This window comes from Diplotaxodon limnothrissa, linkage group LG3 (genome assembly GCF_057381915.1).
Source record: "Diplotaxodon limnothrissa isolate DT_005_m linkage group LG3, D_limnothrissa_male_GT1.1, whole genome shotgun sequence".
In the NCBI taxonomy this organism is placed as follows: domain Eukaryota; kingdom Metazoa; phylum Chordata; class Actinopteri; order Cichliformes; family Cichlidae; genus Diplotaxodon; species Diplotaxodon limnothrissa.
The window spans coordinates 36705507-36973829 of NC_140598.1; the positions used below are offsets into that span (position 1 = coordinate 36705507).

Consider the following 268323-nt stretch of genomic DNA (forward strand, 5'->3'; position numbering starts at 1 on the left):
GCGGAAAGGGGCTTTGTTTTTATCACCAGCGTTTTGGAGCGAAGGCACGGCGCTGTCTTCCGCCTTGCAGTTTCCAGACCCAGGGAAACGGGCATGTCAGCGCTCTGTAGCAGCCGCGACCGCTGGCAACAAGGAAAGGCTGCTTTTCTTAGAGGACTCACGCTCGGGGAGGCGTTTCCTGGTGGACTCCGGCTCACAGAAGAGCCTTCTTCCCCCAGCTGGCTCGGACAGGCTAGCTGAGGGCTGCGGGCCATTGCTAACAGCGGCTAATGGCTCTCCCATCAAAACCTTCGGTGAAAGGTTGGTGACTGCTTTCACGACCGTGACTTTCAGTGGAACTTTGTTGTTGCTGCTAGCTCTGTGCCTATAATAGGCGCTGATTTTCTTTGTGCTCACGGACTGCTGGTTGATGTTGCTAACAGACGTTTAATTGATGCTGTGTCATTTTCCTCATTACCCTGTTTGACTCGGGGTGCTCAGCCCTTGGTGCATGCTAACTCAGTATAGTCGGGTGACGTTTTTCAGTGTTTGCTTTCTGAGTTTCCCTCACTCACTGTCCCCACTTTCTCGAGCACGGTGATGAAGCATGGGGTGGAGCATTATATAACTACAGTAGGGCCCCCGGTGTTCGCGCGCGCCGCCTCGACCCTGCCAAACTGGCTGTCGCTCGGGAAGAATTTGCCACCATGGAGCGTCTGGGCATCGTGCAGCGTTCGAATAGTGCCTGGGCTTCCCCGTTACACGTGGTGCCTAAATCTGATGGTCGGTGGCGACCTTGTGGGGATTTCCGCCGTCTTAATAATGTCACAGAGAACGATCGTTATCCCATTCCCCACATCCAAGATTTTTCCGCCCATCTTGCGGGGACCTCGGTTTTTTCGAAGATCGATTTGGTACGGGGATATCACCAGGTTCCCGTGCGCGCGGAGGATGTCCCCAAAACCGCCGTAATTACACCTTTCGGCCTTTTCGAGTTTCTGCGCATGCCGTTTGGCCTGAAAGGTGCCGCCCAAACTTTCCAGCGGTTGATGGACTCAGTCTTGCGCGGGCTGCCCTTTGTTTTTGTATATCTTGATGATATACTGGTGGCCAGCAGCTCGAAGGAGCAGCACATGTTCCATCTGCGTCAGGTTTTTCAGCGTTTGGCGGAGCATGGGCTGATTATTAATCCGTCTAAATGCCAGTTTGGGTTGCCCATTCTCGATTTCCTTGGGCACCGTATTTCCGCAGAGGGCGCGGTTCCGTTGCCTGACAAAGTCCGAGCTGTTTCGGAATTTCCGCGTCCCACGAATGTTAAGGCACTGCAGGAATTTTTGGGGATGGTGAATTTTTACAACCGTTTTCTCCCCAGAGCGGCACATCTGCTGAAGCCCCTTTATGGGGAGTTAAAAGGTAAGAAAGCTAATGACTCCGTTGACTGGTTTCCGGAAAGCATCCAAGCGTTTTCTGATGCTAAGTCAACGTTAGCTAATGCTGCCCTTCTGGCCCACCCATCCCCCTCAGCGCCGATTGCGTTGACCACCGATGTGTCGGACATAGCGGTAGGTGCGGTGCTGGAACAGTGAATCTCGGGTGTCTGGCAACCGCTCGCCTTTTTCAGCCGTACGCTGCGTGACAGCGAACACAATTACAGCGTTTTTGACAGAGAGCTACTGGCGCTCCACCTGGCGACTCGTCATTTCCGGTTTTTTCTCGAGGGTCGTCACTTTACCGCATACGTGGACCACAAACCCTTGACGTTTGCCATGTCCAAGGTTTCTGATCCATGGAGTGCACGCCAGCAGCGCCAATTGGCAGCCATTTCTGAGTTTACCACGGACATTCGGCACGTGGCTGGTAAATCCAATCATGTGGCTGACTGTTTGTCCCGTGCGCTGGTTTCTCCCTTCTTTCTCGGTATAGACTACTCCGCCATGGCTGCCGATCAGAGCGGTGACCCGGACATCCTCGCGCTTAAATCCACCCAGACGGGCCTCATACTAGAGGACAGACCCGTGCAGGACGGTGGTCCCCTCCTCATCTGTGACGTTTCCACCGGCCGCCCCCGCCCAGTGGTTCCCGCTTCCTGGCGTTGTCAAGTTTTTGACTCGGTACATGCTCTCTCTCATCTGGGGGTCCGGGCCTCTGTTAAACTGGTCAGCTCTAAATTTGTTTGGCCAGGCCTTCGCAAATCTGTTAGGGAATGGGCGTCGGCGTGCATTCCCTGCCAGCGTGCGAAGGTTCATAAACACACCAAGGCGCCCCTGGAGCCGTTCTTCATACCCGGCAAACGTTTCGATCATGTGCATGTCGATCTGGTGGGTCCTCTGCCGCAGTCACAAGGTTTTACGCACCTTTTGACTGTTGTTGACCGGACCACCAGGTGGCCGGAGGCGGTCCCCCTGGCGTCCACTACTGCAGCAGTGGTGGCCAAGGCGTTTTTGTCAACCTGGGTCTCGCGTTTCGGCCCATCCGCGGAAATTACGTCAGACAGAGGCCCCCAGTTCATTTCAGAGCTTTGGTCGGCCATGGCCGATGGACTGGGGGCTAAAGTCCACCGCACGACCGCATACAACCCGCAAGCTAATGGGATGTGTGAACGGTTCCACCGGTCGCTTAAGGCTGCTTTTCGCGCCTCCTTAAAGGATGGCAATTGGGTTGACTGCCTCCCGTGGGTTTTGCTTGGGCTGCGCTCTGCGGTTAAGGAGGATCTCGGCGCTTCCCCAGCTGAGCTAGTGTTTGGCTAGCCCCTCCGCGTGCTTGGAGAATTCTTGCCCGAAAATCCTCCTCCCTGCTTCGATCCATCGGTGCTATCTCTCAACCCGCTTTTGCACTCGCTTCGGGTTCCTGGTCTGGTGCACCACTGCGTGCCTGACACTTTTGTTCCAAAGACTTTAGAGACTGCTAAGTTTGTTTTTGTCAGGCATGATGCCCACAGGACACCGCTGCGGCCGCTGTATGACGGCCCATTCAGGGTTATTGAACCGGGCCAGAAACATTTTGTTTTGGATTTTGGGGGTCGAAGGGAGACTGTGTGTGTTGATAGACTTAAACCTGCACATGTTCTTCCGGACAGTAATGTCCTGCCGGCCCAGGCCCCTCGCCGTGGCCGCCCTCCTTTGATGGGGTTGACAGACTCTGGTTTTCCCCCCAGGACTACCCCCAGACCACCGGCGTTGAGCCTCCTCCTGCCTTTCCTGCTCGCCTTCACCAGCCTCGTTCACAGAATGGACCTTCCTCTTCCTGTTCTCTCCCTCCCAGGTTCAGTCGTTCGGGTCGTTTGCTTAGGCCCAGGATCCTGGACTGAATAGTCCACTCACACCCAAGTTGAACGGAAGTGCTGGGGTGGAGATTTTGGCGCTTACTACATGTGAAGTTCTGAGAGTCAGTTAATAAAGTTGGAGTGAGACACAGACCCCTCCTGTCGTTATTACATACCTCCACAATGTCTACATATGGTAAATGGCCTGTATTTATATAGCGCTTTACTAGTCCCTAAGGACCCCAAAGCGCTTTACATATCCAGTCATCCACCCATTCACACACTGGTGATGGCAAGCTACATTGTAGCCACAGCCACCCTGGGGCGCACTGACAGAGGCGAGACAATATGTGGACACTAGGTCCCAAGAGGTTAAACTAATGTGGGAAAACCAAAACAGCATGTGTGACTTACTTCCCATTTCCAAAATGTTTTACCCCTTTTTGTTTACTGGAGAAAAAAATGTTTCTTCCTCACAACAAAAGCTTAACCAAGCCTTAAAAAGTGCGTGGGAATACTTAAGGCAACTTTAAATTCATAAAACAACAAAATATATGATCACTTTACACCAACCAAACCTGCCAGGCAGCATTTCACTTCCCCTCTTTTCAAAACTGAAGATGACTACTTGTGCTTTGCATGCCATTCTGAAACTCAAGACAGTAACCACTGAAACAGCCCATTGTTGGCCCTATGACAGCCAGGATAGACTCCATTTTCCACACAACACTGAAATGGATAAGCAATTTAACTGGATGGATTCAACATTATGATAGAGAATTAACTGCATACTAGTGGAAGTGAAAGCAGTGATTACATGGATGTGCGTGTACAAAGATATAAAGCTACAAAAATATTGGTCCCAGCATGTTTCCATGGCTAAACTTTGTGTACAACAAACTCTCCTGACTTAAATGTCCAAATTGGAGTATACAAGATGATTTACTTTAACACCAGTGTTGTATTCTGATCAATGATATAAGTTATCAAAAGCAGGGATGATTTTAGTAATTTTTTTTTTCACATTTGATCAGATACTAAACTTTGGCACTAATCAATATTAAATGTTTTCAGTTTACAGGATTGTATCGGGGTAAATGAAAAAGTAGGGACAATTTAGCAGATTCATGTGTTTTTGTAGCGCCAGACTACGATGACTTGTGCTGCTGCATAAATCATTACCCATTTGGTTTAATTTAATATTAGACAGAAATAAGTCGAGTGTGTAAGTGTTTATTGTAGGAAAATGTTTGTCATTCAAATTTCTACAGCCACAATCAACATTTTTATGAACACAGAAATAAAAATAACACTGTCATCACATTATAAAACAAATTAATGATAAAAGAAATTATACACACATATGTACATAGATACATTTTATGCATTCTTATCCATAGCTGCCATCTGGAGGTCTGTAGAGTTTGGGGAAGGTGAGAAGCTGGACGCTGCTGAAGGCGAACTTCCTGCTGCCAATGTTTTTCTCCACGTTCTCCATCCTGCAGCCATCCCTGCATACATTCAATTCAATTCAATTTTATTTATATAGCGCCAAATCACAACAACAGTCGCCTCAAGGCGCTCTATATTGTACAGTATATCCTATAATAATAGATACAGAGCAAAACCCAACAATCATATGACCCCCTATGAGCAAGCACTTTGGCGACAGTGGGAAGGAAAAACTCCCTTTTAACAGGAAGAAACCTCCGTCAGAACCAGGCTCAGGGAGGGGCAGAGCCATCTGCTGCGACCGGTTGGGTTGAGAGAAGGAAAACAGGATAAAGACATGCAGTGGAAGAGAGACAGAGGTTAATAGCAGGTATAATTCAGTGAAGAGAGGTTTATTAGTTCTCACGTGAGTGAGAAAGGTGATTGGAAAGGAAAAACTCAATGCATCATGGGAATCCCTTGGCAGCCTATGCCTATTGCAGCATAACTAAGAGAAGATTCAGGGTCACCTGGTCCAGCCCTAACTATATGCTTCACCAAAGCGGAAAGTTTTAAGCCTAATCTTAAAAGTAGAGATAGTGTCTGTCTCCCGAATCCAAACTGGGAGCTGGTTCCACAGAAGAGGGGCCTGAAAACTGAAGGCTCTCCCTCCCATTCTACTTTTAAATACTCTAGGAACAACAAGTAGGCCTGCAGTGCGAGAACGAAGTGCTCTAATAGGGTGATATGGTACTACAAGGTCATTAAGATAAGATGGGGCCTGATTATTTAAGACCTTGTATATGAGGAGCAGGATTTTGAATTCAATTCTGGATTTAACAGGAAGCCAATGAAGGGAAGCCAAAACAGGAGAAATATGCTCTCTCTTTCTAGTTCCTGTCAGTACTCTTGCTGCAGCATTTTGCAGCATACAGAGCAGGGCAGAAATAGACACAAATACACAAATTAACATTGAGGCATGGACATACAATGGTTTAAGATTAGCATTTTTCATAAATATCTAAAACCAGTGGCAGTTTTGTTTAGTGCCGCTTATTTAAAAGATTCAAAATCAAGAGGAAAAATAAAATAAAATGTAAATCGCTGACAGATAAGAAGAATACAAATACAATACAAATTAGAAAAGTAAATAATCACTCAACCATGAATACATTTTCAGGAGAGAATAGAAACAAAGACACTGGACCACATGAAGAACCACTTCTATTCATGTGATGTTAGACATAAAAGAGATTTAGGAGACTTTCACCACTTTCCTCATCGATCTTGAAACAACTGTAACCTCATTATTTACTCAGGGATTATTAAACTATTCTGATTCTGATTCATAACGAGGTTCACACCTTGTACTCAAAGACATTCTTGGTTTTTTGTGTAAAATGTACAAGGATAGAAGTGTAAGCGGCCAAGAGCAGCAGGTATGAGAGAGGTGGAAATAACTGTGCCAAAGACAGTCGGCAGCATTAAAGATTTGAATCCAACTTGTGTGAGAGACAATCGGGGGTAGGGGGCTGATGGGGAATGGTCATAAACAGAGTTCAGCCTTCTGACAACCTGTTGAATGAAGCTGTGCAACAGTGTAGTGGAGCGAGCCTGAACGCTCCGGTACATCCTCTCTGAAGGCTGAAGAGGGAGTGTGAAGGGTATATACTGATTAGAGCAGGGCGATATGACCAAAAATATTTATCACGATATACATTTGAAAATTTGTGATAATGATATAACTGACGATATAATTGACACTAGACAAAATACTTTACAACCCCACAACTTTATTAGTGCAAAAAACAAAACAAAACAACCCATCAATGTATTTTCACTTGAACAAGCAGCTGTTTTTTTATGTGCATTAAAGTTATATAAAACTTTAACAGTGCAAATGCAAATCCTATCTGACAGTTTAACCAAAAGGCATTTCCAGTGGAAATTGTCCGACATATCCTCAGCATAACCATGTATAATATCCACAAAACTTAAACAGAGGTTATACACACACACAATACGGTAATAGTATGTTGAAACACAGTACGTATCACTCCGCGAGGCTCCTGCCTACGATAGCCGTAATGCTCCGACAATCCATCAAGCGGTGCGGGTTTGTAGCTTAGCAAAGTTGAGCCCCGTGTACAACATAACATCGTTTCGAGGTCAGTAAACACAACCAGAATTCATACATAAGGCACACAGGATTATAAGGGGCACTGTTGATTTTCAGAAAAATCAAAGGATTGATTTTAAGTGTGCCGTATTTTCCAAACAACATGGTAATAACGACGGCCCGCTAGCATGCTCTACCAAAAATAGTGGTTTGTTTATCCGATGGATGAAAGCTAAACCAGTTCCACACCACTGAAGTTGCACCATTTTTACAAACCAATTCTGGTTCATCTGTTTCATTCAACGATCTGCTTTCACCCTTCTCATTCTCTGTCTCCGCCATGCTTTTTCCGCCATGTGCGTATGAAAACAAAGGCACTGCGCAGGCATGTTTTACCCATATTCTATTGCGATATTTGATTTTCTTACCGTTGCCCAACATTATACCGGTATTACCATGAACGGTATGATATGGCCCAGCCCTAATACTGATCATGTCTGAGTTAAGAAAAATAAATACATAAAATAATAAAATAGCTTAAAAATAAAATTGTTAAAAATCTTTTCTTGGCAGACCTTACTGATCTTGTGAGAGTGTGTAAGTACAACAACGAGTTTCCACAGCAAAATTGCTGGAAATACGAAAAGTACCATCAGATTTCGATTCACTGCACCCTGCGATACCATCAGCAAAGCATCTGATTGGCAACTCCTTCATTTTTCAGAATGACATTGATCCCAAACACACTACCAGTGCAGTAAAAGCAAATCTGGATAAATCAACAGACTTATCAGTCATGGACCTCAAATCCAATTTGGAATAACCCAGACAGAGAATAGAACAAAAGCCAACATCCAAAGAAGAGCTTTGAATGTCCTTCAAGTAGCCTGGAGAACTATTCCTGAAGACTTTACAGAAATTACAAGAAAGCTGCCTAAATGAGTTCAGATTGTGCTGGTCCCGCAGTCATTTCTGGAAACCTTCTGGGCCACAGCAGAGGCATGCCAGTGGCCTGCCACGGAATGGGCACCATGGTTGCTGCTACTGCTGTCAGGAGAGGCTCAGATGGCGGCTTTGAGCCTGTCACCTGTTACGGGGCAGTTTTGAGGACATCAGCCATGTGGAGCTCAATTACTTGGGCCTCTCCCTGGAGGATCACTGCCAGCGGTTCTGGGTTTGTCAGCTGTACCTGTGTCAAGAAAGAAGCTTCCTGGGCCCACTCTGGTCAAGCGGACGCCAACCTGGTGGCCAACTAACCCGTTTGTCTCCACTCTGCCTGCCAAGGACCCAGAAGCAACCCGAACCTTTCCTGAGCCATGGACAGCAGCACAGACACTGGAGCAGAATTGCCTGAAGTGTGGACTGCCAGGACACCTGAGGCAGGAGTGTCCGCTGACTAAGGTGGCACAGGTGTTCCGCATTGCTGGGGCTCGTGAGTCGTGACACAGAGGACGAACACCCAGTTTTTGGTGCCTAAGAGCCGCTTGGAAAATGATTTCCCGGCAGCTCATTAGCTGGGCCGCCATTAGCTGTTAGCTGGCCTTCCGTGGTCACATGACAGATGGGCGATGCCGACTATGAGGTTTTTTTTGGGGGGGGGTTTTTGGCAACTATGAGGTTGTATGGTCAGATAGGGGAGGAGCCACACAGGTATATGACCTCAACCTCCATAATGCACGGAGAGAGGCTAAAAACCCATTCTCCAATGAGCCTGGTGAAGGAGAGAGATGAGTTGAGGCTGGAGGTGCCAAATTCCACCCTTCAGTGTGATAACCATTTCACACAGGCCCAGAGGGTGTTGTTGCATTGAAACAGCGTTTTGCAGATAGGTTCTCCCCGCCCGACCATTCGTCACTCATTTTAAGATGCAGCCTGGCATGATGGTGCGTTCATCGCCCTACAGATTACCTGAGTATAAACGTTAAATTTTTCAGAAGGAATTGGCCAAGATGCTGAAAATGGGGGTAATAGAAGAGTTGCACAGTGATTGGTGCAGCCCAGGGGTCAGCAACCCTGGGCACGCGTGCCAGCTGTGGCACGCAAAGGGTTAACTGATAGCACCACCATAGGTGGTGCTGGTGGTGATTTTTGGTTTTTATGGGACGATGATTTTTTTTTCTTCCCTTAACGGTATAAACAATGAAAGGTGGTGGATTGGCCAGATGATGGCCGATGTGTAAAATTAAGTCAGTTGTTTGGTGGTGGCTATGGCAGAGCTTCCACAAAGGCTAGCAGGTGGATGAGGGAGGCAGGAGGAGGAGAGACCCGAGGCGGCCGCTGGTCCGAGAGTGTCAGGTGAACTGAACTTCAGGTAAGAAGTTATGACCTGCAGTCTATCTGGGTCAGATATGAACCAAGTTTAGGTGGAGTTTATTTTTGTTGTGTTGACTTTTTACAGTCAGTTACAATAACTCGTACTGCGTGCTAGCTAGCATGACGGAGTTTCTACAGCTGGGTGGGTGCTTTGATGTTACTGATAGTGAACTTTATTTTATTCATAAGGTTAGTTAGTAGAGTTGCCAACCATCCCGTAAAAAAAGAAATCGTCCTGTATTAAGAGAAAAGATTACGCGTTTGGTATTGAGCTGAAAAGGAACAGTTTGTCCCGGACTTCAGCTAGAATGGAAAAAGACAAAGCTGGAGTTATTCTGTCTTTGAGCTGCAGCTGTTTCTTCTTCTCTCATTCTCCCCCCCTCCCTCTCCTGTTGCTACTTCAATCATGAAACTGATCAATGATCAGCTGGATATAATAATAATAAACTGATCCGTAAGGCCAGCAATGTTGTGGGGATGGAGCTGGACTCCCTCAAGGTGGTGTCGGAGAGGCGGATGCTGTCCAAGATAAAGACAATGTTGGATAACACCTCCCACCCACTCCATGACATGTTGGTCAGTCACAGGAGCTCGTTCAGTGAGAGACTGAGATTACCGAAAAGCACCACTGAACGACACAGGAAATCATTCCTGCCTGTGGCCATCTCCCTGTACAACGCATCCACTTAACACACTGTTTGCTGCTACAACTACACATGTTTCTTTTCCAAATATTTATTTATAAGTGACTTATGTATGTATGTATGTATGTATATATATGTATATATTGTACTATTCTTAGTTAGCGTATTGTCTGTCTTGTCTTAATGTTGGTTTAAAATGGAGCACTGTAACAAAAAATAATTTCCCCCAGGGATCAATAAAGTATTCTGATTCTGATTCTGATTCTGATTCTGATCGGCTTTTCTCTCTTGTTTGTTTATCGTCCACTTTGCGCCAGAAAGAGGAAACCAGCGGAGGTCGTGCTAAACAACAGCAGCACGTTTAAGCTTGATCAGCTGTTGTTAGAATTTATTTAATATTAATTTCTAGTATCAGCTGATGTTTACTGGAGCCACAGCTGTAAAGCTGCTGGTCATGATGTCGGTTTGGATATGTGGTGAGATGGAGAAACAGGTTTACCTTTTAGGTGACATGAATGAGTTGAAGGGAAGTTATGAACTGTTTCTGAGAGACAAATAACACCAGGATCCTTTTCTATGTGGCTGACAGCTGGTAACTGTGTAAGGGCGGGTCTAGCAAAGTGTTGCCAGGGGGCCAGGTAGGTCATTAACAGGGAGAGGGGGGCACAAAGAAATGCTTGTCTTTTTTATTCTCATTTAAAATGTCTCGCTTTTAATAAATAATTATCTGAATCTTATAATGAAAGTTTTTATCTGATGTAAAATGCAAAGAAATCCTACATATACCAACAAGACAGTGCACATCACTGTCACAACAGCGTTTGTTTTCATTCAAAGGCTTTATGGCTTTCCCTATAATACCTGGTGGGCCGGTCTCTAGCCAATGTTTTTTGTCCTAGTCCAGCCCTGGGCACGACACGCAGTGAATTAATCTGAGAAGGTGTATTAAAAAAATAAATGGCCGGGCCAGCGGTGCACATCGCAAATTAGCTCGCGTACACACATTAGTTGTGCTGCTTCTTAATGACGGTATCTTAGCTAACAACCCCAACTAGCAGATTCAACTTGTAATTGGCTAAAAATAACTTACAGAATTCACAATGCGTTTTCAGGACTTTCAGGCGTATGGACCAATGTTTTCTTTTCTGATCAAACCAGAAAGCTTTAATGAGCAGCTGGATTTGTCTCACATTAACTGGCTGAGTTAATGCCAGTTAATGCGAAATCGAAATGCAGCTGATTGAAGTGAAAACCTCAACGCTGTGGGGGTCAAAATTTGCAGAACTATGAACACAGCTGGAATCTATAGCTGTGTGTGTTCATGGAGCTGCATTTTCACCTGCTGGACATCACTACCTGACAAGTTTAACTGTCTTCAGAACATTGCAGAGGCCTTATTGACAGTATTTGGCTCTACATATCTGTGTGAGTAGGGATGGGTACCGGTATTATGGTATGACATAAACGGTAGTAACCAGACCAAAAAGCAGCGCACATTTCGGTGCTTTATTTCTGTGCTTTTATTCCCTGAGATGTCCTACACTTTGAATTCTAGCCAATCGTTTTACCTTTGCAAGCGTAGTAGGCAGGTCCAGGTACGTACGTTCTTTTAGAGCAGAGCTACAGATTAAAAATTCCCAAGGTGAAGCGGTCAAAAGTCTGGCTGTACTTCAAAAGATGCAAACTCAGCTGCCTGCAACAAGTGATTCAAGCTGATACTGTAATACTGTGCAAAGGAGGTAACTCCTCGAATCTGATGAAACACCTGGTGACGCATAGCGTTTTGTTAAAAGCCGAGAAATGCACCGTATTTGATAGCTTGCTGCGAGACCTCACATCGAGCACATCTACTGCGGGTGTGGTGCCTGTTACCGGACCCGGAGTTAGCAACTTCCCCGAAGAGGAGAGTCCTGGCCCCTAGCCCTGCCAGTGCAGCCGTTCTTCTCTGGGTGAGTAGCTTAATGTTGTTCGTGTGTCATTTACGTTGAGTAGGCTAACCACGTTATTAAATTAACGCATGTAAGGTGAACTAGCAAACACCGTCGTAGTTACATGCAGCGGTCTTCTTGTTTGATGGCAGATACTCCCTTCACCCTGGCCAAAAAAGCTAAAATGACCAAAGAAAAAGTGGGAAAAGGCTAAACATGAGAGGTTTTTGGACAAAGTTTGTGTTTTTTCCATTGTTTAAGCACTGCTTCCAGCCAAGAGTGATACCATATATGCCCTATAGCTGCAGAAAAGGCTAACATTGTTATCTTTTTACAAAAAAACAGCTAAACATGAGAGGTTTTTGGACAAAGTGTGTGTTCTCCATTCTTTAAGCACCGGCACCATTTCAAACGTACTGGTTTGGTACTGGTATCTGATAAAAGCTAAATGATACCCATCCCTATGTGTGAGCAGATTTTCTCTGACATGAAGAGTGTCCTCAGGTAGCCGCCTGAATGCTGGACACTCGGAGACCTGTGTCTCTGAGTGGAAGACCAGAGATCACATTAACATGTGTGTCTCTGTATTAACAAACATGCCATATTGGCCCAGTTTATTTTTCTTATAATTGTTGTGAGGAGACCATAACTAGCATTTGCATTTTCTGTTGCACAGTTCATTTGCTGTTCTTGTTATGGATAAAAAGTGTATTTTTTGTTTCAAAATAGCTGATAACTATTTGCTGATAGCTGCCAACATCTGTGAACAAATATAATTCTATAAAGTGGTTCTATGTAGTGTGTAACTGTTAATATAGAGCGTTATTAAATGTATTGCTAATGCAATCATATGGCACACTGACTGCTGAGGAAATTTTAGATGGCACCCATCATCAGAAAGGTTGCCTACCCCTGGTGTAGCCCCATAGTTCTGGTAGTGAAAAGGATGGGTATATACGGTTCTGTGTCGACTACCGCAAGGTGAACAAAGTGTCACGGTTTGATGCCTACCATTCCCAGTCATCAGTCCAGGGAAAAGATGGCCCTCCTTTCAGCTTGTTTGGAGCCCCTGACACTTTCGTCAGCGTCACATGGACCAGGTAGGGGGGCACACAGTGCACAGGCTGCCACCTTCCTGGATGATGTTATCATTCACAGTAACACCTGGGTGGAGCATGTGTGACTGCCGTAGGTGCAACCGGATATGGCCCTGACCTCAGTCTGGCAGTGGGTGTGTGTGGTGTAGGGCTGTGAATAAATGACTGAACAGTGACTGAATGCTGTGGGTCCGTGGTGTTCACACCAATCAAAAAAAAAAAAAAAAAAAAGGAAAAAAAAATGTATAGTTCAAGAATTTTTCAGTAGTACAGGATATGTGACAGCATGGGATGAGCTGGCCAAACACATGTACTCAGCTGGAATTAACTGAGCTCCAGAGGGGCACTCATTTCTCATGAATGTTTCCAGAAGCAGTTTGCCTGGCTAAGTGCTCAATTTTAAACGCCTGGAAGTGATTGGAACACCCAAATTCATTGATTTGGAAGGATGAAAAGAATACTTTTAGCAATACAGAATATCTTATAATAGTCAGGGCTATGAACTGCAATTTGACTGGTTGGCAATCACAAATAGGTCCATAGGAGCAGATCATATGACCAAGCATCAGTCTTTTACAATTTGAAGGAGTGGTAAAACATTCCAGCAAAGTTCAAACTGATGATAATAAAAATGTAAAGTCATAAATGCTGCTAAAGTTCAAACTGCACCCTGTTCTGTAGTCTAAATGAAACAACCTGTCTGACAGCTTCTTTCTTATTAAAATATCGAGTGTTGCTGAGAGGAGAAATGGAGCAGAAAGGAGTTCAGCTGGATTCAGAGAAATTCTCTTGTTCCATCTGTTTGGATCTACTGAAGGATCCAGTGACTATTCCCTGTGGACACAGCTACTGCAGGAACTGTATTAAAACACACTTTGATGAACAGGACAGGAAGGGAATCCACAGCTGCCCTCAGTGCATGGGGCAATTCACAACGAGGCCTGTACTGGTCAAGAGTACCATGTTAGCAGCTTTAGTGGAGCAGCTGAAGAAGAGTGGACTCCAAGCTGCTCCAGCTGATCACTGCTATGCTGGACCTGAAGATGTGGCCTGTGATGTCTGTACTGGGAGGAAGCTGAAAGCCATCAAGTCCTGTTTAGTCTGTCTGATCTCCTACTGTGAGAAACACCTCCAACCTCACTATGATGCAGCTCCGTTAAAGAAACACAAACTTGTTGACCCTTACAGAAAGACCCAGGAGAACATCTGCTCTCGTCATGATGAGGTGATGAAGATTTTCTGTCGTACTGATCAGCAGAGTATCTGTTATCTCTGCACAATGGATGAACATAAAGGCCATGAAACAGTCCCAGCTGCAGCAGAAAGGACTGAGAAGCAGAAGGAGCTCGAGGTGAGACGACTAAACATCCAGCAGAGAATCCAGGAGCGAGAGAAAGATGTGAAGCTGCTTCAACAGGAGGTGGAGGCCATCAATGGCTCTGCTGATAAAGCAGTGGAGGACAGTGAGAAGATGTTCACTGAGCTGATCCGTCTCCTCCAGAAAAGAAGCTCTGATGTGAAGCAGCAGGTCAGATCCCAGCAGGAAACTGAAGTGAGTCGAGTCAAAGAGCTTCAGGAGAAGCTGGAGCAGGAGATCGCTGAGCTGAAGAGGAAAGACGGCGAGCTGGAGCAGCTCTCACACACAGAGGATCACAACCAGTTTCTACACAACTACCCCTCACTGTCAGCACTCAGTGAGTCTACACACTCATCCAGCATCAATATTCGTCCTCTGAGCTACTTTGAGGATGTGACAGCAGCTGTGTCAGAGACCAGAGATAAACTACAGGACATTCTGAGAGAGGAATGGACAAACATCTCACTGACAGTCACTGAAGTGGATGTTTTACTGTCACCACCAGAGCCAAAGACCAGAGCTGGATTCTTAAAATATTCATGTGAAATCACACTGGATCCAAACACAGCAAATATGCATCTGGTATTATCTGAGGGGAACAGAAAAGCAACAGTAAAAAGACAAAAGCAGTCCTATTCTAATCACCCAGACAGATTCACTTTCTATTATCAGGTAATGAGTAAAGAGAGTTTGACTGGGCGTTGTTACTGGGAGGTGGAGTGGACAGGGAGAGGAGTTTGTGTAGCAGTGGCATACAAGGATATCGGGAGAGCATGGTACTCAGATGAATGTGTTTATGGAGGAAATGACAAATCTTGGGCATTACGTTGTGACACACATAGCTATGATTTTCACTTCAAGAATCTCTCAACTCCTGTCTCAGGTCCTCGGTCCTCCAGAGTAGGAGTGTACCTGGATCACAGAGCAGGTATTCTGTCTTTCTACAGCGTCTCTGAAACCATGACTCTCCTCCACAGAGTCCAGACCACATTCACTCAGCCGCTCTATGCTGGACTTTGCCTTTTAGACTACAAAGTCACTGCAGACTTTATTAAACTGCAATAAACAAAAGTCATTGAGGGACAATTGGTTAAAATGTGTGATTTAGTTTCCAGTTTCTTCGGTCTCCATTGTTGTTGCTGTGAACTGTGTCGTGCTACTTCTCTGCACAGAGATCATCTGTCAGTCACACTTCATGTGCGCTACTTTGATGTCTTATCATGTTTCATTTAGATAATGATTGACTTTGTCTGGATGGCTCTACTTCCGGTGTCTCTAACCATTAAGACTCCCCAAGCTCATGGTGAGTTTTTTTCAGCTACACTGAATGAAACCACATACATATGTGAACTTCTCTCTTCTCGAAATGTTTCAGGAATATTTTGGCTAATGTATATTTTTTAAATTCAATTCAATTTATTCATGGACCGTAATAGAAAAACCAGCAGATTCATTAATTCATTGCACAGAATTTGTTCTCATTTTGTAAAACAAACAAAAAAAAACATTTAGAATTACATTCACATTTATTTTTAGATTTTGTTGTTCACTGTGATCGTCTCTCGTCATTACTTGATTATTCACAGCTCATATCCTGAGTCATACACACTGATTGTGTGAATGTTGAAGTCTTGAAGTGACTGTTCTGATTTGGTGTTATATAAATAAAAACTGTTTTGACTTTAAACCAAATTGAATGACGTGAATCTAAAAGTTTACTCCATGTAAACATCACATGATGTCAGAGTGAACTATAGGATACAGACGACTTCATGTTAAAGGATGATTCTGCTTTATTTTAGCCTGCTGTATTTCCCATCATGCGTCTGTTGTGATTTAATGAGTCATGAACTTCATCCTCCACCTGTGCTGTGCAGTTACATAAAACAATGAAAGGCCAAGAAATAATAATCATTTTTAATATGAATCATTTTAATGAATTTATTATGACTGAAAACACACACAAATAAAAGGGTTTAAAATGAGGTGTATGAGCCTAAAATATGGAGATGATATGTGTCAGGCACTTTATTCATTGCATTCTGTGTATTTTTATGCATTAGTTTTTTACTAACACTTACCACCCGCAGGGGGTTTACAGGACTTTTTAAATAGAGTGAGGAGGACCCGCAGGACATCACAATATTTGATTAGTAAAGACAGACGTATTACAATGTGTTACATTGTTGCACAACAGAAATTTCTATTAAATTATTGTTTTGCAAAATAAGTTCACACATAGATCTTAACTATGATTAGTTGTGCTGAATAAATCTTACTCAAGTATGTATACTAAGGTTTTAGGATCAAAATATAAAGTACTCATTAGATTACAGTAACTGATCATCAGCAAGTATGATCACCTCTATAAAAGCAGAAGCTTCGGCAGTGTGCTGCTCACAAACATTCGTGTTTGTGCTGAATGAAAGCACAATGCCACAATCTTCCCAGCAGTGAATGTTTCAGTAAATTCACAGCAATGTCAGACCATCCAAAAAACAGAGAGCTACTCTACAGGCCTCAGTTAGCATGTTAAATCTCTGAGTTGCCAAGTGGCAGCCAAGAAACCTGAAGTATTTAGAGCATTTCTGTAAAGAGGAGTACAAACATCTTACTGCTGAACTTGCCAACAAGGGTTTCGCCACCAAGTAGGAAGTCCTGTTTTGCATGTTCTCAAATACTTGTTTCACTCAGTGACATGAAAATTAATTTATAACTTTTATGTTGTGGTTGTTATGCTGCCTCTCTCCATTAAAATTACAGACTGTTCATGTCTTTGCACTTCAGTAAAGTACTAGAGTAAACGTTTGTGCTACAAATTAATTGTATCCTAATCCTCGCTATAAATTGAAGGGTTAAAAAAAAAAGCATTATCAACCTTGTGTCAGTCACAAACTGTGGTCTGGTAATAATAAAATCAAATTTCAGATTTCAAAGCCATAACAAATAACCGTCTGCTTTTCATTCAAACTTGTTCCTCTGTTGGTCTCTAAACAGAATGAGCAGCATAGCAGAGAAATGATGTGCGACAGGGAAGAAGAGTGGGGTGGACTTTGAGGAGGGGTGCACATTATTGAGTGAACACTGGAGCACCATCTAAAAATTTTACTTTATCAAGATTTGTAACTTTATATTTTATTAAAGTGAATCTAATTTACTCTTTTTTTTGTAGACATATGGTTCCTATGACTGTATATATACACATATACAGCTATAAATAAGCAAGAACATTTCCCTAAAAATGTAAATACCCCCCCAAACTCTAAAACACGTCCAGTGTGGGATTTACATTAGAGGATACTTACTGACTGACATATTGTTTTAGTCTTTGGTATCATTCTTGTGAATAAAACTTTCCAACAAATGAAAGAGAAAAATAAAGAAAGCCGCCTCTCGTCTCCTTAAGCTGAATTAAATCTCATGAACACGCTTCGTCTGAACAAACCTGACAGAAAATAGTAAGAGTGATAGTGATGCAGTCCACTTCCCAGTGTTCCCAGTCTGTGCTGCTCTACTGGTATTTTGCCAGCAGTATAACGAGGCTGAGGATGAGCCAAAGAACCAGGAGGTGAGAGGTCACCAGGAGAAAGGCCACTGGGTAAAGGTGCCGTCTGGGGGCTTTGGGGGCCAAACACTGTGGGAGTTCTGAGGGAGTCTCCCCTGGATCTAACCCAGAGACAGGGAACCCTGACTGGGTGTAACAGCCAAGCATCTGCCCCCAGGACAGACGAGATCTGGAGGATGAGCAGGGGTGTTTGTGTGCAAGTGTGAATGAAAGCCAGGGGGGGCAGAGAAGGAAGAGATGTGAAGAGAAAGAGAGGGAATTGATGGCATGAAGTAAAAGAACAAAGAGAGAAAAAGATTAAACTGAAAAAGTTTTGCAACATTTACAATAAGTGGAGAACAAAACGGGGAAACAGGAAAAACAAACGAGGCGAACAAACAGAAATAAAGGAAGGCAAGAGGAAGAGGATTGTTGTGTTTTTCAGGAGAAACAAAAACACACCTTCTCATCCAGTCCAGTGCGGTGCTGAAGTGCTGCTGGCTGAGTGTGTGTCGCTCCCGCAGTAAGGCGCACTGCTCCAGCGTCACCGACATCGCAGTGCGGTCCTTCGCACTCTTACAGCTCGTCAGCCGCACACCGTTCACCTTACGACACACCTGCACGTGACAAAAACACTTTGTTCAAAGGCCCAAAGCAGAGAAAACACATTAATATTATGTGAAGTGTTGTAGCAGAGGTCCTAGTGTAAATGCCCCTTGAGTAAGTTCAACATTGACAGTCAGCTGAGCTCTTTCTGTGCGGCTTGGACGTTCTTCGCCTGTACAAGTATATTATTGCTTGTGAGGTTAATTTGTGGTTCTAAACTGGTTACATGGAGTAAAGGAGTCCCCATTGGGAGCACTGGGATATTTCCCGGTGGTTCCCACCAGGTGATCCCCACAGAGTCAGGTCTTAAAAATCTTACATCAGTAAGTCTGTTTCAGGTGCTTACCTTAGCAGCAATCCACAGAACCTCCACGTTCTTCCTCTTCTTGGCCTCAATGCTGCGTTCCAGAGAAGACAACAAGTCTGCCAGCGACTGGATACCAGCTGACAGAAGAAGAAGGAAGTTCAGTTCAGTCATTGTTTCACTGTTAGCGATCAGACAACCCTCTGTGAGCAAGCAATTAGCAAGAGTGGGAAGGAAAGCACCCTTTTAACAGGAAGAAACCGCAGTAGTGATAAAAAAGCCTTACCCATGTCCGGCAGTCTGTCCCTCAGTGTGTTACAATAAGCTTTGAGACGCTCACAGCTCTGCTGGTTTATTCTCTCCTGCAACGAACAGTCACCAAACCTGAAAACAAACATCAGCTTCTGAGTATTTTTACCAAAAATGGAGAGAAATTTCGCAGCTTACAGGAAGCAACCTTCTATTTTTTGTTGTTGTGATATTATAATGTTTAATGTTCATAATAAAAGTTGGCTAAAGTTTCAAATAATGAGGGAAATGTCAAAAGCCAGGTATGAACAGTAAATGTTGTTGCCTACAGAGAAGTAACCAAAGCTAGTCGAATCCTAAAAAACGAACGTGCAGCTTGAGATGCAGCTTAAAGTCATCTGATTAATAATCTCTAATGAAGATTAAACTGTTGATGAAGATGTGCACCAACAGCTGACACATTAATATTTTTTTCCTATAAGACCTCTACTTCCAGCAATTTTATTCAGAGGTAGAAAAATATATTGATGTTCACAAGAGTTTGAATTTTGCTCATTAAAGAGTGAAAAGCGGTTTGTTTACCTCTCAGCGTAACTCTGATGCTGGTTGATTCCAATGTTAAACAGAACAGGATCGACTCGAATCAACAGTCCATCTTTCAGTTCCTGTGGAAGTGAGCTGAAGGTCTCCGGGGGCAACGGCACTTCAACAATAAAACTGCCCCTAGTTGGAGATGAACGCACAAAGTGAGGAAGCTGCACACTCACTGCGTGTATAGATGTGTGTGTGTGTGTATTCCCACCATGTTCCACTGAGTGTCGGCAGCAGGTCGTCTGGTTGTTCCGTTTTGGCCTCGGTGATGGTGAACGCTACTCTCTTTAGGTCAGCCACACCCACTTCCATGTCTTCCAGCATCCCAATCTCATCACCTGACACACAAACACACCTTAAATGTGTAAGCACTGCATGTGTCACACTAAAATAAAGGACAGCAGCTTCCTTGAGAGTGGCTGCCCCGTGATTGCACTAAAACTTTCACTTTCAGTGAAGGCCTGACACACACCTTACTGCAATCACTCTCAGACAGAGTGGCGAAGATTTCCAAATCACAGACAGACGGCCAACACACTGCCATCAGTCTCAGTCAGTCTGCACCAATAACTTATTTGCAACACATTTTGCAACAAGAAACTCGAATGAACTGGTTGACAACTCTTTGTTTTTTGGGTACTTTCCCAAATAAATCTGTGGAATTTTCCCAGATTAATCACAGTTAATCACTGTATCATCACAAACAGATTGTACGTACCATATTTTTCAGACTATAAGGCACACTTAAAATCCTTTAATTTTCTCAAAGATCGACAGTGCGCCTTATGTATGAATTTTGGTTGTGCTTACTGAGCTCGAACCGATTTTATGTGGTACGTGGCTTTATCGGAGCATTATGGCTACCATAGTCAGGAGCCTCGCGGAGAAATCTGGGTCCAAAACTCCGTCTGCTTCAGGTCCCAAAGTCAAACGAACACTGCAGCATCACTGAGAGTTAAAAATTATCTAAATTCTTTCATCTTTAATAAAATGATCAGCGTTGCTGCTTTAACAGGTGTAACAATTAAGTTTAACATTCAGAAGACAGAAAACTCAACAGCAGTGAGGTTTGTCGGGTTACTGAGGTTTGGCTAGCTGGAATATAATGATGTGCTACATGATCGCTAGCGACACAGCTATGTTAGCATAACATTAGCACAGTGAAGCTGGAGGATGAACGCCAACTTTTTCCCCTTAACCCTTAACGCGAGGGTTCCTGATGGTCAGGGACAAATGCAATTGCATGGCAGGATGCTGTAAATGGATCAAACTTCAGTCAGGAGAACAACTGAGATAATCCATCCACAATACGAGGTTAGTCATTAATATACTGCAACAACACGGGAATAGAGCAGCTGCGAGAGAATTCAACATTAATGAATCAATGGTAAGGAAGTGGATGACGCAAGAAGAATGAGTTGAATAAAGTTTGACTCATCTGACTGTTTTGTTTTGCTTAATTCACCTTATGGACCGAAAAATACATTAATTGCAGACTGATAGCCGAATAACTCCACAATTGCCATTTTAACACATCAATCACTCAATCATGAGACCTGGTCCCCGTCTTTAAGGCAACCATGTCAAAGGCAATAAGATCACAGGTTCTTCAAACATGGTAACAACAATTTGGTCTCACCAATGACTGTTTTCCATAGTGTGACTCTGTGTGACTAGTGTGTATTTACCGTGGGTGCTCAACAGGCTTTCAAATTGAGCCAATACTCCTACAGTGTGAAGTTGCCGTAGAAAGTCAGGATCCTCCAGGCCTCTGTAAAGCTTCAGCATGACACCACAAACTACTGCTGAGAGCTGGAAGACAAACACAGTTTCTTTAATACAGAAAACTACAAACTCCCACTAAAATTCCCCCCCCCAATAAAAAAAAAATAAAAACCAGAACATGTTCCCTTTTAAATCTCTGTCATCCTCACCGCCTGGCTGAAGACGGCGTGACGTCTCTGGGCTATGTGTGCAGGGCCCTGAGCGACCGTCACATCCACTGCCTCCTGCAGGACCACAAAGGTCATTGCTACCTGGGCCTTCCCCACTGCCTCACGCACGCAGTCCCTAAGAGTGACCACCAGAGGGAGAAGGTGCTCTTGCCAGGTGCACCCAGAGAAGGAGGAGCAGGAGGAACGAGAGGCTGGAGGGAGAGCGTGAGAAAGTTTGGTGTTTTAATCAGAAATTTACTTTAAGAAAACAAAAAACAGATATCTGAAAATGAGATATCTAAGAAGAAGAAGAACTAGCAAAACTAAGTTAACAGGAAATGCAGCACTGATGAGTGAGATGAAGTGATCTTTCAAACAGAAAGAAAACAGTGAAGCATTAAAAATTGTTATTCAAACGTGCTCTGTGCATGTATTAAACCCTGTTCACTGTCAAAGTCTGATCGGAATTTAAAACGGAGGTATTCTCCGACTGTCTCAGCACACGGACTGATTTTGATTTAAAGGACTCGAGATGAAATAATCCCGAGGTTAAATTAACCATCACAAGATTCATGCACAGCCAAGATGCACATCGCTGAAAAACTGTATCGAGCTTATTAACGTTATTGCAAGCATAATCTCAGTGAGAACGCTGCCTGCCAGATTATCAGCTAGCATAATCCATGATATTAACACGTGCACAATGTCAGGTAATACTTCAAGACTTCCTCCTCCAGAGTAAATACACGTGGACACACAGCATACTGACAGCCAAGGTAACTATGGACTGAACAGCTGAATCTACTAAAACCTTTTGCAGAATAATCAATTGACAAATTTGTTTTTTTATCGCTAATTTAGTGCTAAATGTAGAATTTTTCAAATATATTAAAACATATAAAAATGATTTTATACACAAACAGGAGCAGAAACATGCACTTGTCTGAATAAGAACTCTGAGACGTGATTTACCGTCACCTGTGTTCTGAGAGTTCGTGTCCCCTTCCTGCGGCTCTGGTGACATCACCGTCTGCTCCTCTTGCTGCTGCAGTCGGTCGACCATGGCAACAATGCAGTTGATGCTCTTTCCAACATTCACCCACACCCTGTCCTACACAAAAACAAGCACATATAAAAACTGGAATCATACAACGCTGTCGGAAACACGCAGACATCACACACACTCCAACTTGCCCACTCCTCGTCGTCGTACTCCGTGTCGTGTCGGCCACCATCCTGCTCCTGATCGGCGGGACAGTTCTCACACAGCAGCCCGTTGCTGTGCACGTGGCTGCTGTTGGCGTTTGCGATGCACTGGTTATGGATCTCCAGCAGGGCGCATTTTACCAACTCCTCTTTGAGCGCGTGCACAAACTGCTCGGTCTGGTGGACGACAAAGTATGAGGAAACGTCAGATTTCTTGGTGTCCAAACGACTGCCGGTTAGCTGTATTCTTCTTATTCCTTCCTCACCTGTTCCGTCAGGCTGCCCAGGACCTGCCGCAGCCGGGCGGCGTTCAGCTCCTGCGCGACGGAGAGCAGCTCCTCTGCGAGCCCGAAGACCAACGGCTGCAGCTGGGCCATCCTTGTCAGCAGCTCCTTGGCTCTAGAGCTCTCCTCCTGGGAGTAAGAGACACATCTGGAGAGGAAAGAAAGGAGGACGAGGAAAACTTTACCAACAAGCTAAACTGAAAGAGACTGAAGAGTCCAACAAGTCCACCTGTGTAGATTACACACTGTTGTATCTGTTATACAACAGATAACAACATGAATTTGTATTGAATCCTTGACTGCAACATTTTGGCTTTTTAAAACCAGATGTGAAGGACATGGGTTACATCCAAGACTACTGCGCGCTCGTAATCTAGCAGCTTTAGCTTGGGCGGTCAATTTAACTCTAGGTGGGGCCATTATTTCCAAACGAAACATGTTGTAATCAGAAAGATGATTGATGCTATAAACTCATCACAGAGTTTACTGGGGTCAAAGTGAGAAGTAGGATTATTTCTGCCTGAAAACGTGCTCAGCCGACGAGCACCGTGATGTCCCCCTGTGGTCAGGACATTTCTGTCCTTAAACCTCAAGCTGAGCATTTAGAGTTAAAGTTCACCTTTAAGTATTTATCCTTCATGACAAGCTTGTTGGACACAACAGTGACTGATATTAAACCTCAATGCAGAAAAAACAGCAAATTTGATTTGATTGGTTTGCACAGTCTCCAGTTTTCACATGTGGACACACAAATCTGCTTTTATCTCTGAGATGCCTCTTTATGCAATACAGTGATGCCTCACAGTAACGCGGATCACTTTTCGGTGATTTTTTTTGTGTTTGTGTGCAATTTTGCTTTTTTTGGGGGTTTTTTGTTAGCACATTATGTTCTGCGTCCTGATTGGCTCTAGACCACTGTCAATCAATCTCATGTCGTGTCTCCTGCACAGTACAGAGCGTGAATGTGTTCACTTTGTCAAATTTATTGAAATCTTTGCTCGCTAGCAGTGTGACTCTGAAGTGCTGTACTGTATGTTTGTAAGTTTTCTCCCCAACAAACACAACAATGTCCACAAACCTTTGCAGCGTCAAAGACACCTGCAGGTTCCTTAAGTTCATAATACTGGACGTATTTTTCTACAAAGGTTTGAACTTTGAGGGTGTTTAAACAAGAGAGAAAAGTGTGAAAATGTTCGAGCCTGTCTGAGAAAAGTGTATAACGGGTGTAGTGAGGGGTTTTACAGCCTTAAAACATCTATAATAACTGTAAAAAATAAAGGTGGCTACTGCGCAGACTTCACCTACCGCTGGTTATTTTTGGAACGCAACTCGTGATAAACGAGGGGCCGCTGAATAACACTGACTAACACGTTCTTATATTTGATCTCTCTACAGCAATGGACAAAAGTTTTGTTAGTGGCACAAATTTGGTGTTTGACACACTAAATCACATTAAGATCTGGGGATGAATCCAAAATGTTAATCCGATGATCTGTGTGTCACTTGGTTGGACCTTCTGCCTCGTTACAATCTTACATTGTGCTGGAAAATCGCTCGTAGAAGTTTTTAGTGTCACACAGTGTGATTTACTTAATGCAGGAACGATCGTCACCAATTATTTGCGATAAATTGTCACCAATTTGTGGCAATGAGAAAACTTTTTATTCATGAGTTCATGTTTATAGATATTAACTTGTGTTCAGCTCAATTTAATTTACAGCGAGCGCTTACAATCTCTTTAACTCTAAACGTACATCACTGCCATTCATCCCTCTGCTGTGTGCAGACTGAGATAATTCCATAAAAATTAAAGCATCAGTGCGCCGACTCCACGATGCAGCAACGCTAATCCTGACAGAGTCGAGATTATAGAGATTAACCGACAGCAGCCAACAATATTATGTTTGAGTGTGACGCTGTTGGAGGAAGGAGGAGGAAGAGAAAATAAAGGGTGGAGACGTTACCTTTCCCTGAGGTTTGTATGTTTCCTGAGGAGTTTCTTCAGCCCTCCGTGTTTAAAGGCCTGGTGATGATCGGCCGGAGCACCAAAGGTTATAACGTCATACCAAACACCTGAGGACAGAGATGAGTGAGTGAGAGAGCTTTGTAGCGTCTTAAGCACAGAGAGAGAGAGAAAGGTGAAGATGGGAAACAAAACACTTTATAATAACATCATCAGTGAATCATAATGTGGTGTTTACAGCTGCTACATGATACATGATAATGCCTACAAACTGGTAAACAATTCCAATTAAACCAGTTTAACCAGCCACATAAGGTTAATAGATGATGTTTAGGAATGTTTAAGTAAGCCGGTGGAGTGGCAGTAGTACCAGTCTGTGAACCTTTGTACCCCGTTTCATTTTTACTTTTGCTTTCACCTTTACTTTAGGAAAACCTGTGGTGTGAGTTACTATAAAACAGCCTCGACTGAGCGCTGTCTCGCTGTTCATACCACACATGCACCACAGGCCTGAAGAAGAAGGAAGCCGCAGACAACAGCCGCGTTGACATAAAATGTTATTTTCTGCTTTTATTCACACAACCAACATAAAGGGGAATTACACCACTACTAATGATGGCAAACATCATTTATTATTAACAGTAAAATAACTACTTGATAAAGTTTAAATCACAATTGTTTGCTTACATGTATGTCTGATGGTTATTGTAAAGTGTCGTCAAAAGTCGATAAAAAATACACAACAGAAATAAGAAGCAGTTAAAGAAAGTTCGGTTATGATTTAGAAACACTTAAATAATATTTAAATATTTGAGCATTTTTAATTTATGTCAACATAGCAAATACATCTTTTTATTCTTATTTATCAGCATCGACTGGGATGCAACAAAAACCTGCAGTAATTTACCTGCAAGCTGTTCACAAAACACCACTGAAATTAGAGGGAGACACTTGTAACTGCTGCAAACGGGAGCAGGAAAGCGTGCTGCGCTGTGAGACGCTTCATACCGTGCAAACAGGACACAGCATCAAAGATGGCTACCGCTGTCAGAAAGTCCTGTACGGTACTCTGCAGGGCAAATCTGCTACGTAACGCTAGAATGATACAGTTCTGCCACAGTTAACCACAGTCAGTGTGGAGCGGTTACCACCGAATACTGTTACGACTTGACTCGTAAGCCACAACTACAATTAGAGACTGATGCTACAGCTTTTAAACCAACAACAGTCTTATTGAAACCTCTAGATGTTCAGTTTTACAGGTAACGTTTATAGCTTAAGCTATGATTAGATACATTCATGGGGTGCACTTTGGTCCGAGTCTGTGCAGATGTCCACATGTTTTTGTAACCTGTGACCTCATCTGCAGAGAATTTAAATCACAATCCAAATATGTAGCTCCAACCTTTACACCAGGGGTGTCAAACACGAGGCCCGGGAGCCAGAATAGGCCTTGAAAAGACTTAAAGCTGGCCCACTGGATGACTTTGAAAATAAGCTAGCTTTTTTACTTTTAACTGCATTTTCATTGGTTTTACAGCTTTTTCTATTGATAAGGGACCGCACCCCTGGGGTAGTATGAATTCATACCACACACTACAGCAGAGTAATTAAGTAATCGATAAACAAGGAAATGACAGTAAAGTTCCTGTTTTTTTATTATTTACCACAGAAATGTCTTTTTTTATTCTTAATATTGAGTCAACAGGGGGAAAACAACCTTTTCTGTGAATTAATTTAAATTCTTTAATTAAAGGACAATCTGGATGAGCCGCTATCAGAACATTTTCTGTAACTTTAAATATTTCTCATGTAGTTTCAGCGAGCTGTATGAGCCCATGATTTAAAATGAGTTCGACTTCCCTGCATTAAACAGTCTCTGTGAGGCCAGCGGTGGTTTCAGACACCAAATCACACGTTAGCTTTGAAATGCTCATCTCTAAGAAGCAGGAGGCTCCCGGGTGTACCTGTGCTGTCAGGACTGGTGACCTCCATCCTCTGCGTGTGTAGGTTGGTCGGAACAAACTGAAGGTGTCTGTCTGACTTACTGGTGCTCGACTTAAAACAGGATGAAGCTGCGGATATATCAGGATATATCAGTTCTGTGTACTTCCAGATAGTATCTGTGGAAAAAGCTAAAATCCGCGTGAAGATCACGTGACCTCACCTGAGACTTTTTCGAGCTCAGCGAGCAGTTCCTGATAGCAGCCGGTCACGTGGTTACAGTGGCTGACGACATCATGGCGAAGGCCATCCCAGTGGGGTGAAAGGTCACCGAGTTCCTTCACTTCCTGAATTCTAACAGGAAAAAAAAAACTTCAGGCTGAAAGAAACAAAGTTTTTTCTACTCTTGGATTTTTATGATGTCATAGGCAGGTGATATCCTTGACGATCTCACAGAAGCCCCGCCCAGCTGCTGTTGTCAGGGGCAGCTGAAAACAGTGGTTGTCTAACTTTTGTTGCGTGTAATAACATTACACCCACACGTATGTCCCTCCACACGTTTTCCCTGCTTGTTCATCTCGTATGTGCAGTTGCTCTGCGCCCTCTGGATAAAATGAGGGAGGTCCACAGAGGGAGGAGCTAAAACATCTTGTTCCTTACAGAGGATGACCTGGGGTGTTGCACCAACGCCCAGAATAAGATAAACAAGGAAGAGTTTGAACTACTAAAGAATAAACTTCAGTTTCAAGTTGATTTTGATCTGGTACCTGAGTTCAGGTTATTGAGATAATAGATTAGTTCTGAAGGGTCGTTTTCTTACAGATTTTTATTTTTGCATAGGTTGTGTTTTTTTTTATTTCTATTTACATATATATGTAAACCCAGCCAAAAATAACATCATGAACAACTTCCAGGAAGCACAGTGTGAAAACATGCCCGACCACATTATCTCATCTCTGCAGGGATGCACTAATCTAACGTTAGAATCGCATATCCATCCAGTCCTGACTCAACGTGCTGGATCTGTGTCAGCATGCCGACTTATGGACACGTCTGTTTCAGTTCTGTTGTCTTGTGTTTACTTCAGCATGTAGCTAGCAGAGAGCTAACATAGCTTGGAGGAAGTTAACAACATCGTTTAGGTGATCCTGAACTAAAAACTTTTTCAAGTTGTTTAAATGTACATTTTATTTACACAAGTATAGTAAACATGTCTGCTTATGTAATCATCAGAAATGCATATACTGTCAAATAAAACAAGACTCAAATGTTAGTAATCACCCCCTGAAGGCCCAGTCTGAGCAAAGAACAAGCCCTGCATACCTGTTTGTATGTTCCTGTGTGAGCAAGCTCAGTAACTGTTTGGGTAAAGAGAAAGAAAGCGGCGTCTCTGACATCTGTTCCCTGACCAGCAGCCACCTCTGATCTTCTGTCTTAAACCTGTTCACCTTAGAGACCTGAGCACACAGCACTGCACGCACACACGCACGCACACACGCGCGCACACGCACGCACGCACGCACGCACGCACGCACGCACACACACACACACACACACACACACACACACACACACACACACACACACACACACGCACGCACGCACACACACACACACAGGTTAAGGAAGGAAAACTGATATAAAAGCAGAAAACCATATCCTGTAAACTGTGTGCCTCACATGCTCTCATCATTGGACTGTTGTCTTTGTCGTGGACAGAGCCGTGAATACTGTCGCACAGCGTGGAACACTGGGGCAGGAAAACGGAAAGAGAGAAAGTAGGTCAAACATAATTTGTTATTATTTATCTCTTTTCTTGCACTTTAAAATGAAAGCTAGACTGGACAGTGCTAAAGCAGCTTCACTGTGACTCATCTACCAACCTAGACCTCAAATGTGCCAGAAAGAAAACCACAGAGCCAATTGTCGACTTGAGACGAGTCCACGGTGCATCAAACAAGCACCACTGAAAGAGAAAGACAACTTTGTGCTACCTTGTGTTCAGAAGGAGTTTGACTCTCGCCGTCTCCCTCCATCTGCACGCGGGACACCCGCACCTCCCCCACCTCGTTCACGCCATCCATCGTCCTGATGAAGAAAGAGTGGACACTTCATATTCAAAGAAAAAAATCACAAAAATGTAAAGACTGAGCGGTAAGGGTACCATGAGTAGGGCGTTTGATGCTAATTAATTCAACAGAATTCATGAACATATCAGAAATATGGGAAGTACAGCGCTGTGGGAACACAGACTCTGCTCGTATGTGGATTTGCTCACATGGACAGTCACTCCTGAGAGGCCCACTGTGAGCCAAGAAAACCTGATTCACTTTTCAGTTCCTCTTCATAGTTTAAATTCATAATTTGGAACGGACCAGTGAACACAGGGGGACATATTAAAATATTTCAAACCAAGCTTTCTGAGAAACAAGACAGCAGAGCGACTAGTGGGAAAAGTTAGAGAGACTGAATGAAAAGCTAACTAAAAATACAACGACTAGCAAGACAAAGCTTCAATCACCTGCTACCTGATTCACCAACGAAACAAACGGGAAGAAAGAATTAGAAAGTTAGGTATACAAGGCTAACCTGAGCCACAATCAGCTAACGAGAAAGACGAAGCAACTACAGAGAAGACAAAAGTTACTCAAAACAAGATTACTAGACAACTTAAGGTGGTCAGAAACCAGAGAACCAACAATCCAACACTAACCATAAACAAACTAACTAACAAAAAGAAGCTAGTGAAAAAAACAAACATACTAGAAACATAAGAAAAGTTCAGGAGGGAACATGTTTAAGACGATAGTAACAATTAGCTGGAAATGAAAAGTTAGTTAAACAAAATAACTGACTAGATGGTAAAAACAGAAACAATAAATGAAAATACAGATGGAGGTAAAGACTAATTATTAACTAGAGAACTGAAGCTCACTAGAAACAATTACAAGCAATACACGGCTAAACAGAACAACGAGGCAATGCTAAAGAGCAAGAGAACTGGAGTAGAAATAGTTGCTGCACACTTTTATGGCCTCCAGGCGTTAATTTTCCTGTTGTTTTTCCCACTGATGCTTCAGAAAATTCTTATTTAAAGAGTTTTAAACATTGAATCAACCCAGAGACTGACTGGATAACATCTGGCAACAAGCAACATGAGGGGGGAAAATGTGTATTCCCTTACTGGTTGAGGTCATTCACATGACACTTGTCGCAGTAAGGCGCACGGTGCTGCACCAGGATTAGCTTTTTGCAGGGTTGCATCACAGTTTTTCAAGCTGAGTTTTTGAGAGTGTTTGCAAACAAGTTGCCATCTTCAATGCAAACTAGAACAACCAAAGCAACGACAAGTAGGTCATTGCAAGCTCTTTGTGACCAGTTTCAATTAGACAATTTCATGGTACATGTGCAAAGACAATAACGGACTATTCTTTTCTAGATAAGCCGTATTCACCAGCAACCGCTTGCCAATATACATCCTTCCTTAAGCTTCAGCTACACAGGACTAGGGACCAGTCAGGGACCTCCTGACCCCCTGATAACCCTAAAAATAAAGCTAAATATTAACAACAGAAAGACAAAAAAAAGGTACTAAGAAACAAATCACCATTAAGGTAATCAGGAACCAACATAAATATGAAGTAATGGCTACCAATTACACAATAAGCACCAGGAAAAGTTAACTAAAGACAAAATAGCACCTCTAAATGATAGAAGAACCAACAAACACACGTCTGAAAGACTAGCTAAGAAATTCCATTAAGGTGGTAACAAATATTTCTGGATAAAGATGCCTTGCTTTTGTAAGTTTATTTGAAATGCTTCTTTATGAAGTCACAAAAATTTGCAGTTCTGCCAGCCTGCATGAGGTATGCGTTAGTAGTGAGGCACACCTGGATACAACATGCCAGCACAGACACACCTACTGCACTCCGCCTGCTCATGCCTGGACCGCGCTCTGGATCTATGCCTCTCTCTCCTCGTCTTCATTCTTCCTGTCCTCCTTCGATCTCTCGGAATTTGCTTTTTCATCTAATCTAGTCTTTACGGCTGCTCGTCTGTCTCTCTAAAGATGCTGTGGTGACAAAACAGGAAGGAGCTGCCTTTTTCTACTTTCTACAGAGGTGGAGCCCCACGCTCTCTCCTCACTTCCTCTTGTGGTCTACAGTATCTAAGCAACGGACAATCCTGGAAGCTTTTTATGACGTGCAATTCGTTGACTTCAAAACATTTCTATGATAGGAAATGGGGTAAAGCTGGGAGAGAGCATGCATGGTGAGGAAAAGAGTGTGTGCAGAGCAGGTAAACTTAAAATGAACTTCGGATGCCTGCAGGGTGGTGGGCGGGGAAAGTTGTTGATGAGTTAAACCATGCAGAATAGTGACGAAAGGTTAGTAAAACTGGATAAGGGGGACACAGAGTAATTATAAACTTTATTTTAAGAGAAGATGTGATGAATATGGTTAAAAGGGGAAGATTTAAGTGTGTTTACCTGAGGCTAAGAGAGACGTGAGGCTCCTTGACCCTGAGCACATCTCTGATAGAGAACGAGGTAAAACCCAGGAAGCTCCTCTGAGACAGAAACAGAGCAAGACAGTTGTTTCATCTCACATCAAACTGCTTTTTCATTGTTTAAATTTTCTTTGTGGCTCACATCATAGCCATATAAATATATCCAATTTCCACTGACAACAAGCTCTATGTGAAAACATCAGCTTTAAAGTAGATTATGATGATAAGACGCGTTTCAACTTGTGTTTTTTAGAATCAGGTCAAAAACATCGACTACACAGTTTCACATTTCAAACCATGTACAGTGGGGCAAAAAAGTATTTAGTCAGCCACCGATTGTGCAAGTTCCCCAACTTAAAATGATGACAGAGGTCAGTAATTTGCACCAGAGGTACACTTCAACTGTGAGAGACAGAATGTGGAAAAAAAAAAAATCCATGAATTCACATGGTAGGATTTGTAAAGAATTTATTCGTAAATCAGGGTGGAAAATAAGTATTTGGTCAATAACAAAAATACAACTCAATACTTTGTAACATAACCTTTGTTGGCAATAACAGAGGTCAAACGTTTACTATAGGTCTTTACCAGGTTTGCACACACAGTAGCTGGTATTTTGGCCCATTCCTCCATGCAGATCTTCTCGAGAGCAGTGATGTTTTGGGGCTGTCGCCGAGCAACACGGACTTTCAACTCCCGCCACAGATTTTCTATGGGGTTGAGGTCTGGAGACTGGCTAGGCCACTCCAGGACTTTCAAATGCTTCTTACGGAGCCACTCCTTTGTTGCCCGGGCGGTGTGTTTTGGATCATTGTCATGTTGGAAGACCCAGCCTCGTTTCATCTTCAAAGTTCTCACTGATGGAAGGAGGTTTTGGCTCAAAATCTCACGATACATGGCCCCATTCATTCTGTCCTTAACAAGGATCAGTCGTCCTGTCCCCTTGGCAGAAAAACAGCCCCATAGCATGATGTTTCCACCCCCATGCTTCACAGTAGGTATGGTGTTCTTGGGATGCAACTCAGTATTCTTCGTCCTCCAAACACAACGAGTTGAGTTTATACCAAAAAGTTCTACTTTGGTTTCATCTGACCACATGACATTCTCCCAATCCTCTGCTGTATCATCCATGTGCTCTCTGGCAAACTTCAGACGGGCCTGGACATGCACTGGCTTCAGCAGCGGAACACGTCTGGCACTGCGGGATTTGATTCCCTGCCGTTGTAGTGTGTTACTGATGGTGACCTTTGTTACTTTGGTCCCAGCTCTCTGCAGGTCATTCACCAGGTCCCCCCGTGTGGTTCTGGGATCTTTGCTCACCGTTCTCATGATCATTTTGACCCCACGGGATGAGATCTTGCGTGGAGCCCCAGATCGTGGGAGATTATCAGTGGTCTTGTATGTCTTCCATTTTCTGATGATTGCTCCCACAGTTGATTTTTTCACACCAAGCTGCTTGCCTATTGTAGATTCACTCTTCCCAGTCTGGTGCAGGTCTACAATACTTTTCCTGGTGTCCTTCGAGAGCTCTTTGGTCTTGGCCATGGCGGAGTTTGGAGTCTGACTGTTTGAGGCTGTGGACAGGTGTCTTTTATACAGATGATGAGTTCAAACAGGTGCCATTCATACAGGTAACGAGTGGGGGACAGAAAAGCTTCTTACAGAAGACGTTACAGGTCTGTGAGAGCCAGAGATTTTCCTTGTTTGAGGTGACCAAATACTTATTTTCCACCCTAATTTACGAATAAATTCTTTACAAATCCTACCATGTGAATTCATGGATTTTTTTTTCACATTCTGTCTCTCACAGTTGAAGTGTACCTCTGGTGCAAATTACTGACCTCTGTCATCATTTTAAGTGGGGGAACTTGCACAATCGGTGGCTGACTAAATACTTTTTTGCCCCACTGTATAACATCAACACTTAACCATAACGTGAACTCTAATAGCCTCATCTGACAGTGTGGCTGCAGTCTGAGAGACTCAAGGACAAAACCTTCTTCTTTTAGAGGCCTGATGGTTTTCCTTAATAACAAATAAGAAGCAGCACTACTTGTATATCTCAAGTCACTGGAGATTGAAGCTTATCGTGGCAAACACTGGGTGAGAGCCAGCGTGAACCAGAGTAAAAATACTCACAGTTTGGTTCAAAACTCGACTTTTAGGCACAGTTTTGGTTTGACACGCTGACTCCACAGCTTCCAACAGACCAGCAGGCCTTTACCAGGCATTACAAGCTACAGTAATACCACAAAGAGGACCTTTGTAGTGCGGTCACGATCTCAGTTTCAGAACTCTTACACCCTAGAAAGCTTTCACAGGTCAGTTTGGAATCAGCACGTAACCGTGGGAAGAAGCCAGAGCACACGGGGAATTTCACAAACTGGTTTTGTGAGCAAAATATAGTCACTGACTAAAAGCTTCTTCCAGCTGCCCCGTCTTTCACGAGGGGTCACCTACTGCAGCATGCATCTCCTTGTGTTTGACTGGGCAGATTTTTACACAGAATGGCCCCAAAGGGATCTGGATTGTAAACCACTACACTATGGAGCCAGACACTGACAGAGCCAGAGAGTAGCACCAGTGCTATGGTTTCACTGTGCATTTCTTCTGCACCTAAAAATGAAACAGACCTGTACAGCACCATCATGTTTGGCCTATTTTAGCTCTTGAACTTTCCAAAGTAGGCTACTTATTGAAAGCCTCTCTTTCCTCTGTGACTACATACTCTTACTGCTGGGTGGATTCAAACACCAAAATCAAGATAAAATCTACACTCGATAAAGATGTGAGGTACTCAGTCTTCTCAGCTGAGACTATGTGCGTACAGCATCTTTCCTTTTAATTGAATTCTGTGTTAGGCAGCTTGTGCCCGTCACTACACGAACCACAGCTGCAACTGCACATGCCAAAGTTTATTAAGAACTTAAAGCGATGTTCAGGCCAGATTAAAGCTGTACAACACGTGCCCTACGATGTCAGAGCCAGGCTATAATCAGGCTGATATCATGCAGTCTGAACCCGACGTAACAGCCCTCACAGGGAAGACGTATTCCACTCCAAGGTATGTACAGAGCTGTCACACCAATTAATAAAGGACCAAATACACATCCAAACTCATCATCTCCACAAGGTCACGGCCCTGTTATCAAAAATCCCCACGGCAACGACACTGAAATCATTCGGCTGCCATGACGATAATCGGAAACTCAGAGGATTACCTTGACGAGTGAAAAGCACTCAAATCACCCAAAACACACACAAACACACACCACAGTGAAGACAAAGTGAATGAAGCTGCATTTACTTCAGTTGTCTGATATCTTTTATCACATCAAACATGCATTCATTTCACTGAGTCTGAGACTTTAAGCTGATATTCAACAGAGGCAACCATCAAAAAACTAAAAATACACAAATAAATAAAAACAGCAGATATAAAAAGACACCAACCCACACAGAAAGTAGCTCCCACGTGAGGATTCATTCATCTGAGTGATGTTTGTACAAACATCTAATGAATTTGGATATCTGGCCAAACATTTTGTGACAGGTTTTCATTTCTGTGTGTAATGTAAGGCCGATAGCTTCAGATGCATCTGGTCCACTGCGAGCAGCAGTGCAGGCATACTGATGCATCAACTTGCATCAATTTTGGCCGCCTAGCCGAGAGACATAGGAGGAGGTTTAACCTTTTCATTTTTTAAACATGCTGATTTGCTTTTTAAGTTTCTTACTCAGTTCTTACCTTCCTTTTATTTGCTGGTTAGTTCTGGATCAAATGAATTCGTCTGTGAGTTTGTGCAGTGAAAACTGGTCGGTCAGAATAAGGCAGTCATTTTTTAAAAGTTCTGAATGTTAATTGTTTAGAAAAAACAACAACACTTATTTGTGTGATTACTATATTTAAATTATCACAATGCAGGACATGTTACAGCAGACACGCTATGACGTGTCCTCATTGCTTCCCAAGAGCAGAGCCAGCCTGCAAACAAACTTTTCCGAAAGCCTTAAAACGTTCTTCATAAGTAGAAATTCATCTTTGTCAGAGACCCTTGTAGGACGCTGAAAAGAGAAAACCACTTGAAGACAGACAGAAGGAAACCGGATATTGATGGGTTAACTTCAGTCATGCAAACAGTTGCCTCATTTCCTCGTTTGCAGCTCAAGGTTAGGGTTACAACACGCAAACATGCAAACACACACCGAGCTAATCTGTCTCACTCAGTTCTTGGGAAAAGCAAGAGGCTTTTAAGATTAAATGCAAATCACCATCAAACCTTGACACACACGACAATAAAACATCTCTATTGTGTTATTTCCACAACAATGACATTGAACTGATGCATCATCTGCACCACCAGCTTATCAGGAAACAGCATCAGGGTTATGCAGCGATCACAAACAGGGCCGAAGCAAAACCCTGTATTGCAGAGTGTGAAAGACGAGGAAGTTAAGGTTCACATATAAACCTGAATAAGCATCAGCTGCGAGACCAAACATGTATCAGTGTTTTATCAAAAAAAGTCCCCTGTCTAAAACCAATTTCCTCTGGAATATCCCTTAAAGTTAAAAAGCCACTCAAGACTGTCAACCTTCCTCTACACATACAGAGCATGTTTCCATTCACTTAGCGTGGCCTTAGTCGCTGTGTAAGTGTGCTGAGGGCTACTTTTGAAAATTTCCGGTCTCTAAACTCAGCTGAAGGCTCGTAGAAGGCTTTGATCTCTGCCTCAAAGACCATCGTCGGAAACCTGCGATAAATTTTTGCTTCTATTTTGTAATCGTCCAGCATTTGATGCCTGGCCGGTCAGGTCTGTGGCTAAAGTAGCTGACTGTAGCTTAGGGATGGACGGCTAGCTATCAAAGCAGACACATCTCTAAACTTAAACCTTAACAAATACCAAAATAAATAAAGTTATATTTAATCCCTTACAGTTGAAACTATCCACAGAGACTGAAGCAGATTTTTGTAGGGCTGTAAGCGGGCTTATTTCTGCTGCTAGTAAGGAGTTTTAAACATGGGAATCTACGGGGTTTGATGCATGTGGACTTTCCCTACCTGTCCAGCAGAGATGCTGTGGCCGTCTCCTGGCGGTCGGAGACAGTCGGTGCATGCCTTCATGGCCCTCTGCATCCTCAGAAAGTTGGTTTTTTAAAAAGTGACTTCCTGTTTCTGCTCTGACTCTCACTATTTCAGTCTATATTTCTTTCTAGGATTTCCTGCTTTCTAACATCAGCTGAAGATTTGATTAACCAGCTGAATCTATACAATGACACACAAAGGAAGTGAGTCACAGGTACACATCCCAATACATTAAGCATGTGAACTTTTAAAACAATCAAACTTTTCTTTATTCTTAATATCAAACTGACTTTTTAAATAAGCTTCTGTCAGCTGCTGCCACCTCACCTGTGTCTGCTCATCAGTCTTTAAGGACATTTATTAATAGTTTAATGTCACTTTTCTAATGTAATGATTCCATATTGCCAGGTGCTCACTCCATGCAGGCAGCTTTTACTGCAGTTTCATGCATTTAGATATACCCAGGTCCTACTGCCAGTACAATGCTGCGATTTGGTTGCAATCTCAAAACTGTACGCTCATTATTAACAAATATATTTGAAATGAATGTGAACCCAAAACAAAAGCAGGTAAAGTTTTACAAATCTAAACTGAAGCTGCTGCACAGACACACTGCTGGACAATCAGAAATACAGCCCAGCTACTGCATCTGCAACACTCATCTGCACCTGAACGCATCCTCGATGTTAAAGACTATTTGATATTTTAACGCTGACTTTGGCAGCAGCTGTACGAGCAGATTTCTCCTGCTCGTGATGCATTTCCAAGCAGGCGTTCAACAAAACTGTGGATAAAACAAGAGAAACGTGAAGCAGAAGGAGAGCGGGTTCATCCATTGGTCCAGGAATTAAGCGTCTCAGAAAACATCGAACACAAAAAATAAACTCAGTGTCGGCTTTGGTTGTCCCTTCTGATCCGTCTCCAGCTGAAAAGACCAACACACACCGGCCGAGTATCCTCCCGCTCCCTCCGCCTCCTATTTCGTCATGGCCGACTGGATTAAAAACACACGCCCCTGAGCATCATGGGAAACAATTGAACTGGCTGGCAGCTTGGAGTTTGGCAAAGAGGACGGAGGGAAAAGAGCTGAAAACGGAAATATTTGCGTTTCTGTAATCTCACTTTCTCTCTCGTGTTACTCTTTCAACCAGCTGTGTGTGTGTGTGTGTGTGTGTGTGTGTGTGTGTGTGAGTGAGAGAGAGAGAGACAGATTAAGTGACCCAAAAGAGAAAATGAGTGTGCTGAAAAGCTACCACTGCTGGTATCACACATGCACATAACCGCACCACTAATCCTCTTAAACACACAATTTTTCAGACACACAGGAAAAACACACACCTGGAAACACACACTCACATATATACACACACTCACTGTTGTGGAGTCGTCGCCATGGTAAATGGTGACTTTGATCCTGCAGTGTCGGTATAGCGGGAAGTCATCACAAAAGCACACTGATGTCAGAAACACACCATCATCTGATCCCTGAAACACACACACACACACACACACACACACACACACACACACACACACACACACACACACACACACACAAAATGCAGTTTGATCAATTCAGAGGAAAATAATAAGCCTAACTTGAGCTTAGCCTTAATATAACGCAGCTCATGTGCCATAAATGGTGTGTGAAAGAGGTTCTCACAAAAATAGCAATAAAAGCGAAGAACAGGACTTGGCAGTCTGTGTGTGTGTCTGTGTGTACCTCTGCTATCTCTGCGCTGCAGTGCTTCCTGACTGTGTGAGTGTGTGTGTCGATGACAGAGATGTGAATCTGGATTTTGTCTCTGATGATATCCAAACCGTGACACTCTGAGAGAAGAAGGGCCGTGGGAAAGACGTCAGGAACAAAAACACACGGTATGACACAGAAAATCAGCAGTGTTATAAATGAAAGCTTTAACGGTGTGTGTGTGTGTGTGTGTGTGTGTGTGTGTGTGTGTGTGTGTGTGTGTGTGTGTGTGTGTGTGTGTGTGTGTGTGGACATACCCACTGTCAGGTGCAGCGGAGATACTGTAGCAGCAGTTTCTGCTCCACCTGGTGGCCACAGAACAGCATTACATCAGCTGTGAACTATTCAAACCTGTTAGTTTAACACACATCCATGTGCTATTTTTATAAACCCTGTGGCAGCTGGGATAGGCTCCAGCCCAACCACAACCCTGATAAGGATTAGTGGACGAGGATGGATGGATGGATTTGTCCACTGCTTATCTGGGTTCAGGTCATGTGGGCAGCAATAAATAAAATAAATAAAATAAAAAGTATAACGTCTCTTTGACACTGAATTAAAACAACAAAAACTTCTTTGACCGACATGCTCACCTGCACCTCCATCATTGTCAGGGCTATCCGTGGTGGTTTGTGTGTGTTCCTGCGTGTGTGTGTTAATGAGCGTGCGCAGGTGTGTGATGCGTCTCCTCAGCTCCTCGATGTTGGCGTCTCTCAGGCTGATGAGCCATGACGTGCACTCTGCAGAGCTGCTCGACTGCAGGAACACGGGAGGGTCGCCGCTCTCAAAGCCTCAACACACACACACTAACGCATTTTACTGTGCTCACATAGTATGCGAAAAGGTTCGTTAATGTGTGTTTGTGCGTGTGTTACGTACTGACAGCCAGCCGTCTGCTATTGTGTGGAAGCTTCATGACGTTACATCTCTCCAGCAGCAACACCTCCTCCAGCTCACCAGCCTGTGTTAAAGTTTCACGTTTTCTCTTTAATAAAGAACAAAAAGACACGTTTCCTGGTTTTCTTGGTGTCTCTATGTTGACTCTCACCTGCTTCTTCAGGATGAACAGCAGGTTTCCTCTCAGACGGCAGAACCGCTCTGTGAGACCTGTGAAAGCACAGAACGGCTCACAGATTTCTGAACACTAAGATGGAAAAATCTGTCTAAAGGGAGCTCTGCAGAGCGTGTTAAATAACAGCGTTTTCTTTCATGACCTTTAGATTGTGAGTCAGGAAACTGCTCTGCCGGTGGAGACTCAGAGGTTCCAGGAAGTAAAGTTAGAGTGACTCAGGCAGGAGATGGAAACAGACGAAGATGACTGCAGAGCAGAAGAGAAAAGAGATACAAAACAAAGGAGAAGAAAACGACAGAAACATGAGAGAGCAGGATACAAAAAACAGAACTAAAGATCAAAAAAGAGAACTAGTAAAAAAATAAAGACGATAATTAAAGAGAAAAAATAAGAAAATGAAGATGAGAGGCAAAAGATAAAAGAGAACAAAATAGAACAGAAGATAACAAGAAGCATAAATATTAGGACAAATAAGGGAGAAGAAAATAGCAAAGAAGACAACGACAAAGGAGAGCAAAACACTGCAGTGAAAGTAAAGTTAAATAAATAAAAAAGAGAACAAATGAAAAAAATAAAGATTATTTCCATCAGCCTAATAGAGGTTATGATAAAGGAGAATAGAACTGATCAGAATCTCTTACCTGCCTCCTGCCGTCCGACCTGCAGCGTCCCTTCTTTCTGGAAGCTCCCAGATGTTTCTTCTTTGGACAGAGACAGCAGCTGGCTGCGGTTCACTCTCAGCTTCATCCTCCTCATCATCATCATCTGCCTGCTGACCCCGCCATTATGATCTTCTTCTTCATCACTATCCTCAGCATCATCAGGGTTCCGTGAGCGTCACTGCTTTCTAAACAGAAACACACAGAACAAATCAATCAGTCTTTATTTATAAAGCACTTTTCATACAAAAAAATGTAGCACAAAGTGCTTTACATGGTTAAAAGCAGCCCACCCCACCCTCCCACTCACTCCCCACACTCTCATTAACATGTTTAAAGTTTGCACTACAAAAACAACTGGAATATTCTGAGTACTGTGGCTATATTATTTACGTAGTAATAGTACCGCACACGGTTTACATACTTACATCCTTAAGCTAAGGCTTTGTGAAAACAAATACATGAACATAAAGCGGAACAAGTGCACCTGCACGGTGCCACACCAAGTTAATGCTTGACATTAGTTGTTGACATGACGGGAAAATGTTTATAAAAACAACCGAAAACTCGACTAAATATCCGCACGTGAGATAAAGTGATTCACAAGTGTTTTCCGCTTTTTCCGTGTCTCTTACCGGCACAGAAAGTGGGTTTTGGAGGGGTAATGACCAACTTTACCAGCCGCGGTGTGTTTGGATAGACTTAGCCAACGCCACAGCGAAATAACGTTTGATCGAATCAAGTATCGCGAGAGTTGTCTGTCTTCCCAGATGCGCTACTAACGTGGAACTGAAATATGTCGCGAGAAAAACATCATTAGTCAGTTGAATTATATCCCATCGATTTACTGTTAAAATGTGAAAGCTTGTGCTTCTGAACGTTAGAGCGTTAACACTGGCTGTGCTAATATGGCTGTAGACGATGTGCTCTAGGATGTTGAGGACTATTTAGAAATTCTCTAATACCTCATATTGCTATCACCGCCCCTCCAGGTGAGGACAGGAGGTTAACGCAAGCATCCCCTACAGAAAAACGAAAAAACTTCCGGGTGTGTGTGACTTTTTTTCCTCGTTCTTGATTTTGCTTCACAACTTTTTAATTAGTCCAGTTTTCAGCTTGTAAGGGTTAAATATGCGGAGCTGACGGCAGGGAAAAAAGCAGAAGCCCGGAAGAAGAAAAAGCAGAGTTTCTTTCAAAGCTGTGAAGGTAAAAACTGTCTGCAGTGTCTCGAATGGGCGCTGTCTGTTTCTGTTTAACTTATTTGATGACAAGAGGGACTTAAACACTCTTTAATCCGCCTTTAACGCGCATAAACTGATGTAAAAACTGGATTTAGTTACTTTGTCATGTGTGAAAATACTTCAGAAGTTTCTTGCAAAACCTTTAAAAAACTCTACTTGTATGAGGCTTTCAACTTCCAGCTCGATGTAGCAATAAACTGGAAACTGAGTGAATAAGAATACAGCAGGAAACTATTACTACACATACAGGCTATTACTAAGATTAATGTCGTAAAATGATGCAGAAATTCATTCTCTTTTTCTGTTTTTTGTTTGTTTGCTTTTTACCTAATCGTTGTTAGCTTAGGTTTCCTCTCTATTTTTAACCTGCAAACTTTTCACTAATCCAGCTGCAGAAAATCTTTAGAATTAAATAATAAAAATTACGAAGAACTAAAAAAGATGTAAACAAAGCACCTAGGCATTTGGTGTGTGTGTGTGTGTGTGTGTGTGTGTGTGTTTTAATACAGTTTTAATTGATTTCTTTATTTTATTATATTAGTGTCATTGTTATTTTTTTATTGAAGATTTCATTATTAAAAATGTAAACATTTTTAAATAAAGCATATGAAGTTGTGCGGTAAATGGGTAAATCTGACTACATTTTATTCATTCTAATTTTTAATTAACTCTAATTGTTTCATGAATTTCTTTTTCAAGGTTTTGTAAAACTTAAAATGAATTTAAAAATAATGTATATGCGTAACAGTAGTTTAAACAAAAAGGTTTTACATTTCTGGCTTTTATTTGGCTCTACTCGGTGAACACAAAATTATCGTTTTTGTTGCTCAGACTTGTTGGTGGAAGTAAAGCATATTTCCCTTTTAATAAGCAGACGTTTAGATTAGCTTAATTTTTCCTGTTGCATTGTTTATTTTTTAAATGCGGCCTTTTATATCACGTTTGCATAATAACTTTGTCTGGATCATTTCTGCCTTGTGATATTACACGTGAGGTCAAAGGTCACCGTTTACCTGCTGATCTGTCTTATCGCACACTTATAATGAGAGGTTTGTACTTTAAGTAAAGTTAAGTAAAGTTTTAGAAGATTTAACTTTATTACTGTGTTACAGTGGCTATTACTTGTCCATGTCATAAGAGTGACTGACTCACAGGCCCCGTAAATGGCAAACACGTCCCAGCTCGTGAGTGATTCATGCAGCTTTTGGATAAAGTTGTTCAGTCAGCATGTGTTTAAACTCCCTCTGTAATGTTGTCAGTCTGTTTTAAGATGGCACGAGGTTTGTTTTGCAGGATGCAGGGTGTGTTTAAAGCATTTGGAAGTCAGATAAGCCTTCATTTGCGGACTTTCATTTTTTTAGAGCTGTGCACTTCTGTGACCAATAGGTGGCGTTAGATTCTAGACTGAAAGAGATGCTGATCCTGTTTGTGCTTTTATTCTACCATGTTTTCCTTTAACTAAAGTAATCTTAGAAGCAAGTCTCACACTGCATGGCATTTATTTTGACCGTTATTTTAAAGCAATATTGAATATATAAGCAATACATACACACATTTTGTTTAAGAGGCCACCCAGGCATAAAAACCAGTCATATTCACACTGGCTTAAACAAAAGGTGTACAGTAGCATCACGTCAGTGTTGTCCTGGTTAAACATCCAAAGATAGTTTGACTTTAAACGAGTTCACTTACTTTTTTTTGTTTATTTTATGGAACACGATGAATAACAGCATTTTTACTGATAATAATAATTAATCAATAATCAAGTAATAGTCAGGTGTAGCTTAGCTTCTATTAAAGAGCTCATTCTAATAAAAACAGCTGGTGAAATGATTGGGTAGAAACACCACTCTGAAAAACTTTTCATAACAATCACGTGAACAAGTTTTTTAACAGCACAGATGATTGTTTTCTGTTTGTCTAGTAAAAGAGGAGCGAGGGAGGAAGAGGAGGATGGCCGTGGTGGAGCAGAGAGGAAGTGTCACCGTGGCGTCCGCTGTCACAGAGGAAGAAATTCCTCCAAAGGTGAGCCTGTTCGATGGCACGAGCAATAAGAGTTTAGTAGGACCTGCTTTTTGTGAAGAAGGGGGGAAATATTGTTGTGCAGATGGTGGTAGGAGGCAGAAACATGGACATGTGTATATATACATGCAGATAATGGCACATAATGCTGGATCTGAAAATTTTAGTAGATGCCTTTTAACAGAGGATTTCACTGAATTTAAATATAATTAAAATAGAAAAAAAAAGACAAGTTTAGAGACAAAATTGGTTAAGATGATGGAGGACAAACAGTGAGTGTAAAGGCTGTATTGTGAGGTCTTGTTGGGAGAGCGATGGCAATTTGAAGTGGCACTAACATATCACATCACTATCAAAAAAAGTGTTAGGGAGATGGATGTTAACAAGCCTTCTTCAGGTTCCCCCAAAGAGGCATTTTCAGACTGGTACTTGTACTAGCTGGATCTTGTTGACCAATTTGTCCTTTTTGTATTGAGCTGAACTAAACAGCGAGTGAGTCAGGGCTTTTAGAAAGTACAGAAAATACGCTGCTGTTAACAGAAGGTCTGTGCTTGACTTAAAACCCATAACAAACAAGAGCTTTGTGCTGAAAATGAACGGAAAGAAGTAGAAAATTATAAGTGTTTCATAATCATTGGAAAAAAGTGTTCAGTTTATCAACTCATGTAAGCTGTAGCCATCCTGAATAACTGATTGTACTCGTCTTTAACAGGGCAGGCTGTGGTTGAAAGACCACACCCCAATGCTGCTGGTTTCCAGTAGAGTAAACATCAGCTCATTTGTATAATCCACAAACAGCACTGTGGACGCTTTTCATTGGAACTAAAAATGTCCAGTGTACAAACTAGCACGTTCTACTTTAAAGCCCTCAATTAAAATACTGGAAAATCTTAAACGACCAGTAAAAGTTTCATGTGAAGGACAACAAACGACATGCCGTTGCTCCTGCCGCCGCTCAGCAGCAAAGCATCAGAGCGATGTGTAGATTTAAAACAGACCTGTGGTTAGTGCACTTGTTTTTACATCTAATGCATGTGGCTGTGCAACCTGGCAGGTAAAAACAAAAGCGGGCAGATTCTGTAATCTTATTAGCTGCTGCCATGACAACAAAGGCAAACTGGTGCGATGAACATTCACAGTGAGCAGATGAATCAGTGATTCGAAGACCGTTGTTGTGGTTAATATTAAGTGTGTGACAGCGGGAGGCAGGAGTGGTGCTCCTTGCATCTACATGTAGTTGCTTTTTGTAAACTGAAACGTTTCAGCTGCTGCTCGTGAATATCCAGCAGCTTGTTGTTTTGCTTTTTTGTTTTCACGACCGGTGACTGACTGAAATAAAACAATGGTTCTTTTTTTCATGCTTTCAGTGGTCACATGAGAAGGTTGACGCCACACACGTTACACTTTAATACGAGTAAACTTGTGAAACCTTTTCTTTTCATACTCTTTACATTCCACTAAAAATGAACCTTTGCTAGACAGACCTCAGGGTTTATGCGTGTGTGGAGAAAATGTAGGCTGTAGAGCACAATTAAAAAATACAATTTTGCAAAGCGTCTGAATAAAAGCTTACATTACACATAAGTGTTCAAACATACGGTCTTACATTCTCTCCTGCATACACACAAACACAAGAATAATGGGAGAAAGGTTCATCTATAAAACTCTGTTCTCAGGGGGGCTGATGTGATGTTACCTCATTTGAGATGTTATGAGGGCCAAACACAAACGTTTCTTCTATTGCCACCGCCACAGCTCAATAAATGAAAAGAACACAGAAGTCCCAAAAATGGTGGATCCTCCATTTCACTCAAACCTGGAATACAAACTTGTTGGATGGTCTGTACCATACAACAATCCATGCATCACATAAATCCATTCTCCACAAAAAACCCACCATTAACATGGTCAGGAGGTCCAGTTCAGTGACTAAGAGATGATGGATTACCACAGCTCTGTATCTGGAAACTTGTCGAAGTGACTGCACTCCTAACTTTATGCCTTAGAGGTTTCCAAATGGATGACTTATAAAAACATGAGTCTTTGTGCAGTTATGATGGAGGGAACCATCCATAGAGGCCAAAACAGCTTTTTATTTGCAAACATGTTTATTTTGGATATAAAGTTGGGGAGCACAGGGGAGCCAACCTCAAGTGAACATTTTGTGCTTCAGTCCCAGTGGTTGTTGTGCTGGTTAATCATATTCATTCCACATTAAACTGTCTCTTTAATCTCTCATTTTTCTTTCCATGTATAAATTAGTTCGATTAATTTGATAACAACACTGTAAAATATATTAACTAGATTGATGGTTTGAGTTGTTGTCTAAAAACAACATAGAATCTGGTGGGTCACCAGTCATGGAAACTTTGATGGCTCAAGCCACCTGTGAAACCTCAGATTTGAAAATCTGCTGTTCGATTCAAATGTTATACACATAAATGGAGACCATTGGTAGCACCAGAGTTCTTCAGGAATAAACATTAAACATGGTGAAAAGAATAAATGAAATGCCTCCATCCATCCAGACATCCATCCATCCATCCATCCAGACATCCATCCATCCATCCATCCATCTTCACTTATCCAATTCAGTGTCATGTCATGTGTTAACTTTATTTACCAAACATTGGTAGAAACTACTACAGACTCCATTAGTAAAAGAAGGAAAGTATTTCAGAAAAGGTATGAACCATTGAACCCAGATCTCTTCACAGCTTAAATCACAAAAAATAACAGCATGTCTGGCCTATAGTTAATAGATAGAGAGGATATCTATAGAGGACTGATAAGTGGAGAAACAATTTCTCGATAAACCTCTGTTATTGGACCTTTAATAACTCTCCACAGAAATCCGGACCCTTACAGTCACATATAAGCTCCTCTAACCTTTGGAAAAATCCAAGGTGGGCACTGAGAGGCTTGATTTGCGTCACTGTGTGCCTCGCTGTCACTTCAATGTGGCACGAAACCTTTGAGCTAATTTCCTGCAGCACGGTGAGCCTTCCAGGTGTGTGTGTGTGTGTGTGTGTGAGTGAGTGAGTTTTGGGAAAGTGAGTCATTATTCCATTAGAAAACATATGTAAGATATGCTTACTGGTACAGTAACTTAGAATCTACACCCTGGCACTTTGTCAAAGTTAGGAGACCACACTAAACGACTGCCCCTTGTATGTTAGTCAGTTGCCTCTGTTTTGGCAGATAAGGGTGACCAGTGTGAAATTAGTCAAAAGAAATGCTTTACTTTCCAGGGGTGGCATGTCTGTAGCTCACTGGTTAATTATTTAATCGTGCAGTTTATAGCAAACCTACTGAAAAGTTTCAATTAATTGATTTTTGGTAGCTAATTATGAGCCGTGTCATTTCCTTTCGTTGCTGTTGGGTGCTACTGGTTAATGGAGATTGTTAGAAGTGACAACACTGGGCCTTTGGCTTAAGCTAGTCTATGGGGTAAGGTGCATGTTATTCATAGACATGCCAAAACCTCTCATCAAGGAGGTGATCGATTGCTAGCAAAAACAATTGTTTGAAACTGCTTGATTTGCATTAATTTGCGAGTATAACTGAGACCAGTCTAACCCCACAGACCAGTCAAAATTTGAATTTTGAGAAGGTCAAAGAGATCTGCAAGTAACTTTTAGATACAACAAGCTGCTTGGGCACATCATGTCCTCAGTAGACCGTATAATGATAGAAGCCGTTAATTAAACAGTGATGTTTTTTACAGGAAGCAAACGGTAATGGCAGCCACGCCAGCAACGATGTTACTGCCCCCACAGCTGAGACCACTCCAGATGTTCCAGAGGAACAGAAGCAGAGCAAAGGTAAAGAAGTGTAGGACTTACAGCTGAACACCACCCACCTCTAATGCCAGTGGTGTAGGATATTCCAGTCCATTGGTAGACTATAATTTGGCCCGTTTATTCAAGTACCTTGCATAAAGTTTTAATGTACTTTTATTGTGCTTTGTACCTCATCTCACGTATTTTAAATCTTTAGTTACTCTTATTTAGCGTTTTTTAAATACAACTCTCCCAATAAATTGGGAAGAAATATTATTAGACATAAATGTACCCAGCACAGTACAGGTAATTCACATCCTCTCTAGCTGCAATATTCAAGTGATATACATGTTGCCTAGTCAATAATAATAATCATCCAGTAATGTAATGTATATGATTCCATGTACAGAATATTTTTACTTGAGGTATTTTAAGGATATTTTGATGCTCAGCTTTGTCCACTAGAGGGCGCTCCAGAGTGTGAAAACTGCAGCAAAGTCATTAGACTCCTGTTGCATCCAATCAAATGCACTGTTATTGCTGCTGATACAAGTATCACTATACTGAAGTGTAACTGTACGCACATTTGAAGTGTTTTCATAGAGAAGTGCAATATTATTTATGTGTCTGTCCAACAAGTTAACATTTTAATAACTTTAACAGCTTTTGTAGATCCAGTCTGATCCATACATTTTAATAGTTGAAAGAGATTATTGAAATATTATGATTACTTCTTTTTCTTTGTCAAATTTTTGACCCCAACTCCAGGTTTCTCACTCACACCTGAGATACCCCAAGGTGTGGTGATTCAAGGTAACAACAGCAACCCTGCCAGCGAGAAGTTCAGAAGAGTTCGCAACTGGAGCATCACCAAATATAAGGTTGGAGGATTTTGACTAGACTTCCTGTTACTGTACTTTGGTGCCAGATATAATCTTTTACTATCGATCTGGTCTCCCCACAGTATACCAGGCAGGCTCTTTCGGAGAAGCTTGGCCGTGGGTCTCGTACCGTGGATCTGGACCTGGAGCCCCGCCTCGAGCTGCTCAAAGACGACCGACAGCGCTATGAAAATATGACCAGTCTGGCTCAGACGCTTGCCAGTCAGCTCTCTCAGCTCACAGTTACCCAGAAGAACCTCGGGGATGCCTTCACAGAACTCAGCGTCAAAACCCCAACTCTGCACGTAAGTATTGGGGATACAAGCTGCTACTTTAAGTCTACCTGCTAATGCTAACAGGATTACATACAGTAACCTTTGATGTATTTAGAATTACTAGATCCAGCGCTGGTGACATGCTGAACTCTAAGTTTCTTTGTCCAAAGATTATATATAAAAATGCCCAAGTTATGCTGTAAAAACACAATCTCCTGATTGTTTACTGTTTTTGGTCGTCATATTGATTGTGACTTGCTGAAATATTTTCCCGAATGATAGATGTCAACACTCGGGTATAACTTCCACATTAGTGCCAATAAAGGAGTAAAAGTCGAACTCACAAGTAAAGACGTCAGAGTTTACCTGCTAGTGCAGACAGATTGTTTGGTTCCCCACCACAGACCTCACTAATTAAATAATATTAATGATAATAATAATTAAATAGTGAAATCCTGTGACGCCCAGATCGGAGAGCTTTCGTCATTAAATATCTTGGTATCTTGAAACCAAATGTAATGAGAGAGCTGTGACTTCCAAATATTCACTGGCTACATAACTAGCGTGAGCTAGCGTTATTCACTGTGGGCACTTGGAAGAAGCACAAACGTCACATAAATTAGATTTTCAGAGTCCTTCACACTGAAATCTCTCAAGCTGTTACAGTCAGACAAGCTTACAGCATTTTAAGAAATTGGTGATAAAAAGGCTTTAATATATGGAAAAAGCTACACAGAGTCCATGTAAACCTTAAGAAATCTTTAAGAAATGTTTTGATATCTTGTCCAGTCATAAACTGGAATCCAGAGGACGATATCGCCATTAAAGATCTCGGGTTCAACTGATTTGCCATTTTTCTGGTTGTAAACTAACCTAACAGATGATTCAGGTTCATTTAACCAGCTATAGTTCCCATTGATGTGGCTTTTATGTCTCTATGCGTCATGCTTACCTTACATTTTCTTTGTAATATAAATACCAGCTGGAGTTTGGCATAAATGCAGACGCTCAGAGGTTTCTCTCCAAGAGCGGCGAAACGCTGACGGAAGCCATCAACGCCTTCACATCTGACATGAACACACTGGTCAACAAAACCATTGAAGACACAATGATCAATGCTAAGCAGTATGAGACTGTCAGGTGGGTTAAAAAGCACACTTCCTTTTTCCCTTTCTCAATAAATTCATGTGCTGTGACAGTGACTCTGCAATCAAACTAACATCCAACCAGAAAGAAGCAGGGAGGTTAGTCTCTGCACCCACGCAGCAGGAAATTGAGATCAAATGAGAGATGCCTAACCACTACAATACAACAGGGAGCTTCAGTGCACACATCCGTGTCAATTTCCTGTCTTCCAGGATCGAGTATGATGCGTTCCGAGTCGATCTGGAGGAGCTGAACATGGGCCCCCGTGATGCTGTCACCGTGCCCAAACTGGAGCAGGCCCAGAAAGACTTCCAGACTCAGAGGGAGAAGTACGAGAAGCTCCGAGACGACCTGTCAGTCAAAGTCAAGCTGCTGGAGGGGAACAAGGTGACAAGTATTGGATTGATCTTTACCTTGTGCATCTGAAGTTAGGAAATAAAGATGGAGGTGACGACGTATGACTGAAACCATGTGACAAGTGAAATAGTTTTTAGCATCTTTTAAGGTTTCTCATCGTTTCCATGCATTTTTTCCCCAAATTATTCGACTATAAAATATTCTGTCACATTAAGCCATATTTTGTTGATATGACTACTTTTTATTAGGAGATGATGATAATAATAATGTTTATATAATAAAAACAGTTGATCAGTTTTTCCCCAGTAAAATACTCTTATTTAAATGACAATACGATGCTAAAACAAAGCGATGTGCACCGTTTTTATACCTGGTACAACAAATTCCCAATCCAGTGTCACTGTTATAGTTTAGGGTTTTAGCTAACTTTCTAATCTGCAGTGTTTCTAAGTTGGAATAACAATAACTTAAATAACCACATGTGAATTGAGTAAAATTATTGTAGTGTCATCTAACACAGTTAATAAAAAAGTGTTATTTTTTCTTTCCTATGCAGGTCAAAGTCCTCCGTAATCAGCTGTGGATGCTCCACGGCGCCTTTGCAGCTCACAGCTTGTCCTGTCAGAATTTCCTGGAGAAAAACATCCAAGAGGCCGGAGAACATCTCAACAACGTCAGCACCGATGTCCCCTCCTTCCTGGAAGAAAGTTGACACAGCAAAGCAACAACCAATAGAGCTGTAAGGCAGAATCGGAGGGAGTCAGAGGAACATTTGGCATTCATGGATTCTCTGTGAGAAAAGTTTGGGAGTACTCAGCTAGAAATGTTTAATGTGATTAATTCATTTATACCAGAGTGGAATTTAATTTGTTAGATTTGGGATGAATTTCCAGCCTCACAAAGAGCTCTGGAAACAAAGTTGAGTGTTCGCTACAGAAAATTGGGAGTTAGCAAAAATAATTTATTTGGGATGTAGAAAGGGTTTCATGGGTTCTGGTGTAACTCATGGAGGTCTGGAAAGGCCTTGAAAAGGTCTCAAAATGTGAGTCTGTAATAAGTCTTAAAAATAATTCTGATTTAAGAGAAATATCATCTCATTCATTCAGTAAAATGCATTTATTCATAGACATACAAACATTTGCACTCTCCTGGGTTTCTTACCTCTGTTTCAGTGTGTTGGGGAGGAAATCCATCTAATCCTCCAGGAAGTCAGTAAGCCTTTCTTTGAACTTCCAAAATCCTCAGCCACTGCAGTCACAAGCTCACAGCTCCCGAAAGTGCCTCAACACCACTGCTGGAAAACAGTTTCATAGTCAAAAAAGGCTGCTACAGTTCTCTTGTCTCTACCAGCAACATTAAGCAAATTAAATCTGAGTGTCAAATATCTGCAGATATCAGCAGAATCTAACTGGTGTGAAAATATCAGCTAATTGTTTTGGGGGTTTTTGTCATTTTCAACTTCTGTTGATGCTGAAACCTAAACCTAAAACAAGTCAGTAACCTTTGGATTTGATGTGCGTATTTGTATATCGATAAAAACCAAAATGCCAAACTCAAATCCAGCAACTGGTTATGTGTGATTCAGATTTTGTGTTTTATTTATTTTGACTGCTGAAGAATGGCCACCTCCAAATGTAGCTATCACAGTATCACTGTTCTTGGCTGGTTGCCACTTGGTTTACATCACAAGCAACTCTGTCACCTCTAAAGGTCAGTCACAACAAAACGGTGATCGTGATGTCGATAGTGAGCGTTGGTTGTCAGTATGCCAGAGATTTAGGTTTAAACCCCTGGTCTGATTGGCTGTTGGTCATGTTCTTCACTTGTTCACGGTGCAAAAACATGTTGGTCCAGTGGATGGCTAATAGCCAAAAATGTTGGCGTTTATCTAGTATGTTAGCACTGCTTGTTGTTTAATACCAATCTTTCAGGCTTCACCAGTAAAAAGGTTTTCCTTTTTATTTTGGACGTTCACATTAAGAGTTGCACATTAATAACAGTTGTAGAGTTTTAAATAAATAACCACACAGGCACTGTTTTTTTTTTTTTTTTTCCAGTAGGATTCATCTTGCTGCGTGTTGGTCATAATACATTGTTTGTTTTTTAGAGAAAGACAGACTTTTAGGGAACATTTGAGCAAAGTGTTTAATGGGTAAAGCTGTAAAAAAAGTTTTACTATATGTCGACCATGGTGCCTTATAAGTATAGAAATGTTGGCTAAAAACAACTTTCCAGCAATATTTAACCATCAGCCAAATATTAGAGTTGAACTAACACTCCTATTAATGTACAGGTTCCTGCACACTTCTGTTTTATTATTTTCATCTGTAAGCTACACAACCAAATAAAGACTAATGAAACCAGTTAAGTTCCAGTTTTAGGCTGTTTACTTTGAGCTCAAGAAATTTTTTTTGGTGAGGAAAGGTCAGCTGAAGTTAGCCTTTTCGGGGGCAACTCGGGAGCCAATGCACTACTTTTATATTCGTAGATATGCATTATTTGAGGATGATGAACACATTTGCTACCTTGTTGTTTTTGTATTTTCCCAAATGAAACCAAAAATTTGGGGACTCTTCCATTGATGGACAAAAAAGCAGATGAAATGGTAAAATTGTGTTGAAATAATATTGGGGGCTTTGATTTGCTCGTGCCTGTTCCTGTTATTTTGTCCATCTACCATATTTTCTTGCACACTTTGCACCCTATCCAAACCATAGTCTGCCATATGCATTACTCATAAGATTGTAGTAATCTTCATTGAACGACTCCCTTATGTTATGTTGGCATGTATGAATACTCTTATGTTTGTGTCTGTATACCTCAACAAGACCAAATATGCAATGACTGTAAGATGCAGTGCAATAATGTCCCAACGACCTTCTTGCATGTAAATGTGTAAACTGCCAGTGACTTGAGTTCCCCTTTCCTGATGTATCTGTGACTTTAAAGGGAATTTCCACTGGGTGTAAACTGATACTCCTGTGATGTGTTTGGTGACCAAAATCACTTTCAGGCTCGACATCTTTAAGAAATGGTTTGGTTTGACTTTAGATTGTTAGAGGAAACCGTGCAACATTCTGATTGTTTTAAATTATATTTTGAGCTTGAATCCACACTTTTGAGCCAAGCTCATTACTTCTTGTTTGTGTGTGGTGAATATATTGATTGACTGCTAATTTATTTTTCGACAATTAAAAAAAAGAGTAGTTTGAAAAGTAATCTTATCTCAAGGTCCATTTACTAGATTATTTTTCTTGAGCTTTCAGTTGCATTTGGTAGAACACCTGGTAATATTAGCTTAAAGAGAGGTTTCTGGGATTGCGCAGTCATCAGTTGTAGGAAATCTGCAAGACAAAGTTGAAAGCTAAGGAGAAAATCTAATAAGATGACCTTGAATTTGTTTTTGTGGGTTTGTATTTGATGTGTGTATATATTTTTTTTTCTTTCATTAAGTCAGATGGTGGTTACACCCAACTTGCCAAATCTAATATGTCTAGAAAAGATAAGCCACAGTCTTTGAATTGCCTTGAACTGACTGAATTGAGTTGACTTTGTCTGCTTGTTTTTTATTGAAGCAGAAAGAGGTTGGGGTTTTCACCAGGCAAATGAAAGTTTGGGGATTTTTCCCCCAACACCACCACAGTTTGTTGTCAACTGGCTTTGTTTCAGCAGTTTGATTATCAGTCAGCTTTTTCTCAGGATTTTACCCACAGGGCTAAAGTAAAACTGAAAGTGAAAATATAAATTTTGCTTTTTATTAGACGTGAAGAAAAAGGACCAACATGTATGTAGACACAAGGCAAAATTATTTTACTCTGTATGTGTTAATAAACCTATGAAATAAAATCGATGAGTGTACAAATATAAAAGATTTTGTTCATGAATTTCTGGCTTGATTTTGACAGTTTGACTCTGTAATCATTTCAGATTTTACTCAGATTCATCAAACCTTTTCATTTTAGTTTCACAAATTCCCGGTCAGATTTTGCCAGGTGCTTTGGTTTTTCTTTCCTTTGCCAAAGTCTTTGTTTTTTTTGTTGTTGTTTTTTTTTTTATCCTCACAGACTGAAAAGTATTTTCGGTGGCTGGCTATCATCAGGTGAAATCAGTTACAAAGAGTGACTTGATTTCTAGTAAATTTCTGCAGCCAGCTGTAGTTTTATGGAAGATACCAGCTTGACCACTGTACAAACCCTGCCCCTTTACTCTCTGAGCTGTAGTCAAACTTGAAAAAGTGCAACACAATACTGCTACGACTAGCACATATTAAAAGTTTCAAAGTTAACTTTGAAGTAGCACAATTTACATCATGCTCTTCACCATTACTACGCTTTGGCAAGCAGTTTGCAAGTGTTTGTATCTTGTAACTCGAAGTATAATTATGTATGCAAACCTCTTAAAATTGAAAATTGTTATTGAACTTAGGTTTAATATCTGAGAGACTCAATAAAAATATTCAGTTTATTAAATTAACTGAATGATTTTTAGATGCTTTCCAAAATCTGCACCTGTTGTGGAAGCGAGACTAAGCCTGCCTCCTTTGTGGATAGAAAGTCATAAATAAGGTCATGTATTTTTATCTTTATTTATGGTTATGTATTTTTATATTTACTTAAAGTTACCGATTTTTATGCTTCACATAATTATTTGAAGCATAAAAAACAGACATGGATTTTTTCCTAATCTTTGAGTTTAAGAAATGTTTAGCTATACAAACAGCTCATCCTCTGCTACATTTTTAGTCTGTGGCTTTACTTGAGTAGCTTCACATGATTTAGTTTGGCTCTTCATACAACTGCTGTCTGAAACACTCCAATTTAGTTCCCTTTTTTTTAAATCCCTGCACTAAAAGCTCACTTTCATCTCATTGACCAGCATCTGGAAGCTTGCCGAGGGGCAGCATCCAGCACTTGTAAATTGTTAAACTACTTTCTGGATGTGCAGATAAAACATCAGCTATAGACTCAAAAAGACTCACATTTATGCATTTGTATCAAAGTATTTAAAATTTTGACCATTAAAATTTTGACCATCCATCATTTTAATATTTAATATACTGAATTCCAGAAAAAAATGTGTATATTATGCAAGCAAAATATGTCCTTCACTCAGCAGACTCTTTAATGATGACAGATGCTGGCCTAACCTTGACTTTCCTTCAAGCTCAACTTAACACCAGCAACAAGAAACCTTAAAACATCAAATCTACGTGTCCACAGTGTCATTATAATTGTTTTCCAAGAATAAAAGGACTAGACTTGAAGCAGGGTGTATTAGTATGCAGTGTTGTGATTCTTGCTTTAAATGGAGGGGATCAGTGAAGCGATTTTAGAATAAGACCCTGGTCTGTTTGTGGTTCTGTTGCTCTGATTGCTTTAAAGAGAGGCAATTACTCACCTGGCAACACCAGCACACAAAACTGATTCTACTATTTGTCTGAGCGAGTCTGTGAATGTGTGTTCCTGCATCCAGGCTCATTTTCCCAAACATTTCACCAGCGGGATAGAGTTTCTCACAAAGACTCCCACCTCTCTTGTCTCAGCTCCAGTTTTGTTTTCTTGTTTTTTTTAAAAAGAGGTTCGTCCACAAACTCGATGATTAACTTGTCAAGACTGAAGCACGCACTGAGTAGCTTCAGCTTTGCTTTACTCGTATTTGTTTGAAGGTGTGTCTTTCTAACATAGATGTGCGTTTGTATTACTTTAATATTCGTTTAGTGATGAATTTGTCACATTGTTGTAGGGAGGGTGTCCATCTGTAGGTCACTGAAATCTCTTAACAAATCACTGTAAGTGTTTACAGGAGGAGCAGAAGACACAAATGCAGTAAACCCCTAAATCCAAAGCGCTCACAAGGAAACACTTCCTACAAGAGGCTGGCAAAGGGCAAAAATCCAAAAACAGGGAAAGGTCATACATGAGGAAAAAATTAAACAAAAAGAAGAAAGCGTCTGGAAAGTAAGGAGACAATGTACCAAGTGAGAAGTGGAAAGCTAGTAGTGTATGTAGTTGATTGGCTAACTGAACACAGGCGATGCTCTCTGTGGAACCCGAGATAAACTTTTCTCAACAGTAAGGTGAGCGTTTTAAACGATGGCCAATGACAGTGTAGGATACCACTGATCGAGACCCAATCTGTCATTAAATACATTAGAGCTTTAAAGCTGTATTTTTTCTGCTGACCACTAGGGGCAGTTGCAGAAAGAAGTGATTGTACAGAAGTCTGTGGAGGAGCAGGCCTTCAGCTTCTTTGCTTTGGCGCCTCAGTAAACACTTTCTTAGGGAGTTTACGGTCTCAGTCACTAATTTGTAGTGTTGTTGAATCTAACATGGGGTTTACTTTGGAAATGATGGTCACTATTAGGGTCAAAAGGGACAATAAAGCATAATCATTATAGCTCCTGACTGCTACGAGGAGGTGCAAAAGGGTGGATGCTGTGTTTGCAGTGGCTTGTGGAGGTAGGACCTCATCAGCCCTCACAGAAGTTTATTTCTACACATTTGAAATTAGAAGAAATGTTACTGTCATAACACCTTCTATATAAAAACATGATGAAAATTGTCAGGAAAAAATCCCTTACCCCCAAAACGCCCCCAAAAAATAGAAATCCAAAGGTTGTAAGAAACTGAGGATTTTTCTCATAATTGTCATGTCCTATTCAATGAGACTTTAATGCAGTGATTTAAACCATAAACTCTTCAAATAAATGACAGTCTGGAGTACTCTAATTTATCCACAGACCTCTGTACACGTTTTGTAACCTAAAGAGTCTCCCCCTGTAAAAGCAGGTAAATTCAGAAAATCCAGTCATATTTTATATATTTATGGCAGTATAAATGAGCCTTAAGTGGTAATGAACTACCAAAGGTAAACTCACTGAAAAAAGCTGTCACCCAGTGTGCTGCTTAACACTGATATGATGTGTTTTTATTTATTTTTCATAAATAAACATAACCATGAGAAGGGAAGCCTGACTGTTTGCCAAGGGAGGGGCTGTTTGAGCTTATCTGAGCTGCACACACGCGCGCACCAGAGACAGCGCTTTTCCTTTCACCTGAGTAAACACGCATGCGCAGCGTTCGGGATCCCTACCTCCTTTTTCCTCTCTCCCTGCTTCTGTCAGTCCAGAACTTGGCTGCAAGCAGCACCCTTCATGTGGATGCGACCGGGATCAGTTGACATCGCTTTGCTGTATATTTGGACATTTTTTAAACGGGACTTTTGTATAGGAGCCGCAGCGCCGCTGAGTACGCGCAGTAGGGTGAGTTATATTAACAGAAAACTAACCGCTGGTTTATAACTAACTAAATTGATTTTAGTTTGCCAGAAATGTAACTTCAGAGCTGAATATAAGTTATCTGACAGACTAACGAGCTGTTTAATAGGGGGGCGCTTTGCGCTAACCAGACTACATGCAAATTTCTGTAAATTCTTGGATCAACACAAACAGCCAGCGGCGTAATATTCCTATAATGATTAATTAAGTGGTGTTCAAACTTGACAGTGTTCCGGCATGGTTCATGTGATACTCACACTGACATTAATGTTTTAATCTGATATATTCACACCTTCACACCAATCATTTGGAGCAGGTGTAAAACTGTGTGAATAGCAGCTTTCCATTAAAATACATGTTACCTCACAGGGAAGTCAAAGTCCTGCACAGTTACGGTGTCCTGTGCCTTCACAGAGACGCCGTAACTGTGCTGCACACACATTGTTCAGTCAGCTGATGAAATGTGGAAAAATGCAGACCTGTTATTGAAACGGAGCTTTCCCCCCTCAGGCTGTTCATCCTGTGTTTTAAATGCAGGGTTCATTAAATGTAATCCTCCCACCTTAGCATTAAACTGGGCTGCTTGTGACCTTAAATTAAAACGACCCCCGGTTTCGAGGTATACCGGTGGCTGGTGAGATTCTTTGGACTGAGCTTTTATTGGGGTTTCCCGGTATTCTGCTGTGCAGTGAGATTTCTGGAATATTCATTATGTTTGTGCTTTTAGTATCCTTGATAAGTTGATTGTTGGTCTACTGCCTTTGCTGTGGTTTTGGTGCAGTATTTAGAGTGTTTTCTGCAGTGTACTTGTGGTGCTTATGTCCCATAATATTTCTATAATGGTAATTTAGTGACAGTGAGGTTAAAGTGCTGCTGTTTCTTAGGATAAATATGCTCGGATACAAGAATACTTTAACCCCACTTCAGTACTTCTAGTAGATCCAAAACAGTCATTGTTGCAGTCATAGCTGCTGTGACAGATTGGTGCTTTTCCATGAGTGCTGTCACACTTTAATACAGTGAAATGCAGTCTGCTGTGGCTCTGGCTGCTTTCATTAATCATTAAACTGTTTTTTGTGTGATTAATTGTCTAGAACATGCCTTCAGATCCTTTTTTGTCCTTCATTCGATGGTTTTCTCTGAGGAAATAGACAAACTCAGCAGCGCATGTTTTAAATATATATCAAAAATGTTCATTTTTATAGCTGCTTCTAAATCATTGCCTATCACATCAATACATCTACCAAGCACTGGTATATAAAGAAAACCTCTTCAATTTATATATTAATACAAAAAATGAAACAGAAAAATCAGTTTTTAAGTCTTTGGTTGATATCTTTATTTTTTTAAACAACTATGTTACTTTTAGTTTATCCACTTTTTATAAGATTTCAGTAAACCAGACTACATTCAGAAATCTGTGAATTTAATCTTTTGTTATATAACAACTTGTGCCACCTGATTTTTGACCTTGCTTTACACTAAACGGAGTCTTCTAATAATATTCAAAATAGAAGGTTTATTTTTATTTTGTAAGATTGTCTGTTTTTCTTTTGGTATTTATTGTGGTCTGAATTAAATGGTACCACTTCTAATAAACGAGCTTCGTCTTTTTAGGAGATATGTTTCAGTATGCTTCCGTTTAATTTGCTGCTTAGCGGTGCACACAGAATACAGCTTTGATTTATTTTGGATTCAGCACAGTCTCATGGTCAGATCTGCACCCTTGAAACCACCAAGCAGTTTTAAAATGTGTCAGAAAGTTTCTTTGAATCTCTAAGAACCTGTCCAACCTCTGTGTGATTACTGTAAACACATCATTAATGTGAAGGTGCAGAGCTGTGAAAAAGGATTTGTTAGCTTCTCATTTCTTGGCTTTTAATATTAAACAAAAATGAGTAGTAAATACAAATGACGATTTCCTTTATTGGGGGAAAAATGATCCAAACCTACCTGATGGTAGGTGATGATCTAAAATATTTAAGTAAAAAAATATGCACAAACATAACAAATCAATAGATTTAATTCACAGCACTGTGCATTACATCCTGTCTTGTCCTTTTATCTGGATAATTTGTGTGCAGCAGACAAACAGCTGGTTCTCTGACCGAGCCTCCCCGCAGACTGTGGCCAGGCCTCGTTGCTCTCTCTGCGGGTTATGCGTTCCACCTGACCCCCTGACCTGCCAGGAGCTCCGGTGACGACACCACCGGGTGACATTTAACAAATGGGTTTCTGTTTGTCACCGTATGTCCTCGTCGCCGGGGTAACCCCAGAGACGAGGGATGCTCAGCCAGCTCTTTGCTTTGCTTGACCCTCCCCGACTGTAAAACACAGCGGTAAAGCTCTTCCTCAGATAAAGAAAGCAACCATCAGCCCATCAGCAGAGCCGTGAAAGAGATTCTCTTTTGTTAAAGCGTTTTTTTCTATTGCTTTGTTTTTGTTTTTGGCACAACGGAGCTCAAACCCACATCCAGAAGTGGAGCGTTTTTCATGCTAATGCTCTTTAAAAGCAGCTCAGATTCCTTTCCGAGACTGATCAGTGTGGGGGGTCCTTCTTCACCACCCCTCACAGCCATACAGACAAACACATGTGTTTACTGTTGTTTCCCGGCTCAATGAGACAGAGGCCTTCTGCTCATCAGCAGGTTTTACTGGGGTTTCCACGGTGACTAAGAGCGAGTCTTTGTGGCAGGTCTGCTGCGCGCTCTGAAATCATTTGTCCTGATTTATAGTAACTGATCACTTCTCCTGTTGTAATGCCATTAGCTTGTTAATTGGATGTTGGACAAGTAAGGGGGATCATTTCTAAAACTGTGTTGGTGGTTTCTGTGTTACATGTACTGGTAATTCTTTTGCAGATTCTTGAATGGTTTACATATTTATGGATGCTTTTTCAGTTAAACTTTTGGTTATTTATTGGATGCTAGCAGCGATGTGTTTGTGATGTTTGAGGACTTTATTTCTAAAGAGAGAGTAGCACTGTGTTTGCAGGGCGACGATGGCGGGAACGCAACATATAAGGAAACCAAGGGAATTTATATTTATAATTTGTTATCATATAAGTGTATATATACATGCATCATTATAGATTTATGGTTAGTGTCCAAGTATTTAAAAGTGGTTTCAGTGAAAAATGATGGCTCATTTTTACGAGTACATTCTTGGACAGTTTGTTCTTCTACTTCTGAAACACTTCCTCAACACTTTTGGACTCGGTGGTTTCAGGAGGGCTTCAAATTCTCTTCTTCCACCCTGAACCTCATATATTTAGTGTGACAGCGCAGTCCGCCGACCTGCTGCTGTAATCCTCAAACTGAGGCGTTAGATCTGTCAGTGCTGGAGAAAGTGTGGGAGCTAATCTGTCAGACTGCTGAGCAACAACCAGCCATCCTGTAAACCTACAGAAATCACAGGAGGGAGGACAAATACGTATGTATTTAAAGCCTGCTGTGACTCACATGTTGCAGTCTGGAGCAGTTTCCCCTCCATTTTCTGTTTAATTTAGCCCTCAGAGCTGTGGCAACAGCTTCACAATGATGCTGTCAGCTTGCTCATCACACTGTACCAACAGCCTGTAATTATCTCAATATGTTTTTCTTTTTTTATCTCTGCGATTGTCATTACATCGGCTGTTTCAGTCCACAGGCACGCAGAGCCGAGAGGAATTTGGCTTTCTTTAATAATCAGAAACAACTCTGTGCCTACAAATTAAACCTATTTATATTGCGTTTTTTAGCAAGTGAATTTGTTCAATTTGCACATTAAAGGTGTGTTTAAAAAATAATAATTGCAGAGGCATCAATAAAAGTTTCTCTGAGGAAGAATTTAGTTAATCAGTATAAATCTGAAATGGCGAACAGCAGCTGGAGTACAAAGACAAATAAAGACAGCCTATTATATAGGCAAACTTTTTATAGATGTTATAATTAGAAAGGCTATAATTGTGAAAGCTGCTTTTTAATTATTTGTCAGTAAAATCAGGAGTTTTGTAGGTAAACAAAACTGTAACATTATGCATTTAAATCACCTGAAAATGACGCAACAGCAGAGATGATCAAACATCTAGTGATTTAAAAAAAAATGTTAACATCAATTACTAATAAAATAAAGAAATAAACACATACATAAGCTGTCAGTTTGTGCACAAATAACAAATAATGCAACAATCTAATTAAAAATATCAATAAAATCAAGTTAAATCAGACGATCTCGCTGGATTCAGAATTAGCACCAAGCAAACGTGGTTAGCATAACATAAACGGGCGGGTGTACAGTAAATTGCATTATTGAACAATTGCACGAATGTGAAAATGTGGGGAAAAGTCATCTGTGATGGTGCTATGATCCACTCTTCGAGCAAAACATGGAGTGAAACCAGAAGAGATGGCCTGTATAAATGCATCACCTGCAGAAACTCAGGCAGACGTGCAGATTTTCATGTGCAGACATTCGGCTTTATTGGAAACTCTCTGAGCTCAGCCTCGGTGTCAAACCACCGGGGGATTAGAGCGCCTTATTTGTCGCGGTTCCTTCAGCAAACCAGCACTTATTTTGTCCATTCTCACAAACACTTCACATTAAGATGTCAGTGAGATATTTTTTTCCACAGAATAGCTGAAAAAACAAAAATCTTTTGCGTTTTGGAACAAAATAACCCTCAACATGACAACGCTGACGGCACTGAGCTGAAAGAAAGTCTCGGCCCTGATATTAAAGTCTCGCCTGCCTTTTTTCTGAGATCTGTGTCAGACTGGAACTACATCCCTGCACATTTACTGGCCTTAAACTCTTATCCAGTTTGACAGAGTTGGAAATGTTCTGTCCTTCATCAGTCGCGCACATTCGCCATGTTTAAGGTTATTAATTTGTTTGTTTGTGTCCATCGATCCAGATCGACTTCCTCCCCCTATAATCACACAGGACACTTAGTTGGTTTGCTTCTCTGCTGTTTATTAGAACAACTAGAGGATGTTTTCACTACTTCACCCTGAAACATAAGGGCCTAGCATGACTGTGTTAAGCTAACAGTGTTACAGCAACAGTGCTAACCACTGTTGCCCAAGCAAGTATGACTGGGACAGCATGGTGGAGCAGTGGTTAGCACTGCTTGCTCTGTGGTCAGCACCCCCCAGAAAGAAGGTCCTGGGCTCTTTCTGTGTGGAGTTTACAGGTTGTCACCGTGTTAGCGTGGGTTCTCTCCAAGTACGCCGGCTTCCTCCCACACTCCAAAGACATGTTGTTAGTCAAGTTAGGTTAATTGGCGATTCTAATTTACCCATAGGTGTGAATGTGAGTGTGAATGGTTGTCTGTCTCTCTGTGTTAGCCCTGCAACAGAATAGCCACCTGTCCAGAGGGTACCCTGCCTCTTGCCCTATGGTAGCTGGGATGGGCTCTAAGGATAAGCGGGTGAATGCATGGATGGAAAACAAAGGAATTTTCTACAAATGCAATTATATGTATCAACACTGAAACATTCATTAAAGTTAGGCTAACCTTAAAAAAGTAAACAATATATCAGTACAACTGTACTTCCAGTTAGTATCTGTGGAAAAGCTCAAATCTAGGATTGGATAAGTGGAAGAGAATGAATGGATGGATTAACATGACTGCTGACTGTATCCAGCGAGCAGTGGTTTTGAGAGCTACCTTTATAAGAGACACACTTAAGGTGTGGAGCTTGTTTCACATGTTCATAAAGTTTACAGTCGCTGCAGTGAGTTAAACAGCTCAGTGTGCAGCATGTGGCTGTTATCTGAACGCAGCTGCATGAACCTGACAGACAACAAAGTTTAATTTGATATTTTAATCTAAGGATGTTGGAGACAGTGACGCTCTGGCGTCCATCCTGATGATCTCGGTGTCATCATCTGCTGGTTATTAATATCTTGTTAAATGGCATGAGTCACTGTGAATTAGTCACCACCAGCACTGTGTGTGTGTGTGTGTGTGTGTGTGTGTGTGTGTGTCTGAGCATTTTAGTTCATGTTATTTGTTCAGTTAAATGTTTGCATGCTCTCTGTCTTTTGTTCATCTGTTCTGTGACAGAGGGGAGGTCAGATGAATTTGTGTAAATATTTGTCACACCATTATTTTGCAGACAGGTTTGTGGGAACTTTTGTGTGTCTTTGTGTATCCGTGTTTTACCGTAGACTTGCACTGCCGTTTAGGCCTCCCAGCTTGGCTGCATGTCTTTTCCAATGTAAATCAGTGACTCTCATTCAGAAGTCATAGTGGGAACTGTTATGATGAGGCGTTATTACAGAAGTCATTTAGTGTTTTATTACCTCACTTCAAGTATAAACTGCAGTCTCTTAATATTCTCAAAGACGCCCCATGCGTAGGCACAGCAGCAGGCCAACAGCTGTCAGCAAATCCACTTTCAGATCCCAGACTTTAAAACGAGAAGAACAAGTTGAGGTGCCTTTAATGTCGGCTCCAACACCACTGCACTCAACAAGTGTTTAGTGGTCTAAGTGGATCCTCAAATCCTTAAATGTTCTAAAACCCCCCAAATTATGAATGAGGTCTGGTGTTGTTTAATCAACGTCTGTTGGATCACAGAAAGGGACAGCAGGGATACCTCAGCATATCATAGAGCATAACAATGAAACTCCCAGCCAATGAAGGAGGCCGGGAGTTTGCTCCCAGAGAGATTTCTGCGTCTCCTTTGTTTGACTGTGACACTGAGCAGCCTTTAAAGTTTCACTGCTCTCATGCAGCTGCCACGCCAGAATTAAACAGCAGCTCTGAGAGTGGAAGAACAAACACAAACTCACGAGCTTAAAGACGTACTACAACATATACAATATACTTGATCTGTAGTTCTTTGTGGATCTTTCACCTCCCCTCTGATGATTTCTTTGACTGGAGTAGGCGGGGCTCCTCAGTCCATTTAGACCAGAAGAAGAAATAATGGATCACATGAAAGGCAGGCCCGTCTTTTGTGAGCACGCTCAGAGCCTGGTGCAGGAAGCCTGGGGTAGCGAGAAGCTCTGTTGTGGTGCTCAGCTGTGCCCGGCCGTGTCGAGCTTCATAGTACACACAAGATTGCAAACACAGTAGTCTATGTTTGCCTCACGGGCACTAACATGACCACACTAGACTCTTTAAATACAGACGCAAGTACTCTTAAATTGTACTTGAATCTAAAATTGTCAAAATTGTGAATGAAGTCTGGTGCAGTTTCATGGACACTCAGAGTTGAGACAAAGTCCAGCTGGAAGACTTGCTGCTTAAATGATGAGTTTAAGTTTCCAGTGTGTGACCAGTGAGGTTAATTGTTACCCACATCCAGATCGCCCCGTTCCACCAGCTCTCTGCTTATTATTCACTCAGACGTCGTCTCTGTACTCTGATGTGACCAAAGCAGCGAGTTACTCGTCGGGAAATCATTAGATGAAGAAAAAAAGGAGGAGGAGAGATTTTTCATGGTGGATCAGAGTCTCTGTCAGTTACTCATTCACACTTTGTCTGAGCCGAGCTCTCTCTCTCTGCTTCGGTATTGAGGTCAAGCCGACTCTACTGGAATCTGGAGCAAATGCTAGAGCTGGATGTATGGAAAGATCATAAGTGGGTCAGCCGAGAAAGGCAAACTAAGAAGGAGCGTGCAGCCACTAGAAGGGTTTTCTGAATGAGTGCGCTTCACTCACGCAGTGGATCTCCCAGCTTTCGATAGCACCTGGGGCCATTGGTGCGGATTTAAAGTAAGGCTTTTTATAGCCATTATTAAATAACCATTACACAGGCTGACTCAGGTTCATGTTCCCCAGAGGATGAGCCCCATACTGACCTTTCTCCAGTGCCACGATGGGGTTCACACTTGTGATTTTTATTCAAATAAATTTGTATATAAAACATTTAGACACTAAATGTAAATCGGGGGATGCTTTCATCACTCAGATCACCTCCTGCACAACTTATTAATCTTCTTGTTTATTTATTTTTTTTGTTCCTGGATTTATTTTTGGCTCGTTTTTTGTGTTCTTTTAAATTTACATTTTTCAGTTTGTTTCACTTTGTGAGTGATTTGTTTCTCTGTTTGTATTTTATATTTATGACTCTTTTATTGTTGTTATTTGATTACTTTGTTGCTGTTTTTGTTTATTTTCAGTTATATTGTCACCTTGTTGCTATTTTTATGTCTCATTTGTTTATTTGTTTTTTAAAATATATCTGTGGATAATTTGTGTCTCTTTGTGGCTGTTTTTCTTTTTTGTTTCTTAGCAGCCTTTTTCCATGTCTTTGTCTCTGTACATTTAGTTTTTCTTTTTGTAGCTGTTTGAGGATTGTTGTTGCTGTTTTTCTGCATGTTTTACTATCACAGTCACCTATTGGTACCTGCCATGGTGACCTATGTTTGTTTATTTGTGACATTTTACTTTTTATGGGTGATTTTGTGTCTCTTTGTGGTTGTTTTGATCAGCTGTATGTCTTTTTTCTTTATGTGCACTTTTTTGTTTTAATTGTTTTCATTTTTTTTAAATCGGCTTGTGGCTGTTTTTTATCCATTTGTCTGAATCTTCTTCTTTTTGTGCATTGCTGTTTTTGTGTCTGTCTTTGAGGTATTATACTATTTGTTGGGCTATGCTAACGCTTTGTGGTCTTTAAGTCACATTGTTTCTGTGATTTTTATTTTTTTGTGAATATTTTCTGCTACCTTTTGGGTAGTTTGTGTTCATTTATTGCTTTTTGTGTCTATTTGTTAATGTTTTCTGTGTCATTGTTAAACATTTTGGGTTTTTTGGTCATTTTGCATCTGTTTGTAGCTTTTTTGTGGACTGTTGTAGTTCTTTGCATGTGGCTATATTTCCTGTTTGTAGTTTCCTGTTCTTGTTACTGTAGTTGGTCTTTATGGCTTTTTAATGCCACGTTAAAGTCATGTTTTAGTTTCGTTGTCATCCATTTACATTTTGCGTTTTTTCCGCGCTTTCTTTATCTCTGGAGCTGTTCTGCTCTTATTTTTGTTGATTTGTGTGAGTGTGGCCATTCTTGTTTGTACTTTTGTGGCTCCTCCTCTACCGCACAACCCCATTGTCCAATTAGAAACCTTCATGAGAACCAGGTCAACAGTTTGGCATTTTTGCATTTTGAGTTATGTGATTGGACCTCATCATCACTCACATTTTAAATCAACTGCCTGAAACTGTTTAAAGAGAGAAAGTTGTCAAAATGTTTTGTTTGTGGTCCTTTGAGGATGAAGAGATGCGAGAGAAAAAAACAGATCTCAGGGTGTTCAGGAGAAAAGGATAATGTATGTGTAGTTTTAACACACGTGCACATCGTGACCTAAATGTGTTCTCTGCCAAGTATACAAACTGTCATTGTTTGTGTTACCATGACAATCAGCAATACTATGACTAGTTGCACAGCCGTGCATGCCGACCCAAACCCTCAGGCTTCTGCAACTGAAAAACACTAACGACACCAAATAAGTAAAGCAAAGCCAGCACATCACGTTTTTACTGGAAAGTTTGCTGCTCACAGCAACATTAGTTTCTTAATAATTTTTGTTCATTTGTGGGTTTCATTTATTTGATTTTTATTACATTTATAAAATGTTATTAGATTTAATTTATTAAAATTAATAAATATATTTTCATTTGTACATTTTTAATAAAATAATAATTGAAATATAAATGTTTTTAAAATACAAGATATGCTCTAGGAAAACAAATAAAACAAACAAACAACTAACTTAATATCCCGAGAGATTAAAGAAAATATTTTTCTCATTTTTGACTAATTGTAAACATTTACACACAATCAACATAAATGAAATTTGGCTGAAAAACAATGTTGTGAGATTAACTTACGTAACACACTCATCTCTAATTCAACAGCAGGAAGTGTGTATCTCTGTCGACATGTATCCAGAACTTCACACTGGGGAATCTTGTATGTATTAAATAATTCATTCGTGGGCTTCCTGCCGGTGCTGTCAAAAACGCCAAAGGAGTTGTTATTAGAAAAACTGCAATTAGCAATGCTCTTCATCATGGTGAGTAAGAGTTACATTAACCATGAAGTTTTCTGCTCAGTCCGGAGAGGAATAAACATCTAAACCAGAATTCACCGTAGTTTATTCAATAACTGTTATTTCACTCAAAACCACAAATGTCAATAAGGATTAAAAAAAAGAAAAAGTGGGCTCGATCCTTAGTGTCTAAATGAATGCTAAACCTAGGCTTTGCATCAATCCTTGTACAGTAATAGAACAACAAAGGTCCAGTGCCATGATGATAATCAGGTGAACAAAACGGTTAGTGGGATTCCTGCTTTGGAGAGAGGTCCACTCAGTAATTGTGATATTTTACTCAAAATCAAAAATTTCAATCTTATTTTACTGCTAGGAAAGTTAGACAATCATCTAAACCTTGGGATTCATCCTCCTTAGAGGAACTCGATTTTACAGCAATCAGTTTCCAGTAACATATCCTGAGATACTTTGGTGGTTTTGATTGCAATAAATCCCACGATGATGGTAGACATGTTGAGGACCGAAGTTTAATAGTTAAGCAGCACATGGCAACACTATGGTGGTGCTACAGAAAAACAAAGAGAATTAATAAAATCAGTAGGATTGATATGCTGGAGAATGTGAATGTCTCATCCATATTCAGTGCAATCCATTTAACAGTTGTAGAGAGATTCCACTCAAAACCACAAATGTTAAACCAGGGGGGAGATACTGCTGGAGGAAGGATTCACCCTCTGGGGAACATGAACGTCTAAGCCAGATTGTACAGCAATCCATCTACAGCATTAGTTGAAACAACAATAATCCTGTTCATGGTGGTCCTAGGAATAAAAGGCAGTGGGAGGGGAAAAAAGTCAAGAAGATTCATCCTCTGAGGAGCGTGTATATCTAAAGCGCATTCAATTAAATTTTATTTATATAGCATCAAACCTTAGTTATGTCACTCAAACCCCAAAAACCAGCAGGATTCATCCTATGGGGGACTTCAATGTCTGAACCAGACTCTTCATTTATTAGATAGGTCACAATATATTCAATTTCTAAGCGTACCTTTGTACAGCAGATGCTTTGACATCCAGGTGAGGCTGGTGATGTTTGAAGAGAAGGAGGTCGGAGAACTGCTGGAGGTGTTTAATTGTTTGAAAAAACAAACACAACAATTTTCAATAGAGGAAAAAGGCTTAACAAAAACGGTAGAAACACATACACGACTCAAAAGCAAATGTTTAACTTTATAAATGTTTAATTGCTTTTCATGTAATTACACTCACACACCCACAGTATGAATAATACAGATGAATGTCAGCATGAGACCAACATGCTTACGTGCCAAAGTCATTTTTCTCTCTGCAGCAGCTTTTTACATTTTGCATTCCAGTGAACACGATTTCTCCTATTAGTCCTATTAGTCCTATCACAGTGACACTGTTTGTTGATTATTGTCATACCAAATATAAAAAGTGCTCTCAGCTTACTTGAGGTTTTCTTTCTTAATTACCCAATACAAAGAAAAAGTAATTTTCTTATAGTCGACATGCGTCCTAAAATTCCAGATATTTCCTTCAACAGTTGGTGGAGAGTTAAAAAACCTTATATTGGACTTGGAGTTGATTGTGTAATGCACGTAATGTGTGTAATGTTTATCTGTGTGTATCTTTTTGCTTAGCTCTTTGGCTATGTAAAGAGAAAGATTATAGAAATTATAGAGATTATAGAAATTCAGCTACAGGCAGACCTTGCAAATATAAAATAACAGGCATAGCTCTATCACATTGGCACCACGTGGAGGTCAAACACTGGTTTATTTGAAAAGTTATCATGAACAGGAAAGAGAACATCAGCTGAGATTATTGTAAAAAGGAAGAAGTGCAAAAAAATTGTCAAAGATCAAAAAACGGTAGCTTCAGAAACACAGACCCAGAGAACGGCTAGTGTCTCCTTCAATGGTAGCGAGTGGTTGTTAGAGCTTGCTGGTTGTCACTTGTTTCATTCAGTCGTAAAGCACCAAAAACATACCTGTCATTGCTTTAGTCAAAAGCCAATACAATAACTTGTCTGCAAATGCTTGCCAACCTCTACTTTGAAAACCACTGTTTCTGTTTTATTTATTTTTTTGCTGTTTGGTGAATAGTTGGTGAGTAATTCCAGACAAGTCATCGTCTTCCAGTGCATAAATGCCACTGCAGCAGTCCTCTGAGAGTCGAGTCGAAAGCACCTTTCAGCAACCATTAGCCAAACAGCTGGGGAATACATATTTTTGCAGAGGGTTATTGGCCGGTCTCTTTACTTTGTTCTTTTGCAATAACTTGATTAGTTATTGAAGTTTTTCCCATAGAATAAATATAATCATTTGATATCCACACCTGGCTTTGGACTCTCAATTTTGAAGTCTCACCAGTTGTTAGCTCGTCGGCTGCTACCATGAGATTTAGTTGGAGCCAGAAGTGGACATGTCTATTGGTACTGTAAGGTTGAAAATGTAATGTGGGAGTTTGTGTGGCTTGACTCCCTCTTGGAACCAGCCTCAAATGGCCGTTGGTGGATGGGCAATGAACTGCATTTCTCTCACAAACGTGGAACTGCTGCGTCTGTAAAATGTGTTTTCTACTGTAAACTCAAAATTTGTTTCTGGTTCTCCCTATGGGTCACAAAGATTTTGTATATTTAGATTTAATAACAAGCTTAGCTAATTCTCTCACTTAAAGCTAACATTAATTTTCTCCTTTCTTTTGCTTACCAGCATCTTTAGATCTCGTAACCTGACCTTGGTGTCATCCGATGTTTCAAATGCTATGACCCATCTTCATCCTCGTAACTATACCCTTCACAATGGTCAGTTAATCGGCCCACTGATCTTACAGTCTGCCTCCAAACCCACCATCTCCCCTGTCCTCGACTGCCCCATCAGCAGCAGGGATGCATGTGATGGGCAGCGTCTCGCAGGCCACTGGGAGCCAAGATTTCTCTGTCCAACAAGAGGATGTAGCTGTTACCGTGACAATGTCTCTCCCTTCTCCTCCTCGTCCTCCATCGAGGTATGCTGACATAGAAGATAAGCAGATGAAATCACCTGACATTCCTCCACCACCTCCCCCACCTCCTCCTCCCCTACTGCCTCTGCCACCAGAGCTTGGACACCCCGCTGGTGGGCTGAAGAAGAAAAGGAGGGTGAGGAGTTTTTTCTGGAAAACGATTCCAGAGGAGCAGGTAGAGTTCCTGCTTTACATTTGTCTCGGCACATTGTTTTAACATATATATTTTTAATATATATTACATTGTTTTACTTACTGGCAAACGTAAATGATGACTAAGCACCTCTCTGAAAACGCTTGAGTCCAAAGAGAAATCGAGCACTTTCATAAAACGGCTATTACATTACTAAAGTCTGTGTCTCAGGTAAAGGGACGGCTCAACCTATGGACTCAAGGCCAAGTGAAACAGAAATACGAGATTGACGCTCAGACTGTCGAAGAGCTGTTCGGTCAACATGACGGTCAATCAAAAACCCTGGCAACGCCCGCCAGGGGAGGGAAAACCAGCAGCTCATTTAGAGAGACCAAACAGGAGGTGTGTTTTTGATGCAGGGCTGCGTGTGCTGCTGTTTGTTGAAGGCATGGGAGATGGAGTGAAGTGTGTGTGACAGTTTCCACCAGGGCTTTGACCTCAGATTGACCCTCTCTCTCTCACACTCAGGTTTCCATCCTAGATGCTAAGCGAGGGATGAACATTGCAATTTTTCTCAAACAGTTCAAGAGGTAAATAATCTCACTTGATCTTGAGCATGAACACACACACACACACACACACACACACACACACACACACACACACACACACACACACACACACACACACACACACACACACACACAGTTTAACCCAACATGAAAACATAGAGACAAAGACAAAATATGTTTTTATGTATTTGGTTGTTCATTGCTGCCTCTGTTTGATTTCCATGATAAGAAGCATCAGAGCATCGAACTGATAATTTCTGACTGAAAGTTATGTCAAGTGGATTAAGTTATGATAGGCAAGCTTTCACTTTAAAGGTCACGGATTTGATTCCCAGAGAAAAGAAGAAAAGGAAAGTCATGAACAGGAATGCTAAATGCAGACAGTGTTGTCATGTCGGTGTTTGTTGAGAATAATGTGGGTATGACACAGCATGACTATGACAAAATGACTGTCAGACGGAGATGGGGATTTTATTAGCTGATGGCGTGTCACAAAGCGATGCTGTATTGTAGTGTGTTTCCTCACCATCATCCTGAAGTGTTGAATAAACAAATGTGGTGATGTGGGCAGGTTATACTTGATTGAATACACTACAGACATGTGACCATATGTCAGATTAGAGGAAAAGACTGACGTATACGGAGATAATACAACAAGGGACGCAAGAGATGAAGCGAGCAAAATGACAACAATCAAATTCAAGTTGACCAAAACAAGAGATGTAAAATAATAACTTAATGGAATGTGAAGGTTCTCAGTCATCTGCGTCATCGTAGTCTAAAGAGCTTAAAAAAGGACTTGAGCTTAGTTGAAGACCTTTTTTTTTTTTTTTTTTAACCTCTCATCCGAGAAGCTTCTATCGTCTGTCCATCTGTATCTAAAGGACCAAGGTCACTCTTTCAAGGATATCAATGTTAGCATTTTGGACAGAGAAGACTGTTTGAAAGAGGAGTAAAATAATTCATCTATGTCCACTGTGAGCGACCGTCTTTGAACAGAGGCGGTGGTTTACGACACCAACTCTCTGCCATCTATAATCCAGTTCTGAGATCCCTTCCCAGACGCCTTAACGCCCACTCACATCCTGGGCCATCTGACCTCAGGAAATCACACGATGGGGTGGGGCCAAGTTTCACAATGAGCTCACCTGAAACCCTGGCTGATTGTGACCTACACCAGTTTTCACACCTTGGCTCATGTGATTAGGTAGAGGATCATTAGGGGGTCCTTTGTCCCTCTTGGGGGGAAACTCCCATAGGGCTTAAAATCTGGGACCCTCCACCAATCGCTCTTAGAACTGAAGAAGCTTCTCGGATGAGAAGTGAAACGTCTTCAAGGAAACTTAAAGAAGTCCAGACGCTTTTCTTTCCAAGCTCCTTAGAATAACTTAATGGATATAAACTGATCTTAAATTGACAAATGACAAACTGTCTAAACAAAGATTTAAATTCATAATGAAGAGCTACAGAAGTGACAGAAAATAACTACAATGTCATTGATTATTGACTATTATTAACAAAAAGATTTAAAGTGACAACAAAGAGGCTGAGAGATGCAAAATAGCAATAAGAAGAATTAAACCACTTGAGGAGAAAAGAAGAAAAATGAGAATGGTGTAACCTTGTGACAAAGGAGGCCAAATGGCTGAAAGTGAACTTAACTTGCATGAAGAGGTGCAAAGTGGCAATAAAGGGGTGTAAAATGGTTAAAAAGATGCAAAATAGGTGCAAGGAAACTTATGTTAGCCATGAAAAGATACAAAATGAAGACTGAGAAACTAAAATTGATCACGAAGAGAAAAAACAGTGACGAAGGGAAACGAAATGAGAATACGAGGAAATGCGAAATTGTTACAAGCATACATAATTTGATGACAAAAAGATGAAAATCTCTACAAGAGCGATTAAATAGAAATAAAGAGATACAAAATGGTCACGAACAGGCATAAAGTGGCTACAAAGGGACATAAAATGAACAAAAAAAGCGTACAAAATGGGACAAAACAGCAAGAAAGTGATATCCTACATTCAAATCAAAGCACAGCGCTGCTCCAGTGAGACACTAAACAGCTCGGCTACACCGCAGTTGTGGTTCGTGTGTCCTTGAGCTTGATGTCTTAATCCTCTGTAGGAGGGTTGGTGGTCTTGTCCCCAGGGGCCTGCTGTCTTGTAACCCATTCATGGTAAGGTCACCGCAATGCTGCTTGACAGAATTACTGCATTTATATTGTTCATAGATACGTATTCATGAAGCTTTAATGTAGTTCAAAGAATGAAAAAACTTGCTTTATCTAAACCTCCCTTCACCTTTTTTACATTTATACCTCACTGAGGATTTTACATCTTCACCACAGCTTAATATAGAGATAGGAAGTCATGTAAAAAGTGTCCACAAGGTGAGTCAGTTGGCTAAGCTTAGAGAATGTATTGAATGAATGTGCTGAATCATTCAGGTCACCATGTTGAGACTTAGTGCTTACCAAACACACTGAGGGACATGCAGGCATGTGGGAGACGGAGAGCAGGAATGTACAGCAACTATACCTGAAATCAATTGGAGAAGAATCTGAGTTGTATTGCATCATTTTATGTTCACGATGTAAAATATCCACAAAAACTCTGTCATTCAGTTTCAAATTAAGCTGAAGGTTTTGCAGCTGCTTTAACACCGAGCTAAAAGTACCCAAAAGTTAGTTCTGTTCATCCGGACGTAACGTTTCCAGGTGGAGAAAAGTTTCGTCACTCATCAGGATTTCCTTACCTGGATGATTAAGCATGCATCATGACTTTAGTATAAGTACTTTTAACTTTTCCAACAACAAAGTAACAATTTCGAGAAGTGGGAAGTAAAAGACACAGCCATCTGCTCCAGGAAATATACTTTGGGATGACTGTGCAAAATGTTCGAGTTGCCCTGCACTTCTTTATACTTTTCTAAGGAAATGGTTAAAAAAACAAAGGTGCAGCGATTTATTACAATGTGAGGAAACATACATGGAAAACCAGTATATAAGACAAATCAGAGTTTGTACAGTTCAGATGAGCCTGAAAATCTATATTTAGCAGGATCGCCTTTGTTCTTCAGCACAGCCTGAACTTTCTTAAACAGCATGCTTGTACTTTCTTTAAACAGTCTTCAGGAATAGTTCTCCAGGCTTCTTGAAGGACATTCAAAACTCTTCTTTGGATGTGTTGTTTTGCTTTGTTTGTTCTGTTCTCACACTGCTTCAGTAATGTTGAGATTTGGGCTCAGGCCAGTCCATGACTGATACCATTTTATTGTGCAGGTCCAGGTACAGTCAAGGTGTTCTTTTACTGTAATTGACAATGTGTTTGGGATTATTCTGATGTTGAAAAATGAAGTCTTTACCAATCAAATGCCTTCCAGACTTGTGCAGTGTGTCAAAATCTGACTTTTCTTTGTTCATAGTTCTTCCATTTTTAACAAGATCTCCAACACCATTTACTGAAATGCAGCCTTAAAACATGAAAGACTCCACCAGGTTGTGCAGGCAACTGTAAAGACTCACTGTTAACCACCTGTCTCTATTTCTCACGCTCTCCTTCCATGCTCCGCACATCTCTGATAAATCACTGCCGTAAATTTAAAGCCAACTTTTCTCAGACAGGTAAGAGAGCAGGGGAGACAATCATTAGCGTCACAGCGGATTCCATTGAACGACCACTTAATGTGTGACAAACAGCTCTCCGACCAACAACCCTCCCCCCCCCCCCCCCCCCCCCCCCCCCCCCCCCACACACACACACACACACACACAGAACGCCAACAACTTCTAAACCCACAAATCCACTCTCAGATATCCTTGGCTGAGATTTAGACAGATGTAAACAGCACTGACAGACAGTATTCAGAAAATACTAATTTTCTTTGTCATAAAATTAAGGAAACAAAATTTCAATTGTGGGATTTTTGCTTTTCTCGTTTTAGGGCTTGTTGCTTAGAAAATCCCATTTTAAAAGTATGTCCAGAGCATGTTACTAAAACTGTTGTTAATACATCTGCAAACTCTGTGACATCATGTTGCATTTATAACAGAGTGTAAAAATATGTACAAGGAAGTTGTACTTGGTGGGATGATCTGACAGAACACGCCTGTCCAGTTTATTCAGCTCACTCAGTCAAGAAACGGTTTTAATGAACTCTGACATCAGAATTTCAGTCTTTTTGTGCTTGGCCTAACTGTGAAAGTGTGCTCTGTACTCATTGAACAAATTGAAGGTTTCAGCGAAAAATACAAAAACTGGATATCAAATAGGAAAATCTCAAGTTTATGGAATTCCTCATGACCTTGAAAGCAGCTTTGCACAATAACTCTGTGCAAGAAAGTTTCTATCTCCTGACAACAGTACAATAAGTTAAATTTTGAGTTTTTGAGTTTCTCTTCATCCACTGTGTAGGTTAAAATAAACTGGACGTGTATCGGCACTGAAGTTAATTAGTTAAAGAAGTTATTTTGTCCATTTTATTTTACTTTAAGTAACAGGGAAGGTGCTTCCAGTCAACAGAAAAATAACTATAAATGTCGTCTCAGGCTAATTCCTGAATGAATATATAACATTGTTTCAATGTTGAAAATGAAATTATCATTTAAAAGCAAAAGGTTGGAGTTCACAAAGTGATAAAACTGTCTTAAATTATTCATTTTCTTGTTTGAATTTTAACCTGACAGAGTGAACTGAGTGTACCTTGTACGTGTGCAGATGGTAATTAAATCTCTGTGGGGGGAAAACCCAGATCAGCTTAGTGTAATGTTATTTTGATGCCATTTTAATTCTTAACTTCAGCACAATGAGTGTTTGTTTTTTATATCGCTGCTCACACTAAATTTAAACATCTTCTTCCTCCAGGTCCAATGAGACTATAGTAGATGAAATCTGCCATGGCAACAGTGAGGCTTTTGGGGTGGAGCGTCTGAGAGAAATGCTGAAACTGCTGCCAGAGTCTGAAGAGGTGAGACACACACACACACACACACACTGATGTGTTGTTTTTTATCTGATCCATCTTTTTGCACTCATGAAGGTGAAGAAACTGAAGGCACACCGCGGCGAAGTCTCTCAGCTCTCATTGGCCGATTCCTTCATGTACCGGCTGATTCAGGTGCCCAGGTGAGCGCTGAACTTTTACTTAGTTATTCAGATTTATGCTGCGTTCAACTTTCACTGCAAGTTTCAGAAATTAGAATTAAACCTTTATGATCTTTTTTTTTAACATTTCCGATATTCATGCAAGATCCATGAAACAGTTTTACACTGAAAATGCTTCCACTGTCTGTACAGTTTCACCGTTGCATTCACTGAAATACTGCACCAAAACAGTACATTTTTGTAGTACTTGTATACTTACAACATTAAACATAAATACTTTTACTGGCTGTACAGTGGTTACTTTGAATTTTTGAAAACATGATGCACTGGTGTGAAACAGTGTTGGGTAAAAGTGGCCTGTGTACCAGCTCTAGCTCTAAGTGGGGGAAAATGTTTTTGTATCACTAAACAGGACCTTGTGACAGTTAACGGAGCTGACTCAGTGACTCAGGAATCATAACCGTTAATGCATCAATTTGTGCTCAACAAAACAAACAAACGTTAGTAAGTAGCTGCTGCTGGAGCGCTGGTAATGTGACATCTGCCTTCAGCTCATTTCAAAAACATCAAGCTGAATCAATTACATGCCTGCAGCTCCCCCACACACCAATAACAACATCTCCTTAATGAGATGCGCTAAAAATAGTCCCACAGTTCAAACTAATTGCCAGCTGCTGGTATACAGTTACTACAAGAGTATGTAAAGTAGTAGCATTAGCTGTATTTAGTGATGTGTACCAGCTTGGACGCAAAATAAAAATGTATTAATCAATTCATTTTCACCCCTCTCTCTCTCGGTCTGCAGTTACACAGTCCGCATTGAATCCATGCTCTTAAAGGAGGATTTTCCGGCAGCGTGCGAGGCCATGAAACGGGACATTAAGATCCTTCGCGCCGCCATCAAAGGTAACACGCTCGCAGCATCAGCGGCACACGGATGAGCTGCTCTCTGCATGCAGCCGCTGTTGGGAGCTCACACAGGCCACAGCTCTGCTTTCTCTTCTCTTACTTATTGTCTCAGTGTCAACGCAGAGCAGAGAAGGACCAGAACCAACACTGAGTGTGTTACAATGTTTTATTCCTTACCACAAGCAAATGTGCTGCAGGAGGCAGGTAGAGATTGTGTGGCCAGACTGCTTCTATCTGTGTTGTATGAACTGAAATTACTGAGAGAATGGCATGAACACCAACGATGGTGGTGGAGCTGTAAAACTTTTTAGAGCAAACTCATCAACTTTTTAAAATTAATTTTACATTTTTAAAAAAAAGTAACGTTTGACTCCTGACACTGGGATCAGGGCACTGAGGTAAAGTAGGGTTTGGTCAAATATACAATAAATAATAGGTGTTAAAAGTTGCATAGAGCATGTTAATAGTTACACTCTGAGATGCAGCTCATTGCTGCTGATGAACCTTATCTCTGTGTCTCGGCAATGAACAAACAACAAAGAAATCACACCGACTCACACCCATCAAAAACATTAAAAACCTCCAGAAAAGTTATTTTTCTTGACTCCAAACATAAGGTTCTGTTTGGGGTCGTCATCAGTGATGACATCGATCTCAGAGGATTCATTTAGCTTCAGAATCACCACGCAGAGGTGTAACCAAGAAGCTTCTAGAAACACTTTCACAGATTTAGCAGATTCTGTTACACAGATTGTGTTACAATGTCTCAGAATCAGTACTTTCACCTTTATGTGAAGGAGTGAGCCGTTTGATTCAGAAGTTGTAAAAAAAGAAAGAAAGAAAAGAGATCTGTGTATGAAACTCTGGAATATTTTTTAACAAAAATAAAATAATAATAAAAAAGATGAAAAGAAATAAAACACAATAAATCTGGACTGAATGTCGTTGGTGCAGAAATACCTGCAGTAAAGCCTTCTCCTCGTTTACACCCTCCACCCAATACAGACTAACACCTTCAGTATTTTTAGCAGTGTGTGTGTGAACTTGATAACTGCCTGAACTGTTAACTAACCTTCCACATGCTAACACTGCATGTGATAAAACAGCAAACCCAGTGGGATTTTAGCATCATAAGCTTATGTTATCTGTATCTTTACTGCACAGGTTTCGTGTTTTTTCTCTCTTTACTCTCTTTTTACACAGTTATTTCCAGCAGGTGATGCTTTTGCATTGGTTTATCCTTTATGTACTGACACAAATGAAGACATCATTTCTTTTACTTTGTCTCCGTCCTCCAGAATTAATGTGTTGCGAGGAGCTCCATGCTGTTCTCCACCTGGTGCTGCAGGCCGGAAACCTCCTTAACGCTGTGAGTAGGAAAAAAAAACCATTGTACAGCATCAATGAATAATTAGATGAGGGAGAAAAAAGTGGATAGATGGTGGAAGAAGAAAAAGAAATACAAGAAGGAAGAAGAGGCAACAAAAGGCTTTTTAGTTTACACCCTTTATTTCCGTGACAGTAATTTAATATTAGAATTCTGGTTTATTTCCTGTTTCTGTACATAACCTAAAACTTTGCATGGAAACTTTTTATTAGAGTGAGTCAAGATGAAAAGGTGAGCTGCAAATTAAAAAAGAAATGCTAAGACGACACTAAAACAAAGCAGTGTTTTCATAGAACTTCTCTTCCTTATTATAATCAGACGTAATATACTCTTTTTAAAAACACTCACATATATTAATACGAGTGTCAAGTGGTCACTGGAGGCTGGCTCCAAAATTGAGTCAGTCCCAAAAAAACTCATGTTTAAATGTTCAACTTTAGATCAGAATTAAACATGTTTACTGCTACAAATAGATTTAGATTCATATCTACAGTTTTAACCATGAGATTAACTGTAACTTTGGCTACGTTCACACTGCAGGTCTTATTAATGCTCAACTCCGATTTTTTTGATCAAATCTGATTTTTTTGTCTGCTTGTTCACACTGCAGATAAAATCTGACAGCAAACGCGCTCTAGTGTGAACCCTCAAAGTGGCCCGCATGTGCAAAAGAAGACGTCACACACAACGCGCTCTGTTTACACCCAGACTGAACAGTATTGTTTGACTGTTGGCCGTTAATATAAAGACTTGTTTCAGACTTTACGTTTCCCAATTTTGCTTTAAATTCTAAAGTTATTTTGTTATTTACATATGGCCTAATAATTATCCTTATTGCTGTTTTAGGGGAGCGGTGCTTCAAAGGAAAGTTGCAGATTTCTGTCAGAATCTGCAGATTATACAGTACAAATAAAATGTTCACGTTTCTCCAACGTTGTCTTCCCAACAGTTTCTCTGGATGGCCAGGAAGCGTTCGCGATGTCTTCTCCGGCGCTGATAATCGGCGTCTGTCTTGTGTCAGTGACGTAAAAGACTGATTTAATGCGACATGACCGTTCAAACAGCAGTCGCTTTCTAGAACATCAGATATGTATCGGATTCAGTACCACATACGAAAGTGACCCAGATCGGATTTGAAAATATTAGATTTGTGCCGTTCACACTGTCATACCATGATTGGATATGGGTCGCAGAGGGTCAGAAAAGTCGGATTTGATGTGCTTTCGCCTGCAGTGTGAACGTAGCCTTAGACTTCAAGTTATCATCCAAATATAGGCTCTTGTTTTAAAAACTGACATGATGGCGGCCAAAACCATGCGTGACAGCATGGTGGCTAAATCCATCATTTAATTACAGTCAGGGTATCACTGAACAATTTATCACTCACAAATTGATTGGAAATAATATAATGTCTTCTAAAGGTTTTAAATTTCAAAATGATTTGTTTTTAATTCATAACTGTTGGTTGTCTTATACACAGTGTGGACCAATGACATGCATTCATTGGTGAACAGATGCAGAAATCAGACTCGTGCAAAATGTAACAGTGACTGAAAATGATGAAAGAAAATCAGACAAAAACTATTTATGAATCTGAGTAAAAGTTCAAATTGTGGATCTAAACAAAATTGTATGCATAAAACAGGTTGGTGCACTAAATTAAGCAGCCTCCAAAGAGGATATTTAAATCAAGTTATTAATTTTGAACGACATGGAAATAACGATATGACCAACACAGCTACACATTAATTAATAAAATCAGAGTATGCTGTATGTATATGTAGGTATAATTAAAGGTGAAAGAAAATTAGATCCCAAATAACTGCAAATTCATTAATTAGCATAAAAAGCTGCATTTATCAATGTAAAAAACCCAAAGCAAGCTGTTTCTTGAACTGATTATTTCAACAACAACAAATATATGTAAATGTAATGAAAATTGTCTTTGTTCAAACAAAGTCAGTTATTAATTAGACAATAAATGATAAGATATCAAAATAGTATCTGTAAAGTGTGACTGACAGGAAACTGCACAACGATGAGTGCTCTGCAAAAATGTGGAGACCAAAGAAACTGCAAACTAAAACAGACATTTTAACCAACATTGTTTTGTAAGTAAATCAACATTTCACTGCATAATAATGAGAATATGCCCACATGCTATCCACTCTAATAATACTGCCTAAGGGAAGCATGTACATGTAAATGGACTAGTGTAGAGAGGGATCCCATGTCAGAGGCAACAAAGTGGGCATTAGTGACAATGTGGTCTGATTAACAATGATGGAGACCAAAGGAAAGTCAAAACTAAATCACATTTTAATCAACTGTCCCTCAGTGACATTTATTTCAGTTTAATGAATTCTGCAGAGACGCCCTCAAAAGATAAAAGTCCAGCATAGAGCGGCTGAGTGAATGTGGTCTGGACTCTGTGGAGGAGAGTCATGGTTTCAGAGACGCTGTAGAGAGACAGAATACCTGCTCTGTGATCCAGGTACACTCCTACTCTGGAGGACCGAGGACCTGAGAGGACAGTTGGGATATTGTTGTGCCGAAATGTATAACTGCTTGTGTCACAATCTAATGCCCAAGATTTTTCATTATATCCAAAAAAACATTCATTGCCAAACCCTGCTCTGCTGATATTCTTGTATGCGACTGCTACATAAACTCCACCTCCCAGTAACAACGTCCAGTCAGACTCTCTCTACTCAGGACCTGAAACCATCCAGTGAATCTGTCTGGATGATCAGAATAAGACTGTTGTTGCTTCATAAATGTTACTTTTCTGTTCCCTTCAGATAATAACAGACGTCTGTTTGCTGTGTTTGGATCCAGTGTGATTTCATGTGAACATTTTAAGAATCCAGCTCTGGTCTTTGGCTCTGCTGGTGACAGTAAAACATCCTCTTCAGTGACTGTCAGTGAGATGTTTGTCCATTCCTCTCTCAGAATGTCCTGTAGTTTATCTCTGGTCTCTGACACAGCTGCTGTCACATCCTCAAAGTAGCTCAGAGGACGAATATTGATGCTGGATGAGTGTGTAGACTCACTGAGTGCTGACAGTGAGGGGTAGTTGTGTAGAAACTGGTTGTGATCCTCTGTGTGTGAGAGCTGCTCCAGCTCGCCGTCTTTCCTCTTCAGCTCAGCGATCTCCTGCTCCAGCTTCTCCTGAAGCTCTTTGACTCGACTCACTTCAGTTTCCTGCTGGGATCTGACCTGCTGCTTCACATCAGAGCTTCTTTTCTGGAGGAGACGGATCAGCTCAGTGAACATCTTCTCACTGTCCTCCACTGCTTTATCAGCAGAGCCATTGATGGCCTCCACCTCCTGTTGAAGCAGCTTCACATCTTTCTCTCGCTCCTGGATTCTCTGCTGGATGTTTAGTCGTCTCACCTCGAGCTCCTTCTGCTTCTCAGTCCTTTCTGCTGCAGCTGGGACTGTTTCATGGCCTTTATGTTCATCCATCAAGCAGAGATAACAGATACTCTGCTGATCAGTACGACAGAAAATCTTCATCACCTCATCATGACGAGAGCAGATGTTCTCCTGGAGCTTCTTGGAGGGGGCCACCAGCTTGTGTTTCTTTAATTGAGCTGCATCATAGTGAGGTTGGAGATGTTTCTCACAGTAAGAGGCTGGACAAGATAAACAGGACTTGATGGCTTTCAGCTTCCTCCCAGTGCAGACATCACAGGCCACATCTTCAGGTCCAGCATAGCAGTGATCAGCTGGAGCAGCTTGGAGTCCAGTCTTCTTCAGCTGCTCCACTAAAGCTGCAAACATGATGTTTTTCTCCAGGACAGGCCTCGGTGTGAAAGTCTTCCTGCACTGAGGGCAGCTGTGGATTCCCTTCCTGTCCTCTTCATCCCAGAAACTTTTAATACAGTTCCTGCAGTAGCTGTGTCCACAGGTTGTAGTCACCGGATCCTTCAGTAGATCCAAACAGATGGAACAAGAGAAGGTTTTTCGGTCCAGCTGAACTCCTTTCTGTGCCATTTCTCCTCTCAGTGTCAGTGACTGTGTGAGTTTCTCTAATACTGATGCAATACAGGAAAAGATTTGGGTGTTTTTCAGAAACAGGAAGTGGGAGTGGTTATGAGGCCTTGACTTATTCCAAGAGGAGAAGTGGTTTCAAGCAGACGGCGTGTGGTCATTTTTCACACAGCAGAGCACATTTAAAAATGTTTGTCTGTGTTAAATTGTTCGGAGGTTGATCTGCAGTTTTAATCACAGCCAGTCACTCTGCTGTTGAAGTACTACTTTTATTTCTGACGGTTTAGTTTGCTAGTTTGAGCAGAAGTTGTATTTTAGTGTTAGCTTATTTACACAATCTTAGTATCTGTCATTTAAAATCTCAGGGTCTGAATGCATGAGCTCATTTGACTGTCATGACACAATGATTGCAGAAAAAGTGTATTTATGTTCATTTAATTGATAAATGTTTAACAGAATGAGCTGATAATTGGGCGATACATGTTAGGTGTACAGTCAAACTGGAGACTTGCTGTCTCTACTCTCTCTTATCAGGTAGACTATGGAGACCAACTGCTTTGTGGGAAATGTAGTTTTATAGCTTCAGATTCTGTTGTTCAAGTGTTTGAATGTTCACCACTATGAGTTTAATTTCTGTGCTATGTGCGTTGCAGGGAGGTTATGCAGGAAACGCAGTAGGCTTCAAGCTGTCGTCCCTCCTGTCTCTGGCTGACACCAAAGCTAACAAACCAGGCATGAACCTGCTGCACTTTGTCGCTCTGGTGAGTAACATCATTGTTCATTTCATTTTTGCACATACGCCAGTGTGGCTGAAGTCACAAAAACAGTTAAAGTGCTCTTTGGTTGTCAGGCACCATTGGTGAATGAGATTCATCTGAATTTGATCAAGGTTCTGGATGTAGTCGGCTGTGCTGGTTGGCACTCATTGGCAGGAGGTCAGGGACACTACTTCCGAATGGGTAGGCTGGAGATGTGGTCCCTCTTTCTTTCTTTTTTTTAGGGAGGAAGACCCTAAAGACCCTATTTTTATGGGGAATCACACCTTTAGAGTTTCCAGGGAAGATCTATGCTATGATGTGGTTGTCATCCTGGTGTTGCTTTGGGTGTTTGCCATTGTTACAGGCTACTTGGTACCTGGACAACTGCAACCAGAGCTTGGTTCACATTACAGTCAATAAGTCATACTTATTCCTGGAGAGTGGTGGACTCCGCCACTGCTGGTTTTGTACAGACTCTTTCAGATCTGGTGGTCTCAGAAACACGTCTCTCCTTTTTGCAGATGATACAATCCTTTTTTTGATTAATCTATTAATGAAATCAGCTCTTGAGACAGTTTGAGAGAGTTTGAAGCTCAGTGTGAAGTGGTTACAATGAAAATTAGCAGATCCACGTCTTAATGGTTTGAGTGGTGAAGAGAGACCTGAAGCTGAAGGGGAAGCTGTTGAGTAACTAGTTGATATAAATTTGAACCCTCAGAATAAAACTGCAGATACAACAGGTGGAAATTAGTTTATTTTGACAAGTTGTTGGTTCAGCTTCAGAGAGTGAGATGCTCAGTAGTTCAGGAGGGGCTCAGAATAGAGCTGCAGGCAAGTCCTACTGGTAGAAGGCCTAAACATGCTGGTGAGATTATGTCTTTAAGGTGATTTCATGCAATGTCTACCAGAAGGGGACCCTGGGACAGAGAATGGGTCTCTTTATGTGGATTGAGAGCACCTCTGTACCACCAAAATGAGCAAGAGGAGGTAGCTGGAAAGAGGGGGTCTCATGTTTTGTTTTTTTGTTTTTCTATAGGAAGCCCATAAAAAAGATGAGAAGCTCTTGGAGTTTCCTCTCAAGCTGAGTCACATCCAGGCTGCAGCCAGGTCAGACATCACTTCATATTATTCACATATTAAATACTACAGTTGTCCACATACACCACTACATTTCTCCATCAACCTGTTTGGTGGGGATTTATTTATTATACTCCTTCTTTCCATCATTTTATTACATCTCTACAGAATCTGAGTGAACACCGCCCCCTGCTGGTTTCTTTTCAGTCCTTCATTTGATACTTAAATTACACCAGACACAAAATGAATGAAACCAAAGCAGAAATGAGGCTACATGGATTTGTTTTCCTTCCTTTGGTAGGATCTCATTGGAAACATTGGATGCTGAGCTGCATTTGCTGACATCTCGCACACACTCAGTGGAGGAGAGCATCCAGAGAGACACAGAGCTGCTGCAGCAACTGGACAGCTTTCTGCAGGTAACACACATAACAGTATTTTAGTTTTATATAATCTTTAAATAAGTGTGTAGTTTAAAAAATTATTTTGTGCCTATTATGTTTGTCTCAGCATGCCACATCATCTCTCTGCTCACTCCGTGGCAGTCGGCAACAGCTAAAGAGGGAAGGCAGCGAGCTGATCGACTTTTTCTGCGAGGACAGAGACACTTTCAGGCTGGACGACTGTTTCAGCATCTTCCACACCTTCTGCTCCAGGTTCACAAATGCTGTCAAGGTACAACTATGAATGCAAATCCATAACACGAGCTGTACAACAATCCACACAAGATCCAGTAGATGTGGTTAAAACTGTTGGTATACTTCAACTGATACATTAGTCTTCATCCCATATTTCATAACGCTTCTGATTTACAGTGAAACATATTAGTTTCTAAACCTTCCGTTTTATGTGATTGCCAACAATTTCACCATTGTTGGCTTTTTGGCTCAAGTGTGTCTCCATTGCCTCTGAGTAGTTTGAATTCCCAAACCCTTCTCTCACGATGAGCTGTTGACAGAGACACAAATACCAGACCATAAATCAGGCATAAGAGGAGATGTTGTATTTAAGGCCCAAGGGTTCACAGTTTGTTTTATTTTTTTGATTTGTTTGCTTTGATTTGTCCATCAGGATCTGAATTTTTTTTCAACATGCATAATATCTGTAGGCTATGGAGGACCAGAAGAGTCACGTGCATCAGGAAAATAACTTCTCTTTCTCTTTTTGAAGGAGAACATGGAGAGGGAGGCGAAGGAGGCGGCTCGTCGTCAGCGGATACAAGAGCTGGAGGAGAAGAAGAGGCACTCCTGGGCTGGAGGAGAAAAGGTAGGATGACGTACGCAGACACTGTAAAACAAAATCAATCAAAGATGTCTAACGATGATCCACTCTCTGTTCCCGTTATAGGTGGATGGAGTCTTTGGGCTGCGCTGCCACAGTGAGCTTGACATGTCCACTGCTTTGTCGCGGCATGACGAGGCCGGACTGTTGATGGAGCTCCTGACCCCTAGGTCCCACCCTCGCTCACCAGTGAACAACTCCCACAGTCCTCTAGGACGTGCTGTGAGCTTACGTCGTTCCCGAAAGTCTCCATCCTGCTCACCATCTATTGCTGCTGAGCAGGAACTAAGCACTTTCCTGGAAAAGGCGACTGATCGCAAAAACATTCAGCAAAGAGGCAAAGGGAGCAGTTTTCCATCTCCCTCAAGTCCAGGATTCCCAGTGTCCACCCAGACGGCACCACAAAACTCCTCATCACCTTCCAAAAGGAGTCCAAAAAACAAAAACCATGCAACTGCCACTTACCTCAGCCAAAATGCTACCCAGACGTGTGCAAATGCCACTAATCCTGCAAATGAACTTGCAGTCAAACCTACCTCTGACTCAAACCAGCAATCTGAACACAACAACAAAAGCAGCAGTGATCAACCTGGCATGGGTTTAAGCAGCCATGCAACACTTACAACAAGCAAACCAAAAGATGTTGAACTGGTTTTAACTCAGCAGACTGACTGCACTGATAAGAGCTTTCAGCAGAGCACCACTGCTACAGGAAACATGGTGGTGGTTTTAGACAAATGCACGTTGGTTCCTGAGCTAAAAGTGTTTGGCAGTGGCGACACCCTCACAAGTCATAGCGAAAACAGACATGTCGGTCTTCATCAAGATGATTTGACAATCACAGATTTGGAAGAAGAGAAAGGGGATGACTTGCAAGTTGATAAGGTGCAGAATAATGGCCAACTGATTGTAAATCCAAAACAATCTGATGAGCAAGTCTGTGAGCTCAGCTCTTCTTCAACACCAAGAGAGGGCGATGAGGGGCAAGAGGATAAGGTGGTTGTATGGTGTGTGACGGGTGTGTGCGAGGCTACAAGTGACACACAAAGCACCTATGTAGAAACTGAAAAAGATCAGCATAAGGGTGACAACCAAGGAGGAAACAAACTAACTTCCTCTGCTTTAGCCAATGACATGCCTTCAGAACCTCAACCGGCCAATGAAAAACCAGTGCCTGTACCCATCAGCAGCCAACCAGTGCCTGTCCCCCGCTGTGATGACACATCACTGCTAGTTTCTTCCTCTGTGTGGCGCCCGAAAGAACCTCCAACACCTAATGTAGTGCCTGCTCTCACAGCAGATGCTTCTGAGAAAGATAAAGAACTGGAGGAAGAAGCAGAAGTGTCCACCAACAGGAACAGTGATGGAGTGACCGTCTCAAAACAATCAACAGAAGAGAAAAGCAAAAACAACATGGCATCTAAAGACTCAACCAGTAAAACTGCAAAAGCAGCTTCTTCCACCAAAGTAAAAGCAGAACCAGCAACTCCATCTAAACTACCCAGCAAGAGCCTTCCTACGTCTAAAGTCCAAACTAATGGGAAGAAACCTACCCCAAACACTATCTCTGCATCTGGCAAATCCAAATCTATCCGGACCCTCACAACCTCCGAGAACAAGGACATGAGGAGGGTTGTGCCAATATCCAGGACCAACAGAAGTCCATCCAGAATCAAACATACAGAGAAGAATCGAGGCTCCTCCAGCACCGCAGGGCCCACCAGTCTGACTCCCTCAAAACGAAGCAGTGCTTCCCCTCGACGAGTAGCGAGGCCTGCAAATGCTCCTTCATCCCGACAATCTGGGATCCCCAAGACTTTGGATCCAAAGGACTCAAAGAACCAGAATGTTTCAGGTACTCAGCCATCTGCCCGAGAACAGAACAAGGACTTTCAAGGAAAGATGTCCAGCCAAAAGCCCTTAATGAAACCTAAAGCCCAGCAGGAGGAGAAGATCTGTCGCTCCACACTGCGGGCACTCTCTCAGGGTGGAAGAAGTGGAGCAGGAGGCAGCGTCAGTGCTCCTGCCACTCCTTTGCGCAAAGCCACTAGCTCTTCATCATCTGTGTTTCCGGGTTTTGCACGGAGCACAGCCTCTTCTTCTTTCAGACGTACTCACACCAACCTTGCTGTTCCTGCTGCTTCCCACTCCCCCAACATTGGGTCAGACCCCTCCCCCAAACCTTCTTCCAAGACCACCTCCCCTGTTACCCCATCCAGCACCTCCTTGCCTATTACGCGATCAAGATCACTAAGAGTCCATGCGTCAGCAAGATCCTCAGATGTCCAAAAACTCTCCCCCTCCTCACAGAGGAAGTCTCAGAGCGTCAAATCATCTCCTCGTGCATCGCGCCACGACTTGCTGGCTCCCCCTAAAGGCCACAGACGGAATGACAGTGACAGTGACAAGTCCGCTCATTCTCAGGACTCGGTCTTGCCCACAAGGCCGCGCTGGAGATAAACTCTTGGTTGTTTTGTTTTGAGGATTTTTTCCTAATCACTCCTCCTTCAGGAAAGTCAGGAGATACACTCCATTATGAAATGTAGATACCTTTTAAAATGTTCAAGTTTAATTTGAGTAACAAAGGAAGATACAATGAGATTGTCTCGTATGGATTTAAATCTTGTTTGTTACCTTGTTTGTTTGTTATTATAAGGTTTAAGTGCAGCGGAGCTGAAAAGTTCACTACGTTTTCTTTGTACTATATTGTCCTTGTAATGCACTTTAAACAACCACAGAGGGGAAAAACAACTTGTTTTCAAGGTATATTTGTATTCTTTCTAAATCTATTAATTGAGAGTACATTCCAAGATTAATGACTATAATGACCTCTCCTCACGACCTCAGGAAAGCCGATGTCTTATCAGAAATCACAGACCTTTTTGTTTTGGTCAGAGTGAAGCTCTGAGATCTCTGGATGAGTCGGGAAATGACTACAGCCTGTGACGTGATTGCTAACAAGCTTTCAGTCAAAACCACACTAACACTAGCAGTTCTGAATAATTTGGTGGCCGTAGCCATGACTTGATCTCTCCTATTAGGCCTACAGACACTTGAGTCAGTCTGTCCGTTAATCCACAGACTAAAGGCTCCTACTATGAGAGTAAGGGGTACGCCGTATTGTATGAAAGAAACTATTACAACCAACATACAAACTGCAAAGTTAAACACTGAATTGAAAGGAGGGGAGCTAAAAAACGGAGTGAATAAAATCTAATTTCATTTTATTTGTACTCCCTTTGATTTATTCCTGTGGTACTTTTTTCCTTTTTGAAAGAGAAATATCTGCAGCTATAAAGATGTACATCTTTGGAGTATCCTGAAAATTCTGCAGTTTTTAAAGGTCATGTGACTGAATGCCTTTTCGATTCACAAGCACCTTTAACTGCACGAACCGTGCAGCAGAATCTCTTTAATCCAGGCTGGACTTATATAGAAATAATAATATTACTACAATACTAATTGTGTTTTTATAAAGCCTGACATAACTAATCTTTGAGAGCGGTGGTGTCTTTTTTTAAAAAACACGATCAGTTTAAACAAGGAGATATTTATAACTCTGATTAAAAACAGACACTTTCTGTCTGACTTGGAAAATTCAAGTTGTGTTTTCATATGAGGACATTTTTATGTTTATCTGTCTTTATTTATGTATGTATGTAATGTTTCCCTACTAATTAATAAAGTATTGTTCCTCAGTCACTCTGCGCACTTCATTCAAAGACTGTATTGCACTTTTTCCTGCCAGAAGACAATGTTTTAATTGAAATAGACTGAAATATCTCGCTTCAAGTGGATGAATGTCTGGAAACATTCACTTTAAAACCAAGCACATTTGAAACTATATCCACATTTCCTATTCTTACAGCTGCATTTTGTATCTAATCTTGAGCAGAACGTCTGTGTGTCTGCACCTCATTAATTCTGGTCTTGTATCATATTTAAAACAGAGAAACTAAAGCAGTCGAGACCATCATCAATCTCAAAATCATCCATTTTTATAGTTCTTAGAGTTCAAGAAACAAGCACAAATGTGATTTTGCTTCTAGGTTTTCTGTAGTGATGTAACAACGCTGAAGCTAAAGTAACTGTAGTGATTTGTGTAGAGGAAAACGTCTCTGTGGCAACATCACTGCCAACGTGTTCATCTTGAATGTGTTATTAGAGTTAAAAAAAACCTTTACAAGTATCTTTGATTTCTTTAAACACTGTAATAAGAATTGTGCTTTCAGGCGTTACTGCTGTTCTCTGAATATTTGTCAAGTCTAAAACCTTCTCTGTAACCCCTACAGATGGCTGTGTGTAGAAAATCCCAGTAGTTTCTGAAATACTCAGAGCAGCCTGTGTAATACCAACAACCAAACCTGTTAAACTTCTTTTCCATCTCTACGTCCATAAATGCGTGGAGCTACTGCTATGTGATTGGCTAATTAAATATTTGCATCGGTGAGCAGTTGTACAGGTTTACCTAATATAATCTTTCATTATCTCGTTTACAAACCCATCAATCTACATCATGTGTGTCAAACCCGAGGCCTGCGGGCCACATCTGGCCCAATGTATATTTATATCCGGCCCGCGAGATCATTTCTATATAGATTCAGAGTCGACTGCAGAGGTGCCCATTGTGTCCCAGTCAAACAGTGCTCAGCAGTTATTAGGTAAGATGACGTCTTTCTGTAGTTCATTATTCTAACAAGCAAAAAGTATTAAAGTGATGTTTACGTTGTGTATTTCAGACGGTGAGATGCAGAACCTGCAGGCCACAGGAGAAATGTAGTTTTCTGTAGTTGTTCAGTATCTAGAGGATACGTGTCAAACTCGAGGCCCGTGGGCCACATCCAGCCCAGCGTACATTTATATGCCTGCAAGATCCTTTTTATATAGATTCATTCATTCATATTGTTATTCATGGCTCGGCAAAATGAAGCGCTAATGAGACAAAAGCTACAGATTCAATAATTCAGAGTGTCAATCAAGTCCAGTTTCTGTTCTGTGTCAGGGTCTGGGTCTGCGACCCATCTTTTTGATTTCTTTTTATAGTTTTTTCTTCTCTCCCATGATAATGAACATATGTTAAGTTCTGGTGTTGATCATCATTTAGGTTTTAGCTGAGTTTCATCATGGTTTAGATTTTCTTCTATGGCCTTGTCTGTTCTTGTTCACAGCATTATGCGGTCTGTCTTTTACTTTCAGTATGCTTGTGTTTAAGTCTCCCTTGTTGGTTCGTCAAGCTTGCTGTGTGTGTGCGTGTTTTAGTGTCACTTTCCCTGTGGTGTCTGCTGTTTCCTCATGTGTTTCCACTTTCCCTAATCTCCTTTGTGTGTATTTAGTCTGTGTGCCTTCTTTCTTTGTCGGATCGTCTGTGTTACCTCCTTCCATGTAGTCATAGTTCTCATACAGAAAGTAGAAGAGCTAGTGTTAGGGTTAACTGTAACGGTAACCCAGATATTGGCAAATGTGAGCTTGAGTAGAAATACGGTTGCTGATCGGGTTTGTGAGATGACCACTGATTTAAGAACACAGTCATGTGAAAGAAGCAAATACTTTATAGCATACTGTCTTGCTGTGGATAAAAGTACAGACATGATGGACATTACACAGCTGGCCATCTTCATCCGTGAACTGAACTCCAATATGCCCGTTTCAGAGGAAATATTGGACATTAAATCGATGCAACGACAGGAAAAGACATGTTTGAACACTTATGACGGTTATTAGAAGTTATTCTTTATTCTAAGTGTATTTATTCTGAAACAATATTCCTGTCTGTTTTTATTCATATTTATGTTCAAAAAAACATTGTTTTAGTGTTTTCAATAAATGCTTACCCTGTTTGGCCCTCAACCTAAAGTGTGCTTTGAGTTTTGGCCCCCTGTACAATTAAGTTTGACACCTCTGATCTAGAGCAGCTGCATCCTTCACAGCCTTTGTGATACGGACTCTCCCTGGTGACCAGAAACAAGAGTCCTTCACCAGTCCTGTAAACCAATTGCAAATAATTTTGGATCCACCTCCACCCGAAAATCAACAACTGCAAAGCATAGCATACTGGGGGGCAAGCAAAAAGAAGTCAACTAGTACTGCATTGCCAGTGGCACATATTCAGACTTCAGTGGCAAAAGCACCATTTTCCATTTTAATTCATCAACTAATACAACATGCATGTGTTTAGACAGATTTGAAAGAAACAACAAGGCATGTTTAGTCCAGCGGGAAGCTGAAAGGGCATTACAGTTTTCAAAGACCTGACACGGTGCTTTGACAACTTGGCAATCATGTCAAATATTTCTCACTATAAGAATTTCCCCCCTACATTACACAAGATAAAACTTTATTAATCTCTCGGGTGGGTTCCTCTGCGAAATTCTGTAAAGATCGGCACCCAAACAGGGACTTGAACCCTGGACCCTTAGATTAAAAGTCTGATGCTCTAGCGACTGAGCTATCCAGGCTCAATAATTGCTTATTAATGTAATAGTCTGAGTCTGCAATGTATAAGTAGCCATAGTCAGCCAAGTCATAATGAAAGCAACAAACAACTCGTGTTTTGATGAAACTGCAAACCCTCCTAGTCAATAATCACATAAGCTGTACATGCAGGAAGCAAAGGCTGATAAAGGAGCAGGCACAACATTCAGACAAATCCAAGACATAATGAAATGAACCACAATAACTGTGTGTGCATAAATCAGGTGTCAGTGAACACATAACCATCACAGCTCTTTAGAACCACAGCTAGATAACATTTTTTCCCCAAATAAATGTGTAGATTTTAGCTAAATATATATTATAGAATCAACACCATGGGCATTTCAGATGTCACACAGGTGGTTGGTTGTTACACTCTGGAAATGTGAGTGTTATGGACCCTCTGTGTGTGCGTGGGGTTAAAATGATGCCACCTTAAAATGAAACTGAGAATAATTAACACGAAAATGTTGTATCGAAAGGGGAAAAAATGAAACTGAAAAAAAGGTGAATTGAAACCGTAAATGTGCGAATAAATTTATTTTCTATTATTAACTAAGTTTTGAAACCTACATCTTTGAGGTTTTTTTGCTTACATCTTTTTTTTCCAATTTCAGTTTGCTGGCAATGTTGCTGTACGAATGAGTATTACGGCCACATTAGGAGAAACTATTATAGATAACATTGAAAATAAAGTTTCAATTTTGAGATTAAAATCGTAATTCAATTGAGAAAAAAGTCCAGATGTGGAGATTACAGTTGTTTCAAGACAAACTGCAACAGTTGCTGTACCCTCTGAGTTAATGTAATTGTGCTTCCGTTTAGTCTCGATGCAGGAAATGATTTCTCTTTTAGCACACAAACACAGTGTGGTGATCAGCAATAGGTGAAAAGATGGTGTGGAAAGCTGCATCTCATCAAAAAAACACACCAAATGAAATCGAGGGTTACAGCATGAGGAAGGAAGTAATGAAGTACAAATACTTTGTTACTGTAATGATGTCACCGTTCACTGAGGACTCACGCGCAGGACTCTTCACTTTGAGGAGAAATAGTTTATTACACCAGGTATGTGTACAGACAGTGCAGGGAATTGTGCTATATACAAGTGTGACGGGGTCCAGGCTCCAGGAAATCCAAGGTGGGGAGGACAGGGAAAGCTTCTCTTCGCTCACTCACTGCTCGCTATAGCCACTCTCCAATCATTCAAAACTAAGGATCTGCTCCGGGAAAACAGGGCCACGTCCAGGGGAACTAAACACAGAGTGTACACATTAGAATGAAGGCACAGAAATAGCAAGAGTCTAATGCTAAGAGACCTTTAGGAGACCTTCATTACTTTAGGTTTAACACCTTTAAGGGGAGTTATTATTTTGTCACTGCGAGCCTCAAATCAAACTGCTTTGAGATTAAACAGTAACACATGAAATTCATTCCTGTTGGTGTATTAATCACCAGCAATATCACAGAAAAAGAAAAAGTGGCAAAACTATGTGTCATAGTCAGGGCTTAAAGTGTTTCCTTTTTCTTGCTTTTGGCCCAACGACTGATTGTAAAGCTCACATGTAAGTCTTCATGTTTTTAAATCACATATTGGTTCTGTACATGTGACATTATGTTTTTTCATATCCTGAAACGTGCTGCTAAACAAACTGAGGCACTGTGCTATTTAAAGGTTGCAGGTTAGTGCAGGATAAACAGGTTAGTTTGCTGCAGAACAGTGTGTGACTGCTGCACAGTGGCTGTGGTTTCATGCTCAGAGTTTGGTTACATCAAGTGTAGCAGAGATGAATTTGCAGTTAAGATTCACTGAATTTCACCTTCATACCAGCTGAATAGTGTCTAATAAAAAGAGCATAAACAGTTTACTGTCAGTGTAGAGGATGGAAATCAGTTCAACTCATAAAACATCTGCTGACATCTGGTTGAATTCACTTGTGTAAATCCACAAAGAGCAGCAGGTCAGCTGATCACAGCCTGTACATTCAGAAAATCTACTGGAGCTCTCAGCAGTAATTATACTGAGTCGTGAATGTTTTCCCCACACTGAGCTGTTGCAACTGATTTTAGGGTTCCTCCACCTGCTGAATCCACTTTAACCCCTGACTGCTCATTTTCCTGTTTAGAGACAAAGTGACCTTCTACTATGTAGGCAACAAAAAATAGAGCCTTTTTCCTAGTGTAAGTCCAGAAACTCACCTCAGACATGTTGTTCTTTTCCTCACTCCACCGCAATCCTGGAGAAACGCCCCTCTCTGTAGCTTTGCTTCAGCATTTAATAGTGAGTGAGTCCTGCTCCCATGTCATTCCCTCCATGTCTCGCCTCGACCTTCATGATCCCTGCTATAAATCAAGTTTTCATTCAAATCAAACAAACATGTACTGAGTCAGCTTTTGGCTCCAACCTCTTTACACCGGCTGCTTGGCCTTGACAGCACAAGGTCCTGGACCACGTTTACACGTCTTCATAAGTTAACAGATGTGAAGTATTTTCACATACGGTCCTTAAAGCTTCTGTTAAAACGTTCCACAAAACTTGGTTTAATCAATGTGTGATGTTAAACTGAACCATCAGCTGATGGAAATGTTTATTATTAAACTCCTCGCCTTCATCTATTTGAAGTTTAACAGGTACACATCCTTCACTCAGAACATCCTGAAAAGCAGATGCAACAGATGCTGCTGCCTTGGTTTGAAGACACCTGCATGCATACTTGGAAAATCCATCTGTACATGTCAGTAAGTGTCTCACATTATCATTATCTGCTCAATATTCACCCATATCAGCCAAATCAGCCTCAAACTGTTTGTCAGTTCCACTAATCAAAACTCTGTTTCTGGGGAAAAGTCTTCTTGCTGGTTAATAACAAAGAAATAAACTGTTGGTAGATCCACTTTTTACAACGAATCATCCATCAATAAAAATCTAACTCAGTTCCAAAACAACAAATTCAACATTCATATAAAAAATCCAGCCCAGCAGGGATCAAACAGCTGATCAAACACCAGGGTTGGACACAGACTTTCTAATCTGACATCACAAAGTTATTCTGAAGCTGTAAATCTAATTAAAAACTCCCCAAAACTACTAAGAGAAAACCCTTAAAAGGTTCAATGATAGAAGAAAAATCCTTTACATGTAAAATCAACAGAGGTTCCTGATAAACAGACTAATAAATGAAGAATAACTGAACAGTTTCTGTGTCATGAGTGAAATTTCAGTGAGTATGAATCATCTCCAGGAGGTAAAAAGGGTTGGAGCTCAGCATCAGTCAGAAGAGGAAGATGAGGTGATGAAGAAGAGAGCGTTCAGTGGAAAAAGGCCAGTGAGTTCATGTAAATGCTGCTTCTGCTGTAAGAAACAGACCTAAAAGTGAACAAATGCTTCATGATTTTCATTTCTATCCATCATCTTGAACACTGGCTATAAATGTGTTCACTTCATTATTGTGTGATTTGGCTTCTTCACGTGTCTCCTTCAGTGCAAATAAAGGACTGTTAGAGTGTGTGCTGTGTGTTTGTCTGAAGCATGACAATCCTTTCCAACAAGTGTTTCCAGCTGTTTGTCTCCACTCTGCACTTTAGTCTTTCTTCCTGTCATGTCTGTGTTTGTCCACCAGGTGTCTCCCTCAGCTCATTTTCTCCAAATCAGAAGCTTCAGATTTGTGGCGACGCTCTGCCTGCCAGACACAGCTCAGGGCAAGAAACATGTCTATCCTCCACAATATACAGGCCTGTGTTATTTAGTTCAACAGTCCCCAACCTTTTTGTGTGTCACCGACCGGCTATTAAGGTGTTGTTGATAAATACAACAAAATAAAACCAGTATCGGTAGAAAAAAATGTTTTCTTCTCTTGCTGCCTGGTCTGTCTGGGGCCCGGGGGTTGGGGAACACTGATTTGGTTTTTTATATTTAAATGTATAAATAAGTGAGTGTGATCAAGCTTTTCATCTCAAAAAGACATTAAATGTCATCACTGTAGATACAACAATAATAATAATAATAATAATAATAATATAATATCAAAAACCTCAAGGATTAATTTTTTTGTTGCATTTTAAAAGTTCAAACCTCAAAGACATTAAGTTTACAGTCATATATGATCAAGAAAACCAACAATCTTCACATTTCAGAAACTGGAACCAGCTTTAAATGTGACTAAAATAATGATAAAACAATCAATTCTCTAATCATTGACTAACTGATGAATCACTGCAGCTTCAATATATTGTTGCATTTGACAACCCACTACAGCAACTACAGAATAAAACCACTAACCAGACTGATGACAGATTTCAAACATGCTGAATATGAAGAGTAGTATCATTTAAACTCACATGATTATCAGCCATAAGAACAAATTCAGATTTATATTGATGTAAGGTATATAAATGTAAGTACAGTTTGAATCAGTGCAATATTATTTTCACACATCAATGGACCACTGAACTTCTCAGCTTCTAAAATGTAAAGCCTCATTTAGAAACTACACAAGTACATATAATGGTCAGGGATCAACATGAACCTGTCTTCTCTGTTTGACTTTAATCAACTCTGCAGTGGCTCCAGCTGAAGGATAAAAACAAAGTCCAGCATAGAGCGGCTGAGTGAATGTGGTCTGGACTCTGTGGAGGAGAGTCATGGTTTCAGAGACGCTGTAGAAAGACAGAATACCTGCTCTGTGATCCAGGTACACTCCTACTCTGGAGGACTGAGGACCTGAGAGGTCAGTTTGGACATTGTTGTGCCAAAATTTATAACTGTTTGTGTAACAATATAATGCCCAAGATTTGTTATTGAATCCAAATCCACATTCATAGTCCCACCCTGCTCCGCTGATATTTTTGTATGTGACTGCGAGACCAACTCCTCTCCCTCTCCACTCCACCTCCCAGTAACAACGTCCAGTCAGACTCTCTCTACTCAGGACCTGATAATAATCAGTGAATCTGTCTGGATGATCAGAATAAGACTGTTGTTGGTTCATCAATGTTACTTTTCTGTTCCCCTCAGATAATAACAGACGTCTGTTTGCTGTGTTTGGATCCAGTGTGATTTCACGTGAATATTTTAAGAATCCAGCTCTGGTCTTTGGCTCTGCTGGTGACAGTAAAACATCCACTTCAGTGACTGTCAGTGAGATGTTTGTCCATTCCTCTCTCAGAATGTCCTGTAGTTTATCTCTGGTCTCTGACACAGCTGCTGTCACATCCTCAAAGTAGCTCAGAGGACGAATATTGATGCTGGATGAGTGTGTAGACTCACTGAGTGCTGACAGTGAGGGGTAGTTGTGTAGAAACTGGTTGTGATCCTCTGTGTGTGAGAGCTGCTCCAGCTCGCCGTCTTTCCTCTTCAGCTCAGCGATCTCCTGCTCCAGCTTCTCCTGAAGCTCTTTGACTCGACTCACTTCAGTTTCCTGCTGGGATCTGACCTGCTGCTTCACATCAGAGCTTCTTTTCTGGAGGAGACGGATCAGCTCAGTGAACATCTTCTCACTGTCCTCCAGTGTTTTATCAGCAGAGCCATTGATGGCCTCCACCTCCTGTTGAAGCAGCTTCACATCTTTCTCTCGCTCCTGGATTCTCTGCTGGATGTTTAGTCGTCTCACCTCGAGCTCCTTCTGCTTCTCAGTCCTTTCTGCTGCAGCTGGGACTGTTTCATGGCCTTTATGTTCATCCATTGTGCAGAGATAACAGATACTCTGCTGATCAGTACGACAGAAAATCTTCATCACCTCATCATGACGAGAGCAGATGTTCTCCTGGAGCTTCTTGGAGGGGGACACCAGCTTGTGTTTCTTTAATGGAGCTGCATCATAGTGAGGTTGGAGGTGTTTCTCACAGTAAGAGGTCAGACAGACTAAACAGGACTTGATGGCTTTCAGCTTCCTCCCAGTGCAGACATCACAGGCCACATCTTCAGGTCCAGCATAGCAGTGATCAGCTGGAGCAGCTTGGAGTCCAGTCTTCTTCAGCTGCTCCACTAAAGCTGCAAACATGACGTTTTTCTCCAGGACAGGCCTCGGTATGAAAGTCTTCCTACACTGAGGGCAGCTGTGGATTCCCTTCCTGTCCTCTTCATCCCAGAAACTTTTAATACAGTTCCTGCAGTAGCTGTGTCCACAGGTTGTAGTCACCGGATCCTTCAGTAGATCCAAACAGATGGAACAAGAGAAGGTTTCTCGGTCCAGCTGAACTCCTTTCTGCGCCATTTCTCCTCTCAGTGTCAGTGACTGTGTGAGTTTCACTTCCTTATAACTGAAACTAGTCTGAGCTCTGATCTCAACAACATGTTTCTGCAGTGAATGGAGCCTGTCAGCTCTTACATGTCACCACATGTTGGTTACACCCATCTTCAAACTGCAGATCTGAGGGGGAGGGAACGAGGAAACACGTGGACAGAGAGGAGGTGCTGTGTTTAAGAGCAGGAAGAAGAGGGAGGGTTATCAGGCTGTGCTTCACTCCAGGAAGAGGAGCAGTTAGAGAGTGAAACTGTGTGTTTAACCATTTTTTATTTACTGCTTCTTCTATATAAATAATTTTTAAAAATCCAGCTTTAATGAACACTGGACAGAAACGTCTCATGTAACAATAACTGTCAGAACAGCAGAGGCTGCTGACCTAATCAAAGCATATGTGGAGAGCAGGGTTAGGTTAGCAGACATATGCTGGTTGCTTTTATTTATTTATTTATTGCTTTTATAGGCAGTAATCGATGTTGCTGTAACAGGATGAGAACTAGATAAATGCCACTGCATTGCTTTGAACAGTCAGCAGAGTCTGCACATATAATTACAGATATTCCTGCAAAAAGTTAATTACTCAAAAGAATCTTGCATTTTAGTTTTGCATTTATAACAGCTGCTGCAACAGAAATAACCATGTTCTTTACATTAAAATAGCAACAAACCTTTCTGGAACAACTTTCAAGGTTCATGGCGAAGACAAAGATCTAATGACATGAAGACTCCAGTGAAACTTAAAGTATTAGGAACCAGTTTTAATGCGTGACCAACACATTTCCCCCTGTGGCCTTCACCAGGGTCATTGCTAAATACCCTTGTGATTGTGAAAAGACTACTGGTCAAGTCAAAAAGGAGTGTATGGTAAAATGACCAATGACCATGTGACAAGATCAAGCAAGCATTTTTCTGATGTGTTCACCGCTCAATGGTTTGTTGTCATATTGAACAAAATATTAGGTTCTCTTTGTATATTACACTCAGGCATCAGGAAAGAGTGGTAACTAGTTCATAGTTTTTAGCTAATGACATGTCAATCACAAGACATTGCTCAGAAAACGTGCAGATTCTCAGCTAGATCCACCTTCCACTCTTTACTTACAGTTTCACAACAGCAAACAAACACACAAATAAGTTGAAGTAATTGTTTCCTGTATGACTTCACTGGTCTCGCATCAGTAAGGACTTTTGCTCCTTGTTGCTTGAGTTCATTGAGGTGGTGAGCATACATTTATCCCCAGACATGTCCATGTACACAAACATTAAACAACTTCTTTCTGACTTGTTTCACACTTTTGCACCACTTCAGAGGAATCCCCTTAACCTCAAATCACTGTTTTCTTAAGGTATGACTTACCTTCACAGCTGTGTGGATTACGCATCATGTCACAGAAGGTCCACAAGCATAGATGCACGTGTGTGTTCATGTCTGTAAGCTATTATTGTTTCATCTCACTGAAAGCACAAATGCCATCCTCTCTCTCTCTATTTTTATATGAGGATGGGGTGGACAAAATAACAGGAACACCTCACAACAGTGATGGCGCTGAGTTGCAAAGCTGCCTGAGCTGCATTAGAGACTGCGCTGGTGTTATTCACCTATAACGTGCTACAGTTCGTGCTTCCCTGTGTGTGTCGCTTACAAGAAGGTCAACAAACACACCGCAGTGCTGCAGGCAGAACATACATAATCAATCAGCCCTCAGTGCAAGCTACAAAAATAAAATATGGGACACACACACACACACACACACACACACACACACACACACACACACACACACACACACACACAGAGTCATGTTTTCATATCCTTCCCTAGATGCTTATCCTAACACTAGCCCAGTGCTTCCCAAAAACGGTGCCGTGGCACACAGGTGTGCCGTAGAAGATTATCTGGTTCCACCTGATTAGTACTCCAAGTGACCGCAGTGAGTAACAGGCAGAACAATTACATTCTCTTCCACTAGAGGGCGGTACAACCACCTGTTCTAATTAAGTTGGTTGTCAAACAGAAGAAGATATTACATAATAGTCATGCTGTCAGAACACAGCACATAATAGCAATAGATAAATATTTGAAGAGAAAAAGCAGTCAGTCTGGGTCCTGGAGAAAATTCCAGCCCACATGAAGGCCGTCATGAGTGGTGGTCAGAAGAAAGCAAAAAAGGTATACTGGGGACAAACTGAGCCTATTTTGCTAAGATAAATGATCAAAATGCTTTTTGAGACATTTTTGTTTGGTGGTGCGCTGTTTGATTTTTCTAATGTGAAATATGTGCCGTGGCTCCAAAAGGTTGGGAAACACTGGTCTAACCTATTTTCTGTGCCCATAAGGGCTGTTGGTCCCCACAAGTATGGTAAACTTCCAATTCTTGGTCCCCACACAGGTATGTAAACATGGTACACACACACACACTTTTTCCTAGGGGTACATGTGTGTGCATTTAGCCGTATTACTATTTTAGTGGGGACGTTTCTATGTTGTCACCCTTTGGGGACAGAAAAACAGGCCCCTGTAATATAAATCATTAAATCATAGGATGGAGTCTGAGTTTAACTCTGTCTTTTAGTAGATCTCCAACTTTAATTTGTCATGTAAATATCACAGAATTCAGTCTTAAGGAGATTAATTAGTTACTTTAATTATCTGGATACAAATTATAGCACTATGTCGGGCTGGTGTTCTGACTCCAGAGTGGATAAGCAGAAGATGGATAGATGACTTCTTCAGTCTCAGCTGAAGCCTCCACGGCTTTTCATTTGCTTTCTTTTATTTACCTTTTCCTTACTTTGCATCCTATTCTGTTTTATAACCTCTTTGTCCTTATTTACTTTATTTTTCTTCTTTCCTCTTTTGTTTCTTTTTATCCTTCACATTAATGTACTTTTGTTTCTTCATCTTATTCCACTTTCCTTTGTCTTCGGTGTTTCCATCATTCCTGCTTCCACCTTCATTTACTTAGCTTGTCTTCATGTGTTTTTCTCTTTGCTTTATTTCCTTCCTCACTTGTCCTTCCCTATATTTCATTTGTTTCTCCTCTTTGAATTGTTTTTCTTTCCTTCATCTTTCTTTTGTATCCTAATCAATGTTTTCCTTCCTTCCATTTCTGCCTCTTCTGTTTCCTCTTCCCCTCTGCCACTTTCCTCCCTTCGTCTTTTCTTCTTTCCCATCTTTGGTCTTTCTGGTTCATTTTTTTCACTCTTCAGCTGTTTTTGCTCTCTTTGTTTGGGATTTTGCAGTCGTCTGCCTGTTGTTGTGTCAGCTGGCGGTACGTTATCAGGCTACTACAAACACACATCAAACTCTACACACACTTTCACGCTGCACCTTTCATTTCCAGCAGGTTGTAAAAATAGAAAGCCTATAAAATCTGACTCTTTCATGTCGGAGCATTAGGCAGGAAGAAAACCATCCACATGTGCAGAGCACTGATGAGCAGCAGCACGGACCTGCTGCACAGCTTAGATTTAATTCATTATTTTATCAATGAAGCTCAGAGAAAAGGAAAAAAAACACCTACATGCTTCAGTTTTCCTCGTACGGGGTGTTGCAGCCAGTTCTGGTTGCATAATATTATCTGCTCTCCTACAAACTCCCACATACTGAAGCAGAAAGCTCGGTGCGAGGCTCAGACAGGAGATGTGTGGGAAGACAGAGATTCAAAGTCAGAGTTTGTCTCATCCTGGTTGAGAATAAATAAGCTTCCTTTAAACGGATTCTGAGTGTAGTAGAGTCTACTCCAAGACGCTGCTAAAATAAACTCGACTCATTAAAGTCTGGGTTTCCGCTGCTTTAATGAAGCGCAGTTTCTACATTCCTCCACGGAGATCAGATTCAGTCTCGTACCAGTGAATTTGGTCCAAAAAACCTCAAGCTGACGTTAGAGCTCGCTACATTTCCAAGTTCAACGTGGCTTTACGTTCACTTCCATCTGTCAGTCTCTTCTCCTTCCTTTCTTATATTTTTCCTTTTACTCTCTTCTTTCATCTTTTCCTTCCTCCTTTTTCCCTCCTCTTCCATTTTTCCTTCCTTTTCCCTCTCCCATTTTTTGCCTTCCTACCTTCCTCCATCCCTCCTCCCCCATCTTTTCCTTCCTCCTTTCCTTCTCTCCCTCCTCTCCTTGTCCCCCTTCTAGCCAGTTTCTTTTCCTCTTGTTGAATATGAGCGTTTGCAGTAAACAAACATTAAAATGACCAAGGAAGGAAGGAAGAGAACGATGTGTGCTTGTCAGCATTCAGCTCACCTGTAAATTTCAAGTGATGACTTCATTGAGGTCGTATGAGCCATTCTTTTACTTTGGTAAACCAGAGTTTACCTCAAAGCAGCTCTGTGTACACGGCATTTGGCCGTCTTTGTGAGGACATTCATCAACATCAGTGGGTTTCCCCGTGTATTTAGGAAGTACTACTAAGTGCTTAACTAAAACTCTGACCACAGCCTCATTTAAAGTGGTTTTTTATTGTTTTTTTTTTTTTTTAATTATTTGGTTTCAGTGGCAGACACCTTCAGTTCACTCCTCATGTTTGGACATTTGGTGCTCTCCTCTTTATGATCAGCTGCAGGTGAAACGTTTAAAACACTCAATTCTCTAATCATTGACTAACTGATGAATCACTGCAGCTCCAATATATTGTTGCATTTGACAACCCACTACAGCAACTACAGAATAAAAGCACTAACCAGACTGATGACAGATTTCAAACATGCTGAATATAAAGAGTAGTATCATTTAAACTCACATGATTATCAGCCATAAGAACAAATTCAGATTTATATTAAATGGTAAATTTGTATAGCGCTTTTCTAGTCCATAGGACCCCAAAGCGCTTTACACTACATTCAGTCATTCACCCATTCACACACACACACACACACACAATTTATATACCTTACATATTGATGTAAGGTATATAAATGTAAGTACAGTTTGAATCACTGCAATATTATTTTCACACATCAATGGACCACTGAACTTCTCAGCTTCTAAAATGTAAAGCCTCATTTAGAAACTACACAAGTACATATAATGGTCAGGGATCAACATGAACCTGTCTTCTCTATTTGACTTTAATCAACTCTGCAGTGGCTCCATTATACAACCCAAGCCAAAGTCCAGCATAGAGCGGCTGAGTGAATGTGGTCTGGACTCTGTGGAGGAGAGTCATGGTTTCAGCTTCATCTCATTACTAAACCAGTGATCTGTAATGGAAAATTTCCATTTTTCTTGTTTAAGGTGTTAAATACTTATGCAAATGAAACACTGAAACACTGTAATAGACTGTTCAGTGGAAGTTTCTAAAACTAGATGAACTTATTTAAGCCTCAGTAGTTGAAGAAAACAACTCCCTCTGCAGCTGCTGATAACACCAAAGGCATGAAACAGCATACCCATTGTTCCATTAGGTTTCATAGCGAGCCGCGTGACGTGTGTTATGATCAGTTTATGACTTCCTTCCCTCTTCTTTGGAATGCATAAAGGAGTGGAAGCTCCACTTCTGTTTTAGAGCTCTCCTGATTGTATAACTGTTTGATGTCTGTGTTTGCTCTCCTGCATGCAGTAATTTCAGTAGCCTGGCCACAGCTGATTGTGTTGCAGACTTTATTAACAGAAAATTCCACCACAGATGAAATTTTAGTTAATGCTTCAGAGCAGGGAGCAGAAAAACATCTACTATCACACAACATTGTGTTTAACTTAGACATGAAAACATAACAGTCTTAATCATTTGAATACATTTCACTGAAAGCACAACTTATAAACACTGTTCTCACTGCTGTATTAAAAGATTCTCCTCATCTATAATGATCAGGTTTAATTAAATATGAATTAACGGAGCAAAAAAAATATTAAAACTGTTACAAACTAGTCTGTGTATTCAAAGCAGTGGTAAGAAACCTTAAATCTGTGGTATGCATTTCCCACACTCAGTGAAATGGCAACTCATTTGCTTTTATAATCTTATTATCTTAAAAATGTATTCAGCACTTTATTCTATACACTTCAAGTATTAATTTGCCTCACATACACCTAACATGCATGTCTTTGGACTGATTAACATGGAAGAAACATCGTAACTCCACACAGAAAGGCCTCAGCCAGGATTTAAATCAGGAACTTTCCCACCACCCTATTACAAATCTCAGGTTTGTGCCAAAAACCATCTCTCAAGGTACGCTCTGGGCTCGGATCCTTATATGCACCATATATGACCCCTCCTTTATTGTTTTACTATTACACTGTTTGCAGAATCCTGGGGCAAATTCCAACAACCAGCAGGTGGCTGTCTCTGAGTAACCTGTGCAAATGTGGTGGGGAAAAAAGACAGTTCCCATGACAATGTCATGGTCACCTCTGAAGTCTGTTACCCCTCTCACTTTAAAAAAAATCAAAGGCTGGAGCTTCTTTCTAATTGATGTTTTTATTTATATCGTTTTTCTTTCTTTGTCCTTGTCTCTTAAAATCCCCGAATATTTTCTAGAAACAAAAAAAAAGACTAAAATGGCTGAAAGTAGTACAGATGAGTGCCACGTGAGATCTATATCTGCAGGGGGGGAAAGGTGTCATCTTTTTTTATATATACAATAAGTTGTCAATCAGCTTTAAAAGCCTCAACTGAAGTATTACATTTATAAAGAAGATGTCACTGCCACCTGCTGGAGAGAAAGATGGTGCATAAACATTTTTAAACAAACAAACAAACAAACAAACAAACAAACAAACATGCCTGCACAAGTCAAGATGAACCCCACAAACTGTATTCTGGTGTGAGCTGCACACCTGTCCCCTGTCTGCACACAGCAGTATTCACTGTGGAAGCCAGTCCACTTTGTAACACTGGGTAGGTCTTTTGAAACATTATCTGAACTAGCTTTCATTTGAGACATTAGAGCTTAAAACCGCATGTTTATATAAACCTATCATGTCTATCGATACACCTGCTTTTCCAGACGAGCCACAATGCCGGCAGATTAACTCGTGTCACAGATTAACTGGTGACGGTCAAACAGATGTGTGGTAGACTTGCCTTTAAACTGACATCATGCATTTCATCTTCTCATCCGCAGAGGGCCACAAATCACCATCAATGAACAGTTCTAGGAGATTTTAGTGTAGATGCTCCATGACTTAATAAGGCATTCTGTTTTAAGGGGTTAGAGAGAAAATAAAAGAAAAAACCATGCAAATCTGCATTTGCTCTCATTTTAAGAGCTTCTGTCTTTTCCTATTTCAGAACCAATGAGCATACTTGGAGAGGTTGGTAAAAAAAAAAAAAAAAAAATCACAAGAAAGAGAAATCAAACATTTGGATTCTCTACTGGCTCTGCTATGATTTGGCAGTCAGCTAAACTCCTTCCTTACATTAAGACTCTGATGACACAATTCCATCTGTTCACAGGTTTAATGACACAGGGGAAGGTGAAACTGCACCATAGAGTACAAGGCATAATCACTTTTATATATTCACCATGTACAGATAAAACGATGAAAATATATTAACTACTTTTTATTACAAGTCAGCATATCCTCCTAAAATATACCGAGAGTGGCGTGTAACTGAAAATATTGTCAACCCCAAACAACAGACTGAACATTGGTTTCACCCTGGAAACATCCTTTAAATATAAACCCAACAATGTATACAGTGGTCCCTTGCTATAACGTGGTTCAACTTCTGCAGCCTTGCTGTTTTGCGGATTTTTTTGTGTGCAATTTTGAGCCCATTCTCACTCCTGAGGCGTAACATCCTGACGCATGTGTAGATTGACTCCAAACGGTTCTCATATGTCCTCAGTTTCCAATGTCATCATGTAGGAACGTGTTGGGTGCCCGAAAACATAATATGTTGACGATTTGTCACCTAGCGTAAAATGTTTGTTTGTTTTTTACAACGCATTGTGTTCTGTGTCCTGATCAGCTGTAGACCATTGTCAATCTCCTCCTGTCTCTCCTGTACAGTACAGAATCGCTACATTGATAGCTTGCAGTGTAAGTCTAAATTTCTGTACTTTTCTCCCCAACATGTTTTGCACCATCAAAGGCACCTGCGGTAGCACCCAAAAGGCAGAGGAAGATAGCTATCGCACAAAATCTTGAACTTCTGATTCAATGATTTATTAATGATTAATTGATGTTGAATTCTCTCGCAGGTGCTCTATTCCCATGTTCTGGACCAGAAAAGAGGGTTTTATTTTTGGTTTTATTTTATAATACTGGACTTATTTTTCTACAAAGGTTTGAACTTTGAGAGTGTCTAAACAAGAGAGAAAAGTGAAAATGTTCATGCCTGTGTGAGAAAAGTGAATAAAGTGTGTAGTGACGGGTTTTACAGCCTTAAAACATCTATAATAATTGTAAAAAATAAAGTTGGCTACTTTGCAGACTTCAACTATTGCGGATTATTTTTAGAACATAACACCCACAATAAACGAAGGACCACTGTACATTACAATCTGATTTATTAAAAATAAAGTATTCTTAATGTATTTATTATAACTTAAAACCATGAAATTACCTTAAAACTGCATAACCGCTGATGACGGCAGCCACAAAAGGCATAAGATGTAAGTGGATGTTGCTGGATTTAACTAGCTGAGCACAGCCCGTCTCCTCAAATTCACTGGCTAACATCCTGTTTGCTAATGACATCAGTTCCTATCACAGACTATAGTGATTTTAAGGTGGCTCACGTGAGTTACCATTTCATATTTAATATCTAAGAAATATAAAATAACATTCTACCTTAAACTGAATTCATTTTTGATATCACAGCAGATTATTTTTAATGAGTTCATATTTGTTGAAAATGCAAAGGAGCTGGTTGTGAACTGAGCTTCAGAGAAACACAACATACTGATATTCAGTGTGAAGCTTTGAGTGGAAAAAGAAAAACAACAGAAAAACATGTGGATCCTGGAATAATCAAAGCTTCCATCTTTATCCATGAATCTGAAAACGTGTTTCTGAGTGAAACAGACAGACATGTACAGACTATCTGTTCAACAGTCAAAGTGTTTCTCTAAAGAGGCACGAGTACACTCTTTAGATTATTCTCTGCAAACAAACACTGAGGAACCAGGAAACCACACTCTAAATCCAGGACAAAGAGGTTCTGTGAATGTGGTGTTGAAGGTATGGAGGTGGATCAGGGTGTCAGAGGAGACTCTGTAGAAGGACAGAGTGCCAGCAGGACAGTCCACATACACTGCTACTCTGTTAGAGACTGAGGAGGAGGAGAAGGAGGAGGATGATATGGAGGTTTCTCTGTTATTGTGACAGACAGAGTAACCATCATCGGAGCAGCTGAGACTCCAGGATTGATCATTCCACCCAAATGAACAGTTATCACTGCCACTTTTCCTTCGGATTTTTCTATAAGTCACTGATATGTCAACATCTCCTTTCCACTCAACCTCCCAGTAACAGCGGCCAGTCAGGCCATTTCTACACAGCAGCTGAGGATGAACATCAAATCTGTCTGGATGATCAGGATATAAATGAACCTCCTCCACATGTGTCACCTTTCTTTTGTTGTCAGACAGTTTGAGGTTTGTGTGTACTGTGTTTGTATCTATTGTGAGTTGACAGGAATCTGATGGAGAGAACAAACACAATCCAGTTGCAGTTATTGTTATCATCTGTTGATTGATTGACACTATGATGACTTCTGACATCAGAGAGGTGAATGAGTGATGTGACAGTTTGAAGATGGTTGAATGTGTGCTGCTTTGTTTTCATGAATCACATTAAAAACGCACTTACACTTCCTCAGACCTGGTCTCAACCATCGGACACCAGCAGGCTCCACCCTGAAAGGAGGAGGGGGATCAGACCAGCACAGTCTCTTTCAGCATGCACACGAGGACATTACATCATCATACACTGATACTGCTAGACAGTGATAAAGGAACAGTCCAACATTTTCAGAAATATGTGGCTATCTGTGAACCAGTATCTTTCAAATGCCACTCCCCTCCCCCAAACAAAACAAAACAAAACAAAACAAAGAGAGTTGTTGATTCTCACCAAGCAGAAGGTCCATATACACAATCACCAGTGTTTCCAAGTCCCAAGCATAAGTATTAAGAAATTTAAAGAGAGCATACGGGGCATATTTAAAGAGAGCCTCCACCAGTGAGTGAATGAATAGTGGCATTGTAAAGAGCTTTGGGTGCCTTGAAAAGTGCTATATAAATCTAATCCATTATTATTATTATTATTATTATTATTATTATTATTATTATATGGAACAAGCCAGGCAGGGGAACAAAGTGAAAAATGTAAAGACTGTGGGAAGACATATAGTTATAGATATGTCCAAAGATCCCAAAACAACTGCAAAGACACTAGTGAATGACTTAACGTAGTCGTGAATTGTACAGGGTGGGCCATTTATATGGATACACCGTATTAACATGGGAATGGTTGGTGATATTAAAGTCCTGTTTGTGGTACATTATTATCTGTGAGGGGGCAAACTTCTCAAGTGGGTGGTGACCATGGTGGCCATTTAGAAGTCGGCCATCTTGGATGCAACTTTTGTTTTTTCAATAGGAAGAGGGTCATGTGACACATCAAACTTATTGGTAATGTAACGTGAGGGTTCACTAGATGGTTTGGAATCTCTCTGAATAATTAGGAACAGCAAGATGGAGACGGATAACTTTTTAGCAGCCACTTTACTCTCAGCACACCGCAACAACAACCCACACTTCCTGTGTGCCGCCCTCATGAATACTTCACTGGCCTCTCAGAAGCCAGGAAATCTTATACTCAGATCAAAACAGGGAAAACAACCAGGTAGATATAACACATACTTATTACTGGTTTGAACATGCATGTCTAAACATTCAAACATGTAAACATGTAAATATCAAAACACGTAACCACCAAATAGCTACATAACTAGCTTTATAACCTTTGTAAACACCTCTTTGTATATCAAATTAGATTTAAATTTACTTCTACACTTTACAGTAATGCCACAAGAAAAACAATGGTTTTAATGTCTTCCTCCAGTACCAGACCTTTTCTCCATACCTGAGAGTTTCCAGTTTCCAGGATGGATTCTTCTGTTCAGGCACCAACAGCTTCATTCCCAAGTCTCCTGGATGATTGTAGCTCAGGTCCAACTTTCTCAAGTGGGAGTGGGAAGAACTCAGGGCAGATTCCAGAGAAGCACATCCGTCCACTGTGATCAAACAGCCTGACAGACTGCAGGTACATACCAAAAAAGAAGTGTTTTATTTTCTTCCCAGAGAAAGTGAGCTCCATCCCCTCAATTTAATTTACCTACATTTATAAAAATGTCTTAACTTTTTATAGCAGAGATAACACTACAATATAAGAGAAAGAACCACAACTCTCAGATGGTCCCCTGTCAGCAGCAATTGGTCACAGGAAGGAGGAAAAACGTTTTACAACTAGGAAGAGACCGCCAACAAAATCTTGCTCAGGGAGGTTTAACCATCTGCTTTAACATGTAGGTGATGTTGGTGCGAGTGAGGACAAACAGCCCATGAGTCCTGTGTCAGATTAGATAAGACTGACTGATAAGGTTCAGTAAATGCTTCAGTAAAAAGATTCAGGTAACTCAGGCGGGAAAAGCAGGGCTCTCCTCACATAGTCCATAACGTATATGGGGCGCTACCAATGTCAACCGAGTTGGGCAGTGGAAGGAAATGTGAGCTATATTCACTGAGCACAGGTAAAATAGCATAATAAATTAAACAAACAAAAAAACATTAAATGGAACAAAATGCATCCAGGATCATTTAAGGATTAAATATTGTTTGGGACTGTGTAAATAAAACTAAATTAAAATTTTCACGATTATAAAACTAGGGCAAAAAATCTTGTTATTTTTATTAAGTTATACAAACAAAATGCAAAAGAAAAAAAAGAGCAGAGCACATCTTGATCTGACCTGAGAGTTTCAAGTTTGCAGTATGGACTCTCCAGACCATCAGACAGAAGCTTCAATCCCAAATCCTTCACGTTGTTGTTACTCAGGTCCAGCTCTCTCAAACTAGAGAACCGCATGCTAAGAACTGAGGACAGAGCTTCACAGGCTGTCTCTGCAAGGTTACAGTGACTCAGTCTGCAGATTTATACACAAGAACACAAAGAACACTGATATAAGTCACAGTCACCTCAAGGTGCTTTATGTTGTAAGGTAGACCCTACAATAATACATACAGAGAAAAACCCAACAATCATATGACCCCCCTGAGATAAGAAAGACAAGATAAAAAATTCAGGGTCACCTGATCTAGCCCTAACTATATGATTTAGCAAAAAGGAAAGTTTGAAGCCTAATTTCAAAAGTAGAGATAGTGTCTGTCTCCCAAATCCAAAATAGAAGCTGGTTCCATAGAAGAGGGGATTCAAAACTGAAGGCTCTCCCTCCCATTCTACTTTTGAATACTACAAACCACGGGCAGGAAACATGGCAGGTGCCAGGGCTGTCCCACCAGGAATGATTCTAAGACTAGCATGACCTGGGCACAATGCAAGAAATATGTCTGCAAGGAGCATGCACACACTCTCTTCACATCCTGTGTACAGTAGTGCAGAGAAAAAATTTGGCTGTTGGACAAGAACTGTTCCATGTTCTGACTATGTTCGTATTATTTTCTGTTTTCTGGTTGAATTTCACATGAAATATGTACCACCCCCTCCAAACAAACAGCAAAAACAAACAAAACATAACAAATTAATAAAAAAAACCCTTCAACTCTACCATTGCCAGTCCCAGGCCTGTATAAGAAAAGAGGAGGGGTGATTGAAAGTGATGTCATGGTGCTAGAGCAAAAATTAACAAGATTCATTCTAAAGGGCATGGATGTAAACACCACGAGAAAGAAACAGATCTAGAATTAAACATTTGACCTGATGGTGGTGCTAGAGAAAAGGTCATGTCATCACCAAAGACCAACAGGGTTCATCTACTTGTGGTTATTAATGTTGGCAGTAATTTTGAAAAGTTCTCAATTCAAACTTTTCAAGATACATTTATTCTAAATTAAAAGTTTGACTTCATGGCTTGATGGTGGCACTAGAATTTTATTATCAAGAGAATACTAATGTATTCAATAAATAAACAAAGTGCCTGACGCAAACAATTGGTCAACAATTGTATGTAAACCATTTTGTAGAGGTAAATAACCCCCATGGTAAAACGTGATAGTAATATTTGAGGAGAATAGGAGGGTTAACTGATAAGAAAACAGAATATATATTGATCTGACCGGAGAGTTGTCAGTTTAGAGTATGGAAACTTCACTCTTGAATCCTGCAGGTCGTTGTTACTTAGGTCCAACTCTTTCAGACTAGAGGACTGGGAGTTGAGAATTGAGGAAAGAGCTTCACAGCTTTTCTTTGAGAGGTTACAGCCACTCAGTCTGAAAAATAAAAGATAAACTGAAAACACTGTTGTAGTGCAATGACAGTACACTGAAGTATTATTAGATTTAGCAATTTTTTAAGCAGTCTTGATCAACAATGTCAAAATTATTTTTGTAATTTTTTCTTAATTTCTTTTCTTCTTTGAGGCATCAAACAGTTCAATGCTCCCTGACCGCTAAGGACTCAACAACAATTATCTTATGTCTATGTTCAAAAAGTAAAAATCTCTCTCTCTCTCTTACACACACACAAACACACACAATTTAAACAAACCAACAAAAAACAAAATAAATCATCCACTTGCATTGTAACTGGCTTCTGTACATTTTGGAAATGTTGTTTATATTTTTAGGTAGGACGGTGGGGCAGAAATTGGATTAATTGTAATTCAGAAAAGGGTCCCATGTTCATCTTTCTTTTGTTTTGTTTTTGGGGGGTTTTTTTTGGGGGGGGGGGGGGGGGGGGGTGCTAAATGTGGGTTGTCGTAAAAATTTGTGCTATCTGAATGTTAAGATATAATCTAACAATACTGTGTCAGAATAAAACGTAATTTTACATTATACATTAACAGAAATGCATACAGTCTTGAAAACTTTGGATTATTACAAAATCACAGAACTACAAAAAAACCTAGGAGTTTCTTTCAATTTTAAAAAAGTAATTTAGAGATATCGGTTGACCTGATCTATGAGGGAAGCAAACAGGAAATCATTTAATATATGACTGTTCTATTTTCAATCATTTGTGAAATCAACCATTTTTAAATATAGTGATGAGTATATATTCACTTACAGAGCTTTGTTGGAAGTTTTGACCACTGGCAGCAGCCTCAGAAAAGCCTCCTCTGAAACAGAGTATTTCTTCAGGTCAAACACATCCAGATCTTTTTCTGATGACAGTAAGATGAAGACCATAGCTGACCACTGAGCAGGAGACAGTTTATCTGTGGAGAGACTTCCTGAACTCAGGAACTGTTGGATCTCCTTCACTAGCGAATAATCATTCAGTTCATTCAGACAGTGGAACAGATTGATGCTTTTCTCTGCAGACAGATTCTCACTGAGCTTCTTCTTGATGTACTCGACTGTTTCGTGACTGGTCTGTGAGATACTTCCTGTCTGTGTCAGCAGACCTCGTAGGAGAGCCTGATTGGTCTGCAATGAAAGACCCAGAAGGAAACGGAGGAACAAGTCCAGGTGTCCATTTGGGCTCTGTAAGGCCTTGTTCACAGCACTCTGGTGGAGATACTTTATACTACTTTTCTTTTTAAAAAAGAAAGACTTCTGGGAGGTTGGTTGTTGTTTTTCCAGCAGATTGACTCCAGAGTTGATGAAGGTCAGATGGACATGAAGAGCAGCCAGAAACTCCTGAACACTCAGATGGATGAAGCAGAACACCTTGTCCTGGTACAGTCCTCTCTTCTCTTTAAAGATCTGTGTGAACACTCCTGAGTACACTGAGGCTGCTCTGATATCGATGTCACACTCTGTCAGGTCTGATTCATAGAAGATCAGGTTTCCTTTCTGCAGCTGATCAAAAGCCAGTTTTCCCAGAGACTTAATCATCTTCCTGCTCTCTGGACTCCAGTGTGGATCTGTCTCAGCTCCTCCATCATACTTGACCTTCGTCACTTTGGCCTGAACCACCAGGAAGTGGATGTACATCTCAGTCAGGGTCTTGGGTAGCTGTCCTCCCTCTCTGGTTTTCAGCACATCCTCCAGAACTGTAGCTGTGATCCAGCAGAAGACTGGGATGTGGCACATGATGTGGAGGCTTCGTGAAGTCTTGATGTGGGAGATGATCCTGCTGGCCTGCTCCTTATCTCTGAATCTCTTCATGAAGTACTCCTCCTTCTGTGGGTCAGTGAACCCTCTGACCTCTGTCACCATGTCAACACAGTCAGGAGGGATCTGACTGGCTGCTGCAGGCCGTGTGGTTATCCAGAGGTGAGCAGAGGGAAGCAGTTTCCCCCTGATGAGGTTGGTCAGTAGCACATCCACTGAGGTGGACTTTCTAGGGTCAGTTAGGATTTCAGTTTTGTGGAAGTCCAGAGGAAGTTGACACTCATCTAGACCATCAAAGATGAACACAACCTGGAAGTCTTCAAAGCTGCAGATTCCTGCTTCTTTGGTTTCAGTAAAGAAGTGATGAACAAGTTCCACCAGGCTGAACTTTTTCTCTTTTAGTATATTCATTTCCCTGAAAGGGAATGGAAATATGAACTGGATGTCCTGGTCGGCTTTGTCTTCAGCCCAGTCGAGGGTGTATTTCTTTGTTAAGACTGTTTTCCCAATGCCAGCCACTCCCTTTGTCAGCACTGTTCTGATTGGTTCATCTCTTCCAGGTTGGGCTTTAAAGATGTCTTCTTGTCTGATTGTTGTTTCTGGTCTATCTGGTTTCCAGGATGCTGTTTCAGTCTTTCTGACCTCATGTTCATCATTGACCTCTGCAGTTCCTCCCTCTGTGATGTAGAGCTCTGTGTAGATCTGATTCAGAAGGGTTGGGTTTCCTTCTTTAGCGATCCCCTCAAACACACACTGGAACTTCTTCTTCAACTTCGTTTTAAGTTTACACTTACAAATTGCTGCAACATGTTCTGAAAACAATAAAAAAAAAAACCAGAAAACAATGAAATGAAATGCATATGACTATTTGTGCCCCCTAAAATATGCATGTGTAATATTTTTGTTAACATTAATGAGACATTACTAATTCCATTCATCCAGCAGCTTAAATATCTAGAGAAATTGTCTTACTGCTCTGCAGACGGTCAGCCAGCTCCTCCTGCTTCAGTTTCCTTAGGAAGTGCAATGTGATCTTCACAAATGCTTCTCTGCTGCTCTGCTGCTCATCATCCTCACCCTTCAAAACCTCCTCATTCACAATCTTATTCTCTACGCATTCTGGGTAATCTGGACTCAGAACCTTCTGGATCTTCTTCAGCTCATTCTTTACAAAAAGGATGATATTGTCCTCCAGCAGCTGGAACAGAATACTTTATGAATGACCCAGTCAGACTGAAATCATGCAGCCAAACATCAGATCCATGTTGGACAATCCACTGGTCGAACAAAGAGCAGCATGGAGATGACTGTGAACAGATGACTGGACTTTCTCATTGGTAACTTTATACATTTGTGTCACGTCTTAATTGACTGTTCAGTTGTTCTCAGTAGGATGATGCACCTCTTTTTTTTTGCTGCTAAATATGATACCATCACTCTCAACTTCCATCTACCTAACACCCACTCACTTAAGAGCAAGGGACATATCTTCTATGATCTCTTTACCAACTGTAAGCTAGACTTTCTCTGGTCAACTGAGACTTAGCAATGCCCAATGACTTGTCTCAGTTGAATTAATCCACTCCTCCTGGGTTTGTTAACATCTTTCAATCCTGTAGTACTGGCCGGGGACTAGTACTGGCTCATCTATCATGAGAGGTGAAAAGTCATACTAGTCTCTGCTCCTGTGTCAGTTCTTTTGAATCTACTGTGTGTTAAATGTCTGTTCCTACTCCTAGCATTATTTCAACTGTCTACCATTTCCCTAAACTCAACAATCAGTTCCCAAATGATTTTGCTGCCTGCCTCACATCTATCACAGTATTAATAACTCTCTCATCAGAGATTTTGTATCTTACCTTGAGAGTTTGGATTTCAGCAGCATATTGGTGTTGCTACTCAGTCTAAAGGAAACATTTGAAACCTGATTTGCTGCTCTGGTGTAACCCCGCTTACCTATGAAACTCTCTTTATTAACAATTCTCTATTAATAATTCTCTCTCCAGTAGCATTGACTCTTTCATAGACATTCAGAGTTTATTCACCATTGAAGAACTGATTTCACTCTACAACACTGAACTCCATGAAAAAAGAAAAGATCTGTTTTCTCCTCTTTCTCTACCCCCTGAGTTTACACCTGAACTTTGACTATTACTGTCACAAACTTTAGAGGCTCTACAAAAGAACTGGACTTGTATAAAAATCATAAACGACATTATAAGGACAGCATCGCTCAAACTTGCCCAGTTACTATTGTCATATTATCTCTTCTAATGAAGGTAACACCAAGTCACTCTTTTCATTGCTTAACAACATCATCCAGTCTCCAAAAGTTGATTCTGTTCATCTGGACGTAGCGTTTTGTGGGAGAAACATTTCGTCACTCATCCAAGTGACTTCTTCAGTCTCAGCTGACTGCAGGTTTCCCCAATCTTATAAATAGTACATTTGCATAATGACAATCTGCATGTCTTTGGACGGTGGGAGGAAGCTGGAGTACTGGAGGTATTTTATCATTCATTTCTTCTCCATGTACTATCTTTCATAAATACAACAACAATTTCCACTGACACACAAATGACATCCGGCTTAACAACAAATCTACTTTACCTCCCTCCTCACTCACTGACTATATATCGAAAACAAAATCCTGGTTGTCTTCAGCTTTATTCAAAATAAATAGCGACAAAACTAACTAACCTCATTAGTATAAAATCAACACGATCCAAAACAATTTTTCCTTAGTCAGTGACTGTTCCTCTGTCTCCCCCTCCTCACGGGTTAAGAGTCTGGGTGTCATTCTCGACAATACATTATACTTTCATTCATTGTATTTGCATCAATAATAATAATAATAATAATAATAATAATAACAACAATAATAATAATAATAATAAGTATTATTATTATTATTATGTAGATGTTTTGTTTAGTAGTAAAGTAGTTGTTGAACATGTGCAGACCATAAATATGGAGTCCAGGTGTGTTTCATGCTGCTGGGCAGACTGACCACAGGGAAACTCTGAGCTGTTCTGGCCCACTCTGTGGAAAAATCATGAAGAATTAGTCCAAGTACAGGATGCCGATCCACCACATCTTTGATTGCACCATTAATGCTAAATACGGGTTTATGAGCAGCATGCTCTCACAATCAGATTAGTTCGTTTTTCTCCTTTTCAGAGAAAACCTTTCATACATTCTTAAACCTGTTAGAAGACATACAGCATGAGTATTTTGAACTAAATGCAAGCGATGGAGTGTTGAATACCTAAACACAGAGAATTGCAGCAGTCCAGTCTAGAGGTGATGAAGGCATGAATAATTTTCTTTTAGATTTTTAGGAGGAAGATAAGGCTTCGCTTTGGCAATTTCATGTAACTGACAAAAAAACTGTTTTTCACAACTGTGGACGCTTGCTTCTCTAATTTAAAAGAGCTATCTAAAAACACTCAGAGATTTCTTACAGTGTGGGAGTGATAACAAGCAAGAGGCCCAAGAGTATCCATTAACTTATCCAAAGGGGCATGACTTCATAAAACAATAACTTCGGTCTTATTTTCGTTTAGGGTGAGAAAATTCAGTCTTTAACATCATGTAGACAGTTAAGGAAAGGTGGCAGTGGGACAGAGACATCCAGTATCAAGGGGAAGTAAATTTGGATGTCATCAATATAACAGTGAAAGGCAATGTTGTATTTCTTGAAAATAGATCCCAAAGGCAGGATGTATAAGGAGAAGGGAGTTGGGCCCAAAACAGACCCATGTGGCACACCGCAACAAATAGGGGCGGAGGAAGAGGAGTATTCTTCAGTAGCAACAGAAAAGGACCTCTCTGATAGTTATAATTTAAACCCTGTTTAATACGGCTCCTTTAAGACCAACAATGTGTTGAAGTCTCGATAAAAGAATGTTATGTTCAGTTAGCTAGCTCTTCAACCACTAGTTCCAAACTAAAGTTGTGTTGGGATTAAATAATTTGCAGTGCCTCAAAAATACTATGCTTTTTATTAATAATAAGTGTTATAAAGTTATAAAGTACAGTATTAAGTGGACACAGCCCTGAAAAATAAAGGCATGAAACCATGTGTGCTGCAAGAGTAGAAAGCTGCAGACTCTTGCTCACACTTGCGTGGGAAAATGTAGATAAGAGGGGACCATCTCTAGTGGAAGGTTACTGAGACACTGTTGTTTAGACTAGAATGAGAGAGCGTCTGGAATAAAACTGTTAGGGGCACAGCACCATTTTGAGATCCGTGGCAACGTGTCACGCAGGACGCATCTCCTTTCTAGAAGTAATGTGAAAGAGAAATAAAGGGTTAAATGGTCTACTGAGCAGTGTTTTGTCTTCCATCGGATGCCTCTGAGGAACCAAAAGAACTCAGCGAAGTGTTGATATTTACAGTTGGCATCATACATCATACAGTTAGTAAAAGCAGAGAATAGTGAGCAGCGGTCAATGACTTTATCATGCATAACTGACGCACAGGTCCCTCACTGTTCAACTCCACATTACACACTGCGATATTAAACATCACTGGGAAATGATCTGATATCCCACAGTCCTTGATTTCTGTAATACAAACATCCAGACTGTTTGACAGCACCTGAACAAGTGTGTGGCATTTCGTGAGTTGGATCACACCCACTGAGTAAGATTAAAGTGTCCATAAGGGGAAGGAAGTCCTTTACTAGTGGTCTAGTCTCACAGCGTACATGGATGTTAAACTCAACAACAATTAAAACACGGTCATATCCTAGCATAAGATTCCCTAGTAAGTCTGCAACATCAAGATTAAAATCCTTAATGCATTTTGGTGGACGATACACCACAGCTCAGAGGACTGAGGGAGCGGAGTTCAGTTCCAAAAACTGCACCTCAAAGCTGGGGTAGAAAAAAGGTAGCAGTTGCCGACAGCGAAATTTGTTTTTAAATACCAAAGCTAGCCCTCCATCTCTACCAGTGATCCGGGGAGATCTGAGAAATGAACAATCGGGGGGATGGAGTTCCGAGAAGGAAGAAAACTCACTGGGTCGAAGCCAAGTTTCCGTCAGGAATATAAAATCCAGTCCTGATGAGATTAAAAAAGAAAAAAAAAGTCATTTCAGATAAAAGTCTTGTTTGCCAACAACATATATCCAACAACATCAAGCAGTTAAATCAGCTCTCAAAGACTTCATGTTACTAACAGCTCACCTCTCTGCAGCAGATGCCTGCTGGACTTTAAAATTAATGAAACGTTCATTAGAGTCGTCAGTCTTTAAGGACACACAGCTGGGTGGAGGTTCAGGCTGGTTCCTGTGAATAATGATGAAGCAGTGATGTGAGTGCTGAGCTGTGACATGGAGAAGAGTCATGGACAGTTAGAGATGGTCATCTCACCTCTGAGCTTTGGTCTGGCTCTCATCTTCCCCACACACAGTGGTTTTAGAGGGAGGGACTCCCTCCTCTCTGTCCTCACACGGATCCATGCTGCCGAATTCACATCCACGTCAGCTCACACGCACTTTCTACCTTCACCTGCAGAGGAAACACCAATCATTCATGTGCACATCAACTGAAATACTATTAATGCTATTGTATAAGTTTAGCGTGACTTGTTTTTTCTTGTCTTTTCTCATTTTCACAAAACACAAGAGATGTAACATTTCTTTTAGTTGCTGATGTTCCTGATGTTGGTCTTGCCGTGCCTTGGTCCTCTAAACTACTGAAGTGATGCACTGTACAGTAGTAAGTAACATAAATATAAATGTAACATAAAAAGTTACAAATATTTTACTAAATGTTGTAAAAAATGACTCGAAAAAACATGTTTTTGTAAGGTTTTGAGCTAAATGTGGAAAGATGTTGATGTTAATTTCAGCATGTTTCCCTTTACAAACGGCGCCCCATAGTGTAGCCTTAATGTGGTCAGACTTTTTAATTGGTTGCTCCTAAATACACTTTTATTGTAGCTCTGTTTTACTTGCAAATGTGTGTGAAATGCTCACGTTTACATCATTTAACACATGGGCACACAGTAATCAAATTACTCAATGATTCGGTCCAGCACTATAATAGATATAGAATGACTGAAAACAGAAAGGAAGCTGTTTATCAAGAACCCAAAAACACAAGAACAGCTTTAACAGATGAGTCAGCTATCTGGGCTACGATGATGTTAAATCATTTTTTATTGCACAGAAGATTAGAGATGATCTGCCAACACAGTCTCATTCCTAACTCATCAGAGAACCTCTGTGATCACATTTTGGACACATCTGGAACCGACAGCAAACAAATTCTTTACAATTTGTTTTACATTGCTCGCATTTATCACTGTGATCACAAACTACAAAAGGTAACTGTTGAGGAAATTTTAAATAAACTGCAAACACCCGGTAAGCATCTTTTTGAAGCAGAGTTTATTATACACACTGCATGTGGAGAGAGGGCTCTGGTCACAAACCAGAATGGTCTCTAAAGATGGGCGCTGCCTTACATATGACCCGGCCAAACTCATGGACAAAGGAAACTCCTCAGCACATCACGTAGCTCTATACCTCCCAGTTCAGCTCATCCTCGAACCCTTCCCCCCAAAGGAGAATTACGACCAACCGGCACCTCCCTTATGCGGTGCCTATATGCCTGTAACCCACATACAATGACCCCACTGTGAAGGTGTGATAAACATAAGGCCCACTTGAGATAACATCCTACATGCATATAACTATGTGACAAAGTGATACTATTATTACCAATGTAAAATACATATTACTACATAGAATAAAGAAATCTTCCATCACAAAACTATTTCCACATCAGCTACACCAACAGAGAGCTGACAGACAGATAGTCCAGGAGGATTTAATGATACCATCAAAATTATTAGTTTAGCCTTTAGTTATAGAACATAATTCACATGCAGACATCACAATTATAGAATTTAATAAATCCAGAGCTACAATCAGAATGAAATGTTTTTTTTAAAAAAACCTTAAAGTTATGAAATATTACAGTGCTCTATAAATACAGTCAGGTCAGTTCAGCTCCATTAGTTTCTGTGACGCCAAAATTATCAGCTGTTAGCAGAGGAATGTTTTTAACTGTACACTTCCTCATGCCTGAGTGTGTCACGCTACATGTGGGTCTGAGTGTGAACATTAACTTGGTTATTACAACTTTATTCTTCTCTGTTCTTTCTGTTTTTAAATACGTGCTTCTGTTTTTCATCAACAAATAGGAGTCCTTGTTAAAGTGGTTCAGATCTTCACACCTGAACATTTCGCTGAGTTTTTTATACATACACCGGATCCCAAATTATTATACAAATTGTGTTTATTTAAGTTTCATAAAGATTAAATAAGTTGTTTTTCAATTAAACTCAAGGATGGAATTGTGGTGTTAGAAACAGTTGGAAGTCACGCACACAAAGAGACACACATTCTGTGGCCACACACACACACACACACACACACACACACACACACACACACACACTGTGGTGGTGGTGATCTTTGGATCACTGAAATCAAATCACAATGATGAAGGTTTCTGCCGGGCAAATACATCAGATTAAGAGAGCAGCTGCTAAAAGGCCATTAAAAAGCAGCAAACACATATTTTAAGTTGCAGGTGCCTCTGCAGCCCCGCAAACGTCAAGCTGTAGGATCCTCCAGAGACTTGCAGTTGTGCATAAACCTTCTATTCGGCCACCCCTAACCAATGCTCACAAGCAGAAATGGTTGCAGTGGGCCCAGAACTACATGAAGACTAATTTTCAAACAGTCCTCTTCACTGATGAGTGCCGTGCAACCCTGGATGGTCCAGATGGATGCAGTGGTGGATGCAGTGGTGGATGGTTGGTGGACGGCCATGATGTCCCAACAAGGCTGCGTCGTCAGCAGGGAGATGGTGGAGTCATGCTTTGGGCCGGAATCACGGGAAAAGTGCTGATCGGCCCCTTTAGGGTCCCTGAAAGTGTGAAAATGACCTCTGCAAAGTATGACTGACCACTTTCTTCAATGGTACAAAAAGAAAAACAGTGCTGTCCGCAACAAAATCATCTTCATGCAAAACGATGCACCATCTCAAGCTGCAAGGAATACCTCTGCATCATTGGCTGCTATCGGCACAAAAGGAGAGAAACTCATGGTGTGGCCCCCATTCTCCCCTAACCTCAATCCTATTGAGAACCTTTGGAGCATTCAAGCAAGCAAAACAGGTGGGAGGCAGTTCACATCCAAACAGCAGCTCTGGGAGGCTATTCTATTCGAAAATTATGTTGACTGTCATTTGAATCACTATTTAGGAAAATCAGAGAAAAATACCATTTGCATAATAATTTGGAATGCAGTGTAAAGACTAATAATCAGTACTGATTAGTTTTTATTTTTTGTTTATTTGTGCTTCTGATTGCATTTCCTATTGTGATTGAATGCAACATAGATCTTAACCTTTACATAAAGGACTCAACTGACTCAAATAACATCAAGTGAGCCTTTGAAAACTGTTCAAAAGGAAGAAATGTAAAAGCATTTTACAAAAAATCTGAAGACTTGGGACGTCAAAATGGAGAGAAAGGCAAGAGACCACACCTTGTCCAACTATCATTGATTAAAAGCTTAAAATGCTAAACAAGAAAACTCAGACTCAAATCCACTGATTCATCCAAAAAGAGAAAGTACAAAGTGAACTCGACAGCGACACAAAGACATGGAAAAGTTGCCAAATACTTTTCTGCACATCATGCATGATGTAAGTCACATCGCTCTTGAATTTTCTTCTGTTGTTCATGTTTTTACTGAAACATTCTGCTTCTTTACTTCATCTTGTTTCAACAATAAAACCAGTACAAATTCAGTAAAACCTGAACGTCCACTTCTCAGCAACAAACTAATTTGTCTAATGGATCTGAAGTTTCATACAGATCCATTTAAACTGTTGTTCACAGTAACAAATGTTTCAGTGTAGAGTTACTGATAACCAGTGTCTTAAAAAAAGAGTGATCAAAGTTTGTCCTGAAGTAAGAGCTGAACATCTGGTTCAAACATCACAGAGCAGAAACAAACAGTCAAACTGTTAAAGGAGGAGACAAAAAAAACTTACAGTTTCTTCACACAGAGACACGAACAACAAGCTCCACACCTGGACATTAAACAGGGACACACAGGTGAGCTGCTTACAGGAAGGAGGTGGGACTCCGCCTGAAGCAGGACAGGTGGGAGGGGCTAAGCTCTGTGTGTGTTGATGCTGTAACATTTAAAAATATGTTGTCTGACTGCTCAGACTAAATCTAGTCAGAGTAAAGTTCGCATGCTGACGTGTGAGTACACGAAACCTTGTTGAAGCTGCAGGTGTGAACACACTAATCACAGATCGTCTCTAAAACACTGTTTACTTTGCTTGGAATATAAAAGCTTCAAATGTTCAGCATGTTTCTCTGGATTACTTAATATATTATCATGCTTTTTACAACTACACGAATGTACTATCGCTGTGTGATTTATTACTGTTACTGAAGGTCCCGTATAGTAAAGGGACCTCTGACTAATACGGCGGGGTCCCTGTCGGCTCGTAGCCGAATAATAGCTTTACTTTGTTGTGTGGGTCAACTTTGCTTGCGAGAGACAGAGAGAGGCGTTGAAAGACTGCTCCAACGGAACTTATTGTTTCGGAGGAAAACACGAACACGGTGTACAGTCGAGTCTTAATAGCTTACTTACAACTGGGCTCGTCAGGCACTCTTCTTGGCTGCAGTGGTTGTTATTATATTTACATGCTTCCAGCTCTTATTTTTGCTCGATGACAACTCGTACTTTTCCACCGTCCTTTTTCTCCCTCCTCTTGCTCACAGACACATAACGGGTATGGCAGTCCATTCTCAATGCAGCACAGACTACACTGTCCATGATGCTACATTCTTTAGAGCTATGCTTGTAGCATTCTGCCTATTCGGTCTTTAAGTGATGACGTTTCAAATTCTGCTTCTGGGCCCAAAGTAGTCTGCATTGCAAATGCAAAGACATTTTTTAAAACGTATGTCAAAGTGTAACCGACATGAAACTCCCCTGGGACAACAGATGGAGCGCTGGTGTTGTGCAGGATGTAGGATCTAGTAAAGATGCAGGAGGAGAACTGTACCGGTGAGTTAACAGCATATCACTGCGTCACACACCAAGAGACGCTGTGTGGTAAAGTCCTAAAAATGGAGCATGTAATGATCACCGTGACGCAGGCTGTACATTTTATCTGAGCTAAAAGTTTAAATCACCGTCAATTTCAGTCTTTTATGTGGGAAATAGATTCAGAGTTTGCCGACATTCCTTATCATACAGACGTCCGCTGGCTGAGTTGGGGAAAAGTTCTCAACAGAGGTTTTGAGCTCAGCAAGGAAATCTGTCTGTTCATGGACATGGCATGTATGATGCGGCGAAGGCATTTCAAGTGAAGCTGTCACAAATGCACCAGTGCAACTTGCCTCACGTTCCCTGTTGCCAAGTAATGTTGAACAAAGTCGGCGCACTTTGCTCCGCTAACATCACTGTTTTATCCCTTGTTCTTCCTGTTTTGAAAAACCGTCTTTCTCACTGAACTGCTCACTAAACTAGAATTGTATTTGCTGGAAAGTGACAGAAATATAATCTCATAATAATTATTACAAGAGCAGGTTGGGATGCATAATTGATAACAGGAAAATACACTGCTCGGTTACGTCAAATCATCATCAATGAATGTGGTAAAACAGCATCTACAGCTTTATCATTTGAGATGAATTTTTCCACACGTCCACTCTTACCTCTTCCTCTTTGTCCTCCTCTCTCAATCCTTGTTAAATCTTACAGTGAATAAAAGACATGAACTGATCCACATCTGTTTATAACAATATTCAAACCCAGTCTGCAGCTGGACACTCACAGGTAACATCATTTTGACTTGCTGTCACCTTGATCTGCAGCTATACCGGAAAAAAAACACTGAAGCCCAATTCCATCAGAATAGGAAGAGAAATCTTTAACAAACTAAAATAATAAATTGCATCATCTCCTCAGCTGGCGACTCGCAATATACCAGCAGACTAGTGGATCAATAGGTTCAAGTTAGCTATTCATTTCTAGTGGTTTTAAAATACACCATCTACTAGTTTTATACATGATTTAGAGAACAAATACAAATAAGCAGACACTTTATAAGTCACAGCAACGTCCCCGCACTATCAGAACAGTTTGAACTTTTGCTAAATTTCAGTTAAAGTGTGTTTTAAATTGGTGTCACTAATCTTCTTTCTGCCGTAACAACTAAAGTCTTATTAGTCAATCAATGACTGAATGATTGTTTTTGACTACATCTTTTCTATTAAAAATAATGTTTGAGTTGTACAAGTTATTCTACAAATATTTAACTTAAATATAATATCTATGTTAAAGGATTCCTAGATCACCATATGACATGTAACGTTTACCTACAGTTGAAGTAGGTAAACGTTCCATGTTAAATTTAAATCAGGTATTTTTATCTCATAACAATGAGATATGGTGTAAGCTGTTGCTAACATATCAAAATGTCGTGTCGGAAACACTCTGGACTCGTCCAGGATTTGAACCTGGGCCTGCCTACACCCAAAGAGCTCACAGATGTTTGGTTACTTTGTCACTATGCTGACTAACTGTCTTTGATTTGTTGGAAACGGTGATATTTAGCACAAAATCCAACAGGCTTTAAATCAGAAAGCTAATCTTTCACATACACCGTAATAATGAAATCACCGTCCTCCACTGCTTTATGTTGGCAGGTTCTAAGTAGAGAGAGTCTGACTAGACGTTGTTACTGGGAAGTGGAGTCGAGAGGGAGAGGGGTTAAAGTTGCAGTCACATACGAGAATGAAGAACATCAGTGTAGATTTGAAATGAATGCTAGAGGTGAAACACACCGTGGTGTAATAATCATTTATTACACACGGGCAATTCAGGATGTAATATAGATTCTAACTTGAAAGTTCCTCTTCGTAAGGTTAAGATTAGTGGTATAGGTTGTATCACAGAGTCTCCCGGCCTCCCCTTCCTACCTTGTACTCATACGTGAGTAGTAATATGTATGTGCTTTTATCACCCCCCCCCCCACCACCCACCAGCTCTTTTGCACTATTGTATTGTAGAGATGCTATATGCTCCTCAGCCCCCGAGCTTTACAGGGTTTAGGCTGATCGTTTATTTTTCTCAGTGTATGTAATGACAGGGAAAGTCTTATAGCTACCAGAGGGGTTGAAAACAGGAGGTTAAATCCTTACCCTCCAAAACTTCGAAGAGCGCACGACATGGTTTAAGGACTCCCCTTTTTATACAGGGGAGCAACTGGAGTGGTTTGCACTGTCTGTTTAGCCAGGTTGATGACGCCATCAAGAGGGACAGACACAACACTGCATACGAGGGTATTAGAAAACGCCTTGTTTTTGACAATTTAGTGTCAAAAACAAGGTGTTTTCTAATATTCCTATAGAGGATGCAGCGCAACTGTGGGACCTCGCAGAGGGTCTGCTAATCCAGACCCTGCCGACTCCTTCCCCCACTCCACAAGGCTGCACTGCAGACCCAACTGGATCAGACCTGTCAGAGGAAACAGTAATCAACATTAAACTCGCAACCCTCCACCTGCTGGAGATTGTGCTGAATGAGTATCAACAAGAGATAACGGGGATGTCCAAAACCATGGGCTGCATCTTCCTGAAGATGCATTTGTAGGCCGATTACATCACAGCCAGGTGACGAAGGCTGTCCAAAACTGTAGACTCCTCCAAATGCAGCTGACAAATGTGTCCTTTATTCAAATGCATCTGAGAACAGGTGAGTCTTCAACCTGGATTTAAATAAACTGAGTGTTTTAGCTGATCTGAGGCTTTCTGGGAGTTTGTTCCAGATATATGGAGCATAAAAGCTGAATGCAGCTTCTCCATGTCTGGTTTTGACTCTGGGAACTGATTAAAAAACCAGATCCAGATGACCTGAGGGATCTGGAAGGTTCATACTGGGTCAGGAGGTCACTGATGTATTTTGATCCTAAACCATTCAGAGCTTTATAAGATAAGATACCTTTATTAGTCCCACAAGGGGAAATTTCAGAACTTTAAAGTCTATCCTCTGACGGACAGGCAGCCAGTGTAAAGACCTCAGAGCTGGACTGATGTGGTCCACTTTTTTGGACTCGAGCAGCAGAGTTCTGAATGAATATTGGGTGTGGGGGGAGATTACCATTTTATGACTAAGGATGTTGTTAGAAACAGTTGGAAGTCATGCACACAAAGAGACACACATTCTCACACACACACACACACACACACACACACACACACACACACACACATTCTCACATGCATACACACACACACACACATTCTCACATGCATACACATGTTTACACATACACACTCATAGTGCCTTGTCTTAGAACCATTTGGGTGGGAGGTGCTTTTGCTGTGATGTGTATTGTGTGAACTGTTTTGGGAGATTTGAGATCGGCCTGTAGTTGTTCATTTGTGTCATGTCAAGATTGTCCTTTTTCAGTATAGGTTTAATTACAGTTTTTAGTTGTTCTAAAAACACACCTGACATTAAAGAAATGTTGAAGATCTGTAACAGGTCTGATTCCAAAGTCTTTGAGACCTTTTTGGAAAAAACTTGTTGGCAGGACATCTAAACAGCAGGAGGAGGAGTTCAGTTGACCAAAGATCTCCTCCAGGTCTTTGCTGTTAATAGGTTTAAACTGTTTCATGGTGTTTAAACAGTTTTTTGGTGGACACAGTACATATTCTGGATCTGCTGTTGATGTACCAATTGTTTGTCTAATCTTTTTGATTTTGTCTGTGAAGAATTTGGCAAAGTCATTGCAGGCCATGGTTGAATGAAGTTCAGCTGCCACTGACACAGGAGGGTTTGTTAGCCTGTCAACTGTAGAAAATAAGACCCGAGCATTATGGCTGTTTTTAGTGATGATGTCAGAGAAGTAGGACCTCCTTGCACTCCTCAGTTGTAAATTATAATTGTGAAGTTTCTCTTTATAAATGTCATAATGAACCTGGAGGTTTGTTTTTCTCCATCTGCGCTCAGCTTTCCTACACTCTCTTTTTTCATTTTTCACCAGTGTGGAGTTTCTCCATGGAGACTTTTTCCTTCCAGAGATAACCTTCACCTTAATGGGAGCAATAGTGTCCATTACATTTAACATGTTAGCATTGAAGCTATTGACGAGCTCATTGACTGACCCTCTGGACAGGTCAGAGGTTAATGGGAAGACCTGGTTAAAAATCTCACTACCGTTTTCAGTTATACACCGTTTTGTGATCACTGCTGTTGATATATTTGTGTGGGCTGAAATTTTACTTTCAAAGAAAACACAGTAATGATCAGACACGCCCACATCAGACACAGTAACCTTTCAAATGCTCAGGCCCTTGGAGATCAGTAGGTCAAGAGTACGGATGGGTACCGGTATCCGGTGCCATGATGGCACCGGTTCTGACATAAACGGTAGTAACCAGACCGAAAAGCAGCGCACATTTCAGTGCTTTATTTCGGTGCTTTTTTTCCCTGAGATGTCATACACTTTGGATTCTAGCCAATCAGTTTACCTTTGCAAGCGTAGTAAGCAGGCCCAGGTACGTAAGTTCTTTTAGAGCAGAGCTACAGATTAAAAATGCCCAAGGCAAAGCGGTCAAAAGTCTGGCTGTACTTCACAGCAAAAGATGTAAACATATCAGATTGTAGCGGGAAAATGATTCTGTGAACCTTTCTGCAGATCTTTAGGAGTGCTCATCATTACATTGCATACTTCTCATTGCTCCTGTTCACTGTATTATTCCATTCTGTTCTATTCTGGTACATTGTATTAATGCATTACAGCACATACTGTTCAATTAGCAGCACTTCAGTTTTAAAATTAATAGCATAGAGTATGCAACATCATGTCAACTACATCATTAACAGATAATATTTTAAATTCTCAGTATCTCTCTTACACATGCAAACTCACACACACAAAAGCTATGTCCCAATTCATAGGCCGCACATTTTGGAAGACCCGGCCTTCGTGGTCTGCGTGGGCCGGCTCCTTCGAAGACCGAGAAGGCCTTCTGGTTGCATACTCTATGCTGATGCAAGCTCAGCAGCCTGCAACAAGTGCTTTAAGGTGATACTTAATACTCTGCCCCATTCATGAGAATATCATCAGGTAAACCAGAGACAGGCTCTAATGTTTTATTCTCCATAGCAATAATACTGACAATTAATTCGCGACTGTTACTCTTGAACATTGGTGAAAGCAAGAATGTCTGCCAAACTTATGCTAACGATTAAAACCACCTAAAGCTGCAAATAACACAGTAATATCAGCACTAAAGAAAAAGTCTAATCAATCATCAAAGAAACCAAAAAAGTGGCAGCAGTGTTTTTACATTACTTACCATTTGCAGTGGAAGAATACACTGACGGAATAAAACATGGGAGCCTTGTTTTCCTTACATGGCTAAACAAACACAAGATGAAGTCCCACCCAAATAAAGTCAGTCATTAACTAGACAACAAAAGTTTAACTAACAGGTGATGGTATGGTATGCAAAGAAGAAAAGCGCAACTGCAAGATCAGTAACAATGATTACAGAGAAAAAAAACTGTAGACTAAAACACACATTTATCCAGTTTTCTGTCAATGACTTCTGTCTATTTAAGTTTAATGAACTCGGCAGAGACGCCATCAGATTCACAAAGCCAAAGTCCAGCATAGAGCGGCTGAGTGAATGTGGTCTGGACTCTGTGGAGGAGAGTCATGGTTTCAGAGACGCTGTAGAAAGACAGAATACCTGCTCTGTGATCCAGGTACACTCCTACTCTGGAGGACCGAGGACCTGAGAGGACAGTTTGGATTTTGTTGTACCAAAATTCATATTTGTTGATATAACACTTCAGTGACCACGATTTTTGATTGAATCCAAAAAAACACAAGTCTGATTTTCCTACTCTTCGGATATTCTTGTATGTGACTGCTACTTCAACTCCTTTTCCTCTCCACTCCACCTCCCAGTAATAACGTCCAGTCAGACTCTCTTTACTCAGGACCTGAAACCATCCAGTAAATCTGTCTGGATGATCAGAATAGGATTGTTCTTCTTTGGTATACATAGCTTTTCTGTTCCCCTCAGATAATAACAGATGTGTGTTTGCTGTGTTTGGATCCAGTGTGATTTCTTGTGAATATTTTAAGAATCCAGCTCTGGTCTTTGGCTCTGGTGGTGACAGTAAAACATCCACTTCAGTGACTGTCAGTGAGATGTTTGTCCATTCCTCTCTCAGAATGTCCTGTAGTTTATCTCTGGTCTCTGACACAGCTGCTGTCACATCCTCAAAGTAGCTCAGAGGACGAATATTGATGCTGGATGAGTGTGTAGACTCACTGAGTGCTGACAGTGAGGGGTAGTTGTGTAGAAACTGGTTGTGATCCTCTGTGTGTGAGAGCTGCTCCAGCTCGCCGTCTTTCCTCTTCAGCTCAGCGATCTCCTGCTCCAGCTTCTCCTGAAGCTCTTTGACTCGACTCACTTCAGTTTCCTGCTGGGATCTGACCTGCTGCTTCACATCAGAGCTTCTTTTCTGGAGGAGACGGATCAGCTCAGTGAACATCTTCTCACTGTCCTCCACTGCTTTATCAGCAGAGCCATTGATGGCCTCCACCTCCTGTTGAAGCAGCTTCACATCTTTCTCTCGCTCCTGAATTCTCTGCTGGATGTTTAGTCGTCTCACCTCGAGCTCCTTCTGCTTCTCAGTCCTTTCTGCTGCAGCTGGGACTGTTTCATGGCCTTTATGTTCATCCAATGTGCAGAGATAACTGATACTCTGCTGATCAGTACGACAGAAAATCTTCATCACCTCATCACGACGAGAGCAGATGTTCTCCTGGAGCTTCTTGGAGGGGGCCACCAGCTTGTGTTTCTTTAATGGAGCTGCATCACAGTGAGGTTGGAGGTGTTTCTCACAGTAAGAGGCTGGACAAGATAAACAGGACTTGATGGCTTTCAGCTTCCTCCCAGTGCAGACATCACAGGCCACATCTTCAGGTCCAGCATAGCAGAGATCAGCTGGAGCAGCTTGGAGTCCAGTCTTCTTCAGCTGCTCCACTAAAGCTGCTAACATGGTGCTTTTTTCTAGGACAGGCCTCGGTGTGAAAGTCTTCCTGCACTGAGGGCAGCTGTGGATTCCCTTCCTGTCCTCTTCATCAAAGTGAGATTTAATACAGTTCCTGCAGTAGCTGTGTCCACAGGTTGTAGTCACCGGATCCTTCAGTAGATCCAAACAGATCGAACAACAAAAGGTTTCTCGATCCAGCTGAACTCCTTTTTCTGCCATTTCTCTGTGCCAGTAACAGTGACGGTTTCAGTTTCTGTTTTGTAGAAATGAAACTAGCCTGAGGTCTGAACTTAATGTGTGTCTGCAGTGAATGGAGCCTGTCAGCCCTTAGATATATATCTATATACGTAAGAGGAGAGAATGAGGAAATGCATGCACAAAGAGTAGTTTCTATGTTTAGAAGAGGAAGGAGTGGTCAGGTTGTGAGTGATTCCAGGAATAGGAGCCCTTTAAAGTAGACACTGTGTTTTATACCCTTTTCTGTACAGAGCATAATTAACAGAGTTTTTGTGTGTGTGTGTGTGGGGGGGGGGGGGGGGGGTCAATTTTTCTTGGAGTGTCTCTTTTGAAACAACTCCTTTTTCATTTTTACATTTTTTTTGTTTTGTTTTGTAATCAGCTGTGTTTCAAATGATTTTTGGACATTTTTCTTCTGAAATTTTTTTTTCAAAGTCAAAAAATGGAGTTAACAGTCTATCAAATGATCAAAGGATTCAAACATCAATAAACATATAAGTAAGACATAAAAATCAATACAGAGATTTGCTTTATGAAAAAAGCAATGAAAATAAATTTTTTATTATATTACTGATAATGAGTGAGGCAGTGAAACAGAGAAACAAAAACATCACCTTATTGGACACTTTGTCATGATCCCTGGTTTTAAACTGAGTTGCTGAATTTCAGTTTCTTTTGTCACAGTGTTTTTAGTTTCTGATTATTGTTCAGATAGATTTCTGATTCCTGTTTTGATTGTGTTGTCATTCCAGTCTTGAATTTAAATCCTTGTTGTGTTTGACTTGTACACTCTAAGAAATGATACACTGATGTTGCTAGCATTATGTAAACGTTTTATGTTAAAATTAATGTCACCAATTGATTTTTAACTCTAAACACAAGGATATTGTTTTGATTTTAATTAATAACACAATATTTCAATACAACAAAATGCAGTACATTAAATCCAATGTAAAAAGTTCATTTAAAATGAACAGCACTTTAATTTGAAGAGGATTGTCCTAACAGGCTCTCCGTACTTCTCAGTTTGCACATGTGCAGTGTGGAAGTTTGAACAACCGCCATTTTCAACCGAAACTTGCATCATGTTGATGCAATCAGCATGGATAAAATCCATTGCCATTTGAGGATTATTTGGTAAGTACAACCATTTAAGGATGACAAATTTGGTTAATGTGTACTAAATGATAAACATCCGACATTTTCGGGAGTACTTCTGTATGTTTTATTTTAAAACAAATGATGTCTGGTAATTTTTTTTTTAGCATTCTAGCTTGTATGCCTCTCACAGGTGTTAGTAGTCAGGCATTTAATAAATATTATTGGGCCCACTTCGGTGTAATTTCCCAAAATGTTTTACGATTCATGTTAAGCTGCAACTTGCCTACTAAGAACTGCAGCTTTAAAATTACTCCCAACATCTACCGCGCATGCTCCCTGGTGTCAGTAATGAGCACCAGGAGCGCCAGCGATCCTATCCGTTTGAAGAATGAAATATATGTATAGTGTATTTTAGAAACATGCATCAAATAAGTTGCTACATTGTTTGAAGGAATTCTACCCCGTGTTGATATCTGGTTTAGTGTTAATATCAGTGATTAAAGTGTAAGACATGCATTTATCTTGTGTCATTAAAATGCAGCATTATGTGTAATACAGCTATATGTAATGCATTTAACTCCTTGTATCAGTTCCATTGATTATCAAAGTGACAATTTGTGTGTTCCCCCCTTCAATTTACGTTGGTCAGCTAGTTCTGTCTGTCAGTAGATGCAACAAAAGTGGCTCAGATGTGATTGTGGTTACTGTTATCTTTAATTGTAACTCTTGTTATCGTAATAAATACCAGAAAATATTGTGATAGGATTTTGAATCCATATTGCCGAGTTCTAATCTTCTATTTCATTTTAACATTTTTAGGGGTACAATTAATAATTATATTGTTGAACAGTCTAGAATTGATTAAAGCAAAAGTGAAAGCTTTCATGTATTGTCAAAATTGAAAAGCTTCTAGTTTTGTGTTCATATATTTGTTGATCTGACTCAGAAGAGTCAGTGCCTAACCAATCATTAACCTCACTGAATGTCACTAATGTGAGTTGTCAAACATTGTTTAATTACTCATCGCTAATCAGTCATCTGTTAATATTTTTGACTTTGGTTTGGGAAGAGGTGGAAAAGAACCAAAATCTTGTCTCACATTGAGTTCTTATCCCCACCAGAATATCAGCATTGATGCTCGACGGGAATGCGTTCTAAAAACTATCTGTGTCTACTTAAATAAAAAGCCAGATGACCTGTTCAAGGAATTCTTGGTAAGTTAGAAAAGGGGAAAGATCAGTTTGTTTGTTTTTTTTGTTTTTAATTTGGGATAGTAAATTGAAGGTGGGCTCATTTGTTCATATGTATCTATATGCAATTAGCTTTTCCCCCCACCTTGTTTTCATTTTAAGGATGTGGATCTTAGTGCAAGAAGAGAAACGGAGCAGCTGACTTTAGGAGTCTGTGTTGTCAGACATGAAGGAGCAGACTCTGCAGATACACCTGAGGACATTGGTGTCATCATAGAAGGATACACTGTGCTGAAAGCTCTTAGTGATGTGGCAAAGGGGTGTGCCCTCCTGCTTGGACTAATCTACAGTCTAAATCTGAGGTACCCAAAGCACATGAAATACATATTTGAATTTCTTCAGAAGGTGCTGATGGAGTTGGATGGGAACAACCTATCCATGAAGGTGCAAGTTCTGAAAAACAAACTGCTTGAGTGAAGCCGCCTGCACTGAACTATAGAGGACACTGAACTGGTTACAAGATTCTCAAACCCATCTCCTTGCACTTTATAAACGGTTCAGTTTGAATTCCGCAAGAACTTCTGCAAGGCCTCTTACCTTTTGGCATGCTTTGTTCATGTTGAACTTTTACCACCATCCAGCTACATTGAACAAGACTGCTCCTAAGTTTGGACTTCATTTTAAGTTTTGAAAAACTGAAAGTTTTTTTAAATATGGACAAAAATGCCACTAAAAATCATTTCTACTTGTTGTTTATAGGACTGAATTGTGAGTTTTCCATTGTACCCAAAGCAAGTTTAAATTAAGTCATGTTAAAAATGTTGGAATCACAACACTTTCCAGTTTTAATAACTTGATTTTTACATTCTGTATTATGTCTTCCTGAACTTAATATGCACTTGCATATATGTGAAGATATTTTTGTTTAGGAAAAAGGCATTGATCTAGAATTTTGAACAGCTCAAAGTTTGCTTCAGCACATTTTACACCAAGTGTTATTAAAGTTGGGTTAACTGAATAAAATTGTGTTTGATTTATTCAATTTACTTTAAATAGAGTAAGTAATTTAATCCTATAGTTTCATTAGAGCTCGTTTAGGGTTAGTCAATTTATCAGATGTACTTAAAATTTGTTGTTCAAATTAAATGCGTCATACATTTTAGATTTCACTAACCCAGTTGTGTGGAACCGGTTGACATAACTGGGTGGAGTAAATGCAACATCTTATTTTATAGAGTAGGTAGGGCTTGTTTTGGTTGAGTAGATTTTATTTAGTGTTGTCAATTTAAGTCAACATGTTAGTTAGATCAACATTATGATATTTAGTTAATACAACACCATTCTTGTGATTTTCATTTAATTAGCCAAAACTTGACAGATGTACTTAAAATTTGTTGTTCAAATTAAGTGTATCATACATTTTATATTTCACTAACCCAGTTATGTGGAACCGGTTGACATAACTGGGTGGAGTAAATGCAACATTTTATTTCTTGAGTTCTTGCAGTAGCTGTGTCCACAGGCTGTAGTCACCGGATCCTTCAGTAGATCCAAACAGATGGAACAAGAGAAGGTTTCTTGGTCCAGCTGAACTGTTTTATGTGCCATTTTTCCTGTCAGTGTCAGTGACTGTGTGAGTTTCTTTTGTTTTGGTGAAACTAGTTTGATCTCTGGTCTAAACATGCATTTCTGTAGTGAATGATGCCCATCAGCTCAGAAACATGACCACATGTTGGTTTCACACATCTTTAACCTGTATATCCAAACAAGGGAGCACAAACAACAGTAGGTCAACATCAAGTTTTTATTGAACATTATGAATGAGCAAGGTACCACAACGCTACATTGCAAACTAAGCTAGACATGCAAATAACAATGATTAGAACTTCTGGACCCTAAGACCTGTTTGTTTATGCAAAAAAAAGTGTTTAACAAGAATTTTGTAGCTCTGAAAACGCCACGTCCAGATGAACAGAATCAACTTTTTGCGATTTACTTACCTGGATTGAGCATGCATCAAGATAAGAATCATATTGGTTGGAAACATGGAACTTATTTATTTTATTCTAGTTAATTTTATATTATTATTATAATTAGTTGTAGTAGTAGTAGTAGAGTAATATTTAATGTCAATTTAAACTAAACTAACACTTAAAATATATTTTTAAATTTATCTTGTGACTTCTTGTAGATCCCATCTGCAGTACATTCAAGGTCCACCAGATGGCTCTAGGTCACACTTTTAAAATCACAGCGTTTCTTATAAATTCACTCAGCATTAAGGAAATAAAATCTGATGCAGCATCAGGGTGATATAAAATTCAATATACAAGTACTATGTTGTGTATGATTTTTCTTCAGTGCTTTCAATTTTAGTACTTTGGTCCTAAAATGTTTGGACAATGTCAGTTTTTAAGGATTTACTCACTTTTTTCACCACTTTGACAAAACAATCATTAAATTATTCTTTTAAAAATAATACTACTACATGAGAGCACAGGGTTGCACGTCACCCTGAAAACCATTCCCAACACCTTTTTCCTTCTTTATTTATTTCTGATCAAATGTTATGATTTCCCAAGGAGATTTCCTAATAACGGTGACAGTTCATATGTACCTTACATACATGTTAGGTACATATGAACTGTCACCATGTCTGTCCTTACTTGTCGTCCCCTGTACGCTAGAAGTGCTGAAGTCTCTGAAGAGCTGCACTGGTTACTTTCGCAACGATTTGTTTGAACAGATTAAACTTGCACGTCAGTAAAAAAACAAACAAAAAACAATGTGAACATGCACAACAATCTCTTTAGCACACGCCAAGGAACACATCACAAACAGGTCAGTTATTTTTTTAAAAATGCTTTTATAATTTTATAGGTTCAAAAGAAAAAGAAGAGCGAGGACTTCTCCTCCACAACTTACCAACAGGCTGCACGAATCATGAACGAATCGTTCAATACTCCAGAATCACTTTACTGACTCATGAATCATGATTCACAAGCCCCACTGACTCACTGACTCATCCCTGTTGCTATTAGCAGCAATGTATCTAGCTTATAATTAAAATTGTGGAGAAAAACACAACATCCAGTATCGTAACAAAAAATTTCTGCTCTGAACTGGAAGAAAAAAACCCTGAGTAGAAGCTCACATCAAGAAAATAGCTCCTCAGTTCACAGTAGCATCGCTCTGCTAACATGCTAACAGCACATTTAAGCTACTCACCCCCTTCCTTCCTGTGCTGAATCATGTGAACGAATCACTCACTCATCACCCCCTCCCTCCTGGCTCACAGCTTCTTCTTCTGCTTGGTTGGCAACCAATGTTAAGGCGCATTACCGCCCCCTGGCTCACAGCTCAGTGGACATTTAGTTGAGAAAATATATATTTAACACATTTAAGGAAAATACTAATAAAATAAAAATAAACAAAATAAATGTTTATTAAGCAGTTTTGATAGGAAATTGCTTAATTTTAGAAATTTTTTAGCTCTTTTTTGCTCTATAAAATAGTTGTTTTTTTTTATCATTCATCTTAGCAGTAGGATATACATGAAAAGAGAAACAAGTTAAGTTTCAGTGAAAATGTAAATTTTTTGCACTCTCTGGTCAACTGACTCAGTGAATCAAATGACTCAAAATATCCGATTCACTTTGGTGAGTGACTCATTAAAACCCGATTCAGTAAAAAGAATCAAATTTACCATCACTACTCGAAACGGAGCAAACTAACGGAAGCTGATCAGCTTCCGGGGGGCAGGGGGCGTAGTTAATATGGAATATACTTGTAGCGAACCACCGAATGAAGGATGACACTTTACTCATTAGGTTTTGAAGGCTTAATGGCAGTAAACCATTAACCTCACCATAGGAGCTGGGGATTTATACACAGAAACAGCGTGTAAGTTAAAAATCTACACTCTTAACAATCATAAACCTTACATCATAAAATAGGATTCAACATAAAATTTAACAAATGTAGCCTCTGTCACACAAAACATATAAACATGTCCTTATCTACGTCATGAAACTACCATGTGCCTCTATCAAGGGGGCTGCTAATGACAAAAGAAATCTCCAAGGGACTGATGCTAAAACTACGCCGACAGTGTTTCACGGGAAATCGTCCCTGCAAAATAAAAGCTTCTAAACTCAAACACAAAGCTGGTGATAGGAAACAGCGATAAGTGCCAAAATGAAGTGCAAGGAACTAAATAAAAGTATTTAGGGTTATTTACAATACTGTTTGCAAATGTAGTCAACCCTTCTCACGTTGTGTCAAAAAGGATAAGATGACAGAGGCGGGCGGTGTCACGGTCCTGGGTCGGTGACCCAGTGTTTTGAGTTCCTTGTGTCTCTGAGTTTTTGTATTACGATCTTAGTTCTCTTTGTTGCCCCAGTAGTCTAGTGTCTTAGTTCGGCTTTCTTGTATTCTCTTCAGTATTTTTTAGTAGCCGCCCTCTGTGTCTCCTTGTTATTGTTCTGTGTTTCTTAGTTGCTCTGTCTCCCCTTGTCAAGTCTGCATCTATGTTACATTTCCTGTTTTACTTTGAAGGCCTGTGTCCTACGTGAATGTATTGAGTTTCGCTTCCCTTGGGTCTCGTTATATCCGTCAAATCGTCAAACACTTAAAGTAGCATCACCCTGCCACTCCACCAACCTGTACAAGATGCCAACATGAAAAATTACTTTGTGAATAATAATTGTAGTTTTCCAGCTAACTTCACTATCTTCTCCTCGTTCTTCCTGTTCTTGTACAACCTCTCTCTCTTCATCCTCCTCACTAAACTAGAATTGTATTTGCTGGTAAATGACAAAAATATAATCTCATAATAATTATTACAAGAGCAGTTTGGGATTTGGGATTGTTAACAGGACAACACACGGCTTAGTTATGTCAAATCATCATCACTGAATGTGGGTTAACAGAATCTACAGCTTTATCATTTGAGGTGAATTTGACCACATGTCCACTCTTACCTGTTTCTCTTTGCTCTCTCCCTCTCTGTCCTCCTCTCTCAGTCCTTGTTAAATGTTACAGTGGGGGGAAAAAACAACATGAACTGATCCATATCGGTGTATAACAATAGCTGGACACTCACAGGTGACATCATTTTGATTTGCTGTCACCTGGATCTGCAGCTGTACCGAAACACTGAAGCCCAATTAGATCAGAATAGGAACAAAAATCGTTAAAAAAATAAAAATAATAAAGTTCATCAGCTTCTCAGCTGGCGACTCGCGATATACCAGCAGACTAGTGGATCAGAAGGTTAAAGTTAGCTAATAATTTCAAGGGGTTTAAGCTAATATTATTGATGCTTTTTAGAGAAGAGATAAAAATAAGCAGACACTGTATAAGTCACAGCAACGTCCTCGCATTATCAGAACAGTTTGAACTTTTGTTGTATAGTTAAAGTGTGTTTTAAAATGGCATCACTTATTTGTATCATGACCTCTTTATCTTCTTTCTGACACACCAATGAATGTCTTATTAGTCAATTAATGACTGAATGAGTTTTTTTGAGTACATCATTTATGTTAATTAATTAATGTTTGAGTTATACAAGTTAACTTTGCAAAAGCTTAACTTAAATATGATATAAATGTTAAAGGATTCCTCAGTTGAAATTAGACATTTTCATCCATAACTATGACATAAATAAAGCATCCGAAAGCAATTCGGGCTCGTCCGGGATTTGAACCCGGGACCTCTCGCACCCAAAGCGAGAATCATACCCCTAGACCAACGAGCCACACGTGGTCACCCGTAGAGCTCACAGATGTTCGGTGATTTTGTCACTATGCTGACTAGCTTTCATTTGTTGTAAGTTGTTCTGTTTGGCAGCTAATCTTTCACATACACAGTAATAATGAAATCACCGTCCTCCGCTGCTTTATGTTGGCAGGTTCTGTGTGGAGAGATTCTGACTGGACGTTGTTACTGGGAGGTGGAGTGGAGAGAGAGGGGAGATGCAGTCACATACAAGAATGAAGAACATCAGTGTAGATTTAGATTTGCAGGCTGTAATATAGAATATTCTTAAATATGCTAACTTGAAAGGTCCTCTTTGTAAATCAGGTTAAGATTAGTGGTACAAGTTGTATCACAGAGTCTCCCAGCCCTCGCTTCCTACCATATACATGTTACAATTTGCTATGGGGGTGCTAGCTGTATTACACAAGGTCCTTACCCTTCATCTTTGTATATATGTATATAATAGGTAAATCTCAAATCAACCAATTATGGTGGGCCAATCTGAAGGAAACTTTACATGAACATTGTCAGACGTGGAGCAAATATTTAAATCTGTATGTTAAAAAACTAAACAAAAAAATGTGTTATCCCAATTCTCACTTGAGACATGCAAAACAAATTTGCAGTGAGTGTACTTTGCATGTACAGTTATTACAGGTTCATGTTGTGGTTTCAGACAGGTTCTTTATGCTTGAATTTGTTGTGCAGGCTGTAAAGGTGGAAGCATTAATCTTCCTCTCTGTTTTTCTTCATTTTTTGTAATGAAATAAAGTGAGCTCAGTCTAATTTCACCCCATCAAAGTTGCTTGGCGTCTAGTCCATCTGCTCTGGTCCTGATATCAGTCTCATATATATTATAAAATCAGGACATTTGTGTTTGGTCATTTATTTTTTGTAACAGTGCTTCTTGGCAATGAACCTCACACCATTGTTTACAGCTCTGTGAAACCTTAAATGGAGCCACATCTGTGAGGAAAATGCATTTGTGGGTTGAAATAAACAGGCTTTGGTATAAGAGTATTTAGTATTAGTGTATTATTAGATAACTAAATGTAATTTTTAAAAAGTTATGCCACCATTATTATAATGGTTGAGAGCTGCAGGTTTGCAGATATTTTGTTTTTCCACAGTAAACTAAACAACAGATTTTCACAACGAGACGTCAGCACACAGAGGAAGCTGTGAGGCGTTTGATTGGACAATGGCGGAGCGTTATGTAATTCAGGCGCCTGACGTCATCAAACCGCGCCAAACAAAGCTTCATGCGTAAAAGGGAGACAGGAGAACGGGATAAAGTTTAGTTTTTCTGAGGTTTGAGGTTTTGTAGAAGCGGAAAGTGTGTAATTTCAACGCTCTGGAGACATCTTCAGAGCCGAGGTGTTTGTTTGGAGCGGAAACGCTGAAGCTGCTGTGAAGAATAAACAAAGAAGAAAATGCCGGTTTTTAAATTTTAAAGTCCGAAGAGCGAGAGGAAAGCTCAAAACGTAAGTCCGTCTCGGTTTAAAGCTTTTAACATAGTCGTATTGATTTTTTTTAGTGGCTAAACAGGGTGGTTGTAAAAGTGACGGAGATATCGATGTTAACTATAGAGATACCCGATATTTTTTAGCTGCGGGCAGTTTGAAGTACGACATCATATGGGTAGTTATCAAAACACACACTTGTTGCAGGCAGGATTTGAGTCTCATTATACAAGTATGAACGGTAATGTTCGGAAACCTGGAGTCAGCAGAGACTGAAGAAGTCACTTGGATGAGTGATGAAATGCTACGTCCAGATGGACAGCTGGACGATTGAGCGTGCATCACAACACAATATCTTTGACTTTATTTGGGATTAAATGCTTTAAATCTTAAATTATATTTACTTATAGATGTTCGAATAAGTGTTTGTGCAACATGGAAAGAAATTTGTTTCTGGTGTTTAGCAGAAAAGGTCTTGAATAATTCTGGGATTTTGTTGTAGGATCTGAATTTGATTGCTGGTGTTGGTGAAATTACACAAATAGATTGCAGAGTGCCATGTGCTTTGTAATTGGTGCTGTAGGTTCACTAATTGGCTCAGAAGTTGTGAGGTTAAAGATTTGCTTTGCTTAATTGTTTTGATGTTCTTCTTAGTTGCGGATGGTTGCCATGTTTTGGATGCTGTTGTAAGTTGTAGTGGTCATTTTAGTTGCAGAAGCCAGATTGACTTGATGCTTGATGTTGGTTTGTCTGATCGCTGGAGCTGCTGTTGTTTGTAGCAGGTGCTTCATGTAAGACATTCTTTTGTCACAAGTGTTGGTGTAGTTTTAGTGGTTGGATTCGTTGCAGAAGTTGTTTAAAAGTTTTAAATATCTTCTTTAGCTACAGTAATCAGTGTATTTTGGCTTTGGGTGTTGTTGTGGGGGCGATTGTTGTGATTGGTGCCATTAAATGTCAGTTGTTACAAGCACATGTGACTGATTTCACTCATATTTCATTAGAATTTTCATACTGTACATAATGTGCTGACCAGCATTTTAAAGGTGCTCTCTTGTATAACAAGGGTTAAATATGCAGTGTATGCTTCAAACCACTCCTTTAACAAAACTCCCACTTTTACTTGAAACATAGCAGCTCCAGTCTGTACAACTATTACAAATATTTTCCATTGGATCCCAGAGAAACTCACACAGTCACTGACACTGAGAGGAGAAATGGCACAGAAAGTTCAGCTCGACCGAGAAACCTTCTCTTGTTCCATCTGTTTGGATCTACTGAAGGATCCGGTGACTACAACCTGTGGACACAGCTACTGCAGGAACTGTATTAAAAGTTTCTGGGATGAAGAGGACAGGAAGGGAATCCACAGCTGCCCTCAGTGCAGGAAGATATGGCATAGCATACAGCTAGGGCTGGATTGTGTAACCCTGAATCCTCCCTTAGTTGTGAAGGCCTGAAGCTGGGGCTTCTATGATGCACTGTTTCTTTTTCAATCACCTGTTTTAACACGTCTTTTACACCTCTCTGCATTTAATCATTAGTTATTAATCTCTGGCTCTCTTCCACTGCGTGTCTTTGCCCTGTCTTCCTCCCCTCACCCCAACCAGTTGCTACAGATGTCCGCCCCTCCCTGAGCCTGCTGCTGCTGGAGGTTTCTTCCTGGTAAAAGGGATTTTTTTTTCCATCCCACTGCTGTCAAAGTGCTTGCTCATAGGAGGTCATCTAATTGTTGAGGATTTCTATTTTCTCTGTATTATTGTACGATCTTTACCTTACACCATATTACACCATACTACACTATAGAGTTTAACTGAATCTTTATTTATGTGTTGATTTATTTAACCTGTCTTTTGCATAATGACCTTTTAATATTGTAAGTATAGTGATTTAACTTCTATTTTGTTCATTACTTTGAAATTAACATTTACAGCCTAAGAATTGTGTTCACTGGTGTTTTAAATGCGCTCTTCTATATTAAAAGATGGCTCAAAATTGAAACCCTGATAACTCCTCCCTCTTTTACCTGAAACTCTGTAGTTCCACTCTGTCCGCATATTTTCTAAAAATAGTTACTATATACAGCTGGTGTGATTTTGGCCCTTCCACACAGACTTCAAAGGTTCTGTGGGCCCCTTCTGTGAACTCTGACCTTTAGTTCTCTCCATAGGTTTTCAGGTGATTTCTGTAGCTCTGCACATGTGCTAATTGGCTCTTACACAACTCTTCTTGTACAGAATGCTGTTATTCAGTTCAGTGCTGGATTTTGCTACAATAGTTATCCTCAGTCAGAAGGAGAGGCTGAAATCCAGGAGTAAATTGTAAGACTGGAGTTTATTTACATTTAGATGGATGGTACATAGTTATGGCATAGTGTAGGAGAATGTGGTACGGTGATTTGGTGTGGGCTATGCAATCAAGAACAGGAGATATATTAGAAGATAAATAAAGATTAAAGGGTAAAATAGCTGGCTGCAAATTCCTCTAAAACAAATCTGCTAAGGAGGTGCATCAATCTAATACCACTCCTTAAGAGCGTTCACATGTAGTAAAGCACTACCCAAATGGGCCACAAGGGATAAAATGTTTATGCCTTAAAAGGGAAAAAGTGCAGAAAACAGCATCTCTAACAAGTAGAAAGCGATCTCATGGTAATTTTACTAAAGCGAAACACTGGTAACTGAAAATTTATCACACAAAAACTGAATTCAACATTTATAAATCTGCTCTGATTGTATAGAAAAGAATTAAACTGTTCCATCTGTTTGGATCTACTGAAGGATCCGGTGACTATTCCCTGTGGACACAGCTACTGCAGGAACTGTATTAAAGCCCACTTTGATGAAGAGGACAGGAAGGGAATCCACAGCTGCCCTCAGTGCAGGAAGACTTTCACACCGAGGCCTGTCCTGGAGAAAAACACCATGTTAGCAGCTTTAGTGACTCTCCTCCAGAGTCCAGACCACATTCACTCAGCCGCTCCATGCTGGACTTTGTGTCGGAGCCACTGCAGAGTTTGTCAAATTGAAATAAAAAGAAGTCATCAAGTTGGGGACAGGTTAAAGTGTTAATTTTAGTTTTTAGTTTCTTTGGTCTCTATTCCTGCTGAGAGCTCACTTTTGTGGTGTTTCCTCTCTGCATAGATCACCCGTCATACTTTAGAGGCACTGATTAGAGAAAAACAAGATCTCATGTTAGTGGCGGGCTTTCAACAAAGAAGGGTTTATAACATTTCGAGGTGAGGATGGCAGAGGAAAACTCTTTCACTGTTTAATAGAAAGATTCTTATAGTGAGCTTTTAATTTGTCAAAAAAGTGTTTGTTTGGTTTTTTTGTTCCGTTTGAAGAAAAAAAATATTTTAAAACCAAATGTTATATAAGGGGCATGATTTAAGTTTGTTTGGTGGAAAAATTAAATGAGTGTTTGCTTCGAGTGTTCATGAAGCAAAGAGAAGGTCTGGAGGAATTTCTCTTTCTTTGAGGATCTAAAGAGAGGAGATGAACTTTGGTGCTTCCATGGACTTTTCTGTATTTAGGAATGGATGTTCATACGTTTTTAATGATTGATTACTCGTGTGTTTTATTTTCATTTGTGTTTTTGGCCATGGATGTACGTAAGAGGATTGGGTCACTGGGGCTCAATCACAAAAACATCTGTCATGAGAGTTTTAAAATAAACTGCAAACACCTGCTTAGCAGCTTTTTGACGTGGGTTCAATTACATATTGCAATATGGTGAAATCTCTAGTCAAACGCCAAAGTGGTCTCTAAAGATGGGCCGCCGCTCTGACCTCTTTTATCCACATACACAGACAAAAACACAACACATCATGTGAGCCTGAACCTTCAGTTCAGCTCATCCTTAAAACCTTCCCTTCCGAGAGAATTACAACTATGTTTTTCACTTAGCCGTTGCCTCCCTTCTTTCCAAGATGATGATGATGATGGTGATGATGGTGAAAATAATAATAATTCCTGACATGCAGCGCTTGGATGTCTCTGACCTCCATACAATGGTCCCTTTGGGAAAGTGTATGTGTGATAGAGCATAATTTGTGATGCTATTCTGCACTCATATAACTAAGTTACAAAGTGATATTACTATTATTAAAGTGATCAATACATAAGGCATGGACAAATGTTCTGAATTCTGAAGGAAAGGAAACCAAAACTGAAGTGTTGTTTAAACATGTGACCATGAGCTAATTTCAATATGAAACCACTGAAAAAAAAAATTTGTTTTTTTTTATGCTTTTGTGTTTTGAAGATAAATAAACCTGCTGTTTGTCATTCATTAAAATACTTTCTGTCTTTAGCTTATGAGACACAATAATTGGCATAGGTTGATGAAATAAAAACCTCCTGCTTTATTTTTTCCCATTGGGCACACACTGAATCCCATTTGTTCTCAGATATTTATACTTTGGCAGCATAAAAATACTGCAAAAGCAGAACTATAATCCAATTTTTACACACATTCCAGTTTTTTATGTTCTAAGAAGATATTTAAAAGAACCAAATACGTTCCCACTCTGTCTGTGTGACCTTACATTAATGTTTTATTCATGGAAAAATGGACAGAATACGCTTACAACTTAAAAACTAATATTCTTATGTAGTCTGGTATGTATGGTCAATGTATAGCAAGTGCGATATAAAGACATAAAGTATTGTTACATTTGACCTCTGATCTTTCCTTTAAGGTCAATAGATTGAAAGTCAATGCGATAAGAATGCCATAAACAGCTAAAAGTGCATTAAAATGGGTTTAAACAGGCTAGATTTTAAAAGCCTGCACTTTGTGGGGCAGTACGAACAAGTGCAAACTTCTTATAGTTTAAAAAGGAAAAAAACTTAAATGAATAAATAGATAATGACAATATTCCCTTCAAAGTAAATCCTGCCCAGACAATGAGCTGCCTCAGTGGAGGTTTGTGCTGCGGTTTTTGTTGATGATGATGTTTTGATCCCTGTTATCTTTTCAGGATGCTTCTACATTCCTGTGCTGGTTAAGAAGAAAGAGTAGACGATCGATGGAGGGACGACATCGAGAAAGGAGAGAGGAGGGAGAGGAGGAGACGATACATGAGCAGGCGAGAGAAAGAGGGGAACAGAGGGATGGTTCTCTTAAACCTAAATCGGGGATAAAGATGGAGGAGGAAGATGAGGGAAAGGAAACAGAATTGATGAAGGCTTCTCCCAGAGATGAAGCTCAAAGTCAGCTGATTAATGGACACACCCCAATCTCTGCCTCTTCCTCTTTCACCTCTTTTCCCTTCATCTCCTCCCCTCATCAAGGAAGGGGGGGCGAGGATGAAGAGGAGGTCAGAGTCGCCATCCTAACTGTTGAGGATGAGTCCTGCCCTTCAGAGCCCTTTGGCACCACCCAGTTTGAACCAACCAATGAGGATAATGGACAGGCAGAGAGTGGAGGGGAGGGGAAGGAGGATGGAGAGATGGAAGGAGAGGAGGAGGCGGCAGAAGAAGAAAATGAGGAGGAGGAGGCGGCAAATGCTGAGGAGAGAGAGGAGGAAGGGGAGCTGGCGTCACCTGAGGCTCATCTGCAACTTAAGGTAGGACCCACAGTATTTTTTTTTATCTTAGTAAACTTGATCATTTTCAGGCTTCTGTTTGATTAAGCACTTGTGTGTCATGTGCGCTAGAAAGGTGATGTGCGGGATTTATTTTGACACACCTGCCCTACTGTTAGCAAGAGGACCCAAACACTCAGATTCCCTCTTTGACAGGCTTGTCCAAAGTCCAGCTGGGTGGCCAATCATCACTCTAGGTCAGATTTTATATGACCTGTCGTTCCTAATTCAAAATATATTGTGTATTGCTCGCCACCATAAATATAATTAGCCATCCATCCATCGATCAGCTTCTGCTTCTCCTTCGCGGGGGACGCTGGAGCCAATCCCAGCTGTCATAGGGCGAGCGGCGAGGTACACCCTGGACAGGCTGCAAGTCGGTCGCAGGGCAACCATTCGCACTTACATTCACACCTATGGGCAATTTAGATTAATCAATTAACTATCCCCACTAACTGCATGTGTTTGGACTGTGGGAGGAAGCCGGCGAATCCAGGGAGAACCCACACCAACTCCACACAGAAAAGGGGCTGATGGTGGAATTGAACTCAGGACCTTCTTGCTGTGCGGCAACAGTGCTAACCACTGTGCCACCGTGCTTAATAAAGTGTAATTCACCCTATTGTGTGTAATTTCTGTTTTTATCTCATGGTGGCAGCATAGTAGTATAATTCTTATGCTTAAAAAAGGACCCCTGAGTGATTTTCCAGTGGTGCTCTTAGTATAATGTTTGGTCACCCCTGCCCAATGAGAAGCACGTGGTGAGAGTGGGAAGGAAGAACTGCCTTTTAACAGGAAGAAACCTCCAACAGAACCAGGATCAGGGAGAGGCAGTGAATGGTTAGGAGTCAGGGGTAAGGGAATACAAAGAAGAACTTAATCATGTATATTTTCAGTATTTGGATTAAAGGATCATTCTCATTATTTGAGACTGGAGGTTTGCCCATAAAGTGGCTCCTCTGTGGGTCAGTCTAATACTCACCACCTCAGTTTTAGATCTTCGGGGAAACAAAGAGCTGGAGAATTTAGAAACTCTGACAAATGATTGAAAAGCCTGACACATTTGTAAAAAGAGACAGCAGATTTGGACTTTAAGGATTATTCATGAACACGTTGGGATAAAGAACGACATTTTAAAAATTTCAACTATTTTAACAGTCGTCCAGTATAAAACCTCATTCAGATATTTAAAGTGTTTTTGAAGATGCCTTGATGCCCCATCATATTCTGCTGCTGTAATTGGCTAAAGGTCAGTGTTCATACAGTTTGCATATATGGATAAATATCCCAATTTGCTTACGATTTGTACCTTGCAGCTTTTGTATAATCCAATATGGTGAAATATCCTAAAATGTGAGAGGCGCTTTAATGAGCTCTGTCTGTTCTGTTACATCATGTGTAATTACACTGTGTTCACAGTAGGTCCACAGCAGTGGAGGATGGTCTCATTCAAACAGAATAAATCAGTAGGATCTTTATTTTCTCTTGAAGTCCATTTACTGATTGGTATATTTATACTTTTAAACTATAAAAGTGTTTCTTCTACTGCTGCCAATATATTTTTATACTTATGAGTTCCTGCTTCTTCTGCAATTATCCAGCAGGTGGCGCCAGTGCACACTTTATCTCCTCAGTGTGAATGAAATACACCTGATAGAGATGTGTAGTGAGTGAAACACCGATGCAGAGGTGTGTGTGTGTGTGTGTGTGTGTGTGTGTGTGTGTGTGTGTGTGTGTGTGTGTGTGTGTGTGTGTGTGTGTGTGTGTGTGTGTGTGTATACACAAAGGGTTTGAAATGCCCTTTGTGTGTGTAAGTTTACACATATACACATTTTATTTACACTATGTAAATGAGAAGTAGAAAAACAGTTTCTGAAACTTTTCAGAGCGGTGTGAAGGTGGAGCTTTCGACTTACGGGGATTGTTTGCACATACTAGATTAAGTACGTACTAAATCAAATCTCAGCATGATGCCATAATGATCTGTGAGCAGCATTATGGCATCATGCTGATATATGAGAATGTCAGAAGGAGTTTCTGTGTCTTTGTGGAGTCAGAGAGAGCAGATGAACTGTAGTGCTGCATGAAGAACAGGCAGAGAAAGTGTGGTGCCAGGGGCTGGGGTGAGGTGTGCGGCAGGAGTGACAGATGAGATCAGACAGGAGTCTTCGTGGACTATGATGTTGGCAGATGACATTTCGAATTGAGCCTAGAGGTCGAGGTAAACTCTGGAGTGAAGGGTAAGGAGAGTGAGTAGAAGCAAGACAGAATACATGTGGGAACAACAGGGAAATAGCTGATGTCAACGATCCAATAGCATTTGGTGCAAAAGAGAGGTGAAGAGGAGAGTGCAGGCATGATGGAGACAGGTTTCAGGGTGATTTGTGAGAGAAAGATCGCAGCGAGAGCGAAAGGGAAGGCTTACACGATGGTAGCGAGACTAGCTATGGTCTATGATTTGGATACACAACAAAAACGCGATGGAACTTCCAAGCGTAAGACCAGAGAGAAGATGGATGCATGCAGTGAATTATGACACGCAGAGGGTTGGTGTGACAGAGGAGGATGCTGGGATAGGGTGAGGTGGGTTGCTTTGGCGACCCCTAAAGATAATGGTTGAAAGAAGCTTTGGATGCACAACCTTGGTGATGTTTTCCTGATGAGTTTCGGCTCTAAGTCAAGAGTCTGAGTCGGAGTTGTAAATTATGATCATGTTTGTAATAGTGACGATACTGCAGATGGTAAAGCATCTCAGTCTGTGGCTTATATTTGTGATTTATAAAGTAGTAGAATATGAGTTTATTTTTAAAAATTGATCTCGATTGCCAAAATGTTCAAATCAAGAGTCCACAAACCCGCCTGTGACCTCACAGTAGCTTCAAGCACCTTTTATATGCCATCAGCCAAAAGCTTCAGGCTGATCAAGTCAACCTGTCCTGAGTCACATGTTTTAATCTCACATGTCATGAATTAGTTTCGAATACAAAAATGAAAAAACGTGCTGTCTAGCAGCAGTGAGAACATCAGATATCCCATCATGCTCGTAGCTGATAATGATGTCCTCAATCCCAAGGACTCAAACTAAATTAGTCATCACAAAGATAGGCACACAGCACGCACACACCGAGAGGGAGGTGTGGGTGGGAATGTGCAGCAGTCAACATTCCTCAGATTCTTCTCACAACTGCGGGATCATGGGATATGAAGTCTGGTCCCATGGGAACTGATGGCTTAACGCACACACAGACACATGCACTGTCATACTGGTGCAGAACCAGTACAGTGTATAGTTGTTAGTGTGATGATGGGACACCCGAAGATCAACTGATGGTTTGGTTTTGCATTTCTCTCTGTGGCCTCTAGGGGGCACATTTAGGTTTTTATTCGGTTCAAAACACGTGAAAGCAGTTCCTTTTTTTTTTTTTCTCTCCTTTTAAGTCAAGTTTGCTGATGGGCGATGCATGACTGTCTTTGTAAGGGCCTATTTGACTTCTTAAAAGATGCTGTGGGTTTGGTTGAATTTAAAATTGAGTCGAGGCTTTTAGGCGTGATGGTTAGTGGCCATATCAGCGAGGGTCCCCACAATGTACAAATGTTTGTGTTTGTAAGGGAGCAGACAGAAAAACTAGGGCACTGATCTGTAATCTAAGAGCATTTTTTTTTCTAGACTACTACACGTATACAGGATTACACACACACACACACACACACACACACACACACACACACACACACACACACACACACACACACACACTTGTACTGGAATTATATTAATACACTTTAATGCTCAGTGAAGAGGTTTTATCTTAGTTTTTAAACCGATTTAGTGTGACCTTGTTGACACACACTCGGTCTGTTTCTTATTCACTCAAAATGTCTGTGAAAGACACATGACAGACACACTGACCTCACTAGGGTCAGATGACTGGCATGAGTGGAGGCACATTAGATCTGCAACGGCATGTCTGGTATGCGAACACACACTTTTCCTTTCCTTTGCTCGTACAGGGTCTGAAACGTGGTGTCTCTTGTGTGAGTTTCAGGAGGGATGAACCAAATCTTATTACTGTTAGAGGAGGCCGCGTTTTAATGTCTGGGCCAAAATGTAGGAAATTTCCATTTTTCTGTCATGATGTAGACGTCACAAAGTGAGAAAGGAAGCCACTTCAAAGCACAGAACTGGCAGAGAGTCAGCTTTCTTCTGTCTATAAATGATGGATGGGTGCTTCTTTTATACAATGCAGCTTATTGGTTTCAGACTAAAACTAAATAAATGAATAAATTTGGTTGTCAAAACGTTGCTGTAGGGAGTTTTTAGCCAGAAATTAACACATATGGTCAAGAGGGTTAAATAGCACTTTATCCACCAACAGGTTAGTTAGACAGCTGCTAATCAGTGTAGACTAAAAAAATATGTATTGTAAAAAAAAATTATTATTATTTTTTTTATTTTTAGATCATTTCACTCCAGCAGGCACCAACATCACAAACGTGTCCAGTTCAGGCACTTGAAAGCAGGGGAAGCCTCGCTGACAGCTAGCAGCAGTGCTGGGACAGCTGCCAATCAAAGACGCCATGCCCATTATGTTAAGCTGGTAACTTTTTAGCATGATGGCTAAAGTCCATTTTTACTAGACTGTGGACATTTTTAACACAGGACTCTATTAGAGTTGGCTTACTTTTGGAGTGGGCCTCAAGTGGACATTAGAGGTACTGCACTTTTTTGTATCTCCAGGTTTCATTTTTCAGACCTGGAGGATGCTACTCGTGCCTTCCTAAGAAATGCACTCGGTATATTTTAATTTCACCAATATCAATGACATCATCTGGTCTAGTTCGTTCAATACGGTGCATTTCTACCACAGGTACACAAACCTACAAAACGGAACATCTAACATATAATTTGTTAGTTGGTCTTTCTGTTTGCCTTCCAAGTCTTTCTTCCTTTTGCTTATACACACCTTAACACACCCTCATACCCACGCTCTGTGTGTGTGTGTGTGTGTGTGTGTGTGTGTGTGTGTGTGTGTGTGTGTGCGCGCGCATGCGGTCACATTCCAGCCAGTCAGGTCCGGCCACGCCGAGTCGGCGCGTCATACACACACATTCCTCGAGCTGCAGCATTCCTGGACTCTTCTGCTCATCAGCAGGACGGAGGCTTGAATCTGTGACCTTCCGGTTACAGTAAAGTCTCCCTGCGGCACGTTGACACAGCTACTGAAAAATGTAGTTCAGTTCTTTCATATCCGGTGTCTTGGAAGAGGAAAAAAAAAAAGATTCAGTTTGTTTCTTTCTCAGTTTTTGCTCAGCCTAACTTTTAATATAGAGCTGGTATCTTCTTTATTGAAACTCTGATGTCATGATGGTTTTTGTTTCTTGTAGCTTTTTCTTTACTGTAGTACGTAGTAGGGCTGGGCCATATCACACCATTCATGGTAATACAGGTATAATGTTGGGCAACAATAAGAAAATGAAATATCGCGATAGAATACGGGTAAAACACGCATGTGCAGTGCCTTTGTTTACATACGCACATGGTGGAAAAAGTGTGGCAGTGATGGAGAATAAGAAGCGCGAAAGCGGATCGTTGAATGAAACAGATGAACCAAAATTGGTTTGTAAAAATGCTGCAACTTCAGTGGTGTGGAACTGGTTTGGCTTTCGTCCATCAGATACACAACAAAGCACTATTTTTTGGTAGCACATGCTAGCGGGCCGTCGTTATTACCGTGTTTTTCAGAAAATATGGCACACTTAACCCTGGAGAACCCATGGGGTCAAATTTGACCCCATGGTTTCCCTAGAAAACCAATGGGGTCGGCTCTGACCCCATTGGTTCTCCAGGGTTAAAATCAATCCTTTGATTTTTCTGAAAGTCGACAGTGCCCCTTATAATCTGGTGCTCCTTATGTATGAATTCTGGTTGTGTTTACTGACCTCGAAACGATTTCATGTGGTACATGGTGCTTGAAAATCTGTCAAATGTTTCAGTACGACTTTGCTAAGCTACGAACCCGCACCGCTTGATGGATTGTCGGAGCATTACAGCTATCGTAGGCAGGAGTCTCGCGGAGTGATACGTACTGTGCTTCAACATAATATCACCGTATTGTGTGTGTGTATAACCTCTTTGTGGATATTATACATGGTTATGCTGAGGAAATGTCGGCCAATTCCACTGGAAAAACCTTTTGGTTAAACTGTCAGCAAGGAATTTGCATTTGCACTGTTAAATTTTTATATAACTTTAATGCACTTAAAAAAACAGCTGCTTGTTTAAGTGAAAATACACTGATGTTTTGGTTCCTTTGGGGGGTTTGTTTGGGTTTTTTTGCACTAATAAAGTTGTGGAGTTATATTCTGTAAGTATTTTGTCTCGTGTCAATTATATCGTCAATTATATCGTCAGTTATATCGTTATCACACATTTTCAAATGTATATCGTGATAAATATTTTTGGCCATATCGCCTTGCTCTAGTACGTAGTGACAGAAATCATTATCAGAGAGAGAAAGAAAGTTCATCCAAAGTGCTAGGTTTGAAGCCAGACCTTGTATTGGCTATAAGTGTTTTTAAACCCCCTGATTTTTCAAGTTCTCTTGTGTAAACGAGGAGCAAACGTTCTTGTCAGTCAGTCAGACTGACACTTTCTCCTGTGAGCCTGTCAAAGCTGTCAGATGTGGGAATTTAGCAAGGATTTATGCAAATATGTTTGTACATCAGGGCCATTTTCTGCCAGTAGTTTCAATGCAGGAGCTGATTGTTTTGATGTAATCTTCATTTTTAATTTTGCATACAGAGAAAATAAAAAACAAAATGTAATTCCTTTCTGTGTGGTTATGGCTTACCACCACAATTTAGAGCTGATATGGAGTCATAACAGGGTAAGAATTCACCAGTGGGTTTTTTACGGAGATTAAACAATGGATCTAATTCGAATGAACATTAACTCTACCTTTTTCCAGTGACTGTATATAAAAGATGGACATAGTGTGGTGCTGATCAAACTGTCAACTGGAGGGATGCTGCCCCCACCGGCCCTGAACAGGGGCTATTACAAGGCCATTCAGGGTATTCATTGGCTAATTTTCCAGACCAGGAAGCCACACCTATATTGTATGTAAGATATGTTTTTATGTGACTTTATGGACACCTAACTCAAGAGTTGGCGTCAACGTTGGACATGATTACTAGGGACTGTTTGGCAGTGGCTGTTGGAGGTTTCTGGCTGTGGCTGGATGAAATCGCTTGCAAAGAAGATGTTGCACCAAAAACTAAAAAAAAATGACTGGTTGTCTGTAGTTTTTCACATTTGTCTGCAAGCACATGCCAACATTTAGCCAAGCAGTAGTGTAAAAAAAAAAAGTCCACCCCCACCTCCCACCCCACAGTGACAGATGGTTCCCATAAGTCAGAGGTCACTGACACATTTGTAGACCTGTGTGATTTGGCCTTTAGCAACTGCCATCAACCCTCCGCAATGCTCCCAACTAGATGCGGAATACTTATTTTTCCCACACAACCAGTTTTTGCCCAAAGGTTGCAGACTAGTCTCCAGGCCTTGTGTCTTAGCCTATATTCACGTGATCTTACGTAGTCACTACGATTGACTGAAGCCATGTGGTTTAGATGAAAACTGTCTTCAAAACCTTTTATAACAAGTGGTTGTACCCACACAGGAATAAACCTTCTAGTAAATCATGAGCAAATAAAACTTAAATAGTGATGGTAATGTTTTTTTTTGTTTGTTTGTTTTTTTTAGTCATTTAAGTGGATAAAAGGTGCCAATCTGTAATAACATAGCTGTAACCCGTTTGCCTAAATATAAAATGTGCAGTAAAAACTGTGAGGTATTCAAACGTGGTAGCTGAAGTATAAATCGACCTTCTCCTTTTTTCCTCTTTTTTTTTTTTTATTTTTTTAAACCACTCATGTCTTTCTCTAACTGCACCATTACCATGGCAACCCCACAGAACTGTATTCTTATTGGTGGGCCGGTGTTCCGTTGACCCTCATTCATGTGTGTGTGAGCGAGGGAGCACAGCGAGGAACAGGTGCTCTGCTGTCCTGTCTCCTCTCTCTCCCGTTCCCTGTGTTTTACAGTGTGTAAGGGGACACCTGAAGAATGCCACTAAAACCTCGAAGCTTGTGTCGTTCTCGCGCCCCCACCCCAGTCTGTTTTTCTTTCTGAGTGCCTGTCTTCACCCACACATCTAGTATTTCTTCTTATTCTTAGACACACCTACATGATGTTTCTGACTGATGTCATCGAGCTGCAGGCTTCAATCAGATGACTAAAAGAAGAGGGATTCTGTTTGACAGTCCTTCACTGAAGTCTGTGGGAGAGCTCTGCAGCGGTGAAGGTGGTGCTAGAGCAACAACCTGCAGTGGGTGGGGAAAAATGCTTTGAGGCAAAGACTGCAAAGTTTCAAGCCTCTTTAAAAAAAAAAAAATGACCATTAACCATACAGTGTTAACTCATCCACCATTTTTGATGTGCGACAGTCGTGGTCAAGTGAATAAGGGCGCAGTCACACAGACCTGCAGACTGGTACCCCACCATACAGAAAAAGTAAAAGCTGTACCTTTTGAAACATTTTTGCTGTTTTGCCAAGTCCCTAATTTTAGGTTTGAGACAAATAAACAATGGTTTTTAAATACTGCTTTCCCATCGGTTGTTGCTTAACTTCCTGTAATGGTTAGCACCTGGCCATTTCGTGTTCCTAACCGTTATTACCCCTGTCATCACTACTAGTCACTGAATTTGATTGACAGGGGTTCTTCCTGTGCACACTCCCCTGTATAGTTGCACCCAGAGTAAACTCAATGCTCCTTCATGTTCAAAAGTTTCCAGCTCAGGTTCGTCTCCTCTGAGGTTCTCTTGGGTCGCCCAACTGGAAGTAGACACTGGTTTAGGAGCACCAGAATCCAGTACCTGCCAGTGGACTTGCTCTTTATCAAACTTTAACATAGTTTTTATTTTAATTTTTGTATTGCTGTGATAGTTGCCACATACCAAACAGGTAGAATTAATCATTGTATTAAAGAAATATTGCAACTCTACATATTCCTTAGATTTTAGGATTACCCTCTTTACATGCTAATGCTTGATCACACACAAGGCCAGCATATTAACAGGGCTTTTTATTCTTCCTCTGAGTGTGTATCTTAATTCTTTCTTTCCTTTGTGCCTTTTTTCCTTCCATCCTCCTATCCTGATTGCTAGTGCTGGTGAATCTCTATTTCTCCCCTGGGAACGATTGCAGCTTAGAGACAGACACACACACACACACACACACACACACACAGAGGTACTCATTAAAATATACATGAGCACTAACTCCCTTACATTCCTCCAACACTGTCGGCATTCATTATAGATGAACACACACATGCGCGCGCACACACTCTCTGCACGGTGCAGTGGCATTGTTTACTTCCATTATAAACCACTTGTTGTTTGCTGCATTGCACCTCTGTAATGTGTCCCACTGGAAATGACTTCTGTCTTCAGACCTGGCAGCTTGTTAGCTCGCTAAGCTCAATTTCTCCTCACGGTAGATGTTCCTAGTAATTGACTATTTTTACAGTACCATTTTATTGTTGAAGTAATTTTTAATTGAGGGCTGACGAATCTGTAATAACTTACTCAACCATTATGTTCAGTGGCTGCACAAGCTTGTTTTTGACTCTTAAAATATCTCTGCAAATTGAAAGAAAACAACAGTTGCTAATGGCTTATGGTGAAGAACACGGGAGCGCTATTAAATTTAAGCTAGTAAATGTTTATTTGATAGCATAAGAAATATCTTTGTCTATTAAAATTGCTACAGTTCATTTAAATTGGTTTGTTTCCTTGGTATGGATCTGTCTTTTAAGCATAGTCTATAAATTCTGAGGAGTTTCAGATGCTTAGTGTTAGCCTGCTTTATCCATTCTAAAACCAGTTCTGATGTAAATGCACTGGTCCTTTATATAGCGCTGTTCTACTCTACTGGAGCACCCCGAAGCACTTCATACAACTCACCTCCTTCACCCACTCACACCCATTCATACATTTTTTTTCTATGCCTAAGTGCTTTCTATCTAATACTGACACACATTCTTACTTTAATGAACCTTTCATTTCTTCCCCAAAGATACTTTTAGCATGCAGACTGGAGCAGCCAGGGATCAAACAACCAACTTTCCAAATAATGGATGACTTGTTGTACCTCTTGAGATAGAGCCACCCCAGATGTGTGTATTGGGATCATTGCTGCGTTGGGACAAAGATCTGTGTTTAAGTTTGAATCTAAATTGATTTCATGTGAGGAGTTTGAAGGTAGTTCTCTCTCATATTTCCATCCACATTGTGCAATATGCATTGCACTACCACCACCATGCTTGACAGTTGGTACACGGTCCTCCAAATATACCTATTGTCACTGTGGCCAAACAACTAAATCTTTGTCTCATCTCAGCTGGTTGTTCCTGAACATGAACGTGACAGTTTGGACATATAACTTATGTGCAATTGTTTGAACTGATGATCTTGGAATGAGCAGTTCTTAAGAAATGGCTCCATGACAGCTTCCTAGCTTGTTTAAGTCTACAATTCTCCTTCTTAGATCTTCCTTCAAGTTTCCCATTTTTCAGAATATTGCAGTCAATGCAGTGCTGTCAAATTTAATTTTATGCTAGCAAAGAGAAACTACCAGTTGTAGTCATTCATGATCACTGTTGAGAAGTAAACAGGCCTTGGTGTAGTCAAGTTAAAACACTGGATAACGTTCAGCAGCATTTATTAAAACTGTGAATGTATGTTTATATTTGATCCTGTAGGTATACTTTTGGCGCTGTGTGGATTAGATCAAACCTGAAATACTTTTAAAAGTCATTAAAGATTTAATCCTTCCACCCTGGAAACATCACAGTTGAACAAAGCTGACTGATACTGGCAATATTAAGGTTTTTGATTATATTAATTTCCAGTTGTAATTAATTTCATTTACACTGTGCTGGTTCACAACAGCACTCGTCTTGTTGCAAGGTGCTTTTTAATTGTAAAGGAAAGACTGCAATAGTAGAGAGAGAAACCCAACAGTCAGACAATCTCAGTGTAAGCAGGACTTGTTGATGGGTGAGAGGAGGAGCTTCGTTTTCACAGGAAGAAACCTCCAGCAGCTCAGGGATTGGCTGCAATCTGCTGCATGTGTTTGCAATGGAAACTGAATCATTTCTGGAAGATGCTCTGCATCATGCTGGAAACCAGCCTCTCTGGTGTTAGGTGTTAAAATACATTTAATCTCTCTGCAGCCTGGAGGGGTGAATGATTTATGATATTTTTGCACATGCTTTATGGCCGGTGACCTCCTGACCTTTGAAGCGCTCACTGTTGGTTGTTTGAGCTGCATTATTGATGCTAAAATGAACTCTGAGCGTGAGGGTCTTCTTCTACTCTAACACGCAGCTATCTACGGAGAGAAAGAGATGAAACATCATCTGCTGAAAATCAATCTTTCACACATTCCTCTGATCCTCTCTCCTCCCCCCCTCCCCCCCTCTCTCCTTATTGATTCCTCACACACTCGTAGGGTAATCCTGCTAACAGACATGTGCGTGCACGCGCACACACACACGTACGTCCACATCTGCCTTTGCCTTTTTGAAGTGTGACTGTGTGTTTGTTTGAAGTGGTTTTCTCTGTGTTTCTCACTGTCTGACAATCGTTAGCTCTGAGGATCGCAAACATACAAAAAACGTGTTTGGTTTGACGATTTTTCTTTAGAAATAGAAGAAGTGTAAAAAAAGTAAAAAAGAACAAGACAAATTATTTTGCTTTATAAACTTTTTACCTTCATTTCAGCTGATATTTGTGCATTCAGTTCATTAAATATGGATAGCGGAGTCTCTGGAGAGTTGCCCTGCATTACTTTATATTCATGCTGGAAAAGAGAAATAAAATCCTGTTCCTCACATCACCAACACTGTCTCAACAAGATTAGGTACCAACTCTCTCTTTGTGCCTCACAGTATATGTTCCTACTGCTTTTAATGGAAGTACCTGACACTCATCCCTCCCTCTTACCCAATTTAGGGTTACAGAGGCTGGAGTGTGTAACTCTGCCATCACAGAGCAAAACATGGCCCGAGGACCAGAACCAGTCCTGGGCCACAACATCCTAAAGCAACCTCTGGGGGGGGGGGGGTTTCCTTTGGGTGAGGTTCGACCGATTAATAACAGTCGAACCTCACTGGTGTGAGTGACTCAGACTGACTTGGTGAGCTTAACCCTGTGAGGTCACTGCTGATGACCCCAGCTATAGCTCCAAACCCTAGCTGCTTGGAGACCAGTGAAAATAATTTTTTGGAGTGTGTGTAAATAGTTTCTGTGGATTCTGACCTAGTTGGGTTAAGATCAGAAATTGTCACAGCAGATAAAATCAAAATCAACCTTGCACAAAAAATAAATGTATTTTGATTTGTATTGCCTGTTAGAGAGCTAACAGAAGAGAACGCAAAGAGCTCTAAATCGAAGCCTAACTATAATAAAATATTTCCTGTATCTAAACTTAAGGTAACAGAGTTAAAACAGATGTTGGACAAAGCGCTGGGGGAAAAAGTTGGTAATCTGGGCTTACAGGCCTCGTGGGCAGTAGGACTATCAGAGAGATGAGCTGGTGCATAAAACACAATGAGAAATGAAAATCTGCTTTATTAGATTGCAAAGTCATTGAGCCAAAGGAAATAAACAGGCGCTTTTGTAAAAGATAGGAACTAATAGTGGGAAGTGAGGTTCCCCTAGTGTGTGTGAGAAGAGTGCTTTCTATCTACTGTTACGGATTCAAATACTGGGGATGGATACAAGAGGAAAAACCACAATAACAACACTGGTCCGGCCAGGTTGAGTCAAACGATGATTTTAATGATCACACGCGTGGGAGATGGACACCGTACGCAGACAGCATCAGATCTCAAAATGGTGGAGCATTGATCAAACTCTTATAGCCTCTAGTGGCCCCCACCTTATCATAAAAGCCTAAACATTCACATGCTTTCTCTCACACGGCGCCTAAGCTACGACCTTGGCTCCCTGTTTATCTGCTCCTGCTGAGATGGGGCAGAAAACTCCAGCATGTTCTGTTCTCTTCTAATCAGACAAATAAGGCGATGACTTTCTGTGAACAGTATTTCTTATAACTCAGCAGTATAATGCATCATAAAACAATATCATTCAGTCACAATAAATCAGCAGTCTAATGTAATGCAAATCAGTTTAACAAATGCAATAGTTATCACCTTCTTCTAATTCAGGAGAATAATGCAAACTAAAACTACATAATAATTCACAATCTTTAATTAGGGGTCTAACATGGCATAAAATAATATTATAATCCCTCACTAGACTGCCCATTGAAGTTGACCGTTTACTTTTCCAGTGTGCAGAGATGGTGAAGTAACTACAGAGTGACTCTGTAATTCTGACTGCTGGATTTGGAGTCTTTCTAATATTACAATGCATGCGTTTTTAAGAGAATACATCGTTTTCTTTTTAAAAATCAATCACTGTCAGCAGCAGTATGTTATGAAAACCTTACATTAACATCTCTACATGAAGTTTCTTCATTTTGCAACTTATTCATCACTACAGCTGGAGGACAAATGCTTATTATAAGGAAGATTTGTGAGGTTCAAATTCTGGAACTCCTGTAAAACTTAAGCCATACAGAATTTGAACTTTGGCTGAGTTCCCCTTTGAGCTTTAAGCATTTCTGCAGTAAAGACCACTTCTAACCGTCTTCATGTCCACATCTATTTTACCACAGAGCAAATATCAACGTATGTCCCAAACCAACCTGAAGAATGGCTTTATACTTTTAAATACACTGCATTGTCAAAAATAATGGGCGACACCTCTGAATCTTTGCATTCAGGTGTTTTCACTCCCATTCACACAGGTGTGCCTGCCTTTACAAGCATGTATGAAAGGATAAGTTCCTGTAAAGAGCTTTGTCTTCAACACTACACATTCTCCAACTATTTGTACCCACCACATTAGTCACTTTGCACGGAAACCTGCCACCATAACTCTGTACCATTAATACCAGTGTGGCGTGGGTGTACACTAAAATATTCTCCTGAACAACGCACATCAGCTATGGTGTGGAGGGCTCATATGGTTGTCTTTTACAAGGAGGCTTCAGTGGCAGCACAACTGTCTGACATGACACCAAAGTGCGGCTTGCACCAACATATGATGTCACTTTTGCTGTATCGTGCCCTTTGCAGATGCAAAAGGCAAACATAATTAAACTCTAGGTGGTGTTATTGCCTAGCCTAAATGTGCCACATAAGGTCAGAAATGTGACTCCTTCACAGTGGTGGGCATCAACAATTCGTCCCTCAGTCAGGGCAAGATGTCAGTTTAAACTTCTGTAACGTCTCAAAGCACCTGATGGAAAACATTCAGCAGAAACAACCTGAGGTTGTAGCTCGCCAACGAGACAACCTTGACCATAAAATTGGCCAAATTTAAGCCCTAGAACAAAGATTATCTCGTATACCACGATATACTCCAGTCCCCACAGAGCAGCGCGGTTATCATGCACTCTCCCTGCAACAAGGACTGCTGCCACCTCTGTGAACACATGCCATCCATTGTTTTATCAGCTGAGCGTCATATCAGCCTTAACAGGGTCTCCCAAGCTCTGCTGCTACATAACGAGCGGGACGACCGAGTGGAGAGTAGCTTCTGGAAATTTACATGCACTCAAAATCCTTGAGTGTGGGAAAGGGTGTGCTTTAATGCAGAACACACTTACACACTCACACAAGCTTCAGGTTTTACAAGGTCATCAGAGCGAGAGACTCTGTGGGTCTGCATACCAGAGAGGGAGGGAGGCTGAGCTTTGAAGGATGAACAGGGTGGAGGGAAAAATACACGAAGAAGAGATGTAAGCTGGTGATCTTTTTCCTGTATAGAGACACTCTGTGTTTTTGGACATTGATCAGTACTATCCGAAAGAGTTTTGTTTTTCTGAGTTGAAGTAATCACAGACCGACTCCATGATGATAAGATCTGGGCTCTGTGTGGGGGTCAGACCATCTGTTGCAGGACTTCTCTTCCTCTCGTCACTTATGATGGTCCTTTCAGATGTTTAAAGATTTACAGCTTGGGATCTGAATGCTGTAGATGCAGGGTTTCTCACACAAAGGACTTCAGACCACCCAAGTATAGTTGGCTTCATACGTCCATTTTTTTGTGTGTGTTTTGTTTTGTTTGAAACTGCTTGTTGGAGTAAACAGACCAGCATGACTTTGCAGACCATCTACATGCTGTAGAATTACAACTAGCAATGTGAACTACTCCACTTGGCCTTAGTCAGTGCATTTTGGAGGACTACAGCAAACTGGAAACTTTGATGTTCGTACCCAAAATCTTTCTCTCAGAGTAGCCAAAAACTATTGCAGACTGGCACAAACATGATACCATCATCCCCACTTAAAGCCTTGTTTATGATCACAATGCCAGTGTTGTGTTTGATAACTATTTTTTCCACTGCTTGAAGCATGCTGGACTTGCTTCAGTCTTCTCCAGAAAGGTGTCGCCAATCAGAAAAGTGTCTGACACTTTCAAGCCCTCTGTAATCTGAGCTCCAGGCTACGAAAACCTACTCTTATTTTGAAAATTCAGTAGCTGCTAAAAATCCAGCACACACATGGGCAAATGGGAACGAGACCACAGACCACCCTCCATCTAGTCACTAACATCCTAAAACTTAAACTAAACAAACTCTCAAAAATGAATGAAAGCTGCATGAAATTTAAATGTGTTAGAAAAAAAGTCTTGTATTGAAAATGCCTAAACTACTGGCTGTTCACTTATTCACACGATGTCACCACAGTGGGTAGCTCGTGTTTTGTGTGGCAGAATTTTTCCTGATGAAACCCCCAGAGGGATTTGTGTCTCCTCCTCGGACCAAACCAGTGATCTTTTGCTTAGAGCCTCTAAATAATACCATACATACTGTTTCAGGTTTTGGAGATTCGCTGCAGTCTCGTCTGTTGTAAAGTTATCGATTCGTTGCAAAGTTGCTGGAAAATAAAACGATTGTCAGCTCTCTCTGAGATCAGGTTTGTGTTTTTGGTTTGCTTTCAGAGATTTGTATCGAGCAGGAGAGCATCTAATATTCTCAGTCGTCACTGATCTAAAAGTGGCTTCTTTTGTAAATTCTCAGCAGAGAGCAAATTTTAGTTTCTGTAGTTTTTTATTTGAGATGGGGAAACTTTCTATTCATTACAAAGGATCTGCAGAATAAACATGTGCACAGGAGAAACTTGAAAAAAAAGACTTAAATCTAGATGGAGTTATTTTGAATTATAGGTGATACAAAAAAAAATGCAAATCAGCTGATGCACGGTTCAGAAAATACTTTTAAAACCCTACCACTGACATGGGGATGCTTCTAAAACACCCAAACATTGTATTTTCCACCTACGTCTTCATGCACTCCTTCTGTTTTGCTTTTAACTTCCAGGATTAATTTGTGACACATGTCGAGCATGTTTCTGTGGAGAAAACAGAGCAGTGGAGGGATGAAAAAGACGTAAATTAGAAGCAGACAGCGGGAGATGCTGAATTCAAATTTATGACAAAATGGAAACTACGAGGAGGAGGAGAAAGAGAAGAATTAGTCCCAGATATAATGGAAGGAAAAGGTGGGAGGAAGGAAGTGCTGCGACACAAAGGAAATGAAGTGAGAGGCTTCAAAGCAGCAAGAAGAGATGAAGGGAGGAGGATTGACCAATAAGTGATGTGATGACAGAGAGAAAGAGAGGTTTATAGATTAGCAGGTCCAGAGGTTAAAGATCATCCGGGGTCCTGATGATTAAGGTGATCAGGATGGCTGTAGCCAGGAGGCGGGGTCAGAGCAGGTCAGGTAAATGACAGCTGCTGTGGGAGAAGCGTGTGAAGAGTCTGTTTGGGGATAAAGTATTAAAGTGTGTATAAAATCAGTCCAATCCTTCACAGTATTCAACACTAAAACGGACTTTCAAGTTTCAATGTCCTGTATTTAAGAAGTTTATAAGTGCTCAAAAAAAGCTGGGAAAAAATGAAGCGGCCGCCTCATGTACTTCTAAGGTGCTGTAACTTGTAAAGTTTTTATAGTCTCAGGGTGGCGCTGTTCCATGGCTGGATATGATATACTGCAAATGTAGTGTGGGAAAAATGAGTGGTTTCTCGTGGGGTGAGTTAGGAGATGACATTTAGCCCTCGTTCACGTGCAGAGATGGTCCATAATTACTCGCTTGGTGAACACCTCCATCCTCTGCGTCTGCATCGGTGTGAGTCGGAAACACTGGGCACTCAGACTGCTGAGCTGACTAAACCTGGCAGGTTATCGCTTCCTGTTTGACAAAGGTCACGACCTCTGGTTGGCTTTCGGAGCAGAGAGTTCACGGACCAGCAGAAGGATGTCTTGTATCGCTCGTTTTTCATGTTACTCAAAGCAATTTTCACTCACTATCCGGGAGCTTTCAGAGTCATTATTGGACAAAATTGCCGGCACAGCATTTGGTTTCAGTCGTCACTTATAAGCAGCAGCATCAGTTACTAAATGCAGTACATGCTCTGAGAGAGAAGTTCTGAGAACTCAGCCGGTTTCCCATTAAGTCCTCCTGTTTTTAGTCCAAAAATCACAAGTAAAAACAGCTCAGTGCCTCTTTTTTTAAAATAAACTGTACTTTTAGAAGAAATGGTCTCTCTGGACGCAATCAGGAATGCAGTGGCAACCTTTGTAGATTAAAGTAGCAGGAGACGGGCCACAAGCTGGAATACTGAGCATGCACTGATGATCTGTTTAGCATTGTTTGGAAAGTTTGTCTTTGATCAAGCTCAGAGCAAACTAACAGGCGCCAACATTATATCTGGATCCGGTCTGTAAATGCAATTAAAAAAGACCGAGCGTATCCCGCCTCACGTGTTAATCAGGCTCGTATGGGTTATACATTCAGGTGTTTTTAATATACAGCTTTTCCTCTCTCTGTCTGTGATACAGCCAAGACAACAGCATCACAAACTCCTCTGAGACTGAACAGAGTGTACGTAACCACCTCAGCGCTGATGCAGTTTGACCGGCTGCAGGGCTGCTTTGTTGGATTTACAGGTGTTTCCATTTTTCTGGATGCCAAGTTTATACAGCAACTTCCTCCGTGCGCTCGCATGTAATCGAGATAAGACGAGAAGGGAAAAAACAGAGCGTCTCAGGCCAGCAGGGTAACAAAGGAAGAGAGATCCAGAAAGGGGAAGATAAGGCAAGAAAAAAAAGCTCTACAGGTAAGCGAGGGGGAAGGTGTTGGATGTTTTGTCTCTGCAGGCAGTGAGTGAAAGGCTTGACCTCCCAAATTAACCTCCACCAACTCCCAGAGCTGCCTAATGTGTGTTTGTGTGCGCTTGCGTGTGTGTGCGCGCCTGTGGGAGTGTCACTCGACCTTCAGGTCAATCAGCTGTGAGAAAGCTGCAACCTCCAACCCCCTGCTGTGCCCATATGTGGGTGTGTGTGTTTGTTTATGTGAAAGCATGTCACATTTATTCCTGTTGCCTGTGTGGCCGTTCTTTCACAGTAACGTCACAATGTTTACAGTGGTCGGCTTTCAGCTTTGGTTCAGACACAGTTCTCTTTTGTGCTTTGCTGTTACAGTGATGGGTGACAGGGATCCGTGTGAGCCGAAAGCTCACGCTTCACACTTTGGATCCGTATGATGTCTTATGACACGTTCCTGAATAAGTTGTAGCCAGAATTTCAAAGTTCCCAGTCAGAATTTGAGTCTTGAACCCCATCTCAAGTCGGATTTCCAACTCACAAAGACAGCGACAGTAGTTTATTTCATGAGGTGATTGGGACATGGCAGCAGAGAGGGGATGTCCCTAATATGGGCGCCTCAGAAGCCCCACCCACCTACTGTTTAAACCCTCTGTTTACCACAAACAGGTAGTTGGTCCAAAAAAGTCAAAATGGCAGCAGCCAAAAACACCAACGCTGAAGCTTGAAAGTGTTCTGTGAAGTAATGAAAAACTTTTTAAATTGTGAGAAAAAGTCTGGGTATTTGTTTTTTAGTGCTACTTCCTGTAAGCGTGTAGATATATATTTTTAGACTGGTTTACTTCAGCTGCTTTGCTTTGAGACGTGGAAACAAACCGATTCATGGTTTTGTCGAGATGTCAGTTTTATGAACGGACGGCTCAAAAAAACAGTTTCACAAGATACTTTTTTTGACACTTGACGAAAGGGAAACAATTTCAAGTGTTATTTTAAATGAGCCAATAATTTTACTGGCCTGACCTATTAAACATCTAATTTGCTAATATGCTTATGCCACTTCATTAGGTACACGTTGCTAGTATAGCATTCCTGGATTTTTTTTTTTGTTTTTTGTTTTTTGTTTTGGACAAAAAACTCAGTCAAAAAAACGGTCATGTAGCCTTAACCACTGAGGAAATGGCCAATCAGCAGCCCACAAACAATAACACGGTGCACTGTTGAAGAAGGCGATAAAGGTTCACATATTTGATGCTGTGAGACAAAATCACCATTGTCCTTCTTTTCGAAATATAGAAATGGAAACTATGTTTTCAAAAGGAGTCTTTCCAGTGCTCTGTTTCCATGGTGCACAGTGCTGTTAATGTGTGGACAAAAGGCCAAAACTCATAGAAAAAGTTACATTTACCAAAATAGCTGTGTCTGTGTGGACGTAGCCTGTCCCAGCAGCAAACAGGCCAGGCAACCTTTTTTCCTTCATTCTTTTTATTTTCCATTGTGTTGATCCTTTGTGAATTGTAGCCTTGGCTTTGTGTGCTTAAGTGACAGGAGTGGTGCGTGTTGTGCTCTTCTGCTGCTTTAAGGCCTATTGTGTTGTGCATTCAGAGATGCTTTTCTGCATACCTTGGTGGTGAGCGGTTATTTGAGTTACTGCTGCCTTCCTGCCAGCGTGAAGCACTCTGGCCATTCCCCTCTGACCTCTGACATCATTGAAACCGTAGAGATGGTCGTGCGGGAAAATCCCAGCAGATCTGCAGCTTCTGAAATACACCCGTCTCGCTCAGTCTAATCCTACGTTTGAACAGGTCATCTCAACCGCATGCCTCAATGCACTGAGTGCTGCTATGTGATTGACAGGTTAGATATGTGCATTAACGAGCAGGTTAACAGGTGTATGACAATCAAACTAGTTTATTAATCCCAGAGGAAATGTGGTCAATTGCTCCAATTAAATACTATGATATAAATCAAATTCACAACACAGCTCGAATTATAAATATCCCAGTATATTACACTATTACACTAAATTACATGTGTGTGTTTGACACTGAGGTGTCTCTGCAGAGGACGTGATATTAATGGTGTGTAACTGTTGCAGTGTGTACCTAACGAAGTGGCCGGTGAGATATTTTTAACCATTTGATTCTGTCTTTCCTCCTGTTCGGAACCTTTGATGTGTGTCTGCGCTCATTAAAAACAGCTGCTTGTTTTCCTCTAAACGCTTTGGACTCAAACTCGAGTGTTTTCGTGGTAATTAGGCTACAACGACGATAATTACCGTGCATTGGACACGCACACTCTCTCACACACACACGGACACGCACAGAGGCTCCACCCTCCCTCTCACGAGGCACGGAGAGGCATGTCCCTGCGTGTTCCCGTGGAGGTCGAGCCGCATAGAGCCGGAGCGCAGAGAGGGAGTCAGTCAGTGAGTGGATCCTGAAGCAGCAGCAGCAGCTCGGCGGCTCCTCTCAAACTCATCGATTAGCGCCCCATGGATGTGTGACGTCACGCCCATTCTCGGATATCCCTCTTTATTTTTATTTTCCCAAATTTTATTTCCGGATTCATTCATTTGAACTTTGCAATATATATTTTTTCCACCCCTCGGGGCTCCGGGAGGCTCGTACCTACCGGAGGGGGCAGCCATGGGTTTCTACGGCACCTTGAAGCTCATCTTCTACAAAGTGAGTATCGATTAGAGACGAGCGGCGGATCGATAAGGGCGGTTGTGGTGCAGATGTTGAAGGTTGTCAGGCTCGTGCGCCGGCATGACAAGGCGTTTCTCTCACTGACAGCGAAATGCTTCGGCGGCGCGTGCGAGTGCGCGTGCGAGCGTGGACCACTGCGGAACCAGAGAGGGGGGGCATCCGTGTCCTCCCTCTCCTCCCCGTGTCACCCTCTCTGTGATTGATTATTGGTGATAGATTTTACTGCTCAGCCGCGGGTGTAACCTGTAAACGGTGACATAAAATCTAAAAATCTTATTTAAATTCTTTAGATTCTAAACTTCAGTGTCTAATATTTATTTCATGATTTATAGCTACAAACCTCAATAATAATTAACATTTTCCCTCCCTGCCCTGTGAAAATGCAGGTGGAGGAGGTGCGCTCCACGGTAAACTCCTCAGTGTTGGTCCCATATGGTTTATTAAACCTTCACAAAGTGACTTGTGCTCCTTGAAATGAGTGATGTTTTGCAGTACAGCTGCTGTGATCTGTGTTGTTTGGCTTAGATTTTTCTGCCTAAACCCACAAAAGTCATATTGTTCATATTTAACATAAATACAGGAGTGCATTTCACTGTACTGTCATGTAAATAGACCCCTTTTTGGCAGGTGAGACTTGAGTTACATTTTTTTAGTCGGCCCTAACGTCAATATCTATGTTTGTTCCTCTTTCAGGCACAAAACCTTATGAAGGTGACATTTTTCCTCCCTGCACTGTGAAAATGCAGACAAAAGGTGGTTTAGTCCACTGTGCAAGTGCTCAGTTCTGCCTTAATGTTGTCAAACGCCACCATTTTGGGCCAGTAGGGTTTAATAAAGGTTGGAAAAAGTACTTTAAATCAAATTAACCTCAAACTGCAAGATGAAAACGTAAAAACCTGACACCTCCTGCCCTTTGTAAATCTGGGATGTTTTACAGTACAGCTGTGATAATCTCTAGCAGCTGTGCTATTTGGCTCATAAATGCTGGGTAAGCCCTGAAAAGTGACATTTCTTCCTCCCTGTACTCTGAGGCACAATTAAATTCAGGGCACTTTACTCTGCACGTGGTAAAAGTGCAATTTTACAGGTCAAATGTGATTTCTTAAAGGTGAAACGCATACGATTGCAGAGAGAACTTCATAGAATGACACCTTGCAAACTTTCTTTCCCCCCGAAAAATAAGGAAGGCTGACAGTAGCTGATATAATTTGCTTTGTTTGGCTTAAATTTCTCAAAATTGGCTCTTTCTTTCTTCCACGAACCTTCAAATACCGTCACACTCAGCTTTGTTTGCCTCATATACGCTGGTTAAACGAGGAAAAAAAAAGTCTGTACTCGTTGTTGGTGCTGCGAGCCACAGGAATGAAACCTTGACAGTAACTTTTCTTTCTCCCGACACTGTGAAAACAAACAAAGGTGGAGCCTTTCACTGCACAGGCATGTCAGTGTCAGTATTCTGCCATATCTGTGGTCAGATACGAGAGAAAAACACATGAAATCAACTCCAGTCGGGATCAAGGTGAGGATCCAAATGACAATAAAATCACGTCAATATTAAAATTTAAAGGAAACTGTATCACTAAACCTCCTCAAAAGACAGATAATGTAAAGCACAGCTGCTGTGAGACACATTGTTAGGTTCAGTCTGTATAAAACACCAGAATTCACATTGAAATCAAGCTAACGCTGAGTGTGTTATGGTCAGTCACATCTTCTGTTACTGACCACAGGAATGAAGCCTTAGAAACTGACACTGCTTCTTCTCTGAAAACACAAATGAATGAAGTCTTTCTACTGAGCAGCCGGGTCAGCATGTGGGGTTTAATACAGGTCAAAATTCATTTCAGTCAAGCTTCACTTTAGTGCTTAGTAGCTAAGTGCTTGGTTAAGACTACAAGATTAAAACCTTGAAAGTGTTTGACAAAACATTGGACATGAGCTAAAATGCCAACTCAAACTAATCTGTAGTGTTTACCTGTTTATCCTTTAATCTGCAAACAGCAACAGTTAGAAACTGTTTATATTTTATGTAAATATTTATATTGGTCCCAACGCTACCATGTAAACTTTGTGTTCCAGACCGATGAAGCTTTTTATGAACAGATATTATCTATTAACGTGAATTAAGAGGATACAAGGCTTTCATGTCTAATGCTAATTTGTCTTGTTGGCTTCAAACCACAGCAGCAGAAAGTTAAAAACGGCTATTTGCCTCCATCCAGGAGTGGAAAACAAAAGTAATTGATTAAACGGATACGTGACTTCTACATCAAATGCTCATTTATCGTCACAGCTTCAAACTGAAGGATTGAAAGCTTAGAAATCCATTTTTTCACAGTTCACGTTTAAAATGGTGTTTAAAATGATCAGTATCCATGGCGATCAATTAAACACAGAATTGTTTTTTGTCTCCTTAATGGCCGTGTAATTATTTTTAAGTTAAAAAGATGTTTCAAAGAAGAAAATCTAAAACTAAAAATAATTGTAAAATACAATGCTCTTTTAAATTGACAGTTTTATCTGTAACATGGCTGCATAAATAGGACTGAGCTAGAAAAAGCTGCAGGAAACCTGGAAAATCTAATACAAACGAATTCAACTCTATTTAAATTGAATCCTTCACCTCGCTGCACTTTGAAAATATGAATAAAAGATGCACCTTAGAGACAGCAGCTGCTGTAAAACTGCAATTTGTGGAGGCAGAAATCTACTTAAAGTCAGATAAAACTTTAATAACTAGTGTTTGTTTGCGTTTGGAGCTTCAAATGGACGTTAGCTCCTTCACTATGTTGTAAAAACACAGATTATGGAGGGAGACTTCACATTAAATCCCGGCAAAATTGCACCTAGGTCGATGTAAGGCCACGGCGTATCCTCTTCTCATTATTATAAACTTGATTTAAGGTGAAGCTGCAGAGATACTAACCCTCCAAAAAGTCCCAGTTTAGCTTGATTGGGACATTTTTGCTGCTGAAGCACAGATGTGTCTCTGCCACCCACCCAAAAGCCAAAGTCGTCTGGTTCTAACTGTAAACACATTCTTCAGTTTTCCAGCCCCCCAAGGTCAAGTTTTTTCCTTTTTATTTTATTTATTTATTTTTTCCGGCTTAATCAAATCCACACAGATGCGGCATCTGTTATTAAAATCCAGCGACACAGAGTCTGAAAATGGAAAGCAGATTATAAGTTTATGTTAGGGAGTGAAGAACGCCCTCTGATAATCTACAATCTGAAATATTTACAGGTGCTTCTTGCCCATGTTTAATTTTGAACACACACAGATGCTATCCTCTGCATGTGTGTGTGTGTTGGGAGCTATTTTAGAGCGGCGCTGCACCGCTGACATTCCTCTGATTTTCTGCATTCCTGCGTTCATTCACAGCGAGAGACGCTCAGAGAAGAGCGAGCGAGAGATGGAGAGGGCTGATTCAGACCTCGCTTTGTCTAAGTTGGCGGCGTAGGTGTTTCCAGCATCTCTGCGGTTCAAAAGACGGCCTCGGGTTTATCTGCAGCTCTTTGATGATGTGGACTCGGCTCCAGCCGTTTGGTCGTCTTTCTGACCGCAGGGTCGACCCAGAAACCCACAAACATCCGTGGGAACTCCTCTAGCTCTTACTGCGCTGGCATCATGAGTGCAGACACTGGTTGCAGGCTAATATGAATTCGGCTGGCTCACATTAATACTGTGGAGATGATTGTGAAGATAATTGGGGCATTGCGAATGATTAGACCACGTAGACCGAGGAAGGCCAACGTTTTCCCCCACATGCCAAACTAAGTTAGATACAGTAAGTGAACGGTCACACACTGAAGAGCTAAATTAAAAAACAAACAAAACATGACACATTTGCTGAAATATGCCATGACCATGCTGGGCAGCGTAGTGTTGCAGTGGTTAACACTGGAACCTCACAGTCCCTGTGTTAGCTTTGTGATAGACAGTAAATAATGGGCTTTACGTCATATATAAAACTGTAAATATGTCTTGTCTATATTTGTTTTAGTATAAGACCAGCTGTTAGTTTGGTATTTGTTGTGTGGTATCTCTAGAGCTCCAGTTTGTTGTCTGGCTTATTTAGTCTTGAGTCTTACTTTTTACTGTGGAAGTCGTATCCATCAGCCTCTTTAATCAAGTAGAAATAAAATCCATAGCCGGCCGCAGTAGTCCTCAGTGTGTCCTGATCTTTTCCAGTTGTTGGAAATGGTCTTTGTGTGGTTTGTTTTGTCTGTGCAGATTTGAAGTCATTAGCTTTGTTCTCGTCCCATGCTTTAGGGACATATACAATATAAATGTCTTCTGCTTTTGTTTTTCTGTGCTGATGCTGAACTTCTAGCTGCGCGTGTTTATTTTAGCTGATTTCCGCTGAGGAAGGATACGGTCAGATTAACCAGTTTTTTTTGGCCCTTGGGTAAAAACTGCTATTGCAGCCAGAGCTCCTGTGGCGTTTGAAGTGGTTTGTGGAGAAGTTAAAGCTTTTTAAAAAGGTTTTTCACATGGAGAGTCTTTATTCTTTATGACGCGCAACCTCACCATTACCTGATCAGACGGATCAGGTAATGATCTGACAGACTTATTTTATGGTATTTGCAAATAATCAAATCACCAGCGTGCAGCAAAGTGGGGCTTTGGGAGCTCGGTTGGTAAATCCAATTAGTTTGGCCTACAAAGCTCCATTTGGCTCTGTTGTTGTTCCAAAACGGGAGGGTTACAGTCTGTGATGGTTTCTCTTTTTATCTTTCATCAGATGAAGAGGAAGTTGGACCATGGTCCAGACGGCCGGCCGTTCCCTTCGGGGAAGAAGCACTGCAAAGGCAACGGATACCTCAGGTACCACATTTGATTTCTTAACGTCAGAACGAATCTTTTCACAAAACTGTTGAACTAAACTAGGAATACTTGGAACAACATGCTAATGTGCTCTAATAACATGAAGTGAACAAAGATCCTGTCACCGATTTACCTGCTTTGCACCAAAATGGCGCCCAGGCTGGAGCTAGTTTCACATGCAAACAAACACCACGTTTAAAACTGGTCGTCGATGTAACTGAACCTCCATAAATGTTAATCATCCGTCTGGTTTACACCCAGGACCCGTCGCTTCAGTTGCTCCTTCAAGGTTTTAATGAGTTGGACCCGTAACACGCCCATCTTACATTATTACTATTATTATTTGCCTGCTGCTGCACATTGCCCAATATAGTTGTTTTCGTTGCCAAATCACTGATAGCGTGTGATGCTGTGTGCATGACCCTTAAAACAGCACCCCACAGCAACACAAAATTCAAAGAGTTTTTTTCTTCTCTTTATTTATTTTTTTGTGCATTCTTTTTTGCTACAAAGCTGATTTTGTGCATTTTTTGCCCCTTCCCAAAAGCCCACACCCACTTGGTTTTTAGCTCAGCTCTAGCAAACATGACGAAAAGACGAAGTCTACCTGAAGCAAACCAAACTCACAAGGTTTGTGTAGGTGAACCTGGGGAATGATTATTGGTTGCCTTGGGCTTCCTGTATCACACTGATAGCACGGCGTCTCCTATCCATTCTGCTTTTGGCAGCGTGCAACAGTTGGCTGCTAACTCAGTTCTCCATTGCTCCCCCGGGCTTCTAGTTGCTCTCATCTGCACCTGCAGACATCCTGCAGCAGAGACGAACCAGCAAGACAGGGTTTACATTCAGAAACACCCCGTCGACTAGACCCGACACTCTGACTGGCGTCTATCTTCCCTGTGTTGGTTTTGATTGGTGATTCTGTCCATGCAGATTTTGTGACACAGTGTCCAGAGAAGTTAAAGTCATCGCTCTCCTAACATTTATGAATATAGCAGCCACAGTGGATTTGATCCAGGAATCCTTTGTATCGAATTTTAATAGCGAATTAGTGATTTAATTCGAATGTTAAATGGTTAAATTAGATCAGCTTTACCAGTTCAGAGCATAAACCAAAAGGATAAAAGAAAGGTGTAACATGCATGGATGGATGTTTTATGGGTTTACGATGGTAAACAGTCACATTTCTGCTGTACTGCTCCTGCATCTCTCTGCAGTCCATCCAGTCTGGTTCAGGCCACGCCCACCACATTCGGTGACCTACGACTGGCTAACGGACATTCAGCTCAGCGACGACGCGTCACCTCTGGTCCGCCACCCTCCGGCCTGCAGGACTGGCTCCACACCTTCCAGGTCAGCACACGTACAATCATGTTCTCTCAGATAATCCAGAGACTATATTTACACAAAATCCAACAAAGAACTTTTAATTAGCAAAATTTCAGTGCACAGATTATATGCACGTCCGAGCAGAGAGACACTGGTCCTGGTTCTTCAAGGACAGCAGCTAAACTGCAGCTTTTCTTGATTTTTGGTAAAGTGTGGTGTATCTTCCGCTCGCTACACAAACACAGTGGCAGAGTGCTGCTGCCTCCAAGCTGTTCTTATGTAACTAAAAAAACATACAAGTACAGACACACAAAGAGATGGGAGACATTTAAATGGAGGGAATAAAAACATGATCTCTTTGGAGAGACAGTTCAAACCAGTTTAGAGATAAGGGAATAAAAACAAAAAGTAAAAGATGACACACCCTGAAATGCACACAGAAGAGGAGAAATATAACAATTACAGTAAATACACAGGAAAACAAAGCGGTACAAAAATGTTAACACTTTATATGGAGGCACTTTAGTGGCAACAGTAAATGTAAATCTTTGTCTCTTCATCCTGTGCTAATGTTTCCCCTCGCTGCCTTTTCACACAGATGTGGAGCGGCCCTGAGCGGCTGCTGGCTCTGGACGAGCTGATCAACAGGTGTGAGACCAGCCAGGTGAAGCACATGATGCAGGTCATTGAGCCTCAGTTCCAGAGAGACTTTATATCACTTCTGCCCAAAGAGGTACAGCACAAAAGCAGTCCGCTCTGCTGTCTGAGAGATGTGGCCCCGTTGATGAGCAGTGCGCTTCAAATATTGTGTTTTATCACCGTGTTTGCAGCTAGCCCTGTACGTGCTCACCTTCCTGGCTCCCAGAGACCTGCTGCAGGCCGCTCAGACCTGCAGGAACTGGAGGACCCTGGCTGAAGACAACCTGCTGTGGAGGGAGAAATGCCGCGAGGAAGGTAATGACGATCGTCACGTTTTATTCAGTAAGACTTAACTTACGATTGAGCTCTTAAGAGACTAAGAGAAACCTTTTGCGTGGTCTGTGATCCAGAGATATTCACTTCACTGTGGTTGATTTAAAAAATGAACAAACTCCAAATTAAGAGCCTTGCATTAGATAAATGTGTATTGTCTGCTTGGTTAACGAAGCAGTTAATGTTCCTTGGAGAGATGATCATCTCAGCTATAATTAAATCATAAAAAAATGACTGGAAGTTTGACCATGAGAGGACCTCAGCAGCTTTAGCAAATCAAATTAAAAAAAAATGCAGAAAAGGCACCTCAATATTTAAATGATTCAACCAAAGACAAAACGAAGTAGATGGCAGTTTATTTCGAGGTTGAGGGTGGTAATTACATTTAAAAGCCCAGGACAGCAGCACATTGTTATATTAATTTCCTTCTGTTTTCTGTTGCGAGTGTGAGTTTTATCAGGTAGCACCTGAAGGCTGCAGGTGTTTTTCCACTGTTTTCACAGGGGAATATGGAAACCAGAATACAAATAGAGAGACGGGAACTTGCTGGATGTATGGTGCTTTCTAACCTGAGTGAAACATGCAAATACAGCCACACACAGTCACTGCACCTTCATTCAGCGCAATGCAGTGTGTGTGTGTGTGTGTGTGTGTGTGTGTGTGTGTGTGTGTGTGTGTGTGCGCGCGCGCGCGCGCTGAGATTCACTGCCTGCGCTCAGCAGCCATACTAATGAGGCTACCTAACGTTAGCGCCACACCGCAGCCATACTAATGAAGCCGATGCTGACTGCAGCTCACCAGCTTCACAAATAAGGCTAATTATCAGCTCCCCTGCCATACTGCCGGGATCGGTGTCGACGTTAGCAAGAACTCAGCAAGAATATAAATGCAGCTAACCTTCATTAACCACACTCATCTTACATACTAATGAATGTTGGCTTAAAGTTGGTCTACTTTAGTAAAGTCACAGTAGATGCTATTCCACTACACTACGGTGAACTTCAGGTATGGTGATGAAACGTAATCTCGCAGTAAAAACATTCCTGGATAGAAAAAAACACAATGAAGCATCATCGGTCATGGACTGGCCTCCCAAATATTGACTCTGAAGTTCATTAGAAATCTGTTTTTGTCTTATGATCTTTATTTAAATCTGCTCATCAGATTTGCTATTTTCCTCCCAAAAGGTGTGGCAACAACAAAAAAACAGGTTGATGGAGTGTTTTCATCACTGCGCCATGCAGGTGGGCGACATGGACACCTGAGTTAGTGAATGTGATAACTTAACCTAGGATTTTTTAATTAATATGCGCATCTGCGAGGAGACGGGAGAGACTGAACGCCCCATTTTTTAAATATATCCTCTTCTTTTACCCCCTCCCCTCTGCAGGTATATCAGAGTGCACGTCGTCTCGTCACAGGCGATCAAGTGCTGCAGTCAGTGAGTGGAAATCGACCTACATTAGACAGCATCGCATAGAGACCAACTGGAGGAAGGGGGACACACGGGAACCCATGGTAACGCACACACCGCCTCGGTTCAACAGCATCGGTCTGAGATGTAAATGTGAACTGATTGTCTTTAAATGTCTTTGCAGGTGTTAAAAGGCCACGATGATCATGTGATCACGTGCCTGCAGTTCAGCGGCGACCTGATTGTCAGCGGCTCAGACGACAACACGCTCAAAGTGTGGTCCGCCATCACCGGCAAGGTAGGACGCAACAGCAGAGACGGACGTATCGATTATGGGAACGATTGTTTTCTTTTGCTTCGACCACACGATCACATGCGTGTGTGTGTGATTGTTTGTGTCGCCTAGCAAACAAAGTGTGCGCTTTTATTTTGGAACACTGTGAAATTTCTAGAAGCGATGCTTTTATTATGAAATTCACACATTAAAGTACATACAGTGTGAATATTTCTGCAGCTCCTTTTACTCTGCAGGGCTGCAGGAGCTGTTTCACTAAAAAAAGTGAGGCTTTTATTTTTGCAAGTCAAATTCGGTACAAATATGACTTTTATTTTGTAGTACTTCACAATAAAGCCTATCAGATAAATGATTTAGCACCAACCTAAAAATAAACAAACCATATAGACTTTGACAAAATTAAGATTAAGAAACTGCCATCAAATCTTCTGTAAAGATGATCTAAATATTGCATAATCCATGAGCCCAAGTTCATCGAGCAAGAACAAGGATTTATATCTTCATACCCTGGGCAGCATTATTATCTGATAATGCTGTTGCACACCATTATCAGATCTCAATGTTTCCTTCTTTGGAAACCGATAATTGAACTGGGATGAGAAATGAAGGGTTTTGCTTCAGGAGCCAACTTGGTGTCTGCACCTCCATCAGGGGAATACAGGAAGGCGATGTGTATCTTTAATCTGTTAAAAACTAACAGAAACACTATAATGTGACATCCCTGCTCTACAGGATGTGAGGAGAGTGATGTGGAGTGCTTTTGTGTCTGACATAAACATGTGAAACCAGTTCAGACTAAAGAGTGAAACACTCCTGCGAACGCCTTCAGACCGGTGAGCAAAGCACATGGAAGAGCTGCAGGTAGATGCAGGTGTGGCTGGTTGAGCGAAAGATGAATGAGTGAATCTTTTGTCCTGGGCAGGTACTTGTGTAGGAGGCTGTCATCAGGAGGAAGTGAGTTACCTGTAGATCAAGTTAGCAACCGGGCGCTCATTCACATGTTTTCATACAGAGGAAGAAACACAGAGCAATTAAAGCAATGAGTAACTCCCTGGATTTGATCCAGAATGGCTGATGAGTTGCTAGACTTGCTTCTAGAAGGACTTTCGAGTCCACAACAGGTGCTCGAGTTCATGGACAAATTTCACTTCAGCCTGGAAATGTGAACATCGGGGTGCGACGAGAGGAAACCGTCAGTCTGTGGGCTTAATCGTCTGGAAGTCAAACATATGTTTACCACATTTCAAGCTCTAATTTCAAAGAATCAGAGCTCAAATATGTTTGGGTTTAAATTTGAAGCTATCAAGTGTTTAATCAAGGTGACCTTGAGAATCGTCAGTAAAAGACATTATCATGAAATAATGGGACTCCTGCGTGCGAGCTGCACTAACTTCAGATTTGACCTGAATAAGATTTTAATATGTAGGCCAGCGTGACCTAATAGGACAGTGAGAAGCTCAGAGTGGCTAAACGGACTAAACACAGGCGGAGCAGTCGTGTCAGTCGGGGTGTGTCGCTGGGAAGCTATTTGTGTACACACACACAGACACAGACATACACCACCCGAGGCATCTCTGTTTGAATACTCACATTTGTGTTAAAGGTGTAGAGAAAGTGTCTGTTTCTGTTGGCGTGTTTTTGTAAACCTTCCTGTTTAACACCTGCAGACTGTTAAACACACAATATGCAATCAGAGTGGATTCAGAAAGGTGACAGGCTCTCGTTTACCTTATTTCAGACCATGAAAAGCTCCTTAAATAAACAGGGAACATTGCTGGAATATAAATCCCTCCTTTGTCCTCAGAGAAAAGATGCCCGGACTCATCTTAAGCCAGCTAAGCTTTTGCCATTGTTGCAGATTCTCGGTCTACCCGCTGCACCAAGACGAGGATAATGTAATGTTGACATAAAGTGCAGCCCTCTCTGCAGAAGCCAAGAAGCTGTCTGATTGCAAGTGCACGTCCGTGCTGCAACTGATCATCTTAATTTAACTCTGCAAAATGTTCTGCAAGAGGAGGTTGTTTTACACCAAATAACAGTTTTATGGGTCCCTGCAGGTCCTTTTAAAATAGTTTAAAACCCTCCAAAAGTAACCATGAGCAGGATGCCAAAGACATCTTAGATTGTGCTGAAGAGATTTCAGCTGAAGTTAAGCTAAGGCCGGGCTCATGTAATACCAATTTGCTTCAGTCTTGTGCTCTTGATTTCCTGGTTTCAGTGTTTTTACTGTTTGCTCATCTTGTTTTATAAGGAAAGTCCACTTTAAGAAAAGGAGAGTAATACCAGAAGAACAATCCTGAACATGTTTCAGGCTTAAAACACCAGCAGACTGTTGTGATTCCTTCACCTTCACCTCCTCCGTCCTCTTTGCTCTGGTGACGCTGTGTTCCCAAGCCAGCTGAGAGCTTGTGTCCTCCTAACGAGGTGCCCAGGAGGCATCCACACCCCATCCTGAACCACCTCAGGGTTCCTGTCGGTGTGGAGGACGCCCCTGAGTAACCGAGCTCCTCAACTCTTTTCCCCTTAAGATGGTATTAGACCAACTCCCTTGTACGCTTAATGATGACTTCTGTCACCTGTACATGAATTTGAAAAACTTACAGAAGTCCTGTCGTCTTCTTTTTAAGCTCGTTAGACTACTGTGACCTTATGACCAAGAATCTACAAGGACGAACAGGTTCTGTTTTTTTTTCCGAGGACAGCTGTGTAGGCAGCGACCACGCTCACCTGTTGTTATGAAGTATGACAGAAACTACTCAGTTCAGAAAAGAGAAACAAAGCTAAATCCTTGTAAGCATCAAAGGTGGAAAGAGTTAAGCCTCAGCAAACCCGCTGCGTGGGACACTGCATGGCACGGTGACGTCACACAGTCACATCCATTTATCACTGCTGTTAGCCGCAGCAGCATTCTGCAGACCGACGGGCGTCGCCACTCAGACAAACCTCCACATCATGAGAATTTGAGCAGTTTCCACAAAGTTTCATCTTTTTCACACTGTTGCCGCATGTCCGTCTGTGTAATGTGTGAGCTGCTGGTGCATTGTTAAGACTGCAGTTAAACCCACACGATGGTACACTCACGTCTTTAACCGAGCTGCAGCATCAAAACACACAAAGTTGTAAAATGTGAGACATGCAGGACTGCGGCGGCTCACGACAGCACATGTGACGTCATTTTGGAAAATGATAAATGGTCTGGCTCTTATGCAGCACTCAAAGCTCTCCATGCAACAGGCGTTTTTCTCTACGCCAGAGTGCTTTGTGTCTGACATTCACACATGAGCTGCTCTACATGTGGCTCAGGCGGTAGAGCCACAGTTTGACATTAACTCTGTCGTGAGGTGCCGTTTACCATGGCTCGTTTCAAGAGTCTCTACCCCGCCTCTAAGGGAGAGACCGGTCACCCTTCAGAGGAAGCTCATCTCTGCTGACCCGTGTCATAACAGGAACACAATCACACACTCTGATGAAGCTCCAGTGTGTGTTTGCGTTCAGGGTTTGAAGAATTCCTGTCATTCATGAAATTCTGTCCTGTAAACCAACCAGCGCCTCTTACTCCAGCAACAATGCATGATGGGATACAATGCGTGGATAGTGACCCTTGGTTGTACATTACTCACAGTGAGGCATTGTGGGATACCTTGAGTGTACTATATAAACCACAGTAACCCTCGCAGGACTCAGTATGTGGTGAGAGATCGCAGACTCAGGTCGTTCATCTGGTTTCGGTTTAACATTCTTTAATCCGCCACACCTGCTTGCTCATCCGCCTAGACCTGCCTGTGTGTGTGAAGTCATTTTGTTCCCTGCAGAAAGAAAAACACACACACCCTCACGATGTTTTACTCTGCGGGGGTGATGAGGCGTGTGCGCCGCCGCGTACGAGCCGCTGACAGTCGTGTAGTAACAGCGAGCGCTCGTGTCGACGCCCGCAGTGTCTTCCTCCGTGTCCGCAACAGTTGCCAAGGCAAAGTTTTGCCACTGTTACCATGGCAACTATCGCTACAACACCCTCAAGGTGAAACTGCGTTTGTCTCTCAAGGCTGTCCATGAAAGTGGAATAAACATTGACTCACACGCGTTCGCAAACAATGAGAGAGACGTTTAATGTTCGCTGTGTTTGTGCAAACTGCAGGCTTTGATTGCGTTTAATTAATTTGATCCAAGCAGGAAAAACCCAGAATAACAGCTTTCATTGGCCCAGATAAGAGCAGCAGATTATTTCTTTATTCCTTTATCTTAAGTGAATGAGGAAGAACGTGTTGGCTTTTCTTCGACCTCGACTGTTCCAAATGCAAACTCTAATATTTGATCTTAAAGTGCAGTAAAAATGCAACTTTATCTGTAATCACTGGTCTTCATGTCGCATTCATGTCTGAACGTTTTCATGCGTTTTATCATTTAAATTAAAAGCAAAGTTTAAATTCAATCATAACACTGTTTAATCATCATGTATCCCTCTTTTGTTCTCCCTCAGTGTCTGCGGACGTTGACGGGTCACACCGGTGGGGTGTGGTGCAGTCAGATGGCGGCTACCACGGTGATCAGCGGCTCCACAGACCGGACGCTGCGCGTGTGGGACGCTGAAAGCGGCGAGTGCGTGCACACGCTTTACGGACACACGTCCACCGTGCGCTGCATGCATCTCAACGGCAACCGGTAACAGACTCACACACACACACACACACACACACACACACACACACACAAATTAATGTTACACATGAACTCATAGAACTGGGTCAGCGCAGCTTTAACAGAGATACAAACACACACCTCTGGTTCACCTTGACCTGATTGGCTGTCACTGCAGCGATGTAATGCCTCTCTCTCTCTCTCTTTTTCTCAGGGTGGTGTCGGGCTCTCGGGACACCACGCTGCGCGTGTGGGACGTGTCGACTGGCCGCTGTGAGCACGTCCTGACTGGCCACTTGGCGGCGGTGCGCTGCGTTCAGTACGACGGGCGCCGCGTGGTGTCGGGCGGCTATGACTACATGGTGAAGGTGTGGGACCCCGAGACAGAGGTGTGCCTGCACACGCTGCAGGGACACACCAACAGAGTGTACTCGCTGCAGGTAAACACACACACAGAGCTCTACATGAGGCGGTTTAGCATCTTTGAGCTCCTTGTTTTGGTTTTGACTCCACCTCTCCCACCCCTCTCTGCAGTTTGACGGTGTGTTCGTGGTGAGCGGCTCGTTGGACACTTCAATCAAAGTGTGGGACCCAGAGACAGGTAGACCTCACCGACTCTGTTTTCTCACTGTGAACCTGGAGTTATTTAATGAGTTTATTTCTGTATTCAGACACTAGGGGGCAGTAACTCTGGATGACGGGCTGTGTTTATCATTATTACTATAGATTTATTTTGCTTTACATATAACGCACAGGAACATAACTGAAACACGACCGCCTCTTTCTCTGTGATAAATGAAGAAAGAAAAACAAATATGGTTGATTTTTAATGGTTTGTGGCAAATAATGCAGAAAGCTGCTGCAATCGCCTCTTTTCACTTTTATCTAATTTAAACAGAATAAATACAGTGATGCTCAGAGCGCCCCCTGTTGGTGGTAACCTGCTGTAATCATATAAAATTTGCAAATAAAAATGAAACGCATGGGTGTCAGTCTAAGCTAAACGAGTGTCTCTTGTTCAGGTGGGTGTGTCCACACGCTGACGGGCCACCAATCGCTGACCAGCGGCATGGAGCTTCGAGACAACATCCTGGTTTCCGGGAATGCCGACTCCACGGTGCGAGTGTGGGACATCCGGACAGGACAGTGTCTCCACACGCTGCAAGGTGAGAAGCTGGTAACGTCCCTTAGAGGGAATCTGTCCGATTAAACAATGAGAGCAGCTTGAAGGTGAGGGTCGCCGTGGAACTTCTGCGCCAGATCGCTGACTCGGCAATAAAACAGGCTGACTCAAAAGTCCGCAACCCGCTGGGAGGAAGTGAGGAAACAGGGGGCATTGTAAAGGCTCTGAGATGAAGTGAATAATCATGTTAAGGTCTGAGGCAGAAAGTGAACCTGAGCTGTGGTCAGACTCGTGAGAAATAAAACAAACCACAGGGTGTTTGTTGCTACGAGTTCTGAGGATACTTTCATGCAAAGTCTGTGACGGCCTGTTTAGTCTTTTATGGTTGTGGATTTCACAGCGTTTGCTGTTCATCTGTTAAGCTCACATGTGCGGGCAATTCGAGCCACATGGATTTAGCCAGAAAGTACAGCTAAAGGGAATGTGAGTGGTTTCAAGGGTTTTTGATGACTGGATGAAAAATTGGACTCGCTGCCAGTGGTATTGAACTTTATTTTCTGGGACTGTAAATGTCCATGTAATTTCTCTCTTTTTTTCTTTTTGGAAATCTGTCCAGCAGTGAATATTTTAAGCAGCAAATATTTTAGAGCCAAAGAAGGAGGAAATGATTCAGTATGAGAATTTACAACTCAGTGAAATCAGGTTATATCAAGATGCACATGCTGACGCTCATATAAGAAAGGATGCATAAAGTGATACCGCTGAGAAGAAAGGCTGCTCATGTAAAGACAACTGGTTGAGGTCAAGGGTCACGGTGTAATGATGCGTACTTTTCAGGTCCCAACAAGCACCAGTCGGCGGTGACGTGCCTGCAGTTCTGTCGTGGCTTGGTCCTGTCCAGCTCTGACGATGGGACGGTCAAACTGTGGGACCTGCGGACCGGAGCTTGGCTGCGGGACGTGGTGGCGCTGCAGAGCCGAGGATCAGGTGAGGAGTTCGCGCCACCTTAGGTCGCTAGGGAAAAATGTATTTTTCTGGCTGTTACTGAGTCAATTCATTTGCAAAGAGGTATGTGGTGCTTGCTTTTCTGTTTGTTTGTTTTTGCTAGAAGGCTGCTGTGATTGCCATTCACTGAATTGTAGTGAAAGTTTGAAAATGCACAAACTGCAAACACAGGGGTTTCTTTCACTTTGAAGGCAGTCAGTCACTTTTTCCATCCTGCACAGCTGGAAACGTGCATGACAGCACAACGTTTAATTTGTAAGCAAGCAGCCTGTATCCCATTCGCACTGCACTTTTCACAATTTCACTCATGATTGGTGAGTGGTTTGCCTTCCATGCAGATTACAGGTTACCGTGGCGGTCTGCTAGCAACTAAATCAGTCACAGTGTGGTGTTCGGTGTAGCTCATATACCTCTTTGGAACCAGTTTCACCCAATCTTGTCAGAAAGTACACGTTTCTATAGCAACCGGTGTTTCCCAGTCCAAAAAATATACAAATTAAAAATGAATAAATTCTCAACTTCATCATCATATAAAATGATACAAAGAAGATATTTTTAGTAACTGACTCAATTATATATTATGTGGGTTTTTTGTAGTGTCAACATTTTAATGTGGAACTAACAAACAGATTAAATACATTCACATTTCAGTAGAAAAGACACTAAATGAACTGTAATGGTGCAGGTAGATGCAGTATTCACTCTGTTATTAAATATTAAGAATAGATATACGTACCTGAACTTTATTTATGTCCTCACCTGTTATCACATGTCTGTGGCTAAACCAATCACGTCTTTGATCCAGGTGGAGTCGTGTGGCGAATCAGAGCGTCCGACACTCGCCTGGTGTGCGCCGCCGGCAGCAGAAACGGCACTGAGGAGACCAAACTTCTCGTGCTGGACTTTGACCTGGACGAAAAGAAGAAAGAGACGGACTGAGGAGGAAGTGACATCATCAAACGCGGTTAAAGCCCAGATTTTTTTTTTTTTTTAAAGGATTTGGGGGTCGGCTATTTTATTTCATTTTTTTTAAAGAAAAGTAACAGAAACTCATCACACTTTGACTTTTTTGACCAAAGTCCTGACTGGATCCGACTCTTCTCGTCAGTCAAACTGATAGATGTGAATGTTACAGCTCGTCTCTGATTGGCTGGCAGAGGCGGGTGGATGAACCCAGTGTGGATAATTCAAACAGTGTGACTGATAAATCCACAAGGACAAAAAACATGGATGTAAATGGACAAACAAGTGCATTTATTTCAATCAAAATGGCCCAGAGAGGACGGCTTGTAAGAGAAGTGTTGGATTTCTTGAATGTATCCAATGAGAGGAAGAACGAGGGCAAACAATTTGTTTGTTTGTTTGTTTGTTTGTTTTGCTGCTGAACCAACAAGGAGGTCAAAGATGCTGTTTAACCAATGCAAATGTACCAAATCTTGGCAGCTGGAGAGACACGGGCAACTTTTAGAGGCAACAGCGATGAGCGATGTCACAGCATATAAACCAAACCTCACATTTAGTCAGTATTTTTTTTTAAACCATCACATTGTTTCACATTTATTCTCAGCAGCTGAGCCAAATTCTTCATCTCTGTTGCCTCTAAACAGCGTGTTTTGATCCTGCGGCAGAGTTACATGCTTGGTGCTTGGGATTCGTTGGAAACGGTGAAATTCGGGAATTAAAGCTTCTTTTCCCATCATTAAAAAGAGGGAAGACTAAACCCTCGAAACATGTTGGCCACAGGCACAGGCAGAGCCTCACATCTGCAATGGTTGTAACACTGGAAACTTTGTCAAGCTTTACAGAAACATTATTTTTAAAGAGAGAAAGGCGATTACTCTGGTTTACTGCACGCTAAATCACTCGCAGACGCACATGTCCAAATGATTTATGCCGCAGTTTTACTTGTAGTGCAACAACTTTCTGCCAAAAGCCTAAACATTTTCAAAGGGGTGGCACCGGCTGCTGCTCAGCTCTGGCATTAGCCTGTTTCTGTTGAGACACTGAAGTATTAAAGTGGGGAAAGCACAGGAGTTAACAGTTCAAAAGGTGGCTGACTTCCATTTAGCGCCTTCAGTTTCAGGGTTGTGGTTATTTACTCTTCGTCAGGGCTGGAGGGGGTGGGGGCTGCACACACGAGCTTTTGTAAGTACGGAGTTATTGTTGCTGTTAAACTCATTCTGTGTGTGAGAGAGGCCTTTTTTCTGCTCAGTATTAATGAGAGTCTTGAATGTTTTAAAAGCTTAGGCTTCGGTCACGCAGGCTTAGAGAGCAGTTGTTGATACTATGGAAACCTCTGGTTGCTAGGGGAAATTGCATATTCCCCTGACTGGTTGCTAAGTGATTGCTGACTGCTGCTAGGTAGTATTTTATTATATGTATCATTTTTCTTCCTTCTGCACACCTGTCATTCATTCAGCTGTGCAGAGGTTATGAACCACTTACCTGTTGTGAAATTGATCACGAAGGCTGAGCTGCACCACCTTGTGACTGTATTGCTAGCAAATTGTTGTGGTCACCCGTAGTTCGCTTGGAAGTTGCCAACTTGTCTGCAAACACTAGCCAACTGCTCCCCAACACAAAACAGAAAATTTGCTTCTTACTACGTACATTTCAAAAGCTTCAACTTTTATTTCGAAGGTGAACTATCTCTGTTTTCAGTTTGTGTTGTGCTTCTCAGTTTAACAGCTGCATAGTTGGTGATGTTTGCAGACAAGGCGACGCCTTCCTTGCAAACTACAGGCAGTTGCTAGAAACTACTCTCCAACGAGTCTGGGAATACACATTTTTTCCATAGCGACCAGTAGTTGCCACGGAATCGCACACCACTCTCTAAGACCTGAATGACTGGGGCCTCTCCTGCCTTTACACATAGCTGCTAACATTAGCATTAACACAGTTTTTAAAATAAAGAAGAGAAAAGTGAAAACGACCCTTGAACACTTCACATGACCTCGGTGAACATTTTCTGCCTCCATGGATAAAATATTTTTATACCTAAGTAATTATGTGCTTTTACTTTAAGTCATATTACAGACATAAAATAAAACCTGTTTTGTTTCTCATTAGAGAACAAAGCAGGTTTTAAAGAGCCACATTTATGCTCTGAGTCTGCTCTCCACATTATGTTTTCCAGCCACCTTTTGATGTCTTTCTATGATTTATCAGATAATCAGCATTAAGTCTGATCAGTGGTTTGTGTATATTTTTTAGGACATTTTTCCACCCTGTATTTTGTATCATTTTTCCCTCTCACCTTCTTGTGCAGGACTAAGCTGATTGATGAGGAGATGTTTAGCAGCCTAGTGTTAGCTACAGTTTTTGTTGTTAAACTTTCCTCAGACTGTGTGTTTATGTAAAGTGCACAAAAACTCTTTGACGTGCATCGACTTTATTGTTATTAGTTTGTACTTTCGTCACGACTTCACATTAGAAACTTGCATTGCACTACATTATATGTTCCATTACTTTTTAAATTTGTGTTTTTCCCAACCCACTGCCGCAGCACATGGGGTCACTCCGCATGTTTTTCTAAGCTTGTGAAATATTTAGAAAAATAAGATAAATAATTAAAAACAATTCCTCTTTACCGATATTAATCCGATAAGCTGCTGTTGCCAGGCAACAACCCAGGAGCAAGTTGCTCTATTGTTCATTTCCCCTGACAACAGGTGATACGTTTCAGGCAGGAGAGTTGACCTTTATGCAGGTGTGAGGCTCTCTGACGATGTAATCATGTAAAATAATGTAAATACAAGAGGATGTACATATTCAGCTTTTTATAAGAACACAGCAGAGAAAATATTGTCGTGGATGGAGGGATGACTCTGAATCAATAAAGATGAGTTTTATAAAGTGCTGACTGCTTGTCTTTTGTGTTTTAAACATTGCTTTTGAAATGTGATGGGAGTTTTCTGCTGCTTTTCTTACAGCTCCTTTGACTTTTATTATGAAAAACTCAAACCAAAGTGACCCAGAAGAATTTGTAACTCAGTTTTATGGTAGTTGGATTTCACTCTTGATGCACACCTGTGTTGTATTAACACTGCAGGTTATGTGTCTGCAATTTACAGATGTCCTCTAAACGTTTCACCTGCAGCTGATCATAAAGAGGAGAGCACCAAATGTCCAAACATGAGTGAGCTGAAGGTGTCTGCCACTGAAACCAAATAATTTAAAAAACAAAAACCACTTTAAATGAGGCTGTGGTCAGAGTTTTAGTTAAGCACTTAGTAGTACTTCCTAAATACACGGGGAAACCCACTGATGTTGATGAATGTCCTCACAAAGACGGCCAAATGCCGTGTACACAGAGCTGCTTTGAGGTAAACTCTGGTTTACCAAAGTAAAAGAATGGCTCATACGACCTCAATGAAGTCGTCACTTGAAATTTACAGGTGAGCTGAATGCTGACAAGCACACATCGTTCTCTTCCTTCCTTCCTTGGTCATTTTAATGTTTGTTTACTGCAAACGCTCATATTCAACAAGAGGAAAAGAAACTGGCTAGAAGGGGGACAAGGAGAGGAGGGAGAGAAGGAAAGGAGGAAGGAAAAGATGGGGGAGGAGGGATGGAGGAAGGTAGGAAGGGAAAAAATGGGAGAGGGAAAAGGAAGGAAAAATGGAAGAGGAGGGAAAAAGGAGGAAGGAAAAGATGAAAGAAGAGAGTAAAAGGAAAAATATGAGAAAGGAAGGAGAAGAGACTGACAGATGGAAGTGAACGTAAAGCCACGTTGAACTTGGTAATGTAGCGAGCTCTAACGTCAGCTTGAGGTTTTTCGGACCAACTTCACTGGTACGAGACTGAATCTGATCTCCGTGGAGGAATGTAGAAACTGCGCTTCATTAAAGCAGCGGAAACCCAGACTTTAATGAGTCGAGTTTATTTTAGCAGCGTCTTGGAGTAGACTCTACTACACTCAGAATCCGTTTAAAGGAAGCTTATTTATTCTCAACCAGGATGAGACGAACTCTGACTTTGAATCTCTGTCTTCCCACACATCTCCTGTCTGAGCCTCGCACCGAGCTTTCTGCTTCAGTATGTGGGAGTTTGTAGGAGAGCAGATAATATTATGCAACCAGAACTGGCTGCAACACCCCGTACGAGGAAAACTGAAGCATGTAGGTGTTTTTTTTCCTTTTCTCTGAGCTTCATTGATAAAACTAATGAATTAAATCTAAGCTGTGCAGCAGGTCCGTGCTGCTGCTCATCAGTGCTCTGCACATGTGGATGGTTTTCTTCCTGCCTAATGCTCCGACATGAAAGAGTCAGATTTTATAGGCTTTCTATTTTTACAACCTGCTGGAAATGAAAGGTGCAGCGTGAAAGTGTGTGTAGAGTTTGATGTGTGTTTGTAGTAGCCTGATAACGTACCGCCAGCCGACACAACAACAGGCAGACGACTGCAAAATCCCAAACAAAGAGAGCAAAAACAGCTGAAGAGTGAAAAAAATGAACCAGAAAGACCAAAGATGGGAAAGAAGAAAAGACGAAGGGAGGAAAGTGGCAGAGGGGAAGAGGAAACAGAAGAGGCAGAAATGGAAGGAAGGAAGGAAAACATTGATTAGGATACAAAAGAAAGATGAAGGAAAGAAAAACAATTCAAAGAGGAGAAACAAATGAAATATAGGGAAGGACAAGTGAGGAAGGAAATAAAGCAAAGAGAAAAACACATGAAGACAAGCTAAGTAAATGAAGGTGGAAGCAGGAATGATGGAAACACCGAAGACAAAGGAAAGTGGAATAAGATGAAGAAACAAAAGTACATTAATGTGAAGGATAAAAAGAAACAAAAGAGGAAAGAAGAAAAATAAAGTAAATAAGGACAAAGAGGTTATAAAACAGAATAGGATGCAAAGTAAGGAAAAGGTAAATAAAAGAAAGCAAATGAAAAGCCGTGGAGGCTTCAGCTGAGACTGAAGAAGTCATCTATCCATCTTCTGCTTATCCACTCTGGAGTCAGAACACCAGCCCAACATAGTGCTATAATTTGTATCCAGATAATTAAAGCAACTAATTAATCTCCTTAAGACTGAATTCTGTGATATTTACATGACAAATTAAAGTTGGAGATCTACTAAAAGACAGAGTTAAACTCAGGCTCCATCCTATGATTTAATGATTTATATTACAGGGGCCTGTTTTTCTGTCCCCAAAGGGTGACAACATAGAAACGTCCCCACTAAAATAGTAATACGGCTAAATGCACACACATGTACCCCTAGGAAAAAGTGTGTGTGTGTGTACCATGTTTACATACCTGTGTGGGGACCAAAAATTGGAAGTTTACCATACTTGTGGGGACCAACAGCCCTTATGGGCACAGAAAATAGGTTAGACCAGTGTTTCCTAACCTTTTGGAGCCACGGCACATATTTCACATTAGAAAAATCAAACAGCGCACCACCAAACAAAAATGTCTCAAAAAGCATTTTGATCATTTATCTTAGTAAAATAGGCTCAGTTTGTCCCCAGTATACCTTTTTGCTTTCTTCTGACCATCACTCATGACGGCCTTCATGTGGGCTGGAATTTTCTCCAGGACCCAGACTGACTGCTTTTTCTCTTCAAATATTTATCTATTGCTATTATGTGCTGTGTTCTGACAGCATGACTATTATGTAATATCTTCTTCTGTTTGACAACCAACTTAATTAGAACAGGTGGTTGTACCGCCCTCTAGTGGAAGAGAATGTAATTGTTCTGCCTGTTACTCACTGCGGTCACTTGGAGTACTAATCAGGTGAAACCAGATAATCTTCTACGGCACACCTGTGTGCCACGGCACCGTTTTTGGGAAGCACTGGGTTAGTGTTAGGATAAACATCTAGGGAAGGATATGAAAACATGACTCTGTGTGTGTGTGTGTGTGTGTGTGTGTGTGTGTGTGTGTGTGTGCGCGCGCTGCATCTCCTACAAACCCTCACAGTTTAATGACTCCCAGCCGGATGTTTTGATGTTGAGTTTTACTGTCTGCGAGTCTGAGAGCTTTTCCCTGACTTTATTAGGTGTTTTAATCCCTCATACACACACACACACACACACACACACACACATTCTCTTTTAATAGGAAGCTATAGATATCAGAGCAGGCTGCTGTGTGTGTGTGTGTGTGTGTGTCCCATATTTTATTTTTGTAGCTTGCACTGAGGGCTGATTGATTATGTATGTTCTGCCTGCAGCACTGCGGTGTGTTTGTTGACCTTCTTGTAAGCGACACACACAGGGAAGCACGAACTGTAGCACGTTATAGGTGAATAACACCAGCGCAGTCTCTAATGCAGCTCAGGCAGCTTTGCAACTCAGCGCCATCACTGTTGTGAGGTGTTCCTGTTATTTTGTCCACCCCATCCTCATATAAAAATAGAGAGAGAGAGGATGGCATTTGTGCTTTCAGTGAGATGAAACAATAATAGCTTACAGACATGAACACACACGTGCATCTATGCTTGTGGACCTTCTGTGACATGATGCGTAATCCACACAGCTGTGAAGGTAAGTCATACCTTAAGAAAACAGTGATTTGAGGTTAAGGGGATTCCTCTGAAGTGGTGCAAAAGTGTGAAACAAGTCAGAAAGAAGTTGTTTAATGTTTGTGTACATGGACATGTCTGGGGATAAATGTATGCTCACCACCTCAATGAACTCAAGCAACAAGGAGCAAAAGTCCTTACTGATGCGAGACCAGTGAAGTCATACAGGAAACAATTACTTCAACTTATTTGTGTGTTTGTTTGCTGTTGTGAAACTGTAAGTAAAGAGTGGAAGGTGGATCTAGCTGAGAATCTGCACGTTTTCTGAGCAATGTCTTGTGATTGACATGTCATTAGCTAAAAACTATGAACTAGTTACCACTCTTTCCTGATGCCTGAGTGTAATATACAAAGAGAACCTAATATTTTGTTCAATATGACAACAAACCATTGAGCGGTGAACACATCAGAAAAATGCTTGCTTGATCTTGTCACATGGTCATTGGTCATTTTACCATACACTCCTTTTTGACTTGACCAGTAGTCTTTTCACAATCACAAGGGTATTTAGCAATGACCCTGGTGAAGGCCACAGGGGGAAATGTGTTGGTCACGCATTAAAACTGGTTCCTAATACTTTAAGTTTCACTGGAGTCTTCATGTCATTAGATCTTTGTCTTCGCCATGAACCTTGAAAGTTGTTCCAGAAAGGTTTGTTGCTATTTTAATGTAAAGAACATGGTTATTTCTGTTGCAGCAGCTGTTATAAATGCAAAACTAAAATGCAAGATTCTTTTGAGTAATTAACTTTTTGCAGGAATATCTGTAATTATATGTGCAGACTCTGCTGACTGTTCAAAGCAATGCAGTGGCATTTATCTAGTTCTCATCCTGTTACAGCAACATCGATTACTGCCTATAAAAGCAATAAATAAATAAATAAAAGCAACCAGCATATGTCTGCTAACCTAACCCTGCTCTCCACATATGCTTTGATTAGGTCAGCAGCCTCTGCTGTTCTGACAGTTATTGTTACCTGAGACGTTTCTGTCCAGTGTTCATTAAAGCTGGATTTTTAAAAATTATTTATATAGAAGAAGCAGTAAATAAAAATGGTTAAACACACAGTTTCACTCTCTAACTGCTCCTCTTCCTGGAGTGAAGCACAGCCTGATAACCTCCCTCTTCTTCCTGCTCTTAAACACAGCACCTCCTCTCTGTCCACGTGTTTCCTCGTTCCCTCCCCTTCAGATCTGCAGTTTGAAGATGGGTGTAACCAACATGTGGTGACGTGTAAGAGCTGACAGGCTCCATTCACTGCAGAAACATGTTGTTGAGATCAGAGCTCAGACTAGTTTCAGTTATAAGGAAGTGAAACTCACACAGTCACTGACACTGAGAGGAGAAATGGCACAGAAAGGAGTTCAGCTGGAGAGTGAAACAATTTCTTGTTCCATCTGCTTGGATTTCCTGAAGGATCCAGTGACTACAACCTGTGGACACAGCTACTGCAGGAACTGTATTAAAAGTTTCTGGGATGAAGAGGACAGGAAGGGAATCCACAGCTGCCCTCAGTGCAGGAAGACTTTCACACCGAGGCCTGTCCTGGAGAAAAACACCATGTTAGCAGCTTTAGTGGAGCAGCTGAAGAAGACTGGACTCCAAGCTGCTCCAGCTGATCACTGCTATGCTGGACCTGAAGATGTGGCCTGTGATGTCTGCACTGGGAGAAAGCTGAAAGCTATCAAGTCCTGTTTAGTCTGTCTGGCCTCTTACTGTGAGAAACACCTCCAACCTCACTATGATGCAGCTCCATTAAAGAAACACAAGCTGGTGGCCCCCTCCAAGAAGCTCCAGGAGAACATCTGCTCTCGTCATGATGAGGTGATGAAGATTTTCTGTCGTACTGATCAGCAGAGTATCTGTTATCTCTGCTTGATGGATGAACATAAAGGCCATGAAACAGTCCCAGCTGCAGCAGTAAGGACTGAGAAGCAGAAGGAGCTCGAGGTGAGACGACTAAACATCCAGCAGAGAATCCAGGAGCGAGAGAAAGATGTGAAGCTGCTTCAACAGGAGGTGGAGGCCATCAATGGCTCTGCTGATAAAGCAGTGGAGGACAGTGAGAAGATGTTCACTGAGCTGATCCGTCTCATCCAGAAAAGAAGCTCTGATGTGAAGCAGCAGGTCAGATCCCAGCAGGAAACTGAAGTGAGTCGAGTCAAAGAGCTTCAGGAGAAGCTGGAGCAGGAGATCGCTGAGCTGAAGAGGAAAGACGGCGAGCTGGAGCAGCTCTCACACACAGAGGATCACAACCAGTTTCTACACAACTACCCCTCACTGTCAGCACTCAATGAGTCTACACACTCATCCAGCATCAATATTCGTCCTCTGAGCTACTTTGAGGATGTGACAGCAGCTGTGTCAGAGACCAGAGATAAACTACAGGACATTCTGAGAGAGGAATGGACAAACATCTCACTGACAGTGACTGAAGTGGATGTTTTACTGTCACCAGCAGAGCCAAAGACCAGAGCTGGATTCTTAAAATATTCACATGAAATCACACTGGATCCAAACACAGCAAACACACATCTGTTATTATCTGAGGGGAACAGAAAAGCAACATTTATGAAACAACAACAGTCTTATTCTGATCATCCAGACAGATTCACTGTATGGCCTCAGGTCCTGAGTAGAGAGAGTCTGACTGGACGTTGTTACTGGGAGGTGGAGTGGAGAGGGAGAGGAGTTGGTGTTGCAGTCACATACAAGAACATCAGCAGAGCAGGGACGGGCTATGAATGTGTATTTGGATACAATGACAAATCTTGGGCATTACATTGTGACACAAACAGTTTTGAATTTTGGCACAACTTTGTCCAAACTGTCCTCTCAGGTCCTCCGTCCACCAGAGTAGGAGTGTACCTGGATCACAGAGCAGGTATTCTGTCTTTCTACAGCGTCTCTGAAACCATGACTCTCCTCCACAGAGTCCAGACCACATTCACTCAGCCGCTCTATGCTGGACTTTGGACTTGGGAAAATGGAGACACTGCAGAGTTGATTAAAGTCAAATAGAGAAGACAGGTTCATGTTGATCCCTGACCATTATATGTACTTGTGTAGTTTCTAAATGAGGCTTTACATTTTAGAAGCTGAGAAGTTCAGTGGTCCATTGATGTGTGAAAATAATGTAACGTGAGGGTTCACTAGATGGTTGGGAATCTCTCTGAATAATTAGGTACAGCAAGACGGAGACGGATAACTTTTTAGCACACTGCAACAATAACCCACACTTCCTGTGTGCCGTCCTCATGAGTACTTCACTGGCCTCTCAGAAGCCAGGAAATCTTATACTCAGATCAAAACAGGGAAAACAACCAGGTAGATATAACACATACTTATTACTGGTTTGAACATGCATGTCTAAACATTCAAACATGTAAACATGTAAATATCAAAACACGTAACCACCAAATACATAACTAGTTTTATAACCTTTGTAAACACCTCTTTGTATATCAAAGTAGATTTAAATTTACTTCTACACTTTACAATAATATTGCACTGATTCAAACTGTACTTACATTTATATACCTTACATCAATATAAATCTGAATGTGTTCTTATGGCTGATAATCATGTGAGTTTAAATGATACTACTCTTCATATTCAGCATGTTTGACTCTGTATGACTGAATCACAGGGGTTAGAAGTTTGTAGGTCACGATGCAGGGTCTCACACTATACGGCCCGATGCTCTGATGCGACCTGAGTGCTCACACTGTGCGTCCATAACATGAAGCCTATAACACAAAATCTGTCTCAGCACAGTGCAGTCCATCACCAGTGTTCGGTCCTCCAGCACCAGCTGGACTGGTTAAAACAGCAGAACACAGGATCCATCAGACAAGCGACTCAGAATGAGTTGGACAATGCTGCGGTCGAGGTACTGCAACTAAATGACTTGGATGTGTGTGAAAAAGTACTCTGGAAATCTTCAGAGATACCTGACTCTTGAACGATGGGGGATTATGAAAAGATTGTAGTGACTTAAATGTGCCTGATGGAGTTAGTAAGGGTGCCGCTGTGCCTCGAGCTGATGACAGCACCATAGAAACGGATGTGTTAGTGGAGGAGGTTTGGACACACGTCTGCTTTAATGTGTTTTGCTATTAAAAGATGACAGAATGTTTTATTCATACTAATAGTTGTTAATAAATAGGATTTGCTGAATCAAATTATGTTCTGATATTGTTTTTGTATCATCGTTACATAACATCAATTTCCACATTGTACACATGCAGTTATAGTGATGACAGACACATTAGTAACGATGATGTGAGACACTTACTGACATGTACAGATGGATTTTCTAAGTATGCATGCAGGTGTCTTCAAACCAAGGCAGGAACATCTGTTGCATCTGCTTTTGAGGACGAGTGAGGGACGTGTACCTGCTAATACGTACGGCTCTGATGTCACTAACATCTCCTTGAACTCTAAATCAGTGTTTCCAACCACTGTGCCGCAGCACATACAGGGAGTGCAGATTTATTAGGCAAGTTGTAACAAAATAAAAAGGAGAAAAGAAAAGCCTTGTTAAGCCATGACATATGCTCTTCGTCCCAGGAGGGTAAATCATACCAAACCTAATTGGCAGGTTCAAATTTGTAACAAAAGACAAATCATCGGCCAGATTAATCTCAAGCATTCATCCATCAGCCACACACCTTGCGACACACAACATACAACATAACCCTGATGTCTTTTCACATAATAAGTTTCTTCTCATGTAATCAGATGTGTGCCATGTTAAAACTTCTTCACACACCTCAGAAACTCAACAACCTATTAGCTCGCCCAGCTCACTCTTTCAAGACCCCTCATCAGCATTCTGTTTTCCCCCAGCTTTGATGCAATCATCTGTCCTCCCATAATATTAGTCCACTAGTCTATGTATCACTTCTCATCTAAGTGACTTGGATAAGATGACAAACAGAATCACATGCTTAAGATGCTGTCTGGTCTTCATGAGTTTCATTGTATGTGTATGTAGGGTTAGTAGGATTAATACATTTTCCGTTTGTGTTTTTTTTGTGTACCTTTTTCATTTTGTAGTGCTTCAGACTCCTCAAATGTTCCCACTTAAAGCAGTTATTTTCCTTTTTCACAGGTTTGCTAACCCAAATTTTGATTTCCCACACTAAACAACAGCATTCCTCTGTACACTCACCTACTTCTTCCACTCTGTTCTCCTCTCCCACTCTGCAGTCCAATGGCAGTCAGTTCTCTTCAGCTTTGGCCTGTGTTTTCCACTGTCTCATCTTGGCATTTCACTCCAAAAGTGGCAAATGTCACACAGTGAAGTTGTAGCTTGCTGGAAACACATGTCCATCCAGTCAGGTGATGGGTTTTCTTTCTCTCTGATGCCGTTTGCCCAAAGCGCTGCTGGACCTCTCTGCTCAGGATACTGCTGTCTCTTGACCTGCTGTGAGCTCTTGATATCCATCTCATTGTTCTAGAACTGCACTCCTTGTCTTCAGGCAGAGGTTAGCTTCCGTGGAGCTTGCTTTCTCGGGGTGAGAAACACATAGGAGTTAACCTGTAAACACAATTCAGCCAAGACTCGGCCTGGGTGTTTCTAATGATGTTAACCTATAATTGTCGTCCAACTGCTGCATGTGGAAATTTGATCCTGGTCTGCTTTTCACCTGCAAGTCACACCCTCTGCTAGGCCGGGTTAGCCTCGCAGAGGCAGTGGCGAGGCTAACCCGGCACCCTCGCCTCTGCTAACCCTGTTTTCACAATAGAGAGACGCCTAAAACAACACACATCTCTCTCTCTGGTTTTTGAACTCTCCTTTCTTTAAAACAGAAAGTGAGATTGAAGTTGCCTTAGGCTGAGCTCTTCATTTATCACTTCCTTTTTTTTCATCAACAGCACAACTATTTTCTTTCTTTTCTGTCCACTGGGGTAGAAGCTGACCTGCAGAATCACCTCTTCCCCCGTTGGAGACTATTCTCACCCACACACTTTCACACCTCTCTGTGGTTCACACACACAGTGACTTCAGACACATTACACTGCTTTGCGCACAATTTCACTTCTTTTCTTCCTTCAATGATCTACATATTACGTGCTGCCTGGTGAATACTTTGCAATGTTTTCCATCCCCTTTCAAGGCATACTTACTACTTACTCAGTTTATTCCCCATCGTGGCTCAAGAGTTGGGAGTTCGTCTTGTAATCGGAAGGTTGCCGGTTCGAGCCCCGGCTTGGACAGTCTCGGTTGTTGAGTCCTTGGACACTTCACCCGTTGCCTACTGGTGGTGGTCAGAGGGCCCGGTGGCGCCAGTGTCCAGCAGCCTCGCCTCTGTCAGTGCGCCCCAGCCATCACCAGTGTGTGAATGGGTGGATGACTAAATGTGTAAAGCGCTTTGGGGTCCTTAGGGACTAGTAATGCATTTACACTTAACAAGACAACTTTCAGCCGCACACAGACCACGTCTGGCCCACACTTGTTCACACACAAAATAGGCCTATGATCTCCCTTAAAGCAGAGTCACCAGTGAGAGCTCTATCCTCCTTACATACTGGTGCAAAAACCAAACACTTTACGTCCTCAGTGGCGGAGAAAAAAACCTCCTTTCGGTGGTGAAACCATCCTTAAACCTCCTTGAAAACTGGCGGACAAACCAGACCTCCTTAAAAAAAATTAAAAACTGGTGGGGAAATCAGGTAGCTTATCCACCTTAAAATAAAATAAATAAACAGCCTTTATTGCAGCCTTTTATTCTCATGGTCACAGAAGGTTACAACACTGCATGTGTGTGTGTGTGTGTGTGTGTAATAATAATAATCACAGGGAGAGAAACACACACAACTAATAGGTACTATCTAACACCAGTGCAGAAGATGCAAATTCATAGAAAATATCAATATGACTCATGTAATGTTCAGTAGAAAACCAGCGTGTCTCATGGAGTAGCCCAGAGAAAACATTAGTGAATGTTGTATATCAGTCAAACAGGAGATCTTCTGTCACCATCAGGTGACACAGTTATTAAACAGTTAATTAAACGTCATCAAAGTTGTTACTTTATCATTTCTATTAGTGTTCCCTTACCAATGTCTTTTTTTTTTCTGTGTATTCTACTATGTCTACTTCTAGTTGTTATATGGCTGTCTATGATGGTACTGCATACTGTTTTTGGTGCACATATCTGTGTTTCTCAGGTCTGTTCCCTGGATTTTCACCTGGCTTTTATCCTGTATGTTTCAGTTGTTTGTATTAAATTACACTAGTTTTCTTTTTCCTCTTTAATAAACATGTGGAACTAATTTTTTTAATAAGATAGCGCTGGAGTTTTCTTCCTTTTTGAATTTTTCAATGCATTTTTGTCATGTTACAATGGCGTTGATTTGTGTTATTGTCCGACGAAGATCACGAGTGCTGGAAACATTTGCAAAACAACTGGTAAAGTTGGAAACTTGCAGTGTGCGAGCTGTTGATTTTTTTTTCATGGACATTGTTAACTATGTTTCAGATCAGTAACTGGCTCATTTGTTTGTTTGTTTTGCATAGATGTGCATGTATTTATTTTATTGTTGCTCTGTTTTGACGTTGCTAGTTTGAGATACTGTCATCTCTGAGACGACCATTTCTGTACCTGAACCCTGGGCAGAAACAATAAACTTGACTAAACTGATATTAAAAACACTGGTTTGTTCTAATCCAGATGTAGTAGCTTTATGATGGTTTCTGCAGGTTGAAGAACAGCTGGAATCATCATCTGAACATTTAACTCCTGTAAGAGCAGCACAAAGATGCAGAAACAGGCTCTCTCTCAGTGTCGTTTTACAAATGTTACAGCTGCAGTAAAAACAAGATGAAAATAATCAGGGTGAATTTAATTGTTACTGAAACAACATGTAAGGTCTTCACTAAATACCTCACCATCTACAATCCCTCTCTAATCAGTCGTGTTGATAGGCTGTAAAGCTGTAAAACCATAAAAGTCCACAAAAACACCACTGCAAGCATCACAGGGAAACATTAGTGCAGGCACACAGTGACTGTTTCGCTTTCAGCTTCTGCAGCCAAGCAGAAAATATGCAAATGAGGAACAAAATCGAAGAGATTTAACAGAAGTAATGACCTTTTCTTTCTGTCCTGCTAAAACACATCACCAATAGCAGAAACATTAGACGTGCTTGTTTAACTAAAGGAGAATCGCAGAAAGAATCAGGACACCAGCACTTAAGCAGCTAACACATAATAAAGGGAGCTGTAAAGGAAAAACAGGGAGAATAAAAACACCATAAACAACATCCTGACTCATCTGCATGAATCACAGCAGGTTCATCTGGAGTGTGTTTGTTTTAATTGTTGCTCTGAGTTCACACTTGAGCACCTGTGCACACAGAAGCATCTCTGTTGTTTTGTACCTCTGGTCACATTAAGATGGGCAGCGGGAGACTTTGGAGGGGCTTGCCCGCAAAAAATCAAATACAATTGACATAATCTTCCAACAGCAGAATCTTTTTTTCTGGATAAATCAAAATCAGAGACTTGAACACCTACACAGCATCTGAACATGTGCATACTGTCCTCACTACAGTACCAAAGCTCATCATCTTGTTATGACTTATGGTTCCATAACAGGGTGTCAGTTCTGGAGTTTCCCCAAAATTACTGTTAACAGTACATATTCAGTCATAACCACACAGGCACTGCCTCTAAATAAAACTCAGTATCTGTAAAAACACCCCATGATGTGAAGATGATAGTAATGAGTTACACACACCATCAGAGGGGGCAAAAGTACAGACGTTCTTTACTTAAGTAGAAGTACAGATACCTGTGTTTTTTAAAAAAAATATTCTCCAGTAAAAGCACTGAAACAACTTCTTTGAGTAAAAGTGAAAAGGTACAGTTTGCAGGTTACAAGGTAACTAAAGCTTGTGCTATATTAATATAAGAATATAATCAGAAAATATTATCAGTGCACAAGAATACAAATATTATTCTAATCTAAATTCTAATTCTAATGAATGTGCTTATTTTGATTTGAAAGATTTCAAAACAATAACTGTTTCCTGTTGCCTACTTTGTAGAGGGTGACTTTGCCTCTAAACAGGAAAATGAGCAGTCAGGGGTTAAAGTGGTGGAGGAACTCTAAAATTAGTAATGGCGCTCAGTGTAGGGAAAAAATGATGGCCCACAATAATTTCTGATGTAAGCTTCATAAAGTTTTCTTAGTGTAAAGGCTGCAATCAGCTGACCTGCTGCTCTTTGTGGATTTACACAACTGAACTTAACAACATGTACACAGTTTCACCAGCTATCATATCTGATGTCCATCCCCTACACTCACACTATGGTAAATGGTAAATGGACTGGTTCTTATATAGCGCTTTTCTACTCTTCTGAGCACTCAAAGCGCTTTACACAACTTGTGCATTCACCCATTCACACCAGCACATTTTTTCTAGGTGCTTTCTAACTGACATTCACACACATTCATACTCCGATGGATGCATCGGAGAGCAATTTTAGGTTAGTATCTTGCCCAAGGATATTTGGCATGCAGACTAGGGGAAGCCAGGAATCGAACCACCAACCTTCCGATCAGTAGATGACCTGCTCTACCACCTGAGCTTCAGCCACTATGCGGCTTCACACTAGACAGTATACAGCTCATACAAAGTTTCAATTCAGTTAAGTAATCTAAGCATCATTATCTTAAATGCACATTCATTTCTGCCACACTTGATGTAACCATAAGCTGTCCAACAGTGTTTTATAGTGAATTCACCACATGAATGCAAACTAACCTGTTTTCCCCGGACACAACAACACACTAGCTACTCTGAAGTACCACAACCATAACTCCAGCCCACTTTAATCCCTGAGTATAAACACTAGATGAACTTAAAGGAACAAGTCTGCTTTGGAAATGTAAGGAGGAACTATCCATCCATCCATTCGCTTCCGCTTATCCTTTTCAGGGTCGCGGGAGCCTATCCCAGCTGTCATAGGGCAAGAGGCAGGGTACACCCTGGAGAGGTCCCCAGTCTGTCGCAGGGCCAACACACAGGGACAGACAACCATTCACACTCACATTCATTCGCACATTCACACGTAGTGACAATTTGGATTATCCAATTAACCTATCCCCACAAGCTGCATGTCTTTGGACGGTGGGAGGAAGCCGGAGTACCCGGAGGGAACCCACGCAAACACGGGGAGAACATGCAAACTCCACACAGAAAGCCCCCGGCCTGATGGTGGAATTGAACTCAGGACCTTCTTGCTGTGCAGCAACAGTGCTAACCACCGTGCCACCATGCTGACCGCATAATAATTGTTTATTTAATAATCATTAATCAATTTAATTCAATTTTTTAATAAGCAAATGAACACAACAACAGTTGCGTCATGGTGCTTTATGCAGGCCTGGGGATCTGAAGACCATTTAAAGGTTCCTGGATGAACACTTCTTGTTTTTTAGGAATTTAACTGAATTTTTAGGATTTTACTGTACTAATAAATTATGTTCGTGTGTTTTTGTAGATTTTTATTATTTTTATTAAAAAACTTGTGGTGAAAGCACCATGAGACTCATCGGTAGCAGAGTGTGAAATGCTTCCCGTTTCCCAGTTATTGATTGTAAATCTCTAAAATGGTCAGTAAATACAATCAGATGACACTGTGTTTAAAGAAGAGATTTAAGAAAGTTCAACAAATCAACCAAGTGAAAAATTCCACTTTAATTACCACAAGTCAAAGTGGACACAATTCTATCCCCAGAGACGAAACCAAGTGTTATACCAGGCAGTAAACATGTTTATTTAACCTTCAGACCGTATTATCATCAAACATTATATAGTGTTATTTACAGCGATTCTTTTCCATGTACATTATTTTCCAGTCCCCTTCAGCCTCACCACTGTTGTTATGGAGGAGCAGTGGTGATGAGCTACTGGGTCTGCTGAGCTCTAAAACTAAAACTGGTACTCAGAACCTGAAGTTTGAACAGTGACGCAGCCACACAGCTTGTTATGTCCAGGCTAACAGTCCTCACAGCTGCAGAAAAAACAGCGAACATGTTCCCCTTGTGTGAATCTGTTGGACTGTTTCTTGTAAGTGAATTCAGTGCCTGAAGATGAACACTAACAGCTAAGTGTGATTTAATTAAGACGAACACTTACTGACTTTTGTAGATTCAGTTACTACGGCAACAGTCCCTCCTCCTCCCCCTCTGCCTGTTAGTGTTGAATTCAAAACAGCTTATCTGGCTCCCTCTGCTGGTTAAACTGTTGAACTACCACATTAACTTGTTACCAAAAAGTTGATTCTGTGACCTGTGAGGTCAGTTCCTTCATCATTAATATGCAATAATACTAATAATACCAATAATAACAACTTTTTCTAATGATTTTTCTTATCTCTATATTTAAAATATAGATATAATATGTATAATACAATATATATTACAAGTAAATAAAATAAATAAAATAAAATCATTTAAAGTAATTAAATATTTAGAATAATGATCATCTGAACCTTTGCATTAAGAAGTAAGAAGTCTTTTCATTTTTGTTGAATACCCCCGATTTAAAGCAACACTTACTGTTGGCTTCATTAGAAATTCCAGAGCATTCCTAATATTTTGGCCAGTCTATCACCATACATGAAGGGGAAATCATGTTAGTAACTCATTTCAACAAGAACCGGGCGCAGGGGCATGTTTATCACCTCTTTCTTTAACAGTTGCTGTAGTTTTGAAAGCATGATTGGAGTGCTCCATATCATTTATTTCATTTAAGGTACGAGTTTCTGTTGGCCAGCAAGGTGTTGGTGGAAACTGTGCTACTGTAGGCCAAAGATGAAGCGAGATGAGAGGGGGAAGGTTTGTTAGGAGGCAGAGAGAGGTGTTAAGGGAGCCTCCAGGCAGGCGGAAAGGAAGATGAGTCAATCAACATGCTTAAGTTATCAGTTTTAAAACAACAAGCAGTGATTGTTCTTTTTAAAAGCATTTGACAATAATTAAATGCTACACTTTAAAAATTAGCAGTGGCTCATGGTGAAAGCAGCCAATCATTTGACCTTAATCCTTGATTTGCTGTGTGACTGTAAGGTCTGGCTAATAGTTGTAGTTTCTGTTTATTGTTTTCGCTCAGCTTTTCAGCTCAATCTTTTCACCACTTCTTCCACACTGAACTTTTCCTACAAGCTGGGGATGGGCTGGTCAACTTAAGAGATTTGATTGGGCAATCCAGTGTCAGCAATGAAAATGAATGAATGGGCTGCTGTGAGTGGTTGTACAGCTAGTGTGAGCCTTTCAGGCCTCCTCTGATAATTTCAATGACAGATGACGAATTAAATGAGACATCAAACATCAATGTCCTTTAATAATTACCACTGTGCTCCAACTTTCCTGTCACTGGTTTAAAGGATTTCTCAAACCAGTTAATGAAGGTTTATATACACAACAGGTTACAATTGCACAAGTGCTGCTGATTGGCTGAGGAAGAATAAAGTAGTCATGGTAAATGGTAAATGGCCTGTATTTATATAGCGCTTTACTAGTCCCTAGGGACCCCAAAGCGCTTTACATATCCAGTCATCCACCCATTCACACACACATTCACACACTGGTGATGGCAAGCTACATTGTAGCCACAGCCACCCTGGGGCGCACTGACAGAGGCGAGGCTGCCGGACACTGGCGCCACCGGGCCCTCTGACCACCACCAGTAGGCAACGGGTGAAGTGTCTTGCCCAAGGACACAACGACCGAGACTGTCCAAGCCGGGGCTCGAACCCCGGTAAACTAATCACATGGCCAAGTTACTGTAAGATGACATAGCATCAAGATGCTACCCAAGACAACCCTGAGTGTCCAGGCGATCTGATATCCTTGTGTTGGTGTTGTTCCCTCGTCATCATAAATAATGTTGTTCCAGGTTCAACATTGCAAGTGACCAATCACCTTCTCCTGACGTCATCCGCGACCTCGAAAAAAAACAAACGCCTTCAAAAAATCTACTTCACTTGCGAGAAGAGAAACCACCTCTGTAAGGACAATATGTATAATGCTTACCGTTTATTAAGAAAAAGTATCCTGAAATTCAAAGAATTCAAGTTCCTGGATCGGCGGACAGAAGAGGTTTCTCCATTTCTGTGTTAAAAGTGTGGACTTCAAACTACCAGTTTTTAAATTGTGTTGATAGGCCACATAAAACCAGAGTTATGATTAAAAAATATGCGCAATGTTTTTTTTCCTGAATACTAACGTTGTGTTTACAGCAGGAAGGGAAGCACTTGAAAGTATTCTCTGTTTGTGACAAAAAAAAAAGACAGAAAGCAAAAACCTTGGTTTTCTATTAGTGGAAAAAAAAATTCTACTTTTTTATACTCGAGTTTTATGCTTTTTGTCTGATTTGAGATCAATTGTTTTAATATAGTATTTCAAAATGAAAAAATAGCTGTAAATTTTGACATGTTAAGGTGTGCTGAAAAGAATGATACCAAACAAGACAAGATAAACGGTTTTTAAAGGTGAAATGTAGAAGTAAAATCCAAAGCAGACAAAATACCTATTATACCTAGCATTTAGTCACTTTTATAAAGGTTTTATGAACCCATAAATTGAGGGAAAAAATACTGGGCCAAGAATGGACCCCTGAGTCATTCCACATAAGAGCAGGGTTTTTATGAGGAAATTTGTACCCCAGCCTAACTGTAAAGTTAACTACTGTGCCATTTCAGTTCTGTGCTGTGCTTTATAACTTTAAATAATTTGTAATATTTTTTCTAATACAAGTTTCAAGAGGACTTAAGTAAAAGGGAGTTTAGAAATCTGTCTACAGTTGGATAAAACTTTAGGAACAATATTTATGGTTAGCAGGAACAGTGTGAAGCCTTCTATAAATAACAGTGCGTGAAATATCTTTCAATTTGCGAGAAGGAACAATGTCCTGGATTGATTGTGCATCGATCCATTGGTAATTCCTCAGGGCTCCACTAGAGGGATTCGCGCCTCTTGTCCTTCACTCTGTACAGACGAGTGAAAGCCAGCGCTTTGTGTCAGTATCATCATTCATCTCTCCTCGTTTCCCCTGTTTAAGGTAACTGCACGCACAGAACTCTGTGAACTCTGTGTATTACAGTTGACTATTAGCCCACCATCATTGTTTATTGTAAGGAAAGAGGTGAATTGTGGACAGTTTTTGCTGAGAAGTTTCAGCTGAACTCCGTTGCTGTTTAAGCTAGCTTTCACTGGTGTCCCGCCTTATTGAATGACAGTTTTTCTGCCACTATCTGTATTTAAGTTAACTACTGAAAGACATATACAGCGCATAAAGTATTATTTCATTACTGTTGAAAGTCAGCGAATGTGTCAGCTAACATATGTGAGTTAAAAAGATGTATTTACCTTATGTTACAGTTCAAGTTGTGCAGCGTCTAAATACTCTCATAAGTTAAAACAGGGCAACTTAGTTTGGAAACTGTGGTCCTGAGACTGAGTGTATCCATGCAGAGAGAATATGGTTTGGGTTGTGTTGTTTTTGTAACACTCAATACAGACGAGTGAAAACGAGATCTGCGTGTCACTATCATTCATTCAGCTCTCATCATTATTTCCACTTTTTAAGGGCACAAAAATACCAGCAATCTTTACATAATGTTTTGTAAATTCGCACAAATGGGAATAATGGCGATAAATGTTTTTCAGTAACTAGTAATCTAACTAATTAGTATTTCTGTTGTTACAATGGTGTTGCTATTACTAACAAGAAAATGCAGTGCGGTCAACACACAGAGGGTTGAAGCTGTCTTTAGTTCACAAATATTTAAGAGAAACCGGCCAAATTATAAGCCTGAAGACAAGACGTTAATGAAGAACACAGATGTAAGAGCGGTCAGACTCAGGACAGATAACTGGAAAACTTTTATTATAACTCTGTATCTTGGAAGGACTGAAATAATGTTTCAGTATCTAACATTTGATCTGTGAGTTTATTCTCCCAAAACAATACTTTTATTGTTTTGACATTTACAAACTGAGGTTATTTTTTATTATGAATATGACCTTCTGAATTTACTGAACCTTCCTGCCTTCTTGGGGCCATTTGTTGCCACTTACATGTGTTAAATGGCTGCCATTTCCACTGTGTTCAGTGGAATATAACCAAACTTGTTAAAGGATAGTTTTTTTTCTGTCCGATTTAATATTTCAGTGTTAATTTCTTAAATCAGCCTAAAATGGCTGAGCAGCAAAAATCCCCACACCCATACCCCTAGTGGTCATTTTGTGCCCGTTGACTTCCATTATAAACGCTATTTTTCACGGCTAAAAAATTACGGTCAAAGGGATCGTCATGAATCCAGCTTAGGTTTCGTTTTGTACTAGAGGCCTTAGAGTTGTAATTTTTTTATTTGTCCACCAGGTGGCGCCCTTGTTTCACATTTGACGCCTGCTCGGAAATACCCCTTTCCAGCGGCCTGCTCGAGACACACTCGCGGGAAAAGGCACACTCATTCCCCGCATGCAGCGGGTGCTCGGCCCGCTGACCGGGCTGGACCATTTCCTTCCCTTAGGATCGTTTGATGGCGCTTTTTTTTTTTAAATCAACAGGAAATGACGTATTTGTTTTCACGTGGTAGCGGAAGTGTGTGCTGCAGACACGGAAACCGAACCATATGCCCCGGCGCTGCGCGAGACACACCCGCGGCAGAGGCACTCCTCCCCGGGGAGCTGGAGCAGCAGCGCCGCCTGGAGACCATTTTTGGCTTCTGCAAAAAAAATTAAAAATGGATCGAAATGAATGTTGGTGTCAATCTTTTGTCCATCTAAAGGCCTAATTATAATAACAATAAAATTTTACTTCAAATGTTTTTTTTTTTTAAATATTTAGTTTTTCTGTTTTTTGGGGCTGAAAAACAGGGCGCTCATGTAATACAACTGGGATTTAAAGGGTTAAAACAACGAAAATATAATTAAAACTTTATATGAATATTTCAGGGAGAAGTAGTTTTAAAAGACTGACCAATTTAAAGTGAAAAAAAAATTTATATTTAATATTTTTATTGCACTTTTTGGGGAATTGTCCTTAGGCATGCATTTTTTAATGTGCTCCTGCAAAAAAAAATAATGGCAGGTCAAAATGAATGTTGGTGCCAATCTTTGGTCCATCTGAAGGCCTAATTATAATAACAATCAAATATTACTTCAAATGGTTTTTTTTGAAAATATTTAGTTTTTTTGTTTTTTGGGGCTAAAAAAACAGGGCGCTCATGTAATTAAACTACGATTAAAAATAAATAAATAATTAAAATATATTTAAAACTTTATATAAATATTTCAGGGAGAAGTAGTTTTAAAAAATTGGCTAATTTAAAGTGGAAAAAAATATGAATATATAATGTTTTTATAGCAGTTTTGGGGGCGTGGCACAAAATGGTCATTAGGGATAAGGGTGTGCGCTTTATTAAAAGAAAACAGGAAATAACTTTTTGGTGCCACTTTGACTTCTTTTTGATATATTTAACATTTAATTAGTACAAGAACAACATTTAAATGGCATATAAACGTAATGTTAGGAAAATATAGAAAACGGATAACAAAAGGTCAAAGGAACATCTATTCAGTGTGACTGACAGGTGATCTCCGTGCAAAGTAAAAACAGCACAACTGTGAGCTCTCAGCAACTCCCATCTCAACAATGATGTAGACAAAAAAAAGTGGAAAATAAAACACACATTTTAACCAATTGTCCATCAGTGGCTTCTGTCTATTTCAGTGTAATGAACTCTGCAGTATCTTCATGATCCAAAAAATCAAGTCCAGCATAGAGCGGCTGAGTGAATGTGGTCTGGACTCTGTGGAGGAGAGTCATGGTTTTAGAGACGCTGTAGAAAGACAGAATACCTGCTCTGTGATCCAGGTACACTCCTACTCTGGAGGACCGAGGACCTGAGAGGACAGTTTGGATTTTGTTGTACCAAAATTCATATTTGTTGATATAACACTTCAGTGACCACGATTTTTGATTGAATCCAAAAAAACACGTCTGATTTTCCTACTCTTCGGATATTCTTGTATGTGACTGCTACTTCAACTCCTTTTCCTCTCCACTCCACCTCCCAGTAATAACGTCTAGTCAGACTCTCTTTACTCAGGATCTGAAGCCATCCAGTAAATCTGTCTGGATGATCAGAATAGGATTGTTCTTCTTTGGTATACATAGCTTTTCTGTTCCCCTCAGATAATAACAGATGTGTGTTTGCTGTGTTTGGATCCAGTGTGATTTCACTTGAATATTTTAAGAATCCAGCTCTGGTCTTTGGCTCTGGTGGTGACAGTAAAACATCCTCTTCAGTGACTTTTATTTTTGCAAGTCAAATTCGGTACAAATATGACTTTTATTTTGTAGTACTTCACAATAAAGCCTATCAGATAAATGATTTAGCACCAACCTAAAAATAAACAAACCATATAGACTTTAACAAAATTAAGATTAAGAAACTGCCATGAAATCTTCTGTAAAGATGATCTAAATATTGCATAATCCATGAGCCCAAGTTCATCGAGCAAGAACAAGGATTTATATCTTCATACCCTGAAACACGTCTGCTAGAAGTAACCTGTGAAGCTCTTGTCTGACCTGAAACTGTTTCAATCCCCCTTAAACAACAAAATGACTGGATGTGCATCAGTGAGGGTGGTGTCTGCCCATCATTATGGGCAGCATTATTATTGAGATCTGATAATGCTGTTGCACACCATTATCAGATCTCAATGTTTCCTTCTTTGGAGTCAGAGTGGTATGATTTGGACCGATAATTGAACTGGGACGAGAAATGAAGGGTTTTGCTTCAGGAGCCAACTTGGTGTCTGCACCTCCATCAGGGGAATACAGGAAGGCGATGTTTATCTTTAATCTGTTAAAAACTAACAGAAACACTATAATGTGACATCCCTGCTCTACAGGATGTGAGGAGAGTGATGTGGAGTGCTTTTGTGTCTGACATAAACATGTGAAACCAGTTCAGACTAAAGAGTGAAACGCTCCTGCGAACGCCTTCAGACCGGTGAGCAAAGCACATGGAAGAGCTGCAGGTAGATGCAGGTGTGGCTGGTTGAGCGAAAGATGAATGAGTGAATCTTTTGTCCTGGGCAGGTACTTGTGTAGGAGGCTGTCATCAGGAGGAAGTGAGTTACCTGTAGATCAAGTTAGCAAGCGGGCGCTCATTCACATGTTTTCATACAGAGGAATGAGTAACTCCCTGGATTTGATCCAGAATGGCTGATGAGTTGCTAGACTTGCTTCTAGAAGGACTTTCGAGTCCACAGCAGGTGCAAGACATTATCATGAAATAATGGGACTCCTGCGTGCGAGCTGCACTCAGCTTCAGATTTGACCTGAATAAGATTTTAATATGTAGGCCAGCGTGACCTAATAGGACAGTGAGAAGCTCAGAGTGGCTAAACGGACTAAACACAGGCGGAGCAGTCGTGTCAGTCGGGGTGTGTCGCTGGGAAGCTATTTGTGTACACACACAGACATACACCACCCGAGGCATCTCTGTTTGAATACTCACTTTTGTGTTAAAGGTGTAGAGAAAGTGTCTGTTTCTGTTGGCGTGTTTTTGTAAACCTTCCTGTTTAACACCCGCAGACTGTTAAACACACAATATGCAATCAGAGTGGATTCAGAAAGGTGACAGGCTCTCGTTTACCTTATTTCAGACCATGAAAAGCTCCTTAAATAAACAGGGAACATTGCTGGAATATAAATCCCTCCTTTGTCCTCAGAGAAAAGATGCCCGGACTCATCTTAAGCCAGCTAAGCTTTTGCCATTGTTGCAGATTCTCGGTCTACCCGCTGCACCAAGACGAGGATAATGTAATGTTGACATAAAGCGCAGCCCTCTCTGCAGAAGCCAAGAAGCTGTCTGATTGCAAGTGCACGTCCGTGCTGCAACTGATCATCTTAATTTAACTCTGCAAAATGTTCTGCAAGAGGACGTTGTTTTACACCAAATAACAGTTTTATGGGTCCCTGCAGGTCCTTCTAAAATAGTTTAAAACCCTCCAAAAGTAACCATGAGCAGGATGCCAAAGACATCTTAGATTGTGCTGAAGAGATTTCAGCTGAAGTTAAGCTAAGGCCGGGCTCATGTAATACCAGTTTGCTTCAATCTTGTGCTCTTGATTTCCTGGTTTCAGTGTTTTTACTGTTTGCTCATCTTGTTTTATAAGGAAAGTCCACTTTAAGAAAAGGAGAGTAATACCAGAAGAACAATCCTGAACATGTTTCAGGCTTAAAACACCAGCAGACTGTTGTGATTCCTTCACCTTCACCTCCTCCGTCCTCTTTGCTCTGGTGACGCTGTGTTCCCAAGCCAGCTGAGAGCTTGTGTCCTCCTAACGAGGTGCCCAGGAGGCATCCACACCCCATCCTGAACCACCTCAGGGTTCCTGTCGGTGTGGAGGACGCCCCTGAGTAACCGAGCTCCTCAACTCTTTTCCCCTTAAGATGGTATTAGACCAACTCCCTTGTACGCTTAATGATGACTTCTGTCACCTGTACATAAATTTGAAAAGCTTCCAGAAGTCCTGTCGCCTTCTTTTTAAGCTCGTTAGACTACTGTGACCTTATGACCAAGAATCTACACGGACGAACAGGTTCTGTTTTTTTTTCCGAGGACAGCTGTGTAGGCAGCGACCACGCTCACCTGTTGTTATGAAGTATGACAGAAACTACTCAGTTCAGAAAAGAGAAACAAACTAAATCCTTGTAAGCATCAAAGGTGGAAAGAGTTAAGCCTCGGTAAACCCGCTGCGTGGGACACTGCATGGCACGGTGACGTCACACGGTCACATCCATTTATCACTGCTGTTAGCCGCAGCAGCATTCTGCAGACCGACGGGTGTCGCCACTCAGACAAACCTCCACATCATGAGAATTTGAGCATTTTCCACAAAGTTTCATCTTTTTCACACTGTTGCCGCATGTCCGTCTGTGTAATGTGTGAGCTGCTGGTGCATTGTTAAAACTGCAGTTAAACCCACACGATGGTATACTCACGTCTTTAACCGAGCTGCAGCATCAAAACACACAAAGTTGTAAAATGTGAGACATGCAGGACTGCGGCGGCTCACGACAGCACATGTGACGTCATTTTGGAAAATGATAAATGGTCTGGCTCTTATGCAGCACTCAAAGCTCTCCATGCAACAGGCGTTTTTCTCTACGCCAGAGTGCTTTGTGTCTGACATTCACACATGAGCTGCTCTACATGTGGCTCAGGCGGTAGAGCCACAGTTTGACATTAACTCTGTCGTGAGGTGCCGTTTACCATGGCTCGTTTCAAGAGTCTCTACCCCGCCTCTAAGGGAGAGACCGGTCACCCTTCAGAGGAAGCTCATCTCTGCTGACCCGTGTCATAACAGGAACACAATCACACACTCTGATGAAGCTCCAGTGTGTGTTTGCGTTCAGGGTTTGAAGAATTCCTGTCATTCATGAAATTCTGTCCTGTAAACCAACCAGCGCCTCTTACTCCAGCAACAATGCATGATGGGATACAATGCGAGGATAGTGACCCTTGGTTGTACATTACTCGCAGTGAGGCATTGTGGGATACTTTGAGTGTACTATATACAGTGGGGCAAAAAAGTATTTAGTCAGCCACCGATTGTGCAAGTTCCCCCACTTAACCTTCCTGCCTTCTTGGGACCTTTTTGTGCCACTGCTATGTGTTAAATGGCTGCCATTTCCACTGTGTTCAGTGGAATATAACCAAACTTGCCACAGGATAGTTTTTACCTGTCAATGTTAATATTCCAGTGTGAATTCCTTAAATCAGCCTAAAATGGCTGAGCAGCAAAAATCCCCACACCCATCACCCTGGGGACCATTTTCTGCCCATTGACTTCCATTATAAACGCTATTTTTCATCCCCAAATTATCATTATATGATTTTATTTTTTCTTCTTTTCTTGGATGTCAATGAAGACTCAGGGCCTTGAAGTTTGAATTTTTAAATTGCAAAAAAAATGCAAAAAAATAATGGCAGGTCAAAATGTATGTTGGTGCCAATCTTTGGTCCATCTAAAGGCCTACTTATAATGACAATCACATATTACTTCAACTGGTTTTTTGTGGAAATATTTAGTTTTGGTTTTTGGGGCTTATAACACAGGGCGCTCATGTAATAACACTGGGATTTGAAGGGTTAAAACAACGAAAATATAATTAAAACTGTACATGAATATTTCAGGGAGAAGTAGTTTTACAAGGTTGGCTAATTTAAAGTGTGTTAGGTGAGGCTGTGTGCAGACAGGAATAGGACCCAAGGTGCAGACTCCGGAGACAGAACTTAAACCAAAACAGCTTTAATGCTGAACGCAAACATGACATAACGGGAAAAAACTCAAAATAAACTTACACCGATGGACAGGTAAAACACACAGCAAAATAAACGGTAGATTGCGACACAGACACTAAGAAACACAGGGCTTAAATACACAGAGGGAACAATCAGGGAATGGGTAACAGGAGGGAAACACAGCTGGGGCAAATCAGGCCTAACGAGACAAGGGGAAGCAAAACCAGACACATTAACATCAGACATGGACTTTCAAAGTAAAACAGGAAACATAACACAGACTCACGGGCAGGCACTATAACAAAGGGAACAGAGACGTGGGAACAGGGCAGACACAAACACTGACTGAACACGGGGAAATAGGAACTTAGGATACACATAGACGCGAACTAGACAAGGGGATGCAGGTGATAGGGGAGACAGAGCAACTAAAGAAGACAGAGACATAAGCCATAAGACAGAACTCAAACCAAAAACTAGAAAGTATAAATAATATCATAAACTCCAAAAACCCTGGGTCGACGACCCAGGCATCCTAACAAAGTGGAATAAAATATGGATATATGGTCTTTTTATAGCGTTTTTGGGCGTGGCTGAGAATGGTCCCTAGGGTAATGGGTGTGAGTTTTTTAAAGGATGGCAGGAGGGTTAAAATGATGACAGAGGTCAGTAATTTGCACCAGAGGTACACTTCAACTGTGAGAGACAGAATGTGAAAAAAAAATCCATGAATCCACATGGTAGGATTTGTAAAGAATTTATTCGTAAATTAGGGTGGAAAATAAGTATTTGGTCACCTCAAACAAGGAAAATCTCTGGCTCTCACAGACCTGTAACGTCTTCTGTAAGAAGCTTTTCTGTCCCCCACTCGTTACCTGTATGAATGGCACCTGTTTGAACTCATCATCTGTATAAAAGACACCTGTCCACAGCCTCAAACAGTCAGACTCCAAACTCCGCCATGGCCAAGACCAAAGAGCTTTCGAAGGACACCAGGAAAAGTATTGTAGACCTGCACCAGACTGGGAAGAGTGAATCTACAATAGGCAAGCAGCTTGGTGTGAAAAAAATCAACTGTGGGAGCAATCATCAGAAAATGGAAGACATACAAGACCACTGATAATCTCCCTCGATCTGGGGCTCCACGCAAGATCTCATCCTGTGGGGTCAAAATGATCATGAGAACGGTGAGCAAAGATCCCAGAACCACACGGGGGGACCTGGTGAATGACCTGCAGAGAGCTGGGACCAAAGTAACAAAGGTCACCATCAGTAACACACTACAACGGCAGGGAATCAAATCCCGCAGTGCCAGACGTGTTCCGCTGCTGAAGCCAGTGCATGTCCAGGCCCGTCTGAAGTTTGCCAGAGAGCACATGGATGATACAGCAGAGGATTGGGAGAATGTCATGTGGTCAGATGAAACCAAAGTAGAACTTTTTGGTATAAACTCAACTCGTCGTGTTTGGAGGAAGAAGAATACTGAGTTGCATCCCAAGAACACCATACCTACTGTGAAGCATGGGGGTGGAAACATCATGCTATGGGGCTGTTTTTCTGCCAAGGGGACAGGACGACTGATCCGTGTTAAGGACAGAATGAATGGGGCCATGTATCGTGAGATTTTGAGCCAAAACCTCCTTCCATCAGTGCGAACTTTGAAGATGAAACGAGGCTGGGTCTTCCAACATGACAATGATCCAAAACACACCGCCCGGGCAACAAAGGAGTGGCTCCGTAAGAAGCATTTGAAAGTCCTGGAGTGGCCTAGCCAGTCTCCAGACCTCAACCTCATAGAAAATCTGTGGCGGGAGTTGAAAGTCCGTGTCCCCAAAACATCACTGCTCTCTAGAAGATCTGCATGGAGGAATGGGCCAAAATACCAGCTACTGTGTGTGCAAACCTGGTAAAGACCTATAGTAAACGTTTGACCTCTGTTATTGCCAACAAAGGTTATGTTACAAAGTATTGAGTTGTATTTTTGTTATTGACCAAATACTTATTTTCCACCCTGATTTACGAATAAATTCTTTACAAATCCTACCATGTGGATTCATGGATTTTTTTTTTCACATTCTGTCTCTCACAGTTGAAGTGTACCTCTGGTGCAAATTACTGACCTCTGTCATCATTTTAGGTGGGGGAACTTGCACAATCGGTGGCTGACTAAATACTTTTTTGCCGCACTGTAAACCACAGTAACACTCGCAGACTCAGGTCGTTCATCTGGTTTCGGTTAAACATTCTTTAATCCGCCACACCTGCTCGCTCATCCGCCTAGACGTGTGTGTGTGTGTGTGAAGTCATTTTGTTCCCTGCAGAAAGAAAAACACACACACCCTCACGATGTTTTACTCTGCGGGGGTGATGAGGCGTGTGCGCCGCCGCGTACGAGCCGCTGACAGTCGTGTAGTAACAGCGAGCGCTCGTGTCGACGCCCGCAGTGTCTTCCTCCGTGTCCGCAACAGTAGCCAAGGCAAAGTTTTGCCACTGTTACCATGGCAACTATCGCTACAACACCCTCAAGGTGAAACTGCGTTTGTCTCTCAAGGCTGTCCATGAAAGTGGAATAAATATTGACTCACACGCGTTCGCAAACAATGAGAGAGACGTTTAATGTTCGCTGTGTTTGTGCAAACTGCAGGCTTTGATTGCGTTTAATTAATTTGATCCAAGCAGGAAAAACCCAGAATAACAGCTTTCATTGGCCCAGATAAGAGCAGCAGATTATTTCTTTATTCCTTTATCTTTAGTGAATGAGGAAGAACGTGTTGGCTTTTCTTCGACCTCGACTGTTCCAAATGCAAACTCTAATATTTGATCTTAAAGTGCAGTAAAAATGCAACTTTATCTGTAATCACTGGTCTTCATGTCGCATTCACGTCTGAATGTTTTCATGCGTTTTATCATTTAAATTAAAAGCAAAGTTTAAATTCAATCATAACACTGTTTAATCATCATGTATCCCTCTTTTGTTCTCCCTCAGTGTCTGCGGACGTTGACGGGTCACACCGGTGGGGTGTGGTGCAGTCAGATGGCGGCTACCACGGTGATCAGCGGCTCCACAGACCGGACGCTGCGCGTGTGGGACGCTGAAAGCGGCGAGTGCGTGCACACGCTTTACGGACACACGTCCACCGTGCGCTGCATGCATCTCAACGGCAACCGGTAACAGACTCACACACACACACACACAAATTAATGTTACACATGAACTCATAGAACTGGGTCAGCGCAGCTTTAACAGAGACACAAACACACACCTCTGGTTCACCTTGACCTGATTGGCTGTCACTGCAGCGATGTAATGCCTCTCTCTCTCTCTTTTTCTCAGGGTGGTGTCGGGCTCTCGGGACACCACGCTGCGCGTGTGGGACGTGTCGACTGGCCGCTGTGAGCACGTCCTGACTGGCCACTTGGCGGCGGTGCGCTGCGTTCAGTACGACGGGCGCCGCGTGGTGTCGGGCGGCTACGACTACATGGTGAAGGTGTGGGACCCCGAGACAGAGGTGTGCCTGCACACGCTGCAGGGACACACCAACAGAGTGTACTCGCTGCAGGTAAACACAGAGCAGGAGTCTTTAAACTGAGCTCTACATGAGGCGGTTTAGCATCTTTGAGCTCCTTGTTTTGGTTTTGACTCCACCTCTCCCACCCCTCTCTGCAGTTTGACGGCGTGTTCGTGGTGAGCGGCTCGTTGGACACTTCAATCAAAGTGTGGGACCCAGAGACAGGTAGACCTCACGGACTCTGTTTTCTCACTGTGAACCTGGAGTTATTTAATGAGTTTATTTCTGTATTCAGACACTAGGGGGCAGTAACTCTGGATGACAGGCTGAGTTTATCATTATTACTATAGATTTATTTTGCTTTACATATAACGCACAGGAACATAACTGAAACACGGCCGCCTCTTTCTCTGTGATAAATGAAGAAAGAAAAACAAATATGGTTGATTTTTAATGGTTTGTGGCAAATAATGCAGAAAGCTGCTGCAATCGCCTCTTTTCACTTTTATCTAATTTAAACAGAATAAATACAGTGATGCTCAGAGCGCCCCCTGTTGGTGGTAACCTGCTGTAATCATATAAAAATGAAACGCATGGGTGTCAGTCTAAGCTAAACGAGTGTCTCTTGTTCAGGTGGGTGTGTCCACACGCTGACGGGCCACCAATCGCTGACCAGCGGCATGGAGCTTCGAGACAACATCCTGGTTTCCGGGAATGCCGACTCCACGGTGCGAGTGTGGGACATCCGGACAGGACAGTGTCTCCACACGCTGCAAGGTGAGAAGCTGGTAACGTCCCTTAGAGGGAATCTGTCCGCTTAAACAATGAGAGCAGCTTGAAGGTGAGGGTCGCCGTGGAACTTCTGCGCCAGATCGCTGACTTGGCAATAAAACAGGCTGACTCAAAAGTCCGCAACCCGCTGGGAGGAAGTGAGGAAACGGGGGGCATTGTAAAGGCTCTGAGATGACGTGAATAATCATGTTAAGGTCTGAGGCAGAAAGTGAACCTGAGCTGTGGTCAGACTCGTGAGAAATAAAACAAACCACAGGGTGTTTGTTGCTACGAGTTCTGAGGATACTTTCATGCAAAGTCTGTGACAGCCTGTTTAGTCTTTTATGGTTGTGGATTTCACAGCGTTTGCTGTTCATCTGTTCAGCTCACATGTGCGGGCAATTCGAGCCACATGGATTTAGCCAGAAAGTACAGCTAAAGGGAATGTGAGTGGTTTCAAGGGTTTTTGGTGACTGGATGAAAAATTGGACTCGCTGCCAGTGGTATTGAACTTTATTTTCTGGGACTGTAAATGTCCATGTAATTTCTCTCTTTTTTTCTTTTTGGAAATCTGTCCAGCAGTAAATATTTTAAGCAGCAAATATTTTAGAGCCAAAGAAGGAGGAAATGATTCAATATGAGAATTTACAACTCAGTGAAATCAGGTTTTATATCAAGATGCACATGCTGACGCTCATATAAGAAAGGATGCATAAAGTGATACCGCTGAGAAGAAAGGCTGCTCATGTAGAGACAACTGGTTGAGGTCAAGGGTCACGGTGTAATGATGCGTACTTTTCAGGTCCCAACAAGCACCAGTCGGCGGTGACGTGCCTGCAGTTCTGTCGTGGCTTGGTCCTGTCCAGCTCTGACGATGGGACGGTCAAACTGTGGGACCTGCGGACCGGAGCTTGGCTGCGGGACGTGGTGGCGCTGCAGAGCCGAGGATCAGGTGAGGAGTTCGCGCCACCTTAGGTCGCTAGGGAAAAATGTATTTTTCTGGCTGTTACTGAGTCAATTCATTTGCAAAGAGGTATGTGGTGCTTGCTTTTCTGTTTGTTTGTTTTTGCTAGAAGGCTGCTGTGATTGCCATTCACTGAATTGTAGTGAAAGTTTGAAAATGCACAAACTGCAAACACAGGGGTTTCTTTCACTTTGAAGGCAGTCAGTCACTTTTTCCATCCTGCACAGCTGGAAACGTGCATGACAGCACAACTTTTAATTTATAAGCAAGCAGCCTGTATCCCATTCGCACTGCACTTTTCACAATTTCACTCGTGATTGGTGAGTGGTTTGTGTTTGCGGCGCCTTCCATGCAGATTACAGGTTACCGTGGCGGTCTGCTAGCAACTAAATCAGTCACAGTGTGGTGTTCGGTGTAGCTCATGTACCTCTTTGGAACCAGTTTCACCCAATCTTGTCAGAAAGTACACGTTTCTATAGCAACCGGTGTTTCCCAGTCCAAAAAATATACAAATTAAAAATGAATAAATTCTCAACTTCATCATCATATAAAATGATACAAAGAAGATATTTTTAGTAACTGACTTAATTATATATTATGTGGTTTTTTGTAATGTCAACATTTTAATGTGGAACTAACAAACAGATTAAATACATTCACATTTCAGTAGAAAAGACGCTAAATGAACTGTAATGGTGCAGGTAGATGCAGTATTCACTCTGTTATTAAATATTAAGAATAGATATACGTACCTGAACTTTATTTATGTCCTCACCTGTTATCACATGTCTGTGGCTAAACCAATCACGTCTTTGATCCAGGTGGAGTCGTGTGGCGAATCAGAGCGTCCGACACTCGCCTGGTGTGCGCCGCCGGCAGCAGAAACAGCACTGAGGAGACCAAACTTCTCGTGCTGGACTTTGACCTGGACGAAAAGAAGAAAGAGACGGACTGAGGAGGAAGTGACATCATCAAACGCGGTTAAAGCCCAGATTTTTTTTTTTTTTTTAAAGGATTTGGGGGTCGGCTATTTTATTTCATTTTTTTTAAAGAAAAGTAACAGAAACTCATCACACTTTGACTTTTTTGACCAAAGTCCTGACTGGATCCGACTCTTCTCGTCAGTCAAACTGATAGATGTGAATGTTACAGCTCGTCTCTGATTGGCTGGCAGAGGCGGGTGGATGAACCCAGTGTGGATAATTCAAACAGTGTGACTGATAAATCCACAAGGACAAAAAACATGGATGTAAATGGACAAACAAGTGCATTTATTTCAATCAAAATGGCCCAGAGAGGACGGCTTGTAAGAGAAGTGTTGGATTTCTTGAATGTATCCAATGAGAGGAAGAACGAGGGCAAACAATTTTTTGTTTGTTTGTTTGTTTGTTTGTTTTGCTGCTGAACCAACAAGGAGGTCAAAGATGCTGTTTAACCAATGCAAATGTACCAAATCTTGGCAGCTGGAGAGACACGGGCAACTTTTAGAGGCAACAGCGATGAGCGATGTCACAGCATATAAACCAAACCTCACATTTAGTCAGTATTTTTTTTAAACCATCACATTGTTTCACATTTATTCTCAGCAGCTGAGCCAAATTCTTCATCTCTGTTGCCTCTAAACAGCGTGTTTTGATCCTGCGGCAGAGTTACATGCTTGGTGCTTGGGATTCGTTGGAAACGGTGAAATTCGGGAATTAAAGCTTCTTTTCCCATCATTAAAAAGAGGGAAGACTAAACCCTCGAAACATGTTGGCCACAGGCAGAGCCTCACATCTGCAATGGTTGTAACACTGGAAACTTTGTCAAGCTTTACAGAAACATTATTTTTAAAGAGAGAAAGGCGATTACTCTGGTTTACTGCACGCTAAATCACTCGCAGACGCACATGTCCAAATGATTTATGCCGCAGTTTTACTTGTAGTGCAACAACTTTCTGCCAAAAACCTAAACATTTTCAAAGGGGTGGCACCGGCTGCTGCTCAGCTCTGGCATTAGCCTGTTTCTGTTGAGACACTGAAGTATTAAAGTGGGGAAAGCACAGGAGTTAACAGTTCAAAAGGTGGCTGACTTCCATTTAGCGCCTTCAGTTTCAGGGTTGTGGTTATTTACTCGCCGTCAGGGCTGGAGGGGGTGGGGGCTGCACACACGAGCTTTTGTAAGTACGGAGTTATTGTTGCTGTTAAACTCATTCTGTGTGTGAGAGAGGCCTTTTTTCTGCTCAGTATTAATGAGAGTCTTGAATGTTTTAAAAGCTTAGGCTTCGGTCACGCAGGCTTAGAGAGCAGTTGTTGATACTATGGAAACCTCTGGTTGCTAGGGGAAATTGCATATTTCCCTGACCGGTTGCTAAGTGATTGCTGACTGCTGCTAGGTACTATTTTATTATATGTATCATTTTTCTTCCTTCTGCACACCTGTCATTCATTCAGCTGTGCAGAGGTTATGAACCACTTACCTGTTGTGAAATTGATCACGAAGGCTGAGCTGCACCACCTTGTGACTGTGTTGCTAGCAAATTGTTGTGGTCACCCGTAGTTCGCTTGGAAGTTGCCAACTTGTCTGCAAACACTAGCCAACTGCTCCCCAACACAAAACAGAAAATTTGCTTCTTACTACGTACATTTCAAAAGGTTCAACTTTTATTTCGAAGGTGAACTATCTCTGTTTTCAGTTTGTGTTGTGCTTCTCAGTTTAACAGCTGCATAGTTGGTGATGTTTGCAGACAAGGCGACGCCTTCCTTGCAAACTACAGACAGTTGCTAGAAACTACTCTCCAACGAGTCTGGGAATACACATTTTTCCATAGCGACCAGTAGTTGCCACGGAATCGCACACCACTCTCTAAGACCTGAATGACTGGGGCCTCTCCTGCCTTTACACATAGCTGCTAACATTAGCATTAACACAGTTTTTAAAATAAAGAAGAGAAAAGTGAAAACGACCGTTGAACACTTCACATGACCTCGGTGAACATTTTCTGCCTCCATGGATAAAATATTTTTATACCTAAGTAATTATGTGCTTTTACTTTAAGTCATATTACAGACATAAAATAAAACCTGTTTTGTTTCTCATTAGAGAACAAAGCAGGTTTTAAAGAGCCACATTTATGCTCTGAGTCTGCTCTCCACATTATGTTTTCCAGCCACCTTTTGATGTCTTTCTATGATTTATCAGATAATCAGCATTAAGTCTGATCAGTGGTTTGTGTATATTTTTTAGGACATTTTTCCACCCTGTATTTTGTATCATTTTTCCCTCTCACCTTCTTGTGCAGGACTAAGCTGATTGATGAGGAGATGTTTAGCAGCCTAGTGTTAGCTACAGTTTTTGTTGTTAAACTTTCCTCAGACTGTGTGTTTATGTAAAGTGCACAAAAACTCTTTGACGTGCATCGACTTTATTGTTATTAGTTTGTACTTTCGTCACGACTTCACATTAGAAACTTGCATTGCACTACATTATATGTTCCATTACTTTTTTAATTTGTGTTTTTCCCAACCCACTGCCGCAGCACATGGGGTCACTCCGCATGTTTTTCTAAGCTTGTGAAATATTTAGAAAAATAAGATAAATAATTAAAAACAATTCCTCTTTACCGATATTAATCCGATAAGCTGCTGTTGCCAGGCAACAACCCACGAGCAAGTTGCTCTATTGTTCATTTCCCCTGACAACAGGTGATACGTTTCAGGCAGGAGAGTTGACCTTTTTGCAGGTGTGAGGCTCTCTGACGATGTAATCATGTAAAATAATGTAAATACAAGAGGATGTACATATTCAGCTTTTTATAAGAACACAGCAGAGAAAATATTGTCGTGGATGGAGGGATGACTCTGAATCAATAAAGATGAGTTTTATAAAGTGCTGACTGCTTGTCTTTTGTGTTTTAAACATTGCTTTTGAAATGTGATGGGAGTTTTCTGCTGCTTTTCTTACAGCTCCTTTGACTTTTATTATGAAAAACTCAAACCAAAGTGACCCAGAAGAATTTGTAACTCAGTTTTATGGTAGTTGGATTTCACTCTTGATGCACACCTGTGTTGTATTAACACTGCAGGTTATGTGTCTGCAATTTACAGATGTCCTCTAAACGTTTCACCTGCAGCTGATCATAAAGAGGAGAGCACCAAATGTCCAAACATGAGTGAGCTGAAGGTGTCTGCCACTGAAACCAAATAATTTAAAAAACAAAAACCACTTTAAATGAGGCTGTGGTCAGAGTTTTAGTTAAGCACTTAGTAGTACTTCCTAAATACACGGGGAAACCCACTGATGTTGATGAATGTCCTCACAAAGACGGCCAAATGCCGTGTACACAGAGCTGCTTTGAGGTAAACTCTGGTTTACCAAAGTAAAAGAATGGCTCATACGACCTCAATGAAGTCGTCACTTGAAATTTACAGGTGAGCTGAATGCTGACAAGCACACATCGTTCTCTTCCTTCCTTCCTTGGTCATTTTAATGTTTGTTTACTGCAAACGCTCATATTCAACAAGAGGAAAAGAAACTGGCTAGAAGGGGGACAAGGAGAGGAGGGAGAGAAGGAAAGGAGGAAGGAAAAGATGGGGGAGGAGGGATGGAGGAAGGTAGGAAGGAAAAGATGAAAGAAGAGAGTAAAAGGAAAAATATGAGAAAGGAAGGAGAAGAGACTGACAGATGGAAGTGAACGTAAAGCCACGTTGAACTTGGAAATGTAGCGAGCTCTAACGTCAGCTTGAGGTTTTTCGGACCAACTTCACTGGTACGAGACTGAATCTGATCTCCGTGGAGGAATGTAGAAACTGCGCTTCATTAAAGCAGCGGAAACCCAGACTTTAATGAGTCGAGTTTATTTTAGCAGCGTCTTGGAGTAGACTCTACTACACTCAGAATCCGTTTAAAGGAAGCTTATTTATTCTCAACCAGGATGAGACGAACTCTGACTTTGAATCTCTGTCTTCCCACACATCTCCTGTCTGAGCCTCGCACCGAGCTTTCTGCTTCAGTATGTGGGAGTTTGTAGGAGAGCAGATAATATTATGCAACCAGAACTGGCTGCAACACCCCGTACGAGGAAAACTGAAGCATGTAGGTGTTTTTTGTTTCCTTTTCTCTGAGCTTCATTGATAAAACTAATGAATTAAATCTAAGCTGTGCAGCAGGTCCGTGCTGCTGCTCATCAGTGCTCTGCACATGTGGATGGTTTTCTTCCTGCCTAATGCTCCGACATGAAAGAGTCAGATTTTATGGGCTTTCTATTTTTACAACCTGCTGGAAATGAAAGGTGCAGCGTGAAAGTGTGTGTAGAGTTTGATGTGTGTTTGTAGTAGCCTGATAACGTACCGCCAGCCGACACAACAACAGGCAGACGACTGCAAAATCCCAAACAAAGAGAGCAAAACCAGCTGAAGAGTGAAAAAAATGAACCAGAAAGACCAAAGATGGGAAAGAAGAAAAGATGAAGGAAATGAAGGGAAGAAAGTGGCAGAGGGGAAGAGGAAACAGAAGAGGCAGAAATGGAAGGAAGGAAAACATTGATTAGGATACAAAAGAAAGATGAAGGAAAGAAAAACAATTCAAAGAGGAGAAACAAATGAAATATAGGGAAGGACAAGTGAGGAAGGAAATAAAGCAAAGAGAAAAACACATGAAGACAAGCTAAGTAAATGAAGGTGGAAGCAGGAATGATGGAAACACTGAAGACAAAGGAAAGTGGAATAAGATGAAGAAACAAAAGTACATTAATGTGAAGGATAAAAAGAAACAAAAGAGGAAAGAAGAAAAATAAAGTAAATAAGGACAAAGAGGTTATAAAACAGAATAGGATGCAAAGTAAGGAAAAGGTAAATAAAAGAAAGCAAATGAAAAGCCGTGGAGGCTTCAGCTGAGACTGAAGAAGTCATCTATCCATCTTCTGCTTATCCACTCTGGAGTCAGAACACCAGCCCAACATAGTGCTATAATTTGTATCCAGATAATTAAAGTAACTAATTAATCGCCTTAAGACTGAATTCTGTGATATTTACATGACAAATTAAAGTTGGAGATCTACTGAAAGACAGAGTTAAACTCAGACTCCATCCTATGATTTAATGATTTATATTACAGGGGCCTGTTTTTCTGTCCCCAAAGGGTGACAACATAGAAACGTCCCCACTAAAATAGTAATACGGCTAAATGCACACACATGTACCCCTAGGAAAAAGTGTGTGTGTGTGTACCATGTTTACATACCTGTGTGGGGACCAAGAATTGGAAGTTTACCATACTTGTGGGGACCAACAGCCCTTATGGGCACAGAATAGGTTAGACCAGTGTTTCCCAACCTTTTGGAGCCACGGCACATATTTCACATTAGAAAAATCAAACAGCACATCACCAAACAAAAATGTCTCAAAAAGCATTTTGATCATTTATCTTAGTAAAATAGGCTCAGTTTGTCCCCAGTATACCTTTTTGCTTTCTTCTGACCATCACTCATGACGGCCTTCATGTGGGCTGGAATTTTCTCCAGGACCCAGACTGACTGCTTTTTCTCTTCAAATATTTATCTATTGCTATTATGTGCTGTGTTCTGACAGCATGACTATTATGTAATATCTTCTTCTGTTTGACAACCAACTTAATTAGAACAGGTGGTTGTACCGCCCTCTAGTGGAAGACAATGTAATTGTTCTGCCTGTTACTCACTGCGGTCACTTGGAGTACTAATCAGGTGAAACCAGATAATCTTCTACGGCACACCTGTGTGCCACGGCACCGTTTTTGGGAAGCACTGGGCTAGTGTTAGGATAAACATCTAGGGAAGGATATGAAAACATGACTGTGTGTGTGTGTGTGTGTGTGTGTGTGTGTGTGTGTGTGTGTGTGTGTGTGTGTGTGTGTGTGTGCGCGCGCTGCATCTCCTACAAACCCTCACAGTTTAATGAGTCCCAGCCGGATGTTTTGATGTTGAGTTTTACTGTCTGTGAGTCTGAGAGCTTTTCCCTGACTTTATTAGGTGTTTTAATCCCTCACACACACACACACACACACACACACACATACACACACACACACACACACACACACACACACACACACATTCTCTTTTAATAGGAAGCTACAGATATGAGAGCAGGCTGCTGTGTGTGTGTGTGTGTGTGTGTGTGTGTGTGTGTGTGTGTGTGTGTGTGTGTAACCCATATTTTATTTTTGTAGCTTGCACTGAGGGCTGATTGATTATGTATGTTCTGCCTGCAGCACTGCGGTGTGTTTGTTGACCTTCTTGTAAGCGACACACACAGGGAAGCACGAACTGTAGCACGTTATAGGTGAATAACACCAGCGCAGTCTCTAATGCAGCTCAGGCAGCTTTGCAACTCAGCGCCATCACTGTTGTGAGGTGTTCCTGTTATTTTGTCCACCCCATCCTCATATAAAAATAGAGAGAGAGAGGATGGCATTTGTGCTTTCAGTGAGATGAAACAATAATAGCTTACAGACATGAACACACACGTGCATCTATGCTTGTGGACCTTCTGTGACATGATGCGTAATCCACACAGCTGTGAAGGTAAGTCATACCTTAAGAAAACAGTGATTTGAGGTTAAGGGGATTCCTCTGAAGTGGTGCAAAAGTGTGAAACAAGTCAGAAAGAAGTTGTTTAATGTTTGTGTACATGGACATGTCTGGGGATAAATGTATGCTCACCACCTCAATGAACTCAAGCAACAAGGAGCAAAAGTCCTTACTGATGCGAGACCAGTGAAGTCATACAGGAAACAATTACTTCAACTTATTTGTGTGTTTGTTTGCTGTTGTGAAACTGTAAGTAAAGAGTGGAAGGTGGATCTAGCTGAGAATCTGCACGTTTTCTGAGCAATGTCTTGTGATTGACATGTCATTAGCTAAAAACTATGAACTAGTTACCACTCTTTCCTGATGCCTGAGTGTAATATACAAAGAGAACCTAATATTTTGTTCAATATGACAACAAACCATTGAGCGGTGAACACATCAGAAAAATGCTTGCTTGATCTTGTCACATGGTCATTGGTCATTTTACCATACACTCCTTTTTGACTTGACCAGTAGTCTTTTCACAATCACAAGGGTATTTAGCAATGACCCTGGTGAAGGCCACAGGGGGAAATGTGTTGGTCACGCATTAAAACTGGTTCCTAATACTTTAAGTTTCACTGGAGTCTTCATGTCATTAGATCTTTGTCTTCGCCATGAACCTTGAAAGTTGTTCCAGAAAGGTTTGTTGCTATTTTAATGTAAAGAACATGGTTATTTCTGTTGCAGCAGCTGTTATAAATGCAAAAGTAAAATGCAAGATTCTTTTGAGTAATTAACTTTTTGCAGGAATATCTGTAATTATATGTGCAGACTCTGCTGACTGTTCAAAGCAATGCAGTGGCATTTATCTAGTTCTCATCCTGTTACAGCAACATCGATTACTGCCTATAAAAGCAATAAATAAATAAATAAAAGCAACCAGCATATGTCTGCTAACCTAACCCTGCTCTCCACATATGCTTTGATTAGGTCAGCAGCCTCTGCTGTTCTGACGGTTATTGTTACCTGAGACATTTCTGTCCAGTGTTCATTAAAGCTGGATTTTTAAAAATTATTTATATAGAAGAAGCAGTAAATAAAAAGGGTTAAACACACAGTTTCACTCTCTAACTGCTCCTCTTCCTGGAGTGAAGCACAGCCTGATAACCTCCCTCTTCTTCCTGCTCTTAAACACAGCACCTCCTCTCTGTCCACGTGTTTCCTCGTTCCCTCCCCTTTAGATCTACAGTTTGAAGATGGGTGTAACCAACATGTGGTGACGTGTAAGAGCTGACAGGCTCCATTCACTGCAGAAACATGTTGTTGAGATCAGAGCTCAGACTAGTTTCAGTTATAAGGAAGTGAAACTCACACAGTCGCTGACACTGAGAGGAGAAATGGCGCAGAAAGGAGTTCAGCTGGACCGAGAAACCTTCTCTTGTTCCATCTGTTTGGATCTACTGAAGGATCCGGTGACTACAGCCTGTGGACACAGCTACTGCAGGAACTGTATTAAAAGTTTCTGGGATGAAGAGGACAGGAAGGGAATCCACAGCTGCCCTCAGTGCAGGAAGACTTTCACACCGAGGCCTGTCCTGGAGAAAAACACCATGTTAGCAGCTTTAGTGGAGCAGCTGAAGAAGACTGGACTCCAAGCTGCTCCAGCTGATCACTGCTATGCTGGACCTGAAGATGTGGCCTGTGATGTCTGCACTGGGAGGAAGCTGAAAGCCATCAAGTCCTGTTTAGTCTGTCTGGTCTCTTACTGTGAGAAACATCTCCAACCTCACTATGATGTCTCTCCATTAAAGAAACACAAGCTGGTGGCCCCCTCCAAGAATCTCCAGGAGAACATCTGCTCTCGTCATGATGAGGTGATGAAGATTTTCTGTCGTACTGATCAGCAGAGTATCTGTTACCTCTGCACGATGGATGAACATAAAGGCCATGAAACAGTCCCAGCTGCAGCAGAAAGGACTGAGAAGCAGAAGGAGCTCGAGGTGAGACGACTAAACATCCAGCAGAGAATCCAGGAGCGAGAGAAAGATGTGAAGCTGCTTCAACAGGAGGTGGAGGCCATCAATGGCTCTGCTGATAAAGCAGTGGAGGACAGTGAGAAGATGTTCACTGAGCTGATCCGTCTCCTCCAGAAAAGAAGCTCTGATGTGAAGCAGCAGGTCAGATCCCAGCAGGAAACTGAAGTGAGTCGAGTCAAAGAGCTTCAGGAGAAGCTGGAGCAGGAGATCGCTGAGCTGAAGAGGAAAGACGGCGAGCTGGAGCAGCTCTCACACACAGAGGATCACAACCAGTTTCTACACAACTACCCCTCACTGTCAGCACTCAGTGAGTCTACACACTCATCCAGCATCAATATTCGTCCTCTGAGCTACTTTGAGGATGTGACAGCAGCTGTGTCAGAGACCAGAGATAAACTACAGGACATTCTGAGAGAGGAATGGACAAACATCTCACTGACAGTCACTGAAGAGGATGTTTTACTGTCACCAGCAGAGCCAAAGACCAGAGCTGGATTCTTAAAATATTCACGTGAAATCACACTGGATCCAAACACAGCAAACAGACATCTGTTATTATCTGAGGGGAACAGAAAAGTAACAAGAATGAATCAGCAACAGTCTTATTCTGATCATCCAGACAGATTCACTGAATGTTATCAGGTCCTGAGTAGAGAGAGTCTGACTGGACGTTGTTACTGGGAGGTGGAGTGGAGAGGGAGAGGAGTTCGTGTAGCAGTCGCATACAAGAATATCAGCAGAGCAGGGTGGGACTATGAATGTGGATTTGGATACAATGACAAGTCTTGGGCATTACATTGTGACACAAACAGTTTTCAATTTTGGCACAACAAAGTCCAAACTGTCCTCTCAGGTCCTCGGTCCTCCAGAGTAGGAGTGTACCTGGATCACAGAGCAGGTATTCTGTCTTTCTACAGCGTCTCTGAAACCATGACTCTCATCCACAGAGTCCAGACCACATTCACTCAGCCGCTCTATGCTGGACTTTGGCTTGGACTTGGAGCCACTGCAGAGTTGATTAAAGTCAAATAGAGAAGACAGGTTCATGTTGATCCCTGACCATTATATGTACTTGTGTAGTTTCTAAACGAGGCTTTACATTTTAGAAGCTGAGAAGTTCAGTGGTCCATTGATGTGTGAAAATAATGTAACGTGAGGGTTCACTAGATGGTTGGGAATCTCTCTGAATAATTAGGTACAGCAAGACGGAGACGGATAACTTTTTAGCACACTGCAACAATAACCCACACTTCCTGTGTGCCGCCCTCATGAGTACTTCACTGGCCTCTCAGAAGCCAGGAAATCTTATACTCAGATCAAAACAGGGAAAACAACCAGGTAGATATAACACATACTTATTACTGGTTTGAACATGCATGTCTAAACATTCAAACATGTAAACATGTAAATATCAAAACACGTAACCACCAAATACATAACTAGTTTTATAACCTTTGTAAACACCTCTTTGTATATCAAAGTAGATTTAAATTTACTTCTACACTTTACAATAATATTGCACTGATTCAAACTGTACTTACATTTATATACCTTACATCAATATAAATCTGAATGTGTTCTTATGGCTGATAATCATGTGAGTTTAAATGATACTACTCTTCATATTCAGCATGTTTGAAATCTGTCATCAGTCTGTATGACTGAATCACAGGGGTTAGAAGTTTGTAGGTCACGATGCAGGGTCTCACACTATACGGCCCGATGCTCTGATGCGACCTGAGTGCTCACACTGTGCGTCCATAACATGAAGCCTATAACACAAAATCTGTCTCAGCACAGTGCAGTCCATCACCAGTGTTCGGTCCTCCAGCACCAGCTGGACTGGTTAAAACAGCAGAACACAGGATCCATCAGACAAGCGACTCAGAATGAGTTGGACAATGCTGCGGTCGAGGTACTGCAACTACATGACTTGGATGTGTGTGAAAAAGTACTCTGGAAATCTTCAGAGATACCCGACTCTTGAACGATGGGGGATTATGAAAAGATTGTAGTGACTTAAATGTGCCTGATGGAGTTAGTAAGGGTGCCGCTGTGCCTCGAGCTGATGACAGCACCATAGAAACGGATGTGTTAGTGGAGGAGGTTTGGACACACGTCTGCTTTAATGTGTTTTGCTATTAAAAGATGACAGAATGTTTTATTTACACTAATAGTTGTTAATAAATAGGATTTGCTGAATCAAATTATGTTCTGATATTGTTTTTGTATCATCGTTACATAACATCAATTTCCACATTGTACACATGCAGTTATAGTGATGACAGACACATTAGTAATGATAATGTGAGACACTTACTGACATGTACAGATGGATTTTCTAAGTATGCATGCAGGTGTCTTCAAACCAAGGCAGGAACATCTGTTGCATCTGCTTTTCAGGATGAGTGAGGGACGTGTACCTGCTAATACGTACGGCTCTGATGTCACTAACATCTCCTTGAACTCTAAATCAGTGTTTCCAACCACTGTGCCGCAGCACATACAGGGAGTGCAGATTTATTAGGCAAGTTGTAACAAAATAAAAAGGAGAAAAGAAAAGAAAAGCCTTGTTAAGTCATGACATATGCTCTTCGTCCCAGGAGGGTAAATCATACCAAACCTAATTGGCAGGTTCAAATTTGTAACAAAAGACAAATCATCGGCCAGATTAATCTCAAGCATTCATCCATCAGCCACACACCTTGCGACACACAACATACAACATAACCCTGATGTCTTTTCACATAATAAGTTTCTTCTCATGTAATCAGATGTGTGCCATGTTAAAACTTCTTCACACACCTCAGAAACTCAACAACCTATTAGCTCGCCCAGCTCACTCTTTCAAGACCCCTCATCAGCATTCTGTTTTCCCCCAGCTTTGATGCAATCATCTGTCCTCCCATAATATTAGTCCACTAGTCTATGTATCACTTCTCATCTAAGTGACTTGGATAAGATGACAAACAGAATCACATGCTTAAGATGCTGTCTGGTCTTCATGAGTTTCATTGTATGTGTATGTAGGGTTAGTAGGATTAATACATTTTCCGTTTGTGTTTTTTTTGTGTACCTTTTTCATTTTGTAGTGCTTCAGACTCCTCAAATGTTCCCACTTAAAGCAGTTATTTTCCTTTTTCACAGGTTTGCTAACCCAAATTTTGATTTCCCACACTAAACAACAGCATTCCTCTGTACACTCACCTGCTTCTTCCACTCTGTTCTCCTCTCCCACTCTGCAGTCCAATGGCAGTCAGTTCTCTTCAGCTTTGGCCTGTGTTTTCCACTGTCTCATCTTGGCATTTCACTCCAAAAGTGGCAAATGTCACACAGTGAAGTTGTAGCTTGCTGGAAACACATGTCCATCCAGTCAGGTGATGGGTTTTCTTTCTCTCTGATGCCGTTTGCCCAAAGCGCTGCTGGACCTCTCTGCTCAGGATACTGCTGTCTCTTGACCTGCTGTGAGCTCTTGATATCCATCTCATTGTTCTAGAACTGCACTCCTTGTCTTCAGGCAGAGGTTAGCTTCCGTGGAGCTTGCTTTCTCGGGGTGAGAAACACATAGGAGTTAACCTGTAAACACAATTCAGCCAAGACTCGGCCTGGGTGTTTCTAATGATGTTAACCTATAATTGTCGTCCAACTGCTGCATGTGGAAATTTGATCCTGGTCTGCTTTTCACCTGCAAGTCCCACCCTCTGCTAGGCCGGGTTAGCCTCGCAGAGGCAGTGGCGAGGCTAACCCGGCACCCTCGCCTCTGCTAACCCTGTTTTCACAATAGAGAGACGCCTAAAACAACACACATCTCTCTCTCTGGTTTTTGAACTCTCCTTTCTTTAAAACAGAAAGTGAGATTGAAGTTGCCTTAGGCTGAGCTCTTCATTTATCACTTCCTTTTTTTTCATCAACAGCACAACTATTTTCTTTCTTTTCTGTCCACTGGGGTAGAAGCTGACCTGCAGAATCACCTCTTCCCCCGTTGGAGACTATTCTCACCCACACACTTTCACACCTCTCTGTGGTTCACACACACAGTGACTTCAGACACATTACACTGCTTTGCGCACAATTTCACTTCTTTTCTTCCTTCAATGATCTACATATTACGTGCTGCCTGGTGAATACTTTGCAATGTTTTCCATCCCCTTTCAAGGCATACTTACTACTTACTCAGTTTATTCCCCATCGTGGCTCAAGAGTTGGGAGTTCGTCTTGTAATCGGAAGGTTGCCGGTTCGAGCCCCGGCTTGGACAGTCTCGGTTGTTGAGTCCTTGGACAAGACACTTCACCCGTTGCCTACTGGTGGTGGTCAGAGGGCCCGGTGGCGCCAGTGTCCAGCAGCCTCGCCTCTGTCAGTGCGCCCCAGCCATCACCAGTGTGTGAATGGGTGGATGACTAAATGTGTAAAGCGCTTTGGGGTCCTTAGCGTCCTTAGGGACTAGTAATGCATTTACACTTAACAAGACAACTTTCAGCCGCACACAGACCACGTCTGGCCCACACTTGTTCACACACAAAATAGGCCTATGATCTCCCTTAAAGCAGAGTCACCAGTGAGAGCTCTATCCTCCTTACATACTGGTGCAAAAACCAAACACTTTACGTCCTCAGTGGCGGAGAAAAAAAACCTCCTTTCGGTGGTGAAACCATCCTTAAACCCTCTTGAAAACTGGCGGACAAACCAGACCTCCTTAAAAAAATTAAAAACTGGTGGGGAAATCAGGTAGCTTATCCACCTTAAAATAAAATAATTAAACAGCCTTTATTGCAGCCTTTTATTCTCATGGTCACAGAAGGTTACAACACTGCATGTGTGTGTGTGTGTGTGTGTGTGTGTGTGTGTGTGTGTAATAATAATAATCACAGGGAAAGAAACACACACAACTAATAGGTACTATCTAACACCAGTGCAGAAGATGCAAATTCATAGAAAATATCAATATGACTCATGTAATGTTCAGTAGAAAACCAGCGTGTCTCATGGAGTAGCCCAGAGAAAACATTAGTGAATGTTGTATATCAGTCAAACAGGAGATCTTCTGTCACCATCAGGTGACACAGTTATTAAACAGTTAATTAAACGTCATCAAAGTTGTTACTTTATCATTTCTATTAGTTTTCCCTTACCAATGTCTTTTTTTCTGTGTATTCTACTATGTCTACTTCTAGTTGTTATATGGCTGTCTATGATGGTACTGCATACTGTTTTTGGTGCACATATCTGTGTTTCTCAGGTCTGTTCCCTGGATGTTCACCTGGCTTTTATCCTGTATGTTTCAGTTGTTTGTATTAAATTACACTAGTTTTCTTTTCCCTCTTTAATAAACATGTGGAACTATTTTTTTTAAATAAGATAGCGCTGGAGTTTTCTTCCTTTTTGAATTTTTCAATGCATTTTTGTCATGTTACAATGGCGTTGATTTGTGTTATTGTCCGACGAAGATCACGAGTGCTGGAAACATTTGCAAAACAACTGGTAAAGTTGGAAACTTGCAGTGTGCGAGCTGTTGATTTTTTTTTCATGGACATTGTTAACTATGTTTCAGATCAGTAACTGGCTCATTTGTTTGTTTTGCATAGATGTGCATGTATTTATTTTATTGTTCTGTTTTGACGTTGCTAGTTTGAGATACTGTCATCTCTGAGACGACCATTTCTGTACCTGAACCCTGGGCAGAAACAATAAACTTGACTAAACTGATATTAAAAACACTGATTTGTTCTAATCCAGATGTAGTAGCTTTATGATGGTTTCTGCAGGTTGAAGAACAGCTGGAATCATCATCTGAACATTTAACTCCTGTAAGAGCAGCACAAAGATGCAGAAACAGGCTCTCTCTCAGTGTCGTTTTACAAATGTTACAGCTGCAGTAAAAACAAGATGAAAATAATCAGGGTGAATTTAATTGTTACTGAAACAACATGTAAGGTCTTCACTAAATACCTCACCATCTACAATCCCTCTATAATCAGTCGTGTTGATAGGCTGTAAAGCTGTAAAACCATAAAAGTCCACAAAAACACCACTGCAAGCATCACAGGGAAACATTAGTGCAGGCACACAGTGACTGTTTCGCTTTCAGCTTCTGCAGCCAAGCAGAAAATATGCAAATGAGGAACAAAATCGAAGAGATTTAACAGAAGTAATGACCTTTTCTTTCTGTCCTGCTAAAACACATCACCAATAGCAGAAACATTAGACGTGCTTGTTTAACTAAAGGAGAATCGCAGAAAGAATCTGGACACCAGCACTTAAGCAGCTAACACATAATAAAGGGAGCTGTAACGGAAAAACAGGGAGAATAAAAACACCATAAACAACATCCTGACTCATCTGCATGAATCACAGCAGGTTCATCTGGAGTGTGTTTGTTTTAATTGTTGCTCTGAGTTCACACTTGAGCACCTGTGCACACAGAAGCATCTCTGCCTTTTTGTACCTCTGGTCACATTAAGATGGGCAGCGAGAGACTTTGGAGGGGCTTGCTCACATAAAATCAAATACAGTTGACATAATCTTCCAACAGCAGAATCTTTTTTCTGGATAAATCAAAATCAGAGACTTGAACACCTACACAGCATCTGAACATGTGCATACTGTCCTCACTACAGTACCAAAGCTCATCATCTTGATATGACTTATGGTTCCATAACAGGGTGTCAGTTCTGGAGTTTCCCCAAAATTACTGTTAACAGTACATATTCAGTCATAACCACACAGGCACTGCCTCTAAATAAAACTCAGTATCTGTACCCCCACTCTGACAGTGTATCTGCTCATTTCCTGTTGTTTTCACAGAGAGCTCGATTCTTGGTTTCCCCCCCAAAAACACCCCATGATGTGAAGATGATAGTAATGAGTTACACACACCATCAGAGGGGGCAAAAGTACAGACGTTCTTTACTTAAGTAGAAGTACAGATACCCGTGTTTTAAAAAAATATTCTCCAGTAAAAGCACTGAAGCAACTTCTTTGAGTAAAAGTGAAAAAGTACAGTTTGCAGGTTACAAGGTAACTAAAGCTTGTGCTATATTAATATAAGAATATAATCAGAAAATATTATCAGTGCACAAGAATACAAATATTATTCTAATCTAAATTCTAATTCTAATGAATGTGCTTATTTTGATTTGAAAGATTTCAAAACAATAACTGTTTCCTGTTGCCTACTTTGTAGAGGGTGACTTTGCCTCTAAACAGGAAAATGCGCAGTCAGGGGTTGAAGTGGTGGAGGAACTCTAAAATTAGTAATGGCGCTCAGTGTAGGGAAAAAATGATGGCCCACAATAATTTCTGATGTAAGCTTCATAAAGTTTTCTTAGTGTAAAGGCTGCAATCAGCTGACCTGCTGCTCTTTGTGGATTTACACAACTGAACTTAACAACATGTACACAGTTTCACCAGCTATCATATCTGATGTCCATCCCCTACACTCACACTATGCGGCTTCACACTAGACAGTATACAGCTAGAATAAAGTTTCAATTCAGTTAAATAATCTAAGCATCATTATCTTAAATGCACATTCATTTCTGCCACACTTGATGTAACCATAAGCAGTCCAACAGTGTTTTATAGTGAATTCACCACATGAATGCAAACTAACCTGTTTTCCCCGGACACAACAACACACTAGCTACTCTGAAGTACCACAACCATAACTCCAGCCCACTTTAATCCCTGAGTATAAACACTAGATGAACTTAAAGGAACAAGTCTGCTTTGGAAATGTAAGGAGTAGAAAGCACAGATATTTATACACAGTTTAATAATGTAGGGAGTAAAACTAAAAATAAATACTCAAGTGAAGTAAACATATGTGAAAAATCTACTTAAGTATTTGTACTATGTTAACTTTCCACCTTTGTAAACCAAACCAACATCAATAAAACCTTATTAACATCCATCCGTAAATATAGATGGTACATGGAAAAACAATCAAATGATGAAATGATTTTATGTGCAGATCAGCAGCTCATAAACTGGTCACAACTATCGATCTATTAATCATTTTTCTCTCTCCCTTTGTTGTTTAGGCTTAAACAATTAAAAGACAAAAGTGTGTTTTCATCAGACTGCTCTCACATCTACAGGATAAAGGTTTTTCCCCTTTTTAAATGGTAAAAGTCCAGAATGTTTCATTTGACTGTTTTTCTACACGAACGAGTAAATTTCTACAGGTCTACATATATTTCAACACTAATTTTCTCTTTGCATTAGCAAAGACGAACAGACAAAACCACAAATAAATCCACAAGTCAAGAAGTTTTCATTAAGAGTGTAAGGAAGAGGACTCCCTTACTGCATTTATTTATATTGTATTGTCTGTATAGCACTTTAGAGCACACCTTTCACTTTATTAAAAGCACCTTATCAAGCACTTTATGAGCATTGCACTTTAAGCATGGATTTGCACACAAGAAGTTTAAATATTTATTGACTATTTATTGGGAATTTTAAAATCAGTTGGTGGCCTTGTTTCAGATCCTGCACAGCTGCTCCTCATCAAGGAATGTGGTGGTTGTCTGTCAGGAGAGAAGAATGGTGATTGAGATTGTGATTAAGGTTTACCAATAAGGAAAACTAATGCAAATGTGTGTGTGAAATCTAGGGATAAAAGTGGTGCAAATAAGTGTTTGTAAGTTAATGATTACTCACCTTTCTTGCCTGTGTCCTCTTCAAGGTGTTTGGGCAAATGTTTCCCTGGGGGTCCAGACACCATTTAAAGGTTCCGGGAGAGACCATTGGTAAAGAGAGTGTGGTGAATCTTTTTGTGCTTGGGTTTCTGGGTTTTTATAATATTGGGTTTTGTGTAACATTAAAGTGTGAAATATTTATTAATATGTAAATGTGAAGATGTATTTATGTATTTATTTATTCTTATTGATATATTGTATACTGTGGTGGAAGGTTGGGATTTAAGAATTTACCTGAGAGTGGAATAATGGTTAAGTCTGTGACAGCTGAACATATTTAAGGCTGCCAGTTGTCATTAGAGGATGGATTTTTGTGCTGTGAAGAAGCTCGACAAGTTAATTGTTTTAAGGAGAGCCATATAGCAAATAAATACTTTGTTCCACTACACTTGCCTTGGTCTGTCTCACTGTGTTTCCAGCCGCTAAGGGCTGCCCTGTTACAAAGAGGAAAAAGAAAATCACACCAGACAATATAAACCACATATTGTGGAATTTCTATCAACAACTAACAAACTAATGAAGTCAGCAGGGTCTCCATGATTGATAAAAAGATAAAGTCCAGCACAGAGCAGCTGAGTGCATATGGTCTGGACTCTGAAGAGTCATGGTTCAGCTGTAGAAAGACAAAATACCTGCCAAGTATTTTATGAATGTAACCAGTTTGAGACATTATGTGAGAAGAGCATAATAATTATCCATCCATCCGCTTCTCCTTTCCAGGGTCGCAGTGGGCACTGGAGCCTATCCCAGCTGTCATAGGGCAAGAGACAGGCTAACACATAGAGACACAGACAAACATTCACTCACAGATTCACACCTATGGGCAATTTAGATTGACCAATTAACCTATCCCCCCTATTGCATGTTTTTGGACTGTGGGAGGAAGCCGGAGTATCCGGGGAGAACCTGCACAAACACGGGGAGAACATGCAAACTCCACACAGAAAGCACCCGGCCTGATGGTGGAATTGAACTCAGGACTCTTTTGCTGTGCAGCAACAGTGCTAACCACCATGCCACCGTGCTGACCGCATAATAATTGTTTATTTAATAATCATTAATCAATTTAATTCAATTTTTTAATAAGCAAATGAACACAACAACAGTTGCGTCATGGTGCTTTATGCAGGCCTGGGGATCTGAAGACCATTTAAAGGTTCCTGGATGAACACTTCTTCTTTTTTAGGAATTTAACTGAATTTTTAGGATTTTACTGTACTAATAAATTATGTTCGTGTGTTTTTGTAGATTTTTATTATTTTTATTAAAAAACTTGTGGTGAAAGCACCATGAGACTCATCGGTAGCAGAGTGTGAAATGCTTCCTGTTTCCCAGTTATTGATTGTAAATCTCTAAAATGGTCAGTAAATACAATCAGATGACACTGTGTTTAAAGAAGAGATTTAAGAAAGTTCAACAAATCAACCAAGTGAAAAATTCCACTTTAATTACCACAAGTCAAAGTGGACACAATACTATCCCCAGAGACGAAACCAAGTGTTATACCAGGCAGTAAACATGTTTATTTAACCTTCAGACCGTATTATCATCAAACATTATATAGTGTTATTTACAGTGATTCTTTTCCATGTACATTATTTTCCAGTCCCCTTCAGCCTCACCACTGTTGTTATGGAGGAGCAGTGGTGATGAGCTACTGGGTCTGCTGAGCTCTAAAACTAAAACTGGTACTCGGAACCTGAAGTTTGAACAGTGGGGCAGCCACACAGCTTGTTATGTCCAGGCTAACAGTCCTCACAGCTGCAGAAAAAACAGCGAACATGTTCCCCTTGTGTGAATCTGTTGGACTGTTTCTTGTAAGTGAATTCAGTGCCTGAAGATGAACCCTAACAGCTAAGTGTGATTTAATTAAGACGAACACTTACTGACTTTTGTAGATTCAGTTACTACGGCAACAGTCCCTCCTCCTCCCCCTCTGCCTGTTAGTGTTGAATTCAAAACAGCTTATCTGGCTCCCTCTGCTGGTTAAACTGTTGAACTACCACATTAACTTGTTACCAAAAAGTTGATTCTGTGACCTGTGAGGTCAGTTCCTTCATCATTAATATGCAATAATACTAATAATACCAATAATAACAACTTTTTCTAATGATTTTTCTTATCTCTATATTTAAAATATAGATATAATATGCATAATACAATATATATTACAAGTAAATAAAATAAATAAAATAAAATCATTTAAAGTAATTAAATATTTAGAATAATGATCATCTGAACCTTTGCATTAAGAAGTAAGAAGTCTTTTCATTTTTGTTGAATACCCCCGATTTAAAGCAACACTTACTGTTGGCTTCATCAGAAATTCCAGAGCATTCCTAATATTTTGGCCAGTCTATCACCATACATGAAGGGGAAATCATGTTAGTAACTCATTTCAACAAGAACCGGGCGCAGGGGCATGTTTATCACCTCTTTCTTTAACAGTTGCTGTAGTTTTGAAAGCATGATTGGAGTGCTCCATATCATTTATTTCATTTAAGGTACGAGTTTCTGTTGGCCAGCAAGGTGTTGGTGGAAACTGTGCTACTGTAGGCCAAAGATGAAGCGAGATGAGAGGGGGAAGGTTTGTTAGGAGGCAGAGAGAGGTGTTAAGGGAGCCTCCAGGCAGGCGGAAAGGAAGATGAGTCAATCAACATGCTTAAGTTATCAGTTTTAAAACAACAAGCAGTGATTGTTCTTTTTAAAAGCATTTGACAATAATTAAATGCTACACTTTAAAAATTAGCAGTGGCTCATGGTGAAAGCAGCCAATCATTTGACCTTAATCCTTGATTTGCTGTGTGACTGTAAGGTCTGGCTAATAGTTGTAGTTTCTGTTTATTGTTTTCGCTCAGCTTTTCAGCTCAATCTTTTCACCACTTCTTCCACACTGAACTTTTCCTACAAGCTGGGGATGGGCTGGTCAAGTTAAGAGATTTGATTGGGCAATCCAGTGTCAGCAATGAAAATGAATGAATGGGCTGCTGTGAGTGGTTGTACAGCTAGTGTGAGCCTTTCAGGCCTCCTCTGATAATTTCAATGACAGATGACGAATTAAATGAGACATCAAACATCAATGTCCTTTAATAATTACCACTGTGATCCAACTTTCCTGTCACTGGTTTAAAGGATTTCTCAAACCAGTTAATGAAGGTTTATATACACAACAGGTTACAATTGCACAAGTGCTGCTGATTGGCTGAGGAAGAATAAAGTAGTCATGGTAAATGGTAAATGGCCTGTATTTATATAGCGCTTTACTAGTCCCTAGGGACCCCAAAGCGCTTTACATATCCAGTCATCCACCCATTCACACACACATTCACACACTGGTGATGGCAAGCTACATTGTAGCCACAGCCACCCTGGGGCGCACTGACAGAGGTGAGGCTGCCGGACACTGGCGCCACCGGGCCCTCTGACCACCACCAGTAGGCAACGGGTGAAGTGTCTTGCCCAAGGACACAACGACCGAGACTGTCCAAGCCGGGGCTCGAACCCCGGTAAACTAATCACATGGCCAAGTTACTGTAAGATGACATAGCATCAAGATGCTACCCAAGACAACCCTGAGTGTCCAGGCGATCTGATATCCTTGTGTTGGTGTTGTTCCCTCGTCATCATAAATAATGTTGTTCCAGGTTCAACATTGCAAGTGACCAATCACCTTCTCCTGACGTCATCCGCGACCTCGAAAAAAAACAAACGCCTTCAAAAAATCTACTTCACTTGCGAGAAGAGAAACCACCTCTGTAAGGACAATATGTATAATGCTTACCGTTTATTAAGAAAAAGTATCCTGAAATTCAAAGAATTCAAGTTCCTGGATCGGCGGACAGAAGAGGTTTCTCCATTTCTGTGTTAAAAGTGTGGACTTCAAACTACCAGTTTTTAAATTGTGTTGATAGGCCACATAAAACCAGAGTTATGATTAAAAAATATGCGCAATGTTTTTTTTCCTGAATACTAACGTTGTGTTTACAGCGGGAAGGGAAGCACTTGAAAGTATTCTCTGTTTGTGACACAAAAAAAAAGACAGAAAGCAAAAACCTTGGTTTTCTATTAGTGGAAAAAAAAATTCTACTTTTTTATACTCGAGTTTTATGTTTTTTGTCTGATTTGAGATCAATTGTTTTAATATAGTATTTCAAAATGAAAAAATAGCTGTAAATTTTGACATGTTAAGGTGTGCTGAAAAGAATGATACCAAACAAGACAAGATAAACGGTTTTTAAAGGTGAAATGTAGAAGTAAAATCCAAAGCAGACAAAATACCTATTATACCTAGCATTTAGTCACTTTTATAAAGGTTTTATGAACCCATAAATTGAGGGAAAAAATACTGGGCCAAGAATGGACCCCTGAGTCATTCCACATAAGAGCAGGGTTTTTATGAGGAAATTTGTACCCCAGCCTAACTGTAAAGTTAACTACTGTGCCATTTCAGTTCTGTGCTGTGCTTTATAACTTTAAATAATTTGTAATATTTTTTCTAATACAAGTTTCAACAGGACTTAAGTAAAAGGGAGTTTAGAAATCTGTCTACAGTTGGATAAAACTTTAGGAACAATATTTATGGTTAGCAGGAACAGTGTGAAGCCTTCTATAAATAACAGTGCGTGAAATATCTTTCAATTTGCGAGAAGGAACAATGTCCTGGATTGATTGTGCATCGATCCATTGGTAATTCCTCAGGGCTCCACTAGGGGGATTCGCGCCTCTTGTCCTTCACTCTGTACAGACGAGTGAAAGCCAGCGCTTTGTGTCAGTATCATCATTCATCTCTCCTCACCGTTTCCCCTGTTTAAGGTAACTGCACGCACAGAACTCTGTGAACTCTGTGTATTACAGTTGACTATTAGCCCACCATCATTGTTTAATGTAAGGAAAGAGGTGAATTGTGGACAGTTTTTGCTGAGAAGTTTCAGCTGAACTCCGTTGCTGTTTAAGCTAGCTTTCACTGGTGTCCCGCCTTATTGAATGACAGTTTTTCTGCCACTATCTGTATTTAAGTTAACTACTGAAAGACATATACAGCGCATAAAGTATTATTTCATTACTGTTGAAAGTCAGCGAATGTGTCAGCTAACATATGTGAGTTAAAAAGATGTATTTACCTTATGTTACAGTTCAAGTTGTGCAGCGTCTAAATACTCTCATAAGTTAAAACAGGGCAACTTAGTTTGGAAACTGTGGTCCTGAGACTGAGTGTATCCATGCAGAGAGAATATGGTTTGGGTTGTGTTGTTTTTGTAACACTCAATACAGACGAGTGAAAACGAGATCTGCGTGTCACTATCATTCATTCAGCTCTCATCATTATTTCCACTTTTTAAGGGCACAAAAATACCAGCAATCTTTACATAATGTTTTGTAAATTCGCACAAATGGGAATAATGGCGATAAATGTTTTTCAGTAACTAGTAATCTAACTAATTAGTATTTCTGTCGTTACAATGGTGTTGCTATTACTAACAAGAAAATGCAGTGCGGTCAACACACAGAGGGTTGAAGCTGTCTTTAGTTCACAAATATTTAAGAGAAACCGGCCAAATTATAAGCCTGAAGACAAGACGTTAATGAAGAACACAGATGTAAGAGCGGTCAGACTCAGGACAGATAACTGGCAAACTTTTATTATAACTCTGTATCTTGGAAGGACTGAAATAATGTTTCAGTATCTAACATTTGATCTGTGAGTTTATTCTCTCAAAACAATACTTTTATTGTTTTGACATTTACAAACTGAGGTTATTTTGTATTATGAATATGACCTTCTGAATTTACTGTTAAATAACTTTTTGGTGCCACTTTGACTTCTTTCTGATATATTTAACATTTAATTAGTACAAGAACAACATTTAAATGGCATATAAACGTAATGTTAGGAAAATATAGAAAACGGATAACAAAAGGTCAAAGGAACATCTATTCAGTGTGACTGACAGGTGATCTCCGTGCAAAGTAAAAACAGCACAACTGTGAGCTCTCAGCAACTCCCATCTCAACAATGATGTAGACAAAAAAAAGTGGAAAATAAAACACACATTTTAACCAATTGTCCATCAGTGGCTTCTGTCTATTTCAGTGTAATGAACTCTGCAGTATCTTCATGATCCAAAAAATCAAGTCCAGCATAGAGCGGCTGAGTGAATGTGGTCTGGACTCTGTGGAGGAGAGTCATGGTTTCAGAGACGCTGTAGAAAGACAGAATACCTGCTCTGTGATCCAGGTACACTCCTACTCTGGAGGACCGAGGACGTGAGAGGGGAGTTTTCACATTGTTGTGCCAAAATATGTGACTGTTTGTGTCACAACAAAATGATGAAGATTTATCATTTAATCCAAATATACATTCACTGAGGCCGCCATCTCTGCTGATATTCTTGTATGCAACTGCTACACCAACTCCTTCCCCTCTCCACTCCACCTCCCAGTAACAACGTCCAGTCAGGTTCTCTCTACTCAGGACTTGACAGTAATAAGTGAATCTGTCTGGATGACGAGAATAAGACAGTGGATAACTCATAAATTTTGCTTTTCTGTTCCCCTCAGATAATAACAGACGTGTGTTTGCTGTCTTTGGATCCAGTGTGATTTCACGTGAATATTTTAAGAATCCAGCTCTGGTCTTTGGCTCTGGTGGTGACAGTAAAACATCCTCTTCAGTGACTGTCAGTGAGATGTTTGTCCATTCCTCTCTCAGGATGTCCTGTAGTTTATCTCTGGTCTCTGACACAGCTGCTGTCACATCCTCAAAGTAGCTCAGAGGACGAATATTGATGCTGGATGAGTGTGTAGACTCACTGAGTGCTGACAGTGAGGGGTAGTTGTGTAGAAACTGGTTGTGATCCTCTGTGTGTGAGAGCTGCTCCAGCTCGCCGTCTTTCCTCTTCAGCTCAGCGATCTCCTGCTCCAGCTTCTCCTGAAGCTCTTTGACTCGACTCACTTCAGTTTCCTGCTGGGATCTGACCTGCTGCTTCACATCAGAGCTTCTTTTCTGGAGGAGACGGATCAGCTCAGTGAACATCTTCTCACTGTCCTCCACTGCTTTATCAGCAGAGCCATTGATGGCCTCCACCTCCTGTTGAAGCAGCTTCACATCTTTCTCTCGCTCCTGGATTCTCTGCTGGATGTTTAGTCGTCTCACCTCGAGCTCCTTCTGCTTCTCAGTCCTCTCTGCTGCAGCTGGGACTGTTTCATGGCCTTTATGTTCATCAATTGTGCAGAGATAACAGATACTCTGCTGATCAGTACGACAGAAAATCTTCATCACCTCATCATGACGAGAGCAGATGTTGTCCTGGAGCTTCTTGGAGGGGGCCACCAGCTTGTGTTTCTTTAATGGAGCTGCATCATAGTGAAGTTGGAGGTGTTTCTCACAGTAAGAGGCCGGACAAGATAAACAGGACTTGATGGCTTTCAGCTTCCTCCCAGTGCAGACATCACAGGCCACATCTTCAAGTCCAGCATAGCAGTGATCAGCTGGAGCAGCTTGGAGTCCACTCTTCTTCAGCTGCTCCACTAAAGCTGCTAACATGACATTTTTCTCCAGGACAGGCCTCGGTGTGAAAGTCTTCCTGCACTGAGGGCAGCTGTGGACTCCTTTACTGTCCTCTTTATTAAAGTGGCCTTCAATACAGTTCCTGCAGTAGCTGTGTCCACAGGTTGTAGTCACTGGATCCTTCAGTAGATCCAAACAGATTGAACAAAAGAATGTCTCTAAATTCAGCTGAACTTCTTTCTGCTCCATTTTTCCTCTTAGCACCTTTGAGTGTCTCAAACAAAGAATTGCTGTCAGACTCTGTTTAATATAGACTGCAGATAAAAAGGTGCAGTTTGGACTTTGGCAGCAATTATAACATTTAATTTATCAGGTTACTATCAGTTTAAACTTCGTTGTGTCCTCTGTTGTAGTTTCTGTAAAAGTCGGCACTGTCTGCAATTAAGATAACAACTGAATCTAATGGCAGCTCAAATTACAGCAACATCCACAAATAGACTTTCATCTTAATTACAGACTCCAGATACAGCAACATATTTCCTCAAAGTAAAACCGATGAAACTTTAGCAATACCTGTGATGAAGCGTGAAAACTTCTGACCTAACACCTGGTATCAACACCAACCAACTCCAACTAAAGTATTCAGTAAAAGTTCAGCAATACCAAGGTCGGTGGTCTGCGTTATGACGGAGGTTCAGCACAGCCATGCTTTCTTTGAGTTAGCTGGCTTAACAAAACCAAAAGCATCAGTCTGACCCCAGACGGCGGTTAGCAACTTTCTTTTCTAACTCAGGCTTGTTATGTTTGCAACACACTCAGGGAAGTAAACTTGAAATGGCAGCTTTATTTGATGAAAAAAAAAACTCCTCAATAAAAACGTAAACAGAAACAAGCAACTAGAAACAAAAACTAGGGAACTAAACTTGGACAGAGAACTACAAAAATACTCGGAGTATGGAGGAAACACACAGCATTGAGAGGATACGATGCGACAACAGCCAGGTGAAGACTGAGGACTATAATACACAGGCAGGATAACGAGAGGATGGGGAACAGGAGGAAACACAGCTGGGACTAATCAGACATAATGAGACGAGGGGAAGCAAAACTAGAGCAATAATCAAGGAACATAATTATAATAACTGAAACACCAATACCAACCCAACCCGGGCTGGTGGTGGGGAGTCCAGGAAGAAGGGCTCGAACAAAAACAGTCCAAAACAGAAGAGCTCAGGGGGACGACTCAGAGGTTGACGACACAGGAGTGCAAAACAAAGCAAATCAGGAGGCCAACCTGAAGGCTGACGGCACAATAGTCCATAAAAGGGCAGTTCACGGGGCCAACCCAGAGGTCAACAGCACATAAGTCCAGGCAAGAGCAGGTCCGGATAGGGATGGGTATCGAAAACCGGTTCTTGTTGAGAACCGGTTCCCACTGTTTCAATTCCTTGGAATTGTTTGCCATTTTTGCAAACGATTCCCTTATCGATTCCAGTCGCCCCGAATGACATCACCACTGTCACGGCGGGGTGCGCCGATGTGAATGGAAACAGGACCCAAAAGCAGATGCTGAAAGGCGGAGTTGCTGGCTGAACAGAAGACGATCCTTTATTTGGATGTTGGCACACGAAAAAGCATGAAGCTATGAAAACTAAGAAAACTGTGAACACTCAGAAAACTAAAGGACTAAGAAACTCAGTGAAAATGCGATGACAAACTATGAACACTGAGTAAACTATGACGAAACACTATGGGGATGCAAACAGACGACCCGACAATGACATGCAGAAAACAGAAGGCTAAAATACACACATGAGGTGATCAGGGGAAGTGGAGACACATGAGGAAACAGCTGACTAACATGAACCTAATGACAGGAGCAGTGAAGCTAAATACAAAGAACCAAGAACACACGACTCCTTCCAAAATAAAACAGGAAGCATAATGAAACGCAGACATGACAACCAGAACTTGACAACGTAAGACACAGACATGAAACACATGAAGAGCAGGGGAGACTTAACATGGGTTGGAAACGTGAGGGGGAATTAATAAGAACTAAAATCACCTAGACATGGTAACAAATGAACTTAGAAAACCTGAAGGGCTTAACATAAACTATAAACATCAAAATGAACTCAAACTCAAAACACTGGGTCATAAGACCCAGGACCGTGACAACCACGTTGCGGAGCGTCATTTACCTGGCAGGAAACATGGCGGCTCAAACACTCAAAAGTTTGGTCATACTTTACGAGAACGGATGACTGACAACAGGGCAACTTGCAATACTTGCAATGTAGATATTTCATTTAGGGGAGGAAACACTACGAATATGCAAAAGCATTTGCTCACAAAACACGCGATGACCTTAAATGAATGTCGTGTTTTTAATTCCGCTCCGGACTCGTGAATCTCAACCCAGCAGCAGCGGTAACGTTTGCACGTCCTCTCCCGTTAATGCAGCAGGTAAATAATCAACTAACAGTGCATATTATGTTAGCGCGATCTGCCTTATTACAAAACCTGCCATTACTGTGCATTTAGGTGACCATGATGAGAGAGACAGAGTCTGGCTCAGATGCTGGCAGTTCTCGCTGCAGTCTACCGGTAGCATCTCCTTTCAGGCCAGGATAGACGAATGTCACCGAGCAGTGACTAAGTTTGTGGTAAAAGGCTTGCACCCATTTGCCACAGCAGATGCCCTCAAATTTTCGGTAAGTGAATGTGTTTAATTGTAGGCAGGGACATTACTGGATATTCTTGTGTAATTGCTACAGAATAATTTATGTTATACTTTGTTATTGCTACTGAAGAATATTTATTTTATTATTTTACATTTACAATTTTTTTCCCCAGGGACCCTGTGACACCCCATTGAAGAGCCATAAGCTGGATCTCTTAAGATCTCACTGTTGGGTTTGTAAGGCCATGTTACTAAATTTCTATCTTGTTCAAAGAGAAGATATAAAACAAAGTTCTAAGCTAATCGACCTTAGTGTTCTCCTTTTTTAAAAAGAATCGATAAAGAATCGAATCGTTAAACAGAATTGAAAATGGAATTGGAATTGTGAAAATCTTATCAATACCCATCCCTAGGTCCGGAGGCTGACCACGTGGAAAGCAGCGGCAGTGAGGAAACAGGTCTGGAGGCCAACCACGCGGGAAACAGTGGTGGCACCACAGTTCAGGTGGCTGCCCATGGCGGTGCAGATGCCAACCGATGGTCGTGGTGGTGGTGGTGGACGTGGACAAGCAGGCCGTGCTGGATGTGGACCTAGATGAACAGGCCATGCTGGACACGGACCAGACAGCGCAGGACCAGACAGCGACACAGCAGCCCCTCAGGACTGAACAGCATGTGCTCTGCTCAGGCAGCAACAGCAAAATGAAGTCCACAGCTGGCTGAATAAGCTCGCAAAAGCTTTTAGCAGAAGATGGAGTTCGCTGGGTTGATTTGCCTGAGCTCTCAGGGGAGATGGGAAGCTGAGACGGCCAGGCTGAGCTCCCAGGCTAACAGGCCATTTCAGCCTCTGGGGAAGCTGTGGGGACTGTCAAGGTAACTTTCTTGACCTCACCGATCCTTTAATATCACAGCTGGAGAAGAAGAGTCAGATGAGGCTGTAGTATCCTTTTATCAAAGCTTTATTACCAGTGCGCATTGGGAGATCCTGCTACATGCAGCCACGGCAAGCACTAAGTGGATCTGAGGAGTACTTTCTCAGTTTGTTCATTATAAAGACGTTCCCTTAAGGGGACTGCCCCTACAGGGAGTGCAGAATTATTAGGCAAGTTGTATTTTTGAGGAATAATTTTATTATTGAACAACAACCATGTTCTCAATGAACCCAAAAAACTCATTAATATCAAAGCTGAATGTTTTTGGAAGTAGTTTTTAGTTTGTAGTTTTAGCTATTTTAGGGGGATATCTATGTGTGCAGGTGACTATTACTGTGCACAATTATTAGGCAACGTAACAAAAAACAAATATATACCCATTTCAATTATTTATTTTTACCAGTGAAACCAATATAACATCTCCACATTCACAAATATACATTTCTGACATTCAAAAACAAAACAAAAACACATCAGCGACCAATATAGCCACCTTTCTTTGCAAGGACACTCAAAAGCCTGCCATCCATGGATTCTGTCAGTGTTTTGATCTGTTCACCATCAACATTGCGTGCAGCAGCAACCACAGCCTCCCAGACACTGTTCAGAGAGGTGTACTGCGCACTCAAAAACGGATCCCAACAAATTAAAGTATGTTTGCTGATAGTAACACCATGTGATTCAGCTAATAACACAGGGATTTCATCATTTGTGAAGCCAGGATGAAAACACTCAGCAATCTGTGCATTCACGACTGGATGTAATACCGGTAGCTTAGCTCTAGCATTTGTAGCTGAGGGCTTCAGCTTCCGGGTAACATGGAAATGACGTCATTCACGTAGATTACTGATTGGCAGCGCTAACTCGAAATTTCGAGTTGCTTTTCTCAAAATTTTGAGTTAATATGTCGAAATTTCGAGATAATAACTCGAAATTTCGAGAAAATAACTTGAAATTTCAAGAAAATAACTCGAAATTTTAAGTTATGGATCCTTTTTTTTTTTTTTTTAGTGGCGGAAACGGGCTTCCATACTTTTCTACTTGTTCCTGTCAGAGAAAATTTAGAGGAATGGGTGATAGAGATCTACAAATATAAAGCAAAAACAAAATCTTTTTGCTTTCAATAATATAAGAGAATAATGCTGCAGAGGTTTGTTTATTTAATCATCACAGTGCATAAAATGGTAGAATAAGCCTAAACATATGAATGTATCTACAGGGTGGGCCATTTATATGGATACACCGTAATAACATGGGAATGGTTGGTGATATTAAAGTCCTGTTTGTGGCACATTAGTATATGCGAGGGGGCAAACTCCCCAAGATGGGTGGTGACCATGGTGGCCATTTAGAAGTCGGCCATCTTGGATACAACTTTTGTTTTTTCAATAGGAAGAGGGCCATGTGACACATCAAACTTATTGGTAACGTCACAAGAAAAACAACGGTGTGCTTGGTTTCAACGTAACTTTATTCTTTCATGAGTTATTTACAAATTTCTCTTGGTTCACAGCCATTGACATGTCGAAGAGGTTAACACGTGAGGAGCGGATCGAAATTGTGTTGATATCTGGTGAATGCAGTAACCGGGTCGTTGCAGCAGATTTCAATGCAAGACACCATACGAGACCACCCAATCTCCCATGCTCCAACTGCTTGCCAAGTTTCGTGAAACTGGTTCAGTGTTGGATTTGCCAAAATGCGGACGCAAGAAAACTGTCACTAATGAAGAAACATCAGTGGCTGTCCTAGCTTCATTCAGCAAGAGCCCACAGCGTAGCACTCGCCGCATGTCACTGGAGAGTGGCATTAGTCGAACATCCCTTCGGCGGATATTAGCTACTCACAAATGGCACCCTTACAAACTCCAGCTACTGCAGCATCTCAACGAGGACGACCCAGATCAGCGCACAGAATTTGCAGAATGGACAAAACAAAAATTGGAACAGGACCCTCAGTTCACGCAGAAGATCTTTTTTTTTCATTGATGAGGCAAACTTTTATGTGAGTGGTGAAGTTAACAAACAAAACCACCGCTATTGGTCTGACACTAACCCACATTGGATGGATCCTTCCAAGACTGTTGGACCAACAAAAGTGATGGTTTGGTGTGGTATATGGGGTACAACGATAGTGGGTCCATTCTTCATCAATAGAAACCCCAAGGCCACTGGATATTTGAAATTGCTACATGATGATGTGTTTCCCTCTTTATGCACTGAAGCTGGCACGTTCCCTGAGTTTTTCCAGCAAGATGGTGCACCACCACATTATGGGTGCCGGGTCCGAGCATTCCTAGATGAACAGTTTCCTGGAAAGTGGATTGTTCGTCGTGGGCCAGTTGAATGGCCCCCAAGGTCTCCCGATCTGACCCCCTTAGACTTTTATCTTTGGGGTCATCTGAAAGCAATTGTTTATGGTGTGAAGATACGAGATGTGCAGCATCTGAAATTATGGATACTGGATGCCTGTGCAGGCATTTCTCCTGCAGTGTTGCTATCAGTGTGTGAAGAGTGGGAGAAGAGGGTTGCATTGACAATCCAACACAATGGGCAGCGCATTGAACACATTTTATAAGTGGTCAGAATCTTGTAAATAACTCATGAAAGCTGATACACATGATATAATGACAGGATGGAGGAAGTAAAACTAGATACAATGAACTAGGAACAAAAGTTTCTTTCAAAATAAAACAGGAAACATGGAGACACAAAGACAACAGAAGCTTGACAGACCTAAATTACAAACAAAAGGTGCCAAATAACCCAAAACCTCTGGTTTAGAGACCCAGTGACACATGCTGGGGTCAACTGGAATAAAGCCAAAGCAATTACCTCTGATCATGGAAAGCATTGGCTGTTCGATGCACCGCAGAGATTACGAGGAACTAAGTGCTAAGTTATCAAAACACCGTTGTTTTTCTTGAACTAAATCAGTTTTCAATTAAAAAGCTTTTCTTGTTATTTTACCTAACAAATGCATATGATTTATCTTTAAACTGTCTCTTCACCATGACCTCTAAGTCACATAAATGAGGCTTCCATGTTTAGATGACAGCAAATACCTGGTTCATATCAACTCGCATCTGTCTCATTTCATTTTCCTATTAATCATAGGAATGAAAATGTACTCAAATCAATCCTCTCAAAGGAAATAAAACAAGAAGAATCAAACGTAAAATTATTTTATTTACATATTCCTCATAGTAAACAACTTTGACACAGTCAGAACATTGATTGAATTTTCTTTCTTTAAAACAGAGAAAAACAGTTCCTTTAATTTGAACAAAATTTCAGATAAATGTAAATATAATTTAGATATTTCTCGGTTAAAATCAATTAATTTATTAACTAGACAACAAACAATATGATGTCAATGTAGCACCCACAAAGTGTGACTGGCAAGTGACGTCTGTGCAGAGAAGAAACAGAACAACAATGAGCTATGAGAAACAATGTTGGAGAACAAAGAAACTGAAAAGTAATCCAAACCAACTGTTCTTAAGAAATTTTTTTGTCTATTTCCGTTTTGTGAACTCTGCGGTGTCTCCACCAGAGTACAATATAATACTGTGAAAAAACCAAAGTCCAGCATAGAGCGGCTGAGTGAATGTGGTCTGGACTCTGTGGAGGAAAGTCATGGTTTCAGAGACGCTGTAGAAAGACAGAATACCTGCTCTGTGATCCAGGTACACTCCTACTCTGGAGGACCGAGGACCTGAGAGGACAGTTTGGACATTGTTGTGCCAAAATATGTAACTGTTTTTCTCACAACGTAATGACCAAGACTTGTCATTTCCACCAAGTGCACATTCATTTGACCTCCCTACTCCGCTGATATTTTTGTATGTGACTGCTACTTCAACTCCTCTCCCTCTCCACTCCACCTCCCAATAACAACGTCCAGTCAGACTCTCTCTACTCAGGACCTGACACATTACAATGAATCTGTCTGGGTGATCAGAATAAGACTGTTGTTTTTTCATTAAAGTTGCTTTTCTGTTTCCCTCAGATAATAACAGATGTGTGTTTGCTGTCTTTGGATCCAGTGTGATTTGACATGAATATTTTAAGAATCCAGCTCTGGTCTTTGGCTCTGGTGGTGACAGTAAAACATCCACTTCAGTGACTGTCAGTGAGATGTTTGTCCATTCCTCTCTCAGAATGTCCTGTAGTTTATGTCTGAGTCTATCTCTGGTCTCTGACACAGCTGCTGTCACATCCTCAAAGTACCTCAGAGGACGAATACTGATGCTGGATGAGTGTGTAGACTCACTGAGTGCTGACAGTGAGGGGTAGTTGTGTAGAAACTGGTTGTGATCCTCTGTGTGTGAGAGCTGCTCCAGCTCGCCGTCTTTCCTCTTCAGCTCAGCGATCTCCTGCTCCAGCTTCTCCTGAAGCTCTTTGACTCGACTCACTTCAGTTTCCTGCTGGGATCTGACCTGCTGCTTCACATCAGAGCTTCTTTTCTGGATGAGACGGATCAGCTCAGTGAACATCTTCTCACTGTCCTCCACTGCTTTATCAGCAGAGCCATTGATGGCCTCCACCTCCTGTTGAAGCAGCTTCACATCTTTCTCTCGCTCCTGGATTCTCTGCTGGATGTTTAGTCGTCTCACCTCGAGCTCCTTCTGCTTCTCAGTCCTTTCTGCTGCAGCTGGGACTGTTTCATGGCCTTTATGTTCATCCATTGTGCAGAGATAACAGATACTCTGCTGATCTGTACGACAGAAAATCTTCATCACCTCATCATGACGAGAGCAGATGTTCTCCTGGAGCTTCTTGGAGGGGGCCACCAGCTTGTGTTTTTCAAAGGCAGGAGACTCCAGATGAAGCTGTATGTGTTTCTCACAGTAGGAGATCAGACACACCAGACAGGACTTGATGGCTTTCAGCTTCCTCCCAGTGCAGACATCACAGGCCACATCTTCAGGTCCAGCATAGCAGTGATCAGCTGGAGCAGCTTGGAGTCCAGTCTTCTTCAGCTGCTCCACTAAAGCTGCTAACATGGTGTTTTTCTCCAGGACAGGCCTCGGTGTGAAAGTCTTCCTGCACTGAGGGCAGCTGTGGATTCCCTTCCTGTCCTCTTCATCAAAGTGGGTTTTAATACAGTTCATACAGTAGCTATGTCCACAGGCTGTAGTCACCGGATCCTTCAGTAAATCCAAACAGATTGAACAAGAGAAGGTTTCTCGGTCCAGCTGAACTCCTTTCTCTGCCATTTCTCCTCTCAGTGTCAGTGACTGTGTGAATTTCAGTTCCTTACAACTGAAACCAGTCTGACCTCTGATTTCTGAATGGAGCCTGTCAGCTCTTACACGTCACCACATGTTGGTTACACCCATCTTTAAACTGCAGATCTGAAGGTAAGGGAACGAGGAAACGTGTGAACAGAGAGGAGGTGCTGTGTTTCCAGTGGTGCCTTATCCTTTACGGCACCATTAAGTTACCTTTCAAAGGCTTCAGCAAATCTGGAGAGGAGAGTGGTGCAAGTTAAATAAGAGGAGTGAATGGAGGAGATAATGTTAAAGAATATATATACACATTAACATAACAGAGAGACATATCTCTAACAACTTGAATCAACATGTGAGTGTTTATTTCCTTTGAGAGCACCACAGATAACAAACAAAAAAACAGACACTCTGTAAGCCATCAGAACAAGAGCTGCTCAGTTTTTTAGTGTATATAGAAGTGTTTTTATAAATACTGCTGCAATTAATTAATACTGCCAGAATTGCAGTCAAAGCAAGATGAAAACAATCAGGGTTAGGGCTGTGTGATATGACCAAACTCTCATATCCCGATATAAGACATCTATCATCCCGATAACAATATAAATCATAAAAATTTAACATTTTCTGTAAATTCTGTGAATCTCGGGCAGCTCGACGTGAAGTGTTTCCAGCTGGGCGTCATGTACCTGGAGTCGAGTGTTTTAACCGATGCATGAAACTATACATTTTTAGACATAAGTTGTAACGGCCTCCGTTTTCTTTGTGAGTAATTATTACACAGCGTGCTGCGGGGAAAAGCCTGTTCTAATGTTTGAGTTTAAGGTTTATCTTTTAGCACCCAACAGCTCTTTTTTTGCTTCTTATCCGTCAATACTCTGCACACTCTTTCACGTGGTTCAGTTTATTTTGAAAAGTCTCAACAGGATCTTGAGCTTTATTGTGAAAGGTTTATGTGGAAAACAAACAAGCGGACACACGATGGTTTTACCGTCACGATAACGACAACGCATAAAAACAGGCACTTGTCCGTCTGTAGTGTGGTTATATAAAATATAAGAGAAAGAGAGAACTTTAAGAAATTAATATAGCCACTACAGTGATCATCAAAACGATGAAAAAATATTGCTGTAAACAGTTTATTTTGCGACAATAGCGTAAAAGGAAACGATAGACATTTTTATATCGTCATCCGATATATATCGTTATATTGAACAGCCCTAATCAGGGTGAAGTTAATTTTCACTGAAACCGTCATGGTCTGTGTGAGTGGCTGGAAATTTCTACTAAGTTCCTGAACTTCTCTGGTATCTGCCAGTGGGCAGGGCTGTCACACCCTCTTCTCTTAAGGGCTCTAGAGTGCGATCAAATTTTTCAATGGTGCGACTAAAAAAAATCCTAGGTGGCATCAGTGCGACCAACTTTTCAATAAAATAAAATAAAATTCTCCGCAACTCTGAAAGTCTCCATGTGGTCAACAACTGACACACATTATGCCTATATTATGGTCTAAACCAATCAGAGATAGCTAGGGGCGGGCCCTCTCTGATTGGTCGTGTTCCAGATATTCCTGTAGTTCTATGCATGTATATGTTTGAAAGTGTAGGCAGATAGAGGGAGGTGAGTAGCTTGAATAAAGCGATATCTTTTAAATATAACTGTATTTTCCCAGAAATGCCAGAATCTCAGGTTAAAGCTCACAAAACTATTTCAACAACAACCAAATGTATCTAGATAGAGCAGGTAAACCGATTCCACACAAAGACAAACACAGAGCGCAGACCCGACACATCAGAATCAGCTTTCTCAACTTTCTCAACCGACAGCACATACACGGACACGCCGTCAGGGCTGAAAGCCGACAGCTCACTGATTGTGATGCTTTGGCGGGTCCGGGCTTTGTGTTTAGGTCTTTTTTGTGCTAGATTCTGAGCTGCAGGTTTTGTCCCTCTCCATCCAAAATTCACTGAACCAGCAGCAAAAGAAGATCCAAACTACGATTCACATTTGATAAATGTCGTCATTAATTCCCTCTGACTTTTGCTGTTTTGCTTCCAACACAATAAAATCACACTTCATGCACAGCTCTCTCTCTCTCTCTCTCTCTCTCTCTGTACTTCAAGAACAGTTTCCCATCTCAAATCTCTGTTTTCTGCAATATTCATTTGCTAATTACCCACCAGTCTACCGTTGTTTACAGCGCTGTCGGCTGCTGTCTTTTTTTTTTTTTAACTTAAATGACCTCGGGCAAGAAAGCCTAATTTCTGCTGTTCAATAATGAAGAAATTGAAACTTTTTAAAATTATGCAAAATTGCAGAATATTTTTAAGGTTATCTGCTATAAAAAGCCAGGCCAGGAAAATCTCCTTCATGTTTTTCTGTGTTTTATTCTCAGTTACTTTGACACAAAGGCATCTGCTGTGATGCTCACACCTCTGATAAAGTCTCATAGTAAGTCTCAGTACTGATAAATCATCAGACTTATAATATTTCTGACTGTCTGAGGCAAAATTGAATCGAATCAAATTGGGACCTTGTGAATCAGAATCGAATGGATTATAGAAATCAGTGATGATACCCAGCCCTAGTGAGAAGCCAAGGCCCGACAGAAGTGGATGTAGCTGTGGGTAATAAGAAAAGATAAAAAGAACTATTGATAACTTTTTTGTCAAGTTAAGGCCTGATCCATCTGAAATTCATAGCCAGCTCTGACACGGAGCCATCAGTCTCTGAACGCTGAAAAAACACAGTGTATCCAGAAAACACATTATATGCTGCGATAAATGCACTGCCCAAGTGTCCCCTCTCCCCACTGCCTTTCAGCGGCATGCAGCAGCAACCAGGTCGTCAGAGGAGGCCGAGATGATGATTAAGTTTAACATTTTCTACAATATTGCCAAAGAGTGCCAAAGCACTTTAAGCACAAGCAGTTTTTCAGTAACTTATCTTTCTTGTAGAAATATGCTCCAAATAAAGAACTTTGTGTTGACAAGATTGTTAGTTAATCATTTACAAATCAATATTGTCTGTATGGACAGCAATTTTCCCCCCAGAAAAGTGCACATATAAAACTGCGGTTTTAAGCGATGTGGTTGAAAAATTTGGGTGCGCGGCGCACCAGTGCAACCGTGGCAAAAAGTTAGTCTACGGCCCTGCACCTGGAGCTGATTGAGGCAATTAGGCTGGGAGATTTAAGCTCCACACTGACATCCCTTCTCTGCCAGGTATGGACTACTATATGTTGGTAACCAGGTCTTATGGGTCATGTTTCTTACCTTAGGTGCTTTACCTTGCTGTTTTGTGCTTCAGTTGCTCCCTGACGCACCACGGTTCTGAACAATGAATCCTTTTGGATTTTGGATTTACCTCTCTGTTTTATGGGATTCACTCCTTGCCTCACCTGCCGGCCCTCCTGCTGTCCCTCGGCCTCGGAACCAAAGGAACTCAGGTCAGCCAAATCCACATCGTCAAAGTCACCCGCACCTAAGCAGCCTCTCCTTCATTTAATCCATTTCCCTCCATTAAATGTGACCTTATGTACCAGTCCCACTCCAGTAATCTTCTCAGTCCTGCCTCTTTGTTTTGCCTCAGCCACGTTGCCACGCCACATTTACCAAGCCACTGTGTTGTTTTTCATTGCTGATCAATAAAACGCTGTTAGGACTTTCCCTCAGCCTCTGATCTTGGTTTTCTGTGCATAGGTTCAGTTTCAGTTACCAGCCTTCGGCCACCTGTGACAGAAACAAGACATCATGTAAAGTAGATGAAAATTTTATGTATTCAGCGCCATCAAAGGGAAAAGTTGATGCATGCACACACAGTGACAGCTTCTCTCTCATAGAGAAATCATGCAAATAACATTAAAGCTCGAATGAATTTAAGAAAATGACCAACATTTTAAATTACTTTCTTTTCCTTTACATTTACAGGAATCAATGTCTTAGGTTAAAGTCACCTGTACCCAACTGAGCCTGTCAAACTCGACAGATGAAAGCAGGTTGGAGAACTCGTGTAGGAGATCAGTCGAGGATTCAGGAGGCTGGTAGATATTGACACACCAACCTGGATTTTCACAAATGTAATTTTAGACAATAATAAGTCAAACTGGCTGTAATACAGTTTAAATTACATTTGAAAACAACTGCTATTCCCCCACCACAGCCCGAGGACCTCTGGGCATTCAAGAATTTATAATCAGCAGCCCTATGGTTTCAGCTAAGTCTCCGTAACACAGAAGATTTCTATCCATCCATTCGCTTCCGCTTATCCTTTTCAGGGTCGCGGGGGGCGCTGGAGCCTATCCCAGCTGTCATAGGGCGAAAGGCGGGGTACACCCTGGACAGGTCGCCAGTCTGTCGCAGGGCCAACACACAGGGACAGACAACCATTCACACTCACATTCACACCTAGTGACAATTTGGATTAATCAATTAACCTATCCCCACAAGCTGCATGTCTTTGGACGGTGGGAGGAAGCCGGAGTACCCGGAGAGAACCCACGCAAACACGGGGAGAACATGCAAACTCCACACAGAAAGACCCCGGCCTGATGGTGGAATTGAACTCAGGACCTTCTTGTTGTGCGGCAACAGTGCTAACCACTGTGGAAAACTGTTGTATCAGGAGAATAAGTGATTTGGAACTAGGCATAGCACGACTGTGACAGTGGTCATACATGTCAGTAGGTGAAAGGCTGTTTGATAATAATGGTAGGAAAACAGCTAGACCTGTACTGGAGAGACAATAGGTGGGAATTTCAACATGTCACACTGTGGTAGTCTCACCTGAATCAGTAAAATCATTAGTAAACGTTTAGTAAGAGTTTATTTAAAAAGGAGCTTCAGAAGAGTTTAATTACTATGTTAGTGTAGGCAGCTAGAAATAATAAATGGGCAGCTAATGGGAACACAGGAGGTAGGAGCAGCTGACTAGTTGCTGATTTGAGTCCCTCAGGTTGAGGAACTTAGTGTTCACCCTCTATAATCCCTGTATACCTTATTTCCATCTTGTTAGGCTGCTCATTTAAAACAGTAGAAAAGTCCACAAAAACGCTGTGAATAACAGCTCAACACCATAACGCACGCACAATGGAAAAGTTAATAAAGGCACCCAGTGACGGGTTCTGTATCAACATCCTGCAACCGAACAGACAATATGCAAATCAGGGGAAATCTTCAACTGAAATAACGAAATTAAAACACATCGATAATGATTGACACATAAAAATGATTCTTTAACCAAAGCAGAGAGAGAAACAGAGAATCGGCAATCTAAAAAGCCAGAAGCAGCAACGACAAATGAACAGCAATATGAAAGAAACCACAATCAGTATACTGAGTCATCAGCACGAGTCAGAACAGGTTTGTGCGTGTGTGTATGTATGTGTGTGTGTGTGTGTGTTTGTGTGGGTGTGTTTCTCTGAGTTTATAGTTGAACATACACACAGCAGACTTCAGAGACAGGCACTAAGCTGATGACTCGGTTAGATGTTAGAAAATGTACTTGTGTTTTCTGAGCTGAATTTTCATCCACTGGCTGAAAAAAAGAAATTATTATTTTTCTGCACTTTTGATTAGATTGTAAAGATTATGAGAAGTAGCTTAGCAACAGGTTTTTGTGACTGAAAGTCATGTGTACCAGACACAATCTTCCACAAACAAATCTTTATTTCAGCATAAATCAAAAGAAAATCAAGAGGACTTTTTTAATACAAGTCTCATATCACATTAAAGTTGTTCCATAACACACTGTCCAGGTCTGTAATTTCCCCCAAATTACCGTAAAGCGTACATATTCCTGGTACTCATTCACAGCCACACCTGACTTAATTAAATCCTTATAAATGATGATTAATAGACACTTTAGAAAAACATCTGTTATACCACATATGATATAAAAATACAAGAGTAATGAGTTAGATAACCACACCAACATCGATAAAATACACAAAAATCCCCAAAATTAAAAAAAATCCCCAAAAACATTTTCTCAAAGAAAGTCAGCATGCATCCGTTCAGAATATGTAACAAACTCCACAAAGCAGGATTTACATTTAATAACTCTTCAGACTGACTCTGTATAAAATCCTTTACAAAGAAACAACAAACACTGAAATTTTTTCCATCACTATACGTGTAACTCTGTGTGAAATCATTTGTCTTACTCAGTGTGTAACATGATCTGAGCTTCATGTGTTATAGTTTTCACAAAACAATGTTTAAAAAAAAACAACAACAAAAAGCCCCCAAAGGCCAAGGTTCATTTAATAACATTATGATCTTCTGCAGAGTACAAATACTCTTTGGTTTGGCAGAATTTACTTTCTGGTGTCACTTTGACGTCATTCTACAATGTCTTACAATTTCATTTAGTACAATAAGAAAATTTTTTAAAGAATGTGATTGTAATTATAGATTTATGTGATCAAGCGTAACAACAAAAAATGAGCTATGAAACACAGCAAGTGCAGTGTGACTGACAGGTGATCTGCAGAGAGGAAACAACAATGAGCTCTCAGTGACAATAGCTGTGTCCCAATTCAGGGTCTGCACGCTTGAAGTACGCATTTTAAGTGTGATTACGTCACCGCCACGCGACGACGGCTGTCCCAATTCGAAGTGTACTTCAAATGCATACTCCAAATGCGCCGTCGGTTTCCCCAAATATCAAGCGTGGTCCGGTGCACGCTTCGTGGTCCCATATATCCCACAATCCATAGCGCGGTGGTGGGTGTGGATAATTTTGCCGCAAAATACGGCAGAAGGGAGCGGCCGAAGAGTGAACTGTCAAAAGTAATTACTGAATATGACGTCACTTATTTATGTGCGAATGTTTAATAACGAAAAACATTAAAACATTACTGTTGGCCACATGTCGGCAAAGTTATGTGACATTAGTGATGTTTGTACTTTCAGCTTCAGCTTGGTTTTAAAGCCTCTACATATATATATATATATATATATATATATATATATATATATATATATATATATATATATATATATATTACATCATAATAATCTGACAATACTATAATATTGGCCATATTATATTTACATTACCACAGTGAGATGATTTTAGTCTCATGAACAACATTAACTAATTGCTATTTACTAACTAATCTTGCAATGACTGCTCAGCACAGAAATGAAGCCCAACAATCATGTTTTACAGTCCCGTGGTCTCAGCCTCAGATACTCAACTAATCAAAGTGATGTCATGACAAAAATGAATGACCAGCAAAACATTTTTCTCCTTCATTTATGTCACACAATGCTATATGTAACGTTTCTCGCGGTTAGTATCATGGTTGCTAGGCAACCTGAACAACGCGACGACCGTCCAATTTCACAGGCCTCTCACTTCCGCACTTCTCATACTTATAGTACGCACCGTACGTAGTACGTGTAGTGCGCGTACTTCAAGCGTGCAGACCCTGAATTGGGACACAGCCAATGAGTGGTACCGTGCACCTCGCTTCTACTGGAGCTAAAATCTGTGGACACTGTTGATATTGTTAAAAAGAAACTTAAAAATTGCCTGTGCTGGTTTGGTTTTATATAGTTTCATCTGTTTGTGCTATTTTAATTTGGTCTATACCTATTTCTGTATTGTAAAGCACTTTGTGAATTTTGTTCTTCACATGAGATAAATAAATCTTACCAAGTAACTGGAAAGTCAGACACATATTTTAACGAATTGTCCAATACTGACTTCTGACTATTTCACTTTAATGAACGCTGCAGTGTCTCCGTGATCTAAAAGCCGAACTCCAGCATAGAGCGGCTGAGTGAATGTGGTCTGGACTCTGTGGAGGAGAGTCATGGTTTCAGAGACGCTGTAGAAAGACAGAATACCTGCTCTGTGATCCAGGTACACTCCTACTCTGGAGGACTGAGGACCTGAGAGGTCAGTGTGGACATTGTTGTGCCAAAGAACATAGCTGTTTGTCTCACAACATAATGACCAAGATTTGTCATTTCCACCAAATGCACACTCATTTGAGCTCCCTGCTCTGCTGATATTCTTGTATGCGACTGCTACATCAACTCCTCTCCCTCTCCACTCCACCTCCCAGTAACAACGTCCAGTCAGACTCTCTCTACTCAGGACCCTCTCCCATTCAGAAAATCTGTCTGGATGATCAGAATAAGATTGTTTTTGTTTCATAAATGTTGTTTTTTTGTTCCTCTCCGATAATAACAGATGTCTGTGTGCTGTGTTTGGATCCAATGTGATTTGACGTGAATATTTTAAGAATCCAGCTCTGGTCTTTGGCTCTGGTGGTGACAGTAAAACATCCACTTCAGTGACTGTCAGTGAGATGTTTGTCCATTCCTCTCTCAGAATGTCCTGTAGTTTATCTCTGGTCTCTGACACAGCTGCTGTCACATCCTCAAAGTACCTCAGAGGACGAATATTGATGCTGGATGAGTGTGTAGACTCACTGAGTGCTGACAGTGAGGGGTAGTTGTGTAGAAACTGGTTGTGATCCTCTGTGTGTGAGAGCTGCTCCAGCTCGCCGTCTTTCCTCTTCAGCTCAGCGATCTCCTGCTCCAGCTTCTCCTGAAGCTCTTTGACTCGACTCACTTCAGTTTCCTGCTGGGATCTGACCTGCTGCTTCACATCAGAGCTTCTTTTCTGGAGGAGACGGATCAGCTCAGTGAACATCTTCTCACTGTCCTCCACTGCTTTATCAGCAGAGCCATTGATGGCCTCCACCTCCTGTTGAAGCAGCTTCATATCTTTCTCTCGCTCCTGGATTCTCTGCTGGATGTTTAGTCGTCTCACCTCGAGCTCCTTCTGCTTCTCAGTCCTTTCTGCTGCAGCTGGGACTGTTTCATGGCCTTTATGTTCATCCATTGTGCAGAGATAACAGATACTCTGCTGATCAGTACGACAGAAAATCTTCATCACCTCATCATGACGAGAGCAGATGTTGTCCTGGAGCTTCTTGGAGGGGGCCACCAGCTTGTGTTTCTTTAATGGAGCTGCATCATAGTGAGGTTGGAGGTGTTTCTCACAGTAAGAGGCCGGACAAGATAAACAGGACTTGATGGCTTTCAGCTTCCTCCCAGTGCAGACATCACAGGCCACATCTTCAGGTCCAGCATAGCAGTGATCAGCTGGAGCAGCTTGGAGTCCAGTCTTCTTCAGCTGCTCCACTAAAGCTGCTAACATGGTGCTTTTTTCAAGTGCAGGCCTCGGTCTGAAGGTTTTGTGGCATTGAGGGCAGCTGTGAATTTTCTGCTTCTCATCCTCTTCATTAAAGTGGGTTTTAATACAGTTCATGCAGTAGCTGTGTCCACAGGGAATAGTCACCGGATCCTTCAGTAAATCCAAGCAGATTGAACATGAGAAGGCGTCCAAGTCCAGCTTAATCCTTTTTTGTTCCATTTCACCTCTCAGTAACTATGGCTGTGTGACTCTTTCTTACAGAGAAATGAAAGTAGTCTGAACGGGAAAAAAAGTTTTCACACGTCACCACATTTTCGTTACACCCATCTTAAAATGGCAGGTGTGTGTGTGTTGGGGGAGGGGGGGGGGGGGGGGCGCTGAAGCGTGTGGAAAGAGAGGAGGTGCTGTGTTTCAAGGCAGGAAGCTAATAGAGTGGTTAGGGTTATTTTCTTATATATATATATATATATATATATATAGTAGGGGTGCAACGATACACAAAATTCACGGTTCGGTTCGATACTTTGGTGTCACGGTTCGATATTTTTTCGATACAAAAGCAATGTTCATGCCTTTTTAATTTGTCATTTATTAAAATTATAAATATATATTTTAACTCAAAAGTACAGTTTTTAAATTTAACCCTAACCCTTGTGCGTGTTTTTTATTTTGACAGCGAATGCGCACCTGCGGACCACTTATGTGCAGCCCCGGTTATTTAGCTCGTCATATTGCAGCCACAGAAACCATAAAGCTGCACTTTCTTTTTGCCTTATAGTCTGATTTGTCATAACTTCTCGGTTTTGTGGTAAGCTTTTCTTTGGCTGTCACTTCTTCACCCTGACCTGTCTTATTTGGCTCAGCAGAACTAAAATATAAATCCTGCTGCTTTTACACACGCACTCACATAAGCTCAGCGATTCTCTGCGCGATCAACCTCTCACATGTTTAAGCTGCGGGAGATTTCACTTGTCATGTTTGCATAGTAAGCTAACGATTAATAAGACGATGTCAGAGGAATTGGTGCACAAATTATCATCACTCTGTGGGGATGAACAAAAAGTATTTGACCAGCATAATATAATCTGCAGTATGATCATTGCTTTAACAATGTAACAGATAGCTTTAAGATGGCCTTAAGATGTTATGCATACAGTTATTATGTTGACCTTGTATTTCAGGTGCAGTTATGACTATTTTATACACAATGCATATCTGTGCTTATTAAAGAGTTGGAGCTCGGTCAATTAATTGGGGGTTGGAAGCTTTGTTCGGCGCGATGTCCGGACAATCTATTGTGCAAGTGACTTGGAGCCATAGAAGGAATTGCAATACATGCTTACAAAACACTTATATATCAGATCATTTTATATTAAGGTTTTAGTAGAGGTTCTTGGTTAAAACATTTATTTAGTAGAAGACATACACATAGTCTCAGTGAGCTTCTGGTCTAGTGAAAGGTCAGAAGTGCAACAGGTGAATTGAGAAAGAGCATTTGAGGACGAGACACAGACAGTTAGTAGGTGAAGAGGTGACACAAAGAGCATGTGAGGTCAACACATACACACACATTAGTTAGATTTATTTAGAGGAGAGATTAGTTATGTCTCGACAAGAAAGAGGAACAATTCACTTTAAGATAAGAACGGAAAGTACCAGCCATGAAAATAGAAGATGATCTTCTGGGTTAAAAGTCATTGTGGTGTTGATCTGATCTATGTATAAAATGTACCTGTGACGCATGAAGGGGCGTCAGTAAATAAACCCTGATGTTATAAAATAATTGTTTGTGCTTTAGTAAGTCGAAGATCAATTGCTGTTTCCAGTGATCTTCCCACGTGTGAATTAAAATCTTCGTTTGACTTCACCCGGCCGGACCAGTGTGGTTATTTTTCGATCACCTCTTGTACCCTTTCTCAATTTTTGAACCTTAACATTTTGGGGGCTTCGTCCGGTGGTTGAGTAAGGGAGAAAAGTGGAGGTGTGAGCGGTGGTCCGAGGTGGTCAGACGGGCAGACTTGGCCAGTGGTCAAAAGTGAGTGGACGCACGCCGGCGCATCATATTTAAAAAGGTAAGACACTACCTGTTGAATTATTTCCAAAGTGTGTCAAATTGGGCTGTGAAAATTAAAAGTCTACTCACTGAAATTACTGGTGCATGTCTGTTTTGATTTTGATGAAAATTTCATGAGTTGAAGCAGTTAAGAGTCTGATAAGAAAAGTTTAAATACTGGGTTGAAGTCCCAAAGAAATTGAGTTAGAGTCTCAAGTAGTTTGGTAGGGAATTGGTTATTGTGTTGGTTAGAGTCCAAATTTGGTCATAAGAGTGGACCTGAGCGGTCATGTTGTGAGTTGGAGTCTCCATTGACCACTAGGTTGCACCTGCCTCAGTTATACACTTGTTTTGGGTGTTGATTGTTGTTTCAAAGTATTATAAATTATTTTAGAACGGAACCGTGGGGGTTCTAGGAAGCGCAGTGCTCAGAGGTAACGCTTGCCAATGCCAAGGACGCTTAGGCATTGTCCTCAAAGAGGGATAGTCAGTTGGTTACTGTGGAGTTTGGGGCACTCCAGAATAACTAGGAGTTAGAGTCTCCTTACCGTTTGGAACGGTATCTGCGCTTTTTTGGCCAGCAGAAGTGGACTTCGGGCGTGTAACTTTAACTTAAAACTTCGGGGTAAGCCTTGGCTGTGAAACGCCAAAAATAGAGCTTCAGGCAAAGTTTGGGTTGGTGGACGCTTTTAAATTGAGTTAGGGATTTTAGAGATGAGGCCAGAAACAGTAAAGTCTGATACTGGTTAATTGGTCGCAAAAAACTCAGGGAGTTTATCCGCTGGGCGGTTATTTTAAATTTGTCGAAATTGTGTAGGCGCTAAAGCTGACAGATCTGACAGTGGTTGTAAATATAAGACGTCGTTGTAATATAGAATAAGAAAATTTGGTGTGAGAGATCTCTGTGGGTCGAGTCAGCAATGCACTGACTGCCTGCTGCTATTCTTAGATGAAGAGTGTGTGTGCATGCAAATGAGGCAGCTGATGCAGAGCGCATGAGAGGACTATGCTTTCGGTTTTGTGTGTTATTCAGCTCTATAACTATTGTTTGCAAATGTGGATAAATGTCTGCGATTAAAATGCTGGCTTAGTATATAATAACATTGTAAATATATGAATGGTGACAGCGTTTCAAAGTAGAATATAAGAATTGTTTGTGTTTAAAACCAACGTTTAGGTAAGAAGATTTAAGGTGGATTTGAAGGCATAAACAAAAAATAAAAGGGTGATGTTAATAAAAAGGGTTACAGTCTGCAAGTGTTGTTAATTCATGAGCTGACTGGATGCAGAGTAAGTGGAGTGGTCATCCTGAGAGGATTGAATGATGCTCTAACTCTGTGGTCAAGTCAGACATAGGCTTTAAGCAACCATGAGCCACTAATAAGCGTGACAGATTAATGAGTATGTGTAAATTGAACTTGTTAAATAGCCTTAATAGAAGTAACTCAATGAACACGCAATAAAGTGGACTTTTTAGGGGTCATGTTTGCATAGTAAGCTAACGATTAATAAGACGATGTCAGAGGAATTGGTGCACAAATTATCATCACTCACAGATCAGTGCTGTCGCTCTCTATACACAGTTCGCACGATTGCAAAGTGAAAGCAAAAAAACAAACACAAATTCAAACGCGATTTCAATATGTCACATATTGACAGTGGCTCACCGATGCCAATGACATAATTATCCAGCTACATTTCTGAAAGAATACAAAAGCATTGACATATATTTTTCCTTCCTACAATAGCCCGACGGGCAGGGCAGAGATAGATTTTGGTAGCCCGACTGAAAAAATCGCTAGCTCCAGGACGTTGGGCTAGCAATATTGCAAGCCCTGTATCTGATTGAGGAATCACTCATCTTTGGAAAAGAGAGTTTATTACAGAGAAATGTCTCTTTCCAAAATAAAAGCTATACTATCCGCTTCTTCTGGGCTATATTCTCAGCAGCATAAGGAGAATCATGTGCTAACAGCTGTCTAAATGACTCGGCTAAAGTTAGTAGCATGCTTGTTGTTTTTGTCTTTGCACTAGGATGATGTCGGCGTAAATGTGCAGTCATATTCGTTGTGTTCCCACTAGTGCTTTCAGGTTAATCTTGTTGAAATGACGTTAACGCCACAACACGGCAAATCTCCGTTAACGAGCTACCGCCGATCGCCCCGTGCATGGGGCTAGACGGCCAACACGTTAACGAGCTAACTGCGCTAACACACTAGTTCCCACCCATGTAATTGAGCATTGCATGGCACATCCAACATACTGTTTTACTTTAGTCCATGACTCGCTTACCTTCAGGGTCATACGTCACATGAAAACCAAAATAATTCCAAACGCCAGATCTGAATGAGGGTGGGGGAGGTCCATATTACAAGGAGAGCTTAACTTCTGTCTTGCTAGCTTGCCCTGCGCTCTTCCTTCTGACTATGCTGTCTGTGTTGAGCGCTCAGTGGATCTGCGCTCGACAGTGCAGCCTAGGCGGAGTAGTCGAACGCAGATTCACTGAGCGCTCAACACAGACCGCATCGTCAGAAGGAAAGTTGATAAAATAAATTACAAATGTTGTATTGTTCGATACATATGCGTACCGAACCGAAAGCACTGTATCGAACGGTTCAATATCGATACGAATATCGTTGCACCCCTAATATATATATATATATATATATATATATATATATATATATATATATATATATAGAGAGAGAGAGAGAGAGAGAGAGAGAGAGATCTGAACCCTCAGTGTCACCTGATCCAGCCCTAAGTATATGCTTTAGCAAACCAGAACATTTTAAGCCTAATTTTATAAGTAGAGATAGTGTCTGTCTCCTGAATCCAAACTGGAAGCTGGTTCCTCAGAAGAGGGGCCTCATTGTACATTTCTACTCTAGGAACAACAAGTAGGCATGCAGTGCGAGAGTGAAGTGCTCTAATAGGCTGATATGGTACTAAGAGGTCATTAAGATAAGATGGGGCCTGATTATTTAAGACCTTGTATGTGAGGAGCAGGATTTTGAATTCAATTCAGGATTCAATGAAGGGAAGCAAACACTGCAAGTATAAAAATCTGTAAATCAACACCTGGAGCTAAACCAACAACTAGATTACAGCAACATTTGCAATAAAACATGGTAACATTTGTTCCATCTACTAACCAGTGAAACCATAGAACTACCAACAGCTAAATATGGTAACTATGGCAACCGAAGAAACTGCAGCATCTGTTAATAGACATGACAACTTCTTCATCTCAACCACACATCACCAAAGCATGGCAACCACTGCAACTAAGCAAACCTCCAGCTACAGTATCTCCTATAACACAAGGACACTAATGTAAGTAAATGAATGAATGAAACTTCAGCAACATTCACTATGTGGCATGGCAATTTCTGCAACTAAATAAATGACTGTAAAATAGCAACATCCGCTACAAGTGTTGAGCCTGCAACTACCACTACAACTACAACAACGTCCGCTATGAGACATGGCAACTACTACAATAAAATCAAAGCCTAAAACTACAGCAACACCTATTACTGGGCACGGGAAGTTTTGCAACCAAATTGGCATATGAAACCAAAATGGCATCTGGTAGAAGATAAAGAAAGAACTGAAACCACAACATCTGCAGAAAAGCATGAAACATTCGGTAACAAACTAATGAAGGAGACTGTAGCGATATCTGCTATTAATCATGGCAACTTCTGCAATTCAGCTACTCCAACTATAACAACATTTGCTATAAGACACAACAACTACTGCAACTAAATTATAGAGTAAAATTACACACTCCTCCTGGGGGGAAACAGCCATCAAGACACACAGCCCCTGCGGGCATACACTAACTTTTACTTCGTCTCAAGACACTGACATGGAGTCTCACGCAATCATCCCACGTCGGTGGAGGCTTCACCACACCATTAAGTAGCTTCCTCCTCCAACGCTGATCCACTGCAGGTGTGTGGCATCCTCCTCGGGCGTGACCAGCCATCCTCAGGCCTGATGGTGCCTGTAGCCCGGCGTCCCGGCTACAGCCACACACACACCTCCCTATATATACACACAAGGTCCTGGGTCATTTTGACCCAGTGTTCTTAGTTTTCTTGTGTTTTGTATTTTGTTCATTATTTACTCAATGGTTCCTAGGTTATTCAGTTAGTTTATTTGATTTACCCTCGTGTATTTACCCCCTGTGTCCCCCTCCATGTATCTATGAGTTTTATGGCACCTAAAACCACAGCGACATGTGCAATGAAGCAAAATTTTGCAACTAATAATTTCAAATACAGTAACATCTCCTACTACTGTTGACACTGCAACTACAACCAAACGAATCTATCTATGATTAGACATGGCAACTACTGTAAACATAAAAGTTCTGAATATATTCAGACGACTGTTATATTCAATTCAATTCAATTCAATTTTATTTATATAGCGCCAAATCACAACAAAAGTCGCCTCAAGGCGCTTCATATATAACACATCAATAATGACCAACAAATCAAATGTGTGTGTAGCATTTGTGTTAAATGCTTATGAATTTTACCAAACTCCTTTAAAATATATATATATTTCAATTTGCGTTTCAATCTCCTGCCAATGTGTTTTGAGCCCGTGTGTGTTTGTGTGCTTGTGCACTGCGTGGTGACATAGGAGCGTGCATGTGTGCTCCAGTCACAGCTCCTTTCACCATGGCCGGAGGTCGCTGTCACGTTGCTCTCAGCTAATAAAAGTTTCCTAAGGCCATAAGCTGTAATCTGAATATGACTGAACTGCCACGTTTTGGCGTGTTTGATGTCAAGCTCGTTCGGTGTAAATCTTGTAGAGGGCTGAGTTTGCTAATCAGAGTTTTTAATGAGGTTTAGCCCGAGGATGCAGCTGCATCCCTCACATGCTAAGTTAGCCTGGTCGCTAGTGGCAGGTGAAAGAAATCGCTGCAGTGTTTTGTTAACAGCATTCACTGTTTTTCAGGAGAGGTGTGCTAGCATGCGCGCAATGTTATTTATTTTTTCCTTTTTGATTTTTTGAGAGCTTAAGTTGATATTTTAAAATAATTTGTTTTATTTGATTAATTATAGTATTGTGGAGTTGATAAAGCTGCAATGCACAGCTCCTCTTAGCATGGCCGGAGGAGAGCTGTCCTAGCAAGCGTGCACCACACACAGATCACAGCTCTGTATTTCTATATGTTGCAGATTGCAGATGTTGCTGCGATTTACAATAAACAGCCCAGAGACACAGTGTAGTGTCCCTCCTCCAGAACACAACACATCGACAGACACAACACACACAAACGGGTTACATTTGCTTAACCAAAGCAGAGAACGAGAATCAGAATATGTCCAAAAGCAGCTAAACAGGAAGTACACAGATATATACTCTTCTGCATGAGTCAGATCAAGTTATAGTGTGCGTGTGTGTTGGTTTCACTTGTTGCTCTGAGTTCATGGTTGAACACCTTTGCACTCTCTGACAAAAACGGTTTGTTCCTCTGGGTAAACATTGAGAGACTTTGGAGGCGGGCTGTAGGCTACTCACCTATTCACATGTCAGAAAAAATGCTCCCAATAGTAATTTCTTTCTACATTGTAGTTTATGTATCCAAAATGCAATATGCAGAATGTAAAATGCTTTATGCAAAACGTGCATAATGCATTTTGTGTATATATATGTAAAAACACCCAGCACGCCCCTGCGGGCGGTTTATCCTTCAAGCTCGGGTCCTCTACCAGAGGCCTGGGAGCTTGAGGGTCCTGCGCAGTATCTTAGCTGTTCCCAGGACTGCGCTCTTCTGGACAGAGATCTCCGATGTTGTTCCCGGGATCTGCTGGAGCCACTCGCCTAGCTTGGGAGTCACTGCACCTAGTGCTCCGATTACCACGGGGACCACTGTTACCTTCACCCTCCACATCCTCTCGAGCTCTTCTCTGAGCCCTTGGTATTTCTCCAGCTTCTCGTGTTCCTTCTTCCTGATATTGCTGTCATTCGGAACCGCTACATCGATCACTACGGCCGTCTTCTTCTGTTTGTCTACCACCACTATGTCGGGTTGGTTAGCCACCACCATTTTGTCCGTCTGTATCTGGAAGTCCCACAGGATCTTAGCTCGGTCATTCTCCACCACCCTTGGGGGCATCTCCCATTTTGACCTCGGGACTTCCAGGTTATACTCGGCACAGATATTCCTGTACACTATGCCGGCCACTTGGTTATGGCGTTCCATGTATGCCTTGCCTGCTAGCATCTTGCACCCTGCTGTTATGTGCTGGATTGTCTCTGGGGCATCT

General features: G+C 41.2%; 14 protein-coding genes, 2 non-coding genes and 1 pseudogene across 33 annotated transcripts; 7 read left to right on the plus strand and 10 right to left on the minus strand.

Moving 5' to 3' along the window:
• Positions 1-13512: 13512 nt before the first annotated feature.
• LOC146635624 (tripartite motif-containing protein 16-like) lies at positions 13513-15195 on the plus strand. Its single transcript, XM_085348753.1, has one exon. The coding sequence runs from the start codon at positions 13522-13524 to the stop codon at positions 15193-15195; it is 1674 nt and encodes a 557-aa protein (XP_085204879.1). The 5' UTR covers positions 13513-13521.
• A 2329-nt stretch (positions 15196-17524) lies between these two features.
• Positions 17525-40546, minus strand: LOC146635625 (type II inositol 3,4-bisphosphate 4-phosphatase-like). The gene is made up of 27 exons (XM_085348117.1): positions 40470-40546; positions 39817-40022; positions 39152-39210; positions 38983-39064; positions 38697-38894; positions 38361-38408; positions 38077-38183; positions 37728-37838; positions 32833-32841; positions 31248-31327; positions 28750-28843; positions 28436-28505; positions 28079-28226; positions 26979-27109; positions 26779-26886; positions 24813-24921; positions 22831-22996; positions 22553-22741; positions 22337-22469; positions 21359-21570; positions 21113-21236; positions 19636-19762; positions 19416-19556; positions 18871-18968; positions 18627-18724; positions 18137-18291; positions 17525-17864 (listed from the first exon to the last, which is right to left on the minus strand). Exons 2-27 carry the CDS (start codon positions 39938-39940, stop codon positions 17642-17644), a joined length of 3144 nt encoding a protein of 1047 aa, XP_085204243.1. The 5' UTR covers positions 39941-40022; positions 40470-40546; the 3' UTR covers positions 17525-17641.
• A 352-nt stretch (positions 40547-40898) lies between these two features.
• LOC146635626 (arfaptin-1-like) lies at positions 40899-50378 on the plus strand. Its single transcript, XM_085350603.1, has 8 exons — positions 40899-41040; positions 43000-43100; positions 46825-46921; positions 47648-47760; positions 47844-48065; positions 49018-49175; positions 49394-49568; positions 50095-50378. Exons 2-8 carry the CDS (start codon positions 43029-43031, stop codon positions 50248-50250), a joined length of 993 nt encoding a protein of 330 aa, XP_085206729.1. The 5' UTR covers positions 40899-41040; positions 43000-43028; the 3' UTR covers positions 50251-50378.
• A 6298-nt stretch (positions 50379-56676) lies between these two features.
• Positions 56677-87508, plus strand: LOC146635627 (uncharacterized). Its single transcript, XM_085350189.1, has 14 exons — positions 56677-56799; positions 69535-70001; positions 70191-70361; positions 70488-70549; positions 75401-75503; positions 75576-75661; positions 76446-76546; positions 77848-77918; positions 82586-82693; positions 83727-83797; positions 84069-84186; positions 84278-84442; positions 84938-85033; positions 85115-87508. The coding sequence occupies exons 2-14, from the start codon at positions 69711-69713 to the stop codon at positions 87506-87508; spliced, it is 3837 nt and encodes a 1278-aa protein (XP_085206315.1). The 5' UTR covers positions 56677-56799; positions 69535-69710.
• On the minus strand, positions 80076-81971 carry LOC146635628 (tripartite motif-containing protein 16-like; annotated as a pseudogene).
• Positions 87509-91430: 3922 nt separating the features above from the next.
• On the minus strand, positions 91431-91503 carry trnak-uuu (transfer RNA lysine (anticodon UUU)). Its single transcript has one exon. It is a non-coding gene; the product is annotated as a tRNA-Lys (tRNA).
• A 4524-nt stretch (positions 91504-96027) lies between these two features.
• LOC146635630 (tripartite motif-containing protein 16-like) lies at positions 96028-97776 on the minus strand. The gene has a single exon (XM_085348006.1). The coding sequence runs from the start codon at positions 97729-97731 to the stop codon at positions 96028-96030; it is 1704 nt and encodes a 567-aa protein (XP_085204132.1). The 5' UTR covers positions 97732-97776.
• A 9034-nt stretch (positions 97777-106810) lies between these two features.
• Positions 106811-128408, minus strand: LOC146635631 (NLR family CARD domain-containing protein 3-like). Its single transcript, XM_085347997.1, has 12 exons — positions 128382-128408; positions 118334-118471; positions 118148-118249; positions 117981-118022; positions 115918-115996; positions 113927-114152; positions 111963-113766; positions 111014-111166; positions 109690-109863; positions 108804-108977; positions 107526-107572; positions 106811-107355 (listed from the first exon to the last, which is right to left on the minus strand). Exons 2-12 carry the CDS (start codon positions 118420-118422, stop codon positions 106811-106813), a joined length of 3435 nt encoding a protein of 1144 aa, XP_085204123.1. The 5' UTR covers positions 118423-118471; positions 128382-128408.
• A 229-nt stretch (positions 128409-128637) lies between these two features.
• Positions 128638-130329, minus strand: LOC146635632 (tripartite motif-containing protein 16-like). 3 transcript variants are annotated; one of them, XM_085348641.1, is made up of 2 exons: positions 130280-130314; positions 128638-130144 (listed from the first exon to the last, which is right to left on the minus strand). In XM_085348641.1, the coding sequence occupies exons 1-2, from the start codon at positions 130312-130314 to the stop codon at positions 128638-128640; spliced, it is 1542 nt and encodes a 513-aa protein (XP_085204767.1). The 3 variants fall into 3 exon arrangements, with proteins under 3 accessions (XP_085204767.1, XP_085204777.1, XP_085204772.1); XM_085348651.1 differs by having other exon boundaries at positions 128638-129262; positions 130082-130314; XM_085348646.1 differs by having other exon boundaries at positions 128638-130329.
• A 7980-nt stretch (positions 130330-138309) lies between these two features.
• Positions 138310-138381, minus strand: trnap-ugg (transfer RNA proline (anticodon UGG)). Its single transcript has one exon. It is a non-coding gene; the product is annotated as a tRNA-Pro (tRNA).
• Positions 138382-139642: 1261 nt separating this feature from the next.
• LOC146635634 (F-box/WD repeat-containing protein 7-like) lies at positions 139643-183387 on the plus strand. 2 transcript variants are annotated; one of them, XM_085348247.1, is made up of 14 exons: positions 139643-139867; positions 144828-145415; positions 171195-171277; positions 172495-172630; positions 173205-173339; positions 173437-173560; positions 174969-175096; positions 175177-175290; positions 179765-179946; positions 180137-180362; positions 180457-180523; positions 180945-181088; positions 181883-182032; positions 182856-183387. In XM_085348247.1, exons 2-14 carry the CDS (start codon positions 144876-144878, stop codon positions 182987-182989), a joined length of 2163 nt encoding a protein of 720 aa, XP_085204373.1. In that variant the 5' UTR covers positions 139643-139867; positions 144828-144875; the 3' UTR covers positions 182990-183387. The 2 variants fall into 2 exon arrangements, with proteins under 2 accessions (XP_085204373.1, XP_085204381.1); XM_085348255.1 differs by lacking the exons at positions 139643-139867; positions 144828-145415 and adding an exon at positions 166179-166425.
• Positions 183388-187668: 4281 nt separating this feature from the next.
• On the plus strand, positions 187669-192700 carry LOC146635635 (tripartite motif-containing protein 16-like). 7 transcript variants are annotated; one of them, XM_085350604.1, is made up of 2 exons: positions 187669-187689; positions 190957-192700. In XM_085350604.1, exons 1-2 carry the CDS (start codon positions 187669-187671, stop codon positions 192601-192603), a joined length of 1668 nt encoding a protein of 555 aa, XP_085206730.1. In that variant the 3' UTR covers positions 192604-192700. The 7 variants fall into 7 exon arrangements, with proteins under 7 accessions (XP_085206730.1, XP_085206737.1, XP_085206731.1 ...); XM_085350611.1 differs by lacking the exon at positions 187669-187689 and having other exon boundaries at positions 190894-191124; positions 191527-192700; XM_085350605.1 differs by lacking the exon at positions 187669-187689 and having other exon boundaries at positions 190930-191398; positions 191471-192700.
• Positions 192701-213893: 21193 nt separating this feature from the next.
• On the plus strand, positions 213894-217211 carry LOC146635636 (uncharacterized). Its single transcript, XM_085350612.1, has 6 exons — positions 213894-214102; positions 214269-214494; positions 214602-214668; positions 215077-215220; positions 216017-216166; positions 217000-217211. The coding sequence occupies exons 1-6, from the start codon at positions 213894-213896 to the stop codon at positions 217131-217133; spliced, it is 930 nt and encodes a 309-aa protein (XP_085206738.1). The 3' UTR covers positions 217134-217211.
• A 7867-nt stretch (positions 217212-225078) lies between these two features.
• Positions 225079-226774, plus strand: LOC146635637 (tripartite motif-containing protein 16-like). Of its 6 annotated transcripts, none has more exons than XM_085348511.1 (2): positions 225098-225298; positions 225701-226774. In XM_085348511.1, exons 1-2 carry the CDS (start codon positions 225104-225106, stop codon positions 226772-226774), a joined length of 1269 nt encoding a protein of 422 aa, XP_085204637.1. In that variant the 5' UTR covers positions 225098-225103. The 6 variants fall into 6 exon arrangements, with proteins under 6 accessions (XP_085204597.1, XP_085204637.1, XP_085204606.1 ...); XM_085348480.1 differs by having other exon boundaries at positions 225104-225614; positions 225678-226774; XM_085348489.1 differs by having other exon boundaries at positions 225104-225572; positions 225645-226774.
• A 13750-nt stretch (positions 226775-240524) lies between these two features.
• LOC146635638 (tripartite motif-containing protein 16-like) lies at positions 240525-242198 on the minus strand. The gene has a single exon (XM_085348533.1). The coding sequence runs from the start codon at positions 242196-242198 to the stop codon at positions 240525-240527; it is 1674 nt and encodes a 557-aa protein (XP_085204659.1).
• Positions 242199-249084: 6886 nt separating this feature from the next.
• LOC146635639 (tripartite motif-containing protein 16-like) lies at positions 249085-250803 on the minus strand. 2 transcript variants are annotated; one of them, XM_085350614.1, is made up of 2 exons: positions 250242-250788; positions 249085-249695 (listed from the first exon to the last, which is right to left on the minus strand). In XM_085350614.1, exons 1-2 carry the CDS (start codon positions 250786-250788, stop codon positions 249085-249087), a joined length of 1158 nt encoding a protein of 385 aa, XP_085206740.1. The 2 variants fall into 2 exon arrangements, with proteins under 2 accessions (XP_085206740.1, XP_085206739.1); XM_085350613.1 differs by having other exon boundaries at positions 249085-250803.
• Positions 250804-258519: 7716 nt separating this feature from the next.
• LOC146635640 (tripartite motif-containing protein 16-like) lies at positions 258520-260205 on the minus strand. Of its 3 annotated transcripts, none has more exons than XM_085350617.1 (2): positions 259999-260205; positions 258520-259596 (listed from the first exon to the last, which is right to left on the minus strand). In XM_085350617.1, the coding sequence occupies exons 1-2, from the start codon at positions 260194-260196 to the stop codon at positions 258520-258522; spliced, it is 1275 nt and encodes a 424-aa protein (XP_085206743.1). In that variant the 5' UTR covers positions 260197-260205. The 3 variants fall into 3 exon arrangements, with proteins under 3 accessions (XP_085206743.1, XP_085206742.1, XP_085206741.1); XM_085350616.1 differs by having other exon boundaries at positions 258520-259141; positions 259961-260196; XM_085350615.1 differs by having other exon boundaries at positions 258520-259652; positions 259725-260196.
• Positions 260206-268323: the final 8118 nt, after the last annotated feature.

Excerpts from the sequence above, each read along its gene's own strand:
- LOC146635640 (XM_085350615.1), bottom strand. The coding sequence starts at position 260,196 with ATGGAACAAAAAAGGATTAAGCTGGACTTGGACGCCTTCTCATGTTCA. Across the intron at positions 259,653-259,724 it reads GGACAACATCTGCTCTCGTC|ATAAAGGCCATGAAACAGTC; the intron begins ATGATGAGGTGA and ends CAATGGATGAAC.
- LOC146635637 (XM_085348471.1), top strand. The coding sequence starts at position 225,104 with ATGGCGCAGAAAGGAGTTCAGCTGGACCGAGAAACCTTCTCTTGTTCC.
- LOC146635625 (XM_085348117.1), bottom strand. The coding sequence starts at position 39,940 with ATGATGATGATGAGGAGGATGAAGCTGAGAGTGAACCGCAGCCAGCTG. Across the intron at positions 28,506-28,749 it reads AAACTCCTTCTGAACACAAG|TGTTCCACGCTGTGCGACAG; the intron begins GTAGCACAAAGT and ends TTCCTGCCCCAG. Across the intron at positions 18,969-19,415 it reads CATCAGAGTTACGCTGAGAG|GTTTGGTGACTGTTCGTTGC; the intron begins GTAAACAAACCG and ends GTTTGTTTTCAG.
- LOC146635635 (XM_085350604.1), top strand. The coding sequence starts at position 187,669 with ATGAAATATAGGGAAGGACAA. Across the intron at positions 187,690-190,956 it reads TGAAATATAGGGAAGGACAA|AGTGAAACAATTTCTTGTTC; the intron begins GTGAGGAAGGAA and ends GTTCAGCTGGAG.
- LOC146635632 (XM_085348646.1), bottom strand. The coding sequence starts at position 130,314 with ATGGCAGAAAAAGGAGTTCAGCTGGATCGAGAAACCTTTTGTTGTTCG.
- LOC146635634 (XM_085348247.1), top strand. The coding sequence starts at position 144,876 with ATGGAGGGACGACATCGAGAAAGGAGAGAGGAGGGAGAGGAGGAGACG. Across the intron at positions 171,278-172,494 it reads AAAGGCAACGGATACCTCAG|TCCATCCAGTCTGGTTCAGG; the intron begins GTACCACATTTG and ends ATCTCTCTGCAG. Across the intron at positions 180,363-180,456 it reads ACAGAGTGTACTCGCTGCAG|TTTGACGGTGTGTTCGTGGT; the intron begins GTAAACACACAC and ends CCCTCTCTGCAG.
- LOC146635631 (XM_085347997.1), bottom strand. The coding sequence starts at position 118,422 with ATGGATCCGTGTGAGGACAGAGAGGAGGGAGTCCCTCCCTCTAAAACC. Across the intron at positions 109,864-111,013 it reads TCTAAACTGACAACTCTCCG|ACTGAGTCACTGTAACCTTG; the intron begins GTCAGATCAATA and ends ATAAATCTGCAG. Across the intron at positions 107,356-107,525 it reads GAGACCAGGTCTGAGGAAGT|ATTCCTGTCAACTCACAATA; the intron begins GTAAGTGCGTTT and ends TCTCTCCATCAG.
- LOC146635630 (XM_085348006.1), bottom strand. The coding sequence starts at position 97,731 with ATGGCGCAGAAAGGAGTTCAGCTGGACCGAGAAACCTTCTCTTGTTCC.
- LOC146635638 (XM_085348533.1), bottom strand. The coding sequence starts at position 242,198 with ATGGAGCAGAAAGAAGTTCAGCTGAATTTAGAGACATTCTTTTGTTCA.
- LOC146635636 (XM_085350612.1), top strand. The coding sequence starts at position 213,894 with ATGTATCCCTCTTTTGTTCTCCCTCAGTGTCTGCGGACGTTGACGGGT. Across the intron at positions 214,669-215,076 it reads AGTGTGGGACCCAGAGACAG|GTGGGTGTGTCCACACGCTG; the intron begins GTAGACCTCACG and ends TCTCTTGTTCAG. Across the intron at positions 215,221-216,016 it reads GTGTCTCCACACGCTGCAAG|GTCCCAACAAGCACCAGTCG; the intron begins GTGAGAAGCTGG and ends CGTACTTTTCAG.
- LOC146635624 (XM_085348753.1), top strand. The coding sequence starts at position 13,522 with ATGGAGCAGAAAGGAGTTCAGCTGGATTCAGAGAAATTCTCTTGTTCC.
- LOC146635639 (XM_085350613.1), bottom strand. The coding sequence starts at position 250,788 with ATGGCAGAGAAAGGAGTTCAGCTGGACCGAGAAACCTTCTCTTGTTCA.
- LOC146635627 (XM_085350189.1), top strand. The coding sequence starts at position 69,711 with ATGCATGTGATGGGCAGCGTCTCGCAGGCCACTGGGAGCCAAGATTTC. Across the intron at positions 70,002-70,190 it reads AAACGATTCCAGAGGAGCAG|GTAAAGGGACGGCTCAACCT; the intron begins GTAGAGTTCCTG and ends TCTGTGTCTCAG. Across the intron at positions 76,547-77,847 it reads CCTTCGCGCCGCCATCAAAG|AATTAATGTGTTGCGAGGAG; the intron begins GTAACACGCTCG and ends TCCGTCCTCCAG.
- LOC146635626 (XM_085350603.1), top strand. The coding sequence starts at position 43,029 with ATGGCCGTGGTGGAGCAGAGAGGAAGTGTCACCGTGGCGTCCGCTGTC. Across the intron at positions 43,101-46,824 it reads AGGAAGAAATTCCTCCAAAG|GAAGCAAACGGTAATGGCAG; the intron begins GTGAGCCTGTTC and ends TGTTTTTTACAG. Across the intron at positions 46,922-47,647 it reads GGAACAGAAGCAGAGCAAAG|GTTTCTCACTCACACCTGAG; the intron begins GTAAAGAAGTGT and ends CCCCAACTCCAG.